Source organism: Paramormyrops kingsleyae, chromosome 3, assembly GCF_048594095.1.
Source record: "Paramormyrops kingsleyae isolate MSU_618 chromosome 3, PKINGS_0.4, whole genome shotgun sequence".
Taxonomy (NCBI): Eukaryota; Metazoa; Chordata; class Actinopteri; order Osteoglossiformes; family Mormyridae; genus Paramormyrops; species Paramormyrops kingsleyae.
In genome coordinates, this window is record NC_132799.1 from 15,283,473 (window position 1) to 15,522,395 (window position 238,923).

At 45.4% G+C, this 238,923-nt stretch overlaps 6 protein-coding genes and 2 long non-coding RNA genes across 15 annotated transcripts; 3 read left to right on the forward strand and 5 right to left on the reverse strand.

Moving 5' to 3' along the window:
- Window positions 1-3,256: 3,256 nt before the first annotated feature.
- On the reverse strand, window positions 3,257-24,600 carry LOC111840003 (suppressor of cytokine signaling 5). 2 transcript variants are annotated; one of them, XM_023804383.2, is made up of 2 exons: window positions 24,521-24,600; window positions 3,257-10,806 (listed from the first exon to the last, which is right to left on the reverse strand). In XM_023804383.2, exon 2 carries the CDS (start codon window positions 10,786-10,788, stop codon window positions 9,148-9,150), a length of 1,641 nt encoding a protein of 546 aa, XP_023660151.1. In that variant the 5' UTR covers window positions 10,789-10,806; window positions 24,521-24,600; the 3' UTR covers window positions 3,257-9,147. The 2 variants fall into 2 exon arrangements, with proteins under 2 accessions (XP_023660151.1, XP_023660150.1); XM_023804382.2 differs by having other exon boundaries at window positions 24,261-24,594.
- A 2,810-nt stretch (window positions 24,601-27,410) lies between these two features.
- Window positions 27,411-39,766, forward strand: LOC111839960 (uncharacterized). The gene is made up of 3 exons (XR_002837239.1): window positions 27,411-27,584; window positions 28,653-28,750; window positions 39,664-39,766. It is a non-coding gene; the product is annotated as an uncharacterized lncRNA (long non-coding RNA).
- A 5,008-nt stretch (window positions 39,767-44,774) lies between these two features.
- Window positions 44,775-49,624, forward strand: gch2 (GTP cyclohydrolase 2). Its single transcript, XM_023804378.2, has 6 exons — window positions 44,775-45,217; window positions 46,210-46,319; window positions 46,914-46,969; window positions 47,645-47,676; window positions 47,894-47,978; window positions 48,089-49,624. Exons 1-6 carry the CDS (start codon window positions 44,911-44,913, stop codon window positions 48,216-48,218), a joined length of 720 nt encoding a protein of 239 aa, XP_023660146.1. The 5' UTR covers window positions 44,775-44,910; the 3' UTR covers window positions 48,219-49,624.
- Window positions 49,625-50,805: 1,181 nt separating this feature from the next.
- LOC111839956 (cysteine-rich PDZ-binding protein) lies at window positions 50,806-53,511 on the reverse strand. Its single transcript, XM_023804301.2, has 5 exons — window positions 53,377-53,511; window positions 53,063-53,128; window positions 52,365-52,419; window positions 52,170-52,273; window positions 50,806-52,035 (listed from the first exon to the last, which is right to left on the reverse strand). The coding sequence occupies exons 1-5, from the start codon at window positions 53,390-53,392 to the stop codon at window positions 51,971-51,973; spliced, it is 306 nt and encodes a 101-aa protein (XP_023660069.1). The 5' UTR covers window positions 53,393-53,511; the 3' UTR covers window positions 50,806-51,970.
- Window positions 53,512-64,440: 10,929 nt separating this feature from the next.
- On the reverse strand, window positions 64,441-88,982 carry rhoq (ras homolog family member Q). Of its 5 annotated transcripts, none has more exons than XM_072709722.1 (6): window positions 88,820-88,982; window positions 87,194-87,252; window positions 70,103-70,267; window positions 68,152-68,247; window positions 66,633-66,784; window positions 64,441-65,603 (listed from the first exon to the last, which is right to left on the reverse strand). In XM_072709722.1, the coding sequence occupies exons 1-6, from the start codon at window positions 88,830-88,832 to the stop codon at window positions 65,384-65,386; spliced, it is 705 nt and encodes a 234-aa protein (XP_072565823.1). In that variant the 5' UTR covers window positions 88,833-88,982; the 3' UTR covers window positions 64,441-65,383. The 5 variants fall into 5 exon arrangements, 4 of the variants coding, with proteins under 4 accessions (XP_072565823.1, XP_072565824.1, XP_072565822.1 ...); XM_072709723.1 differs by lacking the exon at window positions 88,820-88,982 and adding an exon at window positions 88,070-88,495; XM_072709721.1 differs by lacking the exon at window positions 88,820-88,982 and adding an exon at window positions 87,938-88,485.
- Window positions 88,983-96,247: 7,265 nt separating this feature from the next.
- LOC111839954 (uncharacterized) lies at window positions 96,248-144,065 on the forward strand. The gene is made up of 3 exons (XR_002837237.2): window positions 96,248-96,427; window positions 96,803-96,994; window positions 137,209-144,065. It is a non-coding gene; the product is annotated as an uncharacterized lncRNA (long non-coding RNA).
- On the reverse strand, window positions 112,275-147,414 carry epas1b (endothelial PAS domain protein 1b). 2 transcript variants are annotated; one of them, XM_023804300.2, is made up of 16 exons: window positions 146,772-147,414; window positions 130,870-131,054; window positions 125,868-126,013; window positions 125,301-125,385; window positions 124,331-124,449; window positions 123,953-124,155; window positions 121,598-121,704; window positions 119,415-119,562; window positions 119,121-119,332; window positions 118,011-118,204; window positions 117,412-117,522; window positions 116,442-116,884; window positions 116,231-116,357; window positions 116,035-116,140; window positions 115,447-115,620; window positions 112,275-115,194 (listed from the first exon to the last, which is right to left on the reverse strand). In XM_023804300.2, the coding sequence occupies exons 1-16, from the start codon at window positions 146,795-146,797 to the stop codon at window positions 115,046-115,048; spliced, it is 2,535 nt and encodes an 844-aa protein (XP_023660068.2). In that variant the 5' UTR covers window positions 146,798-147,414; the 3' UTR covers window positions 112,275-115,045. The 2 variants fall into 2 exon arrangements, with proteins under 2 accessions (XP_023660068.2, XP_023660067.2); XM_023804299.2 differs by having other exon boundaries at window positions 130,870-131,060.
- A 2,316-nt stretch (window positions 147,415-149,730) lies between these two features.
- On the reverse strand, window positions 149,731-236,392 carry LOC111839985 (protein kinase C epsilon type). 2 transcript variants are annotated; one of them, XM_023804352.2, is made up of 16 exons: window positions 236,045-236,392; window positions 208,903-208,966; window positions 193,447-193,612; window positions 190,565-190,599; window positions 190,248-190,336; window positions 189,998-190,127; window positions 189,535-189,677; window positions 187,417-187,513; window positions 187,101-187,327; window positions 185,476-185,649; window positions 170,859-171,013; window positions 156,581-156,719; window positions 156,179-156,367; window positions 154,693-154,839; window positions 150,939-153,269; window positions 149,731-150,888 (listed from the first exon to the last, which is right to left on the reverse strand). In XM_023804352.2, exons 1-15 carry the CDS (start codon window positions 236,390-236,392, stop codon window positions 153,123-153,125), a joined length of 2,250 nt encoding a protein of 749 aa, XP_023660120.1. In that variant the 3' UTR covers window positions 149,731-150,888; window positions 150,939-153,122. The 2 variants fall into 2 exon arrangements, with proteins under 2 accessions (XP_023660120.1, XP_023660119.1); XM_023804351.2 differs by having other exon boundaries at window positions 193,447-193,615.
- Between the last annotated feature and the right edge of the window lie 2,531 nt (window positions 236,393-238,923).

Here is a 238,923-nt window from a genome sequence, read left to right on the forward strand (position 1 = left end):
CTTCTGTAATTCTTTAAGAATTCTTTTGCCTAGAGTTGAAAAGTGAAATAGCCATGTTTTTTCCCCAAATGAAAACAATATGAGATGGGAGTGAGACTGGGAATCGTACCAGATTACTCTGATATTTTGTGGACAGAGACAGGGACAGCAAAAGGGGTTAAACTAATGTGGCACTTCTTTTGGGGAGTTTTTGATTGGGGGTGGCTTGTGGAAATCCCTCTAGTACCTCCCCCCCCCCCCCCCAATGCAAAAAGCTCAAGCAACAAAAGAAAGGAGAACAGAAGAGTGTGATACACAGGTCCTCCATCTTTGCACAAAAATATTTCAAAGGAGATTTAAATGAATTTCAATGTAGCTGTTGCTGCCAACAGGAGCAGTTCATAGTCTTCAAAGCATCCTCTGTGGTTTTGATTGAGGATTTTTTGTTTCAAGTACTTTATGTAGTACTTGCAACCTCAGATGCACTTGATCCAGTTAAGAGTCGGCAGTATTAGATGGCAAGCTCACCCTACATCCGTTGCAAACTGAATGGATCCACTGAAGAACTCGGTGAGAGCTGTCATCTTTCACTGGCTACTTCATGTTTTCAGCACAAGGTCAGCATCATATCTCAAGCTGTGGCCGTTTATCTTGAAAGGTAACAGAGAACTAGAAGGTATTTGAAGTGGATTGCTCAACTTTTCTGGAGTTTTAACATATGTAACCAGTTAATTACCCTGCATGCATCATGTGTACTTGTGGGGGCGGTACATTATGAAATGTGCAGTGTCTATTTTACCCTAATTAATAACAGAAAGCAGAAGGTGAAAAGACATTAGGATGGAAAATGTTATAGACGTATAAGCAAGACCCAGCCAGCGATGGGTGGTCCTGGCCGACGCCCAGTAGATCCAGCAGTCCATCTCCAGGGCTTTATAACACCCATCTGCCCAAACCAGAAACCCACAACTCCGCCTCCACACACATACGGATAGAGGGGAAGCATTTAGCCTCAGGTTCAAATCTGCGGATAAAACCATAAGCACAAAATGCACATTTTAATTATTATTGCTCTCCGCTGACAGAAGAACAAAGCAAACTGATAAGGTCTTATATCTCCCTGACATAACATATCCCTCCCCACCACATTTTCCATTCCACCAATGACATCATGTTTGGGTCAACTTTGATTGGGGAGACTGTCATGGATGTGTCGACAAAGCTGAGGAAACTCTATTGACAAATTAGCCCGAGGACCACATGAAAAACATTAAAATGGAACAGATTAGCATTGATTTGCCACATCACACTGTGTGGGCAATGATAGTTGTTATACAAGGCTGGTGGGGAAAACAGAACAGCATGTTAGTTCCTGTAAGGTTCTGCCCTGGGCATCAAACACAAAAACAATGTTCAGCCACAGCCTAGTTAACCTGAGGACTGCACAAGCTGAATACATGGCCTCATAAGATAAACTGCCAATACCTGAGACTGTCCCACATATTCCAGACCTTTCTCTACTCATTTGTCAACATGTGGGGTATATAAGGCACTGCAGGACCTGCTTCCATTTTTGACAGTCATGTCCCCACTGCTAAAAGGCAGTTGGGGGTGTAAAATACTATTGGGAGGACCCATCTCTGGAATGGTGTGTGTGTGCGTGTGTGTGTGGAAGAGGTTAGGGAGAGGTCTTCTTGCTGCCACAGACTTGGATGAGGCCCAGAGTATACGAGACAGCTATTGGCGATACGCTAACGCTCAGAGACTTTGTTTCTCTTCTCTCAGGTCTTTCTCGTTTCGGCCCAGAAGAGTTATGCAGGGCGGGCCACAATCCACGTAAACCCCAAACTCAGACAGAAGGTGAGGAGGATATCGGTATGGAGAGGCTGGGGGGGGGGGGCGCTGACGCAGAGATGTCCTGGAGTGTCTCGGGGAGAGCAGCAGGAAGAGACAGGTGAGGCGAGAGCCCTAGTTCTTAAAGCCACACTCAGCAGTACCGCAATGCATAAGCATTGCAGCACTGTCTGTAGCAAAATTATTTCCCTCAATTTTTATGCGATTAATCACCACCCCCACCCCACCAAAAAAGGCTTCCAATACTTTAAGGCTGTAGGATGCACCATTTAGAACTGTGTCAATTCAATAGACAAATATAAAACTACCATGAATTAGGCCCCTGACTATGGTGAAATGAAAAAAATATATATGCTTTGTCATATGTTGGAATTCACATCTTGCTCTACTTTGAAACATACACACATATTTATAGCTGTGGGCAAAGCTTAGGGGGCAAGTAAAGCCATTTATCCGACAACCCTGGAGCATTTCAGGGGGTTTAAAGGCCTTGCTCAAGGACTCAAGAGACATGTGATTATTCCGCTGAGGATGAGATGCGAACCAGTGATCATTTAATCACAAGTAGAGGCGCCTCAACCATCAAGCTAGAATACCAAGCTACACAACAGTCATCCGAGACCAAATCTCACCAGGTCATGCTTACCCATGAACCACCCAAGGGCCCTAGCGAAAAGACCCATTTAAGACATTCCTGTGATCTGTCGGGGGAGTAAACAGCACAATTGGCCCAGAGGTGTCATTAGTGAGGTCTGACAGCACAGTAAGCGCCACGCAGTGAAAAGTCGCCCCGCCAGACACGCCATTTCCAGTGTCACACTGCAGATTGACTCAAGCCTTCTGACAGTCACACTCTTCATCTCATCTCTCCTTCAGCGGAGATTCAATTATTTATATGCCTCTGGTGACTAACATGAAACCGATAACCTACATGCTATTTTTACTTTTTTACTTGCAAAGGGCACACCGAGTTCTGCGGCGGACTGGGTCACCGTCGCGGTCTGTCCTCACCGTGGTGGTCGGCAGTGTAGAGCCCCGGCCAAACGGGACTTAACACCACGTAGACATGCCGGGAGGGTGTTCATCGCAGCTCAGTCAGCTTCTGGATTCCCGATGGCCACGCAGCAAGAAGTGGGGGCAATGAATTAGACATGGAAAAACCGCAACAAGCAAGCAGCCACAAAACGAGAACCTTCAGGATATTACGCTTTAATCACTACAAATGGCCAAGGATTAAAACTGATTTACATGTCAAAGCACAAATGCACAAAGTAATATATGAGAGGGCTTTTTAAAGGAGGAAACTATGTAATGTTACATTACTCCATCAAGCATACCTTTCTTTATGGAGAAGCATGAATACAGTGAAAATCCCATGAGGGATTTTTTTTTTAATAATAATAAAAAAAAACAAGGAAAGCAGTTTACACTTAGAATGGTTTTATTTGGAATATTAAGACAATGAAGCATAAGCCAGCACCAAATGTGACAGCTACACGTAAAAGACAGTGATGCATCGCATGGTTCAGCAAATGAAGATATTATACTGCAACAAAACAAGTATATCAACTCGGTAACTAAGAGATGGGACAGAGACACGGAAAAGGGCACAGAGAACAGAAACGTGTACATCATTACATCATTATACATTTGAAAAATAATACTTTCTAAATCCTTCCAAACTGACGGCAGTGTTTAAAAAAAAGGAGGGGGGAATGTGGGAGAGAAGAAAGTATGATATTAATTTCACAAGTCTGTAAAACGGTGGCTGTGGGAGGAGCCTTTGTTTCAAGAAGCTTGTCCCAGCGGTTCGGTGAACAAGGCAGACAGGAGCAGGGGGAGGAAGGGGGGAGGGAGCAGTGCTGGAGAACAGCCTCCATAAACCTCCCATCATCGTCAGGTCCTGTAGTCATGGCCCACATCTCCTCACTCCACCGATGTGCACATACAGCATTAAAGTGTCAGAGGACCGTAACCATGGCTACGCCTCACTCCATTGCATATTAATTAGGGAGCAGAAGAAACAAAGAGCTGAACAGAATAGAAAATATATAGATATATCATCTTCTGTTTCTTTCCTGTTTGCATATTGCATTATTCAACCATTCTACTTAGGCATACTGAAATATAGTGAACAGAAACGTATGCAGCAGGGATGCCCAACCATTGAAGCCTATGGTTTTCTTCCAGGTCACCATATGACAGGACACCCTGGGTCAAGTTTACTCAATGCCCTGCCCCCCACCCCCACCCCAAATAGTGCACTCAATGCCTGACAAGCGTAACTGACAGAAGACGCTATAATCCATTTCTTTCAGAAAATGGCCTCTTTCACGGCCCCATTGAAGGAGCTGCTAAAATTTGGCCGCAGGACGATCGTTGGACAACACCAACCAAGTCACACATGTCAAGTTTTTGCACCAGAGAAAATGAAAAGGCCAGAGAGAGCGATTCACCCAAAGTCGCTTCCCCAAATCCTGTCCCAGCCTTTCCCTCGTTTTCGGGTGACCCAGAAGGGCTGGTTCCCTACAGCACGGGGCCCCTGCCCGCCGCAGTGGAAGCAGAGCCCATTCGAAGGGTGTTTGTGGGCTCCTGCTCCTAGTGTGGGACATCTCATTAAACAGCGCCGGCCCATCTGCACGCGTGTCGCAGGTACCTCCAGGAACTGCACCGCCAGTCATCATTGGCACCAGGGCCTGCGTGCATTAGGGCTGCCCACCCAGTCACCCTCCACCCCTTCTAGTCACTTCTGAGCAAAATCTGCACCACACATGAGAAACAGAGTCCTATAACCTGAACCGACACCGCTGTGTAAAAGAAAGGGGAAGATGAAAACAAGCACTCCGGGGCCAAAACTTCAATGCTCAAAATAACCAAGTGTACAATTAAAGTGCCATTATTTCAGTTTTGGTTCCCCCCCCCACCCCATCCCTCTCAAACACGCACACAGACAGACACACAGACCACTAAGCGTCTGGATTTCAGCATTTGTTCGTACAAAGTTCGGACTTCTCTAGCCACTCAGGATGACCCCCCCCCCCCCCCCCGCTCCCCCACCTGACATGGCAGCAGGAAAAGGAGCTTCACAGGAGATAAACTGATCAGGGAATCTGCCAGCTGCTAGTACAGAAGCGGACTGAAGAAAAGGAAAAGGCCACATGAGATCCAGGGCCGGACGGTGGAAGCAGTACATGCCGTAAGCCAAACGGACACAATTCCTTCCATGGCCTGTGAACTCAGAAGGCAAGTTTCACTGTGAGATAGGCAGCTGGCGAGCCAAGAAGCACCACCCTGCTACAGGCATGTCCTGCCTCTCCCCATAGTGAAGTCAACCCGGTGCAGCCACTCTCATGACAGGTGAGTCTTTTTGCCTGCCTCAATCTGTGTGTGTGTGTTTGAACTTGACACATACCCATGAAATAGTGACCATGGACACTGGATTAAAAAAAAAAAAAAAACACACATAGGGGACATGCATAGCTCCCCCCAGACTGTAACTGTGTCAACTATACATGCCAGACATGAAAAACTGGAGGATAACAGTATAGGCTTAATCCATTGTTACGCATCATTAACATAAGTTCAAGGCAAAGCCAGTGCTGTAAACGAGGTGCCACAGAGAAACACCTAGATGCTGAGCCCCCAGAGGGAATAACAGCAGTGCACATACAGGCAGGGCTGCTCAAAGCTGGGCAAGATGCTGGAGCACAAATAGAGGACAATTAAAAGGACTGAAAAGCCTGCAGCTAACACTGACACTGCCAAAAAATACGTCTACGTGGCATGAGCTCCGTCCCCATCACCAGAACAGAACTCTGAGCAGCTCAGCTACCAGGCACTAGGGAGCCTGGTAACAGCCTGCCATAAAGATTCTGAAATGTTTCTGAGCCAATGGCAAAAGGGGGGGGGGGGGGGGGTCACAGAGTGATGTGTGAATGACAGGCCATTAGCTGGAGGAATCAAGACGCAAGCAGATCTCCTCCAGCTTAGCGCGTCTCTGCGTGTATGGCGGTTTTACACACACAGCCTTTGGTCACGCCAATTCAAACACACACATGCAGACACACACGCGGAACATTGCACCATTTCCATGATTTCTTTCGTTTGAATTCCTTTCTCTGAAAGGGACAAACAGGACTAAGTAACGCCTACTTTATCATCCAAGCTGCCCTACTAAATATTTTAGCAGCTGCTCAGTGATCACCTGACCTCTGACCCATGATTGTTGACCAATTACAAAACGCAGCAAACCACCAATACCTCTACACCATCATCTTTCATCTTTACTATAGGCCACAATTAGTAATATCAAAAATATCATTCAAAACTATATTAATAATCTTCATATTCGTCTTAAAACTATACTTTTAGGTACATGCTGGGCAAACTCTAAACCCTGTGACTGGACAGCCGTCAAGCTCCTCCACTGTTCAAGTTTGGTTTGTTAGTGCATAAGCGAGGGCTGAGATTTAGACATTGTCTGTCTCACGAAGTCCCACTAAGCAGACGGGCCAGGAGACGATAACACCATTAACATCTTCGCTCCACGCAAGAGGGCAACATTTCTGTACTGATCCACGTCAAATGCCGCTCTAAACGTTTATCAGATCCGACTGGAGAGCTTTATTGATATGGATGCTGCCGTTTTGCCGCCAATGTCCTGAAACGTGCGGGTGACAGAGCGATTTGATCGCAAGAAAAGTTGTCCAAACGTGCAGAAATGAATCAACAGCCCACAATATCCCCAGCTTTCACCTACATACAGTACAGAGACCTAAAATAAAAATCACCATTTTTTAAAATCAAGTTTGTTTCATCCATTTGTAAAAATAAGTTCTCTAAGTGTGGGTAGGGCAGGACCACACCTCACCGTATTTCAATAGGTTTCTGTCAGGAAGGTCATACGGAACTATTCTAGAATGATTGAAAGGAGCAAAACTCAGGTTAGGGGTATTAACTCCTTTAAACACGTATGGATAACGCAGGGAGGAGATTCAAGCAAGAGAGCAAAAAGCACGAAACATGCAAGGGGGCCTATTTAGCAAACATTTTGAAGCTTCAAAAACCCCTGAAATAGCACCATGACAACATCCTCGCATATGTGCACCATAAACCTCAAAGCTTTGTATTTATATAGTCTCTCCTACAAAAATACGTGTGCCCTTTTTAGGTTCATTAAGGTACTGCAGAGTGTCATGCAGTCTCTCACAAAGAGCACGTCTGTCCCGCCAAGTACTCAGCCACACCCCTTCAGAGCAGAGGAAGTCGCGTAAGAGCGGTGAATAAAGGCACGCGGTTTTCTGCCATCTCCACCGATGCAAGCTCGGACGGTAACGCTTGGTCATGGATCGGGTTCGTGCAGAAAAGAAGCTGGATGTCATCTGGCAAAAGGGTTCACACTGGTATAAATGTGTTCAGCTGAACAGTGCAGGGTTTCAAATAAAGCAACTACGGTGATCCAGTCAGGCTGTAAAGCTAGATCCCAAAATGTTTTAGGCCGCACAGAGATGTCTACTTCCCCAAAACAGGGAATGCATACATACATGTACAAAAATCTAGTTCTTTATGTTGAACTCCCCTGGGGCAACAGGTGGGCTATATCAGAAGCAGAGGGTGGGCAATATGAGAGCAAGGAAGTGGGGGGGGGGGGGAAACAATACCATCATGTCCAGCATGAAAAGATGAATCTAAAAGGAAAAAAAAAGAAAAAAAAAACAGAAGGGGGATAAACACCAAAAACAAGAAGTTTATCAGTTTTCAAAATCATTCATTCTGTGATTGCCTACTCAACATTCCTCTATTTGGATTAAAAAAAAAAAAAAAAAAAAACTCAGATTTGATCTGGGATCCCTTATCGCAGACAGAGACCTACTAGAGGCTAACTTTGCATGCGAAGTGTTGGCAGAGGGTTAAAACCACAAAAGACACAGAGGACAGAGCTTATTAGCGACCTGGCCCTTTTCACACGGCGTGCCCCGCGTGTGCATGCACGCGCACGTGCGACCTAGTGATTGTGGTCCCACTGTGGAAGGGTTAAACAGCCCAATGCTCCCACTAACCTGCACAGAGAGGAGCTAAAGTGCTTGATGCCAGTGGCTCCTTCTTGTGGTGCCAATGGGCCAAAAGAAAAAAGAAGAAAGTATATATTTACCTCCCTGTGCAATTAGTGGCAGGAATTAAGGTTTTACCATAAGACAAAAAAAAATAAATTTTGATGTGCTAGTTACTAGTGAGATTTCAGGAACAGGCACACTCATGTCACATGACGAGAACACTGTAACCACAAGTGCAGGAGCCTCATGCTTCCTGCAGGGGGCAGGGGTTTGGGGTTTATCGGGATGTAGCGAGCCCTTTGGCTGCCCCAGGAATTAGCACATCTCACCAGTACACGGTGCCGCCGAGACCCGAGCCTCCATCCTCAATGCCGGCCGGCCTCTACAGACTCCGTGAGCCTGCCTGTGGTTTTGTTCAGGAGCTCCACTCTGGCAGCAGAAATCTCAAAATCTCCAAGCAGGTCTGATGACCAGCCACCGGCCAGGGACTAGAAAGCAGCCCTTCTCTGCAGAACAGGCATGTAAGGTTCGTCTGCCCCATGAGGCTGCTTACACCAACCCACTTTCGCGTCAGGTCAAAATAAAATAAGCATCTGCATTTCTTCAATGCAACGGGAGCCACATAGTTGCTTTATCAAAGTTCAAGTGAACTGTAAAATACAGCAATGACATATATTACTCCTAAAATATATATACACATACATATGAAATTCATATATACGTATATATATAGGAAGTGAACAGGAGCCCAAGAGGTGGGAAGGTGCATGCAGGCTTGGTTTACAGGTTCCTCCCACCACGGCTTGGGATGCCCTGGGGGTCAGACAGACATAAGTCAGGGGCCTCAGACTGAACCCAAACAGCCGCAGGCCCCTGCCTCTAAAACGAGCTTGATGCTAAAGAATCATGTGCTTACCAGAGAGCGTATACTGTATATATTTATATACGTGTGTCCTAGGGATTTAAGTAATAACTAAAACGATAGATAGTAACGTGTGTGTCTGGTTACACCCTGCCTGTTGCCAAAATTCCAGCCCCAATCCCACCCCTTAACCCTGACCCTGCCCCCCCATCCGAAGGCCCAGTGAGAGCACCCCACAGGTGGCGGATCATAACGGTAGCTTGACTTTGCCAACAGGTTTTGTCGTCGCCTCCTCCTCCGTTAGGAATCAAACGAAGGAACAGGCAGACGAGCACTGGAGACGGGAACCATGAGGCAAGGGCCACGGCCCTCTCTGCACCCTCCGTGCAGCTGCAGGCTCTACTTGACCTTGAGCGGCTCACGCTCCAGCCAGCGCACGCGCACCTTCTGTTTGTAGTGATACTCCTTAAGGAAGTCCTGCAATGCCGAGGGCAGCGGCAGGCCGCCGATGCCGTCGTAGGTGGTGCGCCGGCAAATGGCAGCGCGGGCGAGGTGCTGCAGGCTAAACGGGAAGGTCCGGTGCAGCGGCGCCGTCAAGAGCGGCTCAAAAAACATGCAGGAGCTGGGGTCTTTGTAATGCTCCAGCAGGCCAGTCACCGTGGACGAGTGGAACACGCAGGGGTCGTGAGCGTCGAAGCTGAAGTTATGGTTCCACTGCTCGATGCGGGCATGCAGCGAGCGGTTGTAGCGCCGGAAGCTGACGGAGAAGAGGTAGTCCTCCTGGGCCGAGTCGCGAAGAAGAAAGGTGCCCTCAGGCTTGCCCTCCAGCAGTGCCTCTGCCTCATAGCGATCCATCACACCCCAGTAGCATGGCAACCCAGTGATCTGCAGCAGGTCCGGTACCAGGCAGTGGATGTAGTCGATCTGCGTGTGCACCTTCCAGGGGCCCTGACGGCTTGAGTGGCCATCCCCAGAGGTGTGTCTCTGTTTGGGCCGCCTCGGCTGCAGGCACAGGGTGGTAGAGTCCTCCTCCGAGTCACAGTCTGCTGGCTGGGTTGCCACTGAGGCCCCCGATCCCAAGGCACTGGGCCCACCTGCCACAGCCCTACCATCCCCGGGACTCTCGCTAAGCCCTGGTGCCATCTTGGGCCCGAGCTTGTACAAGGAGCCAAGCTGTGCCGTAGCCTCGAAAGTATGGATCTGGGCGTTGGGCGGTGGGTCAACCCCTTCTTCGATGCTAAGCCGACGCCGCTCGCGCAGACGTTCCTCCTCATCTTCTGGGGAGGCATGTGTCGAATCGAAGGCATCCAGAAGTGTGGTGGAGGACTGTGGGCTGACCGGTGCTGTGTGCTGCTTGATCAGGTGCCATTTGTGGGCCAGGTCTGAGCCGGGGGGGAAGGGGCACTTTTCTAGCATGAGTTCTGTCAAGTGGATCTTGCGTTTGGAGGCAAAAAGTGCCTTGGTGGGGCGACTGCGCGACCGCAGTGGCAGGCAGAGCCCAACTGTGTCATGCAGCCGCTGGCGTAATGAGCGTCCACTTCCTGAATCAGTGTCACAGATGGAACTGACGCCGTAGCGACGCTCACGGCGAGGGGCACCACTGCGTGATCGGCAAGGCCGTTTGTCTGCCTCCAGCGAGCTCTGCGTCTTGGTTGAGCACGAGTGTTTCTTCTTGCCGCCCCAAGGTGCATGGCGTGAGTACGAGTCCCTCCGTGCCAACAAAGTGCCCTCAGGGCCACGTCCATCCTCTGCCTCTTTGTCGATGGAGATCTCCACTATTTGGGGAGCGTCTGAGACGCAGTTGTGACCCCGACGTGCCCTTAGCCCCTCGGGTACCAGAGGGATCGGTGACAGACTCCGGCTGGGGCTGGTGGCCCTGGGGGCCAGAGTGTCCATCAGCCGCATTCCCCGAGCAGGGTCGACCACACAGCGGACAGAGCTGGCCTCTGGGCTGGAGCTGCTACGCCCAGGGCTCTCTGTGTGGAACAGGGTCTGGCATCGATTCTTCAGGTTGCTCCACATCTTGCCCACTTTCTCCATTGACTGTGGGAGCAAGACCTATGAAAAGAGAGAGAGACAAGACTGAGGAGGTGACCTTATAAATACATCCTAGGTCATGAAAGCCATGGACTACTGCAAGGCTCCTCAATTATAGTCCTGGAGCTCAGAATCCAACACAGTTTGAAGGTTTCCCTGCTCAAAAACACCTTAATCAGCTAACTACAGGTTTAATAGGTATGTCTGAGCAGGGAAATCTGAAAACTGTGTTGGATTCAGGCCCCCCAGGACCGGAATTGGGGAAAGCTAGCTCAGTGTATCTAACATTACTGTAGGGCTAGAAGTCAAGCAGCAATAGTAACACATTACTACTCAGCATCTTCCGAGCCTTCACTGTAATAGCCCGTGATCCAAATGTGAGGAAAATCACAGTTTTCCCCTATTGGCTTTTTGGTTCAACCAAATGCACATCAGCAAGAGAGGGCTGCCATGGGTTTAACTAACCCAGGTGACAGATCTGTTGCTAACTGGACATGGAAATATTTAGATACATGCCAGGTCTCTGTGTGCATATATGCATTAATCTATGTATGTTTGCGTGAGTGAAATGTATGGGGTGGCACCAGACAATCTATTCCATAAGGTAGATTGAGCCATCCTATCTGACAATCAGACTCAGATCAAAGAAGAAGGTACATTTTGGACAGGGTGCATTTTTAGAATGCTACCGATGACATTTTTCTGGATGTCATTAAACTTGCTTACTTATTTAAGACCCGAGGCTTCTCAAAAAGGCACCGACAGCCAATAAAAGAGAGGCTAAGAGACAGACCAGCTCCTCTCATACCTCTGTCTGGCCTGCTCCTTGCCCCAGAGTTCCTGGTCATAAAATAGAAGTTGGGTGGGGGGTTAGTGTGCAAAAGTGTGTGAGAGTTGGGGGCGGTGGCAGCGATCCAGGAACAGACCGAGTGAAGTGTTGCCAGGCAGACTTGGAGGGACGCAAGGCCACAGCTAAAAATGTACCCATAGATCAGCTCCCAGCTGATCTGCTGGTATGTACTGTATTACAGTGCCAGTCTGGGCCGACCTACCCCCACCCTGCTGTGCGACACCTCCAGGCTAAGCTTGCAAGGAGCCACAGGGTCTGACCTAAAAGCTGAGGGGAGCAGGGGGGGTGGGAGTTAAACCGAGGCACATGCAGGTACACGTGCGCCGTGTGTGCATTCGACTAGCAAGGATTCTCTCTGGCACCATTTCACTTATCACCACCAATCTAGCCTCAAAGCACCAATTAGGGGCTCTCAGTCAGGCGCACAGAACCCAAGCAGACCCGCCTTGCCCTACTTTGCAGTGTCAGACTGGATGAAAATGCATCTTGGCCACAGGGCATGCAGACCATTCAGGTTGGACCTTTTGCCTCACAAATCACATCTGCGCACAGAGCTTTACAGAGTGTTACAGGCCCCAGAAACAATCACTAGCAAACTCACTTAAGATATCTAGCCTATTATTAGCTATACATAGCTTGCTAGCTATTTAAAATACTCTCACTAACTGGATTCCCACACTGCATGCTGTAATGATTATTGCAACATTTCAGCAAACTCAACTGTTTCTGACATTTATACACCTATAAATAGCAACAAAATACAGCCAGTCATATTACATAACATCAGTGTATTATCTGCCTATATTCCTAGCTAAGCCTTGTTCATTGTATAGTTTGTACCCTTTAAAGGTGATTTGTAAATCTAATTAGACTTATTTACATATTTTAAAAAACCAATAAACATTTCAACAAACAAGGCACAATGAGCAAACACCACTGCTTAATATGCAGGCCATTCATGACACACTGCGCTGGAACACTGAAGATAATGCCTTTCTGAGCAGCTAAAAAGGTAAAATGCCCAACAAGGCAATGAGGTCCCAGCGAGCATCCTCAACATGCCTGAAGTCTAGCCCTGCCCTGGAGTCCACTGTATAAAACTGCACATTTGTGCCAATGTCCCCTCTCTGAAAGGTGCCCTCCCAATCAGTCACATGACACACTGCAATCCCACTCTTGATGACAGAATCATAGTCTGGACACAGTGGCATTTAAAAACAGAGCAACCAGGGTTGGATTCATTTCATTAAAGGTTGAGTTTCTATCTCTCCGTAGCTATTAAAATGATGAAACTCCAAAGCACATGCTGGATGGGCAGAAGTGACTATTAGCAAAATGGAATGAAAAAGTATCCCAGGCAGCACTGCATTGTGGAGGAAGAGCAGCCCCCCCCCCCCCCCCCAAGCGAAACCTTCCAGTGCTGACAGGGAGCGAGCGCCAGTGAGCCGACGCGTCCACACCCTGGGAGTTTCAAGCAGTATTAGTCATCGGCCCAGAAAACGCTGAAGTGGACATCGTGGCCTTAGCATAAACATGCTACAAACCCACTGTGTGGCATGTCCAATGCTGGTGCACCACCCCCCTTGAACAGCCCCACCCTCGAGCAATACCCAAAAAATACCACCACTGCGATGTCAACCATGATAACTGCAAAAATGTGTGCACATGGCGGCAGAACATTACATTATATCAACTCCATTATACATCATTTCCTTAAATGCATCACCAGAGCATGTGGTGAGAAAGTGCTGTGACTGGATAGCAGAGGAAAAAAACCCTAGGGATAGCCTTAGGGATAGCCTTAGGGATAGCCGTGTTCTGCCTTAGGCCAGAAAAATGGGGGGGCTTGACTGCAGACCATGACATCACCAGAACAACCAACACCAGCTCTTACAGTTGGCTAAGTGGCCTCGACGGAGTTGTGTCAGGGGTCAAAGTAGGGCCCTCAATGTCTGCCATGTGGAAAGCCCTGTAAATAAGCTTAAAAAGCAGGAAGTCTCAGTGACCCAGCCCAAGCTGTCCAGACAATGCCAGACGTAAAATAGCCAAAAAAAGCCAAAAAACAAAAAAGCAGAAGTTAAGATTCAACTCAGTGTAACTTGCTAGTTTTTACACACATCATCCAAAGTAATGGGACATTTCAATTATTAGTCAGATTTGTTTTGTCAAAAACAAATGCCTTATTTTAAATGTCTTACACTTACATTGATTTAAAATAAAACACAGGTAAACAACCAAAAATGCAAACTGAATCAATTATTCTCACATAAAAAGAATTTTTTTCCAAAAAGTAGAAAACCCGTAGGTACTCCTCTCATCCTAATCTGAAGAAGTGGAAAAGTACAGGCAGTTTCACATGATGTGGGGGGGGGGGGGGGGGGGGGGTCTTGCAGTTTCAAACAGGAAGTATCTCCTTGTGCTGAAGCAGTTGGACAGGAAAACAGAAAGCTGGGCTCCGATCAGGATAAAGCAGAGCCCAAGCCACAGTGTTAAACCAGAGCAAGAGGGGGGCTTTAGACTGGGACCTACAGCCAGGCCTGGTTCCATATAACCACGGTTGGGGTCTTGTTCATAAAGGGATCCAAGATGCAGAAAACAAGCAGCTGCTGAAGTAGAAGCTCCAGTGGGAGCATGTCTGCAGGAGACTCCAGGACAGAATGCAGCTGTTACTCCACTTCCCACTCCCCCCCTCGCACACACATGCACCTACTAACTCTCCCTGAGGTTATAAAAGGCTGCTTAGTAATCAGTTATGATGAAACACTACAGAACCTGTCTCTGAGCATGAAGAGCTTGGCGGTCTTAGTGAAGGTATAACTCCAATTTCAATACCTCTTCCATTTTAGCATATGTAAAACACACACACGCAATCTATTTTACTATAGATCCAACATTTGCTGTGCAGTGACGTACACTCACATAAAAACCATACTGCAGTTCATTGTGCCTTAGGACAGAGTGCTTAGCTATAATCGTTTCTCTTTTTTTCTCTAGGGGCAACCCCCACTTCCCCTCCACAAAGGAAGAGGACTTGCACAATTCTTTCTCCTCCCCGAGTCGACTGGGCTTTCAAAAGGCAGCAATGCGGTGCGGGAGAGAGAGTTGCCAGAGAACCGTCCCAGCACCCCCACCCAGAAAAACTCACTGGGCCCAAGCTCGAGTTCAGTAAGAAGGGAGGGGGAAAAAACCATCCAGCCAGAGTTCAGGCTCAGTCACCCATTCAGGGAATGTGTGAAATCACATCGTTCCCCTGGTCCAACTAATCAGGCTTCCCCCAAACCAACATATTCAGAAGATATCTCATTCTCTCTCTCTCTCTCACACACACACACACACACACACACACCTCTGACCAGTGTCCTTTAGTTATCCATGAAGGGACATCTTCTGACTGTGCCCAGAAAAAGCAGCAATGACAGTGACAGACAGCAAAAGTGAAGGGCTAGAGTGGAGCAACCATTTATACACCTGATCACCAATGACTGAAAGAACAACGAGATGGTGCAGGTCCAGATTTTCTCAACTTCCCCCCAGTTTGGCAAACAAATGACATTATACTAAAAAAAACTAATAATTGATTAAACAGCAAAAATACAAAGCACAGAGACATACAAAAATCCTATATGATGTAATATTCCTTTACAATTCACAATTACGCTGTGGTTTCTGCTCAAATCACAACAAAACATATGCAAGAGAACGATTTCACAAGTTCTTGAATTTTTGTGCTGGTTTCCTCTGCTGACTAAGTCACCCTGAATGAATGTGTCAGCATCACCATGTGCCTGTATCCTAACACCCGGGACTCTCAGGTTTGGCTGCAGATCATTACAACATAAACGACACGCTACTGGAAATGAATTCAATTATCGATAAAATACATGAAGCAACTCAAGCACTAGAATTGAAATAAAGCCATTTGTCCATGGCAAGAGTCCAGTGCTCTCCAATGGTGAATAGTGCATTTGTGTGTGTGTGTGTGTGTGTGTGTGTTTACAAAGTCAGACGCCCGCAAGTGGACACGTGAGGGGTTTGGGCTGGCTTTGCCCTCTAGAAGAGGTCAGAAATCTGGACACGACCACAAACGCTGTAAAGGAAACCACTGCGTCAGCCTTTTCACTCTAGCAAGGCACTGATACTGCAACGGGGGGGCGAAGAGGAAGACAATACACCTGCTGTAACTGGACGACACCATTTTCCAATGAGCAAACAAAACAGACCAAAAGTATGGGAATGACAATTTTTAACCCTATTTTGCTCCACGACACACACTCACATTTTTTATTTTTTTTTAACCAGACTTATCTGTCAGACATTTTAATATCAGGCTGAAACCATCTTGGGAGGTTGGGCCTCACAATGCTTTTTCCATGCAGCTTAGCACTTCACTCCTTACCCAAGCTATGCTTTTCATGTACCCACAAAAAAAAAAAACTCAAATATGCAAGTAAGCCAGAATTACAGAAAACTGTATTCTCTGTACCCCCCTCTCAGTCCCATTATCAACAAGTGGCTACATTTTATAGGAATAAATTTTAGTCTTTCAACTTGGAAGCTTGACCTTGATCACTTTGTCAGCAATCATCTCACAGGTCATTATGCTTAAGACAGGCATTAACAGGTTGTTGCAAAGAGCTTTGGCATTCCAGACAGAGTAAACAGCAAACATGTACCTTATGCTAATGTGAGGGAAACGGAAAATCGTCTACTGAAGCAAAATTTCACTTTACTGAAGCTGAGATCATCATGCTTAGAGCTAGTTTGTATCACTTTAAACCAAATTAACCTTATTGCATTCAGTCACTCATTCCAAAGCTATATTTGTGCTGCTTTGTTATTTCACCTAAAAAAATAAAAAAAAAAAAAAGGAGATATACAAAGCACCATAGGGTAACGCTGTTACAGCTAAGCACTTACATAAATAATGGAGCAAATGCTATGAAATCATGGGAAGAGTTCTCCGGGGTCTTGCACCCAATCAACTGCAGACCTTCAGCACAGACTGACAAAGGCAGTGACAAAGAAACACTGACTTAACCGTTTAGCTGCTTCAAAACTGGCAAACAGTACAATTTTGAAAATCTAGGGAAAAACCATCACAATACAAACAAATCGAGCAATATAGAGACAATGCTGCAAAACTTGATTCTGAGACGCTAAAAGACTGAACGGCTAGGTTTGAACATCTAAAACTAACTGCTGCCAATTGCCCTAAATGGACAAAACTGTACGGGATCAACAGAGTAGCTTTTTCTAGACAGCTGACAGCAAAGATGCTGTTTAAGCACAGCCCTGCTTCCAGGGATAAGCAAAAAATTTATACCAGTGTAGGGCTGTTACTAGGGCTGTGAGATATGACAATATCTCATATCACGATACAAGTCATGTCATATCCCAATAACGATAAATATCACGGCTGCACCTCATATTTATGGATTCTTTCTACAGATCAGCTGCAGTAGGAATGGGACAACATTTGCTTTAAACAAACTATAGGAGACAATGCACACCATGTAACTTTCAAATATGTGTTTATTAATAATTGCCCTGTGTCAATTCACTGTCAGTGATTGTAAACAAGACAGCTGGGCTGAACAACATATCTGAAGGTGAAGTGCACACAAAAACATTGAAATATTAATTAATTGGCCCATAAAGGCAACCAGAAAACCAAGTGTTGTTTCTTGCTTTTGTTGAAAGATGCTAAAGCCGGAAAACTGACTATAAAGCTCAAACTTTACTGCAGTGTCAAAGTTAGAGTTTAATCCCAAACCCACTTTCAGGTATGACTCCCTGGAATTCCCGCTTGATGATGTATGTGGGGATATGCAGATCTATACTGATATATTACAGAAAGTGGGTCGAGTTTAAACCTTAACAGCGAATAGCAAGTGGGTAAGTGTAGAGGGATTGCAAAAATATTGCAAGTGAACACAAAACTATTAAAAAAAAATATTTTCCCCACACAGACCTCAAGCCAGGGGTGGGCAATCTTATCCGCAAAGGGCCGGTGTGTATGCAGGTTTTTGGGATAACCTTGTAGGTCAGCTGTTCAAACCTAGGGTTGAGGACTCTTCAGCCAATCAGTCCTTTAATTAGTAATCCAATTAGGGAGTTGGAGCGAAAACCCGCACACACACTGGCCCTTTGCGGATAAGATTGGCCACCCCTGTCTTAGGCTCTCCATAGCAGTACAAACTGGACAAAAATCTACAAATCAATACGAGGGAAGTCACAAATGTAAGAAGATCCACAAATATGCAGGAGGTGATCCACAAATGTGCAAAATATGTTTTACGTGCAATAAATCATATTCACAAAAAGATTAACACAACACAAAAATACACATTTGTGAATAGTTCAATATTTGTGGATCATGGTACATATTTGTGGATTTTCTTCTGCAAGTTACAAAGTCCAATAAAAACTTCCATGTGCCACATCCAATGTGGTGGCATGTAACCCTGCTAAACTGTTATCCAAATGATGAAAAAAATGTTGCCATAAATAGCGTATTGTGAGATACCACAAAATAAACGATCAGAGCATAAAATGAAACAACGGACGATTTTTAGTTCATCGTCCGATATATATCATTATATTTCACAGCCTTAGCTGTCACTATCAATTATATTAATAAATCGAGTAATCTACCGATTAATCTGACGATTCATAGTCATTCATAATCAAGATTCATAATTCAGTTTACCGCTTCTGCGTTTGCACGAGCACTGCATGTGACACCACTGCTCTGAGACAACCACATCATCTTCACCCTGTTGGAGTGATTCATAGACTGTGTGGCATGTTTGTCAGAAATTAAGCAAAAAATGAGTGAAGAGGAGAAAGGCAAACAAGAACTGGTTACAAAAAGCTATTCGCATTCTGGTGTATGGAAATATTTTGTAGAGCAAAAGCAAGTGATTAGTCGGCAGTGCTTTGTATCTGTTGCCGCAACTCTCGGCGACACCAAGTCATTTGACATACTCTGTTGGTAAATAAGTTAAAGGCAGATAACTTTTGCATTTGGCTATATAGTTAATTTTCAACTCTAAATATTACAATGTGATCTTTTTCTAGTCTTAATTGGTTATTATGTGCCATATTATGTAAAATGACGTGGCTGAGCAACGGGGTAACCTTCATTTTAGCAGCGATTATTTTGACATAATAAGCAAAATAAATTAAGTCAGAGTGATGACAAGACAGGCTAGGCTACTTTGAGGGGCTAAATGCGGCAAATCTATGGCAAATCTAATCTCACATTATTGGATGAGTTCGTCACACCTGAATGTCTTCTTTTAAGAGGCATTTGCTTTTCAGTTGTGCAGTGTGATATTCAAGGTCAGCTTCGCAATACTGGCAGATCTGCATTCTCATTCACTTCTAATGTGAACTGCTTCCACACAAATGATGCTTTCGCTCTTTATTTGGATCCTCATCCTGCATGTGCCGTCTACCTTCCGCCATATCGCAGAGTAATCGGAAAGGAACATTTTAAAATCCATGCTTTTTTAATAATCCAGTAACCGAAAAAAGTTAAAATCGAGTAATTGTGACAGCTTTATACCAGTAAGAAACATCTAGCATGATTAGTGCCCATCTTTCTAAAACTTTCCAATAAGATTAGCATATCAAACCAATGGCATGGCAGTACAGGTGAGAGTGGCTGGTAGATATTTGAAGCATACTGGCTGCATTAAGTCCAATATAGCATTTGACACTATTGATTTTTTTTAAAGATACTAGATGGCCCACCTGGTAAGTATAAGACTCTTTGGGGACCAAATAAATGTATTTCACAGGGCCGTGTGCCTATAATGCTCACTGAAAAGCCAATGAAACACGTTAATTGCTTATTGGCAAAATGGTGATGACATAAGTAATTATCAACACTGACTGAATTACACCCAGCTTTTACCACTGGGCAGGACATATACAATAATTGCTTACAATAATTTAAAGTTTTGACAGATTCTTACCTTAACTCACAGTAATTTCCCCAGGAGATTTTATTACTCTTTGCTTTCAAGAGACATGAGGCCTTTTGTGACTATTCATTGTGCCAGGCCCACTCAGTGGGTGTTTATTCATAAGCCACTCAGAAAAGGTTAAAATTATGGATGAATGCATACAACTACAAAATGGGTATCCATGATGTTTCTGCCTCTTGATCAAGCAGAATTAGAGGAATGGTGGTTTGCGGTAATCAGTGGGAGACCCCCACTGTTCAGGAGTGTTTCCTCACATCAAATGTCTTGAATGGCAGCCACTGTCGACTGATCTCTCTATATGAAAATTCATTTCCATTCATTTCTCACATGGTACTCTACATCACTCACTCTACACCCATTTTCTCTGACTATTCTACAAGTAACACACAGGTGCTTACTCAGTTTTTCCATTCTGACAGCACATGTATTTACAACTATATCTCTTTATTAATGCACATACAAACACCTATTGGCGTGTAGAAATCCCACAGCTTAGGAATTGCACAGAACTGACTCAGACAAACTGCCGTCACTTGAAAGTATATTCAATAGGAACAAACATGATACAATAACATGTCAGTTTCACCCACTCCCCACACATGGGCAGACAACTCAGCAGTCTGGCTTTTCTCTAGTAACCCACATGCAGTAAAAAAGCAACCATGTTTTCCTGTTGGAGGTCAATAAGCTACAAGAAAGATCCTGACAAAAAGGCAGAGTTGTCATCACAGACGATGCTCATTAATTTAAAGGATAGAACAGAGTAAATGCCATGCCTGTATAGTTCTCCCTAGTTCTACGGGAAATCCGGGTGGTGGTTAAAGTCGTCATTGTCACCACTGATCCCAAGGCCACTTTCAGAACACAAGCTAAATTTCAGCCTTCGGGTTCCTATGTGTTCCAGATCGTTAGTTCCTTCCAAATTCCTTGCAGGTGGGCATGGAAACAGGAAGGGCTGTAAAGGTACTAGTGTATAAATTATAAAGGAAGGAGCTAGGGAGGAATTGTTTGGTGGTACCTCAGATGAATCATTCAAAGTGATGTGGGGATGTAAAAAGCAGTGGGACTAAAGGGATTTGCTTCTCCAGAAACTACTTCAATTAACAACTGAACTCCCCCCCCATCTTCCAGTCACATTGAATAAGGGACACGATTATGTCAATGGAAACGTCCTGATAGTTGTGTTAAATTCTCTCTTAGGTGACCATTTTTCAAAGAGCAGGTAAACTAGAGGTAATCTCCAGGCACCACTAGGGCTACCTCCACATCATACACTGTCCCTCGTGTCAGCCTGCTGCATTGTTTTACAGACGCAATGAGAAAGCGATTTTTACAACAGATCATAGACTACAACAGTTCCCCTCCAACTTTTTCTCCACCAGACTGCACATCTGTCAGACATTTTATTTTCAACTACGCAGCACTTATCTGCAAACTCTAGTCCAAAAGAAAAGATGATCCCAAGAAACAATTACAATACACCTCTCACATGCAACATCAGCACCACTACAGACGGCACTGCGGGGAACACACTGTGAATTTTACATTCAATGAGATAAACCATAACTGCCATTCCAGGGCATGTGGTAATATGGCCAAAACATTCCAGAGCACTACTTAATTTCAAAAATTATCTTTCTAATCATAGTACACAAATTTCTTTGAACAAAAACTGTGTGGGTAAGATGCTACCAGGTGTCCACTAAAGATATCACATATCCAACACCTTAACTGTGCTCCGGATCCAGCTAGCCAATTACAGAAAACAAAACGCTGGGATAAGAGCCGATGGCAAAGTTACTGCTGAACGGCAGGTGCTGCAATCAGCGGATGGTGAAAGCAATTTTGCTTCATTAGTGGGAGGTCAATTCCTCCTCTGACAGATTATAAACATCCTTAAGCCAACAAGATTCCAGAACTTTGTTATTTAATTTTATAAGAAACAGACATCAGGGATACTTTTTATCTAATGAGGCTGAAATTCAGGGGCAAAGAACATTAGGGAACTGTAATCTAATGAACAAGGCGAACTGTAGGTTGGCTCCCCATCCTGGGCTATTCCCTGCCACACACCTGTAGCTTCTGGCACAGGCTCCAGACCCCTATGACGAAGTGGATATGGAAAATAAATGGATGGAAGTCAACCTGTATCTGCTAAATCTGTGTTCTGTTCACCAAGCTTATCCCTTTACTGCCCTGAGATTCAATGGATGATACATGTGTTAACAGAGCACCCGCAATCATAAACTTCCTGACTCAGCCTAAAGCTTCACCACACACATTACGTATGCAAAGGCATCGTAAGCCACGATCTCAAAACACCTCTGCTCCATTTAAGCCATTCATAAATGCAACCACAAGCAGCAACAAGGGTTAAAACTATCCAATAACACAAATTAGCTTAAAAGTTATTATCCTACTACAAGTTAAAGGCAGAAATAAAGACTTTTGCAGAATGAGATTTATTCATCCCTGGCCAACAACAGGGAACACAGATATGGCAGATGCTAAACAGCTAACAGCATCCGGTACCAGGGAGAAGTTAATCAGCACCAGTTGATCGCAGTGCTGGTTCTCTGCTCCCCTCTTGACAATTTGCAAACACAAAGCTCTATTCTCATTTGACAAGCCTCATTTCTGATCAAACTGAAAAGGAAACGAAAGTCTCATGCACAACTTTTTGAACAATGAACACTAATGCCACTTAGCATCTGCAATACAACAGGCCACTTCAGAAAAAAACCAGTCTCATTCTAGAAACAAATTTCTCTTAAAAGAATGAAAAAGCATGACTATGATTAAATATAGACCGTCTGCGTGCACGCACATGCACGCGTGCACGCACACGCACACAGAAAAAGGAAATCTGTTTCAGATTCAAGTCCCAAGCCTTGGCAATTATCATCTTTGGGTTTTCCATCTCAGCACTGGAACAGACCGTACTCGCCCGAAACCAGCCCTCCCACTGGCCACAGCGGCGGGTTGCAGCCACAATCGGAGGCCGGCGTTTGCAATGTGACACACACACTACACCACACCACAACTGTTTATCCACAGCTTTTTTAAAATAATAATTTAAAGCATAGCCCATCTTAACAAACCCTCACCCATGTGATCGAGCAATGAGAGGCCTCCATACACAACTATGATGACAAATGGATAGTTTTGTAAGAGCAGATCCAACCCGTTTGCCCGCTGCTCAAAAGTAGAGCAGCCTGCTGGTTTGAAGCTGGGAGTGTGGACAGCTGGAGTCCTTTGCTAACATAGCTCTCCATAAAACAATTCAGGTTTGGTAGCACCCTCTCCCAAGAGTATACTGTAAATATGGGCAATGTCCATTGAAAAAGGCTCCGTGGGTGCACCAGCACGAGTGGACATCAATTAAGTTCTACATTTCAGCCCTTGGGTTGGATACAGCAATCATCCTTCCTTCCCACAATGCCGCACACCCCCTCTCAGGGGACTCTAACAGTCTCAGACAACGTTGGAGAACAGACAAGATTACAGGAGGAAGTTCCCTGTCTCGCAACCCAGACAAGACTAAATGAGACATTTGCAGTGTCTCACACTGATATGATATGGGGGGGTTGGCAAAAAGCGGCCAGATCTATTTCCTTCTAAGACACAGGTGGCATATGCGATTAAAGTTTGCCAGCGGCCTGGTAGGTCAGGTCAGACAACAAACATCCATGCCGATACTGCTTCTGAGGATGACTTTTTTTCAAAAAGAGAAAAAAAAAAGCTTCTGAAGTCTCCCAAGTCAACAGCGTATCCTAAAGCAAGGACATTCATTATTCACACCTGGCTGAAAACCTACAAGCCAGAGAGATCATACATCTCCAAACTGTGAAATGTTACTTAACAGGATGCATCCCTCATTACATAGATTAAACTATTATCTTACGCGACGGTCTATTGAGGCTTGCCTCAAACAGAAGTCTCTTTAATATACATTTGTAACTATAATATATATAAGTATTTAGAGCTAGCATGTTATACAATAAATCTTTTTCAAAATCAAATTTAGGAGTAGTATATCGTGAACATAGTTACACAGACCGGGCTGCCACCACTAAACTGAACCAATTCATTACTGAGAGATAACATAATGAAGAGATGCATGACATGACAGATATACTTTTTAGTACTTAAACACCTGAGGGTTCACTCACCGACTCTTATGCATAGATATTATGCATAATGTTAGATGAAAAGTAAACGTATGAACCCTCTGTAAAAGAAAGCCTGAAACACTTTAAAAGACTGCACCGCACCTAGATAAAAACCACTTTTCTACCGAGCTAGTATCCTAAGGGGATGCCAACATCACCCGCCGCAAACGGCGAAAAAGCGGCCCATTCCCCGGGATCGTGGGACAAAATCCAGACGCTGATTTTAGCTGCATACGGCCCTTTCACTTAGTGTTTAAAAACGTTCATCGGGGAACCCGGGGAGGAAAACGTGTTAGGTGAAAGCGTTAAATTGTCGATTTCCTCTCATGTTTGCGTGTCAACGCGCTCGCGAGCTCAAAGCTAAACTGGTAGCCGACTAGACCCCCAGTCTAAAACGCATTTTAAAACCCCCTTCATCATATTCTCAAAAAAAAAAATCGGAAAATACATGTACTGTACCTCTTTGCTTCTTTTTCCTCCCAAATTTTAACTGTTCTCTTTTGTCTGTAAAAAATGGCTATCAAAAGGAGCTAAGCACATATTCCCCTGACGATCCGCTGTGCCGATTAAAATACGAGAGCATACGACGGTCTCTTTCATTACTGTAGCTGATATGAACTCATACCGCATATACTGCGGCTTCAATATAAAAAGTAATCGTAATTCTTTTTTTGAAAAAGCATTCCTTTCCCACGTCTCGACCACTGCTTCTCCCTCACCCGTGGTCTTCTCTCTTCCTGACAATATGACGGTCACCAAGAGAAGCCGAGAGAAGAATTGAGGAGGCGGACAGGGAGAGGGCGGGCGGAAAATGACCGACAAAGTGAGAATCCTATTGGAAGGGTTCGTACGGGGGAACTTCCGGTCGTCAGAGCGGATAGGGAGGGACGCCTCCTACTGTCAGTCAGTGACGGACGGCGCGTTTGTCCAATAGGAGAGAGGAACCGTTCTTTGGCAACCACTTGGAAACGTGGAAAGGCGAAAATGGTGCTTGCGTGCAGAGTTAAAAGTGCAATGTAAAAGGACGATTTAGAAAAAAAAGTGAATGCAGCAAGATCCTGCAGCGTAGACAAAGTAGCACTGTACTGAATGGTATCCGTGGGCGGCTCTTGGATACGTACTTGGGCACAGAGGAAATGATGTAGCCGAGCCAGTCAGTGATACTGTAGGGATACAGTGATGCACGAAATTTGGTAAAGGAATGTTACACTTTGTCCCAACGGTGCCTCTTACCAAAGATACGTCATTTTCTGTTCAAGCATTTTGCTCCCCAAATTTTAAACATGTGACATAAGTTCTCCGAGTTTTAAAGAACAATTACAATATACGAATACATTTTTTGAACTAAAAGAATTACATACAAGAACATAATCATCTTGAGTCAAGATAGGTAGCATGTAGACTGCGGTGTTGGATGTACATGGAATGAAATAGCTGTTCCACTACTGTAGTGTTATTAAAATGAATTGTGTCCGTGCCGTCAGTTAAGATAATAATCTATCTTTTCTCGATGAAGAGGATAGTATTTGTTGTATCGTTATTGTTGCCATGAATTACTGATATATATGAATGAGGATTACATTATTCTTCATTCAGGTTAGCATTACCGTTGGTCTTGTACAATGTAATGACGTTGATTGTTAAAAGTACATTATGTAACACTTAGTCATCATAAAAGAATGGACTGATGTTGAAAGTGTTCCTTCAATGTATCTAAGGAATATTTATTTTGCAGTACTGGTCTGTAAAAAAAACTAAGAATTAGATACATGTTCCTGCAGAGAATGAAACAACTCCACACTATTTGCAAGGGACATGCTGCATTTCTAACACATGAGGTAAACTGTCTTTGGATGAAAGGCATGGAGTGAGAATTTAATTGTAGCCTCAGCCATGCTCGTGTGTGTGTGTGTGTGTGTGTGTGTGTGTGTGTGTGTGTGTGTGTGTGTGTGTGTGTGCGTGTGAGCGAGAGAGAGAGAGAGAGAGAGAGATCCACTGAGGGATCCAAACTAAACAGAGACAGGAAAGCTCTGGGAATGCTGTAGCTGGCAACATACTTTGGCTGCCGGTGTCATTGGATTACATTATTGACTTAGTCCAGCCCTCATTCCTCCAGCCAAATCAAGTAATCTGTATGTTACCCATGACCATGGTGACTAAGCTATTTCATATCCATCATTTTCTTGGCTAAATTTGTCAAATTTCAAAATCGGCACTTTATATTTGGTGAACATTCTATGCCTTTCCATACTCTTTGAATGGGTAATTTATGTGATTTATTAGTCAGGTTGGTGACACTGCTGTGTGCTATATTGAGTCAGTTTAGGCTTAGTTTCTACCTTAGTATCTTACTACATCTGAATATGACAATGGGCACCTTTGTCACAATGAGTGTAAGACTTCAGCAGATCTTTTCAGTATTATATTTGTATTTTTTTGCTAGCGGGACTCCCCGACATCTAGTTCAACTCCCATGAATTCCCCGTTTCAACCACAGCAGTGTTTCCTAGAGTGACTCTTTCCCAGAAACATTTTTCAAAACAACAGTGACAAAATGAGGAACACAAGTGGCGTGTGACACCCTCCAAGTTATACTGAAGTTGTTATACTGCCTGTTAGACAAAGAGATACATTGTGCCAAAGCTGGCAAGCATTGAAAGCATTTTCTGTGTGAACAAGTTTAAATTTGGCCATCAATAAGTTTGGAGTGGGATAATATATAATAGATAATAGATACAGCAGGAAGATTATAATAGATAATATAGTAATATCTCTCATTACTCACATATCTAATGAATTTAAAAACTAGACAAGGCCAGCACACCAATAATGAACTAAAAACTAATCATTCCAACCTTTTTTGAGCCATACCAATATCATGTGCATATTGTAACTTACTCAATGCAGCGCATTATTTCATTGAGCCATTTTCATTCTGCTTGCTTTGCATATTGGAAACATTTTTTTTTTTCGATGGTCCATTATTAGGAATGAAAAATCTATAAATACCCCTAACAACAATGTTTCGCACCAAGGAAATTTTCATTTTAAAATATTTATTGGAGTAGTAAGTGTCTATTTATTTAAAAAGGAACAAAAAAAAAACATTATTTAATGTTAGCACATATACAAATGTAAAAAAAAAATCAGCAATAACTTTTACGGTTCTCTAAGCAGTGGGATGGCTAGTTGAACACGGCCTCAGTCTCCACACACAGTCCACGGGACACTCCAGCCATTCCATGTATTTGTTAGATTTCACCACCAGCCACTTTTTTGACAAATTATGCCTAATCAGTATGTCACAGAACACACGGCGACCCATACATGAGTGAACCATGGTCCCATGTCTCAGCGTCCAGCATTTTACTCGGAGATAGGATCATACATCAGGAATGCATCTCACAAAGACAGAGGCTGTTTGTCCGTCTGTCCAGCTCCTCTCTCCTCTCTCCGCCTGGTCTATGCAATCAGGCCATATGCCGCATTCACAAAGACCATATTCATCTACACTGACCAAGAAAAGTCCCTCTTCTCTTTTCTCTCTTTTTCTGCTGTTTTGCTTTTCAGCCCCAGTAACTATGCCCTACCTAGGCATTCTATCCTACACCCAGATTCAGACTCTCCCAGTATCTGCCTTTCTGTCATTTATTCATCTCGGCTGCTCACCCTTTGTTCTACATGCCTTTAATATGATCTGGTATTTGTCATGAACTACCCAGATGTAGTAATTAAGAAAGCTTGTCTCATCCTACTATGATGTAACAGCTTGACGAATGCCAGGTAAGACAGGTATCGTAATACTGTTGCTGTACAATAATGTTATCAAATGAAGAACAAATTTCCAAAAATCATTCAGACAATGGGATGTGTTTTTCGTGAACATTTCTGTGGGCTTAATGAGTTTAGGAAATTTAACAAAAAGCTCATCTTTGGATTACATGATAACTGAATGAGTTTTAGTTTAAAATATTGTCACATGATGTGCAAATCATTTAAAGGTCATTGGCGGTCTTATTTCAAAAACCACAAAATATGGACCGAGTGAGTTTTGGAAATTTGCTCTTGAAATATGTCACCAAAATTTTGCTGCTAAATTTAGTATCCCAAACACTTACCAGAAATGCAGTACACCTCCGCAGTACATCCCCACTTTGCAATGCTCCAGATTTCTTTGAGCGTAGTGAATTTCAGGAGCATTTTCTTGGAATATCCATAGAAGTGAGCTGGGTGAATGGAACCCCAGGGAAACAATGGCGGTTTCAAGGAACCAATAATGACTGCATGAGATTGTCATTGATTAAATTTGTGTAATGGATCCCATTCCTCTGCATTCAGTTCAAGTCATTTGATGCCTCATATCTATTGATCCTTAGACTGAGATTCATTGAGAAAGTGTTCCTTTTTTGTTTATGTTCTTCCTGTTTCTCGTGCTCAAATGTTAAGAAAATCATTCGGTCAGATGAGGAAGGGCACAGATTTTTTGGAGGAGGGGTGTGCTTTGGGACAATTCACCTTTATTGCCATTGTAGTATACAGAGGTACACATACAATAAGAAGTGTCTTGTGACTCAGAGCTGGTGCAACAGCTCTACTCAGCTGTAATTAACTTAGACTTCTTTAAAATTCTCTTGTGTGTGGGATAGAGGGGGTGACCAGGAGCACTGACCCTTTTCTTGCAATTTTCTGTTTTAAATTTCATGATCAATTCAGAAAAGCAGGTAAATCTTCAATGTAACTTACTCAACATGCACCTCACAATTCAGACAACAAGGAACAGCTTACCAAAACTAATATGATCTGGTGTCATGTTTGAGTCTGATGAATTTTGTTTTGTTGTTCTTGCTACAGATCATGAATGCATGGCGATGCAACTTCAGTACTGTGTTTCTGTCAGACTGCCAGCCTTCATCAAGCCCTACTTGCTAGAGAAATACACCGGATACTTGGTATGACATTATGTCCTTGAAAAGTGCTGGACGATCAAAGTAATGCTGTTCTATAGACCAAGGTTTCTCAACCCAGTCCTCGGGGACCACCAGACGGTCCACGTTTTTGCTCTCTCCCAATTGGCAGGGAATTGGGAGAGAGCAAAAATGTGGACCGTCTGGTGGTCCCCGAGGACCGGGTTGAGAAACCCTGCTATAGACCATATGCTTCATGACCAAGCTGCGAAGCACCAATACTCCCTGTCAATATTTCCTGGTGACGATACCAAGGCGACTGATTTATCTGCATGTGATTCTTCTGTGCATGTAAAATATCAGTCTTTAATCATGCTTCTACTATCAGTGCAGCAAAAATCAATTCATGATAATTATGCTTCTTTATGTAAGTATGACATATTCGTGTCTAGATTACATGAGCAGTACTGCATTTAACCACCAAGACATAAAGTACAATGTGACACATCATCTTTGTCTAGTAAATGCATTTTGTTATGAGTACAGGGGCTGTACGGGGGCTGTAATGCATATCTGAGGTTCATGATGGTTTGACGGCAAGCATAATGCTATCACATGGAAAACAGGAAGACAACACAACATAGAATGTAGCTAATTATAAGGTACATGCCCTGGTTCTTCTTCATAGATGGTACTTCATGTTACCTAGACAACAAACCAGAATACAGTATCCCTGTATTCAGAACTACATGTAAAGCATACATTTCTCATCTTACAGCTCTCTGAACACTGTTAGCTGTACCTGAAGTAGTCTTCAGATTGAAATTCAAAGTTAAATTGTGAAAAGACCTGGACCCCACTAAATAATACCAAAAAACATAATATGAACATCCATCCATCCATCCATTTTCTCCCGCTTATCCGAGGTCGGGTCGCGGGGGCAGCAGTCTCAGCAGGGAAACCCAGACTTCCCTCTCCCCGGGCACTTCCTCCAGCTCCTCTGGGGGAATCCCGAGGCGTTCCCAGGCCAGCCGAGAGACATAGTCCCTCCAGCGTGTCCTGGGTCTTCCCCGGGGCCTCCTCCCAGTGGGACATGCCCGGAACACCTCACCAGGGAGGCGCCCAGGAGGCATCCTAATCAGATGCCCGAGCCACCTCATCTGACTCCTCTCAATGCGGAGGAGCAGCGGCTCTACTCTGAGTCCCTCCCGAATGACCGAGCTCCTCACCCTATCTCTAAGGGAGAGCCCAGCCACCCTGCGGAGGAAACTCATTTCGGCCGCTTGCACTCACTTTCGGTCACTACCCACAGCTCGTGACCATAGGTGAGGGTAGGAACGTAGATCGACTGGTAAATCGAGAGCTTCGCCTTTTGGCTCAGCTCCTTCTTCACCATGACAGACCGATGCAGCGCCCGCATCACTGCGGACGCCGCACCGATCCGCCTGTTGACCTCGCGCTCCATCGTCCCCCCACTCGTGAACAAGACCCCGAGATACTTAAACTCCTCCACTTGGGGAAGGATCCCATCCCCGACCCGGAGAGAGCATTCTACCCTTTTCCGGCTGAGGACCATGGTCTCGGATTTGGAGGTGCTGATTCTCATCCCAGCCGCTTCACACTCGGCTGCGAACTGTCCCAGCGAGAGCCGAAGGTCACGGTCTGATGAGGCCAACAGGACCACATCATCTGCAAAAAGCAGAGACCTAATCCTGAGGTCACCAAACCGGACACCCTCAACGCCCTGGCTGCGCCTAGAAATTCTGTCCATAAAAGTTATGAACAGAATCGGTGACAAAGGACAGCCCTGACGGAGTCCAACCCTCACCGGAAACAAGTCCGACTTATTGCCGCTCATGCGGACCAGACTCTGGCACCGGTCATACAGGGACCGAACAGCCCTTAAAAGGAAGCCCGGCACCCCATACTCCCGGAGCACCCCCCACAGGACTGCCCGAGGGACACGGTCGAATGCCTTCTCCAAGTCCACAAAACACATGTAGACTGGTTGGGCAAACTCCCATGAACCCTCCAGAACCCTGCGGAGAGTATAGAGCTGGTCCACTGTTCCACGGCCGGGGCGAAAACCACACTGCTCCTCCTGAATCCGAGGTTCGACAATCCGGCGGACCCTCCTCTCCAGAACCCCCGAATAGACCTTACCAGGGAGGCTGAGGAGTGTGATCCCCCTATAGTTGGAGCACACCCTCTGGTCCCCTTTCTTGAAGAGGGGGACCACCACCCCGGTCTGCCAGTCCAGAGGCACTGCGCCCAATGTCCACGCGATGCTGCAGATGCGTGTCAACCAAGACTGCCCTACAGCATCCAGAGCCTTCAGGAACTCTGGGCGGATCTCATCCAACCCCGGGGCTCGGCCACCGAGGAGCTTTTTAACCACCTCAGCGACCTCCGCCCCCGAGATAGGGGAGTCCACACCCAAGTCCCCATACTCTGCTTCCACATTGGAAGGCGTGTCGGTGGGATTGAGGAGGTCTTCGAAGTATTCCTTCCACCGACCCAAAACGGGGTCAGCAGCACCCCATCCCCACCATAAACAGTGTTGATGTTGCACCGCTTTCCCACCCGGAGCCGCCGGATGGTGGACCAGAATCGCCTCGAAGCCGTCCGGAAGTCGTTTTCCATGGCCTCACCAAACTCCTCCCAAACCCGAGTTTTTGCCTCAGCGACCGCCGAAGCCGCATCCCGCTTGGCCTGCCGGTACCCGTCAGCTGCCTCTGGAGTCCCACAGGCTAAATAGGCCCGATAGGACTCCTTCTTCAGCTTGACGGCATCCCTCACCACTGGTGTCCACCAGCGGGTTCGCGGATTGCCGCCGCGACAGGCACCGACTACCTTACGGCCACAGCTCCGGTCAGCCGCCTCCACAATGGAGGCACGGAACATGGCCCATTCGGACTCAATGTCCCCCGCCTCCCCCGGGACATGGGAAAAGTTCTGCCGGAGGTAGGAGTTGAAACTCCTCCTGACAGGGGATTCAGCCAGACGTTCCCAGCAGACCCTCACTATACGCTTGGGCCTGCCAGGCCTGGCCGGCCTCCTCCCCCACCAGCGGAGCCAACCCACCACCAGGTAGTGATCAGTTGACAGCTCCGCCCCTCTCTTCACCCGAGTGTCCAAGACATGCGGCCGCAGGTCCGACGACACGACTACAAAGTCGATCATCGAACTGCGGCCTAGGGTGTCCTGGTGCCAAGTGCACATATGAACACCCTTATGCCTGAACATGGTGTTCATTATGGACAATCCGTGACGAGCACAGAAGTCCAACAACAGAACACCACTCGGGTTCAGATCGGGGGGGCCGTTCCTCCCAATCACGCCACTCCAGGTCTCACTGTCATTGCCCACGTGAGCATTGAAGTCCCCTAGCAGAACAAGAGAGTCCCCAGAAGGAATGCTCTCCAACACCCCTTCCAGAGACTCTAAAAAGGGTGGGTACTCTGAACTGCCGCTCGGTGCATAAGCGCAAACAACAGTCAGAACCCGTCCCCCCACCCGAAGGCGAAGGGAGGCTACCCTCTTGTCCACCGCGGTAAACCCCAATGTACAGGCGCCCAGCCAGGGGGCAATAAGTATGCCCACCCCCGCTCGGCGCCTCTCCCCGCAGGCAACTCCAGAGTGGAAAAGGGTCCAACCCCCTTCAAGGAGACTGGTTCCAGAGCCCAAGCCGTGCGTCGAGGTGAGCCCGACTATATCTAGCCGGAATTTCACAACCTCGCGCACCAGCTCAGGCTCCTTCCCCATCAGAGAGGTGACATTCCATGTCCCAAGAGCTAGCTTCTGCAGCCGAGGATCGGACCGCCAAGGTCCCCGCCTTTGGCCACTGCCCAGCTCACAATGCACCCGACCCCTATGGCCCCTCCTACGGGTGGTGAGCCCATTGGAAATAATATGAACACAATACTTAAAATATTATATTAGTTACAGACACTAAACAGTTTAACTATTAAGCATTAATATTTAACACAAATTAGATCAATAAATTTATGGCCTAGCATATGAATCACATACATATTTAAAATAAATAAAATATGAATGTTTGTTATGGTAATTATTCTAAAAATCATTAGATGTTATTGAAATCTGATTAGTTAATAATCTATTTTGTATACATTTTTATACCACGTCAGGGATCATATACACGAAGTTTTACTTCGTTCCATTGTACTTAATCTTTGAATCAACTGCTCACGTGTATGTGCTGCCCTCTAGTGTAAATGAGCCATAAGTACAACTGGGAAAATACAATATGTATTATAATATAAAATGCACTATATTGCTCCTGCAAAAAACTGGACAGAATCTACACTGTCAGAAGAAGAGTACCAGTTTGTACCTCTGCTTTTCACTGGGACTGTACCCTGAAGGTTCTGCCAATTGTTCCCTAGCTGTAGTTAAATGTACCTTTTAAGGTACAGAAATGGATCCTGAAGAACATCCCCAAGGTGCAAACAACATCAATGTACCCCTAATGGTACAAAAATGTTCCTTGGAGTACATTTCTGTACCTTCAAAGGTACATTTACCTATAGCTAGGGTACAATTGGCAGACCCTTGAGGGTACAGCCCCGGTGACAAGCAAAGGTACAAATTTGTACTCTTTTTTATATTATATCAGAATTTAATATACATCAAACAGAGCCTTTCAATTAAAAGAAATTATAAGCTAGGTTTGTAAAAAAAAAAAAAAAAGTATGATTAGCATCCATCCATCCATCCATCCATTATCTATACCGCTTAATCCATCTGGGTCGCGGGGAAGCTGGAGCCAATCCCAGCATCTTCAAGCGAGAGGCGGGGTACTTCCTGGGCAGGTCGCCAGTCCACCAAAGGGCCAACACAGACAAACAGCCACACACACACTCGCAGTCACACCTATGGGCAATTTAGAGTGTATGGTTAGCATAATATAATAAATAAATAGAGATAACATTCATTATTTGGCCACTACTGTGTAAATATAAAGGAACACAGGATGATACTTTAAATACTGCATCTGTACTCTGCTGTCAGGACTCCAAACCAGTCCATGTCCAGGATCCAGCCCGAATCTTCGACATAACTAGTCACCCTTCCCTGACCATCCTCAGCAGTTTATTAAATTTTCCTGTTGAGCATTTCCTGTATAATGAGTTAAATACTGGGTGTTGTTGTCAGTTCATTGTGAGCTATTGTGATTTCACTCCATACTGAGCATTTCTCCTGTATTATTCTGACAATAAGTTACTATTTGGTGTCTGACCTACTGCTGATTTATCAACTTTACAATTCGAATTCTAATTCTGCTATTATGCTGCCCTGTTCTGATTTTCTGATTAATCAGCCTTTTATGACTGAGTTTTTGCATTCTGTTTTTGCCACAGTCAGCCCTGACAGATAGAATCTGCTCTTCTCCATCAGCTAGGGAATGGCAGGTCATTTCCTGCTGGTCTCTGTCTGCCCACAGGACGAGGCATTGTGAACATGCCTTTGGTAAATAAAGTGCTCTGCTCATGGGTCTTCATACCTAGGGCACAGGTGAACTGAAGGAATTCAAATGTTCGTCAAATGACTTTACCCCACCCCAGGATTTCCACCCCAATTGCACACATTGACTGATGACTCCAAACCCCACACTGGCATTTTACAATATTGTTTTAATGCTGGAGGGCACTTGAATGTTTCTTTGTTGTTTTGTTGTTCTTTATTTTCTGTTATAAGTGTGGTATCATTATCATTTTAGGCTACTAATGTTTCCTCCACCAATCTTGGGTTCACGGCTGTTTTCTTTCTGTCCATCTTCCCTCATCATATGTTCTTCATACAAGTCGAGTTCATAGGGTGGACAAAAATGCATAGTATCTACTCCTTCACCAATACAAATAAGGTTTAGCAATGTTCTTTGTCACCATTCGTCACCATGGCGACACATCTTTATAGCAGATGATGGTTGTGAACGTGCTCTGGCTCCCTGGGGGGTTGGGGAGGGGGTGATCATGAGCCCTGAATAGCAGCAGCTCTGACATCATCCTGCCATCCAATCAGAAACCCCCGGCCTGAAGCCTGACGCAGGTGCGCGCTGCTCCTGGTGACGCACACACACAGCAGTAATGTGCCATTTCCCCACTTCCCCTATGACGCAGAACCGGAATACGGGAGGATATTATCTTAGAACCAAATTTGCCATAAATAGATTGCTGATATGCATCTGCCTGGGGCTGTGTGGCCCCTACCCTATGCGATTAATTCATAGCCCGTGACAGGCAGGTGGTCTTTGGGAGTGGTTAGGTGATTGCACAGCTATGAATCATCGTGTGCGGCGTCAAATGCAGGTGTAACGCTCTTCTATCTTCCTCCGCCGTTGTACAGCATTTACCACAGGGAAGGTCTTTTGTATGTGAATGACCCCACAACAGCCGCAGCATATGCGCGGACACCAACTTTCAGGTTCTCACATGTCTTTTATTTATATAAAATAAATGAATATTTATTTATTATGATATTCTTACAATGCACTTTACAAAGCATTACATTTGTAAGTAACTCATACAGTACATGACGTGCTGCGCATAGAGCAGCATCAGTTAATATGAGCGTGTCATTACGTCGTTCAAAACTGTAAGGAAAAGCAGTAAAGATGCCCCAAGGTTCTTGGTTGATTATTTGGATACAGACAGTGTTAGCAATTTATGATCATAGGGGAAGTCAGGGAGAGAATGGGGGTTCTGGTCGGCACCACTAGGGTGATAAGGAAGATAACTGAATTACAATGATCAGAAAGTCTCCACCCTGTCCTGCCCCATCCCTGCCCCAGGCTCCTCACAGGCCAGGGGGTCACTCTTTATATGTAAATTCACTCACAATACCTACACACAGCACCTTGTTGGGGAGGGTCTTTTGGGGTATAAAGGGAGGTGAATAACTGCCCTTAATTTGTATTTGAGCAGCCTTTCAGTACCCGGTGTATGTCTACACTGTATTGCATTATATTGTTTTTTACTGTTCAATAAACCACCATTTTGCTGAAACTGCGGAGACTCTGCAAGTGGATTCCTTACACAACTAAGTGAAACAAAACCAGACATAAATCATATGTGAATGTTTCCACAACACAGCTTCACCACACACGAACACTAGACCCTAACCCTAACCCTAACCCTAACAAAAAGTACATGTTTATCATGCAAGAAAAGTTAAAATAAAAACAGATTAAGGTCTGAATATTTTATTTTTTATATTTTACCCATATAAGCAACTTTTACCTTCATATATTTGTATATCGTCACTCTTGTAAAAATGGAAAGTTTCTGAAATATACAATCCAAAAAACACTTGTTAATTAAGAAAATATACATTGATCAGCCATAACATTTAATGTACTGACTGGTGAAGTAAATAAGGTGGCCTGATCTGATGAGTCACGTTTTCTGTTACATCATGTGGACGGTCAGGTACATGTGCGTCAGGATGGCACCAGGATGCACTATGGGAAAAAGGCAAGCCGACAAAAGCAGTGTGATGCTCTGGGCAATGTTCTGCTGGGAAACCTTGGGTTCCGGCATTCTTGTGGATTTTACTTTGACACATATCGTCTAAACCATCTGGTTTTGTTTCACTTAGTTGTGTAAGGAATCCACTTGCAGAGTCTCCGCAGTTTCAGCAAAATGGTGGTTTCCCTCACCCGGACTAGGGTCACCGGGGCCCCACCCTGGAGCCAGGCCTGGGGGAGGGGCCCATTGGCGAGTGCCTGGTGGCCGGGCCTTGGCCCGAAAGAGGCATGCGGGACTGTCCCCAGGTGGGCCCACCACCCGCAAGGGGAATGTCAGGGGTTCGGTGCATTGTGGATCGGGTGGCGGCCAAGGGAGGCCCTGGCGGTCCGATCCCCGGCTGACAAAACTGGCTTTCGGGACATGGAATGTCACCTCACTGGTGGGGAAGGAGCCTGAGCTTGTGCGTGAGGTTGAGAGATATCGACTAGATATAGTCGGGCTCACCTTAACGCATAGCATGGGTTCCGGAACCAATCTCATAGAGAAGGGCTGGACGCTCTTTTCTTCTGGAGTTGCGGCAGGTGAGCGACGCCGGGCTGGGGTGGGGCTACTGGTAGCCCCACAGCTCGGTGCATTAACAACGGAGTTTTCCCCAGTGAACGAGAGGGCTGTCTCCCTGCGCCTTCGTGTCGGGGATAGGTCTCTGACTGTCATCTGCGCTTATGCACCGAATGACAGTTCAGAGTACCTGGCCTTCTTGGATTCCCTTAGCGGTATGCTATTTGGCGCGCCACGAGGGGATTCCATCGTTTTGCTGGGCGACTTCAACACGTGGGCAATGACAGTGTGACCTGGAGAGGGGTGATTGGGAGGAACGGTCTCCCTGATCAGAACCCGAGTGGTGTTGTGTTATTGGACTTCTGTGCAATGCATGGTTTGTCCATAACAAACACCATGTTCGAGCAAAAGGGTGTCCATAAGTGGACATGGTACGAACATGCTCGGGGCTACAGGTCGATGATCAATTTAATAATCGTATTATCTGATCTGCGGCGTTCCATCTTGGACACTACGGTAAAGAGAGGGGCAGAGCTGTCAACTGATCACCACCTGGTGGTGAGTTGGCTCAGGTGGCGGGGGAGGAAGCCAGTCAGAGCTGGTAGGCCAAAGCGCATAGTGAGGGTCTGCTGGGAACATCTGGCAGAGGCTCCTGTTCGCCTGAGCTTTAACTCGCACCTCCCGCAGAATTCCAACTGCATACCGGGAGAGGTTGGGGACATTGAGTCCATTGTGGAAGCGGCCATACGGAGCTGTGGCTGCAGGGTGGTCGGTGCCAATCGTGGCGATAACCCCCATACCTGATGGTGGACACCAGAGGTGAGGGGGGCTGTCAAGGAGGCAGCTGACGGGTACTGGCAGGCCAGGTGGAACGCGGCTCAGGCGGTTGCAGAAGCAAAAACACAGGGGTGGGAAGAGTTCGGTGAGGCCATGGTAAGTGACTTTCGGTCGGCCTCAAAAAGGTTCTGGCAAACCATCCAGAATATCAGGAGGGGGAAGCAGCTCCTGGTTCCTACTATTTATAGTGGGGAGGGGGTGCTGTTGACCTCACCTGGGGACATCACCCCCCAGGAAGGAATACAACCTCAACCCTGCCTCAGATACATCTACGCACACTGCCTTTGAGACATCTGAGGGCACAGAGCCCAAGGGTGCTGGGGGGGGGCTTGCCTATCACTGGGGCTGAGGTGGCCAGGGTGGTTAAAGAGCTACGTGGTGGCCGGGCCCCGGGGGTGGACAAGATCCGCCCGGAGTACCTAAAGGCTCTGGATGTTGTGGGGCTGTTGTGGCTGACACGCCTTCTCAACAGTGTGTGGAGGTCAGGGACAGTGCCCCTGGATTGGCAGACCGGGGTGGTGGTCCCCTTATTTAAGAAAGGGGACCGGAGGGTGTGTTCCAACTACAGGGGGATCACACTTCTCAGCCTTCCTGGGAAAGTCTATTCTGAGGTACTGGAGAGGAGGGTGAGATCGATAGTCGAATCTCGGATTCAGGAGGAACAATGCGATTTTCGTCCTGGCCATGGAACACTGGACCAGCTTTATACCCTTGCAAGGGTCCTGGAGGGGGCCTGGGAGTTTGCCTATGCAGTCTACATGTGTTTTGTGGATTTGGAAAAGGCTTATGACCAGATTCCCCGAGGTGCTCTGTGGGGGTTGCTTCAGGAGTATGGGGTCCAGGGTCCACTGTTGTGGGCGATTCGGGCCCTGTATGAACGGAGCAGAAGCATGGTCCGCATTGCCGGTAATAAGTCAGACGTGTTCCCGGTGCGGGTTGGGCTCCGCCAGGGCTGCCCTTTGTCATCGGTCCTGTTTATAATATTTATGGACAGGATTTCTAGCCGCAGCCAGGGTGTTGAGGGTGTCCAGTTTGGTGGCCTCAGGATTGCCTCGCTGCTTTTTGCGGACGATGTCGTCCTGTTGGCTTCATCTGCTGGGGATCTCCAGTGTGCTCTGGGGCGGTTCACAGCCGAGTGCAAAGCGGCGGGGATGAGGATTAGCACCTCCAATCCCGAGACCATGGTTCTCAGCCAGAAATGGGTGGATTGCCCTCTTCAAGTCAGGGAAGAGGTACTGCCTCAAGTGGAGGAGTTCAAGTATCTCAGGGTCTTGTTCACGAGTGAGGGTAGGCAAGATCGGGAGCTGGACAGACGAATCGGAGCAGCGTCTACAGTTTTGCAGGTGCTTAAGCAGTTCGTCGTGGCTTAACCAGTTCGTTGCTTTCCGTTAGTCGGAAAGCAAAGCTCTCGATCTATTGGTCCATCTTCGTCCATACCCTTACCTATTGTCATGAGCAAAGGGTAATAACCGAAAGAATGAGATTGCGAATACAGGTGGCCGAAATGAGGTTTCTCTGCAGGGTGTCTGGGCTCTCCCTTAGGGATAGGGTGAGAAGTTCAGATATCCGGGAGGGCCTCAGAGTAGAACCGCTGCTTCTCCACATCAAAAGGAGACAGTTGAAGTGGTTTGGACATCTGGTTTGGATGCCTCCTGGGCGGCTACCCGGAGAGGTTTTCCGTGCATGTCCTACAGGGAGGAGGCCCCGGGGCAGACCCAGGACTCGCTGGAGGGATTATATCTCTCGGCTGGCCTGGGAACGCCTTGGTGTCCTCCCCGAGGAGCTGGTAGAGGTAGCTGGGGAGAGGGAGGTCTGGGTATCTCTCCTGAAGCTGCTACCCCCGCGACCCGAACCCCAGACAAGCGGTAGGTAATGGATGGATGGATGGACATAACGTCTACCTAAACATTGTTGCAGACCAAGTACACCCCTTCATGGTAACAGTATTCCATGATGGCAGTGGCCTCTTCCAGCAGGATAATGCAGCCTGCCACACTTCAAAAACTGTTCAGGAATGGTTTGAGGAGCATGAAAAAGAGTTTAAGGTGTTGACTTGACCTCCATATTCCACAGATCTCAATGCGATATGTTGGACAAAGAAGTCCGATGCATGGAGACCCCACCTCAAAACTTAGAGGACTTTACAGGATCTGCTGCTAATGCCTTGGTGCCAGATACCACAGGACATCTTCAGAGGTCTTGTGGAGTCCATACCTCGACGGGTCAGAGCTGTTTCAGTGGTATGAGGGGTGCTCATAATATTAGGCAGGTGGTTTTAATGTTATGGCTGATCGGTGTAAATATAGTTAAATGCTGCCAAAAGAGTAAGGTACATACCCCGCTTTCTAGTTTTCACAACTGCGGTGCCGCTGAACAGAAGGGACAAACGGAGCTCACCATGGCCCCACCCACAAAGCCAGAGGGGCCCATTAGCACCACACAACACGATGAACATCAATGAAATGATACATATAAATGTATACATATACAAATACAGATTTTTTGACTCGGCTATGCTCACCCCTACAGAATTTCATTGAATATTGAAGCAACATGACAATTAGAAAAATTTAACAATTAGAGTTCACATGACAGTTTACATGGCCATTGCAGAGGTAGCTCACGAGGACTGATGGGTAGAGAACACCACAACCCCCCCCCCCCCTTTCTTTTTAGAACCCTCCCCACTTCTTTTTAGAACATGAGAGCATTCTGACCCTTATTCCTCAAGTATAATACAGAAGGTAGAACGCGCTGAGTCGTCATGTGTGACATCCATTATACGTGAGAAGGCCGGCCTGATCATAATAGTGCTGCACGCTCTGCGGCATGGCATGACTATCTAGAGAGACTGAAGCAGCGTACTTGGCTGCCCATGAGTACTGAACTAGAATGAAAATCCTTCCAATAATTTACCTGACTACTAACCAGAAGAGTAGAAACTGGACACAGAACGCCACCGGATGCAAACGGAAGACATGGATGTGTGCCATATCCAGAACCGTTCTGATTTCCACGTGAGAGAAATCATCCTGATGGGATCGCGAGCGAGGGACTGGGGCGAGTGCCCCGTTTGAGGAGTTTGACAGGTAAGCCAGGGAGAGGCGTGCAGTACTCGTAGTCGCAGTCCAGAAGCAGAGGTCATTACCAGGAAGATCCGTCCGACGAAGAGGCACAAGACTGGAACACACAGGGAGGGATGAACAGGAGAAGCTGGGCTCCGCGGGACAGGTGGGTCAGGTACGGGATCTGGACTGAGGAAGGAAGGCAAAGAGGTAAGGAACGAACACGGGGCAGACAGGTAAGGCGAGGGCAGGCACGTAAACAGAAGATAGGAGAATTGCTCAGTAAAGCTTTGCGACATAAGTGCAATACTTCGCGAGTGCTTCTTGGGCTTGTTCTTCTTTTAAAGGGGTTAATTGTTCTCTAATGCAGTGCACCTGTCTGGCCCCGCCCCTGTGGGCGTGACATATAGCACATGTACTTTTAAAAAAGTTGAGGTAAAAAAAAATTATATTGTACCGCGATGCACTATATTTAAGCATGCGGCGTTTGGATAGCATTTGCTAAACGGTACATAAAATAATGTTTATTCTAATGTTAGTCGCTGTGTACATACACAGAAAGTCACATTTATAAAAGGAAATAGTATGCCAAATACATTAAGCAATGAAAATTAGGTACATTATATTATGAACATTGTGACACAGGTAAAGCGACAGGTAAAGCTTTAGCCAGGCACTCTAGCTGACACAAACACGAGTCGTTTTTAAACGATATCTCATAAAAATCCACAAGCGTTAGCAGGCGTCACAGACGTCTTCTGCGAGTTTTCATCAAACAGAGTATGATGATTAAAATGCACGCAGTCGACAACGCCATACCTTGAGCCTGCATTGTTACAAACAAATGCAAAGTCGCAGGTGTGAAACGTATCGACTGCTGATGACGTAAGTGAGTGGTGCCCCGATTCCTAGATAAAGATTTCAAGCCCTACCCCTTGTGGCTACGGACTGTGAAGTCAACTTCGGAAGGGAGGGCCCTCGAAATCTAGTGGTAGGGCTAAGGGAGGAGAAATGGGATTGGGCCTTAGTGTTGCGTGCAGGCAGGGGGTAAGCTGGCCAGGCTCACCCCTTCCCCCGCAGGCAATATGTACTCCAATTCCCCCTTTTGTCCGAGTGATGCTGCTTGCGATAATATAATACAATGGGCGTCCGGGTCCCAGGTGTCATGCCCGGCTCGTCCGATCCTCGTGTGTGCCACGCCCCCTGATTACCCACATGTACTACCCTGATTGTTCCCAGCTGTTTGATGTTAGTTTTGGTCTGTTTAGTGTATATCAGTCCACGTCTACCGCTGTTTCCCAGATCTGTCATTAACGTACGTCCTGTGCTGTTCTCCGTTCGTCCGAATAAACCCAATTTACTCGTATTTACGGCTCCATTCGTCTGCTTCCCCGCTTCCTGCTTGTTCACTTACGCATCGGCGTAACAGAATGACAGATCTCCACAACAAGACGCCTCCACTGACGGAGGCAGAATACAGCGCACTAGTGAGTGAGGCTGTATACTGGCTACAGCAGCCAGAGGTCCAGGAGGACCCCGAGGCTCGAGCCCTGGCGATCCATACGGGGGATATCCTGCGAAGGATTTCCCCGTCTAAAGACACATTCCTAGCCGAGGAGGTACGGCTTAACTTGCGACAGCTCCGGGGTCGGGCAGCAGTGGCGAATGAGCAGCAAGTCGCTCAAGACAGCAGTCTGCCGGTAGCCTCGCTGACCGAACTACACAAGACCCCAAAAACAAGCCATAGGAAGAAGAGAAGAAGCCGGAGAGCCACGGACAAGCCGACGGTATTGGGGGCTGTCTCTTTCTCCACTACTTCTTCCCCCGCCAGATACCAGGGAGAATCCATCCCAATCCTGCAGCTAGCAAGGTACACTTCCAACATTATTGCCACAGAGTTGACGCACGAGTGTGCGTCCCGCACGCCCTGCCCCCTGGCTCACCCTCGCTTGCCTTGGCTGGGGCTCGGGGAGTGCCTGTGGGTCCTGCGGCTCCAGGTCGCCAGTCGCCTGCAGGTCCCCCTCCGACGCCTCGTCGCCTGGCCTCGGTCCCACCTCTGACTCCTCGTCGGTCACCTGCGGGTTCCCCTGCTCCGGCGCGTCAATGGACGGCGCCTTTGCCAGCTGTGCCTGCGCCGTCGCTTGCTGCAGCTTCCCCCCCCTCCTTGCCTTCGCCAGTGCCCCCTCCGACTCCCTCCTCGTCCCCTTCGTCTGATCCTCGGCTTGTCTCCTTGCCCCCGTCGTGGTCCCCTCCTGCTCCTGCCTCCCTGTCGTCTGCGGCCCCTCCGGCCGCCGTCCATCGCCCGCCTTGGCTCCCTCGGGCTCCCCTTTGTCCCCCGTCCGTTCTTGTTTGGCCTCGTCCGTTTGCTCCTCGTCCCTGTGTCCCGCCTGTCTCTGCTCCTCGTCCCCCTGTAGTGCCTCAGTTCTCTGTGCCCTCTGTCTCACCCTTTCTTGTGTGCCTGTCTGCGTTTCCTGTCCTTGGTCAGATTCTGTCTTGGTTTCTGCCCCTGTGCTTGTTCTGTGTTTCTGTTCTGTTCCCGGTCCCTCATTGATGTTTGCTCTTGTTTTTCAGGTCCCGTGTCCCCGGTCTCTTCTCGTCCGTCGCCTCCCCTGAGGCGTGCCCGGAATGCGGGGGGGGGGGGGGGGGGTGTTGTCGCGCCCGGCTCGTCTGATCCTCATGTGTGCCACGCCCCCTCATTACCCACATGTATTACCCTGATTGTTCCCAGCAGTTTGATGTTAGGTTTGGTCTGTTTGGTGCAGGATTATTCAACTCACGGTCCTCGAGGTCCAAGCACTGCTGGTTTTCCAGCCTTCCTTTACCTGTCAGTCAGGTGTGAAGCCTCTGACTAATCAGAATCAGTAATTATTAAACAACTACCTGGGAGAACTGAAAACATGGCCTGGATTTGGAATCGAGGTCCAGAGTTGAAGAACCCTGGTTTAGTATATATTAGTCCACGTCTACCGCTGCTTCCCAGATCTGTCATTAACGTACGTACTGTGCTGTTCTCCATTCGTCCGAATAAACCCGATTTACTCGTATTTACGGCTCCATTCGTCTGCTTCCCCGCTTCCTGCTTGTTCGCTTACGCATTGGCGTAACACCAGGTGTCTTTGCGCAATGCCTCCCTGTTCCCCCCTAAAGGTAATATAGGGTGCTGTATACCGACCCCCCCCCTATCACCCGAAACCAAGATAAGCATTCTGCATGCCGATCTAATGGCCCAGATTAGCATCTTGGCTTCTTTTATGAGCCCAAGTAATTTATGGCGAAATAGGGTTTTTTTACAGGGGATCGGTAAATAATGTGTTCGTGCAGTCTAGTAACATTCGGGGTGAATCATGGACGATTGATCTGAATTTCAGGATGATCAGTCCACACGTGATCAAAATTAATCCACAATTACAACTTCCCAGAATATTATAATATATTATATATTATAATAAATGCCACGTGGGTGACGTAATCGCCCGTGAATTCACCCTAGTACAGTGGATTGTCACCTCCTTTTTTCTTGCCTGTGCCATGCCCCGAGTCTGTGACAGAAACGAAATGCCACCATGTAGGTGGAGTATTATTTTTTCTTGTATAATAGCTATCAAATATTTTATAATAAATTAATAAATATGCAATATCCATCTCAAGGCGCATAGCCAAACATACACTATATGTGTTTGAAAAACAAAGTACCCAGCAGAAACCCACATGAGGAGGGGAGAACATGCAAACTGCATACACAGGAGGAGTTGGGAATCACACCGACAGCCCTGTAGGTGCGAAGCAATAGTGCTAACCACCGAGCCACCATTCTAAGCATGCAATGATAATAATCACAGTCATAATCATAATCTTGATAATATTCATCATGATCGTAATAATCTCCTGCCAGTTCAAAATGAAAGTATGGGATTTCTAAATCAATTTACCACATCATTTCGTTTAGCCCTTGTGTTTTTCATTTTTATTAGATATGCCTATATAATATACTATGACAACTGTAAGTGCTTGATGCCACTTCAAAAATACAAAGCTGGCACGGATGACGAAATTATTCAAGCAAATTGTCCAAGATTGCATAACTTGTTGGCCTATAAATACGGCAGTTGGAAGGGGAACGGCAGCACTGAGCGCACTGAGCACTTACGGCACAGTTTAATAAAGTAGCGCTAGAGAGCAGCTTTGACCTCACCTATATCCATATTGTAATTACCTCTTGTTTTACAAAAAAAAAGCAGTCGTAACTTAAAATAAAATGGAATACCGGGCATATACGGGAATGAATGGGTTAGGCAATTCTAAGCTTGTCACCGATCTTCAGTGCTTGAAAGAGTTCACCGAGCTCTCGGTAAACTCGAAAAAAGCCGCGGTGCAACGCAACCAAGAGACGTCTCGCAAGGAGTCGGAGGATGAGTCCAGGCTACCGGTGCTGGAGGCTGCCTACGCTACCATCCTCCGGGGGATAGGGGAGGACACCGACCGCCAGGGGCTTCTGCGAACGCCGGCCCGAGCAGCCAAAGCGATGCAGTTTCTTACTAAGGGTTACCACGAATCCGTGTACGGTAAGCGCCGTGACCGATGACAGCTCAGAGCGGTATTAGCCCGACGTACGAGAAAAAAGTTATAAATTCGCTACTATCTTTTAACAGTTTTTAATAATCCGCTTTACATCCAAGCAGGGTGGATGTAATCCAGACCCAGTTTATTTTAAAGCAGGAAAAAGCCGTTCTACCGGCACTGCAACAAAGAAGCTGTAATCAGGTCATACATTTATTTCCTTCTAGTAAACAATTCATCGTAATAGATCTCCATTGTCTATTCTTCAAACAAGCGGATGAATATTTTTACAGACAACAGGGTTAACTTTATTAAACTATAATCAATAACTGCGAATCCCAGCATGAGATTACCTGTCAAATGGCGATAAATATGTAATAAAGAGAAAAGACAAGAGGGTGGATTGTTCACAGGGGATGTTCAGGGTGGAATGAAACTATTGTCATCGCTACTCTTGTCTTTACACCCTGTCTCACACTTAAAAATACTGTATTGTACAATCTTTTTCCCATACCTCCTGCTTTTTGCTGGGACTTGTCTTGTATGTAACCTGTACATGCCTTGTATATTATGTATTGTGGGTAAATTATATAATTAATGTCTGTGTATTGTCTGTCTAACTTGAGAGATGCCATCAGGCCGGAACTAAATTCCTTTTGTATGTTAACACTTGGCCAGTAAATCTGACTCTGATTTTGAGATTCAGGATCTCACATGTTCAACAGCAGGGTTCCCCAATTCCGGTCCTGCAGTGTTAGTCTGTGACACAGTTTGCAGATTTTCCTGCTCAAACACACCTTATTCAGCTCACCAGCTAATTGCCAGGTTTAGTAGGTGTGTTTGAGCAGGGAAAACTGCAAACTGTGTTGCAGACTGGCTCTACAGGACCGGAACTGGGAAACCCTGCTGTATAAATCATGTGAGAACCAGTTAGTAGAAAATGTGTGCCCTGACACCAAACTCACAGTGATCCATGCCGTTCCATGTCTCCTCATAGACATTCTGAACGACGCCATATTTGATGAGGACCACGATGAGATGGTGATCGTGAAGGACATCGATATGTTCTCTTTGTGTGAGCATCACCTAGTGCCCTTCTTTGGCAAGGTATGTAGGCAAAGGGGTGGATTCAATTAAAAAATGGACAGGAATGACAGAGGTGCAAGGCAGTCAGTCTAGCAGAACAAGGAAATGGATTGCGGTTTACTGGTACAGAGAAATATGAATTGATTTAGTTTTTTCTTACTGCTGCCCTTGTTTCCACTAAAACAGACCACAGGAATTAACACAGCTACAGCTCAGCATATTTATTTAGATGGCCAATTGTTTGTTATAAAATAAAAATATTTCTCTGTGACTTCCCTCTTCCACCGAACAGCTTGGTAGTGTTCATCTTGTTCAAGTAAAAGAGTCGACTATATGTTATACAAGCATTCATTTGTTATCACTTCACACTCTGATGGTCTTTCCTGCTTCATTTAATCTGATTCTTCATCACTGAGATTATCTCATTGTTGCAGCTAGAATACACACATGTATATAATACAGCAATCCATGGAATTTTCTTTCTATGATGCTTCAGTTTTGTGTTTCAAGATTGCGGCGTCTGTACAGTTTATCATGGAATTTGTTATATGGAGGATAACTGGAGAGTTTGATACTGTACAAGCCCTTCATTTCAGATGCTGTCTAATCCCACAGGTCCACATTGGGTATCTTCCAAACAAGAAGGTGGTTGGCTTAAGCAAACTGGCAAGGTGAGCCCCCACAAAATGCAAAAGTTATCCATATGAAGTCATAAGTTCATGAAAACGCAGAGAGCAAGCAGCAGAGTGTGAGAACAGCCCAAGCCTCCCGTGTCTGACCATGCTGGGCTATTCCACTGGTAGAGATGTAGTGAGAAATGGGTGGTGGTGTTTCAATCAATTGACTTGGAAGCTTAGGAATAAAACCACCATCGTGGAATACATGCTGGCCTGGCTCTCAGCCCTAAGGAAATCCTCTATTGCTGCTCTCCAAAGAGGCTCCCTCTCTCTGGGCCCATGGGCCACCAGGATGCCCCCATCCCAACCTCACTAAGCCAAAGCATGTCTTTTTGGAAGGGCACTAATCAAGACAACCTTCCACAACCCTTAATTGACAGTCACTTTTTCCTCCAACATTGCTGGAATCCATGGTGTTAGTCATGCTCAGCTCAAGGGTCACGTCGATTTCAAGAGGCTTACTCCTCATGCCTGAACGTGAACTATATTTACTGTCTGTAAAATCCATTTTGAAATTGTTATTTCTGCTATAAAGCAAATTTGAGTACAATGTAACATTCAAAAACACCTCATTAATTTCAAAGACTTTCTTTCCCAGAATGTTTAATTTTTTGTAATAAATGATTTTTTTAAAACTCATTTTCATTCTTTTCTTGTGTTTTCTTTCAGAATTGTTGAGATCTACAGCCGGAGACTTCAAGGTAACCTCGTGGTTCCTTCATAATGCCCCATTGCCGTACATTTCCTGCTCAGCAGGTTTGCCCTCCATGTTCGCAGGCTGAATCGCTCTCTTCTGCCACGTTGCCTTTGGTCACCATTTCCTAGTACCCCATTTGTTTCTGCCATGCTCTTCTTTTAACAAGCTGCCGTGTTCCGGGCCTTACCAGCTTCATGATTGGCTTGACATGTGCCCCACAGTCCAGGAGCGCCTGACCAAGCAGATCGCGACGGCTATTTCAGAGGCGCTGCAGCCGACTGGAGTGGTGGTGATCATTGAAGCAGTGTGAGTGTTATATTGCGGTCCGCTATATTGCACTGGTGCAGATGCAACCACAGCTGGACGTAACTCGTCACCTCATGCTAATGGCATACTTGCCTCTCTGTGTCTTGCAGTCATATGTGCATGATCATGCGGGGTGTGCAGAAGATAAACAGCCAGACGGTCACCAGCACCATGCTGGGCATCTTCCGGGAGGACCACAAGACTCGCGAGGAGTTCCTGGCTCTGGTCAAAAGCAAATAAACATCTTCTACCTCAACCGACCCTCAGACGCTAGCAGTACCCTCTTCACAGTTGCCTAGGTCACCCAGGCCATATTTCCTCTCTCCCCAGTGATCAAGTCAACAAACCATCTGTTTGGAGGTCAGGGTCCTGCTAGTGTTTTCTTTTTTGTTCTGGTGCTGATAAAAAAGCCCTACATGTAGGGTCTGTTGTCAGTCATAAATCACAATCACGAGTTACAAATCAAATCACAGCTGATACTCGGGGTTTAACAACATCTGGTAGAGCAGTTTTTCCCAACCTGGTCCTTGGGGACCCTGATAGTCCACATTTTTGCAAAAATATACTGTCTGGCAGGGAGCTGGGAGGGAGAGAAAATGTGGACTGTCTGGCAGGGAGCTAGGAGAGAGCGAAAACGTGGACTGGCTGGCAAGGAGCTGGGAGGGAGAGAAAACATGGACTGTTTGGCAGGGAGCTGGGAGGGAGCGAAAACATGGACTGTTTGGCAGGGAGCTAGGAGGGAGCGAAAACGTGGACTGTGGCAGGGAGCTGGGAAGGAGCGAAAACGTGGACTGTCTGGCAGGGAGCTGGAAGGGAGCAAAAATGTGGACTGTCTGGCAGGGAGCTAGGAGAGAGAGAAAACAAGAACTGTCTGACAGGGAGCTAGGAGGGAGCGAAAACGTGGACTGTCTGGCAGGGACCTGGGAGGGAGCGAAAATGTGGACTGTCTGACAGGGAGCTAGGAGGGAGCGAAAATGTGGACTGTCTGGGGGAAACACTGTAGTAGAGAGTGAAATATCTCATGGTATTTGCATTCACTGTGAAACAAGACTAACTTTTTTGAGTACCTTGGTCTGCTTTCGGGCACATATGTAAATCTGCGGTATATTTATGAACCAGAATTTTTTTATGTGTACCTCCACATCAGAATACTGTAAGTAATCTGTAAGGGGGGAAGCACAACTTGTTAATTTCTGACACACATTCTGTAGGTTTTTTTTCTTAAACATCACAGTAAAGGCTGGATTGGATGTTGACATTAGCCTATCACCAATAGCAGTGCCAGAACACTGGGTGGGCCAGCAGAAAATCAGGTGGGCCAATCCCGTGACAATTCATTTCGTGACAAAATCACACTACAGACTGAACTTCATATTTTTTGTGAGTTTTTAAATGGCTAAAACCAAATGAACAAAGAGCAAGAAAAATCTCTTTGCCTCTCACCAGCACATTTCCTCTGATTGATCTAACCACGCACACACATACCTGTGAGACCCAATAGTTTTGTCATACCGTATCACTTGCTGTGAACAGTGAATGGGTAGGCCCAGGATCACTTGTGCCACCGCATTAACTTGTCACTCATTTACAGTATGACGAATTGTACCAATGTTTCTTAAGAACTAAATAAAATTTTAAGTTACCAAGCCTTGTGCCTTATTATTTTGTATTGTGTGTGTTTACATGAAAGGATAGATTACTATGCTTCTGATATGTTAAAGAACATTGTCTATAATGCAGGGGTGTCAAACTGCAGTCCTGGGGGGCCACAGCCCTGTGTAGCTTTAGTTCTTTCCCTGTTCCACCGCAAATGATTCAGCTCAAGAGCTGTGTGGTAATTAGCACAAGAAGTTGAATCAGGTGTGTTAAATGAGGGGAAACCCAAAAATGTGCAGGACTCCGGCCCCCCAGGACTGGAGTCTGACACCTGTGCTATAATGAGTTACAAGTTCATATTTTTATTCTGTTAAGCAGCCACATTAGCAGTCAGTACTCCGTGCTTTTGAAGTACTGGGGGAATATAAAGCTCAAATTCATAAAAAAAATTAAGTATTCCTCTGTGAGACTCTCAGTGTCACTATAGTTTTATTTTAATATTTAATATTTTCAATTTTCATTTGAAATACAGTGTAGTTTTAAATATTTTTCAATGTGGGTTTTAATTAGTTTTTGTTTAGAATATTTTATGTATTTTTGTTTCAGTTTGAGTGATTTTATTTCTAAGGATAAACTGAAGTTGCAGAGCTGTATCACGTGTTTGATCCTTAGAGAATCCTACATGAATACACAGTGCACTAATGTCCTCAAAATTGGCAAAACATGTTCCAGGTATCACTAAGTCATCTAAAGACTTAGACAATTTCCACCAAGGAGGAAAGAAAACAAATCAATACTTTATTTAAATGTTATTTAACAACTATACTTAAAAGATTGTGTTTTTTATGTTTTGGAAGAAATATTTGTAGTTACCGTTTAGCTCTATATCATTCATTTTATGAAAACCTTTTCTTATATTTTTTAGTTTTCTTTAACAATAATTAATAACCCTGCTAACTACAACTAGCACAACACCATTACTAAAGTACTGGCTGCCTGGAAAAGCTAAATGTCAGCCCTAATTTTCACGGCACAACCGGAGTCAATTTGTCCCAAGTGACTTACCAAATTCTTTGACTATAAGCCAGTTAGGCTGTCCTGCCCCATGTCTTGATTTCCTGGTGAGCATTTCCCGAACATGGCCATAACATAATAGCTTCCTGACACCAGCACGTAATTAACTCATATAAAAACAATTACTACTTACGAAAATAGTCTGCAGACACGGATGTTTCATCGTTCATTCTTTCTTTATTCCAGTCATTGCTTCCAGTATCATTCAAGCATACACCCTTATCTAAAATCTACAATGACACACTGCATCTAAAAGAACAGTCTGACTGTCAATGGAAGATTAATGAATACATGCTAGCTTGTCCAAACATGTGCATCTCCACAGGCTCCTGAGCCTTTTCCACACATAGCATGCAGACCAGTTTGTCCATCCATTAGATATGACTTACCCCTATTCATGGAAATTCTACTCCATAAACCGCTCATAAACAATTAATTTCAGAGTAAAACACATGCTTAAGAAACAGGCAAATGTGTAAAATTACATTTATATTATTCTATCATAAGCCTCAATCAAGATTCTCTAAACTAATGAGTAGTCTGGAGTAAAAGAAATACATAAACAGAATACTGAGAAACACTTGTGTGGCTTCAGGGCACAAATGGTATTTAAATGTCAAAATGTACATCTCTGCCTGGAGACGCTGACCTTCCCAGTGACAGGCTCCAGTCTGAAAAGTCTCCCAGGCTGCAGACCCACGTCAACTGGACAGCAATGGTTCTACACGTCAGCTGCATTGGCTGCGAATGGCACTGTGCTTTACGCAGAGGGTTTCATAAGGGTGGGGGACAAAACGTTTATGAACAGAATATGGGATCGACCCTCTGTCTATTAAGATCTCTCCAACCAGTCCCTATTATACTCATGCAGGTAAATCGCAGTCAAATCCATTCAAAATTCTAGAGATGATGTCTACTGATCAGCATAAGATGATTAAAATATATATACCATTTTGCATACTTACATAATATTCACTGTAAAATAAAATACGAGCAGGGATAACAAATTGTCATATTTGTGACATTAAACAGTTTAAGTCTTTGTATTGCTTCAAAGGATGATACTCCCATGATAGTTCTAATCTCTGCACAGTTATAGGCACAAAAACACTCAACACTATCTATAAACTGTTAACTGTTAATTCACTGGTGAATGTGGCAGCACCCTGCATTGGCTTCTGTGTGATCAGTCATCGGGGCCCTTATCATAAAGGAGCTATGCAGCTGGTGGCAGACCACTGCAAATCTGGTGAAACTGGTGTTTTCCCTGGGCGAGAGATCAGGCACACACAGAGCACAAGAGAAGCTACACCGCTGGGCAGTTACACAGATGTCTGCTTATAGTTCTTGGTGTCCAGTACCTTCTTTCCACACATGGCACATATTCCTGCCAACAGACACATTAAAAGAACATGGTGAAAGAAAATAAATGGAGAATTATCTTCATTCACCACTCACAGCCTCAAAAGTCATGCTGATGCAGCACCATCACGATACTATTAATATTAGAGACTCATTTACCTTTCTTGTAGGCACATCCCTGGCAATAATTTGAGCCCGGCTGATGCACAGAACTCTTGCAAATCCGACACGTGGCAAATCGAGACTTCCCATAAGGGTCAAACCTGTCAGCAGTTAATGGGTACAAACACACCCATGTCAATGACTCAGAAGTGCAGTGTCAACTCAGAGAAGGAAACTATGACAGAATCATACCTTCCCTTTTTGGATGTCAGGGCTTTGTTTTCATTCAGCTTGCGCCCACCACTTTCTGAAAAGTAAAAACCCAGAGGTTCAATAGGACTGTCCAATAGGAATGCTGCTTGCCTAAGCTCTTATTAATGGTTAGGGAAGCGCACTCGTAATCGGAAGATTGCAGGTTCAAATCCCCGACCAGCAAGACACCACTGAGGTACCCCGAGCAAGGTACCGCCCCCAAGCACTGCTCCCCGGGCGCTGAATTAGCTGCCCCCTGCTATGTCACGAAAAGTCACATATGGGTTAAATGCAGAGGACACATTTTGTTGTTGTGCACTGTGTGCTGTGGTGTGTCAACAATGACAAATAATCACAAATAAATAAATAAATAAATATTGGACTATCAGGACTTCTGGCTTAAATTATCCAGCTAATTGAGAAATCATGTTTTGTGGAACATGCCATGGTCTGTGAAAAGCTGGGGGGTGTTCCATGAAGCAAGATTTCTCAGGAAGCTAGGCTAACTTAAGCTAGAAGTCATGATTGCCCAATAGGAATGCTCTTTACCCAAACTCTTATTGGACAGTCATGACTTCTAAGTTAACCCAGCTAACTGAGAAATTCTGCTTCATGGAATACCCTCCGGTTACAGGTTTAGCGAAAAAGTATGACCGCTGTGTATCTTAACTTTCCATGCTTGACATCAATAACATTACCTGTTGTGTTCCGAGCACCGTCCTTCCATGTATCTGGAGTGATGACTCGGCCGAGTTTCTTTTCACCTATTAAAACGCACGTAAACTATCATAGTTTGGCTAATGCATAAGATTTATACGGCACAGCTTACAACACTAACACCTATTCAAAATATTACCGGTGAAATATTTGCGAACAGTAAGTGCAAGCTATTTTGCCTGTAACTAGATAACTTGTATCACCATTAATCAGGTTAGCTATCTATAATTAAATTCCTACATAGCATCGTTTAAATGCATATCCATGAACTATAAAAAAATATTTGGATACTCACATTTTTCACAAACCATTGTTTTATTTCCTTATTAATGACAAACACGCTTTACTTGTCTAGTTGAGTGTATTTAAAAACAAACCCGATCATTTCCTGAATTGCATTTCCGGTTTCAATCAAGAGGCGGGCTCTCAAGTCCAACATGAAACTGTACATGTCACTTCGCCATGTTGGCTCTGAAGCCCATACAGTATTATCGTCAGTATGAAGTACAACGGCCTGGAAATATACCAGATTCACGATACCCTTAAACACGGCTACAACTTCCGCTGTCCTGATTGGTTCACCCAAGGCCGCTGACACTTGAATGATGTTTATTTAAACCAATAAGATTCGAAGAATTTTCGATCGACGACGTCTGAGGTAAAATTATTTGACATTAAATGACATTAAAGTACGTCGAATATTTGAAGAGGCCGTCTCCCATAGGTTTACTTTGTTATAGGTTGTTATAGAAGGCAAGTAATAGAAAATTATAAGTATTACATTTTGTAAAAAAAAAAAACTACGGAAGTCTGTAGAGGACATGCATACACCTTTTTTTTCTTTTCGTTATCTCGAGATCACGACTTATGTTTTTCTTATTTTTTTTTTAAGCCGACATCTTTCAAACATCACCCGGTAGCCATGGAGACGTTCTGGACTCTCCAGTTGGTTGGTAATGAAACCGACTACTCGTTCAGGCGCACTATAATTTCTCCGATGACCAGTATAGTTGCAAATTTCTGAGGCTCCTTCCCAAATGACGAACACTAATATGACAATTTTCTGTATAGCACCGACAGACAGTGTTATTTCCTTGTATCCATGATTCAGTGCAATATATCTCGACTTTTTCCCACAGTTTGAAGTCTACCCTTGTTTTACAAACAAGTGCAATATACACTCACCTAAAGGATTATTAGGAACACCATACTAATAGGGTATTTGACCCCCTTTCGCCTTCAGAACTGCCTTAATTCTACGTGGCATTGATTCAACAAGGTGCTGAAAGCATTCTTTAGAAATGTTGGCCCATATTGATAGGATAGCATCTTGCAGTTGATGGAGATTTGTGGGATGCACATCCAGGGCACGAAGCTCCCGTTCCACCACATCCCAAAGATGCTCTATTGGGTTGAGATCTGGTGACTGTGGGGGCCATTTTAGTACAGTGAACTCATTGTCATGTTCAAGAAACCAATTTGAAATGATTCGAGCTTTGTGACATGGTGCATTATCCTGCTGGAAGTAGCCATCAGAGGATGGGTACATGCTGGTCATAAAGGGATGGACATGGTCAGAAACAATGCTCAGGTAGGCCGTGGCATTTAAACGATGCCCAATTGGCACTAAGGGGCCTAAAGTGTGCCAAGAAAACATCCCCCACACCATTACACCACCACCACCAGCCTGCACAGTGGTAACAAGGCATGATGGATCCATGTTCTCATTCTGTTTACGCCAAATTCTGACTCTACCATTTGAATGTCTCAACAGAAATCGAGACTCATCAGACCAGGCAACATTTTTCCAGTCTTCAACTGTCCAATTTTGGTGAGCTCGTGCAAATTGTAGCCTCTTTTTCCTATTTGTAGTGGAGATGAGTGGTACCCGGTGGTGTCTTCTGCTGTTGTAGCCCATCTGCCTCAAGGTTGTGCGTGTTGTGGCTTCACAAATGCTTTGCTGCATACCTCGGTTGTAACGAGTGGTTATTTCAGTCAAAGTTGCTCTTCTATCAGCTTGAATCAGTTGGCCCATTCTCCTCTGACCTCTAGCATCAACAAGGCATTTTCGCCCACAGGACTGCCGCATACTGGATGTTTTTCCCTTTGCACACCATTCTTTGTAAACCCTAGAAATGGTTGTGTGTGAAAATCCCAGTAACTGAGCAGATTGTGAAATACTCAGACCGGCCCGTCTGGCACCAACAACCATGCCACGCTCAAAATTGCTTAAATCACCTTTCTTTCCCATTCTGACATTCAGTTTGGAGTTCAGGAGATTGTCTTGACCAGGACCACACCCCTAAATGCATTGAAGCAACTGCCATGTGATTGGTTGATTAGATAATTGCATTAATGAGAAATTGAACAGGTGTTCCTAATAATCCTTTAGGTGAGTGTATATAACCACTTATGATATTGGTGCAATATACTTTTACTTTACTGTGCAATATACACTTTTACTTTTCCTATAACTTTTGGACAAAGGTACTTTAGATTCCTGTACAGAGATTTTCTTTTATTTATTAGAATTTTATTTTATTTATTAGAATATTTAACAGTGCCATAATTTGTTTTACACTTCATTCCTATTTTTATACTTACATTGTATTGTTCTTGTCTTCGTGTTTATATGTGATTGTGCAGTCGCAATGTGAGCAGTTTCCTCTGGGATTAATAAAGTCTTCTGATTCTGATTTTAATTGATTGGGACAGTCCACGATCAAAGTAAAATCTGATGCATTCGTCCATGAGGATAATACTAAACCTCGAGATCATGGGAAAGTGACATGGGTTATGTCGAGATCACAAGAAAAAAATAAGTCTTGATTTCGAGAAAACGACTTTGGTTATGTCGAGATCACGAGAAAAATAAGTCGTGATCTCGAGATAACGAAAAGAAAAAAAAAGTATATGCATGTCCTCTACAGACCCGTAAAAAACAGTTTGTGTCAATGCCAATGACTATCAAGGCTCCTGTTCAGGATTCTTTATATTTTTATCACGTATATTTCACTGCCTGTGAGTTTTCTGTTAAAATTTGAAGAATACATGAAGACATAGACATAATTTCCTCTTGATATTTCATAATGTACACCACCTGTAGACAGGGGCACCGTAAGGCGGTGGAAAGTTAGAACGATTCCCAGGGCCCCTGAGTGACAGGGGACCTAGAAAATTTGGGAAACAGGCTTGGTCTGGACTGGGGGGGACACAAATATGATATGCCTTTATGGGACCTGAAATCTCTAGCGACACCCCTGCCTGTAGGTAAAGGAGGCGCTGAGAACAGGGTATCTGCCCAACCTACACTTGTGCCCTGTTCTGCCAGACACATACTTTAGACCTGTTAAGGGTATGTCGTTGGATCAATGGGTTTAAGGACTACCTACAGATTCCCTATATAGGGAGACAATATTCCAATGTTAATACCTGTAAATATGTCTGTGAAACATTCCTGCTCCTGGAGGTCTACCACCCTGCAGAGCTTGGCTTCAACATAGCTGGCTCTAATACTGAGATGCTGCTGAAGAACCTGAGTATCTGTGTCAGGCGTGTTACACCTGCACCTAAGTACCGTAGGGTGGTAGGTCTCCTGGAGCAGGAATAAGCAGCCCTGTTTTAATTACACTGAGGTAAAATTTTAATAGTAAATTACATTGAAATTATTTCGTTATTTGTACTAATCAGAATACTTTCATTTTAGGAAGGGTAAAATGTATGAAGAGTGTTGTGGGTGTGAATTTGAGTTTTCAATCCTGTTTCCATTGTGGGGGAGAAACACTTTACCTAGCCACAAATTTAGGCATAACTTGGCAGTTGGCAGAATCTGTCAATCTGACCTTAAACAACCTGAGATTTGGCCATGTGATTTTCAGAACTGACACTAGGGGGAACTCTGAGAAAATGTTTAGCTCTCCACTGGCTGTTGAAAACCTGGATTTGTTGTACAATATACAAAGTGTTACTGTCTATGATCTGGTATATTTTTGAATGTTTTCTTATTTGGACGGTGCTTATTTCTGAAAATGTATTATAATGAAAGTTGATTAAATTATAGGAAAATATATCATTATATATCATTTTCCGGGGTGGCATGGTGGTGCAATGGTTAGCATTGTCACCCCCACTCCAAATCTCCGTCAGGGTTCCATATGTAGAGTTTGCATGTTTTCCCCATGTTGTTGTTGGGGTTTCCTCCATGTATTCCAGTTTCCCCCTAAAGTCCAAAAACATATTGAGGCTGATTGGAGTTTCCAAAATTGCCCATACGTGTGAATGGTGTATGAATGTCCCCTCTGATGGGTTGGTTCCCTATCCTGGGTTATTCCCTGCCTTGTGCCCGTAGCCTCCTGGATAGACCCCAGGCCCCCCGCAACCCTGCAGAAGGTAAGCAGTTTCAGAAAATGGATGTATTGTTTTCAATGAATGAGTAATTTTTGCTTCCAGTAGCTTGAAGTTTACACATCTAGAATGCAAGCAGTGAAGATAGATGGTTTGGACTGTCTCTGTGATTCAGTAAATGAGGAGTCTGTCCTACAGCACCTAAAAGTGGAGATTAGTGAGTGACTGAGGCATTTATTTTCTCTTTAATTGTTATTTAATCACAGTTTGGTTTCTACATGTTTGAAGCTAATATTAATGCCATAATACTGTATTTTTAATAGTCTTACATCTAAAAGGCTAACAATTTTGAACTAGAATTTTTAACCTTATCTCAAGCAGAAGGGGATTTTTTTTTTTTTTCGTTATTATGTCATCATGTAGGATTTCAAATTGAAGAATATGATCTGCAACAAAGCAGGCATCCATTTCACTCCTGCACATGAGAATCGTGAGGCCTGTGCTGCCATGACAACTACGTTAAAAGTTATCTCTCTGAAAAGGCCATGCATGCATGAGCATGTTGACTGGACTTCTCCACCTCAGAAATTGGCAGGGCTAATGTTGCAGTCCTAAAACAGGGGTTACCTGTCCACACCCTTTGGGGAGAGGGGGCACCCTGTCCATTCATGCTGACAGGTCTGAAACTCGGGCTGTAGATACCGTCTGTGAATCCTGACATAGTGGTTCATGAGTCATTGTGTTGCAATATGTGTCTCAGCCAATGCACTCCGCTGCTCAAATGAGACCGTGCTCTCAGAGGGAGATGGTGAAAGATGGAGCTCTGGACGGATGTGACTCAGCGTTTAACATTCAGCCCCTTGCACACTCACACATGTTCGTATTCATATCTTTGTGGGGAATGTCCATTCATTTCTATGGGAAAAACCATAATCCCAACAATGACAAACTTAACCCCTACTCAGCCCTAACCTTAACCATAAGGAAGCAAACAAAATGCAAGACTTTTCACATTTCAGATTTTCATAAAATTGAGTTTCTCCTTGTGGGGAACAAAATAACAGGTTTTTATCACATTGTGGAGACATTTGGTCCCCACAATGTAATATACACCTAACACACACAAAAACATAGAAGTGTGACTTAAGCAGGGCTGTCGGTGGTCCAGCTATGAGTGATACTGGCAAAAATGATTAGCAGAGACAAAGAAAGAAGCAAGCAAATAGTAACAGTAGATCTTTGGCCCAGGCAGAAAGAGGTTAAGGCAATATGCAGTTTGGCATGATGATAGCTCAGTAAAGAGTTGCTCACTGTTAGCCTAGAGTCCTTACACAGGGTGTGATATTGTTTACAGTTACTGGTAGCCTAGCTTGAATGAAATCCAATCCAAGGGACTTTAGCTCTGTGATGCTGGTTCAAGTCCCTACCTGTGCTTGTACGCTTGATAAAATATATGACTGTGTACGACTGTGTGGGTGCATACAGGTACTTGCACACTTTCACACAGAAGCTCACGTGCACACACACGTGTAATGCGTGTGACAGATGGTCTACGACTCCTGCAGCTGCCCTTCAGGGTGAATGTAGCAGTTGGTAGTTTTCAGTTGACTACTCCGGTGTCTGGGGTTTCTCCTCTTGGGCCATGGACATTATGTTGAAACTCAGTCAGCACCCCCGTCTATCTCACCCATCTAAGCTGTGGCTGTTTCTGACCCACTGTTCAGCATGGGGTATCCCTGCCTGCACCTCCTCAACCAGAGAACGATGCAACGAGTGACTGAATTCTGAAATGAGGTGCCAATGATGTAATAGCTGTGAGAGCCCCTCCTTCCTTCACACACATTAATGGATTCCTCCTAAGGGGTCCAAAGTGATACGTCACTGTTGCTGAAAATTGCTACGATTATTTGCAGCAAAGGAGCCATTCATATCAAACAATATTGTATTTCTTCCAAGTGTAACTGCAAATTCCAGAAAATCTTGCTCATTCCATATGGTTTGACTACGCTTTCATAAGTAGGTATATCACCTGCTCTGGGGTGTTAGGAGATACAACAATCTTTTTTTTTTTTCTTATTGTAAGCTAAGAACAATTATTCAAATGATGTCTTACTTTCCACATATTTCATCCTGATTCTTGGGGCTTTATACTGAAGATAGTAATAAATTAGACAGCTTTATACAGCTCCAATACTTTGACGGAAAGGCAGTTAAGGAAGCTCATGGGAGAGCAGAGTGTGTAACACACCGTTGGCGTTTCAGCCCCGTCGCTGTGTGCGTTGTCTTGTGCTGAGCAGCTTCGTATACTAGGGAAATGTGCCTTTGACTGGTGAGCAGGTCGCTGTACTGAATATTAAGGGATGGCATGTGCTTGAGGCGGTAACTCCGTGTGTGTGTGTGTTTTTAGGGCCATGAGGTGTGAGAGTCCTCTCCTCAGGATCACTGCCGCCTGTAGCATAATTAGACACTAGCTGAAGTGTTTCCTTTTGCCCTGGCAGGTTAGTGCTGACCTCTTTCTGGTGGACACACATGCACACACACACACACACCCCATGCTACACACATGCAACAAAATAGAATAGGACGCCCCTCGGCCTTAAGCTCACACAGAGGAGATTTATTTATTGTCTGTGAGTTCCACTAAGGTGACCTTCCTGGATCTTCTCACAGCTTCGGACCTTGGCTTCTATTATTTTATATATATATGTATATATATATATTTTTTTTTTGAGTGGTCAGGTGTGTTAGTGACACCGCACGCGGGCTGGTGGTTTTCGTGTGACTCAGTGCAGACGCACTACCTGGCCACAGGGGCTGTACTGCATGGTGACAGTGCAGCACTGTGGGGTTCTGTTGGACTGCAGTGCTCTACCTCAGTGTGGATTCCTACCCAGTTATTTGAATACTGTAATTCTTATAAATACACACACAAACCTTGGCAAATTGTTTTGTTATCAGATTTTATGCATTTTATTTTTTTTGTCTCTGTGTGGGGGTGTCTGTGTATGTTGAGGGAATGTGTGTATGGTCTATGTGCATGGCTGAGAGGTGTGTCTGCTCGGGCCTCTCTGGCCTGGGTGAGGCTCTCTACCGGGGGCTAGTCAGCCCCCAGCCGTCTGGGGTCCTAGGGGCCCTGGCTTTGTTTCGTCCCTCGCAGGGTCGGCTGCCTGTTGCCTCTGGCTCTCTGGGGCTCATGCCCTTTTGGCTGCGGGGGCTGCATCTGGGACCACCCTCCTCCCCCGGCTGGGGTGGGGGCGTGGCTGTCGTTGAGTGTGGGGTCCCGGCTCCTCCGTGCTCTTCGGGTGCTGCGGACGTCCTGGGTCCCCTGGGCCTGTCTCTGCCAACCTCTGGCTCTTGTGGGGTGTGGTTGCGGCCCCCCACCCTCACTATTTAGTACGTTCCATGTTGTAAACACACACCTCACCTACACAGATGAGCATGCATGCACACACACTTGCACGCACCCCTCCAAGTTTGTATGTTTGTATAGCTGTGTTATTTTCTTTATTCTTTATTTTTGTTTGTGTTTATTTATTTATCCATTTTTGCACTTCCTTCAGATGCTGTTGATCTTTTGTCTTTTTTTTTCTTCTTCCCTCTCCTTTACAGATGCAGCAATTGGAGATTATGTGCTTTCTACTTTACTCATATCGTTAAAAAAAAAAAAAAAAAAGATTTTATGTAAGTTTTATGTAAAGAAAATTTTATGTGAGTTTTATAGGTTTGAGAAATCATATATTGTGAGAGCCAGTGTAAACTCCCCACAGGGACAGGTAGACAAGTGTGTGTGCATGCCCAAAGTCTCGTATTTTGTTTGGTTCCTTATGATGAAGGTTAGCGCTGGGAGGGGATAAGGTTGTTATGTTGGGATTAGAGTTTTCCCCATAGAAATGAATAGAAAGTCCCCACAAAGATATAATTACACACCTGTGTGCGTGCGTGTGTGTGCCTGTGTGTGTGTGTGTGTGCGCGTGTGTGTGCGGGTGTGTGAGCGCACATTTACACGCGGATGTTCTGGTTATTATCAGTGGTGTAAAGTACTTGAGTAAATGGACTTCGTTACTGTACTTAAGTATTTTTTTGGCTACTTTGTACTTGTACTGAGTATCAAAAATATAAGCAACTTTTACTCTCTACTCCACTACATTTGTGACTGAATATATGTACTCTTTACTCCACTACATTTGAACGGACGCTTACCGTTACTCGCTACATTGTGATTGCGTGCGACAAGTCAGGATCTTTATCTACCACGGCTAATTTCTTCAAGTATGTCTGGCTGCAGCCTGCAGGAGGGCGGGGTTGGACATCCAACCCCGCCCACATCCAACCCGGCCCATTCGTACCGCGAAAGCCACGCCCTTGTCCAACACGTCTTAAAGCGGAAGCCAAAGCGAACTCGCAGAACGGAATCGTTGTAGTACCTGTTATGTCATTAAGTTAAAAATCTTTAGTATCCCAGTGTAATAACAGTGCTATCTATTATTTATTATTTTGTTTGTTAATGTTTCTGCTAGACACACTATTGACTGTCAATTACTGCACAAAGATTTTACTGTGGGACCCGCATGGTTGTTTGTGGTTGTTTTGCTGCTGGTTAAACGTTTCCATCAGTTAGCTGACTATCTAGCCGACTCACTACCAAAACTATGGTAACTAGGTAAAGACCTTCTTGCTGATAATATAGCTTCCATGTAGTTAACAAGACTTGACACTTAAAGACTTTGTGCGTCATCAGATATTACTGTCTGCTCAAACGACTGTTCAGCTTGCTTCCTATGGGTTACTAGTTATTAGCTAGTTAGCAAAGCCACTGTGGTAGCATCCATTAAGGCTTTGCGATATAGCAAAAATATTTTTATCATGATCATATCAAACGATATTGATAATTATCATGGTGTAATTCAAGTCATTATTTTATTACTATGAGTGCTCCATTTTTGCTTGAAATACCCTTAAGAATTGCCCTTAAGAATTGCCCTTAAAACACCATTAAAGTCAGCTCTGAATTTGTTTTTTTATTAGTTTTTTTTATTGTTTTACCTTTTTTTTGAACATTTGAGTTTGACTGAGACTGACTTTTTGTTCTATTTTCTTCTTCTGCCATTTTGAAACATTGAGGTGTTCAATTTAATGTCTATATTAGGAAATAAAGCCTCATAAATAAATAGTTCCTTGTTTTCCACATTTCTTGGTGTTCTTTGAGCCTACATTCAGTACGAGTAAAATACTTAAGTTCTTTTAAAATTGGATACTTTACGACTTTTACTCAAGTCTTATTGGAATTGGTGACTTGTAACTTGTAATGGAGTAATTTATACAGTAAGGTATCTGTACTCTTACTCAAGTATGGTTTTCAGGTACTCTTTACACCTCTGGTTATTATGCACTCATACTCTTTATAGCTCACCTTGTGTAGCAATGCTGCACCAGACTTTCTGCATTATGATTATTTGCCTGCTCTTTCTCGCTTAACACAGGCATTATTTGCACGATCAGTAAGCATCCAAATACATGTTATGGGTAATGTGACATTTACAGTGTGATACTGGCTGGATGTGTATGCGTGAGACCCTATATCCTCTTGTACTTTGAGTTAATATGGATTAGGATTATATAGATCTTGGATAGGGACATCTATTTGGCGTGCGGGTTTTTACACATGAGCATCTAACTGCAGGTAACGTCTCAAACTTGACTTAAACGCACATGCTTTCTAACTGGATTTGACCAGGATTCTTGCATGAATTCGCTCTATGCTAGTGTTGTGCATGTACCCTCAGATCGCAGAGGATGGCATGAATGCCTGCTTCATAGCACCCCCCTGTGCCTCTCGGTGCCTTTACGTGCCTTTTGCACAGCTTGCCCATAAGCAGTGCAGTATCCTGACTCACGGTGTATCACTGTGAGTGATGGGGTCGGTCGGCAGCCAGGCATTTCTGAAGTTCAGGGGAGGGCTGCCACGCTAGTGCATTAAAACTCGCCCACAGTGCAGCCTGTTTTCAGAGCCCGTTTGTACGGGAATAACCTTTCGTTCACCGCATTTTTTGCCCACGTGCGGCAAGTGGATGAACGCCACATCCCCTGGTAAGCAGAAATGATAACTCTGATAGGGGCAAGGGAGAGAGAATCATCCATACTCTGCTACCAGCTCTAAGCCCGGTGGCGAACAGAAAGTCGGGGCAAATGATGTGATCCATATGAGCCTTGTACTTTAGAAAATTGCTGCAGAGGGCAGTGTACCCTTAAAACAAACAAAGGGTCAGGAGACTGTTAGTTAAGCTGGCAACAGGAAACACTGTTAAAGTTTTGTGAGAGCATTCAGTCGCACCAAGGACCAATGGCCGATATGCATTTCATGATTCCATGACTGACTATGGTTAGCACATTCTGTGGTTAGCACGTTCAGCATATTACCTGCCATTTACTAAGGTGAGTTCACACTTGTACAGCATGTTTCACGCAATTGCTAAACTGCTCTTATGCATCAAGCAGGAAGCAGAACTTGAACTGTTTAAAAAATTCACTTATGCTTGTAGTGTGCAGGAGACTCTAGAAAGAATGTCAGATCTTTGACCAAACATGCAAGAGAGCTAAAGATAGTATAGAAACCTCAGTCCACCTGCACGGCATGTCATTGTATGTTGGGAGCAAATTGGAATGTGCAGAGGAATACCAAACACAGCAAGAACATGCAAAGCCATACTAACCAGAGACTCAAACCCATAAACATGAGTGAAGCCAGAGGGACTCCCCTGCATTAAAACAATAAGGCTAAGACATCTGATTTTTGATTGGTGAGTCACAAAACTGAATTTTGACTGTTGGTGTTTTTTCTGGGTGTGCATGTCTCAGTCAGTGTTTGGCCTGTGACTTTGTTGGTGGAGGATTACCAGCAAGCAAACCCTTTCCCAAAGTGGCACTGAGAATATCTGGTTGCAAAAACCAAAGCCAATGGGTCCAGTAAACTGAAACTGGACTTCATATAAGATGAACAAAAATGGAGAAGAAAAAATAAAAGCAATTTGATGCTTTATTGAGAACCAGCCAGTTGGACATTGATAAAAGAATAATGTCTGAAAGAAAGATGCAAGAGAGGAGGAGTGGAGTTGGGACAGATGTGGGTGGAGGCGCGGGGGCCTCGTTCTTCCTCCCTGAGGCCTCTGCTTCAGCTGCTTAGATTGAAGCCTGAAGCGCTGCAAAGTCTTAAAAAAGCAGATCTGACTCACATTTAGTACCAAGGCGACTCACAGACAGTGTGACTGGGAGGAGTCTGAGGGTAGCTGTGGGATATGAGCATGGAATAGTGGAATAAGGAGTATGCTGAGTGAAAATAGGTGGAGACACTGGCTTGAGAGGCTGTGCAATGAAACACTGTTCCATTCCTTCCTTGCTTGCAGGGGTCTGCAGGTTTAATTTGATTGGTCAAGGCCCTTCTTGCTAAATGACTGGCAAAGTCAGCTCACGTGAAGGGTTGGTTAGGCTTCAAAAGATGATTCACAGTGTTCAACAGCACGGTAGGAGCAGTCTCCCACATAGGGCAGTGGTCCTGACAGTGATGGTACATGGGTGTTTTATAGTGCTGTCTGACACAATGCTCGCTGTGTTCCTGCCTGGGTGTGTGTGTGTGTACACCAGTGTGACAGGGCTTCTTTGTGCAGATCTAGTATCACAGCCTGTAGCCACAGAAAGAGAGATAGAGAGGAGAGGTATGAAGGGAGAGAGGAGGAATGCAGGTGGAGACTGGAGATGAAGGAATGAAGCAGCAATTCAGGCCAGGGCAGTAGTTCACCAATACATGGAAGCTTCCCTCCCCTGCTTATTTCCCATTATGAAGTAACTGCCTTATTTTATCTTTATTAGGCAGTCATGTTACGAGGTCATTTTCCCATTTTAAACTCTTAAATGTGCTACTGCAAATAATTAACAACCCCCCCCCCCCAAAAAAAAAAAGTAATTTAAACCAGTTTGACTTGTGTCCTCACTAAGACAACAAGGTCAACCAACGTCAGCCACGAATGGCACCGACAGCAACTTAAAATGATATACACCTTTATTTGGGATTGTATGCCTCTTAGGAAAAGAGAACGTAACAGACGACAGGAGGTCATGGTTATTTTTGCTGTGCAGCAAGAAACTGGAGCCACTCCTACGACAGCGAGTACTGTGCCACAAGTCCTGTTACAAAAAGAAACAGTAATAAAAAGCAATCAGTTCACAAATGGTTACTCCACAGCGGTGTTGCAGCAATATGAAGCAGGCCACAACTGGGAGGGAACCAGGCCCTTGTTGGGTTCCCCAGGGTCGAGCTCAGGACATGACTACGGAGCAATCCATGTGGCCTGACAGACGAGGCCTAGAGCACGTCAAGCACATTAGTGGGAGCAAAAATAGACCCTCTTTGCAAACAAAAAGGGCCTGTTATTAATCATTCTTGTTGCTTCTGTTTAAAAAATGAAAACAAAAGAGCTTCACAGACTTTGGGCTGGGGAGGAGAGTAAAACTAGAGGCAGTTGAAGGATGGGTCGTCCACAGTGAATTTACCCCCTTTTAGAGTCGTGCTTCCTGTGCCTTCCCCCCTTTTCCTCGCAGGTCTTTTCGGAGACTCTGGGGGTTGCTGTTGGGTCACATGGGGGTCACATCTGTCCACAGACACCGCCAGCACAGTGAGAATACTACCCGCCAGAACATCCAAACCAGCTACATGAGCAGGGAGGCGAGGAAGGGAACTCCAAAAAACATCACAGTCATGACTGTCAAGCAAAAATTAACTGTCAAAACAAAAACACCCCAAGGGTATTTATATACTCATATAAATCAATCAATAGGAGTAAAAGGTTCTTTAAAACAGACTGTGTAAATATTTCGTGTCAAAAAAAACATCAGATGTATTTTTGAAGCAGAACACAGTCTTAATTAAGTAAGTGTATTGGTGTACATTTGTGCTACTTTGGTTATTTGGATTTCCTCCCAGTAAAGCCAGGGCTTCCGGTCTCCAGAGTCCTGGCTCGGTAAGAGTCAGCACCAGAACCAAACCCTTGGGTTGGGTCCTCGTTTGTGCAACGTCGTCAAGTCTGTGGCGCTTGTGCGTTTCCTCCCTGGCCAACATTGCTGCCGCCGTCCAGCGGGAGTTCTGCCGCTGCATCTCTCCGGCTGCCAGTCCCACCCACCCCTTCCCCCTTCATTCCCCCCCCCCCCCCAGCTCACGTTATCAAGCAGCAGCTGATGCAGCGGGAGCCCAGACGCCTTTTGAGGACACCCTTCTTTGGCGCGAGGATGGCGATGATGGCCTCGTCGAAGACCGCCTTCAGCCCTTTCTGCGTCAACGCCGAGCACTCCACGTAGCAGCATGCACCAATCTGGGAGGGATATAGAGGGAAAGGAAGGTTATGTGGTGGAAGGGGGAGGTCAGAACAGCCTATAGCCTCCATGCCCACACAGAAACTTTAAACCTTTAGCCAAATAGGAGATGTGACGTCTTGACAATGAAGGGCTTTCATTTCATATCTCAGTTCATAACTCAGTGCAAACTGACACAGTCATGATATAATTCATCTTTGCAGATGGGGCTGCGTCAGAGTGATGCTCGCTTTTTAGTGTAGGAGGTCCACATGGCACCGGGAGTAGGTCTTGAAAGGCAGCAGATATTGAATAAGCAAATGAACGCCACTAGCACCTAGCGCACAGCTGGCGTTAAGCAGGCTTGCTTTAGCTGCTGGGACATTTCTTCTCTCCTTGCCTTGCTGTTTAAGGCTCTGGTCTGTAGAGAGCCTTCTTTGTAAATGGGACATCTGCGATCATGTTCCTTTGACTCTGACCATCGATATATAAAAGCACTGGAGCTACAGTCTGCTTTTGCCGCTGATGTGGAACACTGGAGCTCAGTACCTCACCGAGTTTAAATAGAATTGAAAGGGACCCATATTAATTCATGTTCATACATTCACAACACTACTTTTAATATGAAAATAAAGACGCTCCTCTACCTACGAAAGAGATACGTTTTGAACGGCCGTTTGTAACTTGAAATGTTCGTAAGTCGTTATTCAACATCATTTTAAGGGTATACAAAAGTACTGAGAACTAGGATGCTGGGAGTACGCACGCTACGCTGCTGCGCAGTGGGAGTGGCGGCCAGAAGTCATACTAGGCGGAATTGGCGCACAGAAAAAAAAATTGATGTTGCGGGCAAGAAACGGGAGCCCAATGAACACAATTTGGACTTAGTCCTCTATGTTCGTATGTCTGAAAGTTCGTAAGTTGAAAGTTCGTAAGTAGAGGAGCGTCGGTATAAGATATCTGGGAGAAGCAGAAAAATTGTGGGTTTTTTGTAATTGAATGCCTACAGAATACAATAAACACTGTTTTGGATACAGATCCTACTTCCTGTATCTCATTTTGATGTCTCTACTTTTAGGAACTGCCTGTACTCCACAGTGACATTTACTGTACTCAATGGTATACCTTCTGTTCCTGCTTGTCACATTTAACTCTGAGAAGCGCCGTCTTTGAATTACTTTACCTTGAAAGAGAACCAGTCTGGATGATGACCACAAAGGCTAGAAAGCAGCAAGCTAAAATGACGTGGTTTCCTCCTGCAAATAGGTGAATTCAGACCTGTTTTATGTGTTGTACAAGTGTGCAACTACCCATCATCTCTGTGGTACATTAGTGTGTAAAAAGCCCATGGTAGATTAGTATTGTTTTTGTTGTGTAACAGATTTACCTCCTTGGCCAGCTTCTGCCCCTGCTCTGTGGCGATGGGCTTCTCCTTCATGTCGTTTAGCTTGGCGATGGTCTTGGGGTCGTCTCGTAGGTCAATCTGAAATAGGACCAGCAGGCGAATCTGTGCAGAGTGCTGAGGCTTGGGGTCACAGTTCAGATTCACTACAAGGAGACCAATATGGCCAGGCAAACAGGTCTGATGCCGGCCAGGCTTCAGCTATCACGGCTGCTCCCCTGTACCCTTCCCAAGTTGATTAAGCATGCTGACACTGAGGTGCTTTATATCCTTCCCTACTCCGATCCCAGCTGTGTGTCTCAGTAGGTCAGAGTTTTGTTTCATTACCCCATGTGGTGCCTGTCCAACCCAAATACAGGCCCCCTCGGCAGCCGGCCGCTCCCGTGACAGTTTAAGCGTCAGTCCACGTGATGCGGGTTTGTTTTTAGAGTGTTCAGTTCCAAGAATGAAAGCCTACACTCAATGAACTCCAATCCCTCCCCCACCCAGGCCCACACCCCAGACCCCATAATACTTCGCTCTCCATTTGACATAGAACTTCTCTCCTATGCTGGGCTCCCATCCAAAGAAAAAAAACAGCTTCTGTTTCTTATTAAGATTCCAGTGTGTGATTTTTCCAGTCTCAATGGTATGGTATACCAGTTTTCCAGTTTAACCAGAAGTCTTCCCCTGCTTTCTGCCAAATACACTGTTCATACACACATATATCTGTCAGATTTACCCACACATGCACACAGGCACACAGCACTTTGTGAGGTCAGACCCAAATGAATTGCTCTAACTGATGCTGGAGATTAGCCAGTGTAGCTATACTCAGGAAGTGGCTCTTGTCTTTGATCTTCCGAGATTACTCTAGCTCCCCAAACTCAGATATGCGCAATGAGAGGATCTGGGGCTTAGAATGCTACTTCCGTTCACTAGTGTTATAGTACTCGAGACAGGTTTTGGTCTCGAGACCACTTTTCTGTGGTCTTGGTCTCATCTCGTAATCGACTTTATTTTGATTTGGCCTTGTCTCAGTCTCGGACATGGAGGACTCGACGTTTTATTTCAAGTCTACTCAATACCACTCATCAAAACACCTCAATATTTATCACAACGGCTTAATATTCATAAGGTGCGCCCTACTGCATTTATATTGAAATTTGAAGAAAGAAGTGTCCATGGTTTGATTTATACCGTAATAAATTTTAGGCCATACTGCCTAGCCTCAAGATGGGGCTTATGCTCGACATTTTAAAGTGTGTTGTGTTATGTAGACTCAAACATTAGTCTGTTTCTGATCTTGACTTGGTCTAGCCCTGCCTTGGTCTTGGTCCTGTCTTGGTGTCCATACACTTTGGTCTTGGTAATGACTTGGTCTCATTTTTTGTAATCTTAAGTGCATCACTACCGTTATGTACATTAAGTTATATACTGCTGGTTGTTCCTGTAAAAGAGAAACAAAGATGAAAGAAACCCCTATACATGTCCCCTAACACCATACTGCACCAATCACATAGTCCCCAGCACCCCACATTCCCCCTTTCCACATCTGGCACTGTAATAATGGGACTGGTGGTACCACAAAGCTGGAATGTTCTAGTGTGACCGTCCAGTGGGGCAGAGGTACTAAGGTCTCCTGGCTTGGTCAGTGTGACAGTTACACTGTTTTGTGAGATGTGCACCAATTAGTAATCTGACCTTCTCTGCAAATTTTATTTACTGTACCTCTATCAGACAATCTGAACAGACACTATACAGGTTAGATTATAGAGGGGAATTAACAACAAAATGAAATATTAGAAAAAATATTGTTTTCAGGTTTATTTTAGCATTGTCAACCGGGCTGTCATCTGTTGTCCATCCTAACCAGGATGCAGGACAGAATGAATGGGAGTGGAAGGGCATGCAACAGCTGCTCTGAGATGATGCTGGACCAGTATTGCAAGCTCACCTGGGTTCCAATGAGCAGGAACGGTACACTGGGCGCGTACTCCTGCAGCTCCGGAACCCAGTCTTCTCGCACATTCTGGAAGCTGGCCGGGTTCACCACAGAGAAGCAGATGAGGAAGACGTCGGTCATGGGGTAGGACAAAGGCCTCAGGCGGTCATAGTCTTCCTGAATGTGGGGCGGGGGGGGGGGGAGGGGGTGCATGTTAAAAGCCTTGCATGGGACCTGGGACCCACACAACACTGGTATGGTACTGTTTACCATGGTCTTTGCCCCTGGAGGATCTAATTTTAGCCATCAACATTTTTTGGTTGTTTTTTTTTTTTTTTTGGAGAGGTGCAGAAATAAGTATCATAAAGAAAAAAGAATGAAATTCTTGTTGCTAGGCATCAAAAAGGTTTGTATCCTTTCTACAGTCCTCAAACCACTTTTACATTCAAAAGATTGAAGTGTATCTATTATTGCATCTTTCCAGATGGTACAGAAGATCTTATTTGAACAACTGGTCAAAAGCCATATAGTTTATTCCATAGGTTTTACTCTCACAAAGTTAACAGGTCTTCATGGAATAATGTATATTAATAATACATAATGTATATTATTAAACACAAAACATCCATATACAATGAGTAATCAAAGGCACATGGCAGATTCTTCTATACCTTCTGCTGGTGTGAGCCAGACTTTATATACATTTATTCAGCCTGGATATGATACTGAAGCACGACAGATGACTTTTTTTAGGGCACTTTGTTCTTAGCAGAGGGAGTGTGTCTCTGTGTGTGCGTGTGGGCTAATGTCAGGGGGGTTGTCAGTGCTGATGCAGATCAAGGACTTCAGGCAGACACAGCACCATCAGCCAGCTCCAATTGATTTTTAATTGTTATTAAGCCATTTAGCTCCTAGCCTGACTCCAGCAGGGCCAGATTTGCTCAAGCAGTTTAAAAATTTCACAGCCTAAGGCAGCACATGATCTCACTTCACCAAATTCACCAGTTGGCATGCGAGCACACTCACACACCTCTCATCCTCTGTGCCCCTTTGGCAAGAAGTCCTAAACTGTTAGCTTTCCCAGTTCTTCATTGTAAGTGGCTCATCCATGTCATTGGACCACGCAGGGGGGCGTGTCCAAACAGTTTCAATTACCTCCCATTTAGAAGCCATTCCCTTAAAGTTGACAGTCATTTTCTGTCGTGTAATGATAATATGTTGAGATTACCAAGTGAAGTCTTTTTGTGCAAATGAAATTAAAGTCCAGCCCTCTCCTGCTCACATGTTCCCCTGCATGTGTCTCATTAAACGAGGCAGGGAGTGGTTGCCAGGACCACCTGTCACTGGTATCCCAGCATGCCCTGCAGCAGGCTGCCTTTACAGGCTGCGTAGCCCACACCAAAACAGTTTCTCTGGTACACAGAGTACAGAGATAAACCACAGGGTAATGAAAGAAGTCTGCAGACCATTATCAACAATCTAGCCCTCGGTCTTCCACGTCCTTCAGTCTGGTGTCCTTTATTTGTACCCAGCTTTGCCTGCCAAAGCTCACCTTACACAATTTTGATGGTAAACTCATGGTCATATTCAAGAGGCCAAATTTTGCTTTATATTTTAATGATTGGTGCTCACATCCATTCAACAAGAATCACAGTTAAACAGGAAATTCTGGCAACGAGTCAAGATCAATTTTTAAAGACATTAACGTCTACACCTTTGGCATCAGGAATAGACAGACAACTTTTGCTAGAGAGTAGACAGAGGGAAGTATGGTGCTGCTTTGACAGCAGAACCACCCTGTGCAGAGCTTCACTCCAGGCTTCCGCTCAGAATCCAGACCTTGACTCATTTCCGTAAGCCATCCATCACTGCCCGGTTCCCTCCCTCCGCTCCTGCGGAAGATCTTCGCCACCCCTTTATGCTCGTGCGGAGGTTCCTTGACCCAAGACCAGACCCCTTCAATGAACTGCACCTTCCCTAACAGAGGGTGGCATGACGGTCACTAGCTATTGTTTGAGAGTCAGCCCTTGTGAAAATTCTCCACACATAATGTGCGGGTATTTGTGTGGCTCACGTCATTTGCGATGCGTGTGCGTGCGTGTCTGTGTGTGTGTATTTGACTGAGGCCAGGCTGCAAACAGAAAAACTGGATGAGTATGCCAACCGCATCCAGGCCGCAGCAGGCCCCAGTACAGCCCTCTGACCTGCAGAGGCTGTAAAATGTGATTTATTCTCACTGGCACACAAGCAGCTTGGAGAAGCAGTGCCAGGCCGAGCAACGCCTGCATGACTCCACTGAAGGAGGAAAAACACTTTTGCTGCAAGCATGTTAACTCAGGGGTGTGATAAAGGCACCACGTGTCCATATCGGCACACAGCAGAGGCATTTCCTGTGTTAGCTTGAGTGGCGTCTCGGACTGAGCCCCACACGGTAGGTAGCAGCTGACATGTCACAGGAAGCTGGTTGGTCATAGTAACCCCCGCTAGGGGTCGGCTAATCACGGCGGGTCTTCGCCATGCTCCGAGATGTGGCACCGCCCTTTCTTGATCCCACTCTGGCAATCGATGTGACAGAGCACGTACATCTTTCATTTGGAGCCAGGAGAGACTGGGAACGGGAGGTGTACCAGAGCAAGGCTGTGGCATCAGAGGCAGACATACCAACGGATCCCGGGCCAATTGCCAGGTCAGAAAACAGTACACTGCCCTTAAAAATAAAGCTTGGATCACTGAGCCTTTGTTCGGCCCTCAGCGAGGCTCGGCGGTCCTTTGGTGTGGCTGGAGCTCCATTCGGGACCTTACACTGGGTACCTGTTCACCCAGCCCCAGTAGTGACCACTGGACGAGTATGTTTTCCCTCCTTGACATGTGTCAACATCCAGCTCTGATTTCGTCTCTCCCCACTAGTTGCTGGGCTCCTGTTGCTTCTCTTCAGTTGACACTGGCTTCTTCCCTGATGCTCTGTGGCTCTGGGATGCCAGCCTGGGCTTTTGGCTCCACATACCACGGTAACACTCTCAGATGTGCTTAGTGGATGAAACACACACTGCCATCCCTCACTCCCTCCCCCTTCTGTCCCATTTCGGTCCTTGCAAAGACCTTTAGTAACCTGCCTGGCAGCAAGTGTCCGCCGTATGCCCCCCCCCGGGCACTGGTAAAACACACACTGCCGGCTCCCTTCTCCCCAACCTCAGGTTGTCTGCCATCTGTCTGAAGGGACCAGCTGAGGTGAGCAGGATGCCCTTGTTCTGCCTCTGTCAAGGCAACCACACCAAGCAGCTCGGATTGCCGGAACGGCACTTCGCCTCTGAAAAAGGGCCTTCGTTAATAATCCATGGGAGGCGAGAAGAAAGGCACCAAGGATGGGCTGGGAGTGAGATAAATGTGCGGCGTGGAAATGAGCCCCCACCAGGACAGAGCCACGGCCCCTCAGGGGTGACGACGTGCCTTTCATGGTCCCTGGGAGATGGCGGACCTGGCCGGTGTGTGTCAAGGGCCACACCTCGGAGTGCCTGGAACGTGGCTTCTCCCTACAGTTACTAATAATTATTAGTCATATTCCTTTTCTAATTTTTATGCTCAACAGAAGATGTTCTTGCTGATGCAGTGTGGTAGACATTATTCTTATGATTTTCATTAACCTACTGGTCCATTTTTTGCTGGACCAAAAAACAAAAACCAAAAAAAACGTACTAATAAACTGCAGTAGACTTCAGTTACATCCGGGAGCAGCTGGGGCCTTTCAGTGAGTCTCATATCTCATTCCAGGCTCACATGCCGGAGCCTGGTCAACCACAGTTTGCAGGGACGCTGCCCGGCTCCGTCAGAGATGGCTGATCTCACAGGACACGGATACTTCTGCGAAGGGAAATCTTCCAGGCATAATGTACGATCCCTGGATCTGGCTAGTCTGCAAATAGCCAAAAAAGGCAGAGTGAATTATTTTGTGAGGAACTGCACCGTCTGAGGACCTGGGCTGAAGCCACAGGTGGACGCTCTGCAGGCACCTGCACTGCAAAGACCCCCCCCCCCCCCCCCCCCTGGCAACAGCTAGGACAGGTGCTGCTGTTTATTTAAAACCTCCAGTCAAACCTCTGTTCTGCACATAAACGAAAAATAGATAAATGACGCTTCACCTGATTTTTACACTGACTGGCTAAAAGCACCTTTATGGCAAATGGAGTTCTGCAGAAGTGCTGGCATTCTCTGCCTTTCTGTTTAATCAGCGTCAAACACTTGCCTGTCTTCATCAATATGTACCTATCAGGGCCTGATCTACATCGATTAGACAAACTACGGCCAAATGGGACACATGCAACCATACTGGGCTGAAGGACAAGTCTTAGGGGGAAGGGCATGAATGTGATGACAGGACCTGTTTTAGACATGGCTACAGTGGCCTGTGAGCTTGGCAGCCTGCCTGTCTCACTGGACGAGACACAGCCGAGACCGGGGCTCCCAGCCCGTCACCCGGCCCGTCGGCCCCCCACCTGCTCAGAGGGAGAGCAGTTCTATGTGTACGTGCCTTTGTTACAAAGCCTCAATGTGGTGAACAAAAATATAGAAAAGTGTCTTGCATATAACTTTCCAGCACTGTCTTCTACTCCTGGAATGTTGGACGGGCCGTTTAATATAATAATCAGCCTGTATTGCACCCAAGTGACAGAAGTACAGCTTCTACAGATTTATAGATGTCAGCTGGTCCAGTTTGTCTCAGAGCTCAGCGTCACTCGTGTTTCCATTTATAAGCACAATGACTTTATTGGACAGAAACTGGTAGTTAAGCAAAGCCATTGGTTACGTAAGCTTTATCTGAGCTGAGGTTGATTTACCCCCCCCACACCCCCACACTTCAATCGCAGCAGGACCTTGGCTGTAGGTGGCCATGTTATTTTCAGTGCTAGCATTTCACTGGCCAAATTGCATTCTCATTGAAATGACTGGTTTGTGGCCACACACCTCATGGAATGTACATGTGGTGAGAATGTACTGTACCTGCATGTAGATTACAGGTTAGTGTGTGTGTGTGTGTGTGTGTGTGTGTGTGTGACAGAGAGAGAGAGAGAGAGCCAGCGTGGCATTCCAAGAGCACCCAGCCATGCACAAGGCCAATCAGCAGTCTGGCCGTGCCTCAGTGACTCCCCTAGTAAAACCCTGTAAATGTGCCCTCCTTAACCATTAAATACCAATTACCTGGGACACTTCTCTGATATGGAATTGTGCATGTATGTGTGTGCGCACAAGCCTCTGCATCTCTACAGCAAGTCCATACTCAGGCACGCATGGCGCAGGCAGAATGCATGCGTTACAGATGTGTAAATATATTCAGACATCGATTTGACATTAAGAACACCTTGGGTTCCAGCTGACTGCCCGTGGTCCCCACGAGCCACGGGGAATCAGAGGAAATGGATTGTAAGGAAGTCAGTGAGGGGTCTAATGGACTCAGAGAGATGAGAACAGCCCCTCCTATCCTTGCTACTGCAGCCTGGCATCCCCACCTTTAAAGACTGCCATAACATAACATGATTCAGAATGCCCCCCTCCTGAACTGCAATCATAATGGTGCTCATACGCTCATTCTTTGGGCAGTTTAGTTCCCTGGAATGCCCCTGATTTGAAGTGTAATATTTCCGGGACTAACCATCCAGAAGGACAGGGGAGTGGACCGATCCGGTGTCACCGGCCGATCAAATTATGTTTTCCTGAGCACAAAGGACAATGATGTGACCTTCCCCCCAATCCACACATGTCCCCTCTCAGCTGTAGTGCTTTGACATGCTCACTCACAAGCAAAACACCATGTGGGGAGGTTTAAGGGTGTGTTGATCTTGCTGTCCTTTTCCACTACCTACATCTAATTTAATTCATTGAGTTTTGCGTACGATATTCAGTTGTGCAGTGAATCAAGTTCCTTAATCAGGGGCAGTACAGCCAGCCCTGTGCCACTTGTTCTTGTGTGTGTATGTGTGTGTGTGTGTGTGTGTGTGTGTGTGTGGTGTGTGAGTGTGTTTGAGTGTGTATGTCAGAGTCCTGTACCGGGTCGGGTATTCGCAGGTACCTGACAGGTACCCGCAGATAGTTGCTGAAACGGGCGGATTTTAATGTTCTGGAATTTTACGGGTGGGTAATTGATTACACACGGGTGGGTAGCAGGTCAATCAAAACAGTACTGTAGCCTGCAAAAATAACATATAAACAAAAATATCTATGTATTAGACTATCATGTACAAATTGTCATCATCACAGTGTGTTCAGTATGTCGGGGGTACCTTATAGTGCTTTCGATTATTTCTCTTCAAGTAGGAACTCGTATGAAAACGTCACGAAAAACGTCACTTCCTGTCGGAAACACGCCTCTTTTATGACATTGATGTTGGGCAAGATTTTGTTGTCCGAGTTGCCCCTGTGACGTAATTCCAACATGGCGACTTACACACTCAACAGTAATTCTATTTTATAAATCTTTAAAAATGTTTATTTTGTTAAATGTATTAATTGTTATAAATGTAACTGCACGTGTTCGATTTAGAGAATACCATATCATGACCGTAAACAGTATCCTATCGTGCAATATCAGATTTTTACCAGACTTGTTAGTGTCTTTGGTTTGTTTGTAGTTTGTTTGCCTCTCGAAAAAAGAATATTGCTATGAATGTGCTAAAATATTTTATAAAGCTTTTAATGTGGTTTGACTAGTTCGTGTTTGTTTGTCTCTCTGAAAAAATTCTCTCACTCCAAATCTGCTAAAATATAAAGCAACAACACACAGCAGTGTGTTCATGGAGGCAGCCATGTTTGTTCTGAGATGTGGTAGCTCGAACAGGAGATTGTCGGACGTGATGTCACTCAACTTGGAATTTCCGAGTTCCGAGAGAAAAACGAACGCACCATTAGATAACCGCCTCAACAAACATTCACATACACCTTGCTGAAGTGTGTCGTCGTGTAATAATTGTGTGTAATTTATCACGGGTACGGGCGGGTAACGGGCGGAATTTATAACGGGCCCGGGCGGGTGCAGATTTAACTTTGACATAATCACGGGTGCACGGGCGGGTGCGGTGCTGTACTGTGCGGGTGCGGTCCTGTACTGTGTGGGTGCGGGCGGGTGTGGTGCTGTACTGTGCGGGTGCGGGCGGATGTGGTGCTGTACTGTGCGGGTGCGGGCGGGTGTGGTGCTGTACTGTGCGGGTGCGGGAGGGTGTGGTGCTGTACTGTACGGGTGCGGGCGGGTGTGGTGCTGTACTGTGCGGGTGCGGGCGGGTGTGGTGCTGTACTGTGCGGGTGTGGTGCTGTACTGTGCGGGTGTGGTGCTGTACTGTGCGGGTGCGGTGCTGTACTGTACGGGTGCGGGCGGATGTGGTGCTGTACTGTGCGGGTGCGGGCGGGTGTGGTGCTGTACTGTGCGGGTGTGGTGCTGTACTGTGCGGGTGCGGGCGGGTGTGGTGCTGTACTGTGCGGGTGCGGGCGGGTGTGGTGCTGTACTGTGCGGGTGCGGCCGGGTGTGGTGCTGTACTGTGCGGGTGCGGGAGGGTGTGGTGCTGTACTGTGCGGGTGCGGCCGGGTGTGGTGCTGTACTGTGCGGGTGCGGGCGGGTGCGGGCGGGTGTGGTGCTGTACTGTGCGGGTGCGGCCGGGTGTGGTGCTGTACTGTGCGGGTGCGGGCGGATGTGGTGCTGTACTGTGCGGGTGCGGGCGGGTGTGGTGCTGTACTGTGCGGGTGCGGGAGGGTGTGGTGCTGTACTGTACGGGTGCGGGCGGGTGTGGTGCTGTACTGTGCGGGTGTGGTGCTGTACTGTGCGGGTGCGGTGCTGTACTGTGCGGGTGCGGGCGGGTGTGGTGCTGTACTGTGCGGGTGCGGGCGGGTGTGGTGCTGTACTGTGCGGGTGCGGGCGGGTGTGGTGCTGTACTGTGCGGGTGCGGCCGGGTGTGGTGCTGTACTGTGCGGGTGTGGGCGGGTGTGGTGCTGTACTGTGCGGGTGCGGGCGGGTGTGGTGCTGTACTGTGCGGGTGCGGCCGGGTGTGGTGCTGTACTGTGCGGGTGTGGTGCTGTACTGTGCGGGTGCGGGCGGGCGTGGTGCTGTACTGTGCGGGTGCGGCCGGGTGTGGTGCTGTACTGTGCGGGTGTGGGCGGGTGTGGTGCTGTACTGTGCGGGTGCGGGCGGGTGTGGTGCTGTACTGTGCGGGTGCGGGCGGGTGCAGTGCTGTACTGTGCGGGTGCGGGCGGATGTGGTGCTGTACTGTGCGGGTGCGGGCGGGTGTGGTGCTGTACTGTGCGGGTGTGGTGCTGTACTGTGCGGGTGCGGGCGGGTGTGGTGCTGTACTGTGCGGGTGCGGGCGGGTGTGGTGCTGTACTGTGCGGGTGCGGCCGGGTGTGGTGCTGTACTGTGCGGGTGTGGGCGGGTGTGGTGCTGTACTGTGCGGGTGTGGGCGGGTGCAGGTCTCCAAAGGTGGAATCATGCAGGACTCTGGTGTATGTCTATGTCTGTAAGCATAATAAGGGGGTACAGTATGGGACATGTTCTGTTGTTGAAGACCTTAGGGGACGTCCGAGATGGCGTCCCTGACATTTAACTGAAGCCTGTAAAACTGGAGCGTAATACCTGAGACACTTAAGAGGGGCGTTTGCAAAGAGAAACATCCCTGCAGCAGGAGCCTTCCCATTTCTGTAGTTCCTATTACTTTCCCAGAGGAATACGCATTTCACCACGCCGTGCGTGTGTCTGTCAGCGGTCGTACGTAAGAGGATGGGTGTAGCGAGGTAGATGGGCGCGTTCGTACCCGAGATATTGTGAAAATGAGAAAAGGAGAAGGCGTGAGTGAGCATGTGTGCATGTTCCCGTACAAGCCCTGTTCCTGTCTGCCGCAGACGGAATAATTCATGGCTGGCTGGCCTCCTGCAGTGTGATTAAACAGATGCGCTTCCCGTCGTAAGTTCAAACAGCAGGTTGCTTGTGTCAGTGCTACGAATGACTACAGAGTTTGTTGGGATTTTTTGATACAACGCCACCATAACGTTCTTCTAGTGTGGCCAGCGAGGGGACTCTTTATGGCGACGTCCATCGCAATCTCTTCCAGCCAAGGTGTGGTAGCATAAGCGGGCAAGCAGGTGAACACAAGCAGGTAGAACCTCCTCTACTCAAACCCAAACCAGCCCAGACCCACAGTGCCCTCAACAGAACACCGACACTGCTCCCAGTCAATAAGTTAAAATGGGATTTTACTTTAAATCCCAGATCATTTTAAAGCCATTACAGACAAACAGAAACTGCAAGCCTCTAGTAAGAGTTATGCATTAAACTCTCTGACACCCAGACCAGTAAAACAGTTACTGATAACACGCTCCTATTAGCAAACTGTTCTAAATGACTAATACAATTACCTGTAAAAATGGAAACATCACTCATTGGTCACTTAGGGCTTGGTAACACTGACATCTTCCTTTACCACTGCAGTCTGTTCATGTCAGAAGGAATGGGAAAAGTCCACAGTTAAAAGCTTACTTTAATCCAACATTGTATGAGCAACAAAATCACCAGACTGAACTAAATGTCAGGTCAGTCTGCACAACCAAAGCCAAGTTAAACCCGAGACTGTAGCTGTGCTAAACCTTGACAGGCTACATGCACAAGAATCCCAAACAGACTGTCTCCAGTCAGCATTTGCTAGAAACCACCATAATCTGTGTTTGTGCAGTGATTCAGCCCTGGGTTGTGGTTTGTGTTGCCATGCATACGGTAAACAGTGCCGCAGGTCGCCACTTTTTAATCTGGAACCCATTCAGCTGAAGAGTCGGCCGGCATTAGTAATAATTCAGGATTTCACGGTATTGCATTCCAATGTTATAATTTGCATTTCATCTGAAAATGTGGAAAAATATATTGTTGTATTAGGATATTTGGCTACAGCATGTTTCCTTTAACACTGTTGAATAGTAGAAGGCCTATTAACATGTAAGTCAGAGAAGCTGTGGTGAAGCACACTGCGTCTTCTCTGAGCCTTGGGTGTGACCTGTGTGGGAACTTCCAGTATGGCTGAAAAGTTAGACTGAAGAAAGAACCTGCTCATCACTTTATGCAGGCCACTTCCTTACAAGAAAAACGCCGCAATATGCACATGTAGTGACATTCCTCATTTTTTTTCTTTCACTTCCTCCATGATGATTACAACACTAATTCAGCTCAGGCTAATTCACTCTCAAAACACTGAAGGGTTCATCTCCCGCTCTGCTTTTATGTGGACGGTCCTAAAACAGGCCCCACAAGCAGTGCCAAACCCCGCATCTGCAATGGGAGGAACCCAGGCCCCCCTCCAGCCGCCAGTACACACCAAGACCCAGACACACACACAGAATTGGCATTCATAATGCTCGGGAAACACTGAGGTGGCCGAGCACCTCTGTCCCCAGAAGACCAAACCCAGGGTGCCTGTTTATTTACAAAATGAGACTATAGTCGTGGCCACATACCAAGCAGAGCAACGTAAACACCCCGACAGAACCAGCTTGGAAGCAGATGAAAGCTGTGAGAGCTGACAGGTTACAGCTGATAGCTGAATATCTAAATGTGTGTGTGAGGGGGGGTAAGGGGTGACATGTGTCTGTGTTTGTACACATGAGAATGTCTGGTTGCACATGCGTCGGACCGCGCGTCTTCCGGTGTGCATGCATTTCTGCCAGTATGTTTGCGTGTGAGTGTCTGTATGTGTAGGTGTGCCTGCTGCGTCCTGTGTGTATGTCTATGTGTCCATGTGCATGCCTGCTGGACTAAGAGGACGCACTCAATCACAACCATCTGCCTTCCTGCCCTGGAAACTCAAAATAGACTTCCACGCCACCATGTTCCTGCAGGAGGTCAGCACAGCAGCCTGGCCAAGCTGGGAGAGGGAGGTGGAGGTGAGGGCGGGGGCGGGGGCGGGGGAGGGGGCGGGCAGCGGGTCCAGGTGATGTGGGGAAAAAAATAAGCACAGGCCTGTGTGTCACCTTTGCATTTAGACTAAAGTGATCCCAGTCACTGTAGGTCTTCTGTAATGGCTGCAGTACTTCCCAACTCTGTAAAATGGCCCGATCATAGTACAATGGGTCTGTCAGCATGAGAAAGAAAGTCAGGGCCACAGGTGCTGGGGGCCTCTTAGACAGCTGGGCTGGACTTCACACATTCTGATCTCACTTACAGCCCCTCTCAGTTACACACGCCTGTTTCAGCTTTGCCTCCTCCCCTAGGTCCCCTTCCTGCTTTTTGCTCCATTGGGTACACACTGGTCACCCACTGGGGATCATCCCTTTACCTGCTGGGAGCCACAAATCGCCCAGAACCAATGGTCTAGTAGGAGATGTGCCAGGTGACCTTCAGCAGCCAATCAGTTGGAGGCTTTAAAGGCCATTGACTGCATGTGTTCTGTCATCTCCATGTAGTCCGTGGGATTTAACTCCAAATCCCGCTACCACACACAGATCCCAGTGTAACACATTTTCACCTTCACCAATAAACTGATAAGAGCCACATGTGCATTTAGAAGGATTCCTAGAATTTCTCAGTTTTCGTGATACCTCTAAATGGAACAATACGTCCACAAGCGCAGCCAGAATTGTAAATAATCCACCCACACCAAAGTAGTGCCCATGTGATGTGCAAAGTAATGTGTCATCAGTTAGATTAATCTGCCTGTAAGAAGAGCAATAAAGAGCAATAAAGCCTGACACATCTCTAGGATATCTAGGATAGACGACCTGAATACAGTAAAACGTCAATTTAATAAAAACCTTTAACATACAATAATAGTAACATACAACAATGGCACTGAATGGTCAAAACGGAAATTCAGGAAATGTAATAATAAATGAAGGGAAGAAACACAGTAGTCATGATGTTCGTACAACTAATGTGCTGATGGGTGCCAAAGAAATTAACCCGGCAGTATTGAAGGTGATAAATTACGTCATCCAGTGGTATCCGACGATGAAAAATTAATGGATGTGGAATTTCATATGCCGTAAATGCAGTCTTTGGTTTTATGGTACCGTATACTTAAATGCCCACATTTTTCAAAATTAATAAGGAAGTCCTGTCATTTCTCTGTTCTTAAGAACTGACTGCCTCGCCGAGGTCTCTGTGAGCTGGATCCCAGTTAGCACAGTGTGTGAAACTCTGTTCACTGTGGCGGGTGCTCATGCAATGCCAGTTAAAACCTTCTTTGTCTGAATTGCTTCTCTTTGGACTGTGGGAAGCTTAAAAAGAAGAGCAGGTAGGAATAATTAGTCCAGCTAAGCTCTAGATGGGTCCGGTACATGTGTGTTCCAGCATGCTGCTTAGCCTGAGCTAACACCTAGCTCTACGGGTGGGTAAACCAGTCACAAATAGAACAGCCAGGCAGCTAATGTCTGCATGACACCCACTGTCCGCAGCATGTTTGCAGAAATGTGGCACAGCAGAAAGGCTGCAACTGCTACTTAAGCTGACCCTGTCTAATGGACCATTTGTGCTGTGTTCTAATTTTGCTCTAGTCACATCTGTGTAAAATCGCAGACAACTTGAGTTCTCCCATAACATTCCCACCCCCCCTAAGACAACCGGTCATTTCTTTGGACAGAAATATCCCTTGGGAAGCCCTGCACAAGCCACGTCACATGACACTGCAGGCTAGGTGACACACAGCCAGCATGCAGAACACTGAGCACTCTGGTTTTGCCAGTAGACAGATCTTTACCTCCCAGCTAGTGCTAGCGGCAATCACTCAAATCTGCCACAAGAGAAAACTATGAGAAGTGTTTTTTTTATGTTGTGACGGACGGGGGAGGGGAAAGGTCTCTCCACTGCCGGTTGTGTTGATCTTGTAGCCCCACTTGTCTCCAAGGAAGGAGAGAATGAAGGGGGTGGCAGTATTCAGCTCAGTGTGGCCACAGGCAAAGCAGCACTCAATGCATACTTCCTCCTTGGCGTTCCCCAAGAGCTGTTCCAACCGGAGGACCAATGAATAAATAAAGGCCTTCCTCTTCTTCTACAGTCGGCAGCTGAGGAGCAAGGACAAGGGGAGCACCAGACCCCGCAAAGCAGGCCCCACGCTTGTCTTTCCACTATTACCTATTTCTGTTGCACCTTCCCATACTCTCGAGTCTGCTTGTGATTTGCCTGCAGGGGGGTGCCAGTGGGTATCATGGGAGGGGTAATTAGGACCCTAGGCACAGCAGTCCACAATATGGTAAATGCAGGCTTCCTTTCCAATTAACGATTTCAGTAAAACATTCAAAATCTGACGAGTGCATAATTACTAATATTTTCAGGGAGAAGGGGAACATGTACAGTACACACAGACCCGTGGAGGTGATGTAGAGGAGCTGGACAGCCCTGCCACTGTCAGTCAAGCCCTGACGACATCACTGCCATGGAGTGCCAGTGGTGCGCAGCCAATAGGAATGGCCTGGCCTCGGCTGCTGCTCCAGCATTCACCTACTAGCCACAGTAGTGGATTGTCTGCTGAGCCGCCGGGGAAATAAAAGGCGAGGATGTCTTTGATTCAGCAAGCAAACCCGCTGAACCCAGTCACTAGAACATCAACCGGAGCCTCTTTAATGACGTGTCATTTATGCAACAGCTGGTCCTTACAGCGCCTTTATCCACACTACTTTCCATTATGCATTTAACATAACTCCAAAGCATATACACATAAAAACATGTCAGAGTGATTTTCTGTTGCACCAATGTAGTCAGTAAAATGTAGAAAACAGCTATTTATTTAGCAGCAGAAATTAATCTTGATCTATTTAATTTGATTTGCAGATAGCAGACGATAAACAGCACTGGCTCCACGAGATGGTGGGCAGGCAGTGGTTTGCCCCCCGATTTAGGACCACTAATGCATACCAGGCCTTTTTCAGGCCACATGCTTCCAGAAAAGTTCTGACCTCATAATCCATCCAGGCCTGGCTACCCCCCAAGTGCTGCTTTTTTGGAAGGAGACGTGACTTCTCCCCAGAATGATGTTTGCCAGTCTCAAAAAATCTGACTTCCATACTCCATCTCTTCCACCTCTTAGCCAAGGGCAGCAGAGATGACGTACAGATCTTCACTGGGACCTTTTCGTTTTCTAATTAACTTGGCCTTATCAGACATTTTTAAGACTGAGTAGCCCCAGTACAATAAAATGGGCCGACTCCCGTACACATCAGCGCATTGTCACACTAATCATTAGCAGTGGAGGGATGAGTTCTCCTGGGGGAGGGCGCTGTGTCACGTGTTCCTCAGTGCTCTCCTCCAAATTTGGGGGAACACGACACCAGGGCCATCCAGAGCCATCCAGAGCTCTAAAAGGATGAGTGACCCGAGGAACAAGGCCATTCTGTGCAAACATATCCCTGTTCCATGGCATAAAGTACCATAAAGTCCTCGCCGTCTCTAGAACGTGACAAAAAGTGGAAATCTATTCTGTGAGCTCTCCTTTAAGGCTACACTGCTGCAGAATCCTGTTTCGAGATGTTAGTGCATCGTTGTGAGGTAGCAGTTTGGCAGCCTGATGTTGCAGAACCATTAACAGGATATTCAGCTTAAATGGATACTCAGCATTGCAGAGGTGTGAACATATCACTTAAGTACATGTCACTCTTGTTGCTCTGCATTACCAAAAAGCATGATAAGAACACACATAAACACGCACAATTCCATTCAACAGATGGGGGAATATGAATGGGAAGACGGCCTGATAGGAAAACAGGGATATTCCTCACGCTGTTCTAGACTCTCACAACATCCTGGCAATGTGAAGCATTGCACCTCTATTCCCTTGCTCTCAGCTATGACTTATTTCTGCTTGTTTGAATCAAATTGGATTGTGCTTCACTGATAAAAGATGCTATATTTTGTTGAAACCCAAAACTGCAGTCAATTCTGAACATGGCATGTTGTCTTGCTATTGATTTCAGGCCATGTCTGGCAAGCTGAAGACAAGGGTGGGCAGATATAATGCAGGAAGGACTTCAAATGTGGAAGCAGAGAACCTGCCTTCATTAAAACACATTATTTGTGTCCTGTCCATCCTGTACTCTCTTCTTTTTGTATCACGTAGCAAAGAAAGTAGATTTTAAAAACATCACGGTTTACTAATGAATGTGACTTATTTGGCGTTACACTCAAGGATCTATATATAATCTGTAACACCCTATTATCACAGTTTTCAAAACATCTGAATTTTTTGCCATAGCTGTTTTAACGATAACGTATTATGGCTGCCCATTTATACCTCTCCACTTGTGAAAAAGGAAGGAAAGTGAGCAAGCAAATGAAGTCGGGATGGTGGAAACCAAACTCTTTAACCGCCATTGCTCAGCTACCCCCTGCTCGGCCATGTGCTTGGGGGCAGTAAAGCCACAGTCCACTTCTGCTTTTTTGGCACATGTCTGACCACAACTAGCGAAGGGGATCCACAGGTGCTTTACCACAGACGAACGGCCCTGGGCCACTAACTTGTACCCTCAGGGTTTCTAAGCAGACAGTTCTTGTGAAGATGTCTTATGGCACCAAGTACTTCCTCGTGGACATTTTTAGTTCTGCTTGTGATGCCAGGAATTCCCCCAAAACAGAACAGTGAAACATCTTTATTCATCTTATTGTGAGTAAAATGATTTATATGATTGTCTTGTATATCTGCTGATGACTGTGACTGATGACTGTTTATACAAGCGTAGCCTCTTTCTATTGGCTGCTGCGATGGAGATACGATAAGCCATGGACTAGATTTTGTTGACCTGTAGGTCTTGCTGTTTTTATTTACCTACCACTGGCCCATTTCCTGAACAAGAGAGGAGCAGTTAGGACAGATCTGCACTTTCAGGATAACCTCACTCATTCTCTTCTTTTTTAAAATAACAGGGAGTTTGAGACACGTCTGATCAAACACTAGAAGGTCCCCTCTGCCAGATGTGCAGATATAAACACTTCCAGCTGCATGAGTCCATGCACAGTGGTAGAGGGACGTGGGTGGAGGTGGTTTGAGGTATGGGATAGAGAATCTGCATTTAACTTCCTTTCCTCTTCACGATAAGGAGCTCTGCTGCATGATCTCCATTCTTCCCCTCGAATCAGGGAAACTTCTCCATATCTGAGTTTCAAGTAAGTATTTAAAATCAGCAAAGCCTAATATAATACAGCCATCGAACGTACACAGCAAATGTCCTTGCTGATGTCCTCACACTACCAGACTCCGCCTGACATGGATATTCCATACTCCATGTCACTGCAGCGTCACTGAGCCCTGGGTGCCACACAGCGCTGAACTCAATGTTACCTGCCAGAACCAAGAAGCTCAAATCGACCACCATCATGTGCAGTACGGATTCATATGTGTTATCTTGTTCTTACAATAGCACGGAGGTCGGCATAGGATCGAGGCAGTGAGAGCAAGGTGATGTGCACAGCTGGTGAGGAGGGTCCCAGCTCATCCTTGGGTGCGTTTCTTACAGGTTAAGAGACCCATCTGCCCAGTTCAATTGGTCGCTTTCAGAGCTGCTGAAGGTACCACTTCAGGAATTCTGTAGCACTTATCCAGTTCCCTGTGGAGCCCCCCATGAGTGACAGTTATGTTTTATTTATGTATTTATTTATTTATTATTCATCAACGCTTGGTGGGGGCTCCTGATCTGTCGATCTGTATATTTGTTCCTTAACCCCTCTCTTTTGCCTTTACTTTTATTTCTATCATATACTGTATACCTCATAGTTTTAACAAAAATCTGGACCTGCTGGCAATTTCATGACGTATTGTACCCATATGTTTTACTGTCATGTAAAAGAACAGGAAAAGATGAATACAAGGACAATGAGGAAGAGACAGAGAGAAAAAAGGCCTTAACTATCTGCAATAAGACCCCGCAGCGCCATAAAAATCAGCATATACCACAAATAGCGCCATCTATCTCACTGGAGAGACATCAGTAATCACCTGTTGCAGGTTACTGCCTGGATTAAAGCTGCACTTCCTGTTTTTTACAGGATGCTTCCAGCACCATTGATGAATTACATATTTATACATGGACACTTGACAATGAAGGACCAGGATATATTTACATTAGGAAGATTTTAACTATGCTTATGTTGTTCAGAATCAACTTTACCTGACCAGCTGTGTCGTACAGTCCCAATAAATACTGTTTCCCTCCGACAGTCACACTCACTGAAAAAACGGGAAAATAACCATGTATTACATACACTGAATGGGAAGAAGGGAACAAAACAAGACATAGAAAGAGTGGGAGATGGGAAAAGAGTAATAAGGTTAAAAATGGGGAAAACTGAGTGGGGGTATCTTAGCTCCAAAGGCTTAGACGAAAGAAACACAAGTGGTTTTAATTAGGAAAAACAGAGCCCAGAATAAGAGAGAGCGCGTGAGGGCAGAAAGATAAAAGATTATTATCTTACTTCCGTTTTAACACATAAATTTCCTCTAACAGTCCTCAGTTATTCTATCATTTTTTACATCGCATATAAAGTATCAAATATCAGTGTGGGTAAAAAAAAAAACACAATACGGAAAGCGTTGGCTGAATATTCCGGGGTCTTACTGTGTCTTTTCACGATATTAACTTTTTAAAGTTTTTTTTTCCCGTAAGTGCAATACTTCAAGCACACACTACAGTCATTCGTATTATTTCGTTAATTTTATTTCCAGTGCCTGTATCTTCCTTTGTTTCGCCATTAAATTTTTTGACAACTGTGAGTACAGAACACCGATCTCCACCCATATCATGTCCACGTAGAAATAAAAATAACTTTTATATATTTATAAAACACTTGGTAGATTATTTTAGTTCTTTCTTAGAATATGGTAGTTAAGAGAGGAGTTTCCACACGACACTTACCTGCGTAATGGTCAAAAACGGTAGGAACGTACTCCTCAGGAAAGGCGTCGTTGGCATAGCTCATTAACAGGCAAGTTTTGCCCACAGCACCGTCTCCAACGACCACGCATTTTAACATGATTGTGCCCGTACCGTTAGCCATGATTCGCGCAAAATCATCATCTTCAGCCGCCCAGTTTTCTTCTGTTGAACAGCGATCCCCAACGGGCAGTCATCACCAGCGCCCCGGTCTGTCTGCGCTCCGCAGCAAAACAACTGAAAATGGCATTTCTCCTCCCCAGTTGCCAAATTTGGCAACGAAGGGCTTTCCCTCCCCTGCTCAAGCCGACACACACACTGAACAGACACACTCTCCACGCGCTCTACTTTCCATCAGCGGCGACCGGGAGAAACTCCCTGAGATCACACCGCATGCGACCTCCGTGCGCCACCAGCGTCCATGCATGACATTATATTTTTCTCTCGTTGTGCTTTAAAAACACTTATTCCACTTTTCTCTCCTAGTCTCACTCGCACTGTCACTGGTGCCAACTCAAGCTGTCTTGCGACAGAGGCGGGGTAAGAGCTCTCAACTAAGGGGCTCTGTCAAAATTCCAGAGGTTTTAGCGTGCCATCGCAGTACACGCATACCGCATGTTGCTGGTTAACTTATTAATACAGTATGGTACAAAAAAGTAACACAATAAACTGACAAATATCGCTGCCCGAGCCATTATAATAAACAAACTAATTCTATTTTCGGTATGACATAATCAGCTCTTGTAGAATCAACTACATTAAGATTATTCAGTACCGCTGAAATGTTTCACTGGAAAAATAGGAAAAAATGACAATCATGTCGTGGTTTTCAAAATTTCACTTACTAAGGAAAAGGGCACTCACCTGTGTGAAGCATGTCAAGTAATATCTGTATAAATATCAAATTCCACACCGAACACTGCTATATCTAAAACATATACCTAGATCATCCTTTAATTCGCCGTGATTGAAATATTGTATGTTATTTTCGCTGAGGCTATGGTGTGTCTATCAGGTTTACAGTGAAACTGCACAGAAAAGAAGGATGATTGATGAAGGATGGTCAGTTCTTTTCCTAGACATAGGGTATTTAGAAACAACACATTTAGAACGTTAGAACAAGCTTCTAAATAAACTGTTTGGAATTTTCTAAAATCCCCTTTATGATTTGAGGAAAATTTGGTGATGATCCCTAGTTGTAAGACAGCCATCCAATCAGCTAGCAGCGGGCAGCAGGCAGAGCTAAGCTGGGGATGCGCTGTTGTGCCTCTGTAATGGGTATCACTTTTGACAGATGCTGCAGCAGTCACATGACCAAACAATTACCTCATACTTTTCGTCCAATACATTGTGTGGAGAAGCGCAATTCAGAACCACTAATCGGTACTTAACTCATCGTGAAACATAAGACAAATAAAACATGACAAAAAAAGACATGTACACACATACTAGTCTTATTATGAACCACTTTCTCTGCGTTATTAAATTACTGTTTCTTTTGTTTTAATATGCGTTCGCTGCAATAGAAATTGTACTTAGATATAGTGCTTTACTGGCGTTTTCATGCGCGGTGCTTGATGAGCTCCTTTACGTTTATTTTACTTAAAAATGAAATGTAAAAAGAAATGCGTTTTCTTATAAACCTCGGATTGGAATTTCAGAGGGTAAGTGTTTATATAGGGGCTGGTCGTTTTCGTTTCAGAATAATGTCTGTAAGGTAGGGTGTGCCTCCGGGAACAATGCTGATGAGCAACCTCGCTCAGCCTTTTTCAAGAACTGAAGAACGACGTTTTGCGTAAATTCCTAAAGAGCTCTACAAGCGATACCGATAACATTTCCGAACTGTCGAGTCTTTAGAAGCCTTCCAGTATTATAACGATTTAGAGAATAACACATCTTTGCAGTGTGGCCAGTGTCAAATCTAGTTTTAACCGCATTACAAGTAATCTATATCAAAGACATTCTTCTGTTAGTACTAGTCAAGAGAAGTCAACAGTCTTTCATTTGGCGCAAGTATTGCTTCACTGCCTTTTGTAGGGGAAGTTGCATGTCATATGTAAACATATACATTTGTTTTTGGTGACCACCACTATTAGTGCCACTAAAATCCTGTGCCCTGGTGGTTGTATACAAGATTAATTTATATTAATAATATTCAAGTCCAGGTCAAAGGTGCTATACCATACATTGGGCTACCATACTATTATTTGCCACATATAGGTCTGTACAGTCTTACATTTACATTTACATTTACAGCATTTAGCAGACGCTCTTTTCCAGAGCGACTTACAACCAATGCTTTGTAGTCCATGACTGTTCTTCGATCTATAAGCTAGACATAAAATCAACAGCTGTTATCAAGATCAAATTACTGCTAATAAAAACCTTGTTAGGAAAAAAGAGTGGAAAGGCAAAGATTGTTAGTGGATTTTTTATTTATTTATTATTTTAAAGGAGAGTGGACAGTAAGAGGGGTATTAGCCTCCAAGGTTCTCCTCGAAGAGGTGAGTCTTCAGAAGACGCTTGAAGACAGGAAGGGACTCGGCCGTTCTAACAGCAAGAGGAAGTTCGTTCCACCACCGAGAAGCCAACATTGCAAAAAGTCTTGATGCATGTCGTCCTCTTTTAAGTGTTGGTGGTTCGAGGCGAGCAGTGGTTGATACTCTGAGAGGACGAGAACAGTTTTCCTCTGTTGAACAGCGATCCCCAACGGGCAGTCATCACCAGCACCCCGGTCTGTCTGCGCTCCGCAGCAAAACAACTGAAAATGGCATTTCTCCTCCCCAGTTGCCAAATTTGGCAACGAAGGGCTTTCCCTCCCCTGCTCAAGCCGACACACACACTGAACAGACACACCAAGTATGGAGGAGCTGTTCCAGTCTTGGCTTTAGAGGCAAGTGTTAGGTATCTGAACCTGATGCGGGCAGCCATAGGGAGCCAGTGCAGGTTCCGTAGACGAGGGATCTGAACCTGATGCGGGCAGCCATAGGGAGCCAGTGCAGGTTCCGTAGACGAGGGATCTGAACCTGATGCGGGCAGCCATAGGGAGCCAGTGCAGGTTCCGTAGAAGAGGTGTGATGTGCGAGAATCTAGAAACATTAAAGATGAGTTTTGCAGCTGCATTCTGGATCAGCTGAAGTGACCTTGTTGCCTTCAATGAAAGACCAGCCATAAGGACCACAGGACTTTAACCACAGTTACTTGAGCATGTTAAACTGCATTTCTGGGTATAAAGGGGAGAAATGAGGCTTCGTAATGGAAATACTGTCAATGACTGTTTTAAGATACTGGTAACTACTAAAGTAACCAATGGGAAGTGGGTTAAAGCAGTGGTTTATTGACAGCACACAATTATCCCACTCACCATTGGATTCAAAGACTAATTTCTTCCATTTCTTCCTAGACCCCGAGAGATCTTGAACAGAAAAAGTACTTATATCCTCCAAACAATGGCTTCATCTCTGCGTCTGTCCTCACTGTAAAACTATGAATGGCGGCGGCGGCGGGGGGGGGGGGGGGGGGCTTGGGGGGTTATGGAACGGTGAGGAATGACTGATGATCTGAGAGTGGCAAAGGGACGATGAGAGCCATTATGCATGTGCTTGTTGAGAGTGTGCCCTCATTTGACTTGTCAACGCCCCTTCGATAGCCGCCTGGCGATGCACTGAGCCTCTTGCCACTGCTGACAATAATACCGTCTTTGACTAACCGGGTCGACGCTTGTGCCTCTGAGATTGTTGCCACGGGCTCCTCAGCTTGTTGCCCAGGCAACTTACACTCCAGAGGCTCTTTAGTGCATCATAGGTTTCATTACAGCAATTCAGGAAAAGTACCAACTGAAGTACTTCAGGAGTTTAGCAATGATACTCCAGCCTAGTCACAGACTAACCTCCCGATAGAGAACAAAGATTTAGGTTGTTCATCTTTCAACATTCTCCCAAAGGTTAAATAGCATTTTTGTACATATGGCCTGTAACTTGCCCAAAACAAGCATTTCACCAGCAGATTTAAAGGCACACGTCTCTGTTTGGTGATTACCTGCACTAGCTTCCCTCCCTTCGACCCCCCTTCCTTCCCGTTGCAGACTTCCAAAGATTGGTTTATATGAATAAATGTTTACCTTTCGCGTATCACTATTCCCCTGTTTATTCATGTAGAGGTTCACGTAGTGTGAGACTAACACTCACACTAACCTATCCTGACGATACACACTCGGTACTCAGCATATCACACTCACATGATCGACGGGCCGTGTAAACAATGACGTCACGCAAGGTCCAGCTAACTTTCCGTGGAATCAAAGCCTTCAACAGCAACATTTACAGCATATCACTGCACATTAGTTGTCTCCATTTTCAATCATCCTGTGTTATTTTAAGGCGGTCCAGGTATCAAATGCTGATTAGGTGCTGGTCCTGCTAAGGGTTGTGTGTCGGTGGCTGTTGGTGAGAGGGAGGGACGGAGATGGGGTCCCTCAGATATTTCGATGTTGCTGTGTGAGTGGTAGTATATGGACTATCATCACAGTGTGATTTTAAGGATTTATTGTATTATTTATGCTTTTTAAATTCCTGCCTCTCTATATAAAGCTTATCATGACATTCTGTCCTAAGAGGATGCAGAGTGGATTGAGCAATATATTACTTTGAAATGTTCTTATTCCAAGTGTATGCACTTTAAACATTTTAATGCAAAAAGGCTGTTACCAGTTTAGTTGTTTAAGAATATTTGGCCTGATTAATTGTATGTCATCATAAAAATGTCTGTCTGTCAATGGATTAGCCCTCAAAAAATTAATGACTTCATCAAGTGTTGTTATATTTTTAGGCAACCATTACTTTCAGTTGCACGCAGCAATGATACAGCAGTAGCGTTCCCATCCTGCCCTACAGTATGTCTGCTTAGCCATACATAGCATATACAGCATATGCACACCAGCCTGCTTCAGGGTCCAGCTTCACAAGCACAACTGCACATCTGTGCCTCTGCAGGAAGGCTGGGTGTGACCTGTCCGGCCTTGGCACACGTGGGCCAGACCACACCTGGAGCACGATCACATGACCCACACTGACTGCTCGGACACGCACAGCGGCTGGGGTGGTATAGGGGGTGTCAGAGTCACGGTCAGAGTATTTAATTCATTTTGACAGTGATGCTCAGGCGCAGGTATCTCCAAAGCCACATTTTCTACCCACCGGAGCCACAGCGCAGTGAGCCGCACCCACGCTTCACCCACGCTTCACCCGGGCTTCACCCACGCTTCACCCGGGCTTCACCCGGGCTCCTTTCATTTCTCTCCCTCGGTGGCCGCAGCATGCGAGTGGGAAGCAGAGGACAAAAATTTGCGTCTACAAAGGACTCCAGGCCAAACATAAAGGCAACAGGGCTCGAGCCATCAAAGCTGCCTTTATACATCAAAGTCACCAAATTCCATGAAGTAGCCGCGCGGTTCTGCTCCTCGGGACATCTGATATATGCCAGGGCTTGTTTAGTTATTGCATATGAGGAATATATGACACACTTTACCTTCTCAGCCATCTAGAAATTTGAATTTGGTCTTTTTTCACCAGCACTGGGCTCAAAGGATCTACAGGCCACATTCCCCAAACAACCTAAAACGCATGTTAAAATGTGCACTGGAACTTTTCCAAGAATTATGGAGATCTGCTTCTGTGATCTTAAAGCACAACAAAACCTATGCTTTTTCCATCTTGGCTGAGTAATGCTTTCCACATGGTGCTCTCTCCTGGTTACTGCGGGCGACTCAGCGGGACGAGCTTCTTATGGTCAGAGGGGAGATGGATGGCCTTGGAATCCCCTCACCGCCCCCCAACCCCCAGAGATGCGGTGTGTTTATTTTAGGGTCTAGTTCTGGGGCCACCCCGTTCATAGGATGATGAGGTTAAAGCCCGCATTTCATAAGCACGTTTGCTTGTCCTCCGCAGGACTGTCAGAGCTGCTGGCCCATTTTTCGGTTCTCTCAAACCTATTTTAATATCCACTAAAACGGTTCCACATGTGCTCCTCACATACGTGACCGTCCCCCTCGCCTGACTTATTTCAACTGGAAATGGAGTTTGCTTGTGTAACCGTATTTACTGTGCACATTATTTTTTTGGATTATATTAATTAAGTGTATGTCACTGATTTATGTTATATTATTATTATGCTTTGCAGTAATTTTATTGAGGTTAATTTATATTTATTTTACATTACAATGTTATGTTGAATGATCAGATTTAATATTAATTTATTTTATTTTATTTATAATCAGTTACAGCACTTTATTATTTCGGTTATATTTACATGTGTTATATTTAGGTTCAGTATGTTCCCTTGGTTATCCGTTTTATTAGTTCCTATCTGCCCTGGTACACAGGGGGACGGGTTTAGAGGGGAACGGTGAAGAGCGGCTGGGGAAAGAAGTTGGAAGGTGTTGTGCTGCCGTGTTGGTGATTATTAAACGTAATCGTTAGAGAAACTGTAGCCCGCTTACTACCCACAGCCCGAGAGGGAGACTGGCACACGCTACCCACTCATCAAGAAACCAGGGTTACACTTGCAATCAGCCCAGTCTGCCCATGTTAATTGCTCTTAATAATCATCAGGATCCAAAATGACACCACAGATTTCTTTGCTCACTTATTTCAGCATCTAGATAAAATGAAAAGTTGTTATTGGAAATTTGTGATATAGTGGTGTGTGTTAAGGATAATATTTCAACGTTGTGTGAGTGGTTAAATCTTCCGTAAGGTGCGCGCGCCCAAAGAGGGTAGCTCCAGTAATTTGTCTCCTCCATTGCGGTTATCTCACCTCATTTCTCTAGCAGTAGGTAAGGATATCTGCACAGGACTAACGAAAACGCTTGTTCATGAGCAGAAAATGTAATTACCGGGCGCCCGGACTGCACGACAATATATGAGCCAGAAGAAAAAAAGTTAAATAGGCACGGGGGCCGCACTATTGGCGCCTGGGCCTTTACGAGCAGCACTTGGGGGATACACGGCTCATTCAGTACTTCTAATTTCTGAGCACAATACATAAATAACTTACAGCTCACATAACCATTGCCTCATGTCGTTCGTAAAAATAAGCAAGTCATATGTTCTGTTTGTGTGAAAATTCTGGTGCTGTTCTTAAGAAGCACGTTAAGCATTTTGATACGCTAAGCTGAGGTCAATATGCAATCGACCCTTTAATTGAACCGCAATCGGAATGCTGACGTGCGATGGCGCCGGCTGTGCTCCGCATCACGTACGCGGGGCCGGCAGTCAGGAAGCGCCGCTCCCGTCGCACGTATCTGCCGACCGCAGGTCCCGCCTGAGGAATGAAGAGGCGCGCAGCCTGCAGCGCTTCATCACACACTGTCTGGGAACCCCATAGGAAACCATCTACTGTGTTATTGGCTGTTTATGTTTATAGAAAGAGGAATCGTTGAGAGATCATATGTTTTGCGTATGTTTTAACGATGGTTAACTTGTTAAAAACTAAGTCATGTAGCCTAGTGCTCGCCGGCCAATTCGGGACAGCTGCCTCTGTGAGGGGCTGAGATGTGCAGTCATAGGTCTCTGTGTTAAATTGTCATCCATATTCCATATAGTGATTGGTTGTTCACTGTGGTCACCGATATTTCCCAGGAATCATCCCACAATCATAACCAAGAAGTTGTGATGTCCGTTTCATGCTCTAATGACCGAAGTTACCTGTCTTAAGGCTGTTCTGCTGGCACTAGTACCGTCACGGACCCCGTAAACGGTTTCAGATGCGGTGTTACAAGAAGCTGCCTGCTGTTGTTTCTTATGGTTTTTCTCAGGTCCTATTCTGTGATATTCTTTGCTCACAATTCCCCCCGAACAATATCAGTTTTACGCCTTCCCCGGCATCTGTAATAAATTTTATCATAACTCTGCCAACTCCCGTCCCACGTTCTTTATATTGCCTGCTGACATCTCCAACAACAGTCTTCTTCTTCCATTCATATCTGATTTATACCATTCATCGAAGATTTATTTTCCAATAACTATTTATTTCTTGGTAATATTTCGTCCAACATTGCGCGTTTTAGTTGGACGGCACTACAATGTGAAAAATAATTCATTCCAGTTATCAAATGTTTCCCTTACTAACTGTCACTGATCCCGGAAGGCTCTTTCACGTTTAAGTATTAATATGCGCGGTAGGTTAATAATCTATGTTTTGTTGACACGGAAGTGACAGCGTACGGAGACGATGTGAATGATCGCACGTGTCTGACAGGGAGGGACCGCAGCGCAAGCGTCTCTCATCCGAAGAGTAAATGAAGATCTTCTGCTAGCAGGAGGATTGACAGTCTTGCACTGTACGCACCATACATTGCGGCTATCCTGGTGAAGTGCGCACTAATAGTAGTCTTACTTGAAACTTTACTTTGGAAGTGGATCGCTTTTGGATTCTTAACAAGTCGGGACCATCCAGTATGAAGTGCGACCTACGGTAGGAAGGAAGAGAAGCATGTCTTTTGCCTTTGGTGCCCCAGGTTTCTATCGCAGGCAGGACTCTTCGTGTTTGATGCATCGCGGTTTACTTGTTTTGCTTGTGATCACAAGTTATGGGACGGCTCGAGTTTTTATTTCAGCATATTACTTAGATTACTGTGAATGTTACATTTTAAACTCTTTGCATACAACTGTGAATACTTACGGAATCAACTGCGATAGAATTGAACCCAACTTAAAACTTAATAGTGATGTGAATTATTAGATGCTTCACTGTATAACAGTGTCATTTGAAAACCAGATTTGAACAAAAATATTTAACTGTAGTTACAGTTAGTCTTGGCTATTCTAACGCACATTCTTTGGGGGGTAGGACAGCTGACTCATCTGGAATGCTGTTCTCGGAGGACAAGGAAACTGAGTGCACTTACCTTCCCGTTGTCAAGGGGAAAACATCATCTTTCAAAGCACTTTTACTTTTTGTGAGACCTTGACAACTCAAATCAGAGGACAGTTTCTGGAGACTGAGAAAAGGGGGTTATCTGGGCAGCACTAAGCAAGTCCTGTAAGTACCTTGTATCCAGAATTTGATGTACGTGCTTAGTCGGCTCGTGACTTTCAGTCAGAGCAGTGTATACCTTAGCGGTCATGCAAAGAAAGTTAAAGCGGATTGTGGTACCCAGCTGTCTAGCAGTGTGGTGTTGGCACAAAGCAGACGTGGGGCTTACAACGTTGCCTAACGGTGTACACCACTCTCCGATTAATAATGTGCTCCCTCAGGAGGGAGTCTGTCAGTCGGTGACAGTGACACGGTTGCAGGTATCGTGCCCCCTCACTCATTTCAGATGCACCCTTAGTTATTTGGTTCTGGATCCCACAGATATGTTCAGCATCCACCTGAGGCAGCAGCAGACTCTTTGGATACTTCCTGAATATTTTACTGGACCCTGAACGAAGTAAAAAAATGACAGATTTTTAAAAATACTCAGTTCCTACGTATTATTGTTAAATGAATAATTTTTTGGGCATATTTAAATGCAATTTTTACTGTCGTCATCAACCTATATAATCCATCGATCCATCGATTTCCTGTACCTGCATGTCCTCAGCTCTATATATTCGCATAAAAAAAAAACTCAGTTATTCTCTGCAGAAAATTGTACACTTTGGAAAGTAGTCATAACTGCCTTCGTTTGTGGGTGAATAGGACAAGAACTTTCCAAAATCTTCATAACCTTTTCAAAATATGTCAACATTTTGCCTGAGAGATAGGAAAGTGTGAGGATCAGAGGGTTAAGATGCGGTGATCGGAAGGTCGCTGGTTCAGATCCCTAAGTTGGCAAAGTGATTTCACCCTTGGGCCCCAAACCAAGGCCCTTAACCTTCAGTTGCTCCTCGAATGGTCTGCTCCTGTTTTCTCAAGAAATGTATGTGATTTTGGATGCTGAATAAATAAAAAAATAATGAAAAATGGCACATTTCCGTGAAAAAATGTTGTGTTTGTCGTGTCCGTGTATTAGTAGAAAAGCCATCAATACTCAGCAGATTTCAAAATGATCCGATCTTTCATTATACGCTAGAGTTACATTAGTCTGTCAGCACCGAACTTCTTAACATGATGTCACAATTATTTGCCATTTTGTTTTCTTTTTGTTTTGTTCTTTTCAAATGAGAAGCAGTTAATCAACTAATTCTAGAGTACTCTGTTTTTCTTCTTTATTCTGCAGTTTATTAAAATGTGTATCGTATCAGTTGCAGTTTACCATAATTATTTGCAGGTTAAAGCAAAGTTAAGATTTTGACATATATGACATATGCAACTGTATGACGTATGTTCTATGCTTAAATTGTGTAGAATGCTCACTTGACCTTTTTATCTGCCCTTGCTATCGTACAGCTGCACTGTAAATGGTGCATTAAAAACGTTTTTGGATTAAGAAAGCAAAGTAATTTCTTTGTAATAAAGTGGTGACATCTAGTGGTTAATGACGGTACGAGCACGCTTTGGTACCAAACCCTCACTAAACAATATATAGCATAGTATGTAAAATACCATTTAAAAATAAAAAAAAATCTGTAGAGAAACACAACATAATGTCTACACAAATGGGATCTAACAATGCTGATATATGAATTTTATATACATTTGATAAAATAACAGTGTAACTGGTCATTTCTGTGTTCCAATTAGTTGATGAAAACACTTATGCTAAATGTAAAATACAATTTTCAGTATAAGGTTTAATGAAGTCATTTTTCTACCATCACTGGTTATGCACCAGATTTGTTCTTTTTCTATACCAGAGGGCCAGATTTAGATCAAGAGCATTAGAAGATGTCTTTTTACGAACATACAGAAAATCATTTTAGTCTCCCATATACACTGTGGAATGATGGTGCGATTATGTGATAATATAATCAGCCTTTATTGTTATTAAATATGCTCTTTTACTGATTGATGGAGAGTCAAACTAGTCAGTGGAATTGCATCACATTTGATATCTGTGAAACTGATGCAGCCAAGTTAATGAATGTAATGATATCCCTTTAATTTCATTAAAGACTTTTTTCCTGATTGCATACGATCTTAAATGGAGATTGTTCATATTGCCTATGATTTAACCTTGGGCTCATTATAAAAAATTGCATCATTATTTTGTATGGTTCTTCTTCCCTTCTCTTCTATGACAACGAAACCATTCTTACTGCATCAGTTACCTAACCTGCAACTATCACTAACCCTAGAGGGGTTTGAGTGTGAATTAACAATGCAACTGCCCAGTCCATGATATGATGTAGATTTTGACTGGGCCAGACCTCTGTCTCAAAATAGTCTCAAAATTTGCATCAGCCCAGCGAAGTCACAGAGTATTTATCATGCAGGCTCTCTCTCTAGCAGATGCAGGGTGCTGTGGCACCCCAAGCTTTGGTCTGGCATGTTGTCCTTCTTTGAGATACCTTCTCATAATGTTCATCCCATGGTACATAATTCCTTTGCTCCTGGGAAGGGTGCATTCCAAGAGATCTTGGCATGTGTTGTCTGGGAGTTTTGAGGAGTATTATGGAGTGTTTCTGTCTTCTATGGTTACCCCAATCTGATACTATTTGTAGAGTAGGTTGATCTAACCCATTTCTGGTTTAGGTCTTTCTGTTGAATATCTGACTGTGGTAGTAATAGTAGTTAGTCATGGGGTTTTTTCAGTTTTGCACCTAAGATAAAGTTGTTAAGCTCACATAGAGTTGGTTTTGGCTGGTTATTTACAATTATGACTGGTTCCAGTATCAATAAGATCAACAAGTTGCAATTTTCACCCGTTTATAAAGCCAGATACCTTAAACCTTCATTCAGATTAAGGCCCCTGTTCAAAGGTACAACAGCTCTGCCCTCCTTCCAGCACCTTGAGATTCGTCAGATTGTTTATCCATATGAGTATGATGTACTGTATATCCAACTGCACCATGACTGCCTTACATTTCGGAAGAGTTTGCTGTGGTTTCTACAAAACTAAGCTTACAGTACATGGTGGAAATGTCAAGGGCTCATCAAGCAAGCCAAATTTTCAAAGAGGAACCTGGGGCTTTTTGTGGTTTTTAGTCTTTTGAGTCTTTAGTCTTTGTGTCTCTGCCTGCCAGTGTTTCTGTTTGTGGGTTCCTTGAAAAAAAAAAAATTTTTACGTTAGTGTGAACCCCCCCCCCCCCCCCCCGAAAGATGTAAGGGTCAGCAAAACACATGTGTGTGTCAGTAAATCTGCAGTGCTAGCCAGCGGAGAAGCCGTGTGGTGGGTTTATCCCAAGAACATTCATATCAGCACACAAAGCCAAATATATATACATTGCGATAAGCCTCTCTAAACTTAGAGGGAATGAAGATTATGGCCATACACTGAAGAGTCTTTCGCCGATTTTTTGTAGCTTTTTTGTTGGATTTTTAAGAATGTTTACAGGGCGAGCGGAACCCTGCCATGCAGCAAATCCGATTTGCCCTAATCCCAGCAAAACCTCAGTTCAGTATAATCCTTAAGGCCCTGAAGTGAGAAATCCTTCTCACATGATAAAATGGAAAAGTGAGGCTGTGTACCACAGGTAGGTGGGAGGGAAATGGTGAACCCTTAGCTGTCCTGACTTCTCGCTGTCGCTGACTGGAAAATCACTCTGCCTTCTGCCGGGGGCATTTCAGCTTCTTGAGTTGGGGGCTGTTTTACATTGTTAGAATATAATGGGGCTGTGATCTTGTGCTGCCACTCCAAATTCCACACTGTATGCTGCACCCCTATGGGAGACCCTTCATCTCTCAGCCTCAGTGGTGGCTTAAGTAAACTGGCTTGAATGGTTACCTAGAGAGCAAGTTGTGTAAAAGAGTTGAAGTGATCTGGGTCACGTGCCAACGTGTCCATGTGAGGGACAGGGAAGGAGAAGCAGGAGAAACATTTTAGCCTTTACATTTATGTCAATCCATCTTCCAACTATCCATCCAGTATAGGACCATTGGGGGCCTGGGGTCTATCACAGGCAGCACAGGACATAAAGCACCCTGGGGGGCATGCCAGTCCATCGTAGGGCGCATACTCATGTACACACACTAAAGGCAATCTATTGTGGGGGGAAACCAGAGTACAAGGAGGAAAGCTGTACGGCAAAGGGAGAATATGCCAGCTCCACAAACATCTGAACCTCCAGCCATGGAAGAGTGAGGTGACAGTGCCATGCACTGCACTGCTGTCCCAACCACTCTACCTTTTTCGGGAGGTTTAGTATAATATATATATATTTAAAAAAAAATTAAATAAATAAACTGCAATGGCCTCTATTCTCCACTAGAGGGAGGCTGTTGCATTCTGAATCGAGTCTGCAATAAGCTTCTAAAATTTGAAACTTCTTAATTTAACGTAGGAAAACCCAAGACCATCAAATCCTAACACTGCAATGAAATTAGTTCTAATTAATGCTTAATTATTCTGCATGCTATTCTGTTTATTTGATTGTCTTCTTATATAGGAGTAAATATTAGCTGAGCATTTGTGCCCCTGCATGTCTGTCCATCGATTTGCAGCGGTAGGGATGTCAAACACTTTCTTGTTTTAAGCTGTAACATGCTATAAGTTGCGTGAGAAACTGTAAGACTGATGTTCTGACTAAAATATCCTCACAAAAGTGTTAAAAACGCATTTGGGGAAGTGCTCCTTTGCTGCGGCTTCCACTTCACAATAATAGGCAAGAAAAATACTTTTTTATTTTTGGCAAAGGTTGCAGATCTTCAATTTAACCGTATGGTATGAAAACCATTTTAGACAAGCTATTTGCCTTGTACATTAACTCATGTAGTATTTAAAACAGAAGTGTTGTATTGCATTATTAGAGCCTGCACTATCTATTTTAAATGAATTTTGCACTCTGTTCATAATCCAAATTAATTTACTGGGTTCGACAGGATCTCTAGTACAAAATTGTAATTTTTTTTTTTAACTCATGCCGATGCATTCAGGTCAGTCTCTCGCAGAAACATTTGGATGGCATTGACGGGAGCAGAAGAGAGCATCACTCTCAGTAAAGTGCACACGTCAGTGCGGGGGGGTTTTGGCGAAAAGCCCTCATCTCTCATCTCTGGACCAAACACAAAGTTTTTTTTTTCCTGCCAGTCCCAAACACCTTGGAAAGAGAGCCCCATACCCCAGCTCTTTTATCGGGGGGAGCAACACCAAGACTCTAGGCTTTTGTGTCAGAATAGGGGTACAGGGGACGATTCGACAAGATCTCATGCTTGTTTTTGACCTGAGGCCTCCAGCTCTGAGACTCCAGTGGCGGTTGTTCAGCATTCTTTGTCCGTTTCTGCATTTGGTGCTGGACTGCATGGCTCCAAACAGACCGCAGAATTGCAAAAACCCTTGCCCTCAGCCGCCATGTGACGCGTGCATGCTCAGGCCAGGACAGAAGTCGTCGTGTGGGGGGGTAGCTGATAGGTACTGAGCTTAGAAGGTTCCCATGAGAAAGCTGTTGTAGCAGAGCGCAGGGCGGAAGCTGCGGTCGGCGCGGTTGCAGCGCGACACTCGCCAGCATGCGCTTGCAGCCACCATTTGGATCCCTGTCCCAGGTCACGGGGAGGCTCTACGGCAGTCATGTGACCCAGCTGGCGGAAACCTCAAGACCCTGGTTCAAGAGGTGATGGATCGGTCACAGAGATTCTAGCTGGGTCAAAGCCCTTTGCAGCGTGAAAGTTATTTTCTCTTGCTTTTTTTTTTTTTTAAACTAACGGCAACCAGAGCCTGAAAAAATAACTTTATAAACTTTTCTACTGTTGAGAATTTCTTGTATTATTTTCTTTATAAGTTTCTTGCTAAAAATATGCTGAGAGCTGTTCCTGTATGTGATTCGCCATTGGCATCTCTGCCTTTCCCATCTCAATTTTTATGTTTTTTTTTTATTATGCTGCATATGGTGCAGGTAGCAAAAGAATCCGCGATTTGGAGCTTTTTCTGAAGTTAGCAGCTGAGATGGGAAATACGAAGGGATAGTGCGTCACTTTTTTTCACTGCTTCTCTGACAGGCTTCCATAAGGTACGCTGTATGTTACGCACAGCGGAGAAATTGTTGTGGAGGGATGGCGTGAAATTTTTGGTCTTGGCTTGTCGAAAGGAGGCATTTGTCCTCTCAGAAACTGGGGTTTTTCTGATTTGCAGGAGATTCAGTACCATAGCCAAGGCATGGCCTGCGATGACGGCTTCTTGGTTCTGTCTTCGGGTTACTAGGAGAAGCAGCATCCATTCTGGGTTCAGCCTGTTCTGGGGCATCTCTCTGCCAATAAGGACTCTGTGTCCTTCTCTGCTGTGACTTCACCTGCTCTTACAGAACAGAATGACAGACATCCTCACTTGTTATAATTAGGCTGACACCCCTAACCCCACATCAGGCTACGCATTTCAGGTCAGGATAGTACTGATGTAATGTGGGTTTCTCAGTCATTTCACGCTATTCATCTTCACAGCAAAAACACTAAACCTGTTTCCATTATCGGAAGTTTCTTTCAAACTTCAAAAGGGGAAACAGAAATATCTCGCAAAGACATTCCCACTGTGAACAGTTGAATATAATGGTAATGTTAAGTATACAATTTTAGTAGAATAAATGGTGTTTTACATTAATTGCACCTTCATAATGCATTCATAGAACATTTAGTGCGCCTTCATAATGCCTTTATAATGCATTCATAGAACATTCAGTGCACCTTCATAATGCCTTCATACTGCATTTATAGAACATTTAGTGCACCTTCATAATGCACTGATAATGCATTCATAAGCATTATGAAACATCCTAACATAACAGCTTTAAAATATATTATTAACAAACATTATGCGATTATCTGATTATAAATTTATTATTATCATCAGTTTGTTATTGATGTATATTAAAGCTGTTTCTATATGTTAGGATGTTATGGTATACTTACATGCTGGCTATGAATGTTCTATGAATGCATTATAAAGGCATTATAAAGGTGCAGTTAATGTAAAGCGTTAACAAATACATTTCTTTTAACACTAAATTAAAATAAGTCATTAACACGCATAATCGGCATCTGGTGAAATCGGAAGCTCCCTTACTATTGAGTTTTTGTTTGAAATGCTCCACTGGAGAGGGTACGGTTCAACCTGCCAAGCAACCAGATATAGTGCTATGCCCTCATGCTTACTTTTTATGTACGAAGTAACAGCCCTTGGTGATATGCACTAAAGACACCTGGCATCCCTGTTGACATTAGCCCAGGGCAGCAGCTCAGGGAGTCTATGTCCAGCCCGTTGCAACCCAAGTGTTATGTGAACTCATGTAGATGTGGCCGTGACCCATAGAGAGCTCCTTCTTTGGCCACACATTCATGAGAAAAACGTGTTTGTTTACAGAAATCAGGACAAAGGCCATCGTCATAGAGGGACATCAGCGGTCCCCGTGACTGCCAGAAAGGGCAATTCCCAGCTGTGCCCATGCCTTTGTCAAGAAATGTTCTTCCCGTCTGAGTCACTTCAGCCTAGGCCCAGCATGTGGGCTTCTGGTTTTCCACATGAGACAGGAAGTGCAAGTATGGACAACTCTTGTTCCTCAGTGGAGAATGCATTTGGTAGGGGTCCCCTCTCTAGAATTGGAGGGGTTTGAGTCTTGGGACAGCACGTGCATTTTGTTGTGGTATTGCTCATGTGCTTCAGTGGGGTGGCTGCGACATGGAGGCAGATGTTGGCTTCACACACTGGTTGGTAAGTTGCAAGTGACCAGCCTGTGTTTTTTTGTCACATTCATTTGTATGGATACTGAGAGCAAGTATCCAGCCTCACTCTGAGCAGTGAGAGCCCACAGTACCTCTGCTCACTGACAAGGCATCACCTCATGAGACACATTGATTTTGGCCCATACAGTTGCCCATGCTCTGGCCCTAAGAGACCTCTCTGTTGTTTCTGGCTCCATATATAATAAGTCCATTGACTGACTTGCCAGGTTATGGAAACATCGTAGAGGCTCAGACACCAGTAACCAGGGCCCTAGGGATGGGGATGCTCGTGGGACAGTTCTTAGGGCAGAATGAAAAATGATTGGTTCAGAGAGATAACCAATCAGACTGTAGAGGAGGTGGATCCAAGCAACTAGAAGAGGTGGGACCAAGACATCTCATTGGTTGGTCCTGCCTCCTCTAGTTGCTTGGACCCACCTCCTCTACAGTCTGATTGGTTATCTCTCGGAATCAATTACTAATTGTTCTGCCCTTAGCACATTTTTGTGTAAGTAAAATTCCCATGAGCGATGGGGATCCTGGGCCGAGGAGAGGTGGGCATCATTAATGGGAGTGGTTATGGCCAAGAGGCTGTGGGACAAAGCCGGATAGTGCTCTGTCTATCATCCCCACTCATTACCACGATGAGCGCGATTGCACAGCAAAGCGTGCAGATCAAAAGCGACATCACTGCCTGTTAACATGCTGCTTAAGCACAGGGACATGTGGACTGGCAGCACAAGACACAAAATCACCCATCGCTGCAGCACTTTCTGGAAGCTATTCGATTTATTCTGTGGCTGCTTTCTGTGCTGTGGCTAAGGGTCCCTCTGATCCACTCAGCCTTCTCTGAAAATGATTTAGGACATCTATGGAGTGCTTTGTAGCCCCATTGAATGAAAAAATAATGTGACTGGAAGATGCTGGACCACATCCATTACCATTGGGTGATATTAATTAGGGATTTAACAGTATTGTGCTAGAATTTATCAAACACTTGTAGCTCCAAGTCCTGGCCTGGCTGGGACACTCATAAATTCCCAGATCTTACAAATATCTGCTCATTTCTCCTTCAACATCCTTAAAGACTCCACCTTTCAGGCTGGCAACTGTCCAAGCCCTCTCTTGTCACCCCAGAGAAAATCTTAAGTTTCCATCTTTCAGCAAATACTCTCCCTTTCAGAAGCCGATGAAGAGCTCCTCATTAGATGGTAAGGCTCAAGCTTAAGTGTCAGCAGAAGTCCTGTGTGTGTCTCCCAGTGACCACAGATCAGATTTGCTCTCCTGCGTCTTGGCGCCTCTTCTTTCTTCATGTTAAGCAGCGGAGTAGAATTAAGTCACACTTAGCTGTATGGCGTCATGTGTCTTGTCATTTCATCGCCACACTCAACAGTGATGTTCAGGGTTTCTAGATGGTGTCCATCACCTCCTGATGCTTCACGTAAGACATATTCAGCAAAGTCAGGGTTCAGTTCCCGTGGTTAAGGAAATGTGGGCGAGACCACATATAACTACGATGCACGCTCCATTTGTTAAACAAACAAGCAAATGCATTTGTTTGTTTGTTTATTTGTTTAAGTCATTAGACTGGTCATGTGTGGCTCAGGGGGCTCAGCCCCTGTGCCTGTGAAGGTCGCTGGTTTGAGTCCCAGCCTTAGCAGAATAGTCACAAGTCATTGGTGCCCTGTGCAAGGCCTTTAACCCCCCACTTTAGGGGAGCTGCAGGCTGGCTGACCCTGTACTGTGACCCCCAAGCTTGTTCTCACGTTTGCATGTGTCTGTGTGTGTCATGCAGAACAAGATGGGGTAGAAGAAGAAACAGACTAATGCACACTGTGCGCCTCAGCATGCGTCGTCGCCGCTCTGTGATTTTACGTGGCCTACCACTTCATGGCTGAGTTGCTGTTGTTCCCAATTGCTTCCACTTTGTTATAATGCCACTAACAGTTGACCGTGGAATATTTAGTAGTGAGGAAACTTCACAAATGGACTTTTTGCACAGGTGGCATCCTATCACAGTACCATGCTTGAGTTCACTGACCTCCTGAGAGCGACCCATTCTTTCGCAAATGTTTGTAGAAGCAGTCTGCATGCCTAGGTGCTTGATTTTATGCACCTGTGGCTATGGAAGTGATTGGAAGACCTGAATTCAATGATTTGGAGGGATGTCCCAATACTTTTGGCAATATAGTGTATATTAAATGCCACCCTTGTGAAAACAGAAGTTCCTGCAAACTCAGCGCTGAGGAAGTCGGCGAGTCTGACCACCCGTTCTTCCTATTTTATCCTCCTGTTTTCTTTTTTGAAGTTTGAATTGACTTAAAACAAAGGGGAAATCTCTGTAGTTTGGGACCCAAGTGGCATTCTAGACAGATTGTGGTTTACAGACTGCTTGGCTTCGGAAGGAAAAGGTTCACAAAGGACCAGGCTACTTGTGTTTGTTTGGGCTGAGACCTGCTACCTCCCGAGACCAGCGGCACTTTTTTGGTCCGTCAGGATATGGTGGCATCTCCATGGCGTACCTGAAATAACCCAAAAAAGTGGAATGGAGAAGCTTTCATGGTGTTCTGCGTCATTTGTTTTTCTGCTGCTCAAAATACCACTTAAAACAATATGTTGTCAGGGGAAACCTTTGGGCTCCTTTCCAGAATGCTGAAGCTGTTTGATACAGCACTGAGTGTCCAGTCCAAAACAATTGCATGTTTCAGGGGTCAGGTATTAAAATTAAAAAATCTGCTTTACACGTTCTTTAAAAATGTATAACTGTATCCAAACACCTGAAATTTTTGCAAAAACACAAGTTCCATTGTCAGGTTTGGACCCCCAGAATGGTGCTGCCAAGCCCAGATGGGATTGCCAGATCAGAGTCTGGCCTGCTGCCTGCTGCCCATTAGGGGCTCCTGAGAAGACGAGAAGCTTCCAAAGGACAAGCGAACAATAACCTGGTCAGTAAGCCCAGCCACAGGGGCCACTTTGCTGCTTCCAGATCGTAATGCATGCAGGAGGTATAGGAGTAAAAATGAATGTAAACGTGAATGTAAGGCCCAATCCGAAACTATACCCTCGACACTCTGCCTTCATTTCGAGTCACACTCCCGCCGAGCCACCCTCACAACACGCCCTATGCACTTAAACTGAAGGAAATTGTCACAAGAAAGATTTGAGACAGACTTGCCCTCGCAGCGCCTTTTTACAGTCTTCTTTACCGGAAAAAGGAAATGCATTACGTAGTGATTTGACCAAATGGATCCATCAAGAAGCTGTATTGTATTTTCTTTAATGACATATCAGTTATTTTAAAAAAGTACAAAGTTTAACTAATGCGAGAAAACGACGGCTAAGTCGTCTTATTGCACTGAGTAATTTTAAAGTATGTACACGTGTCATATTGACGATTGTACAATTTCTACCATAGCTAACTTAGTTTACACGCATAAAACATTACGCATTACTTCTGTACCAAATACCAGATCAGATCTGTAGAGGAAAAAACAGGCAAATATGAAACATAAATTGTTATTGCTGGTGTGATGTTGATCAAGTTTGCGTACTAATGTTTCTTTGCGTGGTTTCTAGTTTGAAAAGTACACAAAATCTCTCGTAATCGGATCACGATAAAATCTATCTGTACTGACCAGCTACAAATAACTGCTTTCCTTAATAATAATAATTAATTAATAATTAATAATTGGATTAATAATTTTTTTCTGCAGCGATGAATTATAACATGTAACATAGACTTTCTATGTGTATTTCACAGTGCTGTTAGAATCCAATTATTAAATTATCGCACTGTTCTGTTTCCTGTGCGCTAGGAATTGTGGGATATGGAAGTGGTAGTGGAATCGCGCGAGCCACCATCGTTGCTGACTCGCTAAAGAAGGGCATAATCGACCACTCCCCCTTAGCCCTTGCTGCTTTGAGACACACTTCAACATGGCGACGGGTCTCGGGAACGCGCAAATGAAGGCGAAGTGGTGAGGCGGAGTGTGTAGGGATGGGTTTGGGATTGGGCCTAAAGCTGCTTAGAAGGCTAACTTGTCAGGTGCTGCAATAAAAGCTGCTTTGATAGGCCGACTGTCAGGTGCTGCACTAAAAGCTGCTTTGATAGGCCGACTGTAAGGTGCTGCACTAAAAGTTTCTTTGATAGGCCGACTTGTCAGGTGCTGCACTAAAAGCTGCTTTGATAGGCCGACTGTCAGGTGTTGCACTAAAATCTTTTTTGGAGGGTATTTAGGTGCCTGTAGTGGTCCACCTGTAGATGACCTTAAGGCAAAAGATTCTCTGTCCACATAGCAGTGTATATTTTTATGTTTGTGTATATTTATCTTTTCCTTTATGAAATGTTCTTCAAAAAAGACAAATTAAGAAAAAACAGTGCAAAATATCATGGTAATTTAACTGTGAAATACCCCAGGTATGACAAATGTTTATTGTGGGTAATTAGCAGAGGTTTTTATTGTGTCCAACTGACATTAGCATGAGCTTCTGCCACAGGCGCAGTGTGTGAACCTTTAAACACCTTTCAAAACAACCTTGTAAAACGGGTTTTCTGGCTTTAATCTCGAGCTGCATCTCTAGTGTAAGATGCTAGACAAGCAGTCACATGACCAGAGAGTCCAGTTTGAAGAAGGATCATTCTAGAATTGTTTTCAGTATTCCGTCCTTCTAAATGATATTTTTCCGATGTTCTGAGGGTCCTGGTAGGGCAGGTTATGGGTTGCCTCTGGCAAGATGACCTCAACATCAAAGGATTGTGGGTGTCTGAGTGACCTACTCACAATTATAGTAATTCTACCAATATGTAACAGCCTGGATTATGCTGGTGTACAGAAATACCAAAGCCAATAGGCCAAATACAAATGAACATTTTTCTTTAATGTTCTGGTGCTTCCCCACCTCTGACCTAACTTGAAGCAAACCCAGTGTGCTTTATTCCTTTTATGGATGGTGCTGACTGAGATTCTGCTACAGTTGTAGTGTTTGCAAATTAGGAATGTGCTGTAATGTTCCACAGTAGTACTACAGCACCAAGATGTTCTTCAGCATCTTTAGAATTTTCTATTGTCGTGTCAGAGGATTGCTTCTGGGGGGGGGGGGGGTTAATGGTTAATAGTTTGCCAATGAAACCATTAAAATGCTTGAGTCCTTGAATGGTGTGTGTGTGTGTGTGTGTTTGTAATTATTGCATTGTGAGACCAGATTTCCACTCAATGTAATAATTTTTTCCCCCACAAGGATAACCTTAATTTTATGAAAACCTGTGAATGCAATCAAAAAACTAACTGCCAAAAATATTGTTTTTTTTGTGTGGTTACTTATGGTTAAGGTTAAGGCTCGGTAAGGTTAAGGTTGTCATTGTTGGGATTATGGTTTTCGCCATAGAAATGAATGGAGAATCCCCATAAAGATATGAGTACATGGAATATGTGTGTGTGTGTGTGTGCGCCTGTGTGTGTGTGTGTGTGTGTGTGTGTGTGTGCCATTGTATTAGCCAAGCCAGATGGTTTGTCTGAGTTCAGGGCCATGTGGCAGATATGATCACCATGAAACTGAGCTAATAAATGGTTGGTTTGACTCCACTCTAACCCATAGTTATAACCTTGGCTTTGATACCATGTGACTGTTTTCACATCTAGTCTTTGATTGGTTGGAACACCCATGTGAAAGCACATTACTTTGGACTGGGCCATATAGACATAAAAGTTTGATGTCTGACATTTGAACTTATAGCCTCAGACTGACATGTAACTGAGAAAGCTGGGAATTCCCTGTGGAGTCGCCCTTCGCAGCTAACGCCAAGGGTGTCTTTTACGCATTTGCAGAGTCGCCCTGCGCAGCTAACGCCAAGGGTGTCTTATACGCATTTGTAGAGTCGCCCTGCGCAGCTAACGCCAAGGGTGTCTTATACGCATTTGTAGAGTCGCCCTGCGCAGCTAACGCCAAGGGTGTCTTATACGCATTTGTAGAGTCGCCCTGCGCAGCTAACGCCAAGGGTGTCTTATACGCATTTGTAGAGTCGCCCTGCGCAACTAACGCCAAGGGTGTCTTATACGCATTTGTAGAGACGCTCTGCGCAGCTAACGCCAAGGGTGTCTTATACGCATTTGCAGAGTCGCCCTGCGCAGCTAACGCCAATGGTGTCTTATACGCATTTGTAGAGTCGCCCTGCGCAGCTAACGCCAAGGGTGTCTTATATGCATTTTCATCAGCGCCATTACTCATGTGAGCACACTGTTCCATGTTCGCAGGCTAAGATGTCTACGCACAGACTAACGCGCCCTCAGAAAGTCACAGGATGTCTGACATCTCTGTATCTTGCAGCTTGTAGCATGTGAAAACAATGTACTGAGAGTGTGGTTTGGGGTTTACCGAAAAAGGGAAATCGTCAGATGTGAGAGAAATTTCCTTTGTGCAGCTTTAGTTTGTGTATTTTTACTGCAATGGATATAACATGACACACTGTTAATGTCCGATATATTCGATATTATATTAAAAATGGCACTAAGTCATTGGTACATGGATTAGTCTGTGTCACGGTATTCGTTTGTTAGACTGCTTTTTACCGAACAGAATATGATACAACATATGGTCAGTGGCTGCTGTACGCTCCGCCTAATGTCAGTAATGTATGCGGATGTCGTCTGCTACCAGTGAATGGTAGTCCAGAGAAACAATATTGAACAGTAACCAATTCTACAATTATTGTGCAGTGACTCTTACTGTCTTTGTTGTGACAATGCAGTGGCCGCCAGTGGATTTTACTGTTTTGGTTCCTTAGCATGTCACCATGCCCTCTCAGCATTGTTAAACTCAGGCCGTTTTGATACTATTGAAGTTGCCGTCAGGTGTTACAACTAAAAACCTCTGAGATTTTATATAAAGGCTTAAATATTTCAGCAAAATGTTTTTTCAGACATCGCACGATGCTCCACAATCCTTGGGTAACCTGTGTTTTCCTTATTGTCCCTGGTATTTTAAGTGATTCTTATCCTTCGGATTAGTAGGTTTAGTCTATGATTGTGTGTGACTGGCTCTGCTCTCAGGCTTCTTCTGTGCTTTGAACCATGATCCATATGTACTTAGTACACAGATGCAGCGAAAATACCTGCAGAAACATTTCAGATGTGCTTTGTTTGCTTGTCAAACTTGACACTCCCTAATTTATGAAGTCAGTTCAAACTGTTGGTTGACATGTCTGAGTCCGTGTCTGTTGGTATGCAGAATCATTATTGGTTCTGTTAAAATATACCTCTTTGGCATGAGGCAACTATTTTTCTCAGACCTCTTCAGAAATATTTCTTCCCGAAGCTCCTGAAGGATGATGGGGAAACACGTTGCCCCTTATTCCTTTCCTTGCCACATCATCTTCGCTTACTGTCAGTCACACTTCTGTTTTGAGTGTGCTTGCGTCTCTGACTATAAAGGCTCAGAAGTTCAGACGGAAGACCATGTCTGTGACCTAACTTTTAGTATGAAAAGAACTTTTCATTTGCTATATATAGTTAAAATGGCTTTTTAGTGCAACATGCGTACGATGGTGAGAGTTCCTCCCGAGCTTCGTATTAATCACACACAAACATGGGAGCAGTAAGATCAGTATGTTTTAATATAGATAGATATCAGTGCAGAAATACAACTTTTTATTAGGTTAAGGTTCCCATACTGTAACAATATAATAATAATAACAGTAATAACAATAATTATAATGTTGAATTTAGCATATTAATATGAATATTTTATCAGCTAATGTAACTGTAAGGCATCAAAATAAACTTGATAAAAGCGAATAATGTGACAAGAGAAACCCTCATATTTAGTAGAATGTTGATATTGTCTTTAAGGTTGATGAAAACTGTGTATTTGGGAAAGGATGCCAGTGGTTGTGTGTGACTTTATCTGCTGGCCTTCAAGTAGCACGCGACATAGGGCTAAGGCTGCTGACACGCCTCCTTGACTTTCCGTTGCTTTAACTTCCCACATAAATATTCCCGGCAGGAAACTGAGGTTCAGCTCGGCCCTAAAACGTGGCTAAAAACTGTCATGCTGAAGTCCGTCTGAGGCATGGAGAACAGCAGGCTCGGAATTTCACATTTGACTGTGTGTCTTCCTTCCACATTTGAATTTGGTCTCTGTGTCCCTGAAAGTCGTCCTGGAAGAAGGTCTTTGAACGCAGACATAGAAACGCAGACAGGCTTCACTGAAACGCAGACAGGCTGCGTGTCGCGGGTGTGACATGCAGGTTCATCTGCAGAGTCCTACTGGGGAAACCTCGCATGACCATGAACTTCCATGAACTTCGATGAACAAAAACAAACGCATACATTCCTAAAACACATTTTACATGATAGGAATGAGACCGTTTACACACACATCTGACATCCTACTTGCTTTGGCTTTTGTAAAGACGATATTTTTTTAATTGACACATCAATTAACTGATGTGCTGGCATACGTAGCCTTGTCAAGTTGTGCCAGGGCTTGCTGGGGTCATTCAGTTTGTGGAAAACAGGCCTTGCGTGCGGGTCCAGGGCGGAGAGGGGCACTGAGGTCTGCATCAGTGGGCTGGCTGAGCAGGTGGTCTCTCACACGCCTCTCCCCGCATGCCATGGCTGCACGAGTGCCAGCTTCCCGAGAAGGACAACCATATTAGGTCATTTTTTTTTTAAGTGGCATTTAAGGTTCTGATCATCAGCCCTCGACAGCATCATCAACAAAAATCAAAAGCCAAGATAAGTGGTATGTTCTGTCCTGGTCTCATAGAAGGGCATCAGAAAGTGCTTGACACTGGGATGATCCATGCTAGGCTGACTTCCTAAAAAAATACCTATGAAATGAAATAAATCTACGCTATAGGGTGAACTTTCTAGTCCGGCGGTTATGTTTGATTCTGCGTGTGCTCTGCTGTTTTTGGCGGTACATGTGTTTTGGTCTAAAAGTCGAGGGATACAAAGGAATCCTGTGAACTTGAAGGCCATGTTACAACTGGAGCAACATTAAAGACAATCTCAACAATGAAAAAGCAAAATACAGTGTTAATGAAAGTGGATCCCAGAAACATTATAAAATTGTTTCTTTAAAAAAAAGCAAGTTGGTTATACCTATGAAGCACCATCACTTTTAATATTTTGAAAGTGATTTCTTTTAAATTTTTGCTTGTTTTCCTTTGTTAAACATTTAATTTGCTACATGTCAAGAGTGGAAAAACAATGATATTTTCTTAATTTTTTTTTTTTCAATTCCCATTTTTTTCCGTTTTTTTTTTCTTTCTAAAATTACTGGCCCTGCCAACAAGGTTAGCATCATTATGAAAAAAATTACACTTTAAAACACAAGACAAACAAGCACAATGGGAATAAAAATCCACTCCTTAAACAATAAAAGCAAACAAGAATCTGATATGCATCTACTGGGTAGATAAGACAAAGTACCAAGGCACATGAATACTAAACATCATAGACACTATCATAGAAACTTTAGAGATTCTTTAAATATATATATGCCAATATATATCTATATTTAAAGGTGGCTAGCACACATACAGGGGTCAGGCAACAGGGAGAGGGAGAGAGAGAGAGAGAGAGAGTGTGCTGAGACAATTCCAGCGTGAAGAAAGGTCTGGGGTCACATGACCTTTCACCCTTGACACCAGCTTTCCGTCAAAGGCAGCCAAAGCAGGAATACTGACGGTCAAGCCCATACTCAGTGTACCGGGTCTCCCGTCGTCCTCAGAGCACAACCCGGTGGCTAAAGGGATCAGGGCAGAGGGATTCGCACAGTTGCACGCATCACGATGCATTTTCAACTGGGAACACATTACATTAGGGTTAAGAGAGAGAGAGGGGCAGAGGAATGAAGGAATGAGAACACAGGTTCTTCCCTCAGAAAAGGAAGGAATAAAGCTTTTATTTCAAACAGCTAATGTGTGTTTACAATAGACAAAATGAGTATCATCTATAAATGATTCCTCCTTTAAGGAATAAAAATTAACTTCAGAGTGTATGTATATTTTTTGTGTGTTTGTGACAGCGGGGGTCAGAGAGAGCAGAAGGTGAGGAGAGAGGCGAGAGGCGGCCTTCAAAGTGATAAAGTCCAAGTGGCCGCATTTGGGATGGGAGGACGCGCTTTGATGAGAATGTATGAAGCAGGTGAGATTGCTTCTGGAAATATTCACCATCACGGCCATGCGAAAAATGAATATAACTTAGGATGATGAAGAGAACAAAATTATTGACCGGAAAGCTGCTGTTGATAGGATGCAGCTGAGCCAGGTAGCTGGCCGTGAGCCATAGGGTGGCTGACGTCATCCAGAGTGGGTGGGTGTGGTTGGGGTCGGGTAGGTCCACATCCTGCCCAGCAAGTCTAAGTAGCCTGGTCCAGTGCTCTCAGCAGATCGCTGCCCTGCAGCAGGTGCAGGTTCCCCTGCAGAGGAATGTTGACCTCGCAGTCGTAGCGTGTGAGCTCCGGCAGGGAGTATGTCTCAAAGGAGGGGCCCAGCAGCCTCGCCACGCCTGCGGTAGGAGAAGCGTCACGCAGTAAGCAAGAGCCCGGCAAGAGAGAGCGAGTAAAGACCAGAACGACTGAAGTTGTCAGACGCCTGCCAAGCATCTTGCACTAAGCAAATATCGTGACTGGTGGCAATCTGATAAACGCACAATGGAGGGAACATCCCGAGACACAAAGAACCACAAATGTCATAGCTACCGATTCCGAAACTGACGGTCATGGGTGAGAAACATCAGACTCAGCCGCTGTCAGCTCACCTTCCACTTTGGGAGTGGGCAGCATGCTGTATTCCCGGTAGTTGAAGCCATAGCACTGTGCAGGGAAAGGCTTGGTGGCCTCCCCGACACCCCCTCCGGAATACAGGCTCTTCCTGTGGCGCAGCATGGAGCTTAGATGCTGGTCTGTGCGTTGCTGTAGGCCTGCGTATTTATCTGAAAAGTGAGCAACTAGGTCACTGCACTGCATTTATGTGCCAGGATTGAAGATGACATCAGTGTCTTTGAGGTTTTTAAGAAATTCTACATAAATAAAATGCATTATTATTATAATTATTATTATAGGGGGGGTACTGGCTGGGGCATTGTAGGGGGGCATGACCGCAGTGCCAGGGTACAGCAGGTGGGGACAGCAATCCTATTATTATTATTATTATTATTCAATCCTGACTCTGACTCTAACCCTGACAAGCGATTACAGGTAGATGGATGGATGGACAGATGGATGGATGAAAATGAGTATGAGCACTTTTCACATCCCGCTTACTTTCACCATTACAGAACCAGCACATCTGAAGTGTCACATGAAAGAATATGCGCCTGGGGCCGGTACTAGGGGGGGGGGGGCACCTGTAAGCGCGCTGGTGCTGAGCGACTTCCTTTCCATGAACGCGCAGCTCTCGTTTTTCGCCCTCTTCCACATCATCTCTGGGCTCTTAGGCTGGGGAGCCTCATCCTGCATTAAGCACAACAGTAACACACATCAGGAGCGGCTGGTGTATGCGGCGGCGAGCGCCATCCTTCATCACGCCGCGGCCTCACTCACCGGCTCCATCTGCGGAAAGGCGCACGCATCTCCAAACTTCAGCTGTCTCTTGCGCTTGTAGCTGTTGGTAAGGGCAACCTGGGCCGGATTCATGTCTTTGTTGGTCTGGAAAAAGTTCTCTATGGACCTGTGGGAAGACACAGTCCTGAATTAGCCTTTGCTCATTGTTGAATATGAGGCCAAACTCACAAAGCTTCATAGCCTTCGTTACCTTTGCTTGAGGAGGGGCGGGTTGGCACAACTCGTCAGCGGCTCCATCATGCCCCTTTTGGTCTGCGCGTATGGTAACGGCGGATCAGGAGGCCACTGTAAGTTCTGACGCCCACCCATGGAAGAGAGGGGGGTACTGGCTGGGGCATTGTAGGGGGGCATGACCGCAGTGCCAGGGTACAGCAGGTGGGGACAGCGATCCATAGGGTCACTCCTGGGGCCCCTCTTATCGCCGGAGGGCCGTACGGACGGGCCGAAGAGGGCAGCCGGCGGGGTGCCCAGGGGCTGGAAAAAGCTGGCGATATTGCTGAAGCTGTGCTGGGAGCTGCTGGGGCCTGTGTCAGGCGACGGCTCCTCCTGGCAGATGGGCTTCAGCTGGAAGTCCTCCCCATCCATGGGAATGTAGGGGGCCAGGGTCTCCAGGTCCAAATCACTGAGGTCCGTCTGTGGTGGGGACAGGGGGGTGACGGTGGCACGAACGCCCGGCATGCCAGCTGATCATGAAATCCACACGCGGCTCTCCGCTTACGCAAAACCAACTTGTAAAGGAAAATCCGTAGTAGAAGTCTACGGAAATGCTAATAAATTAACATGTGTTCTTTAGTAATATTACTAGTACTGTATATTTCTGGCTTACAAGGTTTTTGTTATAAAGTGTCTTGAATGGTATAGGAATGTAAATCCGACTTGCGTAAAATTTGACTTACTTACTTAAGGGTTTGAGGAACACTATTTATGTCAGTCAAGAACTGCCTGTAAACTAGAACAGCCATAAAGACATCCACAGAGTATGTGAAGGCTGGCTGTTACTCCACATGTGTAAGCAGTACCAGCAACAGTGGAATGCCAGTTGATTGGCTTCTGATCTGAAGTTTACCACCTGAGCCCATTCTGAGTGAAGGGGACTGACAGGACTGGCCAGTTGTCATTGAGGGAGCGGCAGGTCGTGTCCCTCTCTTCAATGGACTGACCTGAGCGTCACACGAGCTCTTGGCCTCGGTGTGAAGAGCAAAAAGCTTCTCGGTGAACTCTACTTTCGGCTCGTTCTCCATGGAGTTGTAGTAGTCATCAGGGCTGCTGGGCTGCAGAGGCAAAGGAGACGAGATGCTCATTAAAGCCCTGAGGGACCGAGCGTGACATCCCCATGACGAACATGCAAAGCTGAATGTCCCTCCGTTCATTGGGGGGGGGGGACATGCACTGCTCCTCAACTCCATGTTGCTAAAGGACACTGATTTAAATCCCAGATAGGGCTCAGGTCTTACTCAGCCTTAATATCTGCAGAAATCGTACCAGTATTCAGGTTTGCAAACTGGATCTTCGGCAGCATGGCACCAATGAAGAATAACAGTCATAAGAGCAGAGGTATATAGTTCAGGTCCAGAAAGTAACAATCCAGACCAAGATTTTGTTTCAACCAACCAGTTGCGTACTCTGTGCTTGTGACTCTTTATACTCAAATGGTTGGTTGAAACAAAATCTTGGTCTGGATTTTTATTTTCTGGACCTGAACTGTCCATCACTGAATATAACAATCCTAATAATAATAAGAAAAATAAGGTGGACAAACCGTGGAGCAGCTGCTCAGGCTGGGGGTGACGCTGTCCGCTGGTGCTGGCTGGGGCACTGCGAATGGAGCCACCCTGCCGGACACCTCTGTAGCGGAGCTGGCCTTGGGAGCATCGCTGGTCCAGGGCTGGCTGGCAGGTGGCGCTATGGAGGACACCTCACTGTACAGCTGCGGCTCCTCGAACGCCGGCTCTCCTGTGAGGTCGACAAAGCACACGGAAAGGCAAACATAGCGGTGGTCAGCAGAAGGGCGTGAGACCAGGGAAGCCACAGTCGGCCGAAGAGCAGGGGAGCAGGGAACTCAAGCAGGAGCGAGCGAGGAACGGCAGCACCAGCTAAGCGTGTGGTGGAATGAGCGCAGACTGCCACCTATGGAGGAGGGAGGGGGGAGGGGAGAGGGGCAGTCTGCACTCATTCCACCCATGAAAGAGACATCAGCAGCTTAAGTCAAAGCATAACTGATGCCACCCTGTACTGCAGGAGTGACTACGGCACTGACTATAAAGGGACTGCTAAAAAGCAGCAGGTTTCGATTCTCCGAGGACTGGGATTGGGGTTGGGGTTGGGGATCCCTGTGCTTATGAATTAAAGCTGAGAGGCTGGAATTGAAGCCTTATAACGATGTCAGAATCCTACGAGAGGAGCCACCAGGATTTTGATGCCACCCTCTGGGAATTAGACTCTTTCACCTGCAATCTGCTCACCTTTCTAAGTGATAAGCTTATCTTACCCTGTGTGGTTTCCATATATCGAATTACACCAAGAACCATTATCGTTAATCTTTATTAATGTTGTTCTTTGTATCTGTGTGACATCACTGCAACTGGTTAGTCAAAAGGAACAGAACCTAAAAACAGATCTGGGCCTAAAATATTCCTGAAGGGGGTCTGAAAATACCTGGTGCTCTGAATCCAGCGTTTGTCCGAGTGCTTGTGTGCAGCACACAAGGACAGTGGGAAACAAGCAGCCCACAGCGGCTGAATGGAAATCTGAGCAGGGCTGAATGAAAGCTGGGACAAGGACCGATCTGTGAGTGTTTCAGCATGGAGTGGGTAGGGCGAGGGGGGTCAGAGGAACAAAAACAAGGAAGAAGAGGCTGGGCTCTGCTAACCGAAGTCCAGGGCTATGACGGCATCCCCCGGGGTGGGGGCCAGCTGTGCCAGGTCATCAGGCTCCTCCTTCAGCTTGGTGAAGAGCTCGCCGGCCCCGTCGTCTGCCTCCGCGTCACTGCCCGCGCTGAAAAAACTGTGCATGCCCAGCGTGGGCTTGAAGAGCGCCTCCGTCTGGTCCATGGAGAAGATCACCGACGACTCCTCGACGGCACTGCGCAATGACAGCACACATACTCACAACGGGCCCTTCCCACCCTCTTCAGCTTCCCAGTCCCTCGAGATACCCGACATACCTCAGGACGTAGTTGATGCACACGATGCACTGGGGTTGGGAGTTGCGGCTGTTGTAGATGACGGTGCCCTGAGTCTCCACCCACACGTAGCCGCCGTGCTTGGCCAGCATTCGGTAGTGCCCGCTGACAGACTGGCCCTTGGTGCACACTGCGGGAAGGAGAGAAAGGGCAGGAGGAAGTGTCACACTCCGGGTGGAGAGAGGATTAACAGGCCCAAAGATTAGACTTCTGCCTGGATGCATCCTCCCACTGCCTTGGCCCGGAAGCTGTGATGCAAAGGCCCAGGACTGGCGTGGGAACGGAGCAGGATGAGGCCTCCGAGTTCATTTCGGGCAGGATTAGATAGAATAAACACGGGCTGCTACTCCGCGCCACTCCCGCCGTCCAGTCACGTTCATGCCCGACCCCCCCATTTTTTCCTCACTGCCAGTGGGCTGATGAGGCCTGTCCGCAGCCATCGTACTCGTTAACCAGCCACCTGAAAGCTCTGACTGGGCATTTTTTAAGCTCATTTGCTGAGCGTGCCTCTACACGTCCTGCGTGGGAACCAAACAGCACATTCGGACCGTCTCCAGCACTCCGTCTCTTGTTGGGACAAGGCCTAGATTCATGCCAGTGGCCGTTGAGACTTGTGCAGTGGCCCCAGAGCGCTGGAAAGCAGGCCTGCTCGCACGCCTTATAAGTGCTTACATGCGTCCTTCCACATGTCCTTGTCAACCGTCTGTCATGTTGCCCCATCAAATCCATTTTCCAGTAAAATGGTAACTATGGCGACGCCGGTGTGTTCTCGTGTGTCTTGTGTTGTGTCCCCGAAACAAATAAAGCAGAGAAATCTCTTAATTAATCGTACATGTTGTCCAGGAGAGAAGCCATCTTCCTTAAAAGGCTCATTAGCAGCTAATGTGAAGGCCGTCTGGACGGGGACACCTGGCCTGCTCACCAACACACCCTCACTGGGAAATGTGGCCTATTATCCGCTCTCTCACAGGTCACAGATAATGGGATTCAAGACATCTTAATGCAAGCTGAGGTTCTGTGTAATAGCAGCAATCTAATAAGGATTCTTTAAATTGTATTCATAAATCATACATGCGTCTGGAATTTAATTTGCCGGACAGTGCCCTGTGGGTACGACGCATGTTACGGACGCCCTACTGCTTTGCGGGTCTGCCGAGTAGCTGCAGCGATATTACATATCTCTGCTGCAGCCCGACGCGAATCTTCCATCATGATGAATTTGCAGACCGGGAGACACGCAGAGATTTTAAATGCGGAGAATGCCCGAGGTGTCCTCACCCGGGTGGAGAATGTTCCGGAGAGCAGTTTTGGCACTTCAGCAGGGTCCTCTTTTGTTTTTTAATTAAAGCAAGAGACAAAGGGAGATTCATCGGCGTTATGAAATAAATCCAAACAAGGTCAGCGGCTGAGAACAGCCCAGGCACGAGCACGCCGTATCGGGGCTCGTACGGCCTTGTCCTCTGCCCCCGCACTGTAACAATAAACCTTGGGAAGACTGTCGGAGCACCTCAAAGACTAATCGGATCATGCACCTTCTCCGTTTGTTCCCTTCTCCTCTGTCCATTCAGTCTGCTTTCACTCCAAGTGCTATGCTGGCTCGCCAAGCTAACAAATGAGCGCTAATTAGGTTTCTTGTGTGTGAGTAATTAACAGCCCTGCAAGGGAACAGTGAGTCCTTGAGTTTTATTTTTCCTTTTTTTGCCGCCCAATCTTGCCGGCCATGTGATCAGCACAATGGTGGGTGAACAGAGGTCTCTCTAAACCTGAGCCTGAGCGGCATAGGGATACGTAAATCAGGCCTGGGGGGGGGCTTTAAAAAAGCCAGCATCCCTCAAGCCACAAGTGCCACACACTTCCCTGCTATGTTGTTCTGCTTACTGGGATTAATGGGAAAGCACAAGGGTCCTGGGATATGCCCGTTTTAACCCCCTTTTCCAGCCAGTATGACGGGGGGTGTGAGGATTTGTTAGGGATTAGCTACATGCTGTCAGACTAATGTGTGTGTCTCTGCCTCATGGAAAAATATCCTGAGAATGTTGCAGGTAATGTGTGTTGGTGTCGCAGACACGTGGAGGCGTACCGGAGGGGTAGAGAGGAGTAGGATGGGCCAGTTAGAGGAGAGAGAAGAGGACAGAAACCAGGTGACCCGCAGGGACAATACTCACAGTTTTGGTGGCTCTTAGCCACGTTGTCAGAGTCCAGGGCGTGGTAGAAATCATAAATGGAGCGACCCAGCAGGTCCTCGGGACAGTAGCCCATCAGCTCGTTCACCCTGTGGCACACAGATGCAGCCGTCACACCACACAGCCACGACAGCACGACCATGACAGCTGACATATCTGCAGGGACCTAAGAGCGTGGCACTGCACCCTGCTGGGCAGACTCTGCCCCTCCAAAGGAATGTTCGAACCCGTGACGCTGGCAGGCCGCAGAGGTATCATGTAATTATCCGAAGCGGGATCTGCTTCATCCTGGTTGGGATCGTGTTTTTGCCTTTGAGGTATTTGCTGATGATTTTAGTAAATAGTAAAGAATAATTCTTTTTGGCCTACTGCCAGAGTAACTCTCAGTGGATTCATATATCATTCCTTGTAATCTACCCTGTGACTGTGGGCAACTCGGCAAGTAAGCAGAGTCAACAAGAATAAGATCTCCCTGCAGGTCTCTGTTAATGACACGCTGACACTCATTTACATAACTGTAATGACGTGCTTTGCTGAAAAGGTGTCCTCCTCCTGGTGACGATCTAAACCCCCCCCCCATCCCCCCCCGCCCCCCGCAGACCCCCGGCAGTCTTACATAACCCCTAACAGCTGCTGCTTTGCCGTGGCTGTACAGTTCCCCCCTGACCTGCCTGGGGTTAAAAGACCATCTATTCTGAAACCATTTTCCTAATCGTTTCCTCTGAGTTACAACAACGGCGGCAGCAGCAGCCACTGTGGAATTCAGATAAGCTCTGAGTCACTACCTCAAGTGGGGTGGGGGGGGGGCAGGCTTTTCAATTTATTACCACCACTGTTTAAATCACTGCTGGCATTGCAGGTCCATGGCATTTCACACGCGGAACTCCGTAGCTGCATCACCAGCTTTTTAGGACGCGGGAATACCGCTCTTTGTTGGGAGTGAGAGACGCCGATTCATCGTTCCCCGAAAGGCTGCCGTTCACGGCTCATTTTGACGGGATGAGGATGCACTTAGCATGCAGGAGTGTGCATCTGTGGATTGGTGTTCTGCAGCTGGTTGGCTCTCACTGACCAATCTCAGAGTTGTGTCTCAGGATGGGGGGGGCAGGGCGTGGCAGGACAACAGAGTGACCTATTCTCGTTCCAATTATAAACACTCATCTCTATGGGTTACATCCCAAGGCAGCACTCATTTGCTCGGCTGCCTTACCTCTGTCCATCATGGCAAAGACAGAGAGAGAGAAGGAGTGAGCCAGAAGGACGGACAAGGGATGAGGGAAGTGAACTACAGGAATTGTGAGGTGGTACCTCTGAGCAGGAAGCAGGAGACCACGGCAATTCTGCATGGTATAATGCAACCAACAGAGGTATTGGCTGGGTGAACAAAACAGGCTAAATATGCAAACCGCCTGTAATCAGCACTGCAATGACCATTAAGTTAATAATAAGAAAAATGTTTGCTGTCCTGGTCAAAGGTGTATGGCGGGAACATTTATTCAAGCTGAAATCCAAGCGTTCGTGGCCGGTGGCCAAACCACTGCCTGAATTTTAAAGCACACCTGTAGCTCATCCACTCGATTAATTAGCCTGGTATAAAAGCACCTGGTTTTCAATTACCTCCTTGTGAAGTATTGAGTGTCTCCCCGTATTTAGTGATTGCTTCATGATATACTTTCTGTGTATAACTTCCACCTTCTTTCTGTTTTGTTTTTTTTTTTTGCTCTCCGTCTGGTGATTAGGATTTGCTTGTTTGGCCTGTGCTCCCCGTATTGACTTTCTGCTAGTGTACGGATTTTGATCACGCTTCGGATTTGTCTGGCTTCGTTTACTTCTGTCCGGCTATCGACCCTTCACCTTTCCGCGTACCACAATTCTGGAAATAGACCTGGTGCGCCCACATTTTCATCCTATCGTGTCATTACCTAAAGCAAGATGGTGCGGAAAAACACGACAGGTTTGCCGTAGACCTCTACGTGTCACGATATGCCCCCACCTAGGATCGCACAGCCCATTCTCAAGAGTCTTCAGCCAGGCAAGTGTATAATTGGTGAACTCTGCTCTCTCCTTGCAGCCCAAGGTTACCGGGCTCTGATGGAGAAGTGATGTCACAGGGGACAATATCAGCCTGAGCTTTGTCCATTTGGAAACTTTTGCTTTACTGTTTTGAAAAACAACTTACCTGCCAACCTCCCAACAAGCCATCACCTTTAGGGATAATTATCTTTTCCTTTGGAGGTAATTGCTTGGCCGAGGTTCTGGTGAAAACCAACCCTCTGCTGTTACCATAGGCATGCCTGCTTGTCTTTACAGGTGTCCGTGAGTATCTGAGGGGATCACCTGTCATCACAGTAGGTGAACTTCATATCCATGCTGTGCCGGCTCAGGAACGTCTTGCTGTCGAGGGGCATGTCGATGTTGGAGGGGTGGGGGATGGGCTCGCACATCATGACGACGCACGCCATCGGGGGCTCCTTGAAGCCACACAGCACATGAGGCGGGCAGCTGCTGTAAACCTTGAGGTGGCCGGTGCAGTGCAGGACCTGGGCGGACAGGTTGGGGAGACACAACCACAGGCTAGGACCACACCCTTGGGGAACTGGAAGACACGCCGCCCCAAAACAGCATGCAGGCTGCACGATATGTTTCATAAGTGGAGCTACTTTCATGGGTTCGCTTTTTCTCTGAGATGTCACGTGACTTCGGGGCGGAGCTCACCTTCCAGCTGGCGGACTTGAGATTGACGGTGCGTCCGCGATTTGTCACGGTGCACTTCATCCTCATGAAGAAATCTCGTTCTGTGTTCACATCCTTGCTCCTCTTCCCAAAGCTTGTACCTTTTGAGGAAAGACAGTAACCCTTTCAGACATTTAGAAGGCATGGAGGGGGAAGGCCTTCTGCCTGCCTGCCTTTCCAGCTCACACACTTAGGACTTTGGCCTTGTTGCCGGAACATTCTCCGGCCGCACACATGTGTTGCGGTAACTGAGTCCAAAAGTCAGCGGCAAGGCAGTGACAGAGAGGGCAGCAGCTACATTTCAAGGCCAGAGTTCAGTGTGAACCACGTCACTGAGAGCAGATAGCGCTTCTGCGCTGGGACTGTGGGCGGGGCCTCACAAGAAGGTGGGGGGGGGGAGGCGTCAGCACCAGCACGTCCACCACGGACGACAGGCACACTATGCTGCCCCTCCAAGGGATGAAACCGCCCCAAAGCGGGCTGGAGTCAGCATCCAATACCACAAAACTACATTTTCCCTAAATAAAGGCACCCAGACGACTAAATGGCTCTGAGAGAGTCAGAGAGGCCTCCTCAGTTTCATGACGCTGATTGTACATCCCTCTAATTATACAAACAAGGCGGTAAATTATGTAAATGTGATGTAATCTTGTTAATTATGCATCACAGGCTGTTTAAATATTGATTTTCCAAATCACCAGCATACAGATTATGAGTAAGCTAGTCTTTCTATTCTTTAGTTTGATTAATTAAAAGACTAATGGAAATATATTTTTCCTTTGAGCATTGGGTTTAAATGTGAGCAGTGTAGACTTCTTTTCAGTATGAAGTCCTGTTTCTGTTATACACATGAAATATAGCTGAAAATGAAGTTGTCTTTTCCCCGCTGTGCTCTCCTGGCGGGTTGGCATGACTAACATCGCCCTGAGCTCTTCTCTCAGTGTCTATGTACCTGCTTTGAGGCTGAGGTTCTCCCGTATCTCCTCGTGGTCACAGGGGTGGGTGAAGTCGAAGATGCTGTGTCCCATGAGTTCCACCTGTAAATTACAACAGCTCTGTGATATAAGCAATAGGTCTGTTTAATTGCTAGAATTACCATACCTGGCAAATGTGAAGCTGACAAAGTAGCACGTTAGAGTACGTGGCAAACATAAATGAATGATGAATGGGCTCTAAGTTGTGAATCGTGTTTTGGTTTATTTGTGAATCAAGCTGGTCATCGGCTGCCGATCTTCTGAATGGGAATGTCAGAGCGCTGCTGGTGTGGCCGTCGAAGGCTTTCCAGCAGCGCCGGCCATCTATCATAGGAGGCTAAACATGCATGCAGTGTGTCTCTGCATTTATCAGGGTAAGCAAGTCAGCTAAGCTCAGGGACGGTGGGAGGGGACAGTGAGGTCATGTGACCAATATCAGTGCCGAAGTGTGTCTTGCAATTTATCACACTAGCTGTGCGCATCTGTCATTGCCCGTGTAGCCCAGTCAGATTCAAGGTGATGCAAGTAATATATCTGTCACCAACCTGAGTCAAACCCATGAACTTGTTGATGTTTTCAGACAAGAAGATCATATCTCCATCTGATGTTACCACAGTAATGAAGCCCTCCAGAGATTTCTGGTAGAGATTATCCATCTGTGTGTCTTCCTCTGTTCCGCTGTTGGCACAGCCTATGGCCCATAACCATAAAGACATATCAAGTTAGTGTCTATAACTGTGATCACCTGCTCATGATTTTGCATATTTTAATATATATTGAGACAGGAACAATATTTTGATGGTATGTTTGTGTGCATTTGTGTGTATGTGTGTGTGTGTGTATGTGATGTGTTGATGTGTGTCCAGCTTGTTTTGTTCCTTGATGCCCTGGCACGCACCCAACATAAACCAGAAGGATTTCATCCTGCAAGTCAGAACACTCCCAAAATCCCAAACCTTCCCTTAGTTCCTTCCCCAGTACACACACACACACACACACACACACACATACAGTATATATATTTGTATTCATATCTTTGGGGTCTGTCCTTTTATTTCTATGGGCAAAACCCTAATCCCAAAAATGACAGCCTTAACCCCTACCAAGCCGTAACCTTAACCATAAGTAACCAAACAAAACACAAGGTTTTTGGCATTTTCAGTTTTTTGATTTCAGTCACTGATTTTTTTTTAGAAAATTGAGTTACTCCTTGTGGGGACTGAAAAAATAGTCCCTACAACATAATATATACATAACCCACACACAAACACACACAGGTTTGTAATTATATCTTTGTGGGGACTCTCCATTCACTTCTATGGGGAAAACACTAATCACAACATGACGACCTTAAACTGAAAAATGGTCTCCACAACGTCAAAAAAAAAACAGGTTTGTATTACATTATGGGGGACATTTGGTCACTTTTAATAATCTACTCAGTGGACTATTGTTGTGCCTTCAAACACACTGAAACACAAACACAATAGCACTGGATACAGAAGTTGTCGTCTTTCAGAGATGTGCTGTCTTCAGTTTCACCACGAAATGCTTCCCGACAGCTTTAACAAGGTACAGTGAAAGGCTCAATGTTCAAAACTCAGTATAAATAATGCTGCTTATTTTTCATCACTCAATGAAACACAGTGGACCATAAGGCAACTTTGGTAACAAAGCAACATGACGACATTAATTGGGGAAAAAAAACCCACATCAGCTCTGAAGGGAGGCAGAAAGGACACTTAGAAGTCCTACAAGGGGAAGAAAAGTAGCAAACAGCACCATGCTGGGAGATAGGAAGCGTCTGACTGTCCCTGTGTTTCCCTCCGATAAGAGCTCTAGGCCAGGAGAGTCCTGGGGCTGAAGTTTCACTCAGCCCTTTGACGGTGATCCCGCCCTCCCATGACAAACAATCAAATACCCCACAAATGAGCATTGTTGTTTCAAATGCCGCTCTAACAAGGCTTGTAAATTTTTGTCTTGAAACGGTTCGTTTTTTCTGCTTATATTTATTTATACACGTTTAAAGTGTATGGGGTAAGTGGCCTCCAGTTCATATGCTGCTGTGGTGTAATTGGTGTGCTTCTTGGTGCCATGGATGAACCAGACTGAATGCAGATGTCCGAATGCACATGCTTCACACGGCTCTCGATACACAGAAAGGACGCTGAGCCAGTTCACTTTGCTTATGATTAGATTCCCTTTTTCATCCAGCTTCATTAAAAAACAATCCCTAGTTCCACTTGTTTTGTTTCGTGGAACAACAATAGTTTCCAATATCTCTGGCACGGAAATCATTTTCTGGATGGGCCGACATTTATACACGAGCCGATCTAAGACGGGGCAGAGACATGGTGAGCTAAGATTCTGAACCTGGTGACAAAAATAGTCGCCCGTAAACAATCTGATCCAAGGACTACCGCAGGAAGCCCCTCACGGACCATTTCCTGCGGTGAGTGTCCACTTCCCGTCGGATGACCTAGGGGCCGAGGGTCCATGGCTGGGTATCCATAGATTTCAGACAGTTGGGAAATCAGAGAGCCCCGAGCCCCGAGCCCTGTAGCAAGCGGCGCCACTTATAAACAAGCCACTGTTTATACTTCAAATGGGAGACATCCGCCGTTTTTTAGGCAGCTGGGATGAATAGCCTGGGACCTAGTGGGAGAAGCCAGGGCAGGCTCACAGGAAGTACAGAGCTGCGAAGGGACCAACTTGTGTTGACCACTCGGCCTCACAGAGGCTTGACGTAAACAGTTAAGGGATCGTTTGCGATGCTCACAGATCTTGAGCTTCCTTGCTTTGTTGGTATGTTCTGGCCTCCGTCATGCAGTTTAAGGACAAGTAACTCACAAAGTACCAGTTCAGGAATTGCTGTTCTACCTCTGCATAAGCTGAATTACTCCTGTGAAATATTCAGCTGTGTAAACAATACTAATATAGTACATGGTACTCTTAGAGGAATTAGGGTGGCTAAGGCATTAGGTCAGTGACGGAAACACAGTCAACCTGCCGGGGGACACAGCGGCGCGAGATGTGTGCACATTCCGGGTCAGAGTCGTATTCCTGTGGGCCAGCGTGTCCTGATCTTGGCTAGTATGTAAAACCTCAGTACAGGTGTTTTCCTGTGGGTGGGGTGGGGTGGGGGGGGGGCGGGGGAGGCTGCGGCGCCAGGAGTGGCCGATGTTTTGGCTGGGCAGAGGCCGGCGGGGCCCGTCGCACGGCAGTCGCCAGCATTGGGCCCCAGTCTTCCCCTGTACTCTTCTTTCCTTCTGCAACAACAGAGCTACAGGGATGCAGATAAGACCGGTCGATAACATCTGTCGTGCCATCTTAGCTAAAGATACACTTCCTACTCCTCGTCATCTCTCTCTCTCCCTCTCTCGCTTTCTTTCTCTGTCTTTCTCATCCTTTGACATTTTTGTCTTCCCTCGAAACTCTTTCTTGCCATATTATTTTTCAATGGTTGAGCCACATAGTCCATTAGCTCCAAGACCTACAGCAATGTGTCTGTGTTCGTTCTTTGCTTTTAATTCTTTTCTCTCATCTTATGTTGGTTCCAGATTGGACCAGGCTTTAATTCTGGAACAATGAGAGAATGATTTGTCTCCCACAGATTCAAATCTCATCATGTACCGCAGCCAGTGTGTGTGTGTGTCTGTGTGCGTGTGAATTAGATTTATATTACTTTGTGGCGACCGAATGTCCTTCACAATGTTATAAAAACCTGTTTTGTTGATGTTGTGGGGACCATTTTTCGGGTCCTCACAAAGATCCGTGACTGCAATCAAAAAAGCAAAAAAGTCTTGTATTTTGTTTGGTTACTTATGGTTAAGGTTAGGGCAGGGTAAGGGTTAGGGTTGTCAGGTTATGAATAGAGTTTTTCCCCATAGAAATGAATGGAGAATCCCCATAAAGATATAATTACAAATCTGTGTGTGTGCGTGCGTGTGTGTTTGTGTGTGCGTGCGTGTGTGTGTAGCTAATACCACTGTCCTCCTTCTACATCTGTGTCTGCCAGGCGGTATAGACAGTCCCAAAAACCCTCACGACCCCCCCAATATCCCCCGGCTATGCTGCTGCCTCGTAATTCATTTCTATGACTTAATCCTTTCGGACTTCAATGCAAATTCATTAAGCAAACGGAACAGAGGGTTGGGTGGCCCTTCCTGCCACGGCTTCTTAGTTTTTACGATGCCAGGTGTTGGCAGGTGGTGGGGAGGGGTCAATATTCCCTAATCTGATTATAGGGGGAGAACAATATATGTGAAGCTAATTCATTATTATTTCTCATTCCAGACTGTGAGATTAATGTGATATGCCGTTACTATTCATGGAGCAGCATGGGGTGTAAAATACCCTGGTCACAGTTTTAAAAGCTCACACACAAACAAACGTTTCAGCACAGTTCACAGCTCTCGCTCGACTGGGGAAGCTTTTTTTCATTACATAAAACAAAATTGTGAGATGACAAAAGATGAAACAAATTCGCAGCACATAGGAAATAAGATGTTAGTCATACTCAGATAGCTGCCTTACCAAAGTGAGTTCATATATTTAAATGCTGCCTGTTCTCTTTGAGATAGATTTGCTGTAACTGTCATTTGCTTTCACTATGCACAGCTGACCCAGGAACATTCTGCTTAGGCTCTACTCGTGCTCATTTTCTGCACTGTGCACTCGACACTCTACAATCCAGCCTTACTTTGGCAAGTCATTAAGAAACAAGCAGTTTCAAAATTGTGTCTCAAGGTCCAGTGCACCATATCTTTGGTTCATTCTGCCCTGCAGAGATAACCTTGACTCTGCAGGACTTTTCTGGAATATCTCCACTGCGCTGTCCTTCTCTGTTCCCAGATGCAGCCTCCCCCAGAGACCCAGCATTTCTAACTCCCCGAAACAGTGCCCAGCCCCCTCCCCATAACCCGCACAGGCTAAGTTTGGGTCGGTCAAGAAAGTGTTGGAAACGTGGCCCCCGAACATGAGGCGGCAATCCAAGAGCGTGGTAGAGCTTTCATGAAGGTTTGCCTGTCTTGGGTGAAGTTGTCCTCCTCAGCCAGATATCTCTCATTCCAGAAATGAATCACTCTCATTCCAGCTCATGTCAGCAAGCACTTCCTACTACAGTTTATAGACATATAACAGCCATGTGTAGAGCAATCATTTCCTACTTGTGCAATTTTGCGTAATGGCATGAGACAGGGTCGCCAATTTTTGGTCAGCTGGCTGGAGTGAGATCTTCAATTCAAGGCGAGTCTGCACACACACGCACACGTATTTACATATATGTCGCAGTTTTATGACCTTGTAAATAGTCTGTAGAGTTTGCAGATTTTAGGTTTATAATGGTATGATATAGGTTTGCCGTAAGATTTGCGATTTTGTTGCGTGAGCATGAGAGCCTGAAAGCATGAGCGTCACGGCAGGTGTGTGAGGGTTGGCAGCTCTGACGTCATCGCAAGATGTTACATATCACCTTGGAGGAGCACTGAGGCCGTTCACCCATACCTGGGGTGAGGGTGGGGGGTGCGGGCGGCAGGGCACTCTGACCTGAGGAGATGAGCTTGCGCATGCGCAGGAAGCTGATGGCCAGCCGCATGATGGAGGCCTTGTCCAGGTGTGAGCTGATGCTGTGTGCCAGGGGCAGCTGGTGCGCTAGCTCATAGAACACCTCCGTCTCCTTGCTGCGACGGCAGCGGGCCGCGTCACGTGACTTCTCTTTCCTCCTTTCGGAGCTGTTCCTTACCAAAAGGAAGAGGTCACAGGTCAGCATCGGGGTGCCCGCATGCACACTCGGGCTGCCGCCTTCCCGTGTCCTCTTAGTGGTTAATTAGAAACACCTGACTCCATTTCATAACAAAGCCTCTTAAGTTATTCTTCCATGTATGACTGTAAAAGCATAACCAGCAACACCCTCTCCTATCTTGCATGTAGCGTGTATGTCGGACAGATTTAGGCTGTGCTATCAAGGAGATCGAAGGCTGTTTGTTTTTCCGTCATCACAAGAATAATCAAACCCAGTTTTTTCAATATTTCCAGTTCTACGGCGTATAGTGGGCCTGAACTGGATTCCTTTTTTGACAAAAACAATGGCGAGCAGACAAATATTTGCAGTTTATATGCTTCAAAATGTTTATTAGTGCTTTTATTATGTGCATCTTAAAATAATTTGTTCAATAAGACAGGCCAGTTTTCTGGCAGTCATTATGCAGAAAAAAAACTAATCCACAGATTATTGTTCTGATTTATCTGCAATTTTCCGAGTCTGGTTTTGTTTAAAAACACGGTATTTGTCTGTAAGGAGCTCAGCAACACCTGGCTGCCAATATTTGATAAAATTTCAATCTCAAAATCAATTTTATTTTTATTTCATTTGTCAAAAGGTGGTAATTGCTATATGCTTGTATAACTTAAAAGGCTTTTTTAAATTGATTTCTTTTATCATTACAGTACACGCGTCTGGATAATGTCTTTCATTTTTCCAAGTTTCACATATTCTCTGTTTTCTGGTTTTCTTAAAGATTTGGTTTCAGTTTTTTGCTTTCTGGTGTTTTTTGCTGGTTCCTTTTCTGTCTGGTGGTCCTCTCTAGCCTTCCTCTGTCTCTTTAAAACACCTCTCTTCTGAGCAAGCCTTGTGTAGATCTGGCCATCTGGGGCTATCAATGAATAAGTCTCTCTTCTCCTATCTCTCTATCTGCCTCAGCTTTGCGTCTCACATGCATGGAAAGAAGATGAGCGCGGGTGAAATACAAACACACACACGGTTTGATATTTACATCTACCACATAGACCCACATCACCAACAAAGGTTTGCTTGATAAAGGGGTATGTTCCTCACGTCTGTCCACCAATTAAGCTGCCAATGAACAGGTGAAATTGTCCCAATTGGTTCAGCCTTTACTGTTCCATAGTACTGTGTAAGAAATTATGGGGATGGAATCTCACCCCTTTATCAGTCAGAGGACCTCAGTGTCATCAACTGGCTGCCTGACTTGAGACTTAACATATAAGAATATATAAAATCCAGAGACTGTCACTTTCACAAATAAAGAGGGGGTATAATATACTTCAGTAATGGGTGATGATCAAACTCTCAGGAGACAGCAAGGGAAACAACAGCCAAAAGAGCAGCTCTTTCCCACACACACACACACACACCCGCTCATTCACTTCTATGGGAAAAATGCTAATGCTAACTTTAACCACCACCCTGCCCTAACCATAACCATAAGTAACCAAACAAAATACAAGAGTTTTTGCATTTTTAGTTTTTTTTACAGTAGTCACCGAGTTTTATAAAATAGTGTTTTCCCTTATGGGGACCAGGAAACCGGTCCCCATAAGGGAAAAAAAAAACGGATATTTATCATGTTATGGGGACATTGTGTCCCCATAAGGATAGGTATACCCACTCGCACGCACACACACACACACACACACACACACACACGTGTACCTGGTGTGGTAAACACATTACTTGGAGCTGCTCTTTCGAAGGCTTTAGACAAACAGAAAGACAAACAGGGTATCTGGCAGTTACATGATTGGATTACAGTCTTTCACCCGACAAGGTCAGGCTCCGTTACTGCCACCCCACAGCTGCAAAATGACACCAATCAGCCAATGACCGTCCTCTGGCGCAAGGCAGGTCAATAAAGGCCAAACTCCGCCTCCCTGACACACTCCTACGAGGGGCATCTACCAATCATAATCCTGGGCTGCTGCCAATCAAAAACAGGGCAGTCGTGGTCAAGCCAGAGGCTCCGTTCCCCTGGCTGTTGCCTAACTGTGTGATGTATAAGAAAGCCCAATCACAGTTGCATAACTCTCTGATTAAAATACTATAACTTATGCATATTACTTCCATGCATGCTGTGTTGACCTTTCCATGGTAGCCATGGCAATCAAGATGAATACTGTGTTTCATCATTAGCTGTTCATGATCTGAGGAAAATTCTTGACTAATGAAAAATCTCTGGTTGCCTGTTATAGGAAATAATTCATATATAATTCATAAATGAGTCTTTTGAATTGGGACAATTTGCCAGAAAACACGTGACAACTTTAGCTGCGTATTTTCGGTAAGACACCAGTCACTCCTCCACCCCCCGGAGAGAAAGAGTAGGACTTAAGTGGATCATTGTGTAAGCATTAAGGCTGACATTCCATACTAGGGCCGACACTTAAGGGTCACACATCCGGGATTTCACAAAACTCAAAGAAATTAACCCATGTCAGCTTTCCAGTGCTTAAAGTGTTAAAGAATAGCAGAGGAATTAATAACAATTAGGCAAAAGTAGTGATGTGATATCATGGGTATTGAACCTTGATCCTCAGTCCATATGATGAATGGCTTCAAGAGAAAGAAAAAGTCCATTTAGATATAAGTACAAGGCCCTTTGCAGTGCTGAGTAACAGCGCAGTGGAGCTCTGGCCAAAGCAGTCAGAGAACACAGCTCTATCTGACAGCTTCTGCTCAGGTCTCCCAGGGCTGTGGTTTGTGGGTAAGGCGGAGGGGCACGGCGCGTGGCAGAGGACTGGGTGAACTCTATGCACCCGTCCCTGTGGCTCACCACAGCGCCACTTGCCCACAGCAGCGAACGCAGTGAGAGTGAGAGAGGCACACTTCAGCCAGTGGCACGTGCCACCGGCGTCCCTGGGAAAGCGCAGCGCTTCCCCTGCTCATTGGCTCACCCGATGCTGGTGCTGAAGCCGGGCAGAGGAAGGCTGACGCACAGACCGTGGCAAGTCACACGTCTGCACCACTGCCATGAATATCATAAAAAACAATGCGGTTCATAAGAATGAAAACTCAGGGCTCGCCGTGGCTGTGAAAGGAGGAGGGGCAAAATACGCAACTGGGACAGGACGGGTGGGAATTTGGAATGTGTGTGTGTGTGGGGGGGTTAAGGTCAGGGCATTTTAGATTTGGTTTGCTGTACACTAAACTGCAGCACTTACCATAGGGGGGGGGGCATTGGCTCCATGCCAAGGTAAGGGCAGAAAGTATCCTGATCACCTCTTCACAATAGGGCTGCATATTTGGCAACGATATCAAATCCCCCCTTCCTTTCATTCTATTTTTGAGAAAATAAATAGGTATTCTGTGCGTTTCCATGGAGACTGCTTAAGAGAAAAACAATGTGTCAAGGAGGACCGGGGCTAAATATGAATTGTCAATGACGATTATCTTTTCCTCCACTAATTCTTGCTTGCAGGAAAGGAAGGAGTGGGATTTATCTGTAAGTGTCGGATCAGGACAGTCCTGGGACTAACAGGATGTGGGATCCTTCATGCCAGTGCTCACCAGTTCTCTACATCTGACAGTAGAACATCCATCACTGAGGACAAATAAAGATGCAACCCCCCCCCCCCCCCCCAGAGATGGGGCAAAGACTTTCAGGCTTTCAAAATCTCCAAATCATGATCTGGATTGGGCTGCCTATGCACCCTTGTTGGTGCTGAAGATGCCTTATTTACCAGTCACATGACCCGCTGTCTTCTGTTTCAGCAAGACCACAGTGTGGTGGCAATCCTGGGTGTCTGGATGCGGACAGCAGGCCGCGCTGAGTCCGTAATGCGACAGGTGGAGGACAGCAGGAGGAACTGGGAGCCTCCTTGAGGCGCCACAACAAGCTGAGATGTGGGGTCACCCCGCCTCTGGCTCCCTAACCCATTGTTCCACTGACAATCCCATTGTTGCCTCGAGGCCCCCTGGAAGTTGGAGGATATGAAACAATAGGCACCGTGCATTTGGGTCAGCATGTTGGGTCTCAAACACTCCCTTGGGCCTTTCACACCCCCCCTGGTGCCCAGGGCCGACCTGCTCCCCTTTGCTCTCTCTAATCACAGGTGGAAATGAGAACTAGTGCCGATGGCTCAGACATGCCGTTAAATCCAGACAAGCCAGCACAGGCAATGAGACCAACAACATAACCAAGGCCAGTTGCATTACCAGTTATATTAAAATGTGTTACCAAAATTTCCCAAGAAAACTGCAAAGGATGGTTCTTTGTGGCACATATAATAGAAGCTCCTATTTGTAGGCTTGGCAGCTGCACCCAGGACAAGCCTGCAAATGAAGCTTCCTGAGACCTCAAACCTGGGCCTCAATGACCTTGAGCTCTCCTAGCAAGTAAATGATGCTGCCTGTAATGATGGACTTATTATAAGCCCAGAAATCAGCTATGACAACCACTTCCAAGACAACAACAGCGTAGCGGTGTTGATGACTCTCCCTTGAGACTTCATCAGGGCAAAAGCGGGTTGGTGTTTCCTCCTATTGTGTATAACCTGCAACATATCCATATATCAAAGCGATCTACAGCACACGGCAGAAATCTTTGGGGTATGGGGGAGTGCATGGGACAGCAAAGGGGCACTTAGATAGCAGGTCACAACTATTTTTATCCTGAGGTCCTGTATCAACGCACCCACATTGCAGTGTCTCTAACAATCTGCATGAAAAATCTCTTTGAACTGCATTTAAAAAACACTAAGACCCTGCTTTCCAAACCCTAGTCAGGCAATGGCCCTGTGACAGCTTCCTGATGGATGTCCATTATGATTAGCAGTGCCACCATCGTCAGAGTGACTGTATGCATTTCCTCTTTATGAAAGCCGGCAGGTCTTTTTAACGGTAGGAGCACTTCCCATGAAAAGCACTAGTTCATCCTGAACTTGGCCACTTCAGTGAACCTGTGTAGAAAATCTGAACTATTCTGCAGGATAATGGACCATGTCAGCACGTCACAAAGAAATGTGAACTATGTGAGGTTGACAAGCAAGATTAGTCCCTGGATGTCACATATAACTCATGTGACTGCCTTGAAACAGCAGGGCTCTCGCATATCAGATATTTGAACATGGCGGAAACCACTGAATTTTGACATTTGACCCGAAGAACAACATATCAGCTGATCTCCGCGATCTCACCTAAGATTACACCTGGATGGTTTGGTTCTTTGTCAGCAGGTGGAATAATATGCGTATATTCGCATTACCGCTGTAATCACACACACAAAGAAATGCAAACAAACATTTTAATATAAATAATCATGAAAAACCCACGCAAATCCGTGCTCCCGTGTGTAGCCACAGTTCTGCCTCATTAGCCATGATGCATTCAGGGCAACGTGTCAAATGATAAAAACTGTTCTGCCTTGTGACACCTTGAAAGGTCGGCTGTCCTGCGCCACTCTACCAAAAATAAGCCCCAGTCCTACAGCTCTGCTGGGCAGGCTTCTCTTGGACCTTTTTCCTACAGAGAGAATGTGACTGTGACCTTGAATGGTGAAGCATGTCAGCTCTGAGTGACCGTCAGCTGGATTGCTGGCCTTTGCTTTCCACTGTTGCTTGGTCCAGACCAGACCTCTATCTCTGAGGCTTTGTAGGCATTCGAGCACCAAAGCTTTCTCTGACTCGTCCTGCTCCATTCTAAGGAGATGCAATTCTACTAGAGGCACACAAAGCTTTAAAAGATGAGAAAGTCAGAATAGGTCAGTGATTAATCCCAGTTTAGCTCATCTTTTCACATAAATCTAGAGTGTATATATAGAGTTATGGGTATCAATTACCCACTGATCATGGTCCAAAAAAAGCTAAACTCTGTCCCAGTACTGCAGGAAAGGTGCCCCTTCATCCCATAAAGGGATTCAAAGTCCATCTGTAAGCTGTGAACAAAGATCAAGATTCTACTCTGGAAAAGGGGAATTCTGCCAAAGAGGAATTCAGTAACTTCCATATGCTGTTATGTGTGTTTATTGCGATGATAAATGACTCCAAATAGTGCTTTTTGATGTAGTAATACAATTTTCTTTACGGCATCTTGTGCCAATTTTTGATACAATATCCTGTAAAGGTTTTCACCCCTGTTATTTACTCTTTCAGAGCACCCAGGAGTTTTGGGACAAGGAGGACAATGACCTGATGAAGGTTACAGAGACATGAATCATGGCATAGCAGGAAGTGGGAAGGATTTTATATATTGAGATGATATGGAAATATGGAAGAAGCCCAAATGATGTGCAAAGTGTGTGGGTTCTGCTACTCATGGAGTTCCTACACAAGTCAGCATAGAAGTGCCTACTGCAGTAAGAAGTACCATGACAGGTCAGTTCTCTGTTTTAGCGGCATGAAGTACCATTTCATTTGTATATATCAAGAAAACAATCTTACAAGTACCTTAAAAAAAACTACCCAAAGAAAAATGCACTTTTTCAAATGGAAGAATTAATATGTGATATCACCGGCAAAAAGTTTGGAATCCCCGTGGTGCACTGCTAGCTGAGTCCCTAAGCAGGGTGGGCGTGGCTGTGCGACCCCCCAGGCCTGGGTCGCAATGGGGCCATGGATGGTATTGAGCACCTGCGCGGCTTGTGAGAGCAAGCCGACCTCCTGCATTCCAAAAATCCAGTCTGGACAGCTCTGGAGCTACAGGGCTCTGGCCTGGGAGAAGAATTTGAGGCATTGTGCCCTTGCAGGGTCTCTGAGTCGCAACAGACCCAACAGACGCCCGTAGGAGCTGAAGAAGGAGTTTCAAAAACATACACATGCAAACACAAACAGAGTCACCAAAAACTCACCTCATAGCTCAACGCCCACTTGACAAACACTAACAAACTCTCACACGGCAGAGAAAAAAAATCATGTAAGTTTCTCCATGAGCAAGTGTTTCCAGGAGACTCAACCAAACAGTCATCAGGAGGATGACTGATGTAATGGCAGATTTAGTCAGTTTTGATCGTTTTAACTATTCACTTTATTAATTGTGCCAGGCAATTTATCTTGAAGCTCACAGACTTTCCGAATCGTTCAGTGAGCTGTCGCTCCTGCATAATTTACTGGACATCAAACACATGTCCAGGCTAAAATACATGTACAGAATGTACAGAGACTCATAAAAGTCACCTGGAGAGAATCTGTGACTTAACTAAAAACAGGAACTGTGGATAAGTAGCCCACTCTTAGGCACGTCGGCCGAGATGGGGTAGAGTAGTGGTTTCTAAAATACCAATGAAAAAATTGCATCTGCTAAGATGTTTATGCATCTCAAAATTAAGGGAAACTGCTTATTGATTAAAGGGTGAATTTATCCAGGGTCCTCTTCATTAGCCAAATTATAAAGTCATTTTTAATAATCTTCCAAGAATTATCGGAGAAGTAAGGTGAAACAGAATTCATTTGTATTGGCAACAGAAATCAGCATTGATGGCAGGCTGGTCTTCTGGAAACCTAACAGGTGCCAGCAGTACTGGGGATGAGCAGAGAGCTCAGTGGAGAAGCAACAAAGGGCACGGAATGGGGTCAAAGTTGGAGAACCAGCAGCCACGCTCCACTACGCCGGCCGTCCACGCGAGAGGGAAGACGGCGCCGCAGGAGGAGCTTCTGCACAGACGGCGTTGCTCAAATGGAACCCTTTTAAACCTCAAATTTTGGCCAAACTCAAATCTAATCTGGGTTTCATTCAATAGACATTTGCAACCTATCAACCTCTTAAAAGCTCTGACGAAAGGGAGACAGGCCATATGCCTTATGGTGTTAAAACACCTTTCTGATAAGAGAAGATATCTTACCTCAATAAACACTTACATAACCAACCCCTACATTATTCACATATTAAAAGAGGCAGTTCCACAGTTTTATTTCATAAATGAATGGATGAAAACTTACAGTATGACTTAGAAATACATGCTAAATTTCTGTTTTCCAGTCTGGATGTACAATGTAGCATCTGACATCCTACAGCAGCACATCTGCTAAGAAACACTGGAGAAACTCTGGAACCTTCCATGACTGCAGCACTGGCAGATTAAAGTCCACCAAGCTAAGTACCAACCTGCGTGAAATAACTCATCTGCTCCTTCGTGAGCTCAGTTCCGCTCTATAGGAAGAGTCCAGCTAGATACCTTGAACTGCAAATCTTGCCAGTGATAAAAAGAGAGAGATGACTGACTTAGAGCTGTCTGGGAAGAGCTTTCCTTGTGGGTTTCACCTGGACTCTGTTGTGCAGTTACCTGCCACTCTCTGAATTTCTCTTCAAGTCCTCCGCCAAAGTTGAGGAGAAACCATTACTCACTGAATCTGTTTTCTCAGGACGAGGCATGAAGGACACGGAAATAACCCTCAAAGAGATTGTCAGAAATGATATGATCGCTTTTGAGTTCCCCCTAAACAAACACGGGGCAAATTGGGGCCGAGTTGCGGCAGAGAAAATGTGCCGTAGAAACGTTGAAAGGTCGTCACTACTTGGTAACGACAACGGTTTGCTCTCTGCCGCCTGCCAGCATGTTCACATGTAATCACACATGTCGCGATGGAACAAATACTGTAGGGCCTTAACTGATCTGGCAATTGGTCCTAAATGATCCTTTTTGTTGAATGCGGATTTATTACCCTGATGTTATCGCACCGAAGGGGGAGTCTGAGAGTTACGAGAGCCGCACTCCCAAATATCTGCCTGTCTGTGACTTCATGAGAAAGACCACGAAAGTACAGCACATATGTGTCACGGGCAGATTCATCGATAGCCAATTCCGTTTTCACACGTGAAAATTGTTTTTCAAGAGGGAGATGCAAATCAGAATGGCGCTACAGCCTCAATACTGTGGGGCCTCCTTTACCTGGACTCAACAACTTCTTGCCAGAATGTTCTTCCAACCAATGTTTCCTGATTAATTAAACGTTCCCATCACCTTGAGGGAGCCTCCCCGCCGGCCCCCGGGACCTGGGTGTGGTCTCATGATGAGCGCTACACAGGAAACACAATAAGCAGCCATCCTGAACTAAATTAAATTAGGGGGTGTCGGCTGGGGGGGGAGGTGGGGGTGACCGCACAAAGCAAACAGAAAGGCACCTGCACACGCAGAAGAACAAACATTTTATCATTACAGCCACCATTTCTCAAAAAATGCACGCTGAGTCAACCGTAAGTTATGGGTCACATGACTAGACTGTGGTCTTTTCACCCCTGAGGCCCCCCCTTTTGCAAATGGCTCCCTCTCCGGCCACTTCCAGGAGACCGTACGGCTCCGGTTTCAACCTGACAGGGTGCGCACTGCTGCTGGCCGGCCCTGTCGCCGTCACTCTCACTCCCACCCGTCTGCCACCCGGCCTGCGGTCAACGCGCCGTGCCCCATTCTGACATTTTAGCAGGCGGGCTGCAGAAGATTGATGACGAGCCACTGAAGTTTCCACTGACATCAGTACAGACATCAGGAGAGACCTTAACTCTGCACTCAGTCCTTCGAATGAATGATCTGGGGAAGCAGAATGTCAAAGGCAATGAATGTACTCAGCACGCAGGAGCGTGTGTGCAGCTTCTTTTGGACAAGCCGAGGATTATGGGAAATGGCCTCACACAAATAACATCCCACGATGCTACAGTATCATGTAAGAACACATTCCAACTGGCCAGGGTAGAAAATTGCATTACATTGTACGTAAATACAAAGTACTTTATGAAAAATATTAAATAAAGGAGTCTTACATTTATGTACAATAAATTCTATGTATTTTTACAGTGGACTGATAAATATATAATAGGATTTAGGATTAGTGTAGGTTTAGATTACAGGGCATAAAACCTTCTGGTGTTTTCTCTTAGACACTTAAAGTGTAACACACTGAAGACATATTTAGTCATGACAACCAACTGTTAGCCAGCAAGGAGTTTCATAATCGACCAGGGCATGCTCCATTTCCTCCCCTGTGCAGCTCCAGCCCGTCTTCCTGTCGTTTCAGTGTCTCGCTGCACACAAACAGCGAACAATAACCCGCTAATGTCTGGTGCAGTGGAACAGCGTGTTCCAGCACAGCCAAACAAACAGCGTGAACGGGCCATTCTCAGACTGCCGCGCTGTGGGGGGGGGGGGTATTGGGGGGGTGGTGAGTGAGGCTTCTGATACGCTGTTCCCCAACATCCGCTAAACACGGGCGCTGGCGCTGTGGAAACCACTGCGTTCAGTAACCGTGTAGCCACCCGTGATCGCAGCATGACCGGAGCGCCGCTAGCTTCAGACGGCAGCCATGCCGATCAGACAAGGACATCCTGATGACGGGTGAAGCGCGGACAGGAGGGAGGGGGATGTTGCCTCACACGTGCACACCAGCCCAAGGATTTAATCTGATGCAGCGGGTACTGCTGGACGTCAGGGAGGGACGGTGTCAGTTTCCACGTAAAGCCTCTGTTACCATGCCAGCATCCGATGTGCTTGCACAGATGTTACCGACTGCTGCAGAAATAGCCCAGGTGCACCATGTGACCCAGCAAGTGCCACGGACTCTGCGGTACGGCGGGAAGGCATCCGAAGTGCCCGCGCACAATGAGTCACACTTTCTGGGCCCTCCTCCCCTGCTGCCTGGCATCGAAACGTCCTGCCCTCTCCTCATCTGTCATGCTCACACTTCAACTCTCACCTCTTTCTTCCCTGTCGCCGTCGCTCCGTTTGATCCGTACCAGCCAGAGCTCTGGGCCACATCCGCGAGTGACTGAGGAGTGGCTCCGAAACACCACAGCCCCACGGACGAAGGCTGCCAAAATCACATAATCACAATGACCAGCAGACCTGCGCCTCGGAATGATTACGAGAGAAGCCAGAAGCAGCGGAGCGCACGCCACGCCTGACTCCCGCACGTGGCAGCACGCCATCAGCCAGTGCCACCCGGGCACGGATTATAAAACAGGAGCTTGGCTCAAGGACCAAGTCAAGGCAGGGACAGAAAGATCGAGCCTCCAGACTGGAGCGATAACCCATGTGCACACCAGAGCAAAGCGTTTCCACTGACCGTGAATAAAGATACGCTGTTTTCACGTTTTCGTGCTTCACACAGGCTGACCTTTCACAGAGTCCTGAGTACAAATGCAAATATCTGCCCACTGTGTTCAGTCTGATCATAACGAAGGAAGGAAAGATCAGTGCCAAAACCGTGAGGAAATCACTCCATAAAAGAGACAATTGTGCACAAAAATATGAGAAGGACGATTACTTATTTAGAACAGGGAAAAATCAGTGTTCTGGGGCAAAAGAATATGATTTTATCAGTTAGCAGCTTGACTTTTAAAACCTTTGTATAAACTGGAAAGAATTTAAATCTTTTGAAGAATGTGGATTTATTTTAGCACTGACCATCTGAATCCACAGTCTGGTTTAGGTATGTTTGATGTTGTGGGAAACATGGACAACACCTCAGTTTTAGGGTAAGTGAGGTAGAGTCAGGCATTCCCCCAAGGATGGGATTGGATTGGTAGCCCCCCCAGGGTTAAGTGGGAGTGGGGGGGGGGGGGGCTTTAACACCAGAGATCCTGGGCCGACACAAAGTTTGCCATGGTGATAGCAGGAGGCAGGAAGTGCAGGGAGACATTCTTGGGGGGGGACAAGGACAGAGGTGGAAACTGCCGGGGATAAGGAGAGAGTTCCGGCCTGGTCTCTGAGGAATCAGGCCCCTACTCAGGCCAAGCTAAATACCCCACATATGAGGAGCAAGAGAGAGAGAGAAGAGAAAGCTGGGGGGGGGGGAGAGAAAATGTTCCCAGACCCAGAAACATGCCCTCTGTCTGCTGTGCCGGGGACCACAGAAGCCCACATTCATGCCTCTCCTGAGAACTTGTCACAATAAACTGGATTCTTCAATACAGAGATGTCAAACAGCTGGCCAGAAGAAACGGCCACTCGTGTTCCCCCTCTGCCCTCCCAATAAACTCCCACAATGCACTCTGTCAGGCGCGGTACCCACACGAGAAATGGCTCCTGAGCTGCTGCTCGCTCAGTGGCTGAAGCCAACGGCAAGCGATAGACGGGTGGCGGGAAAGTTCTCGAGAGAGAGAGAGAGAGAGAGAGAGAGAGAGAGAGAGAGAGAGAGAGAGAGAGAGAGAGAGAGAGAGAGGACGAAAAACCAGAAAGGCAGGATCCAGCATGTCGGTTTATCAGGCATATAATGGCTGAACTTTGCTTTCCCTGACTGAGAGGCTCCAGCCCAGTGACTCCTGTTCGCTCCACACATTCTTACAGCTGCTGCCTCTCATGCCTTTTCCTGGTGGCTTTTACCGTGTCCTCTTTGGATCTGGGCTCACCTATAGGTCTCTGGCTCTCCTAACTGCTCACCTGCTGCTAAGACCGCCGCTGCTGTGCTGTGCCTAAACGTCTGCTCATTTTGTGACATCTACTGCTGGAGAGGGGCGGGTCTGCAGCCACTGTTATATCAGGGACAGGTTCAGGTGTCACCTGGCAACCAGGATAATCAAGCAGCCAAATGGCCTCATCAGCCGACTCAGCGTCTGTCAGTCTTACACTGTCATAACATGTGGGATGGGATGCATTTTATGGATGTAATTTCCATACACTTGAGTCGGGCCGACCAGCATGACCAGCCGTTCGGCACGACTGGCACGCCGAAGTGGGCGCGGAGCCAGCTCTCTGCTCCGCAAACACTGGCAGAATTGCTGAGTTAACAAGGCTGGGGACATTGGGCTTTCTTTTCCTCACAAATGACTCGGTCTCTAAGAGCAATGAACAGACCGAAGAAGGGAGCATTAGGCAGCGAGAGGTGACGTAACGAGAGAGAGTCGAGGCAGGACTTTGAACAAATGTCTATATCACCGTGAAACCAGCAATGCAGAGGCAACGGCACAGATCAGCTGCTGCACATAACATTTATACATTTAATCGTACCCTTGCCCCCCACTCAGTGAAGCTTCTGTTCCAATATCGCTTGTCTTCTGCCTTGTGAACAAAAACAGTTTAAAAATAAAAAAAGGAAAAAAAAAAACTGACCTATGACCTCTTTTATAAGAAGCCGTTTCTAATTTAGCCGTGGAATGGAATCACGGTCCACTGAGGCGAGGATGACAAATTTTGGTTTGATGCTTTTACTGGCTAAAAATGTAAACAATGACATCAGTCAGCTGAGTGCAGGAGTCGGGATTAGACAGGTAAGGACCTGCCGGAGTGCGGGACGCCAGCAGGGAATGTCGCTCGCCTGTCGCAGCCCCCACAGGCTGCTCTGAAGGGTGCATGGCCCCCTGCCCTCTTTTAGGGTGGGACAGCGCCAGTGACTCACTCTCAGCTCAAAGCGCACATTTAATCCCGGAGAAAACACCTTGGACTGAGATTGTCAAAAGATTACGTGGCCCGAAATGTCGGCTCTCCACCAAAAGGATGGTGTCTCAGCTTTTTACACAAACTGGCACAGAAGTGAACACAGCACCTAGCAAATGGGGCAAAGGAAGCCAGCAAAGGGGTACAGAGACGCAGTTCACGAGGGACCTGGTGATACCTTCAGCCCCCCCCCCCCCCCCAACGCCTACCACAAGTAACCTCCTTTTTCCAAACTTTTGCCCATTTTTAGTATCAAGGTGTGAGGAAAAATAATTTGGAATAAAAACACAGAAATAAGAAAATGCATACACAAATCATGTTAAGCTTAATACAGTCGGAATATCAGAGAGTAACAAAAATGATACTCAGAACACTTTAAGGCTAGTTTGAATTAAATGATCCAATGAGATAAGAGTATTAGTTCAAAACCCAGACAAGTCAACACAAGTTGTTACAGCTATGTAACAGGGGTACAGAGGCACCACCACCCCACCCTGCGTCGACAGTCACGGCCCCTAGTAACACCCCCTAGTGGTAACTCACAATACAGTATCGTTCCAGAACGATGCACTTGGCACCATCCACCAAAACGGTTCTGGGTATTCTCTAAGATGGCAGACCTTTTTTGCATGTGTGTACCATATTAACCAGAGGGCACAAGCCTAAACCAGAGCCTAAACATTAACAGATCCGCTCAGCCAATACACACCTGGTCTGCCGATGTTTTAAGTACCTTGTTTGCTTGCTTGTTTGTTTATTTATTTATCTATGTATTTTGCATCTGTTAAAGTAGTTACAAGTTCACTAATAAGGACTAATCAGTGGGCTGGGTAGATCTAGCTTTGGTTTTTCATAATAGTGCATCTAATATCTCTAAAGTACATTTTGTTATCAACAAATTTAGCAAACGAATCTGTACAGGTACCTGAGACACAGGAAATGACACGAGGTCTGACTAGAACTGGAAATCTCAAATGAGACTAATGCAAATAAGCTGCATCTGCATCTGCATGGTTCACCACCTGTGGGCCATCACCCCAACACCAACCTGCCAACTTGATTCACCAGAAAACAAGATTATTGTTTAATTTTTGTTGAGCTTATACTTGAAGTGTTTTGCCTTAGGTCGGTGGCCCTTTGTGCTGCGACTGTACCCAGAGGGCCTTCGCCAGTTAGGTGTGCAGGTAGGGGACTGCGTTTCCACCCTCAATCTGAAACATAACCACGACTATACACTCCTGTATCTGCTGTCTTTCTAATTTTCTTATTTTCTCACTATAATGACAAAAAAAAAACTGAATTTTTGTTGCACTGCTTCTCAAATCGCTTAAACCCTTTTATCACCTATTTATGCAAATATATTTTGCTTCCACTCAGAGTTCCAAGTAATTTAAATGAATCCCATCGCAGGTGGAAAAATATGTTTTATCACTACAAACGTCAATGCAAACTCCGTGAGCAGTTTAGCCGCTCATGAAAATGATTTTGGGATTTTTTTATTTTTTTTTTTACGGTGGACTCTCCGTATTATATGCACATTACATTCAGGCATATACTGTGGTATCACTTAGCGTCAGGCAAACACATAGTAAATATCCTCTGTTGGCGTCATCATAATTAGTTAATTTTTATTAGTAAATCTGTTTTGAGTTATAAGAAAAGTAAATTATTAAGACATTATTTAATAAGTAAATTATTTGGTGTAGCCATGTTAATATTACTTCACACTACTAATAATAAATGGCAAGATAAAGAAGAACAGGGCTTTAACAGCATGTTATTTTACATATATAAAGAATATTCAAACGAAATTCAACATAATAAAAAGACAGAGGCAGGATGAGATATGTTTAATTAAGCGCCTGCGGAAATGTGCCTATTATTTGGTTCTATAATTAAGGGGAACGGTGTATTCTTTACAGTTTCCAAGGATGAGCATTAGGATTATAGCAATCGTTTTCTTATCAAAAACTGTATTTAAGCAATCAGGCGAAGATAATATAAGTAAATTAAATTACATTAAGTAGATGAATCCTCAAAGCACAGTAAATCCATTGGATTTCTAATTAAACCTTCATTTACAAAAAATCACTAGTATGGGACACAGTTACAGTATGATGCGTTGCTTTGCAGAATTGGTCGTTCTCTGGGAGTTATACTTAGAAAAGCGCAACAGGTCTTTATTTCTCGTTGACGATAACATGGAAGCACAAGAACAGATCGACATCAAGCGCGGATATATAACCGTTGAAACGCATTTCACTTACTCGCGCTAGAAAATCCATTTCATTATAAAAGCTGTATTTGCATTTACGCTAATGCAAACATGCGAAATCAATTTAATAACATGAACCCTACCTCTTTTTTTCCTTTTCGGCGGTCATGGTTTTTTCATATGTGTCCAATGTCCTTTTAGCTATTCCTCGGATGTCCTCCACGAAGTCCAAGTGCTTTCGGAAAGTTACACAGATAAGAAAAGACGCGTTATACGCAATAAGCGAGAAACAAATGAAATAAAACTTATTCACGATATATATTTTCTTTATTTATTTGATTCCCCTCAAAGTCCATTTCATAACCCAAGGAGAGTCCTTTAATTCGTAGGCTAGGCTATACAGTCTCAGAACACTGCTGAGGATTGTACAGCCTCTGTCCTGTTTTGTGATGGGAAATCTGAAGTATATCGGGTAGGCTTTAACTTCGTTGATTTCTAATCCCCTGTCAAAGTTTCTTTCACTGCGCAGCTAATCTGGGAAAGTTCCAGCCCATGTCCCTGACCACTCTTCCCTGAGCGCAGCCGGCTCGGTGACAGCGACTCAATCAATCTCGGCTCCGCGATTGGCGAGATCCCCGTGAGGACCCGCCCACTCCCGCACCCGAGGTCTGCTCTCCCCCAGCCCGTCGTTTCCTCCTACGTTCCCAGGCGGCGCACTCAGGTCCTGCTGGGGCGGGTCTCCAGGCAGGTGAACTTATTCGCTGTCAGCGCTTAACGATCTGGGTCGCGGAGACGCTCGATTTCACTTTTACTTCGCTGGCACCGAAAAGATTGCGAGGAAGTAGGAATTATAACTTTTGCCGGTAATTGTTGTCAACTCTACAGGAACGATAAATAGGAGCAGCCGATTGCTTTCCTGTTGTAGGACAATTGAGTGCATTTCCATAGGGTGTTTTAAAAAGGTCAAAATGCTAAATGGTGCGAATAGTGGCTATTTTTTGACATGTGAAGCCTTCTACTTTTCAGTTACGTTTTCATTTTAATTAAGAAACACATGCAGACGGTTGAACAATGTCCTTTAACGTTTTAAACAGCCCGAGTGACCGTTTTTAAATATCCCTCCAGTGTCCTACGCAATAAATGTGCAACCCTTCAAATTCCAACTTCAACATGTCTCCTATAAACTGCGCTGGCTTAAGATATTTAAAGCGAGTTGATTATTCTTTATTAACTCCATACATTTTCGCCTTAAAGGATACCGTGATAGCATCGAAATTTTAAAATCGTTTTTAATTCAAGCTTAATGTTTTCATGTGTTATTTTCTCCTTTCCTTCTCCCCAGTTTAGAGTAGTGAAATAACTAAAAATTTAATGAGTAGTGCACGACTAAAACCTAAACTATACAGATGTAATTAACGTATAATTATAGAACAAAACACAGTGACTGTGTGTGCGCGTGTACAGTATGTGTGTTTGTGTTCCAAAACATCATGTCCTCCCCTCCCTCTGTCTGTTCTGCTCTTCCCTCTAATGGCTAATTGAACTCAACAGAACTGAGGTACAGCTCCTCTCAGCTTTCATCTGCAGACAGCAGCAATAACAGAACATGCAATCACATATTCCTGGAAGTCCTCGCTTTCATGTGGACTGATGTAACGTGAAGAGGATGACACTCCTCTTGTGTTTTTTTTTTTTTTATGAAGGGACATTAATACATTATGGTCTTAGGCCAGCTGTTACTTAGAAGCGCCCATCCATATGTTTCTTGTATGGCTAAACTCTGAAATTATTCAGAATTAAGGAAAAACTCCCGATTCAATTTCTGTGAAATAAACAGATGCACAAATTCGCTTCCATAGTAAATGTTTGATCAGTTTTGTCCACCACAGGCTCACTGTGAGAAGACAACTCAGCTTCATCTATGGGTAAGTTCCTATGTGAACGCAGTCTGACCAGCTAAAACACCATGTGCTAACTGTGCTAATTTTAACGACTGGAGCTGTATAATCATGATTCCAGTCCTCACCCTGGTGGGTCATTTACTCTGTGACGGGATGATAATGTCTCCCTCTACTTTCTCTGGAGAGATTCCGCCTGTCCTGCTCAGAAAGGCTTCCAAGACATGTAGGTCACAAGAAATAAGTAGGTCAGTGCAGTCTCTTCTCTTCCAGGTCCATTGTGTCAGCTCGAACAACCAATCGCTTCATGGCATCTTCCCCTGTCACGTGACTTGGTGAGGTCTTCCTTAGGGAACACATGGGCTCCACATGTCCCACGGTGGTCTGAGTTATAAGGAGTCATTAATTCAAGGATTTGGACTTCGCTGTTTGCTTTTTGTACATCAGTACATGGAAAAATTCACTTGCTCCATCCAGTCAATAACATGTAAAAGAACTAGACGACGTAAATAAATGCACTTGTGAAACATCATACATGTAATAGCTAAGAACTGCAGAAGCATGAATATATACAAAAAATATTAAATAATAAGTATGAAACGATTGATGGAAGCTAGAGTATGATCGCTCTTTATTCTTCATGTGCATTGCAGAGGGGTAAGAACTGTTCTTAGACTGGTGACACTCTTGCTATACCTTCGACCAGACCTCAGTTTAGAGAACAGTGTGTTTTCAAGGTGAATCTGTATTATTGTGTGTTTGTAGCTTTTGATTTGTGTTCAGAGATGTCATGGAGGAAATTTAAAGTGTCATAATGATCAGTAAAGTTTAGCCTAAGGCTGAATCACTGAGGGTATCGTAACAGCGTTAAATGGCAAAACCACTTTGCCTTGATAGGCCCCAATAATCACTGTGGAGGACATCTGCTGTTCTGGAAAAATATATTCGCTTCCAGTGCTACGGTGCAGTCAGAAAATGTTGAGAATTAAGGCAGATTTCCCAGTATCAACATTTGCTTTACCTCTACACCAAAGAACCTCAAGGACTTTGGACTCTTGCCCTCTCAGTCATTGCATTACATTGGTTGACACCCACGTGATTACAGATAAAGAGGCCGACAGTCTCCCCGTGGTGCGCGCACTGTGACAATAGAATGTGCAGACACGGGGGTACCCATAATGCACCATGACGCCACACTCCAGGCTTCTTCATTTTGACATCGTAGTATTTAATAGGTTTCCAAAACAAACAATACACATTCACATCCTTTTGAATACAGTACATTTGGCACACAGTAAAATGCTTACAATGAGATAACACTAATGGATGGCAAAAAATTCAAAATATTTTCATAACGAACCATACTGTACATACAAAGCTTCACAATACAGAAATTAAAAATTAATTTGCTAAATGTATACATAAGACATATAGTATTATAATACTCATTACCTTTACCTATATGTATTATACTACTATATGTACAATTATTTCATATTCAGCCAGACACATTTTTGCACTTAATTTAAGAGGTAATTCTTCAGCTGTAATATATTTATTCAGTTGACTTTAAAACAGACCAAAATGTGTTTCCTATATAGTTTTTTTTAAAAACAAAAATAAAAAAAAAGAAGCAGAAAGACATTTTGGCATGAAACATGGTGGTTGCTGGAGGCCAGGAGTGGATGGGATGAGTCCATAGTTCAAAAAAAAAAAAAAAACATCTGAATGTCAGGTGAGGTACATCAGCCAGAGGAAGAATATAGTGGGAAAGAGTACAGAGTCTGAAGTAAGGGTCCACGTGTGGGGCGGTTCCCACGGAAACACCTACACTGGTGTGTGGCACAGACAGACAGAGTGGCCTGACAGCTGAGCCCATGAGGCGCCCAAAGCAGATGCATGGGTGATGACATACTGTAGTCTTATAAGTAGCTAACCTGGATGCTGGAGGCTAACTTGCTGCTCTTTCGCATAATGTCTGTTACGGTACGTACGAGTTGGGGAATTCACGGTAAACTTGGGGAGGGGGGTTAGCTCTCGGTGATGTCGTTTGTAACAGGAAAGCAGCTGCGTAAGTTTCCAGAAGAGAAAAACTGCAACGAAACGTCATGTTTAAAAAAACATTAAGAAAACAAATTTCTACTACTATGACAACTACTATTTTTATGCTACCAGGATTTGTAAAAAAACTCTACTGTCTATTAATGTCCATGAAATGTGGAGTGGTATCTACATAGGCCATCGGAGGTAAGGAATGAGGCTGTGAGGCCTGATCAGCTTGGATGTAAGGCTTTCACAGAAAACAGGAAGCTCAAGAAACAGATGATTACCCACCTATCTGTGTGCTAGCCCCTACCCCTACCTTTTGCCCCAGCCCCTACCCCTACCTCTTGCCCCAGCCCCTACCCCTACCTGGTGCATGGTAACCTACCTCCAAAAACACTGGACATCACCAAAGGTCATCCACCACACACTCCCACTATGTTCATGTTTTCAGGGACTTGCATGGTAGTGTCTACGCTTCTGGTCCCTCGGGCCAATGACATGTGACCAATGCATGTCCCTGTGGTCCCTCTGGCCAATAAGAATGAAGATCCCTTTAGTGTGGGCACCAGCTGGTTATGGAAGGGGAGGCCCTGAGCCGGTTGTTACTTGGGTGCCCAAACATGGAAGGGAAACACGACATCATACAAAATCATGCAAAGATCCAGGTTACAATCATTTTGCTGTGCCTTTTTATTTTGTTTTTGAGGAACTATTCTGTAAATGATTCCATTTCGTCACAGCTGGTTTTTGGTTCTGAATATCTGAGATTTGGCGCTTAATTTCGACCAGTCTTCGACCACGTGCCTCAAACCTCCTTCGAGGGGCCCTGATGGCGGAGTCAAAAACACAGCCAACACCCCTCCTCCCTTCAGAGTCTACATGGAGTTTATGCTGGGGAATGAATGAGCACTAAACTGGGAAGCCGAAGGGATAAAGTTGGTTTCAGTAGGGATCAGGCTTTACAGAAAACCATGCTTTAAAGAAAAATAGCCAAAGCACAAAAATCAGAAGAAGAAAAAGACAAAACCAAAAATTTAAACTGAACAAACACATTAGACACAGAGTATTGCACATTGAACTTTTTTCATCTCATTGACTAGTAATACACAACACTATCATATGCCTGACCATGCAGTGGTTGACACCTCTATAATGAAAGAGTTTCACAGGCTTCGCAGCAAGAATTATATACAAAGTGTTATCTGTACAGAGGGCAAGACACTGGTGTTAGGTGCTGGCTTTGCCACCCACTATAGTGAGTCTTGTATCATCTGTCTTGTTGCATAGCGGGGAACCATGACGGCAGTTCCGAAATCTGAGCAACAAGACAATCCAGTAAAATCATAAAAAACCACAACAAAAATAACTGACAAAATATAATAAAATCATGTCAGGTAGACAGTCATACATACAAGCGAATACACATACATCCACACCCAAACAAATCCTATAAGGAACATTTAGAAATAGTACGATAACACTGTGAGCGTATCTACTGTAGGTAACGGTTGAGCTTTTAGCTTTCTCATATTGTCCACAAAAGTTACCCCAACACACAAAAGGGCATTCTAATGTACTGTACATTAACCGTTATTGTAAGTGTTGCAAAATTTTGATCTTCAGAAAAGGGTTTTCCACAATGATATCAAATTCTGATGTCATGTGTTCTTTTTTTTGGATGCTGTGATGCAGTAGGTTTTCCTTAGTACAATCACTGGTACTGACAATTTGGTTAAGATAGTGCATCTCAGTTACACATTGCACAAAAGAATTTGGATAAGAGGAAATCAAGGGGTACAGTCGGAAAGGTCAGCAGCACCAACCTGTTCAGCTACAGAGGGTTGTGCTACAAGCTAAAAGAAGAGGACATACAACAGTCCCATGCTGAAATTATGTGATGATACAGTATAAGCATCAAAAGGAAATTGGAAAGGGACAGAAAATGTCTTCTGTGTACTCTCTTCTTCCTCCTTTCCATCCTTGTGGCCATTACGTCATTGTTTTTTAATCACCTTTTCCAATTGTTCCTGGGAATCCAACAGATTTGCCTATGACGTCTCAGTCTTTGACAGTGTTTTGTGAGAGCGCTCAATAAGCAATGGTTACAGCACAAGGCATTGTACTGCTGGAGTGCTCAGTTACATCTGATTTCTCTATGAGTTTTAAACCAGTCTCAAAGGTCACACTAAACTCTTATGCTCGCCACACAGAAGTTGCTAGGGAGAATGGTTTGTCCAGAGATGCTTGGCGCAAGGACAAGGATCTGAAGGAGGAGTTCTCTTCAATGTTTGGTCTGCATCTCTACAACAGCACATTATATAAGGAAAGGATGAAATGTGCATGCAGACAGGCGGAAAGGAAAATAAGGGAAGACATACAGAGGGAAGTTTGGGAATGAGAGAGTAAAAGAATAAAGATGTAAATCCATGCCCAATTAGGTGGGTGAAGAAGGAAAGGGTTTAGACCCCAGGATGGGACTCAGCAGATGAGTCTATGTGTATGAAGAGTGGAACAGGGAGCAGAAGGGAATGTAAATGAAGGACAGGACTCTTAGGACAGCGTGTCTTCCCCGAAATAGGAGAAACCCTTAAACTCCTCCTGATTGATTTGCTTGATGATGGCGTCTTCCACGGGAGTGAGCACGGGATCCTCACGTGTGAAGTCCTGGTCAAAGTTGTTGACGTCCCTTTTGGTTTTCTGTAACAGAACGACAGGAGAACTTTGGTGAAGGAGCAGGGCTAAGACCAATAGCTTCAGTCCTGTAGGTACAGTTACTCTAAGCTCACTGGGTAACTACAGTATATCACTCAAGTGATCAGCCAAGATGCCTGGGGCAGTGTGATCACAATGACTGCTATCAAAAGATGAAACAGAAGTTTAGTGCTCCATCAAGGTTATTCGTAGAAACGTTCTAGACAACATTACAATCATTTTGCTTTTACCATTGACAAACTGTTAAGTATCTTCCTGCTTCAAATGCACCTCAGTAGGACACTGCCAAGTTACTGACAAATGGAAGAACGCTACTGTAAACAGACCCAAGGGAAGATGCCCTGGCATGCATGTATTTTACTGGATTCTTCTGGCCCTGTAAGCAGCGATACCTGCGGAGGAGACCGGTTGCACCTGGGGGGGGATCTCACTCGAGGGTCAGCCGTGAGGACAAATGTGAGTATGTGAGCTGCATGAAGTCGACCCCCAATACGTTTCAGATTTCAACCAAACTGATCTCAGTCGTCTGTGCTGCTGAAATTTTCGTTTGTGCTACTTTAGCTTCTGAGATACAGATGTTTGTTTACATGGTCACATGACACAGCCGTGAAATTGTTTTGTCTTTTCGCTCACACAACTTAAGGGACAGAATTGCTGCACCGTGGTCATTTGGCAGAACAGATGATAACAGGGGTCACATCTGGCTTAGGGCTGGCTGAGTCTACATCATTTGTTCAAATGAGAAACATAAGCATAAGCACTATCTGCCAATCATGTAATGCCATAAACCAAGAGGTTTAACTCAGGAATAGTTTTTATATGGCCCAAACGCAGCACAAATGATTTGCTCCACATCAGAAGCAAATAAGGCGCCAACTTCACGGTGGTGTCATGTAACCATATTTAAACATTTGTATCACCACTAACAAAAATTCCCAGTATAAAAAAGCAGCACAAACGATTGGGACAGGTTTATATTCTGAAACACATAGGGGGCCAACAACACAGGTACAAATGTGTGGTATTACCAAGATGACACCCTCTCTCTCTGACCTCTCTCTGACCTCCCTCCGTGCTCAATGATGCAACCACCACCCATATATATGGCATGGGGTCTCACCAACCACCACCAGACCTCACTCATGTCAATATGTGCTATAGGGTGATGAAAATGTGGAAGTGGAATCTAAGCAGTTTCACTTTCAGCTCTAGCACGGCAGAATCAGTCAGAGAAACTTCTGAGGAGCTGCAATATGTATGGGACTGCTGTTATGGGATGGCCTTGTCTAGTTCAGGCCAATGAGCAAGCAATAGTGCTGGGATCGTTCCATAATAGCGTGTGACTGAATTCTCTTCACAGGGGCATGTGTGACTAGTCACAAATGTCCAGACTGTACAAAAGGCTCACAATGCGTGGTTTGAAGGGTGGCTTGATCTTCCTCTGCTCCAGCTGCAGCCAGTCAATCTCCCTGAAGAAGGGGTGGATCTTGATAGCCTCCTCGCCACCTTGTGCTGCCACACAACCCAGCCGTTTGTTGGGGCTCTTCGTCATGAACTGGGGAGCAGGCAGGAGGAGGATGAGTCACACGTGATGTCAGTATACAAGAGTGGGTAAAAAAAGGGGGTATCTGGCAGAAAAGGAGAAGCAGTGCATTGTGGGAATGGTAACGCAGTTATCGATAACTCCATCTGACCCCCACATATCACTGTTAATGTACCACTATGTCCTGCAAATCAGCCTTGCTGAAAGCTCTGTCATGAAACACAAATATCCTTCCCAGAATGTACCAATTCAAGAATACGCTAAAATAATTCTCTTTTACAGTAAGTTCACATTTCCCTGAGAAATACTAAAAAATAAATTGATACACACTTGCTTTCACTGTAACACTCTGACTCATCTCTAATGTATCCAACTAATTCATTTTTTTACATTTTTGTCATTTTTATTTTATTTTTTTAAGTCTACGCATGGCAAGTACAAGGAATTTATAAACTCCAGGGCTGCTTGTCTTGGCTGAAATAATGCAAACTTATCTATCATCAGGCCAGATCCTGTGGAAGGATGACATGAGTCAAACACCAAGCTGGTCATGTGATCAACATGTCAGCCAGAAGGAGCTTACTGTGACACTGAGCCTTCCAAGACAAACATGCTTCTCTTCCCACAAGTCCATAGGATAGGCAAAGTCAATGCAGGACATGTTATGGAAAAAGGCAATAATGTACACAGACACAGAGACAGGCACATACAGTCGCATGGATATACGCGCGCGCACGCACACACACACACACACACACACACACACACACACACAATGTGGTCTCTGGGAGCGATTAGCAAGGAAGCCCTGCTATGCCAGACCGCCCTCCACGCATCTCGTCCTGAAGATTACGCAATCTAGAAAAACCACCGGGCGAACACAAACAATTTGTTCTCTTCCCACAAGAAGTGTAATTTCTCCCAGGCCTCCTTCTCGTTCTCGCTGTGGCTCCCTCACACAGAGGCCGTGTGGCACTATGAACTTCTCCTGAACTCCCACAGTGGGCCTCACTTAGCTAATCAGATGTGGATGTGGGAAGAGAGAGAGAGAGAGAGAGAGAGCAAAAGAGACAGAAAACATGAGGAAATATGGGGAAGGCATGGGAAGAAGGGTGGAAATGAATAGGGAGGGTCAAGGAAAAGGGGGCACTTGCAGGAGAAAGGAATGGGTGTGGAGCTAAAGTGTGGAGGAGGAGGTGACGGAGAAGGAGCTGAGGAGTTGAGAAGAAAAATGATTTTAGCACAGAGCGTTCTGACACGTGAGCAGATAGAGGAAGTGACCAGTCAGAAAAAAGGAAGAGAGCCGGGAAGAGGAGAGAAGCCGAAAAGAGAGAGATCCATAGAGCCCCACCGCTTTGAGGATGCTGACGGCCTCCTTGCTGAGCCACACGGGATAGAGCACGTCATCATGGAGGATGGACTCAAAGAGGTCGTCTTCGTTGTCCGCCTCAAACGGGGGCTGCCCTGCCATCATCTCATACATGAGGACGCCTAGAGCCCACCAGTCCACAGAGGGACCGTACTCCAGCTCCTGCAGAATCTGAGGGGAGGGACGACGGCAAAAGCCAAACAGCGCAAAATCAGTGACTTTACTTTTTTCCACATCTTTTTATTTACCATCAAAAGAGTGAAAGTGCCCACAGATCCAAAAATATAATGAACAAGCACCACAAAAAATAACGTCCCAGTTGTCCAGTGTTCATTAAGCTAAATGTAGCGCAGCGAGGTGTGGTAGAGAAAGTGGGTGGGGTACCTCTGGGGCGATGTAGTCGGGGGTCCCGCAGAACGTGGTGGTCGTGACCCCGTTGAGGATCCCCTCCTTGCACATGCCGAAGTCCGCCAGCTTGCAGTGGCCTTCTGCATCCAGCAGGATGTTGTCTAACTTCAGGTCTCTGAGAGGGGCGAGATAGAGAAGAAATGAGTGTCAGAGGTTCGAAAAAGGAACAGGGAGGTCAGGGGCTCTTTGTCCATGAGGGCTGGCGGCTTGGCAAAGAATAACCCCCCCCCCAAAAAAAAAAATTAAAAAAAAATGATGCAGAACATTTCAAAAGTCAGTGAATAATTGTGTGGATATGCTTTAATGAACAGGACACAGATCAGGGGAAAAGATTAGAGTGACACAATAGAGAAACTGTATTAAATACACACTAAAATTAATCTCCTTCTTTATCAGTTGTACAGAATCACTCGCTAGGGCAAGAAAAATACAAGTGCTACTAGCAACATAACATTTGTGTTGGAGTATAGTTGCAGATTTCGGAGCTTTTCAATGCAAAGTGCCCCTTTTGAACAAATTCAAAGTTTTATTCACTGAAGTGTCCTGACCGCAGTTCTCGGGCAGTGGAAATAGGCTAAAATGCAGCCGGGACTTGCCAGCTTTAGGTCACTCAATGCCCCTTTTTTGCCTGAAAGAATTCTAATGCAGCCCAATACAGATAATGCCGCCATGGCACCGGACAGTCAGAGACCATTCAATAACAATGAATTGCATACTGTTCAAAGCAACTGCCAAAATTATGCCCCTTTCTCAATGCCAAGCCAGACAAAATCTGTCACTGAGGACTTCCACTCGTCCTGCAGAGTGATGGAGGATTCAGAGGCAGACAGACTCCTTTGGGCCACTGAGCCTCACAGGCTATAGAGCAGGGGTCTCAAACTCCAGTCCTGGGGGGCCGGAACCCTGTGTAGCTTAGTTCTTTCCCTGTTCCACCATAAATGATTCAGCTCAAGAGCTGTATGGTAATTAGCACAAGGAGTTGAATCAGGTGTGTTAAATGAGGGGAAACCCAAAAACTGTGTAGGGCTCCAGCCCCCCCAGGCCTGGAGTTTGAGACCACTGCTATAGAGTCTCTATTCTGGTATGAATCCACCTGCACCCACAAGAGCCACTCAAAACACAGTGTGACTCCCGACTGATTACTGTGAAGTCTTGTGAGTCTCTGGGAGCATTTAGTTTTGCCTGCCAGGCCAGAGAGAGCGATGCCCTTTGCGGACCACCCGCACTGCAGCATGCATCTCGGTCTCCCATCAGTCTCCGTCACAGCACTGTTGCACTGCAGCCCCATCCTCCCGTCAGCCATAACAAGGACTCTTATCAAGGGCCAGGGCAGCAGACAAGTCTGTGGATGACCACAGGGGGATTATGGGAGCCAGTGGATGTGCTGCTCTCCTGCTGGGGGGGGGGGGGGGGGTTCGTATCTCCTGGATCAGTGCATTCCGCCCCGAGAACAGGCGAGGCCTCCGTTTCCATCATTGGCAGTGTGGCCATGGGTAACACACACACACTCGCTGCACATGGCAGCATCAGTACATGCCAACACCCGCATACACCTCTTTGTACACGTTATGTGGCCAAAACACACTGACATACTCCCTCACACACAGAGAAACACACACAAGGAGGTCTGCAAACGGACACACACGAGTGTATCAGGGTTGACTCAATTTTTTTTTTTACCGGATCATTGACTTTGCCATTCTTTATATTGCGATAGTTTACTTAGATTTTGTTAAATGCGCGGACTGCATTAGTTTGACAGCGCACAGAATCCCAGGCGGGTGGGAAAGTCAGCGAGGCAGCACCACGGAAGGCAGAGATAACCTCGGTCACTCTGTAATTATCGTTAACACGTCTATGTCAGTATACCTGCCGCTTAGAGTACAAGCAACTTACGCCCAGAGGGAAAAAAAAGAGGATGTTTTGGACTTGGGCATCAATACGGTCTATGTGCTCCTTTTGGTGTCTGTTATGCTCATTACATAATGTCTCCTGTGCCTTTAAATGGGGTAAACGGGTTCATGCAGCGACAAAGGCGGAGCAAACTGCTTAAGCACCTCCTATTGGATGTCAGCTTGAATGGCTGCAGCCCTGCTATCTCTACACCCCCGCAAGCCTGGTCCCGTGATGCCACACACTTCCTTAATGCAGCGGGCATCTAAGCTCTGAAACCCAGAATATTCTGTCTCTGCTACGAGGTGACCAAAGGTCACAATACAGAATCATGCAAATATGACTTAAATTTTTTGTCATGGATACAGGCTCCTGGTGAACATCATGTCGAGTTTGTTATATAGGTATAACAATGCCCTTCTGGGAAAGTTAAGTCCATCCATCCATCCATCTTTCATACCTGCTTATCCTCTACAGCAGGGCTCTTCAAATCTGGACCTCGATTCCAAATCCAGGCCATGTTTTCAGTTCTCCCAGGTAGTTAGTTTAATAATTACTGATTCTGATTGGTCAAAGGCTTCACACCGGGCTCACAGGTAAAGGAAGGCTGGAAAACCAGCAGGGCTCGGACCTCGAGGACCGTGAGTTGAATAACCCTGGTGTACAGGGTCGCGGGGGTCCTGAGCCTATTCCCAGAAGCAGCACGCACAAGGCAGGGAATACCCCAAGATGGGGCGCTGACCCATTGCAGTTAATATTATTATACAAGAATTTTTTTGTCCTAAGGAGCCACACACTCAGTCCAGAAACATGCTGAAATTTGACACACTGAATGTTAACGGCACAGCTCAACAACCAGACTACGGCAAGAACCGGGTCCAGGTGGCCGTCGACGCAGATGGGAAGAGCGTCTGTGACCCGGTCCAATGGCCATTCCCAAGCACGAGTGGCCGCGGCTGGAGTTTCCATCCTTGCACAACGCGGCATGTGTGGCGATGACTCCCGCGTCATGACCCAAAGCCACCAGCGCTGGAACGCCATCAGGAATGCGCTGAAGAGCTGATCTGATAGCGGCAGCCTGCCCAGCGCACTCCCCATCCTCAAGCAGGTCAGAGCTGGGCCGGGTGGGCACGTGCTTCCTGCCCTTATCTAAGGCGGACGGAACCGTCCGTGTGCCTCTGGCCTCTCTGAGAGACGCCCTCCAATTAAGCTCATGTGCATCTGCGTGCCCCGAGAGGAGGACAGTCAGCCCAGCCAGCTTCAATCCATTCTGCATCCACCTGTTTATTCCAGGCAGCTTGAGAAATGACTCATTTTCCCAGTAAACCCCCTCTGAATAACATAGTTGTCAGTGTGGGGAACAAAGATGCTTCTTCCTGGTTTCCCGAAGGGGGGGAGGGGGTTCCTTTGAACAGGATGAGCCGTCCAAACTGCCCAACTGGTAACCCTTATAACCACAGGAAAACAATTTGCATATTGGTTTTTGACCACGCATTTGCCTAATGGCCACTGTTTGCAGTCATGCAAACCTATCGGACGCATGAGCTTACACCTTCAGTCTTTACCACTTTAAATTGGTCAACCCAGTGAAATTTCCCAAGACACGGCCCAGGAACGGCTCACCTTACGTCTGTGATGCACATTTCATCTGCATCATTTCAAGCCTGAAACAAACAGCCCCAGTAATCACTGTGTTTTTTTCTGTTTGACTTATGGCACAGTTGTACTGTGGTATACTGAAACTATTTTTGTCCTGCTTTCAACCTACATAAGCACAGTAATTTCTCCACTGTGATGATTGATCAAAGTGTACCTGCTTCTTCCATTTGCCCTCATTACAATAGGTGTTAAGCTCCAACATTTAGCCGTGACAAACAAGCACAAACATGAAAAGCGCTTTATGTGATTCATCCATCCATTTTGTATACCCGCTTGTCCTATGCAGGGTTGTGGGAGTCTGGAAATACTGTAAACCTCACATACACAAAAATAATAAATGATGACAAGGCTCCATGCCCCCTGAGCAGAAAAAAGCAGTTAGGAGATTGATTGATGGATGGATGGATGGATGGATGGATGGATTGATGGATGGATGGATTTTTAAAAAGTTGAGAAGAAAAAAAACAAGTTGCAGGTCAACAGCAAACACCTTTCTGTGTGAGCGCGGTTCTCATGCGTGTGGTTGGCAAACTAGTGAAACTAGTTACATCCCAAGTCAGAGACCCTGGGCTTTAAATGAAGACTGTCAAATGCAATGATCACTTACTTTCAGATTTACTGGTTATGCAAGAGCACTATTACTGGAAACATCTGGAGCAGATTCAGTATCAGTATGATGTGTATTAAAAATTATTTCATAAAATATAGTTAAAAAAGGAGCCCATACATTTTTTTTTTTTCGATTAGACTGGTAGAAAAACAACATTGAAGGACAGACTGAGTCGTGTCCCATGGATGCCGGAAAGGGGCGGGGGGGGGGGTTGTTGGCTCTCCCAGACAGGAGGCTACCTCTCTGTCTCCTCCCGCCACAGAGACACTCACGTACTGATCTCACTCCGTGCCCGGCTGACCTTGCTCTGACCTCTTGTGTACCAGAGTGAAATTCAGATCAGGTGACAAACAAGATTGTGTCTTCCTCCTCCTTCTCTGTTCTGCCTTGTCTTTTGCTCTCCTGCTCCCCCTCCCTTATAAATATGAACGGACGCACATAAACTTAATCTAGGAGACAGGTCTACCTGTACACATGTGAAGTGTGCACGGAACACGCCTCAGCTAACATGCCAAGAATACGCATGCAAGAACGCTGACATACATGCATGGGAGGGGGGGCACCATATGGTGAATGTAGTGGGAAAGGAAAAATGAGGAGGGAAGATAAGAGGCTGCGATGAAAGATGACAGAAGAGACATGCAGCCTGGCAGGTCAGAGTTTGATGGTTGATTGCTGAAAAAATGTCAACACCACTTCACAGATGCCATTCAGGCAAAGGTGTTTTTTTTTTCTGCGAAACCACACTGTCCCAACAAGTGAATGCGGGGGTAGCTTATGTAACTGTTCTGTGCCAGGGGGGCCAAAGAGGGTACCCCCAGTGATTTGCACGTCTACCAAAAAGAGGAGGCATACTTTCCATTCCGTGCAAGGAGTCTCCACACCAGGCTCATATGTGTCACCATAATTCAGAGAGCACCTTCCTCACTGATCATGGGGGGGGGGGGGGGGGGCATTAGGAATGGCACAATTAAAACTGTAGGCTTGAAGGGGACCTGCATCCAGGTCTGCATGTGAAAGTCGTCACTTGGGGGCAAAGCACATCTTACAGGTACGATACACAGACACAGACGTGCAGAACACGCTTTTCTCTCCTGGTGACGTGACCTGCTGCCTCGGTTCTCCCCTGGGCCCCCATGTTCGCCCCCACGGTTTACAAATGGCTTGTGTTGTTCCATTCCTCTCTGATCAGTTAGCATCTCTCTCTCTCTCTCTCTCTCTCTCTCTCTCTCTCTCTACATCCAGTACCTCTTTCCCCACCTTGCTAAGGTTCTGCTAATCCTCCCTAACCTCCTGCTATCTCTGGGAATCTACTCTGTTTAATTCACCCTTTGTGTGTTTTTTTAATTTACATCCAGCCAGTATCTCTCACAGACCCTCGGCCATTGAGAAAGCAGCGTACAGTAACTCTCTACCGTTCACTTCTCCAAAGATCCAAATGAGTACATACATATAAAAATTATGGCATTACAAAGAGACCATTTCTTTAACATCCTCTAATGTCATCTTAGATCCCTTGTTCTGCTGCGGAAAATGTTATTTAAGTCACTAACAGTGCATTCAAAAGACGTAAAGAATAAATCAGACAACTCAGAAGTCTGAAAGAACTGCTAAAAGTCAGTTATAAAAGCAGTTACATACAACATGATGTGCTTTTTATCTCCTTTTTAAAAAAAATAAAAAATATTCAATGCACTATAGAGATTTTTAGCACAATGTAGGTAAAACTGTCTTTGTTTTAAATAATTTGTGTATAATTTAGACAGGTACATAAGCAGCCGATGTCGGCCGGTCCTTGATTGTAGGTTTTGGCAAGCAGTTGAAAAAATCATTAGCGCTCTCACATATGCACATGGACACCCACAGACAACCCCCCCCCCCACCCCCCCCCCACGCACGCCAAGCAGAGCAAAGGCCACAGCAATCAAACTCAGTAAAAAGTATTTCCTGTGTTTTGTGCTAATCTTGTGGAGTGATTTTTCCGTTACGCACTCTCCCTTCTGCACCTCAGTCCCGGGGGTGCCTAGGTCGGCAGCTGCCCCCTCCAGCTCCCCGCACAGGTGTGAAGGGCCCTGACTGTCCCCCCCGGGTGGCGGCGTACACCTGCCCCGCACCTGCCGTGGACATCTACAGAATGTGCTCTCAATATCTCCCAGCACAGTCCTGCTGACATGTTCTGTGTTCATGCAAAACAGCAATAGGTATAAAAAGATCGAAGGATTCATTATGGACATGATGTGCACAGCCCTGGCTGTCCAGTTCTCAGAAGAGGAAATCATCCTTTTCAGCTACAGCACTTCTGTGGGAAAGAATACTGTTGATTTAAAATTCTTTTTTTTCTGTTTATGGGAAAAACTTGCAGCAGAAACATGTCACAGTAAAAGAATCTTGCAGAGAGGATGACCGGACTAGACCTGTTAAGGTTTGATGTGTAAGTTTATTTTTAAAGTTAAAGAATTTTTAAAGAAGTTACAGTCAGAAGTCAATTAACCAATTATCACCCCCACCCAGATCAAGTCTTGATAGTTTTTTTCCCCCCCAAAAGAAGACGACACAAACAACCTATGATGTCGGGGGCCCTGGATCTGAATATGTAACACATGTAAATTGGGCATGCGGGGGCGAAGGTGACACTTGGTCAGAGCGGCAAGAATTTCTAGGTATGCCCCTGCAAACAACTCAATTTTCAATTGCTTTTCATGAAAAAGTGTAGACAAAGGATCCAGGCTCAGGTTACAGTATCTGGATGACTTGGCACCTCTTCCACGTGCTGTTAAGTGAATTATCATCAACTCCTCTGAAAATGACTAACACCAGACCTGCACCACGTCGGGCTGTTTCTAAAACCCACTTGAGTCTTTAATAGGAGAGCAAAAAATATGGAGGGGGGGGGGGGGGGGGAGAAAAAGAACAAGTAAAAGTACTGAAATAGAGACGCGAACGATATAGAGATGACAGATAAAAGTAAGAACACAGGCTTCCATGAATAGGCTATCAAGGGTACTCTGACTAAACAGAGGTGAAAAGAGGTAATCCAGGCAGCCACTTCCTGGTTTCCTGTGTGTTTGCGTGTTTCTGATGCCAGGCTTTAAAGATATTAACGGGCAAACGGGGGGAGGGATGGGGGGGGGCATGTCGGGGATCTGTCCGGTCAGGGTGAGGCGAGTCATTTGGGTTAGAAGAGGGGAAACTAAAGGATGGGAAGGGGATCAAACAAGAGGCATGAGTGCAGGGGAGGGGAGGGGGCCTCCCTCCTGAATACTGCCCACACGGGCCTGTACTCTGTCAGGAGGGGAACACAGATCATCAGGCTTGTCCTCCCTGGCATGCTGGCCGGCAGCCCATCTACACCAGGGCGTGCAGAGACATGTCCCCTTCAGCCAGATCAAACTGCTACTTTCTGTACAAAAATGTTTTTTTTTCCCCCTTTAAAGGTGGGTGGTGGTGGTAAGCACCATACATAGTGTTCTCAAAGTTGTTTTTGAAACTGGTGTGTAAGGCAGGTCACAGAGAGGTAAGGAGTTCATCTGGGGCAAATGTGAAACGTTACATTGCTGTGCCTCTGTGAGATAATATCTCCCTTTTTATGGCCAGATTATCTCTACATATAGTAACATTCCAAGAAACCTATTGGACTCGAGACGTTCAACAGTCATTATGTAAGCAAAATCATTAAGAAACATGTCATCAGCACCCTTTTATAGACCCTCAAATGCCCCGTTTCCACTAACGCATTACCGGAGCCGGTACCTGGCTCTTTCCCAGTCCGGAACTGGTTCCATGCGTTTCCACCACAAAATAACTGGCCCTGGGCCAGAAAAAACGGCTTCAGCACGGCTCCACAGAAAAGCTGGTCTTAGAATTTGGAACCATAACGTTAGAGAAAGTGGGACGGGCTATTGCATCCTAACTGGAAATTTCAAGCCTTAATCTATATAGTTTTGTCTATTATCACCTGATCCGGCAGCAAAAGATTGATCTTCTGGCCAGATTTAAAGTTTATAAACGCTGCATGGGTGAAATAGAATACTATGACACTTGAGTGGCAAAGAGATCATGAGGTGGACAGCAAAATTAAGTATTTTATTACAGGATCCTTAAAAGGACAGCGATAAAACAGCGAGCAAAAATAAACTGACTTACACGCACGGACTGGGGAGAAATACAGTCTTAAAGGAGACAAAAGTGGATACAGGCAATAGAGACAGAGCACAAACAGTCATACTCTGAAAACTATGAGACTAAAAGGCTCATATTTTCGGTTCGGCAGCTTCTAAAGCTTAAAATCATCAACTGGTTGTATAAATACTTAAATCAAAATGAATCCAAAAAACGGAATTCATATGAACCTTTATTTCACTCTCACTTCTGCCTAGGTAATGTTCTGTTCTTTTCTGAAACCGGAGGAAATGTGGGCAGGTTCTCAAAAGGCACCAAACGAGAACCAGGGCCTTCAGGTGAGCCAGCAATGGTCCGAACGTCTCTGAAGCAGGAGGTGGTTACACTGGCAAGCGGCACCCACCTGTCACAGCATCACTCTTGAGTTCTTTCTTGTCTTATCACATTCTCATGGTAAAGGGACCAAAGCACTTACTAAGGATAAACCTCAGTTGCTCTCAGAACCTCCATCACAACACAAGGGGCAAAATGACATGGGGAACCAAGCAGGAGGGAAAATGTGATTCTGAAGCATCCTGGGAAGGATTAATTTCATAGGGACTCATCAGAAAAGCATGTGAATTGTTGGATAGTTTACAAACCGTGCTTTGCTTAAAGTCAGGAGTGCCTACAACAGCCATTCTCAGCGTATTTCTCCTCAGTGTATTGGCAGTCGAACTGGAACAGTGGTGGAACCGTTTCGTTCTCCTCAACCGGGTCATACGTCAGGCCTCGACCTCCCCACCCAGGGGCTCATGTCTGACTTGGTGTTTTTCTACCCCCGCCACACTCAGCGTGAGTTCAGGGGCAGCTCAGCCGCTCACGTATCGAGCTCCTTGCTGACGTCTGGTTGACTCCCCTGCTCTCCGTAAGCAGCGATTGTTTTGTGGCCTTTTCCTTTCTCTCCCTTCCACAAAGCTTTTAGGTGGGGACAAAACAACAAACAAACACAGACAGCTCCATTGCATCAGGCGTGGCGGCGGGGGTTCAACTGGGTCCGAGAAATGAGACACACAAAAAAAAATTTGTTAAAAGCGGGCGGAGCTGGTGCCTGCTCCCAGAATGCCCTGCTCCCAGGATGTTGTGTAGGGAGTGGCACCTGCGAGGCCCTGTTCCCACAGACCATGATCACAACCTAGAGCCAACAACTTAATCCTGGGGAATTCTGGGAAGCACAAGTTGATTACCTATTATGTTCTTTTCACAGCGCAATACAATTCACGTTGTTGGATCATTTCCTCTCCAGCACAGTGTGTGGATGATAATAACCTGGGGTTCTCGAAAACTAGGGGGTGACATAATCAAATGTACCAGAGACACAAAGGAGCATGAAGTCAGCAGTGTACTTTTACTGGGATGAATGGGCATAGGCACCTACTGCACCTTCAGCGGACATGTACACTTCAGGAAACAACACAGGGAAACGGAAAGTCGGGGGACTACCTCTGAAATTCCTTCATTTATAAAAAAAAAAAACATAGATTACAAAGTACATTGTATAAATGTTAACAGTAAAGTATTCTGACATATATAAGCAGAATGTTTCTTGACTAATGCTAGGTCACGGGAGAATGCAGCGTTAGAGGACGTGCGCTTTACATCACTTCGCTTTTACCAAAGGCCTATACGTCAGCACTTGTTTTTGCTAACTGAAAGAAATCCAAAGAGAATTTTTCGCTTTTAGGAAAAAAGGAGAAAAGTGAAAATAGCATATGTTTAAGAACGACCCAATTACAGATATACAGTCATGCGCTGCACAACGACATTTCAGTCAATGACAGACTGCATTTATGTGTTATTTGGTACGATTTGGTAGGTTATTTTTTCAGTCTGGGAACGCTCAAAAAATGTCCTCTATAAATTAACGGTAATTGCTTTTTCACGTTACGCCATCTTGGCTTAAAAAAGGTTTCATAGGAACAGTCTAATTAAAGATAGCAGGGGAAACCTGTATTAAACTTATGTGCTGCTTTATACTTGTGTATAAAATATCAGAACACACTCACGAAGACTACATAAACGTGTACTGCAATATCGTAATTTAAAACACGACCTTACAGTAAACCAAGGCAAATACATTGGTAATGTTCGAATTATGTGGTTGTGTGAAGTATAGATAGTCAGCAGGGTTGCAAGCTTTGGTCAGCTGGCTGGAGTGAGATTTTCAATTCGATTTACGCGTTTACATGTATGTAACATTTTTATTACCTTGCAAATAATCTGTTTGCTTTTGATATAGCTAACTTTAGATTTATAATGGAATAATATAGAATTGTGTGAGCATGAGAGTCTGAAAGCGTGAGAGCTGACAACCCTGAGTCATTGCCTTTACACGTCATTGTATAGTGATTTTGAACTTGTGTGAAAACATAGAGTCCCTATTGGTGAGCCCCCCCCCCCCACCCCCCACCAGACACACACCAGTAGCTATAAGTAACACACCCCACACACATGTGTGTACATTACATCTTAGCTCTCCCAGTCTCCCAGCTACTTCCTATATGAGTAATTACTTTGTCTGGATTTTCTGTCAGCTGGATGATGGCTGGTGTGATTCCCCCAGGGCCACTAACTGAAAAACAGCTAAGTATACTGACCATGAGGCAGAGAGCACAGCTCCCCCCCCCCCCTACACCTTGTATGTCACACAGAAACCTGTAGAACCTGTTCATATGTAAGATGACAATTTAAGCAGCATAATTATGGTATTTAGGCCATGGTGCAGCAGAAAGCCCAAGTGCCAGTGACATGACAGTGTGAGGATCACTCAGTGTTTGGTGCTTTGAAACTTATTCCTGATTATGTCGCTTAAGGCTCCTTAAAATAAGTTTGTAAAACTTCACTTGTAAGTGAAATTTATATGACACCCAGAAGGCATTGCAGACTCATATCCACACAAACACACGTTTGTATTAATATATTTGAGGGGACCATCCATTCATTTCTATGGGAAAAATCCTAATCCCAAATATGACGGCCTTAACCCCAACCCAGCCCTAACTTTAACTATAAGTAACCAAACAAAATACGAGACTTTTGGCATTTTGGCAGATCATTGCCATTTGACTGCAGTCACTTATTTTAATAAAATTGAGTTTTCCATTGAGGGGACCGAAAAAATGGTCCCCATATTGTCAAAACAACAGGTTTTTATCACATTTTATGACATATAAACTGTCCCCACAATGTAATATATACACAACCACACACACAAATAGAAGATGGAAAAAATTGTAGAACTAGTCCCAACTACAAAAAGAACATCTTTCAAATGTAACCATGCCGTATGAAAGGGCCTTCTCGACCCAGTAGATTAAAAGCATCAAGATATATTCACACATCCTTCAAGTGCATTGAAGACCACAGCACCAAGCATTAGTTGTATTGAAACTAACCATTAGGGTTTTGTGCATGTCATTTTGCCTAATTAAAGAAATCAATATTTGTTCCCTGCTGTAACCTGCTGCTAAGAATGTTTTGGGGGTGCTCTGCTATAGACTAAAACACCAGAGTTAATGTAACAGCTAAGCCAACTGAAATGCAGAGACGGACAGTGTATCCTAAAAATGAAAAGCTCAAAAATTAAACATAAGAAAAATGGGGGCAGCGTGTGGCTCAGGGGGCTAAACCTGTGTGCCTGTAATCAGGATTCAAACCCAGCCTCAGAACATCTGTGGGACCTTGAGCAAGGCCCTTAACCCTTCACAGACAACTTACTCTACAAAAAAGAGCAAATTGAGGGAGGTGTAAAGACAATTACCCCATGGGGATCAATAAAGTGTCAATTATTATAATATATTCAGTATTATTATGGTGTCAGTGTTGACAGAATCTGCAAGTATCTGGTTCTTACGTATTATTGACGTGTTGTATTATGTATTACAATATTTATATTTCATATTTTTTGCGAATCCACAAATCCATAGTACCACAACAACATAAACAGCAGTCTAGATGACAATAAAGCAAATTGAAAGACTGTCAGCTCCAGGTTTTAAAATGCCAAGAAATGAAACACAAAAAATTGTGTGCAGATCATTACAGCACTAAACAAAACAAGCTCAATTTTAAACTGATGCGTTTTGCTGGTGGTCTCTTAGTGAAACATGTGCTTGTGTTAACAAATATATTTAACAACCTTGGTACTGCTTACCTAGTGTCAGGTTATAATTAAATTTAATTAAAATTTGGGCCCTTTGGGTAAACCCAGCATGAGCAGCACATGGATGTGAACAGTGATAAGAGGCTGGTGGAATAGATTAGCTCAGGCACAGTGGGCCTTGTTCATATGTTTTTGCTGAGCATGGATTATGCAGCTTAAGATGTTGCTTTTTGTTTCTGACACTGATCTTAGATCAGTAGAGAGCAGTAAGGAGGTCATGTCAATGACACTGCAGGGAAATGCATTGTCACCCAATACGCAAGCTGTTTGGGGTTTGGCACCCTCCCCTCCCTTCTTCCCAGCAAAATAGCCAAATGAATTTAAAGTAAAGTGTTTAAATATTTGAGCTGTTTTCAAGAGGGACCCCTTGATAACTGGTGGTTTCCAGCATTATTTTCCATCCACATTTGTTCAAGCAGGTAAACAAGGTGCAAAAAGCCCTTCTGGGAACACTGCAATACGATAAGATCGTCAGGCTAATTCAGAGCGACTCCATGACAACCCACTTCTGAATGATTACAAAGATTAGGATCTGAGTAACATGACCCATTTACAACCTTGTTCATCACACATGCATGCATAAGATGGACACCATCCATGAGTTATTTTGTGCCTGCCATGTTTGCGTTGCCCCTTTTCGACCGAACGGGGTAATTGCAAATGGGATGGAATGCGGTGACTGTTAATGAGGGGCATTGGTGTGGTGATTGTTGCCGTTTGTGGAGACTGCCCTTGTCACTGAGGAGCAACGAGACGGAGGAGACCACCTCCCAAAAAACCATCCCAGTATTGATGGGACACACTCCCACCATTTTGTTCTCAGGAGGAACAAAAATAACATACAAATGTGCAGCTTCATATCTGTCAAATTGTGTACCAATTGTGTGACCAATGCTGTAGACCAAAATGCTTGTTTTTGTACCACACAACTTCACTATGTCCCTGAAGTATTTTTTTTTACTATATTCTGTCAGGGGTGGTCATGTGACAAAGTGACTGCGATCTACAGGGAGCCCACACTCTGTGGAAGCTGAGGATGAAGGCTCTCTGAAGTGGTCATCTGCTTAGAATGGATCATCAGTTTTTAACTGAATGTCAAGTTGCGGTCATGTGGAGGTGGAGGGACAGGGTTTGTGTGTTAATTTAATCTTTAAGTGGGCTACTTCCTCTCAAGTGGCTCTAGAGGTACAAGCAGGAGAAGAAGCCAAATTTCTGGACTAGTTGGCCAACAAACAGGGCACAGAAACCTGAGGAATGCCCGTCTGTGCCAAGTGGGTGGCAGCAGATCTCAACGAGCAGTCCCGATCTAAACGCTGTGTGGAAAGAAAAGGGACACAGGCCCAAACGCCTCATTTCTCTTTGCACATGCCATGATCTTCAGTGGCGGAAAATAAATGCAAGGAAGATAAACAAACAGACAAAACCCCCAAAAAAGAATGAATCTCATGCAGAAAAGTAAACGCTCCAGAATAAACAGCCAAAGAGCCGTACCCAATTTGACTCACTTAAAATATTTTTTTTTTCCAGTGACCATTAATTTGTATCCAAATGGAAGACTCTTTTTAGGTTATTTTTTCCTAATAATGACAGTTATATGTTTAACACATAGCATTTTATTCTCCAAGTTTCTGTCAGTTGGATGATGGCCCTGCTTTTGTCTGTTAATAACAAAGGCAGTCTGAAGGGGGAGACACTGAGCTCTTAGCAGCCAGACAGAAACCTGGTCCAAACCAAATTCACATAAGGCAGAATCGTCCCCATGAGAACCCTACCTGTAGATAACTCCATGTTGGTGGAGGAACATTAGGGCAGATGTGACCTCAGCTGCGTAGAAACGGGATCGTGCCTCGTCAAACTTGCGGGAGCGTTGAATCTGGAACATCAGATCTCCTCCATTCACGTACTCCATCACAAAGAAGAGTCGGTCCTGAGATAAGGGGGAAGTCGGTATGGAGTCACTGAGGACTTCAAGCATTTACTTACTTATTCACAGGTTTACATTGGCTTGCAGAAGTACTTAACCATATCTCCATTTCTACAATGACATATTTTAAAGTTTTAAACAGATTTTAAAAGTTGTGGCAGGAGTGCTGATGGAACTTCCACCAAAAAAAGTACCAAAAAATGACAGTGAGGAGATCACTTGCAGGGATAGAGAACAAAACATGAGGTGTGTGGATTGACAGTATTATTATTTCAATTCTCCTTTCAATGCTCTGACTGACCAGAGCAGGGACATTCTCATCAGCAAAATGTAGATGATCCTTTTGGGAAAAGCTGAAAGTAAGTGTACTGTCAAACTCCCCCCCCCCCCGCCACAGGTACTCCAACTTCAGTCCCATTACCAGGGGTAACAGAACACAATGCACCAATTTCTGTTCAACAGTGAATGATGGGTGAAACAAACTAAACTCTATAACTGTAATTCCTTGCATCTACCACGGAAGACAGACCATCTTAACTTCTAAATACAGTAAATTGGACTAGAACACCAATAAATATATGGAATGTTAGCATTTCACCCCAGTAGTCAGTACTCGCCCCTTTGGTAATGGCTGTAATTTTTTTTGGATGAACCTCCACCAAAAAATATTCTCTCTCATCTCTTAATAATAAAATTTCTCTCTCGGGTTGGTTAGAAATTGTTACTGGACATGATATTTCAAATCGTAGCACATATGTAACTGAAAGGTCTGCAAGATGATGTGTACATTGTGTTAATGCATACCCAGTAGCTATATGGATATTAAAAGTCCCCCTTTACAACGGAAATACAAACTGGCCCCGTCATCCCATTGTTTAAACGCTATAGCTGATCTGCAGTGAGTAATGCTCTGATCAACATTTCTCACTTTACTCAAAGTGGCCTCTTCACATCCTGGAAGGGCAAAAGTGACATATGTTGCTAGGAAAAAGTGAACCGTGAAGGCGAATTGGCAAACTGAATGTGAATGCAATTTATTTCAAAAGACGAAAAATGCTCTTCTGTATGAGTTTCCAGTCTAGCTAAGTCATACTGAGAGGTTGACTGAAGTGCACTGTTGTTTAATATAAGAATGACAATCGGTATATAGCTGTTGCATGGGAATATCTGTTCGACAGTAGAAAATCTGAAATGAGAAAACTGATATCAAATGTAGAAATGCCAACAGTCTGAAGGTTTGGGTCTTGGCCTAAATAATCCTCCTTTTTCTGGAAAACTTCATATGTTGGATATATGTTGTATTATTACAGGATCAGTGATGATGAGTTAACGCTAAGGAAGTCAAGTTAGACCTGTTTCTTCTTTCTTCTTAGGAGGAAAGACAATCTTGTCTTTTCCTTGTTTGAATTCATAAACAAGAGAAGTAGCCACAATCCACACTAGGTGCTTTCACGCCAAAGTTCCAGAACCTGGTCCCCGTTTACAAGTTCCTGGGTATCTGGACCAGGAACTTTTGTAGGTCTTGGCCAGTTCTGTGTGTCGCTTTCACACCGCACAACAGGAACTGGGGCCTTTATGCTAAACAAGCATGGGAGACGCAAAAAAAATTGTAGGTTAAACGTCACACGCAATTTCATACAAAACTTCACTGCCACAGCAAAACACTGGACAATGAGTCATTGTTTTAGTTACTGGGGGGATCAATTGTGATGAAAACTGGACACAGCACTGGCAAATATTACACAAAACTATATTGGGTAACGATCCAATTTTCCAATGCAGAAATATGGAGACAAGAAAAAATGCATTAATTGATGAAATAAATGTAATTGGGGTACAAAAATAACTCCACGTGTTCAATTTCTGCTCCGCTACATCTCTTTTTCTGCACTTCCACATAACTTCCATATTAGCGCCAGTGCTTGTGGTCAACCAATCAGCAAGATATCACCGTAATCACCTCCCCAGTAGTTTGTGTTCGAATAAAAAGTAGGTACTAAAAAAGGATTCTGGAACTGAAGAACTACAATCGGGCCAGGTTCCTGCAGTGTGAACACAGCAAGAATCTCTGGTTCCAGAAAAAATTTTTGGCAGTGTGAAAACACCTATTGACTCCAGATCACAATCAAATGATGGAAATGATTCAGTGCAGCCACCTTTACCAGTTAGGTCTTTCGTACACAAAACATTGTGCTTTTAAGAACATTGACCACACACTTATTTGGGAACAAAGAAATATGTTTCCTGTACTTCTAGGGCACAGAATAAAGGGGCAACACTGGCAGGGGAGATGTCTGTCACGGTTGACCCTGTGAATCATTGTGTTAAGTGTTTTTTTTCTTTTATTCCCTCTCACAGAAAAAGCACATCTTACATAAGAGTCCAGAAGTCCACCTCTACTTGCCCATTTTTTTCTGTGAAAGCGAATTTAAACAGGATGCTTAAATAGTTTGTTTAAACGTGCCCAGAATTACAGGGAGACCCACCCAATCAAACGCGAATAAACATTTCCTGCCTCTAATTAGAAATGTACAAATACTTGCCTTCCAGCCGAGAGTTGCAGAGCTGGTAAAGAAAGAGTTGTGATGGGCAGATAACGGTGAAGACCCAACAAGAACCGTGATTTTTGCATAATGGTCTGCATTTTTGAGTCAAATGCAATCCAGATTAAAAACACAGATTCAAAGCGCATACTTATGTCCACTACATAATCCTGTCTTTTCAACACTATTCCTTTTCTGATTTCTTCTAAAATTATTTCAATTTAAATGAAACTATTTAAACTTAAAGATGTTTATATTCACATAGAACCAAAAGCAAAGTTTCAGTGGAGTTCTGTTTGTAGCCTTGAAGGTTTATATATTAATTTATTTTAAAAGAGTTTTTACTCCAGGTCAGCAGACTCCTATCTGCCTTAAAAACAGCCAGCTTTGTGAGTTGATAGCAGCAGGAAATAATTATAATTTCAGTACAGAATGTATTGTGTGTGTGGCCCTGGACAACAGTCAGGAATGTTTATCCTGAAGCTCGGTACACCAAGCTGACTCTTACGTGTACCACATACAGATTGCAGAGCCCCGATCCCAAACTGGACCTGTCCTCAAAAGGGTCAGTGTCTCTCTCACACACACATATACAAACATCCAATTAGAGCTTGGATCATGCAGACTAAGATGTCATCCCTTTAGACATACGGCCGCCTGTGATGTGTACACATAAGGACCGGCATGCACGCAGACCTCACAAAGTCTAAGTACCCACATTAACACATCACTCTCCCTCCTCACACCCTTACTGCCTCACACATACAGTATTAGCAAAACCATACCAGTCTTCCACTCAAAAACACACATGGTCACCCACAATAATTATACAAATGCCAAGCCTAGTGACCGTTTTCTTTTTTATGACCTCCATGACTAATAACACTTGTAACAAGTGGCAGAAATACTTCTTTTTGGGTCTCTCAATTATATTTACCATCTTTTTCCCCCTCAAATTACCACAAATTGGAACTTAGCTGCATAACAGAAGTGTTGCATTTCACAGTATCTGCATGGAGAAGGTCAGCTGGCGCTGTTTGAGCACCTCCTGTGGAGCGAACAGGTATGTGCAGTTTGGCAGCTGCTAGCGGATGGAAAAGTACCACCCCATCAGTTACCAGCCCTCTCACCATGAGACTCGAACCATGCAAAAACCCTCAAAACGGACTAGATGCAACTGAAATGAAATGGAGAAAATGGCCTCAAGAAATGAAATGAAAAAAATGGAGCTGTTATTTCGATGTGTAATTCCGGGTTATGCTTCTCGTACTTTTGGATAACCCCTGAGAGCCTGTATAAATAAAACCCATGGAAGTAAAGCAAAGTGTAGGCCTTTGGATACAGGATACAATGAGAAATTGCTGGATGTGGTTGGTTGCCATCACAACAATGCAAGGCGCTGCTTCAGAGCGTTGCCTGTCAGTGCATGTTTTTTAGAGACCCGCATTAAGAGGGAGCGGGTGAATTTTAAGGTTTTTAAAAGGTAAAGAACAAGCAGCCTCTTAATGGATTACCTTTAACGAAGGTAATCCAACTAATGACTTAAAATTGACTAACTGCACTGCATTAGAGTCACTGAAATGCTGCAATTTGTTCAGCTCGAATGCAAGGTAGATGGCCTCTTTAATTAAATATGAAACTACCTTGTTTTCAGAACATGTTGTACTTGTCTTTTTGTTTATACGGAAGAGGCATTCATTTGCAGAAGACACTCAAACCAGGCACTGGTTAAGTGTGCGCCATGGGTAACCAGTAACTACCTTATTTTCCATGTAATACACATATGCAAGTTCACTGGACACTTCTACTGCCTAGAATCACAAGCCAGAATGAGTCCGTGTGGAAACAAAGCTGTGTTAAATCTGCAATTGTTCCGCGGGCCGTTTTCTCATTGTACAAGATGAGACGGGCGTCGATGAGGAAACGCTTGTTTAGTCTCAGGGTAACTTATATAAGATGTTACGCAAGGGACAGAAATAGCTCCATTTTGGTTGGGAGGACAGGGTGTGTGGAGATGGTGAGGTGCAAGTGCAGGAGGTTCTCGGACCACCCATACGTATTCCACCTCACATGCATGGGACGCAAGCATGTACCAGCACACGCAAACAACATACACATACTAATGTACACATGCATTCAGTAGCTTCTCAGTCACATATATCATTTATTGCCATTCATAAAAATTAGAGGTAGATTAACACACTGAAGCCAGACGACAAAACATGACCAGAGTACATTCATCTCGGAAAATGACTGTCGTTTATCTTATAAGGCAAAGAGTACACATTTCAGTTTAAAAAAAAACACCCAATAAAATGTGTCAGTTTCATAAATGTTCAGTTCATTCTAAGTATATGTCTGTGTCTCTGGTGAATCACAAAAATATCGGAGAAGAGTTTCAGGTCACAACTTCTTCATGTCTTGAAAACAAGCTGCTGTTTACCTGCGCTCTCTCTTTTTTTGTGAATTGTCAGCAGCTCAACGTTTGCCTGTTGAAAAGATGTATTTATGTAGCACGGCCTAGTCAGCCATGATTAATGATTAATCACCACCCTGTTCCTCCTCGTCACCCTGTTGTAATGCCAAATGTGCAGTGGAAGCAGGTAGGTCTTTAGATGTTTGTCCTGTGTATTTGGATTGCACTTAAGAAGAATCAGGACGACTTGTATAGACACAGAGGAAGTAATCTGAAGAGAACAAGGACTTGGAAGTTGACATTTTCTTAGTGTGGGTTTTTCACTCGACCCATCACTGATATGCCCATCCAGGAGAAGGTAGCATTGCAACAGAGCTGCACCTTTTCTTCACCCCCCCCGATCCTCATTTGGCCTGCTTAGTGCTCATTAGCAGCCTGAGAAGGACTGACCTTTAATCAATGGTAACCAAACATGCTGTGTTTCCTGGAATAACCATGAGAGAAGGGGTGCAAACTTCTATCAAACTTCCAGTCCTATGAGCAAAAAAAGTTTGTCCTTAGACGTTCCAAACATTAAAAAAAATAAGCAAAAATGTTCCCAGCAAAGAAAACCTTATTCATTACGGCATTACTTGCTTATTTTGGCTGCGAAAGAAACAAATACAAGTACTGACAAAAAGCATCACTTCCTTAAATTCATTATTCAAAGTTGTGTCCAAAACTTTTTTTTTTTTTTTGGCTATGAGTCACTATAGACTTGTGTATTAATTGCATTTTTATAAATGTTACAGCAACAAGGCATACCCTGCAACTTCAACTGGGTGTAAGCCCTGAAATATTCCTCTTAGTCCATAGTTCTGGGACAGAATCCAGCGATCTAATCCTATCTGTCTCACACATAGAATACAGCATTTGTCGTCCATGAAGTAGAACTAGCTATGTCAGAAATATTTTGTAACGGTATGACTCATTTGAATATTTTTCTCCTTATGAGTCTTAACGAAAGCGCAGAATGTATCCTTATATTTTGCGAGAAATTAAATGATGCAAAATGCAATGCTGTTAGAATAAAGTAGACATGGATGATTTTGGTGTGAGACGTTCCTGCATGGACATACACTATGTAAGGGTTGATGCACAACAACCTGTGCATTATACGTTTTTAAACGCTCAGCTGCGGAGACAAAGAACCACCCGACTCTATGAGGCGGAGTCCCTCGCGGAGTGCGTTTACAATCGTATAATGCGTGGCTTGGAGCACATTAACCTCTTTATACCACAGTCACCACACATTTGTCTTACATGTTCCTACCTGAAGACATTATTTTCATGTTTACAAATGGAAAATGTGTTTATAAGTAGAAGTACTATTTAGACTCAGGTGGTACAGCATACCACGTTATTTCCTTTCAACGAAACTGTATTTTGGAGGATCTGAAATTAGTGTTGTTTTTTAAAGTACCTTCGAAATAAGGCATACTGAGGTGTACTGTCTGAACATATGAAAAATTAGATATCACCCAAGCCTACTTTGGTTATATAAGACCCAAGCCATTGTCTTTAATGCAAAAATAGTCCATTGCTAGCACTATAAGTCAGTGGTTAGTTAGAAATTGCCTGCTTCTTAGTCCAAAAGTTAGTCTGTATAAATGTGTAAGCCAAATGTGTAGTAACCATGGTATAAGCGGTACTACAAGCGCATTACATCACTTAATCATTTTGGAATTTAATCACTGTGCACATGTCCTGGTCCTCAGCCAGAAGTTATCTGTAGCAATTATTAGTTTTTCCATTAAGTTTCCATTAAGTAACATTAGTTAGAATTATAGACTACAATTACACATTGTTTTACTACTGTGATTCACCTGGCCAGCACTATATGTCAACACTCTTAAGATTCAAGAATTTGACAGTGTCATGGTATACATGACTATAATAGGGTATACCGTGGTATTTTGGATATTCTCTAGCATTTTAAAATCTTGGACATAAAATTCACAATAAATTGCACTCCTGCCCACTTGGTTTTATCGGCAAGAATTAAGAATTCCGGAATAGTGTTGCTTTTGCAAATATTATAAACCACAGTCAGGAAGGCTTGACGATACGAAAAAATAGATGCTCCCTTTGGCCAGCTGGCACATTGCGGGTGGGGTTTCCTGCCGTTTAGGTTGGGTATTGATGCTGGGTGATCAGTTTGTGTGCTACTTTACAACCTGATGGATGGCACCCTATGATGGTGCCAATTTGAAAGTCACCTCTATCTAAACTCTTCTGTACAACCACCCAGGCTACTGCCATTTTTTTGTTTGCTACAAAAAATAGACAGCAGGTATAAGCCTGAAAAAACAAGGGAGAAAATAGGATTCATTGTTTTCACAATAATAAGTTATTCAAACCCTGGGAAGAAATAACATACCATTATGTTGGCAAACTTGTCTCATAGATCTGCTCTTCTGCAGGGTTCAGTATATCAGGTTCATGCGCACTGAGAAGTGCATTGTGGGTATCAGTACCTCAAGCTGCTCCCCCAAACTTATGTAAGCATAAGTGCTATTACAGATTTCTTTCTCGTACACGGGGGTGGAAAGTGATTTTTAAAAATACAATGGTCCTCAAGGGATGGCGTGGGTAGGACAAGGGCCCTAGGAAACCCCTTTCATGGACCAAGACCAAGACTTTGGAGGGGGGGGGGGGGGGGAGTTGAAACCAAATGGTAGACAGGAAATACCCCAAACTACTGAGGACATATTTATCAAGTGCATGCACTCTGCAAAAACCAACTAAAAAGCTTAGACGGCCCTTTCAAAGAACATTGGCAGATAGTAAGAAAAGAGAGCCTGATTGGATAGGCTGACTCTACCTTGCTTACCAGCGAGGTAAGAGAGCTGAGTCAGAACGTGAGGTAACGGTCAGGGCTGGATTAGGGGTATCGCAACCGGGACAGAGAATGGCAGGCAGCCTGGACCAAATACGGAAAGGAGAAGTCTTGGCCATTACGTCACATAGTCAAGCCAAAGCAAAAAAGTTACATTTGAGCCTCTTCAACATGCTCACTGCTCCAGTGTTTCATGTGTTCATGTGCCACGCTTTAATCATTTTAAACAAGACGGTACATGAAGGGGGGAAATGGTAAACTTCTTGATGAGCAAGTCTCTTTTATTTACGAAAAGTAAACTCAAGGAAGAAAGTAATTAGCTCAAAAATGTATCAGTGTATAGTCCGTGCCAAAACACTGGATGTCAGATGGGTCTGATTTATTCTTGTGGAAGTACACAGTGTGTTTGTCATGTAATTCATCTATCATTTATACAGGGAGAAAGAGGGTTGCCAAATTAACCCGATAGCCATTGCTAGGTGTGTTCTGGTGTGTGGTTGTGCTTATGTTACTCGTCTGCTCCTATTTGGGGTGGATGCACTATTGTTGCATACAGGTTCTGAGCGGTATCCGAGCCGCGGACAGAGACTAGTTACAGCACGGTTCCCGCTCGCTTTGGTTTTCCACTGCAGAAGGGTTGGTAAAGGCCTTGTCGGGATTGGAGATCGACAGTGACGTAAAACTGAAGAGACGCTTATTTACTGTTCACGTGGTGTGCATCATGATACTATGAGCAATTATTATATTATTATTATTATTATTATTATTATTATTATTATATTACTGGGTACTCATTTCTGCTAGAACTGTCTGTGAGAATCGCCATGTTATGTTAGCATCAATGTTCTATAATGCTTATTTTCAAGCTGGAGGTTGGAAATTTTCAAATTTTGAGTTATTGGGAATGCGTCAATACAATACATGTGCAATACAACTAATAATGAATAACATGAAGAATATATGCTTTTTTCCTTCAGATAATCCATGCATTTCAACAATCAGGTCACGCTGTCAACCCTGCCAGTAAGCAGGGCTGACGGCGCGGTTATGGCTCGGGTACAGCTCACGTACTGTACAATGGAAAACCTCCAGTTTGCGGTACGGCTCAGTTCCGGGTGGCAGTGGAAACACGCTACGTGTCCTTTGCTGGCAAAAGGAAGGTACATACAATTAAAAAGCCCAAATAATAGAGCAAACACAGAAAATAAACCAAAGAAAGGTCTCTTCCACTTAATTATGAAGCTCAGTTGAGAATTGTTTACACAGCATATACAGTTCTGCTACCTTTGTTAAGTATAAGCACAGGTAAATAAATATTTTTCGCATATCCCATCTATCTTGTTTATCAGGGACACATATACATTGATCCATCACCACTGGAGCAGTTTTTGGTCCTGCTCAAGTGGCCAACAGTGTTTTGAATCAAATGGAAGCAAAACCCTGACATGCGAGCACTGCTACAGGGGGAGGAGCAAATGCAAACCTGATCAGAGTGTTGCTATAGCCCAGAATAAATGAATCAGATAATGAACAAAAAACAATAAAATCATTATCCTGTGGAAACCAATGCTGGCTCATAACCAAACTGGAAAGTCAAAGGGTCAGTACTAGACCCCCACATTAAAGATGAAAGTTCTGCTGGGAATGCCCCATAATCCTGCCTCCTGTCCCTGCTTCCCATGCCTCCATAAGCTTCTTCATCTGCACTCAGGTGGACCAAGGCTACGGTATTAGCCAACATAAACACTGCTGCCCACACAACTAAAATCTGCAACAATAAGTCATTCTCTCAGCTGCTTGCATACAGGAAGAAGGAAAAAAAAGTATTTTAAGCAACAGAGGAGAAGATGACCTAAAGGCCTTGCAGGCCCCTTTGTTTGCCTTGTCTCCCCTGGAGCTGTCCTGCAGAGCTTCCTACTCAGGAGTTCCTGTGAAACAGTCCTGCCTGCCTTTCCCCTGATTTCTTCATCTTAGTAAACCTCACCTAAACCTGCTGTCCTGCCACGGCTTGACTGCACCCAACCCAATGTTACCCTCCTGTCAACCGGGAGGCAGGTGGGCGTATTTCAGACCTTACCTTGCTCCACTGAGAGTTCAATTGTCTCGGCACCCTAGCTACAGATTGCCGGCTCTGCTGTTCCTCCTCAGAACAAAGGCTCTTTTAGGTACCTTGTTAAGCTCTCATTTTTTTCTCCGCTCAGCGTTTTGCAAGAGCAAATGACATACATTAAAATCCATCATATACCAGCCTCATCCATTTATTCATTTCTCCATTGATAACTCTCTACTACTTCCCAGAACTGGAACTTGGAACCTTGGATCTTTTTAGCCCAGTTTTCCAGCTGTAAGTCAATAAGAGGTCCAAACAAGCCCAGAAACAGTTGTATAACAGTATTTACATTGCTGTGCAGTAATTAAGGTGATAAGAATATGGCAACGATCCTAAACCTGATTAAGGAAAGAACATTATGAAGAAACTTCAGTTTGAAGATTATACGCAAGTCTCAGAGCCCACGGTTATTTAACATTTATCCTAAGACACAGTATTTCATTTTCTTTCTGCCAGGTTTGGGCTACTGGTTCTATTTTCTGTGGGTTACGTATGTCTCTCTTGGAAAATGAAGAGATGCTTCAATGCATGAGGAACAAAGTGGGTGGGGCAGGACGAATAAGCAGGAAGCAAGCCAAGACTCAGAAACCGGCTTTGACATCTGCGTGTAAATTAGCCATCGAGGGCACTGGAAATGGAGCGAGAAAGACGGTGGCGTCGGCCTGCGGTCGGCTAGGGAGGACGCTAAGTATGAGGCTACAAAGAGCAGGAGGAGACCAAAAAAGAAGAGGCAGACAGAAAAAATGCAACAACCTTTCACCTAAATTTGAACCCTGATGAATCTCTATGCATAATCTTGCTGACATTGGAAGATCTCCGTAAAAGACACAAAGAATGAGGACTAGAGGGGTGTCACAAGAAAATGGTGCAGTTAACCATTGTCTAGCAATCTCTACCTGAGATTCTTCTTAAGATACTTCTTATGTAGCTCATACAGTGCAGTATTATGTATGGTACAATGTATGATTATGCAGAATGTAAAGTTCTAATTTGCGCAGTTATGTCTTCATGTGCATTAATGAGGTACATTGTTACATCTAAATGGAGCGTTCCCTATCTTACCATAGAACATTTACTAAAGATGCAGTACACATGATATTTACTAGCACATATATCAAGAGAAGATGAGTCCTGTGAAGAATAGTAATAAGGAAGCATACTACAACTAGGCGGGTGTTTAGGTCTCAATCAGAAGGTATAGTATGCAGTGGTAGAGTACATGGGAGAATTCAAACGCATTCAGCTTCCATCCACATGACTGGCAGAGGAACGAAACCAAACAGCATATGGTACATACATTGACTATGATGAGGATGGGGACCCTATTATGTAAGGTTTCTAACAATTGACTTTTTTTGGCAGGCATAGAACACAAGACACAGAAACAGCCAACTGCCTCTTCATTAAAGAGAGAGAGAGAGATGCAAATGGATTATATTGTCTACAGTGATCCTGAACCCAACAGATACACACCGATTAACTCTACTTTCTTATACTTCACCTTCCAACTTTCTGTAACTTTTGACCCTGAAGTCACCATTGTGTCACCTTTAAATCACTGACAGTACCACCCCAAACTACTAGTCCGACCCAAATTAAAAGCTCTTGTGCTTTCACAATTAGATACACGCAACTATTTCATGTGACTTCTTCCAAAACAAAGGTCGTCACCCTGATCGTTCAGACTGACTGACATTGAAAACGAATGGCGCTGAAAATGACTGATTTGCAAAGATACTACAGAAGAGAAGCAGAAATGTGTAGACACGAACAAAACCTCAATGTTCATTCTGTGCTCTACAGAAGATTTCTACAAAAACCATTGTTCCCATTCTCAATCCTGGAAATCACAGTACAATGTATATACATATATATCCCCTGAACTTGGTGTTGGTTCCACCTTCATAGTCCTCAATGGCAGACAGGATAGTAATGCTATTTGATGAAAATTAATGCTGATCAGATTCTAGTCAGGCATTTTTGCTATTGTGGTCATCTGACCTGAAACAGACAGTGAGACGTCATATAGCACGTTTTTACAAGATGTGGTTACATCTTACAGAGGCAGCTTGGAATACCAGTTGATGCCTTAGGCAACAAACATGTGCCTAAGTGCGTCAGGGTGTGGAAGGCATGCAGAAAATTACTTGGTGGGTGATTGACAACAGCTTAATGGCCTGATGGCAACATGATGAAGTGCAGGTCATGGTCATGTGACCTGTGGTTTGCCATTGTTCCATCAGTCATATAGACACATTTACAGACACCCTAAAACACCTCCAAAGGAGTCAGACAGACCCGTCTGCAGTTCATAATGAAACATAGACAGATACATGCACAGAAACAGCTGCTGTGCATTCCTGCACAAACACAGTCCCAAGCAAGGCTACGAATTACAATGTTTAGCAGCAATAAGGAAGACTGGTTTTCAGATGAACTTTAGATTTGCCATTGTGCAGCTTCCCTGAAGCTGTCACTGAAAGCTGAGGTTTGAATGTAAACGGCAAGGTAGCTGTCAGCAAAAATCCTTTTGGCGCCCAAACCAAGACGCAAAAAATGCAATATTAGAAACAACATAATTTAACAATTTAAATGCCTGCTTTGAAGAGCAGGAACAGTATGATATTTAAAGCCAGCTCACATTGCTTAGCATATACTGTTCGACATCCTAATTTCTCTATGGGAGAAGCGCAATGTTTTCAGTCCACCATGAGCTGCGTTTGCAGAATCTAGATAATTTCAAGTCGATTTTTATAACCTGAACGATACTCCACAGGCTTTAAGGATTTCATCCCCGGAGATGGGCATTCACAGAGGCACTGCAGTCTCAAATTGTGTTTCGACTGGTTACAAAGGAACCATGTTTGACCAGGTACACTCAGAGGTGTTGGATCCTGTTGTGAAAGCCACTATGTAAAAAAGGCATCTGTTTAAGTAGAATGTATCTTCATTTAGAAAAAAGTACAACTTTTCAATAGCTTCAATAGAACCATATTTAGGACTGTATATCTACCCGCCCCTTCTCTTTTCCCGCCCAATCACCCAGCTCCTCCACCGCCCGCTCCCCCTTCTGCATCTCCTCCCTTTAGCTACTGGGACACAATGTTCCTATCGTTGTTTGGGGAAACAGCAGAAAGAAATAAATAAATTAGGAGCTGAAGACGCCATCATTACAGCAGCTTCCAGACTAGCCTATGAAAATAAACAAGGGTGCCAGTATGTGGCTCTCTCTTCAGACGATGCCCACATCCTATCCTTAGCCCCCCCACCCCACCCCATCCCCCCCCCCTCCCCGCTCCACAACCCTGTCCCCTTCTGTCCCGTCAACTGATGCGTATCCCAAACTGTAACACTGCCCAATGGAACAAGAAGTGGAAATTGATATATAATCACACAGGCATCATAATGTATTTATATATTCATTTATGGAAGGCTTTCTCTCTTTCTGTCCAGTAGATTACCTAGATAAAAACAATCTGTTTTTCAACAACCAGATCTAAACGTCCAAATCTCAAAAAACATAAAGACTCACAAAATTTGATATTTTGTTGCTATATTGCCTACCTTTATGCGATATATATAAAAATTAAAATCCTGCAGTGACCTTTATTTATTGCACATGTTTTTTAGAATTAGCTTAAATGTGCAATGCGGGGGGGCCTATTTGTGCATTTATGTGGCACCTGGAAGATGACCGATGCTCTTTGGGACGTGGTCAGCAGGAGCGTGTTCTGCAGCGGCTTCAGCACTATTCGTGTGAGCTTAAAGAATCAGCTTATACTCTTGGCAAACATTAACCCTGCTCGGAAGTCTTTATTAAGTGCACGCTATTTTTAATTAAAATCCAGTTTTGTTCTGGGAGCTAAACTTTTTAGTTTACTGCTTTTGTTGTCTTAGTCATACTGTGTTGTCTTAAACAACCATTAGAAATGTTTTCAATACAATGTGATGTGAACTACAAATGAACAAACAAAACTTGAGGTTACTGATATGAATTACTAATATGGTACGACTTCTCCAAAGTACATCGAGGACCACTCTCAATCTCTGTCACTAGTGTGATGCAGGACCGCTGCAGGGAAAGCTCTGTTTTTCATGTGGTATTAGTCAAAAAGTTAAAAGAGTAAAATATACAACATCTGAAATATGTGTTTCCAGCACACAACTCTTGTGCGAGGTGAGAAAATTCGGTACAAGGTGAAGCCAAGGTAGATTCTCATGCCTACAACAAGAAAGCCTTACATTATTTGCATATGGTCCCAGTTAGTACCAAGTTATGAAAAACAAAACCAAAAATGGCTTGGCGACAGGCAAATCATTCTGTTTTAAGACCTTAATGCAGTACCTTCAATATCAAAGAGGCAGAGTGGCACAACGTTCCAGTGAGACTATTTCGCCATCTGCTGGTGCCTGATTGTAAATACACTTCAATGTGTCCCAGCTTCTCAGAGGTCTATGATAAATAATTACTTGGGGGAAAATGGATTGGATGAGATTAACAAGGACAAGTGGGAGTACCTTGGTTTGGAAGCAGCAGAAGAGTTGTGTCAGGTAGGGGTGTTTCCTCGCCAGAGCCAGAATCCGCTTCTCTGTCAGGGTGCAGTCAACATCATCGTCCTGTAGAATCACGTCCTTCTTCAGCACCTTGACGGCGTATACCTCGTCTGTACCTTTAAGCTCGGCCAGCATAACCTAGATTTTGGGGAAAGCATGAAGTTATCTTAAGTTCATCTTGATTCATCATACCACAAGCCTGTACTTCTACTCCAGGATATCAATCAGTGACCTAACAAGAAAACTACGCCATCTCACATTAAGGGCTCAGATCAGACTCCAGAGGGATAGGTGAGGCTGCTATGACATGGCCCCACGCCTTGGCTATGCCGGTATATACCCAGTGGAACTTTCTGAGACTCTCACAGCAGGGTGGGGGCCATTTCGGAATGCACTCATCAATTCCAGTCCAAATCAGGAAATGGAACTAGAGTTGGAATTTAAATTTTGCTGAAATTTGAATTAAATTCCAATTCTGTTCCCGGATAGTGTTTTTTCCCGGTCCAGCTCCAGTTCCTTTTCCTGATTTGGACTGGAATTGATGAGTGCATTCCGGAATGGTCCCAACCCTGTTTCACAGTATCCCATCTGACTGTGCCATTACAACCGAACAGGTTTAAATTCAGCTGGCAGTGTTGCTGTATTGTGACCAATGGACCATCAACGCTAAATTTACTGAGCTGCACCACTAAGGTGACACAAACCAAAATCTAACACATACCCTGAGCTCTGAGCACGAGTTCAACTAGAATGGAGGTGGTCGGGCTGGCCGATATGGACCAAAAACCTTATCTCGGTGCATTTAGGCAATACAGCGATACGTGACATGCATCCAAGCATTTTCTATGACGTGAGCTAAATGTTCAGTAATGTTACAAACACTTATTAAGACACAGTGTAGTCATAACGAAATGTAAATAGTGGGTTTGCTTCCCTGTTGTCCCCAAATATACAGCTACAACCATTGAGTATAGACAGTTTCTTTATTCCAAACAAAAGTCTCAAAATAACTTACAGTAGGCCCATATGTTGCATGGGTCAAATAAAACTGCTATGACATAACTGCAGTTCAGTCCACTGTGTAGATTCTTTTTTTCTAGATCTAGATCTAAGAATATCTAAGAAAAGATATTTGGCAAATGGGTCTAGAAACAGGAGCCTGACAATTATTAAAACTTCACCTGAGAAGTGGAAAGATCATGTGATGTGTGTTATTTTTTTATTCAAATGAAGCAAGTAACAATTATTCCTCAACTTTTTCCTCCATAAACTTGTCCACGAAACACTAAACTGAATGTTTTGGTTTACCTTTGAATTCTGGGGATTCTGTGCGATGTCACAATCAAAGCAGTTTTAAAACCAGGAAATAATATTAAAAGTTTCTGTAAAAAATATTTGCCGATACTATTTTAATGTACAACAAAAGTATATCAATGTAAAAGGTACTGTCTCATCCTATATCTTGTCTGAAAATGTATCGATATACCATAAAAATTTGATGTACCGCCCAGCCTTGGAGGTGGGCCAATCAGAGTGTGAGCAGAACAAATAGGGACAACAACCACTAATTCTGGGAGAATATTTCCAACCTTTCCAAAGCTGCCTTTTCCCAGGACTTTGATGAAGATAAAATCGTCCAGGTTCATCCTCTTCGCTTCTTTCACAATCTTGACTTCGCCATTCTCTCGGCCATCAGCCAGGGGTCCTGGCATGATTCCACCTGTTGATGAAGATGCTGGGGAGACTGGTTTGTGCTCCTCCCCACGGTGGTCAAATGACAGAGCCTTCCGTATATTTTCAAGTTCCTTGTTTTCTGCTGTAGTGAGAAAATGAAGGTAACAATGAAAATCGACGAAGACGTCCACAAATGAAGCATGTGCATATTGGCATGAGTATGTGTCGTACCCTGGTCACAGGGCGAAGTGGGGGCCGATTTGGAGCGATCTTCCTCAGATTGTGGGGTGTCTGGGATGGACGGCTGGGGTTCCTGGCCTGGAACCAACTGTGGAGGAAGACAACTTTGATTGTCATCCTCCTCATCATCAGTTTCAATATTAATGCCTATTAACAAACTTTACAGCTATAATGTTAACTGATTTTCATATTCACTCAGAACGTGTGTTAGAACAGTGGAGAAAGTGAGCCTTTCCTGCAATATACACTATCCATTATCTATGCTCATCGCTGTTGTGTTTGTGAACTTTCACAACATGATAATCACTACAAAATACCAACGTTCAGGTAACGCAGATTTTTACTGGGTATCAGCCTTACACACAGATTACATCGCTCTGCGGCTCTACGTGCATTACGATTAATCACCTGTCACATCAATGCGCAGATCCACGCTACGTAGCATCCATATCATAACGCAATGTAAAATTGTTCCTCAGTGAAAAGTATTAAGCATGACAGTCAAAATGGTTAGATCTGGGACACCTGAATTCAATGATTTGGAGGGGTGCCCCAATATTTTTGATAAGACCCAGATGGATAAAGCGGTATAGATAATGGACAGTGTGTATTGCCAGTATGTCAGTGTAAACATGCTCCTGAGCGCCACATTTCTGAATGAGTCGTTTCCCACTTACTCATTGTTACTGACAGATTGTTAGGTGCTTGTATTAAATTGGAACAATTTTACATTGCGTTATGAAATGGATGCTACATGTACGTAGCGTGGATCTGCGAATTGACGTGACAGGTGAAAACTTCGATCGCGTTGCGGAACCTGAAAATATTAACCTATTTCAAAGATATTTTGCACGTTTAATAACGGGGTCCAGTGACAACTTTTCTGCACTATTGGAAATTTTGATTTTTTCACCCCACCCTACTCTATACAGTATCCTCCCATATAGATTTTCAACTTCAAGTCTTAAAAAAAGCATTATAATCAGTCATAGTCTGAGCTAGACATACTTTACTGTAGGTTCAGCCTAATTGTGTGTCTGTGTAGGTGATGTTACACTTCATGATACCTGTAATGTCTCTGAACCCACAAAGGTAATAAATGGTTTTTAAAGTTTTAACTACTTTGTTTAACCTAAGGTAGCACAGAGGCATAGCTCCGGCTTGTTTGTGTGTATTAGGTCCATATTATATTGTGGGGACCAAATGTAATTAAAACCTATTATTTTGACATTGTGGGGACCATTTTTCAGCTCCCCATAAAGATCAATGAATGCAATCAAAAAACTTAAAATGCCAATTTTCTTTGGTTACTTATGGTTAAGCTTAGGGCTGGGTAGAGGTTAAGGTCGTCATGTTGGGATTAGAGTTTTCCCCATAGAAATTAATGAAAAGATATAATTACAAACCTGTGTGTGTGTGTGTGTGTTCATTCTCCCTGTGCTTGCAGGCTTCCTTATGTAGCCTAAAGACATGATTAGGTGAGTTGGTGGCTCTGACTTGCTCGTTGGTAAACTAGCATCCCATCTAGCTCTACATTCACTATAACTCTACTGTGTAAACCAGTGTTTCCCAATCGGACCCACAGACAGCCGATATTTTTGCTTCCGCTGGTGGGAAACTAGGAGGGAGCAAAAATGTGCACCAACTGTGGTTCCCCAAGGACTGGATTGTGAAACACTGGTGCAAATGACTGTAGGTCTGTTTAAATGGACGTTTTAACTAGGTTTGGGCAGTACATGATTTTTGTATTGCCATAACGTCCAAACATTATACTGCACTTAGTGGTATTTTGATAGTATTTTAAAAAGCAACGCTATTGCAGTGTTATGAAGACTTGTAAATTCAATTCACTGAGTGGGGGGGGGGTGAAGTCCCTATGATGTATTTCACCGAACAAAAATACCGAAATTCCCAAAATACCATCATCGTATTACTGCAATATCGCTCAAGCCTGGTCTTAACCTATATTATGTCTAGGGTGTCTTTGGTAGCATGTACAGTATGCTCCACATCACCTGGACTGACTCCGGCACCCTTCCATTAACAACTTGCCCCCTGCTCCTATGAATATGTCTGACATTAACTATTGGTTATTGCTTGGCCACCTGCCTTTTTCCTCCGTTGTGCACTGTTGGAGATCTTATCCGGGGTGACACCGAGGTCCGACAGCACTTTGGCAATTCCTCGGGCGTCCACCCCACAGTTGGGAGCCACGTTACTTTCACAGCGTCTATGTACATTCATCTTGCAGACTGGGAGAGAAATCACACAGGCGTGAGTATGTGTGAAACCTAGAACTGGAGGATCTGTTCAGTGTTATAGCAAGCTGAGCGTGGAATATGAAGTACAGTACAGACGCTCCCCGGGTTACGATGGTCTGTTACGATATTTTGACTTCACGGTGGCTAAATGATTTTCACTTTCAGTACATTATTCAATAAATTACATGAGATATTTAATACTTATATTTAATTCAGGGATATTTGCTGAATGGAGTCTTAACAGGACTGTCAACCCCGGTCTCAGGAATGCCCCAACTACATTAAACCCGTTCCCCCCATAGTCTTCTTACCTTTGCACTGCAGTCCTTGCCTAAGCAGGCCCCACAGCAGGGAACCACAGTGGTCACAGAAGGTGGGGACTTTATAGTTATGGATACTGAACTTGTGTGGCATGTTCACACTGAAGCGCTGGGACCCAACCTGTAAGGGGCGACAAAGATTTGCAGACACCTCTGATCAGTTTCCATTTTGAAACTGCTAACTGGCCAATGGGTGTTAGCTGGTTATTGCTGCACCTCAGAATTTCAGAAGAATATTCACCTCCTCCGGCATGTCTTCCTGCTTTTTCAGTCCGGCACACTTTGTGATGATGAGCTCGTGGCAGCGCTTGTGAACCACACATGTACACACTAAGCAAGTAAATGGAAAAAAGAGGGTCCATCCAAAAATTATATTATATATGTTCCCGTTACACAGGCAATTTTATACACAAACACACACTAATAAACAAGCATTACAGGCATTCAGCAAATTACAGGTTCTCGGGTGGCAGAAATGGATCATCTGAGTCGAAAACAGTCACAGCATAACACAAAAATACGTTGCTGGTTGATCCATGGTGACCTAAGTCTCATTACCTTGACATTGGTAGCCCTGCTTTCCAATGACGCCCCTGTAAAGGGAAGGACAGACTGCAAGTCAAAAATTGTACTTTCCCATATATTACTAGACATACAGTATATGTGCATATATATATAGGGTTACCATATTTAGGGAGATGAAAAAAAAGACTGATTATTAATGAGTTTTAATGTTCACCGACCAATCAGGTAGCACTTCTCTCATGAATATTAATGTTTGTATTCATTGGCCAATCAGGTAGTGCTTCGCTTCTGAATATTGATGAGTTTTCCCTAATCACCCTATAAAATGAAAATTTGCATCCCGGATGTACAGTAACCTTACAGTTAGTGTTTTACAATGTACACACAAGTGATGCAATATACATGAAGTCTTTTTCATTAAGAGTTACAAAAGGCTAAGCTAAAGTTTGTTACTCTTCAAGCAAACAACGGAATTCACTGTTCATACAAAAACAAAAAAGTGTCAAATTGCCAATGGTTTCCAGAAGTTGACATCACTTGTGAGCAGCGTGACACGTAGGGATGTGCATATCATTTAATTTTTAAAGTTAACGTGTGCACGAGCCTCGCAAATGCTGTTTGATGATGCCAAATAGCTGCTGTTTATTGAAAACTGGTGCCTATTCTTTCACTTGGTACTCCTGTGACACGAAGTCATACGAGTTACAGCACAAAACCCAGACAAACTGCCGATTTTTGCGAAACCGCCTGGATGCCCGGACAGGGACCCAAAAAGAGGACAAGTCCAGGGAAACCTGGGGAGGACGTGTCCGGGGAGACCAGGGGAGGACGTGTCCAGGGAGAACAGGGGAGAATGTGTCCGGAGACACCTGGGGAGGATGTGTCTGGGGAGACCGGGGGAGGATGTGTCTGGGGAGACCGGGGGAGAATGTGTCCGGAGACACCTGGGGAGGACGTGTCTGGGGAGACCAGGGGAGGACGTGTCCGGGGAGACCTGGGGAGGACGTGTCCGGGGAGACCAGGGGAGGACGTGTCCGGGGAGACCAGGGGAGGACGTGTCCGGGGAGACCGGGGAGACCTGGGGAGGACGTGTCCGGGGAGACCAGGGGAGGACGTGTCTGGGGGAAACCTAGGGAGGACATATCCGGGGAGACCAGGAGAGGACATATCCGGGGAGACCAGGGGAGGACATATCCGGGGAGACCAGGGGAGGACATATCCGGGGAGACCAGGGGAGGACGTGTCCGGGGAGACCGGGGGAGGACGTGTCAGGGGAGACCGGGGGATCACGTGTCCGGGGAGACCAGGGGAGGACGTGTCCGGGGGAAACCTAGGGAGGACGTGTCCGGGGAAACCTGGGGAGGACATATCCGGGGAGACCAGGGGAGGACGTGTCCGGGGAGACCAGGGGAGGACGTGTCCGGGGAGACCTGGGGAGGACGTGTCCGGGGAGACCTGGGGAGGACGTGTCCGGGGAGACCAGGGCAGGACGTGTCCGGGGGAAACCTAGGGAGGACGTGTCCGGGGGAAACCTAGGGAGGACGTGTCCGGGGAAACCTTGGGAGGACGTGTCCGAGGGAAACCTAGGGAGGACGTGTCCGGGGAAACCTGGGGAGGACATATCCGGGGAGACCAGGGGAGGACGTGTCCGGGGAGACCAGGGGAGGACGTGTCCGGGGAGACCAGGGGAGGACGTGTCTGGGGAGACCAGGGGAGGATGTGTCCGGGGAGACCTGGGGAGGACGTGTCCAGGGAAAACGCAAGGTAACCCTACTTATGAACCGTTTCTTAACCAAGGTTACTGTGCTGTTGGTAGAGATACTTCCTCTAGATAAACAACTGTGACAATCAACACTTGTCACTTTGTTTCAGTGGTTTATAAATTGAGTACTTTTCAAACAAGAAGTGCAAGTTAAACTCCCATTAGACAAAATAAGGACTCTGTTTTGGGGGTCCTTAGAATATGTTAAGCTGTATAAAGCCTGAATTGGCTTTACAAGGGACTTTAGAAGTTTTGGATGAGACAGATCTCTCACTATCTGTCATTTAAGGACCATCTGACTATAACCCACAGTGTGTCACAGTGAATCACAGGACCCCTGCTAGTGATAGGAGATAGCAGATTCGTACACTGGGTATAGAAGCACACTGCCTGAGTTTGGGGACAGTGAGTAATGAAGTGAGAAGAACAGTTTGCACTTCAAGCCTGCATTTTCAGAACTAGTTCAGTAGTCGGCTGTAACCAAAAAAGTAACCAGCTGACCATATGTATGATTGTATACGTGCAGACAAAACCACAAGCAGCCTGAAAGAATGAGAAAGGACAACAGCAGTGGGTAGAGATCTGTTTGTCACCCATTTCCCCTGGCTGGGATGCAGTGCCCCACAAGCCGTGTGACCACTGCGTCTGCACACACAGGAGGTCTCAAGCATGTTGCAGCAAATCGGCCAATCGTGCTCCATAAATGGCTGTTAACGTCTTGTCATCCTCAGCCTGGGGCTTTTACCAGTCTTCCCACAGAAGCAAAATCCTCTGTCTGCCCCTAAACCGTTTGTTTAAAACGTCATTCTGTAGCGAAGGCAGTGGCTTTGGCTGAAACCGCTCACAAGTGATACAGAGCACAGTATATTATGATGTGTGTAATCTGTGTAATGCTGTACACCAATAGCCCACCACAGCTTGCTTTTTATTGATTTAATAAGCATTTCCATCCAATAAAAAAAACTGCACAATCAATATTTCAAATAACAAGGCATAATGAACATTTAAATAAGTGGTAATAATTAGGTTCAGTTTTTGTTTGACTGGATTTGGGATTGTACTGGTTGCCGAAGGCCAGAAAGGATTTGCTAAATGTTATATGAAATCTCTTCCAATTTGAAGATACGAGAGCAGGAAGGTAAAACACGCTTACCAGATGAAGTCACGGCAATGAGAGCAGTAGGTGGGCTGCCGCAAGTAGGTGGCCATGAACTTGTGTCCGTTGACCTGGTGGACCCGCCGGCGGACCGCGCCCTGCCGTTTCCGTGGCCGCATGCGCTCCCTGAACACGCGTTCCTCATTTTCACCGGATGCTGAGGCTGCTGGGACATTTGGGGACAGACCGACAATGTCAGTATCATGTCGGCAATGCAATTTTGAGTACACAGAGAACCAGGATGGAGGAATTATGGACACAACAAACAGTTATGGACACTCACCTGTATGTTGCTTTGGACAAAAGCGGGTGCTAAATATGTTAAAAGTAAATGTACTAGGGATGGTAAGACTCACCGATTCGCATCAGTGCACCGGCATTAAAGTTCACAATGCACCGGATACAATTTGGGATGAACTCAGGATGCATCACTTGCATCAGTAAAATCTGATTTATTGATATATAATTATTAGTGAGGACCTTTGCCTTTATTATTTAGAAATGTAATCAATAACTTTTGACCAATAATTTTATATTTAGATTGATTCCCCCTTTCTAAACTGTTTCTGCAAGTGTACCATATTGAATTGCATAGCATCATATTCTTTTGCATCGCATTGTATCACGCTGCATCGCAATAGGGGTGAATCATATTGCATCACATTGGTAGTTGCTGCATATGTGTCTTTAATGTATTAAACTGGCGACAATGCCCTGGGATGTGTGTCACATCTGCCTCAGTGATGCACATCCCTAAGATGTACAATGAAGAGAAACCAGGAGATGCCTTTTGGCTCTTGACTGACAAAATTAGCCGTTGAATGAGTTCCTGCCTCGTATAACAGAAGATCGTTGTAAGAATAAAAAGTACTTGTCTAATCTTTGTCCTAGTTATCACCACAAGCATGAAGTCACCATAATGTCCATCGTCAGCTCCATGCAAAAACATGTTTGACAGCCACTAGATGGCAGTGCAGCTGCACTTGACTTCAAAAGAACCACCTCCCACTCCCCTAGCTTAGAGCGTTACACGTGTGGGGGCGAGGAAGAGGAATTTGAAATGGGGTTGCTTAATGTGAAGGCATGTCTGGTCAATGTTTACGTCACCTCTGCAAGTCACAGTTACTCGAGTTCTGCAGACAGCTTTAAGTGATCCTAACACAAACCCAAATCTAAAGATATACAGAAGTTTAGTAAAATCCTTAAACATATTTAAAATGTTGCCAAAAGCAGGCAACAATATGTAGACAGTGATGGTTGATGGGGCCTTGGACAGGATGCAGTCCGACTGTACGGATCGCACAGACTGCTGGAATTATTTCAATCACTGCTAAAAATCTAAACCCAAGACAGCTCACTAGAACGCTGCCCTTCTCTGTCCTTCCTTCATTCCTACAGCACTACTGTGTTAACCATCAGTCCAGTGCTTTGAGAATTTTTGTCCGATGAAGACCAGGATCCTTGTATTTCTTAGTCAAAGCCCTGTCAGACCAGCCTTTTTAGAAGACCGTCAGGAATATGGCTGGCACAAACAGGACAACACGCAAATACATCTCAGATAGACAAGATACTAGAAACATGTATAGCCTTCGTGATAATATTAAAAGAAGACTTTGCATGCAGCATGAGATCAGTTGACATGTCACATGACCACTGCCTTGCGCTCCCGCAGGTACCCAGAAGAGCCACTAGCAAAATCCTCCCTACGATTCAGTCTGCATGTGCAGTCACCGGAAATACACTGCCCGAGTGAACACTCTGCGGACCCCCTGTCAGGGGACCAGTATAGGAGTGATTACTGGTGAGAGTTTCCCCTGGAGGAGCCAGGAGCTGGGTATAGATTACACTGCAGCAGCCAGGCCTAATTAGCATGCTTTCCAGGCTGGAAGAGAAAAGCTGAGGGAAGGCAGGCAATAGGAAGACGAGCGAGATGGATGTGGACGAGACAGATGGACGGCCACGTCTGTCCAAGCTGTCTAGGGTCAGCAAAATAAAAAGATTCATATGCACAAATAAACAAACATTTACACCCACCCAAAAAGCATGCATACATATGCAACAAAGGAAAGCAGACACTTGCCCAGTTGCGCATAGCCAAATCCGTAATGCTAAATTTGAGTTTGGCAATTGTGGGTATTTTCTGATATGTCAAAGGGCCCAGCCATCTGCTCTGACACATGAGAGAGAACATCAGCCAAAAGGGTGGATTTCTCAGCACTCAGCCATACAGGAGCCACTGTGGAGGCGTCTTTCCAGCTGGACTCTACCATGTGTATGAACTACAACATGGGCCCAAGGGTGCCTGTGTTTGCCAGTTTGTGCAAAAGATTTCATCCTGATCCCATGTACGTGCATATATGCAAGGTCATTTGTGGGCACGTTCCCAGCCTAAGCCCACTCCCCATATGCCATTGGTGTCACAGACCATGACCACGATAAATAAACATCAAACAGAGCCCACATGGAGCCGTGTTACCCATGCCACAGATACCCCAACAAGAGTGCGACTGTCAAAGACCTCTGGCAGCGCATAAAGCCTTTAACTGTCCGCTGTACTATAGGTCAGAAAGCAGGGAACACATGCTCTTCCCTTGATCTCTACCAGCCGCCAGGACTCCCTGCTCTAGCTGTCTACAGCCCAGCTTATAAATGTTGGTGCGTGCAGCTTCCCCAGAAAACTGCAGTAACATCCCTGCCTCTTTCTTTGTGATGGTCTGGTTTCACATTCTTTTACACCCGACCGCTGCTGGGAGCAACAGCTGTCATTGTATCAAGTCCTTCAGTCTGTGCAAATCATTGTCGTGATTTTGCAAGCTGCAAAATCTCTGAGGTCCACCAGGTGGAGCCAACATGGTGGGTCACATTGTGTTTACAGCTTTATCAGCATGTCTAAAAGCACATGATTTGAAGGGAGGGGGCTGTGTTGGGGGCACTCAGTCGGTGAATTCATAGTGAGTATGTTTAATTTGCTTGTATTAAATGCAGCCTCTGTGATGACCAGCCACATGTCTTGTCCATTTCTTCCCAAAGCAGTTAACAGCCCAAGAAAGCCAAAGTCATTCCTCAATACAAGGTAGGGTGTAGCGTTAGATGGGTGGGTGTGAAGCAGAAAGTACAAGAGTGACAGGCAGGAGAGAGCAGACAGATGTGGAGAAGGGGAGGAAATACTGGAAGGAAGAAATCTGGAAGCTAAAATGGACTGGATACATGACTTAGACCAGTTTCAGATTCAGGTATTAGATTAATCCTTTGTTAGATATTATATGTGTTTGTGTGAAACTAATTACATGGATTCATACTTCGATTTATAATCCAAATAACAGGCATTTGGATAAGTGTGTTTAATTTCTTCCCCAAGTATATTGTACATTCATGCATGCATTTGATAAGCGTTCATTTCAGCTTGATCTTGCAGCCAAACTGTTCCTCTGCCATCATCAGTAGACTCAGTCACTATGGTTGAACACTGTGGCATCATGTGTCCTATCAGCCCAGAAAACACAGCACGTGCGACCTGCTTGTCGAACTACAGAAAACCAGAATCTATTGTGGGAAAATACACATTACGAGGTACCTCATGGTCTTAACTATTAGCTCACCCTCTTCTAAACCCTGCTCTGACAAGCATGGCCTATATAACAACACACCACAGATCATAGATCCACTGCTTAAGAAGTCTGCAAATAAAACAAAAAAAATCAATCCATGATCCCACAGAGAGAGAGTAAGAACAGCCTTTAGTGCACAGGTGCTTCCTCCTGGAATCAGCCCAACTCCTCACTATTGCCCCCCTAGAGCTACGCCATCACTATCTCCTGGCAACCGGCCATGGGTGCCTAGCAACCGACATAACCATAGATCGGGAGGACAGAGATTTACAGCCGTCAATGAGAGCTGCCACCCCATGGTAACAGAATTGCGCGATGTGAGCAACACCATCACCTTGGGCATGGCTGTTACACCCTGAACAGATGACAGCGTCATTCGGGAAACACACTGAGCAAGGCTGATTCTGCAATTTAATGCGGTTGCTGGGGAGTTCCATCATGCAGGTTGTGACATCAGCCACATAGAAAACACCTCCTGTCAGACCACTGACCCTGTGACCTCAAACTGGGATTATCTGTAGCACAAGCATCATTTATTAATCTGTAGCACAAGCTTGATTTATTAATTGCACAGGAATGAGTACCGAACACTATTTGGATGGCTTAAAATGGATGGCAAAAGGATACTCCAGTTAGCGTAGCAATAATCTGAAGCCATTTTGTATATGTTACTCAATCTGTCAATCAAAGTCTATCTGCACATTGTAAAAATTGCACAAGCAAACAACTGCACTGGCACACAAGGAGCTACGCACCATGACAAAGGTACACAGGGATGCAATGACACGAACAGAACATAAGCACAGGCAGCAGAGTAACGTACGAGCACTTGTGGGTGTGGAGGGGCCGCAATGTGCTGACGGCTGAGCGCAGAGTCGTCGAGCTCAGTGCCGTCGTTGCGTTCAGGAGCGGCAGTGACCGGAAGTCTTCCACTGCCTCAATCCCCGACCCGGAGGGATCGGTTAACAAGAGCAAACACCCTCTCGCCTACGGCTGCCTACTGCCAGCCTGGGGTTAGGAGCAGAGCCCCGGAGCAGCCGGCAGGCCACTCCAGCACCCACGCCCGTGCCACTCCACAGAGGAATTGGCGACGGCCATGAAGAGCCATCGACCGGTTCTTTCAAAGCCAGCTGAAGCAGACATGAGAGGCGGGAGCCAATTAAAACAAAATTAATCACAGAGCCCTATCATGAGATATTATACGATATCCAAAACATTCTGTCAGCGGTCTGTCGATAGCCAGAGCCTCTAAGCACAGTGGTAATCGGGGAATCACGTTCCGTAACCACATCATATTCTCTGATGCTCGGCAACACGGCCCTTTTTCCGTAACTGTTCAACCCCCAGCAGTCCTCAATAGCAACGTTGCCATAACGCTATAAAGCCCAAAGAGGCTGTTCTATGACAACAGACTGTCCTGCAAACATAATTTAAAGATATTTGCTTGGTCACAAAGACAGTATATTATACGAATAGATCAGACCCATCACAATTCTATTATGCTTGCATCAAGTCCCAAGTTGACATATTACATACAAGCTGAGTGGTCACTAGAATCTCGGACGAACCAGCGGCAGTCTGAGCTAAGGAGAGCCTTACAGAGGCAGGACCCCTTTCCTGCACACCAGCAGCCAGACCAGTATCCCTTCTAATTGTGCGGCCAGAAATCCATAACTGCTTTAATTAATCATTGACAGAGCCACAGGCAGCAGAAGAAAGGGTGCAGAGGTAACAGTGACAGGTCAAGTTCTGAAAGGTACTGTAGGCAAAACGAGACATGGAGGCAGCGACATCACAGGCTGCAGAACTTCAAATGGGATCTGCAGAGTGCTTATGCTGTGGCTCACGCCGCCTCACGCCCATATGCAATGTTCCTCAGTCCTATCCAGTAATACAGTGTTTCCCAACCCAGTCCACGTTTTTGCTTCCTCTCAGCTCCCAGGGCACCTGTACCAGGTATTCGGTGTTCCTGATTGGCTGGGAGCTGGTAGGGAGCAAAAACGTGGACTGTCCGGGGTTCCCCGAGGACTGGGTTGGGAAGAACTGTACTAATACACTACTTACTAAGTTATAATTAAATGTTAAGGAGCCCTAAGAAAAGCAAGACAGCTCCTTGTAATATACAACATATTACACATCTGCAGTAAATAGCTAATGCAGTTCATATACCATATGCTAACTAATAGCACCTTTTTTAAATGACGGCTGCAACAACACAATTCGCAATGCCCATAATTCTGATAGAAGACCTACGGTGGTCGTCATTGTTAAATATAGGATGGAGGCCATTTATAGAGAGGATTTAATTGATTGTATTATTTAAAAAGTCATCTGGTTTTGGAGTATCGGTGTACAGTTCTTTGGTTTCGGAGCAGTTAGATGTTCTGTATGTGAGACTGGATCTTTATCTTCTCCTGTCCCTTGCAAACCCACGTTTCTACAGAAAATATGTTTAAATTTGAGAAAATAATGCAACAGAAAGGTAAATGTCGCATTAATCTTTATTCGCTATTATTCTGAAGGTGGTAAAATGGAAAAGCTGGAAGACACTGCAGAGGAGGCAGAGGAGAGAACACTGGAGCAGTGTGAAGCAATGAGCTCTAGAACACGATGGAGAGAATGCAGTAAAAGAGGAACCGGGAAGAACACATTATGAGTACTATGGAGAGATACAGGGACCTGGAAGGGTGCTGGATGTACAAAACAGATGGCAGCATCCAAACCAGGGGAAAACCTTTCTAAAAATACTGCCTCCCTCCAGCACTGCCTCCACCTGCTTGGCTGCACAAAGCCATTTGCATAGTAAGTCAAACAGTTCAGAAACTTGCGGAGCTCCAAACTCCCAAGGAAGTTCACGCACTGACAGTGAAGGCTTCGTGCAGTTCATCAAAAAGAAGACAAATATACAGCTTTCTTCTTTCTTATTGAGCATATGCCACATATGGTTTTTATGCACATTCCCTATTTGTTAACACGCATCTTGGGCAGAAATGTCCTTGGTGAAAGAAATTTAAGTTAAAAGTAGAACTGAGTAGGTAGGAGCTATGCAAGCTCAAAGTCACAGATGCAGTGGGAGGTATGATATAGACCAACTTAGTCAGGACAGGACGTCAGCTGCTTGCAGGGTAATGTTTTTCAGCAGCTAAATGTCACACACATAGCCTGCGACTGGTGGTGGGGCTGCAGGCTTGGGGGAGGACACCACTAAGCCAGCTATACACACCCCGATGACCTCAGGAACTCTGAAGCCACGTAACCTATCTGTTATGCAAATCTGCACAATGCAGCTCGCTTGGGTACTGGAGTGTTACGCCACAGGCAACACGTGTGAACCTCCAGGAGGGCTTTGATTGGTCCTGTGTGAGTCAGCTGACATGAAAACGGTGGGGGGGGGGGGGGGGCAAGGCCACCACTGATCCTCCTGCTATTTTTGGCACGGACAGTGAAGGCCAGGTGTCCTCTCACATAACTGGTCAAACCTGGATGTCACTGGGTATGACAATAATAAATTCCCTACGACAAGCAGGTCATTCCGTAGCATATTCTATTACCAAAAATGTACTGCCTTAGCAGTGAAGATAAAATGCCCATAAGATTATTATTTAAAAAAAACAGATGGCCCGGAAGTTACCGTCCATACAGAGGGGAGCAAGGAGTAGGCAGAGCGTGCGCTTACTCTGCAGATACATCCTCTGACAGCAGACCCTGAGTACCAGCCCAGGGCTGAGGACAGAGACTACAGTGCCCCAAGTCCAGAAAGATAGGTCAGCATGTTCATGAGACACATTGCTGACATCACATTGATTTCATTAAGAATTACATTCCACATGCCTAATCCCGAACTTGCCATCAGCAACCCCCACCGCTCCTAATTTGACCAGGCACTGACCAGCCGCAGCCAGAACTTAAATAGGTGCCATTGGATAGAACACATCATGCCCCACTCCCATTGGACAGAACACGCCACGCCCAGCTCCCATTGGACAGAACCTGTATCCTTTATAATGCCTGGGTGCTTATAACTGCCTGCCAGCAGCAGCAGGAGCTGGAAAATGTCTCCCAGCAATTCATCCTGTGCCAGATACAGCAGCGTTTGCTCCAGCACGGCCAGCTGTTCTGGGACCGTCGTCTTGACTCAGATGTTAAGAGAGCTTCGGTGCTTCAAGGTACTGAATGCAGAAAAATGTAAAATGCGGAGACATCCGTTTCTATAGCATTGTTGGTTGTTAAATGTGCATGATTCCTGCCTTGTCAAAGTTAATAATAATAATAATAATAACAATAAGTGCTTTATTTGCCTTTTGTACAAGTACATTCTCTTTGCCTCTCTTGCTCTGCACAGCTTGAGAGTCACAGCAGAGGGTTAGCCAACATGTGGCACCCTGGACCTGGGGCTTAAGGGCCTTGCTAATGGGCCCACAGACTTCAATGTTCTGCTGATGATTGAACTGGTGATCTTCTGATTATGGGCACAGAGACTTAGCCCACTGAACCGCACACCACCCCCTTCAACACCATACTACAAAATGCCACAGATCCCCCCCTCACCTGTGAATAAAAGAAACAAGCTGTCCCACAGATTAATCTGAACAAGAACCAATAGTGTGACATCACAAGAAATGAAATACATCACATAAACTGTCTTAACGTTTTAACTGAATAAATGTCCATCAGCATGGCTAAAAACGAAGGCGTTCCACTGCAACCGTGCCGGAGAAGCTGGACGTGACCAGCATGGGCCCGTCCCCTGCTCTCGTCTTCTTAGCAGACCTAGGGTCCGTTGGGGGACTGACCGGGACAAAGTGGGCCGGCGGCAGAGACGATGCTGTGCCATCACACCGCAATCCAGAGCCAGCAGCCTGGGGCAGGGTCGAAAATAGCAGTGCTCTTCACAGCACTGGGCCCCGTGTCCCTGACTATTTTCAGCCGCACTGCCAGCAGTGTGAGATTGATCACCCTTTCGTTACGGAACGGGGGCAGCTGAACCCCCTCTGCCCACTTGCCCTGTGGATGTCGCTGTGATGCATTTGTGCATTCCTGCCATTTTGGTGCATTTTTCTCCTTGGTCAGGCCATTTGGCAACTTTGACGTTGCGCTCAGGCTGCCACAGTGTCAGCATCTCCCTTCAGGACCGGTAACACACCTGTAACTCTCCCGCAGTGCATTACAGTGCCACGGTGCTGCGTAAGATACTTAATTAGAAATCATGTATGGCAATCTGCCTGCCCATTTAAAATATATGAAGCAAGTATCCTTGTTCTACTCGGATATAAACATTGAGAGCTTTGTGTGCCAAAGTTGTCTACTTGTCAGCTTCATACTTACACAGCTAGTTTTGCTGTGTCCTTTTGTAGTGATGGAAGAGGGTCCTATCAAAATGCATACTGACCAGACAAATAACTGCACTGCACTGTACACTGTACAACACAGTGTACGTAACCTTTGGAGAGCTCCAGTGTTACCAAACTGGCCAGTTAATTTAGAGGTTTACTGTGTTGAATATGCATCTGCATGCAGGAACAGGCTGTATTTCTGCCCCCCCTGACAAAATGTCACCTTGTCCCCTCTCCCTCATATATTATATAACTGTATTAATTTATGTATACAAGGTCCCCTGTAAAGTGCTGCTGCCCCCCCCCCCCCCAGTCTGCCAGGGTCTCCATGCCCCCACTGCACCCCTGTCTGCAGGCAGCTAAGCTTCTCAGTAAAATAAATCAGCCTAAACTGACGGACTGTACTGGATCACCTCGACTGCTCGAAAACGCCCGGCTTGTGTGTGGGCTAGCTTCAGATCCGGGCCAGGTCCACTCCAAGTCTCCTTCTGTCCCTCTCAGCCGGTCGCCCGTGAGGCCGATGGGAAAAGCGTGATCACACCCCAGCTTCGATAAGAGCCTGTGAAGAGCTGCTAATTCCCCGACTTCCTGGGAATGGATCGCTCACTGCGACAGACAAGCTTGCAGACGTCGCTGACTGACGTGCACGTGCCTCGTTCTCTTACAGGACCTTCTGACATAGATGCGGGGACAGGTACACGGACATCGCTGCTCAGCTGACGTAACCCGTCTGTGCTCACTGGGATGAGGCGTATGCAGCATCCTTGGTGGAAAGCCACACTCTGTCCAGTGAAATTCCGGCAAAAATAGCTCATGTTTTGGCAGAGCAGCAAGCCAGAAGAGGCTAAGGTGGTGTGATTGGGGGATATATGCAAAGGTCCAGGGGAAAAGGGTAGAAAAGGCAGTGGGAGGAGGTAGAGAACTGGAGTGGAAATGGGGCGGTTCGAGTTTTTCTTGTAGCTACAGTGTGTGACCTCTGCCTTGTAACATAACAGTGTTAAACCCAGCATTGGTTAACAACATACTCAATAACCCAGCTGCTACGGCAGAAAGGACCTTCAACTCATTCACACCTCAGTTCCATAATTTACTTATTTTAATTTTAGGAATGTGTTAACATACTTCTACTGTTACTTTTTGTTTTAACACATGCTGACAGCCAATCAATGGCTTTATTACACATACTAGCCTCCAGTCATTGAACTTGCTTCTCGTCTAGTGTTATAAGGATCTGCATATCAAATGAATGGTCAATCAATTATTAAAGCTTTTTCCGTTAATCAGTATTAGGTTACTAGAGTCTATCATATTATTATATTATGTATCTCAGCTCAATGTCGGATCGGGTGTATGGGGCAGGGGGAGGGGGGATTTCAAAGGAAACACAGGACAATGCCTTGCAGTGTGGAGAGGGGTTTAAAATAAACTGCAAAGCAGATCACGTTTTCATCCAATCATTGGGTGCCGCGAGGGTTTGGATGGCTGCCGTGGAGTATGACGGATTCCAGCGTAACTCCAAGCTCCGTGAGGATGACCTTACCTTCCGTTTAGGGTTAACAAACAGGAGCAGAGGAAGAGCAACTGCTAAATAGTCCTGGCTTTGTATGCCACGTTTGCGGGCCTAGCAGGTCTCCAAAGGAAAGCTACAAAGCCCGTTTTAGCAGGAGAAGCAAAATAGCTGTCATAAATGTATAGAAAGTTCAACAGATGCAAAGTTATCTTCCAACAGTGAGAGAGTTTCATCTTCAGAGCAGCTGGCCTGGTTGCCGGCCAGCAGTAGGAGCCAGGAAACTGCATCCAGGGCAGGATGAAGCTTTCTGGTCACATGACCTCTCAAGTCAGGCTGGGGGCTGCCTGTTCCCTGCTGCCCTGTGGCCAGCAGAAGCACTTCCTGTTAGCCTGTTTTGCTTTCAGTTTGCTCTTGGATTATAACAGGATATGCTTCAAATTTCAGATTTCAGTTTGATTTGCTTGCTTGGTATATGTGCAATATATCAACTATATCTTTGCGGACAGAAGCTGTAATATTACTTATCTGAAGAGAAATCAGACAGTCAAATAGCAATGTGGCTGTCCATTGTGTGTCTCTCTTTTGAAAAGGGCTGTGTGTGTTTCTGGGAACACGCATGAACCTGAATTTAGGAAAGGGTATGTTTGTAAAAGTGAGGCAGACAGAGAGCCGCGAGGCAGAAGGAGAGAGCAGCATGCAGCCACTGCAAGCTGCACCTCAGGCTGACTGAGACATGTTGCCACACATAAAACAACACACAGGTTCCAGAAGGGTCTGGCATGACATTTAAAGTGCACTGCAATAAGCACAATGTGCTTGGCGTCATCCTAAATGAAGCCTCAGTCTTTGAAGCGGATGCCAAGGCAGTCACTCCTCCAGACAGCTGCCGGGCTACGAATCCAAATCTACTCACTGCTTCTGACGCAACCAGCTCATTGCATCCTACACCCAATGTGATGAATAACTTCAGCAGATCTCTGTACCCTCAACCCCCCAGTCTGACATAACTTTAGTTTGCTTCTGTTTCCACTTCACCTCCCAGACCAGGGAGGGCAGACCCCCTTCGTCCCCCCGCAGTGTCGCTCAGCTGATATTCTCAGCTTCCATGCTGGGCGACACAATGGCCACCCACACTCTGTAATTGGATGTTTGCGCCTCTGATGAGACAACAGAACTTTACCGTTGTGCCACAGATGGTGAACTTCCTGGCACATCATAACCAGGGTCGGAGGTGTTGTCATTTCCATGGCCCAAATGCAGGAGCCTAACTGGGTTTTTACAGCCACTTATAAGCAGCCATTGCAAACCCAACAACCGCTTAAGTTTCAAGCTAAAACATCACGCATTACTCCACGTTAGACTGATTCACGCTGCTGCTTTTTCTAGTAACTTACGTTCATACAGTAACACGGATGAAGCAGTCGGACTGCCAAGCGTGCATCTCCAGTACAGTATGTCACTTCAGCAGTTTTGGCTTCCATTCGTCCTCTGACAGGTTGCTGTTGTTGTTTTTTTTCCTCTCTGGATTCTCACAACAATGGTCTATTTTGGCCCCATCACGACAAAGGGCCTTTAGCCCTCCCTTCCTGTTTGACAGCATCGCGACCACAGGCCCTGTCCGTTCACACAAACCCAATGGTGTGCACAGGACGAGCAACAGAGGAAAGTTTATTTATAAACTACCAGGGGCGGCATACAACCAGGACATCTCATGGAGTGCACGGATAACCATCAGGGAGGACTTGGGGGGGGGTCGCCCAGCGAGTAATGCTGAGATAATGTCCACCCAAACCTGCATTATTTGAACAAATGTGATGCAAAAAAGAGGTAACTTTACTGGCCGTTCTTCAGTAGAGAACTGGAGCAGGGATTTGTGTGCGGAACTGGGCTGTTCTCACAAAGGGAAGAGTGGGCTGTACTCGGCACCAGAATCAGACAGTGTCAGCAATCCTGGGTGCCCACCAGAGACTCACCGATGGCTCTCTAGCCTTCCCTGTTTCCTGTACAGAAACCGAGACCCCGTGGGGCTAAGTTTGCAAAGGGTGTTTTGTGCCTCTGGTGTGCTACAAGGGGAAATCGGCTCAAAGCAGGGCTCACAGAGAAGAGGGATTCAATCTGTCCTTCGCAAACTGCAATCGTAAGTGTTAGCAAGCGGGAGCACCATTAGAGGCAGCACCAGGGGTACTAAGGATTTTTAAATGGTGTCTCAGTTTGGCAGACATCCCCTCTCTCTGCATCTCTCTGACATCCTTTATCCTTAGGGGATATGATTTATTGGGGAGGAAAGACAAGTTATGAACATGTCACTCCCATACAAATAAATGTTATCAGAATTATTATTAATGATTTGAGATGGATTCGATCTTTCTAATCATGATGATTGCTCTGGCCTTCAGGTAGAGCGTCTGACACAGACAGAATAAACCACGGTGACCATGCACGCTTTTCCAGATGATCCCGATCTCATCTTTGCGGTCAACCCAACTTCCGGCCTCATGGCTGAGCACTAACCTCTCTATCTTTCTCCACGCCATCCTGTAATGGACTAACAGCGAAGCTATCATCGACACACCTCCCTAATCCATTTATCTCCACTCTTGCTCTTTGAAATCGTTTCTGGAGACAGTCTGAAGCCGGCCGCTCTCCACAAAGGAGCCAACACAAAGAAAGAGATCCAGGCAGCCGAGTGGCCATTTGATACACGACCAGGCATTACACCAAAGACCAAACTCGATTACCATTGGGCTTTTAAGAAGCAGTACATGCACCTCGTTCTCCGTTTGCTTCGCAACATCTGGTCTGGTTTCCTCACGCAGCACCATCTTGAAGCCTCATCACATTACAAGCTGCGTTCCAGAGAGGATGTGGAAGTCACGCCCTGCCTGATGCATGCTGGGTGTTGAAGGCTGCCACTGTGCTGTCATCAGAGCGTGACGTTACTTTACAGTAATGAGAAAAACTCCCCTTGTCTTTCCATTTCACACCTTCATTTAAACAGCGTCTGACCTATGGACTTGGTGGCCGATTGGCTTACTCTCCCTCCTTCTTCTGTTTCCACAACCAGGTGCCAATTTAACAGAGAAATAAAGCAATGTTTCCACACTGGAAAACTCAATACTTAATACTTAACAAGCTGTATTACAACACTTCGGGGTGGAGAGGATGTTTTCATAGCTGAGATGCAACGCACCATATTATAAATACTAGTTAATCCACCACAAAAAGTGTAGGTATCAAAAAAGTTTTGCCAAAGTTTTTTGTTTCATATACCTGTTTACTTAGCTGAAGCTGGGTAATGTAAGCTAAACTAAAAAACTCAGTTTGGGGGTAGGATACTTTCTGTCGTTGAGCTGCCCCTCAATTTCCCACCTCCTCTTTGCATCCTGTGTACTCCTAGCTTTGTTTTACTGTGTGTCATAGCTTTGTCAACAGCAAGTACACACTTTCCAGGCCTCTGACAGGTCATTTCTCTCTACTGGAGCTCCAACCCTCTCTCTTTAGCTAACTGACAGCTTCCAAACCTGCTACTTTGGCCCAAAACAAGTGCAGAGCAGCCCACGTTTAATGATGAACCAAACATTGGCTTGTTATTGGCTAAATCCTTGCTTGTGATCCCGTCTTTTCTTCCCCCGGTTGCACTTTACTTTGCCAATACCTGGAATTTTGTTGGACCGAAGGCCTTGATCAGGGGCCAGACCTTCTAACTGATCGCTGACTTATTGACCACCATGAGGAGCAGACCATCAATACTGCGATCAGGCTCATGGGCTTGCGGTGAAAACAAACACTGAAATTCTCTAAACAGAGCTGCAGGAGATGAGCTGTTCTCGACCTATTCTCATAGTGGAAAAAAGCAACTAGGAAAGGTCACATGTCCTGCTGATGAAAGGGATACTGATAGGATGGTCTGTAGTCTGTTGACAATGGGTGGAGAAAATGTTAAGGTGTGCTTATACAGCCACCCCTTCCTTTCACCCCTTGAATTTCATCTTACACTCCTCCCTCTACTCCTCCAGCTGTGAGGTCTCACACTGTTCTCGATCTTCCACCAGTAAAGATGAGCCGCCTCCACATGTGCTGAGCATCCACCTGTCTGTTTACCAGACTTCGGCATCACTGCAGCCACCCCACCGCAGAAGGGACTGTGAGACTCATGACTGAGCTCTGTGCACGTTGATCTCTACTGTTGTTGCTGATGCGGTTTCTTACTGAGAAGGCTTTGATCGCTCAGTACAGGACAGCAGAACTTGCCCCTACCCCCTACTCTGGTGTTCTGGAGGGAAAGAAAATCTCCCAGCTCTTTGTAAACATAAAACTGCAAAGTATTAATATTTAGAGTTGGCTGCAGGCTGCCAGCCATTTGTGGCAGTTAGTGCCAAGAGTATCACCCGTTTGCTGCTGGGTTTTCTGCCGCTATGGCTTCCCATACAGGGCTGACTCCTGGCCCCAATCTCCCCTAAAAAACTGTCCGTTTGTAATATTCCTGCCATGCCCTGTAACCTCTCCCATCCTCACAAATATATGCGTATGAACTACTAACTTTACCGTTAAAACTACAGGCTGCAGAAATTTATCTAGTGTCATTATCTGGTGTAAGAACCGACAGCAGACTGCTAGCAGTTAACTGCTTCTCACTGAGTCATCCAACTTTCAGTCGCAGGAAGTGCTAACTGTCCATTTCCTGCTGCTGTGGCGACTGTTCGGCACATAAAAGTAGCTTGCAGTCGACCTTGACACATTTCTGTTTTATCTTACCCCATAAAAGAAAGAGGGAATGATTGAAAAGAGAAGATTTGAAAGAGGGATCTCAAAAAGTGAGGGGTGTGGCATATAATGGCATATAACAAGGCAGGCAGCAGTGTATATGATTGGGGAGTGGTTAAAAAAAATACCCCACCCCCCAAAAAAAAACCGAACAAAAAAAAAAAAAAACACGCTGGGCCAACAACTGGCAGAAGGCAAGAGAAACACACAATACAACAATACGAAGGGCTGTTCTTACGTTCACTGGATGAACCTGACAGGTCGATGATGACATACACCTTTCCTTCCGGCTCCAAGTCTATCTGCAGGGCAACAGGGAGAGAGAGCAGAGGGTCAGAAAAATCACATCATGTTACAGTGGGACAGATTTCAAATGCAGAACTTTAACAGTTTTAAAGCACAGAGAATGGAGAAAAAAAACACAACTAACTCCACTCCATTCAGTTTAATTCGATCTACTAGCAAAAATCTGGAGTGCGGTGACACACCACAGCAGGCCAGTGACTCCTTAGCAGTTTCTGTTCTTTTTAAGTAAAACTATAATGTATCCTGCAGTACCTCATATACTATATGGGCAAAAGTATTGGGATACCTGGCCATTACACCTACAGGAACGTTGATATCTCATTCTAAATCCATAGGCATCAGTATGGAGCTGGTACTCCCTTTGCAGCTATAACAGCTTCAACTCTTCTGGGAAGACTTTCCACAAGATTTTGTGGGAATTTTTGCCGATTCATCCAGAAAAGTATTTGTGAAGTCACTGATGAAGGCACTGATGTTGGGCATGAAGGCCTGGCTCGCAATCTCCATTCTAATTCATCCCAAAGGTGTTAGATGGGGTTGAGGTCAGGGTACTGTGAGGGCCAGTCAAGTTCTTCCACGCCAAACTCACCCGACCGTGTCTTTATGGACCTTGCTTTGTGCACTGGGGCATAAACATGCTGGAACAGAAAAGGGCCTTCCCCAAATTTTTCCCACAAAGTTGGAAGCATAGAATTGTCCAAAATGTCTTGGTATGCAGAAGCATTAAGAGTTCCCTTCACTGGAACTAGGGGGCCTAGCCCAGCCCCTGAAAAACAACCCCATACCATCATCCCCCCTCCACCAAACTTTACAGTTGGCACAATGCAATCAGACAGGTAACGTTCTCCTGGCATCTGCCAAACCCAGACTTGTCCATCAGACTGCCACACAGAGAAGCATGATTCGTCACTCCACAGAACATGTTTGCATGCAGCTGCTCAACCATGGAAACCCATTCAATGAAGTTTCTAGCGCAAAGTTTTTGTGCTGGTGTTAATGCCAGAGGAAGTTCGGAACTCTGCAACAGAGCGTTGACGACTTTTATGCATTATGCATCTCAGCACTCAGCGACCCGCTCTGTTACTTTACATGGTCTGCCACTTCATTGCTGAGTTTATGTTGTTCCTAAATACTTATGCTTTCCAATAATACCATCTACAGTTGAACGTGGAATATCTATTGGGAAAGAATTCTCACAAACTGACTTTTTTTACAAACGGTGGCATCCTACGACAGTACCACACTCTACTAAGCTCTTCAGAATGACCCATTCTTTCACAAATGTTTGTAAACCTGACTGCATAGCTAGGTGCTTGATTTTATGCACCTGTGGCTATGGCTCTGAGTGAAATTATTAGGAGGTGTGCCCCAACATTTTTGTCGGTATCGTGCACAAGCATGACATCGTTGCATCCTTGCCGATTACTGCAGATTACTGATTTCTGTAGAGATGTACTGACAAGTTACAACGCAGCTAATGACACTACGATGTTCTGATAAGATGGCTAACAAGTAGCTATGCCTTAGGACGATGGCACGTATTTCACAGGAACTCAGACCTGTGTGACACAATCCCTTTCATACGGTAAAAAGCTGTGGGTACAACGCAGGCTGTCAGAACAGAGGCCCCTTGCAGCGCGGCACAGAGAGAGCCTTAGCAATAATTCGGTTTGGTCTTTCAGTTCTTAAAACGGGTGGCCAGCACATCTGCAGGACCCTCCAAGAGTGACCCGAGGAATCAACAGCACTCCTACACCCAAAAGCACATCTCTCCAATCCGACAGCAGCAACAATCAGGTGAAGATCATCGGCGGCTCTCGCCTGGAAATGCTTCCATCTCCTGTGCACTACTTCAGGGAGTTAGATAATCTCATTAGGCGGACAGGGACAAGGCGAGGGATTGAGATACGGGGGTGGGGTCTGCTGAAAGAAAATGCTGGGGGTTGGGTGGTGATGTACTGCACATTTCTGCATGCATTATTAAACAGTATATTGCAGATGTGAGCCTTGGCTAAGGGGCCTGATCAATTTCTTGATGCATGTCCTGCATTAGCAGAAGCAGGGAGTGGCTACCCATCGCCACTGGGCGTAGGTTTCCATGGCAGATCTCCTCGTTCCCATGGAGATGGCTGATACTGCATGCCAGGCCCTGCGGATTTCTAAAGCTCATCCACCAGGACGGAACACAAAGCCTGCCTCCACTCCGCTTACGAATGGCCTTCTTGTTGCCCGGGAAAGGTGATTTGAGTAAACAGGTGGCTGGTGATTAAGCATCGGGCTGGATCGAGCATGTTCACACAGGGAAGACAGAGCTTAGGGCCCGGAGGCCAGATGTTTATGATCGAAACTGATTTAGAAAAACAGTACATCTGCCTCTCTCTTGCAGCCTTCTAAGAACTTGACGGTAACTGGTATCTGCTCTGGGTTCTCTCCCTCTATAGAATATGCAACTCAGCAGTGTTTACACTGGATGGTTTTTAAGACAGCCAGATTCGTTGCTGGCTTTCCATGCGCCAAGCCCCACATTCAAAAGGATGGCAGCGAAACATGCTAAATATGCTAAAACAGTGTGTCACTCTGATGGGAGAAAGAGTTAATCCTCCATCAAACAGCCACCAGCTGATTAACTGTATTGATGAGGCTGCAAAGCTGAAGTGAATATTCACAGTATGCGGAAGCGAGCGGGATCACAGACAGCCCCTCCAACTGCGATGATAATCAAGATGCATTTGTGAATTTAGCTCTAGCTGTGAAGTCAGTGGTGTTCCTGGCTCCACAGTGGAGCTGTGGACCTCGATCCCAAGTGTTTGCAGCTTTATTAGGGAACACCTACCGCCAGGAAGTCTGTACAGGCTTATTAGGCTGTGGGGCACCCAATGGTCTCCCTTGCCCTCAACACAACACTCTAGGGGAGATACCCAAGGTCTTCAAAGCTTTAATATTTACATTTTATATAAAATACACAATGAAAAAAAACAATAAACAATGCTAATTGCAGGTAATTTTTTTTTCCTATAACAGGTTGAGTGCACGAAAATACCTTAATGAAAAAACACTGGTGTTATTCTAAAATAGACAGAGCATATTCTAAACGAGCAAATGACAAGGACATTTGCCGAAATGCATTCATGTGGTTATCTATCAATAGTGTCTTGTGACCATACCAAATGCCCACAGCACTGATATGAGCCCTTTCACTGAAGTTGTTACAAAAACTTCACAATATACGATTACTTTAGCTTTGAGTTGGTTTTTAATATGTTCTTAATAGTTTGTAAAAAGCACCTGGCCTTAATATTAGGTCTATATTTACCTTGCATCTTGCACCTGTATGTTTAATAGATGTGTATAAATTTATAAAAAAGGCTGAAAATAAATATCTTAAAGGTGCTGACTCATATGAAATATATAAATATGATTCCTTTTGAGGAATCAGCTGAAAGACGCGAGAAGTGGGGCGTAGTGAGTGTTGACGATCAGAGGGAGGGCTGACACTATAGTCACCTAGCAATCTGTGCATCACACCTGTTGGCTTCCCTCTCACTCACTGAGCACTCCCAGCCCCAGAGAAGCCAGAAGATGGACACCACTTTTTGAGAGATAGATGGAGCAGAAATAGGAGAAAGGACAACAGAGGACACATCCACCCGTCTGCTAGAGCCTGGCAACCGCAGGTACGATGCCAGGGGGGACGACCATCTGGACGCTCGGCCTCACCTCCAAAAAGGTCACGAGCAGGCAAGGTGAGCGTTAAGTGGTTTTATGGAACGCCTGGCCCTGCGTGGCCCTCTACGGCTCAGTCTCAGCTTCGCATCTCCCCATATAACATAGAGCATAGTCAGATACTGCGGTTTTAATATTCAAAGTTCCGTCCTACATGAGAAGGGTGTGTCATGGAAGCAGTCAACGGCGATGAAGACCACAAAGTCAAAATTTACAAGCATCAGAGAATATCTCCATAAATGTGTGAGGTGACACGGAGGCACCATATGGTGGCAGACGGCTGCTTCCTGTTGGAGCTGGAAGGTCTCTCAGCTATCGAGCATGATGGAAAAGCAGTGATCTTTGGCAAGGCACATGGCCACTTCCCATCTAACAATAATTGTATTTCTTCTTAGAGTAATGGGATTTTTCCTGAGTCATACTTCAGTTTCCTTACATCAAACACTGGCCGGAGTCTATAGGCATCTGTGTGAGGTCCCGACTAATTCCAACCACAGCACATAAGGTTAGGATATCCGACACTGACCTGCACATTCTCTTGGTGACACTGCAGGAAGGACAATGTCTTAAGAGGCCCGGAAGACAGCAGCAGTGTGAAATGTGCATTAGACAGGAGAGTGTCACAGCACGCGGTTGTTTGCACTGCACATGTGCTCTCAGCATGTTGTATAATCTAGAACAGCCAGCTTCGTAAACTACTGCTATTTAACCAGCACAGCCCAGTACCGTGATACATTTTCCGAGGCTTGCAAGGTGAGCTAAAGCAGACAGATGTCGGCCAGTGTGCAGCTTTCTCCTGGGACTCGCAAAGCTCCTGTTCGCAACAATCTCCAGAATGCTGAGGCCCAGCCGCAGGCCCTGTGCTGCCAAGCCCGCCCCCTAACCCCTGCCTCCACCTTCAGGTGCTGATGTCATCTGGGACATTGATGGAGTAGCAGCACGTTTGGTATTCCTCTATCTCAGGCCCCTCCCCCATTTCCTGTGAAGCAGCAAGCTCTCATTCATAAGCATGTTTCCTTTCTCAGGTGTGGCACTCTCTATATATAGAATAACGCTAAGGAAGGAAAGGTCTGTGTGTGTGCGTGCTATGTCTGTGTGTGAGTGTGTGTGCGTGCTGTGTCTGTGTGTGTCTGTGTGTGCGTGTGAGTGTGGGCGTGCTGTGTCTGTGTGTGTCTGCGTGTGAGTGTGTGCGCGTGTTGTGTCTGCGTGTGAGTGTGTGCGCGTGTTGTGTCTGCGTGTGAGTGTGTGCGCGTGCTGTGTCTGCGTGTGAGTGTGTGCGCGTGCTGTGTCTGCGTGTGAGTGTGTGTGCATGTTGCGTGTGTGTCTGCGTGTGAGTGTGTGTGCATGTTGCGTGTGTGTCTGCGTGTGAGTGTGTGTGCATGTTGCGTGTGTGTCTGTGTGTGAGTGTCTGCATGTTGCGTGTGTGTCTGTGTGTGTGTGCATGTTGCGTGTGTGTCTGCGTGTGAGTGTGTGTGCATGTTGCGTGTGTGTCTGCGTGTGAGTGTGTGTGCATGTTGCGTGTGTGTCTGTGTGTGAGTGTGTCTGCATGTTGCGTGTGTGTCTGTGTGTGTGTGCATGTTGCGTGTGTGTCTGTGTGTGTGCATGTTGCGTGTGTGTCTGTGTGTGTGCATGTTGCGTGTGTGTCTGTGTGTGAGTGTGTGTGCATGTTGCGTGTGTGTCTGTGTGTGAGTGTGTGTGCATGTTGCGTGTGTGTCTGTGTGTGAGTGTGTGTGCATGTTGCGTGTGTGTCTGTGTGTGAGTGTGTGTGCATGTTGCGTGTGTGTCTGTGTGTGAGTGTGTGTGCATGTTGCGTGTGTGTCTGTGTGTGTGTGCATGTTGCGTGTGTGTCTGTGTGTGTGCATGTTGCGTGTGTGTCTGTGTGTGCACGACCGTGTGTTATGTATATATTTCCTTGTGGAGACTAAATGTCCAGAATAACATGATAAAAACTTTTTTTTCGCTTGACGGGGCCATTTTGCTGGTCCCCTCAAAGGGAAACTAAATTTAATAATAGTCTGTGACTACAATCAAAAAACTGAAAATGCCAAAAGTCTTGTATTTTGTTTGGTTACTTTTGATTAAGGTTAGGGCTGGGTAGGGATAAAGGTTGTCATTGTTGAGATTAGGGGTTTTCCCATAGAAATGAAAAGACGGTCCCCACAAAGATTTGAATACAAACGTGTGTGTGTGTGAGAGAGATGCATTCAAATAACGGACAGTGCTAAGGGGGAAGGTGACTCTAGCATGTTACCCATCCATGTGCACTTACCTGTGTGTGTTCACATAACCAGAAGGGTCCCTGTGCAGTTTAACTGACTTCCAAGGGTAAGCAAGAGGGAAAATAGCTGTAGTTTCCAAGCGCAGGATTGACCAGTTTGTACCCATGTCAGGGCCTGAAGGCAACCAACAGAAGCACAGGCTGCTTCTCCTGGCACCTGATATTGGGCAGGTCTGCACCCCATCCCCTGCCCAGTCCATTAGAGCAGGGCGATCTGGCTCGGTGCTCTGTCAGCTTACAGGACAAGCAAAAAGCTGGGTCCACTTACAGTACAGGTTGTTTATTAACTTGCCTGGGACCTCGCTTTCTCTCTTTTCTCTGTCTCACTCTCTGCCCTGATTTATCCAGAGTGACAGATTAAATACAGCACCACACATTTCACTGTCCCCAGGACCTCCTCATCCCAGCTCGCTCTCCTCGCTGAGACAGATCACCTTTTCACCACTAGACCAAAGTCTTCAAAACAAGAACCTCCATAAAAATCACCCAAACAGCGACCGCCAAACGTCAACACAGGAGATCTGGAGAATGATTTTATGAGTGGGAAGGGAATCAAGTGTCTCTGTCCAACCGGAGACAAACCAGGTGTGTGTCTGTGTACTGTGCATATGTCTGCCAAATAAACATGCAAGTACCGTGAATCTGTCCATGCAGAGTGCAGGCCGGCGCTGAGATTAGCTGGGGGGGGGGGTGCTTAAAGTCTATGTTTTTGTGCAAAGAGAATCACAAATTAACCTCAGGTGTACCTCCCAAAATGTTGCTGCTGCCCTCGCCATAACCGGATGGGCTCATCTGGCATGAAGTCGCCGGGCCGGGTGAATGACACGCTCCAGAAGGCCTACTTTCGCTCGCAGATGGAGAAGGAATCCTTTGCTGTCACAGCACGTCTCCGAGCGGTCTGTGACGACAAAGGCCGTCGCACTGTAATGTGTCACCAATTACAACACCTGATGATAACCGACGAAGGCACTGGCGTTGAAAACATTTGCCACTGAATCATCGGTGAATAAGAGCTCTTCGTGTTCGGAACACGGCATTCAGATCGCAAAGGTGCCCGGAGCAGCCATCTGAAGGCGAGATGGGTGAAGGAGCCGTGTCACGGACGTCGCGCCGAACACACATGCGGCCTGTTCATAGACGGCAAATGCAAATGTTGACACAGGGACTTCCTCCATTATGTCAGTGGCTTCACACAGCGCAGGGAGAGCCAGTGTGCCAGGAGGGACGCCTGGCACACAAAGCGCTGTGAATCCCACTAGTTAAGTCGCGCGTTAGGCGACATGACTGAGGTGCCAGCGACCGCATGGCAAGCCAGGTCAATGTGCAGCAGACGTGGACTTCATCTTTGATCTCCTAGGTAGCTCCTCCACCTCTCTTCTGGTTGGAAGCGCCCGGAAATTAAATAACGCCTCTTAATTTGATTCGAGGGCTTTTGTTTCACCCGACTCGCTCTGGCACTCTGGTGAAACAGGTAAAAGCCCATCGTCCAAGCGGTTACATCAGGCCTCCGTGCCGACAGGACCACATACGCCCTGCTGCATCCTGGGAAGCAAAATCCCTCTGTGGCCCAGAAACTCACTGCAGCCTCCCGTTCGGGAATTAATTTAATAGAGTCGGCTTATGACCTCATGTGGGTCACTGCTATCTGTAGCACGTCAGTGTGTCCTGCACTGTTCTTGGTTAAAGAATCAATCCCCCGGGCTGTAACTGGCGTGACGTCGACCTTGCTCCCAGCCAGGCCTGGGCTCCAAGGTGCAGGACACCAGGGGCACACAGTGTTCACTGCGAGGAAAAGCCAGTGTGCACTGCGAGGAAAAGCCAGTTAAGCTCCACCCCCATTCAGCAAAGGCCTTGCCGGATCAGCGGGTGGCAGGAGACGCGGACGCTTGTGTAACTTTGTGTTACTTTAGGTCGCCGAACTGGCGCATTGTGAAGCACGAGGGCGAGAACGGGGGCTACAAAGGACCTGTGGCCCCAGAGAGTGACTGCAAGGCTGGCTCCCGAACCGGGGAAGGGGACAGTGTTTATCCCTGTCGTAAACAGAGAGGGAGATAGCAAAAGACAGAGCAAGGTTAGGGCCGCCCTGAGAGAATGCAGGAGACGCTGTGTTTAATCTCTGGCCTCGGGACAGTGCCAGCGTGTGCCAGCGTGTGCCAGCAGGCCACTCTGCAGGTGAGGCTTTCGCCAGACTGTCCTGGAGGGTGCTGCTGAACCCCCCCACCCCCCGCACTGAGGACACACTGCGGTCTGCACTGCTGTCGGAGTGCTGGGAGACTAACAGCACTAAACAAAGCCGGTTTCTTTTTATTACAAGGGGAGCAAAGACAATGATGAGCAAGAAAAAAACTCTTATCGTGGCTTTTTAAAGTGCAAGCGGTGAAAAGGGATAAGATAAAAAAGAAAAAGGTTATTTTCCCTGAAATCATATTATTATAATCGCAGGCGAGTTTCACAAACAGTAGTCACCAAATTCTTGATAGTGGAGGATATAAAGGGATGAGGAACATGGGGATGAGGACAGGATGAAGGGAGCAGAAAGAGAGCCTGACTACTGTTACGGGCTCTGGACGACATCTGGATGAAGTTCCGCCTTTTTACCCAAAGAGCTTCCTGTGGACTGATGCAGTCAATACCAGCCGGGGGAAGGCGAGGCTGAGCCAGAGAAGCGCAGCATGAGTCCTTTAGCAGCCCCACCCTGGACTTTGGGAATTCCCTATCCCTGGGAAATTCAGGATGTGATTCTAATCGGCAGAACGAGTAGGCCGTACTTTCTGTGGAGCGCTGGGGAACGGGGGTAGAGGCGTTAAATGCCTCTGCAGCACAGGGTAAGGTTGGGAGATGGTTCATTAACCCTGGCTCAGGTAGCGCAGTCGTACGGTAGACTGCACTGGATTTGAACTTGGTGTCATAGGGACCAGCGGGTCCCAGACTGCATGCTAACGGAACAGCGCAGAGCACCGACAAACCTGAAAGGATCATCCAGACTCCCGTCCAAAACAACATCAGTGGCAGAAGGGACAGCGGTGAGGAGAGCTGAGCACAAGTTTACATAAAGGGAACAGAACCCCGTAAATAATGTAGAAGCCATAGACACTTCAGCAGACTTCAGCTCGTCCGATAGCTTAAGAGCCTCTGCTGTTTCAACAGTTGCGGACGGCAGAGGGTAAGAGAACATTCAGTTAGCGTCATTAGCATCGGTAGGTGCCCAAGATGATCATGGGTAGGAGTGTTAACAACACCCCCCCCCCCCCCCGCCCCCCCTGCTCCACTGCCAACTTCACTCCTCCTCCCACAAAGAGAAAGAGCAGGCAAGAGAGTGAGATCTTTGGATGTCCTCTCAGACACAAGTGGACACATAATGAACTGCTTTCATCTGGGCTTTTATACCCAGTAGACAGACAGACGGCTTAGAAACAGGCCCGGGGTCTCATTACCATAGAGCGGCGCCTGTGAAAATGGCAACCCTTAGCATCGCCGCTCCAATCAGACTAATCACGCCGGAGATTATGCCCCGGCTCTCCGCTGGCTTCGTCCTATTCCGCATTTGCGTATTCTTCCTCCGCACCGGCAGCTCTGCTGCAATGCCGAAACACTGCAGCGGCACGGGGCACGGCGTATTCATCCGCCCTAGCAGTGTGTCGACACCTAGGCCCCGCGGGCTGCACAGGTATGTCACTCCCACACTCATTTGTCCTTGTTGAATAATGGATGGCACACCTCAAATAAAAGTGGTTTAGGTGTCATGCCAGGCCAGCAGACACTGAAGATCGCTTTACTCTGTCACAGACACTTACATACTCTCAGAGGCCAGTTTATTAGATACACCTGCTTGTTAATGCAAACAGATTGTTCCTCCAAACAGCAAATCAATTCTCTGCAACTGAATACATGGAGCATACAGACAGGGGCAAGAAGTTCACTTAGTGTTTGAATCGCTACTCTTACTGATTCTGAACATGCCGGCATTGTGGGTGCCAGACGCGATCTGCCCAAGCATCTCAGAACCAGTGCACCTTCCTGGGACACTACAGTGTCTGGTGTTTACAGTGGATGGTACAATGAAAATACCCAAAAACACCTAGTTAATGAGAGGTCAGAGGAGGAAAACCAGGCTCATTAATGCTAAGAGGAAAGCCACGAGTGCAAAACTAAGAGCTTATATGAAGCTCCAGTGCAGGAAGGCGTGTCTCCCCTTGGAGTGGTTCTGCTGGAAAAAGCGGGTCCTACCTGGTTCTAGCTAGAAGGTACCTAATAAAGTGGCCACGGAGTGTATCATTAGTCTAGTACATGTAATAAGCATAACAAACTGTATAAAACTGTAATATAGTTTGACTACAGAAGCATTGGTGGGTCTAGAGGATACTACCTGTGTGTAATTCTTTGGTACAGTAGCGCTGGAGCAAAGCTTACAGCGATTAAACATGCCATCCTTTGGTTTCTAATGCGGCAAACTGTTTTTTGGAAGCACACCCTTGTCTGAGTTAAAAGACTGGTGGCCCTTACACGTGAGTGTGAAGGACCCTGACCCAGGCACGAGAATGAGGTTTATTGAAGCAGAAGACGCAACGCGGAGTGCCTCTCTGCCGAATGGTGACAGGCTGACACACCTGGAAGGGACTCACTCCGAGCAGCACTGAGGAACAGCAATTCCACTGAAGGTAAGATCTCAAAAGTCCAGTTGAAGACGGGAATGACTGGTATCAATTTTCTTGCAGGTGAAACGGTCACGGGAGAGACGGGAGTATAAGGGGGTGAGATGAGCCTCCTAATGTTTAAATTATGCTGTGTTATATAACGTGCTTTGGATATGCTGTGGTCCATGGAGGTGCTGGGTAGGCAGTAAAGCCAAGGGATTCATGCCAGAAAGTGAAGAGAGATAGACTGTGAGGGATTAAATCCCGGGATAAGCTGTGGAACAGTAGCAGATCTGGTTATGCAACAATGAACCGTTCCCACGTTGACGGAACCCCAGTCCTCCCCTGCTCGGCCCTGACCCCAAACCCAACCCCCCCTCCAAAGTCACAACCTCACCCTCCATCAGGGCATCTATTGATCCGCCTCTTCCCACTTCATCCAGTTAGGCATTATCAGGTTACATCCCCCAACCACCCCTCACACACATAAGCCTCCACAAACCGTAGAAAAATGAGCAGCGAAAAATCGCGTCACCTCATTGGCAAGGTGCGCTGTTCCTGGAAGCCATCTAGAGAGATCCTATTGCTGAGAATCCGCTTCCAGGTCTTGAAAAAGTAAACGTAAAATGCAGCCAGGTATGCAAATAGCCTGAGAGAGCATCCGTAAGCGCACCTGTAAGAATCTCTTACGCGCAGCAGAAAGGGTGGAGCTGAACGCCCAGCACAACGTAAGCCAGGGACTTGCTGAAAACGAGGACGGAACGTCGGAGAAGCCGCTCACAGGGAGGACAATCCCTGCATTCTGGAAAAGCATGTCACCACTGGGAACCTGCAGTGTACGTCCCCAAAAATCACCCTAAAGTGACGCCCACCCCAACTGAGTAGCCCTAGAAAGACATTCTAGAAAAATGTCTAAATTAAAAAAATAATAATTAAAAAACAAAACTGAGCAACACAACAGAAGCACGCAATGAGACAAATTCACAATATGTACTGTAGGCTGTATACGAAGTAGACGCAAATACACCTGCTGGCATGTATGACAGTCATTATTAAAACAAATGAAACGGAACAATCACGCCTAGTTGTACAAAATAAACCCATATGCATTGCTGCTCACACCCACACAGATCTGCGTGCCAGTGAAAATCTCACACACACACACACACACACACACACACACACACACACACTTACACACACACACAATAAAGAGAATCGGATTGCCCCTCGCAGATTGCGGAGTTCTCTGCCAGCCCCACAGGCCTTATCAGCTCAAACGCAGGCAGCGGCTGAGATCTGGTTTCCGTGCCCACGACGGCTTCTCACAATCTTCGGTGCTGGTCCTGCCACACTTAGAGTGCATTACACAACTGCGCCCACTGCTGCGATGCCTACACTGACAGACAAATGGGGGAGGAGGGACAGCGGACACTAAATGGATGCATGAAGACATCTTTCAGAAAGAGAGAGAGAGGGGAAGAGGATCGAAAATGAATGACGACCATCTTGGATGTTTAGGCTTGCAATTCCCAACTCATTCCATCGATTCCATTTGAATAACCCTCTGAGGAGACTTGTGTATGGTATATTGTCCCTTTATACAGTTATGTCTATGGTAACAGATACAAGATGTTCCTGAGCACAATGCCAATGGAAGCTGATCTGTTAATCCTTGGTTTACTGGTTCTGCTCATGGGGTGTACTGGTATAACCTGTATGACATAGCGGATTATGCAATGCGTTCTGACCTCCATGACCACTGCATTGCTATGCCTGGAAACTGTATTACAGTGCAGAGTATTGCAGTGCAGAGTATCACAGTGTCATCACAACTCTCAGCCTTCACGGTCCATATATAGCCTTAAAGAGCACACGACAATAAGAGACTAAATCCAATTACCAATGAAATAGCATGCAGCCACCTGAGATGGTCCTTCTGTCCACCTGGTCCTCTGTCTTACAGTGTCGCAGTGTAGTTTGCTGCACACCATGACATTTCCTCTTTTGCTTTCTTAGAAAGAAACCTTTCTGAAAGCTACAGAGCATCAGTGCTGGTTATCTCCATTCTGACTTCTCTCCTCCCCCCTCTACAACTTCCCAGTCACGTTGTACCATGGTGGGTGAAATGGGGGGGCATTACGGGGGCGTGGGTTCTGCACCAGATTAGGCCACATGTGTGTAGGCGATGCGCTCTGTAGACAATCTCAAACCGGAACAAAGTGGGTGAGAAACACAAGATTTTTAAAGCAGGCACTGTTGAACCAGTTTCTGGATTTCTAAATGCAGTCCAACCTGCCTATTCCCACACAGGTCTTTAATAAGCACCAGGACCGTCCTGTTCCAGCTCCATCAATATTTCTGTGCTTTCCCTTCCTCTGGAGAAGAGAAACGGAAACCCACGCAGGCTGATTCTCCCTCTCCGTCCCCCTCCCATCTCCATCTTCCTCTCGCTCTCTCCCCCTCCCTGTCTGGGTTCATCGATAGTCCTCCCACGTCTATCTGGCAGCATCAGTGTCTGTGCTCAGGAGACCAATTCCCCCCCACACAGACACACGGACAAGGGAACATACAAGCATGAACACATGTTTCGCTACGTTGCTCTTCCTTGCTTTTTGCATACGTATTCATGTGCACAGGAATTACACAAAGCGATCTAATTATGCATTACATATTTTGAATTACTGCCATTAGCAGGTCCAAAAAGTATAAAAGACCCCATAACAGAAACTCTCAACAAGGACATTGGGTCAGTACAGATTTCTAACCATGTCAGCTTTTAGCCAGGATTGAACCCCGAGGCCTAATCACTAGTACACAATTGATCCGGATCACGAGAAAGAATTTAGATTGGATGTTCTACTCAGATGCAGCAAGTCTTTGGATGATGGAGACTGTTATCAGATTCAGAGCCAACAACAAATTTGTGTCCCAGAGTTTTAAAATGTTTTCAAAAAGAGACTTTGCAACTAAGAACAAAATGTTTGGTGCTTAAACACCTCCCTCCACCCGTGACGAAGAGCGATCAGATGGCACACTGGCTAATTTGGTCCCATCTGTTGCCTGTGTGCTGCAAGAGAGAAGCAGGTTGCTCCTTTTGAGGGCCAGGGAATGAGGACTGAGGTAATAATCAAAGAACAAGCCTGTTTTCTCTCTACAGATTTATGGTGAAGCACACAACTCGTACCTGGTGATGTGAGTCACAGGTGAAGTCACCTGACTCCAATCCCACTGGGCGTACATATGAGCCACGCCGGTCATGCCAAGGATGGTACACCTCTGAAATCGGGTATTTCCTCTGACATCCCAGCATGCTTCAGTCGTACCTGCTGGAACGGTTGGCAACTGACAGCAAGCGGCTAAGAGTGGGATCTATCATGATGTTGTGTATATATGCAAACATGTGACCGTTTTGGGGAATTTTGGGGGAAAATCCCACATACATTATCCAAGTACATACAATTTAGGTATCAAAAGTTGAGCTCAGATATACAATTATTAGCCAAAAGTAAAACAGACTATTACTTTGTTTGTACAGTATTTTTGTCTGCACTCCTCAGGGAGTCTGTGACCCAATCTTGTTGTGCTATCATGTACAATGACAATAAAAAAACTTAATGTTGAATCTACATGTTTCACAAGCACTTAGTGGCGTGTTAAATCAAAGAAGCCCAGAGTAAGTCTCATCCACAACAGAGATAGATGTGTCTCCATATATTAGCCATACAAGACAAATACCGGTTAAGGGACGATCCAGGTGCACGGGCAGTGCAGGTCAATATACCCACTAGGCAAAATAATTACAATCAAATCACGTCCTTTCACATCTTTTTGACAAAGGCTGCACGACGAATTCTGCATGGCCACTTATTCATGCTATTTGCAGCCTGACGCAGCCATGCCTTCAGGAATACGCTTCTTTTTCCAGGATGCCGCTACCTTCCATGAGATCATCCATCTATTTCTTTACCTAGTTGACATCAGCTTTAGAAAATGCCACAGGATCGCCTTGGACAATATCCACTGACTGCACATTCCAGACAGTTCGACAGACACAGACCAGCAGACATTCCAGCCGCAAGTTTTGAATTTCCATCTCTTTATATACAATGTTGGGCTAACACAAAGGTTGCGAGGAGGCCAATGAGACAGAAATAGCTTAGCGGGCTGTTAAATTTACAGGCAGGCAAATTAGCTGAAATACGTCAGACCATTGTCAGACACAAAGAGGTGTGTATACAGAGTCTTATAGGAGGCACATATTTTTATAAAAATGTTAAACATGTAAAAATACCAAAGGTTCATGAATAAAAACAATCACAGCTTCAACTCCAGCATTCCAAACAACCTGAATTAAAGCCCTTTCTGTTTGGATAAAACCTTTGTAAAACAGATAACCAGAACAGAGAATTGGGAAAGAAAGATAGGTTTGATACACAAATTACCTTGCCCAAGTATTTCCAATGGTTGCCTTTTACTGTGTCTGTATGTGATCTTTATTAATGAATGAGATCTTGGCCTGATGCTGAAATCACCTCATACATGTACATGTGCACACGTGCACACACTGGAGGAGAGAACGGTCATTTTATGGTATCATGCAAAGGATTAATCTGCAACAATGCTGGGGATTTCAGATAGTATCTGCTTTCACCTGTGTGGTGCGAGTGTGGATTATGAGAGACGTTGCACTGAGAGAAAAAGTGAATGAAGAAAAGCTGCACAAACGCAGGGCGACGGGCACCGGAGGAGGCTTTTGGGGGAGTGTGTCACATACCCGGGACGACGGGCACCGGAGGAGGCTTTTGGCGGAGTGTGTCACATACCCAGGGCGACGGGCACCAGAGGAGGCTTTTGGGGGAGTGTGCCCCCTCCCCGGGCGACGGGCACCGGAGGAGGCTTTTGGGGGAGTGTGTCACATACCCAGGGCGACGGGCACCGGAGGAGGCTTTTGGGGGAGTGTGCCCCCTCCCCGGGCGACGGGCACCGGAGGAGGCTTTTGGGGGAGTGTGTCACATACCCAGGGCGACGGGCACCGGAGGAGGCTTTTGGGGGAGTGTGTCACATACCCAGGGCGACGGGCACCGGAGGAGGCTTTTGGGGGAGTGTGTCACATACCCAGGGCGACGGGCACCGGAGGAGGCTTTTGGGGGAGTGTGTCACATACCCAGGGCGACGGGCACCGGAGGAGGCTTTTGGGGGAGTGTGTCACATACCCAGGGCGACGGGCACCGGAGGAGGCTTTTGGGAGAGTGTGCCCCCTCCCAGGGCGACGGGCACCGGAGGAGGCTTTTGGGAGAGTGTGTCACATGAGCCGGACAGAAACTGGAGTCACATGCTGCCGGTGACAAGTCCTCAGCACCTCACGGGTTCACTTGAAAAGTTTCCACCGCCAGATCCTGCCCCCCCCCCACCCCCCCTCCTTCCTCCCAGCACCTCCAGGCAAAGAACGGTTTCAACCCCCAGAGAATCATGTGCCTTTGCCTTCGTAAAGTTAAAGGTTAAAAGCCAGCTTCTCAAAACATGCTTACAGGATCCTGGGCTGAAAGTAATTCAAATCAAACTAAATTTTCAAGGGAGCAGCTCTTGAGTAGTAAGTGAGATTGAGGCTAATTCCACAACATGACCCCCCTACTACTTCAAAAGGATTTGTGCCCCCCCCCTCCCATAACCAGACTCCATTTCTCTTTCTCCACTTTTTTCATGCTGATTCACCGACTAATACAATGAATGGATATCCAAGAATACTTGTCCCTCCTGACCATTGAAACCAGTGGGCCAGGCTGCCGGTGTCCACAAGCTTGGACTGAATCAGTTCGCAATTTCCTGTCATAAATCAGGATGCAGAATGAAACAGAAAAACACTTGAGGGATCAAATTTTTATGTGTTGAGAGCAGTTGTATGAGTAGTCAAACATAATCGGTTCAGCTAAAGAATTCCACCCTCACTCACCCTCCCAAAACCCCCAGCCCAAAAGGAGGACCACAGCAGCTTGAGTGGAAGAAGAAAGTGAGCCGAACCCAGCAGACTGGGACCTCAGTTCCACACCTCCTAGGTCATCATATGGAGTTTCAGGTGAATTCTGCTCGCACGCCTAGGGATGCCATACAGTACGGCAAACTGGAAACTCAGAGTTAGGCCACCTTTAAAAACGTTCTACATACGTAACCCAGTTAAGGTACTGCTGCTACGCTAACCTGCTACAGAACCTAAAGAAAAGGGAGGAAGGTTCTCAAACCTTGTGGACAAATGAGACCCCAGCAAGGACGTCAAAATAAAAGCCCAAGGAAAAACCAAGCTTTCCCAGCACATCACGAGTGTGGAACATACAAGAACACTAGGCATGCAGCTTCTTTCTTCCTCGCGCTCCCTTCCCCTCTGGGAAATCAACTCGAGTGAAAACAGGAAGTGGAGCCAACCGTGTGACCGCTGCACTTCGGAGTGCCGGTATTTACAGGCCTCATCGATTGCCACAGCCGGCACTCAGCGACACCAGTAAGCATCGACAGGCATCAGGTGGGCTTCCTACTCCTTCCAGCTAATGGCTGTTTGTCCCTTTCCTAGATACACAGAACTTCGTGCCCCTGTGCTGGAAACTGGTGCCAAACACACCGCTAGAGGGCGCTTCACCAGGGAATGATACAGACACGACTCGAACCTGAGTCCAGGCTATAGGAGAGTTGGCATTAGAAATGTACGTACTCATTTAATCTATTTGAAACCTTTAAATACCGTACTTTAACCTGGCTGAACAAGCAAACCCAAGGCTGACCTGTAGTTTTCGTGTGAGTGAGTCTTTTTAAAGCGGAGTGATTGCTCTTGGGTCGTCCCTGCTGACAGATAGATAGTCCTTCTATTAAAAGACCCTCCCTCTGCTGGCCTTCCAAAGTCCATCACCAGCAGGGTACAGTTCATGCTTTTTTTTTGTCCTTTTCCCTTAGCTCACAGGTTCCCGACTCTCTTGTCTCTCTCAAGCACGGTACTGACCCAGCGTCCTAAAACGAAGAGGATTCTGGGAAATCATGACATCATCCTTGCCGGTGCCAGTCACGTCGGAACCTGATGGTAAGGAAGCAGAGGGGCCACTAGGGATGCCCGAGTCCTACTAGCCGGGTGCCAGTCAACTCCCATTCCCACGATATGCAAGAATGGCTGACCAAGGCTGGGGTGCATCGAAAACCCCGCTTACAAGCTGCTCGCACAGCTATTAATAACACCTGCCGGTACACAGATGCACCAGCACACAGGCAACAAACACACACACCCCCTCATCAGCACTGACAAACAAACAATTACAGAGACATTCAGATATGCGGTCTAGCACACTGGCAGGCAAATGGGCAGGAATTAATTAACAAATCACAAAGGGGAACTAGAGGCAGGGATGCTCCTCTCGCAGCCACTCACAATGCCGCAAAAAACACATCTGCATGAGTGGAACTGCGGCGCTTTCATATGAAGACGCCCCCGATGCAGTTATGACAAATAAGACATTTTGTGAGCAGACCACCTTTTGTGCACTAGGACTGAGACCTCTGCCCTGCAAGCAGACCAGCGTGATGCGCATAAGATCCGAATATGATCCGAAGCCAAAACAGAGTCTTCGGATAAGTGTGTCACCGGCTGATGAGGGTGACACTTGGTGGCAGGGGTGGTACTTGCATTGTGCAACAGTCACATGACCTACAGCCCCTCTTACCGGCGTCCTTCAACCAAAGACGGCTTGCACCGCGGAACCGCAGAGTGCGTACCCCGCGGCAGAGGCGTCACGCAGCCTGCGTGTCATTCTGGGCTGCTCGTCACTAACCGGTCCCAGCTCCCTTCCCGTTGAAAAAAAGTGTGACAGCGAAGGCCACCCTCCTCTGCTTTAACTCATGAATATTTATGACCCGGCGAGGTCTGGAGCCTATTTCGGGCCTGAATGATTACATTTCGTGCACGCTGATAACGGTTTACCTTTCCATGCTACTTGTGATGCGGAAGCACAGTGAACACACCAAGGAGAGAAAAAACACTGCGCATAGCGAATGTGTGAAGCCGGGTCAAGTAAAGATCTCATTCTGTAGCCAGAATATTTAACTAATATGACAGCGTGTAATCCACACAGTCAATTCTGATTATTAAATTCGTTACTATTAATACAATAAAAATGTTAAATATAACTGCAAGTAGTGACTGAGGGGTCCACAAAGTCATCCACAGCAAAGAAACAATATATCAGTACTGATGGAAAAATGAAGAATCGATTGTCACTGGTGGCCAATGTATGAAAAAGTCATACAGTAAATACTGCTGTGAGAAGACTGAGGCCCGACATGCTTCCGGCTTTCAGCAAAAAGACAGAGGAGCAGAGGGATGGAGGCTGTTCTGCAGTGGGCCCCCGGCTCCTCGCGGAGCAAACAAATGGGAGGACGGGATGCATCCAGAACCAGCCAGAATCCCAGCTGCCGATCTGGAGCCTCCATTGCCTGTGTGTATATCGCCCAATTCCAGTAATGCACCATTCGTTTACCTAAACCTTCCACTGTTCAATTAGCGGAATAGACGGGCATCTGGATGGGGGGCATGCTGGAAATTAAAGGCATGGGTGGGTGGGGGGGAGGAGAGAGAGAGAGGTATGGTAGCAGGGAGAGCTGTCGAAGGGGACGGACATACGAAAAGAGGGATAGGGGATTAAGAGATAGAACATGGATGGATGGACAGGAGTGGGTGGCACAGTGCGGTGGGGGGTTCTGAGTTTCTGCTGGTGTAGTGCTAACGAGCATCAAGAAAGCATGCCGGGGGGGGGGGGGGGGGGGCACAGGGCCAGTGCCACCCCACACAGCCTCCCCTCGCCTCCTACACACACTGATATCTATTCCATATAGCAGCAGTGTTCCTCTCGTCCTTCTGATTTAGAGCTGATTCGAGTGCAGCTCACAGCTTTAGACGCAGCCATTCCAGCGGGCGAAGGTATTTCGAGCACGGACTGTACAAGTGAAAAAAGTAAATGGCTAAAATCTCACTATGACTAATTTTTTAACGGAAAACTCACACGCTTCGCTCTGAACCGTAAGGCTTAGCGCGCCCCGTGTGTGTGGGCAGCCAGCTGGCTTTCGGAGAGGGTTTTAAATTTTCTCTCTTGGGCCTAATATTATACTTTTCGTTTCCTCTCTGAATTCTGACTTTTAAGGTTGTGTATTATTGTTGCGGATGACTTTGTTCTTGGTGTTGACATCAATTTGGGATGGGGCTATATGTAAAATAATTACAAATTATGTGAATCTTTAAATGTAGTATAAGAACAATAAGCTGTTATTCCACACCATCCTTGACACTTTCTGTCCTGGGTCCACTGAAGACTCCTGACTGACTTCCAGGGGCAGCGCTGTACCACGACACACCTGCATCCCTGAGGGGGTTTTGAACACCCACAAAAAGACCGGAAAAGGAGACTTTCATAGATGGCACATCGATAAGGCTTACAGATCTCTAATACAGGGTTGTGCAACATATTGCATTCTTGCAATATTCTACTTTTTGTATGTCCTCACTAAATCAAAATTCTGCTGACTCGTTCACATCCTTTATCTCGCAGGCGACCGGCCTGCTGATCGGGGCGTGCCTCCGCTCTGGGAGCACTGGGATGATCGCCCTGGACGTCTCCACCTCCATAGTGAGAGGTCCCCAGTATCCTCAGGCTGACAGAGGTCTGGTCTGAATTCCCTGCAGGTCCACATCATTCTCCACGGCTCACGTGTTCCCAGAAATCCCAACTCAGCTAAATAACCGGAAGCAAAAATGTGGGTGAACACACAGCATCCATCTTTGGAGCAAATAATGGTTCCTCACTGAACTGTGCACTGATCGAGCTGTAAAACATTCACCAGACTTCGCCTGCTCCATTACTCCAATTACAAATTACACGGCTCTAATTGACCGGCTGTCGGGAAAAGCTTGCATGTCCTTCTACGTACTTGTCTTCCAGGGTAACTGTTTACCTAGTACTGTAAATAGTTAACTGAAGCCTGGACCTCAGGCCCACCCTCCTCTTTGCCCTCCGTGTGCTCATCCCCTGCCCCCCCCCCCCCCCCCACAGCACCTACACCATCACCCTGACCCAAGTCCTGGCGTTACTCCTAGATTCATGGAAATTGAAACAAGCATACTTTGACTATAGTTCATTGACTGTGTTGGCCTGACTGTATGCTGCCATCCTCCAAAGGAATTCTGACCTGACAGAATGATGGAAGGTGCTGCCCCCCAAAACCAGCATGCGGGTACACAACCTCAGCAGTGCATAGACAGCAACTGTCAGTCAGCTTAAAGAAGTGGACTTTCGACTCACAGGTACTCGGTACGGATTGCCAGCTGATAAATCGTACGTTTTAGCTACGTGATTGTTTAAGCGTCTCCATTTTATATCAATTCCTCACCCCTCGTGAATTTTTCCAGCACCAATGGAAGTAGCTCGGAGCCTAATTAGTCATGCATTAGTCACGCCGTGCATTTCTATAATCGACACACCACGCTACCTGTTGCAGTTCTGCACGTCAATGAGCACGTGTTCATCGCTGGGAGACTGAAGGCAGTCCTGGCCGATGGCACCAGCTTACTTTTAAAGTCGTGTGAATTCCAAGCATGGCGAATGGACCCCATACCCCACTGGTCATCCGGTGAGGCTGCACTGATCTGAGAAAATGCTTGACAATTTATTAGCAGATGCTTCTATTCAAAGCAGCGTATGATTGAAAGGAGGCTCAGACAGCCCTAGGGGTTAAGGGCGTTGCTCATGGCCCCAATGGTAACATTAATTGCCCAACACTGGGATTTGAACCAACAACCTGCTGACCACAAGCACAACATCCAAACCAGCTGAGCCACACAACACCCTCCATCTCTGTGGTCACTGGACTGAGCCACTTACCTACCATGCATCTATTTTACAAAAGTCCTAATGCAACAAAGTGAGAGTCCCTTCCAATGATTTATGTAATGCCTATTGTTCTGACCCCGGTTTACCATGGACACCTCTAACTTCAGACTGCATCTAGACCACTAGAGAATTCAGATCATTCTCTGCCTCCTCAAGGTCAATGAGGCACAGCTAGAGAGCGAAGACCCTCATTAAAAATAATGGGTGAGAATGCAGTAACTAATGCATTCAACGGTGATACTGAAACTGCATGCTGGCAACAAAAGTGGACAGTCTGGCTCTTCCTTAAGAGTAGCTAAACGTATCTCTGCGTCCAGTGGGACCAAGGCTGTGGCCTGTTGAGAAGCTGTAATGCCTGGAGGTGAAGTAGACGTCCGATCCCCTGAAAGTTTGCACAGCCGATATCGCCCCGCTCTCTATTTTCTTCCTCCATTAAAAAGCAAATACAGATGTAGGGTTGTGTTTGCAGTCTGCTACAGATCGCTCGCTCAAACTCGTGCTTTCGCACACATACAAACGATACGGGGCAGTCCTTCGTTTCGGTCTCCCCTTGAGGACTCTTGCCGATATTTACTGTAGTTGAAATGGAATGCTCTCTCCTTTGAAATCCGATGCCCCTCCCCCGGGAAGCCTTGCCCCTCCACTGCATGCGGTCACCTATAAACTGCAGAAATACGTTGTGGACAATGAACATGCACACACACAACACGTACGCACCCGGCCAAATACCGCAATTAATGCGAGGGCTGTGGCATGAGTGCAGAGCCCAAAAGACGCGCTTGACTATGATTTCAAAATATGTGAAGGTTATCTCTTGCCCTCCACATGGATCCATGCCACAGAGATAATTCCCCTGGGGGGGGGGGGGGTTTGGGGGGCAAATCCTTTATCTGGAAAGAATGCACCGACAGGAATTGGGCATATCAGAGGAGCACATCATGTGGGCACAGGGCGGTTTTTACATGATTCCCGTAAATTAGATGATGAAAGGATCCCAGGAAGTGCATGCATCCATATGCACCATTAAATTCCCTCTTTGCAGCTGCCATACCTGTTCCTGGAGACGAGCCCCAGCCTGTCTGCCCCGGCGATACAAGGCACGTAAAGACTGTCTACCTGAAGGCCTGTAGGCAAGACTCCTAATCACACTGATCCACAGGACCCCACCACATTACTGCGTGTTAAAAGATATTGTACACCTGACAAGATATATTACAGAAGGTATATAACCTTCTTAGGGCTACAAACAGCAGCCTGCATTATATATTAAAAGGAGGACTGATGATAAAAGATACAAATAGCTGACAATTATAATTGTCTGGTCATTTTTTCCTTACCATAGGTCCATTTTCAATATTTTATACCATATCAGCATTTTTGAGCCTATTGCCATCACGAATAATAAACTGTACTCGTTCTGAATTTCTTAAATTCAACATATAAATGTAACTGCAATTGCTGCATGCTGTTGGCGCAGCTCCTCGCGCGGGAGTCATGGGCAGCTGGTCGCGTTCCTGGCCCCAGCTGACCTACTTCTGCTGTGGGGTACTGAGGACGCCATTCGCATTCGCTCCATCGCCCAGCGCGGCCATCCCCTATGCACCACCCTGCAGGAAACGCCACTGGTTTATAACACAGGAGGAGCCCCACGACAGTGGGGAAGGCAGCCGGGTGCAGGCCCACGCTGCCGTTTGTCCCAAGAGCCTCGCTTCCATGAAGCATGGCAGTCAAAGAGTTAAACCACAAGATTAATTCTGAGATCTGAGTGGGATCCACTTTCAGCAAGTGAATTACAGCAGCAAAATGTTCTGTCGTTAGATGTTTAAAATGCACACATGGAATTCATTTAGAATCAAAAATCCCAAATACATTACAGCATCCATTTGCACACCCAATACCAATTAATAGTACATACATTTTTTAAGATCTAATATGATATATTTCTGACAAACCTATTACTTAAAAAATGATTAGTTCCTTTTAGGCTGAACAATTCCATTCCTCAGAAACAGAGACTGAAAATATATTAACTTTTTGTTGTGACAGGGGAGTATAAGTCTGGAAGCACTGGGAATTGGCCGACAAATCAGGGAAAGCTTAAGGATGGTGCAGAGAAGGGAAATTCAGGTAAGAGGAGAGTACAGAACCAGAAGGTGGCATGAGCAGGAAAAGAAGAAGAATCATCCGAGTGATCAAACCCTCCCAGGAACCGGACCCAAGCTGCTGTCCTGAACCAACCCGCTTTCCATCAGAACAACACACAAGCACCACAGCAGCAGTCTGCTCTCCAGAAGCCTGTCTAATGATGACATGGTTCAGTCGTGGGCTTAGTGTCCGACATCTAACAGGAGAGAGTGTCCTTCTCACTGGGCACAAAGCATCCACTGCACTGTAATGGGTCTAATGGAGAGATATCAATTATTCAGCCCCCCCCCAACCGCCCCCTCCCCACCTCGGACAATAGAAAATAGCAGCTGCCTCCTCAACTCACAGGCCCAGAATACGTCGGTGCCCCACACTGGGACCCACGCGATTTAGCTGTCATTCCTGATCTGCTTATGGTCGTCACTCGGCGGATTTTCATGAAACATATATAGAAATTGTTTTTTGAGGGAATTTGGACTTGCTATTATAAATTATAGTTACGCAAAAGCCCAGGGAACATTAATCGATAATTCCTTTCAGGGCTGCCATTCTGACACAAACCCAAAGCGTGTTATTTAAGGCACGCCCCCCCAAGAGCCTTTGAAGGAATGCTGTTGCTGGTCAGCCACCCCCCCCGTGGCAATAATGAGCGCAGACTTTCCTTCACGCCGGGAGGAGTCCAAGGCACGGCAGAGGGTGTGCTCCTGCAGCAATCCAAAGTCAGTTACTGCATGACAGCTCAGAGGAAAGAGGCAAGTCAGGGCAGCCCAACGACAGTGTCAGGACTAGTGTGTCACTTTGCCTGCGTGTAAGACTGGCTAAGGGAAACTATGGCTGAGTCACCTTCATGACAAAATAATAGTTTCATTTTACCGATCTAGGGGGCGAGTATTGCGGTGAAGTTCCATAGGATCTTGTGGGGAGGGGGTCTAGGGTTACGTAATCCACGGGTCATACAGCGCCATCTATGATATGCCTGCATGTGTGTGTTTACCGCGGTCTGGCGTGTTCTGTGGATTCTGCTTCAGGCTCTGACATAGACAGCTGTGAACTTCTCCTTGGGTGTGCCTTGTACACACAGCACATTTCATAGACACGGGTGCTGCTGTCTTGGAGCAGAGGACTGTCCTAGTTGCACACAACAAGCCCTGCGATCTTCTACCCCTGCAGCCTTCTCAGCAAAGCACCCAAGAGGGGCTCCCTGCCGCAGTGGGCACATCCCATCCACGGCACAAAGATCACACACACAAGCTCTTTGAAGACCCATCAGCTACTGCAGATGGATCTTCACATCAACCCACCAAAAGAAGCTTTCCTTGCAATGAAAGCTTTATGGAAACTGTATAGAAAATGCAGTAGAATTTGTCTAAAGGTAATATCCAAGTCTAAAGCTTTCGGCTCACATTTGTCAGAACCATAATATTAACGTGCAGTGGAGAACATACAGTTCACCAAATGCTTATGCTGCGCAGGTCATCGAGGGCCTGGATCTGTGGTACTGACTGACAGATTGATTTAGGGAACTTGAAAACTAATCGTCCTCTGTCAGAAATGCATGGAGCGACCCATCAGTTCTCCACTACCACGATGGATCATCAAGAATGTGATGCTATTGTGTCATTCTATGGCCTATTCTACCATCATTCTCTGACACCGGGCACAGCTCTGAAGCAAGACGAGCCACTCTCAACGGATCCTATGTGGCGTGATGATTTAGGGCAACCTATCTTCTGTGTTTAGGTTCCACTTTCACTGGACCCTACAAGTTCATCTGCCAAGAGCTGCACGTCGAATATCTAAAGTGTAATCAGATATACATGAAAAACTAAACTAACAAAATAAACTCCACTATGCCAAACAAACAAGCATTCATTAGATGACAAAGAAACAAGCTGATTTCAACTACATGAACCTATTTAGTGTTGAAGGAGTGTAGAGACCATTCCACTGTACAATACACTACTTAAACTCACCATTCACTGAGAAATGTTTGTTCTTCAGACATAGCCTGTTAATGTTCAGTTGATGTTGTCGTTTCACTTCTTTCAGTTGTATTTCACTAAGGCTGCTTCTGCACTTGACTATAGATGTGGTGTTTTTGCTGCTCTCATTGGTAATTCAGGTATCATCTCAATAACTTTGACTTAAGCCAAAGCTATTCATGGTGTGACCCTTCTACTGCTATGTTGTTGGTCAGACATCATTTGTTCTTTTAAGCAGAAAAAATCAAAAGTGGGAGGCTTTGTTTGGCACATGCTCAAACATTTATATATATAAAATGCCCTCCGTTTCTAGATTATCAATTGTTTTTCTAAAAAAATCTAGTACCTACAACTTTATCAGAATTGTTTGCCTGGTTCTGCATCTCAGCAGCTGAATTTCAACCCGATTGCATTCAAATTTAATGCAAAACATACATGTCACTAAAAAGCTAGGCACCGATTTATATTTTAACATAAAATGTATCTGCATTTAAATTAATATAAAAAGAAACTGCTATGGTTGTATAGGCCTATTGTTTATATTTTACCAGTTGTTTAATGTGAGAAATATATTTGCATTTCATTTTATAACTGGTCATTCGAAAAGTATATTCTTTTACATGTGGACACAATGAACCTGAATTATTTGCATTAACCAAAAGGAATGTATTGCATTGACGTCAGCTGTAGGATCCTTATACATGAGAACGGGAATAAGCGGTAACACTAAATAAGAACCATATTTTTCGGGAATTTTCGTTGCTGATTTTGATTTCTAACAAGCCAGAACAGCTTCTAATTGCATGATTCTCCAGTTTCTTTTCAGGCAGACGTTACGCCGAGGTAATGGTCTCCTTGGAGTCACATGACAAGCAGGTAGCACCCCAGAAACACCCATAAAAATCGTACGGTGAGAATTACGACGTGAAATGCCACAGGCTGGGCGTCCAGCTGCGCAGTGTGCGATACAGATTGCCGGTATAATGCACGACCGCCGCGGGGTCTCTCTTTTTACGTCCTCACCCTGTTGCAATTTCAGACGAACCATCAGACTTGATGACAGATTGTACTGCAAGAATATTTATGACAGGCGGTGCGCCCTCCCCTCCGATGGTTTCCACGCAACCGTAATATCTGACTCTGTATATAATGATACAGGTGAAATGATTATTTGCGAATAACCCGTGAAATAATGCATATTATTTATGCGTACCACCATATTTCTGTCATTATTATACGCATTTTCACAGCTGTTGGAATGATATGGTTTTCGCATTAATCTATGGGGAGGTGTGAGCCAACAATTATGCTGATGAACACCAGCACGTAGCTAGAAAATCATCAACAAAGTCGCACAAGGGACCCTAAAGCGGACGCATCGGATCGAGGGACGTACCCAGTCCTCGTAGTGCCTGCTGCCGTTCTGCAGCAGCTCCTCAAACTGAATGGTGCAGTTGGCCACGAAATCATCATATCCAATGGGCGCATCGTGGAAGACCGACAGCTCGATCTTCCGACCGTCGTGAACCTCTGTGACAAACTCGTCGTTCCAGGCAGGGCTGTTGGTCTTCTGCTTGGTGGAGGTCTGGCCCACTCGGGAATCGTCCACATTCAGGGCGATGTAGGTGTCCAGCAGAAAGGTCTGAGTTTTTGGTCCAACCGCGTGCCTCAAAGACCACGCAGTAGGCTTCAGGTCCAGTGCCTCGCAAATCTTTATTTTGAGCAACCCATTGAAAACTACCATGATGGTTATGGTACGATATAAATTATATTTAATTGAAACTTGGACGGTTTCTGCTGCAAATGATCACAGCTGCGTAAATGCCTAATATAACATTTAGTTTCCTCTACAAAACTAACGAAAGGGGCTTTTAGTTCAGCTCTTGCGACACCCAGTGAATATGTACGATTCCTCTCTTTGCATATAACGGAAAAATAGCAGTCCCGTATTACGCTGTTTCACTCATAGAAATCGGATGTAAAACAGCCTTTCCAAAATGGTCCTGTGAGAGTAAATAGGTCTGTTTTTGTTTTTTGGCCGCCTTGTTTTCGCGACGAAAACATACATTTGGTAATTAGGTAATCAGATTGTTTCCACCCACTAGAAGAAATATTTAAAATTACTGATTAAGGTAAGCACCCCCCAAAGAAAATACTATCATGCAGCAAAACACCACCCAGCTTTCTTTATGAGCAATAAGCCAAAGCGACGTCTTCTCAGCAGCCCTCGGCTTCTAAACTGCTCGTTCTCCTGTAGTAGCTGGAGCAGCGAGCGATTCCAGCTTGTCCGCGGCGCATCGGGACGCTTCTTCTCCCCGCCGATTGTGGATTTCTTAAAAACGAAGTAATAACCAGCGTCGTGTTCTTCTCTTCTGGCGCGTCCGCTCCTGCAGCTCCCGAGCTGCTTTCTCACTGTTGCTGCTCTCGCTTTCCTACAGCCTTCTTCTTTTTTTTTCTCCCACTCTGTCTAAGGCTAGTGCAGGAAATGCGCAAAACACGTCAGTTTCTGTGAGCCGCGGCTCGTCTCCTCTGTACCAGATGGGGGAGCGCGATTCTGGAGAGCAGTGCAGGCGAGAAAAGGCCGTCAGGACAGAAGCGCATCCCGCAAGGACTCAGGATGGACATAGAGATGTGATGTGGCGCGATGGCTCTCTAGTGTGTTGCGTTTGTCGCAAAATGTTGTAGGTCTGTTTTCACACATAATGTTGTAGGTCTGCTTTCATTTTATTGTGATCAAAACAAAACAGGGCATTTAGTATCACTGCATTTTGTACTGTCATTGATAGTTTAGTGTTATTGTTCGTACTGCAGCTGTATTTGTTCAGTGGCATATACCTCAATCTTGCATTTATATTAATTATTGAGTATTAACAGTCTACTGAACACGCAGTTCCCGTGGACTGAAAGCACTTATATTCTTGGAAATTTGACAACATGCTTTTAAAACCAATGTTTAACACCGGGGTTCGGTAAACTTTATTTTTGGAAGAAAAAAAATCACCCCTAAAGTGAACTGGGTTCCATTGGTTCGTTAGAAATGATAACTTTTATGAATGCAGTCATACCTAATACTTTTTGGTTTAAATGTTTACTTCAGTATTTAATATTAATACTCACTCAAATGTGTAAAATACTTTGACCATTCACTTGATTTATAACAGTCCTTTGATAATGTAGAATAATTAAAATTTCATTTTACATTATTGAGGTTTTTGTGGTTTTATTTAACAATGATTTTCTTAAACGTACCTTCAAAATATTGCAATAAATGAATCCTGGCGGATGACTTTAACAGGAACTCCATCAATCCATTCATTTTCCAACCGCCTGTAGGAGTCAGGTTCACAGTGGGGCCTGGAAAACATCTTAGACAGCATGGGGCACAACCTTAGGGTGCACCCGGGACAAGATACCAGTCCATCGCAGGGCACACACCCACACATAATCCAAAACACCATCAGCAACTTAAAGACTTCAATTAGCCTAACGGAGTGTCTACTGCGGAGAAACCCGCGTGACAAGGGGAGAATGTGGAAATACACTCACACAACCACACAACTCTACATACTAGACATTCACGGTCTAGTAACCGTAAAACACGGACAGTGCTGTGAAATGTTGTTTGCCCGTGAAGAATAGATAAAATAAAAAAAAATGTAATGCGTGTGCATGCAAACGAAAACGGATGGAGGAACGAAAGACATACATTTCAAGCATTCTCTGTAAAAAATGTATGTCTAAAATGTATTTGAAGGTCTTTAACGTATTGTGTCACTTTACTCGCTGAAGAACTTCTGAAGCGAATAATGGTGATTTCATTGAATTTATTGTACAGCGCCATCATGTGGATAGTGCTATTATTTTAAAACAATTACGAATTAAATGCCACACATGCATGACCGCAAATGGTCCTTGCCAAAAAGTGACGTTATCTGTACTGTGCATTGTAACATATTTATTTCATTATTGCTGAAATCCAACTTTTTTAAGTACAAATAATTAATAAGTATGTTACTTTCACTGTAACGAATGAATCACTGAAATTACACACATACTGTTAGGAAAAGAATTTACATTAAATATGTAACTTATGGGTGATCGTGGTGTCCACAATCCTAAAAGATCACATTGTCCTTCGTTTGCAAATGGTCATACTCATTTTGGGTAATGTAGGTCCTGTTTTTGACAATAATGGCTAAAAACCTATGAATGAAATGGAAACAGTGCGAAACCTTACGGTCACAACATCACTTCCTTAAAAAGTGTATTCTGTAC

What these genes read in the sequence shown, in the direction of transcription:
- gch2 (XM_023804378.2), top strand. Translation starts at nt 44,911, where the DNA reads ATGGAATACCGGGCATATACGGGAATGAATGGGTTAGGCAATTCTAAG. An exon ending in GGCTTAAGCAAACTGGCAAG is followed by an intron (nt 46,970 to 47,644) that starts GTGAGCCCCCAC and finishes GTTTTCTTTCAG; the next exon opens with AATTGTTGAGATCTACAGCC. An exon ending in CTACAGCCGGAGACTTCAAG is followed by an intron (nt 47,677 to 47,893) that starts GTAACCTCGTGG and finishes TGTGCCCCACAG; the next exon opens with TCCAGGAGCGCCTGACCAAG.
- rhoq (XM_072709721.1), bottom strand. Translation starts at nt 88,079, where the DNA reads ATGGCTAACGGTACGGGCACAATCATGTTAAAATGCGTGGTCGTTGGA. An exon ending in CGTTTTTGACCATTACGCAG is followed by an intron (nt 87,253 to 87,937) that starts GTAAGTGTCGTG and finishes CCGTTTTTTCAG; the next exon opens with TGAGTGTGACTGTCGGAGGG. An exon ending in GGCAGAAGCTGGCCAAGGAG is followed by an intron (nt 66,785 to 68,151) that starts GTAAATCTGTTA and finishes TATCCCTCCCAG; the next exon opens with ATTGGTGCATGCTGCTACGT.
- LOC111839985 (XM_023804351.2), bottom strand. Translation starts at nt 236,392, where the DNA reads ATGGTAGTTTTCAATGGGTTGCTCAAAATAAAGATTTGCGAGGCACTG. An exon ending in GTCAGGTTCATCCAGTGAAC is followed by an intron (nt 193,616 to 208,902) that starts GTAAGAACAGCC and finishes CAAATGTCCCAG; the next exon opens with CAGCCTCAGCATCCGGTGAA. An exon ending in CCGACTACATCGCCCCAGAG is followed by an intron (nt 156,368 to 156,580) that starts GTACCCCACCCA and finishes CCCTCCCCTCAG; the next exon opens with ATTCTGCAGGAGCTGGAGTA.
- LOC111839956 (XM_023804301.2), bottom strand. An exon ending in CGGTGCTCGGAACACAACAG is followed by an intron (nt 52,420 to 53,062) that starts GTAATGTTATTG and finishes TTTACTTTTCAG; the next exon opens with AAAGTGGTGGGCGCAAGCTG. An exon ending in GGGATGTGCCTACAAGAAAG is followed by an intron (nt 52,036 to 52,169) that starts GTAAATGAGTCT and finishes GTCTGTTGGCAG; the next exon opens with GAATATGTGCCATGTGTGGA.
- epas1b (XM_023804299.2), bottom strand. Translation starts at nt 146,797, where the DNA reads ATGACCGCCGAAAAGGAAAAAAAGAG. An exon ending in GAACCTCAGCCTCAAAGCAG is followed by an intron (nt 124,450 to 125,300) that starts GTACATAGACAC and finishes TTTCCTCAAAAG; the next exon opens with GTACAAGCTTTGGGAAGAGG. An exon ending in CAGCACCAGCGCGCTTACAG is followed by an intron (nt 115,621 to 116,034) that starts GTGCCCCCCCCC and finishes CTCACTTTTCAG; the next exon opens with ATAAATACGCAGGCCTACAG.
- LOC111840003 (XM_023804383.2), bottom strand. Translation starts at nt 10,788, where the DNA reads ATGGAGAAAGTGGGCAAGATGTGGAGCAACCTGAAGAATCGATGCCAG.